This window comes from Zootoca vivipara, chromosome 1, assembly GCF_965207765.1.
Source record: "Zootoca vivipara chromosome 1, rZooViv2.hap1.1, whole genome shotgun sequence".
In the NCBI taxonomy this organism is placed as follows: Eukaryota; Metazoa; Chordata; class Lepidosauria; order Squamata; family Lacertidae; genus Zootoca; species Zootoca vivipara.
In genome coordinates, this window is record NC_142582.1 from 19610944 (window position 1) to 19899301 (window position 288358).

The window sequence follows — 288358 nt, forward strand, 5'->3', positions numbered from 1 at the left end:
TGTGAGGGCTGAACGATGGGGGTGGAGATGCTCCTTCAGGTATACTGGAAGTAATCAGCAGCGGCATTTTTTTCTTCAAATTTTGAAATAGGGCCCTTTGCGCCCCCCCCCCTTTGTTTTGAAAGGTACGACTCATACCATGGAACATCTCATACCAGAGACATACTCGAGAACATCCTACACAGAAGGAACAGTTTATCTGTAAGCAGAGAGAAGGGGATCTGCTGTCTTTCTGTATTAGCTTTCTAACTTCTCGCTTGAAGCAAAGAGTATCTTAACAGCATTTGGGAAGATCCGTGGAAAATTATTTGCACTGGATCTCTCCAGAGCCAGCAAATTCTCTACAGAGTGTACCACTTGGATGATTCCTCCACAAAAAAATGTTATTACAGTTAAGATCTATTTAAGAAAGAATTGTGCTTGGGCAGAAACACACCCGCAGTTAACGGGTTCGTGCCAAGGTAAAACTTCCCACACTTGATCTCAAATTTTAAAAAAGAAAACTATAGAGGAGTTCTGGCCTACAACTGCATTTTACTAACAATTAAATCTGTGTTATTTTCCCCTTCCATACATATATGCATATGGATATTTCATGTACACACAAAAGCTATTTTTTCATGCCACATCTGTTTTGGAATGAAAAAGTGCCCCATTCAGGTCATCAGCTTCCTATATGCAATGTGCTAGAATAAATGGTAATGTAACATATCTGAATCCACTACAAGAAATTTATACCCCACCCATCTGGCTGGGTTTTCCCCGCCTTTCTGGGTGGCTCCCAACAGAATATTAAAAACACGATAAAAGATCTAACATTTAAAACTTCCCTAAACAGGGCTGCTTTCAGATGTCTTCTAAAAGTCAGATAGTTGTTTATTTCCTTAACATCTGATGGGATGGCGTTCCACAGGGCAGGTGCCACTACCAAGAAGGCCCTTAACTACCTTGTCTCTTATGCAACCCACCAGATCACTTTGATCCTGTGGAGAAGTCCTCCTGATTGACCCAAAGTTATTTCATATTTGTTTTATTTCTATGCAAACTAGGCTTTTAGTGTAGTGGCATCAGTGATTTGGGAAACTGTTCTGATTGAAGTCAGAAAGGCACCTGCCATTCTGATATTTCATCACCTGCTGAAAACATTTTGGTTTCACCAAGTGCTTTTTAGAGAATTAATTTCATTCAGTGTTGCTTATTTGTTCAGCATATGGAACCATGGTGGATGGTACTGAAAGCTGCCGAGAGTTCCAGGAAAGATCCAGGAGGCCATCTTGGCTGCAAGTCCTGGCAGACCTGTTTTCTGCCTTGCAGGTCTTTTCTTACCTGGCCTGGGAGGGCTCTGACTGACTCCAGCTACAAAAACTGAGGTTGCTGAAAAGACTCTTGGGCTGAAGTGATTTTTTGGGGTGGGTGGGTGGGGGAATCTATTGCTGTTGTTGGGTTTGTTTGGTTTTTTGGTATCTTTGCTATAGACCTGCTTGTGATTTATGTGAGAATTGTTCAGTTAGGCTGTATATTTTTAAAGGTTTTATTTATTGTTCGTGACTACTTTTGTTATGTTGTAGTTTTTTGTTTTTGTTTTTCATGCTGTAAGCTGCCTTGAGCATGAACTGTGGAAAGGCAGCATATAAATAAAATTATGTATGTACTTGACCCTGATGCTGGGAAAGATGGAGGGCACAAGGAGAAGGGGACGACAGAGGACGAGATGGTTGGATAGTGTTCTTGAAGCTACCAACGTGAGTGACGAAACTGCGGGAGGCAGTGGAAGACAGGAGTGCCTGGCGTGCTCTGGTCCATGGGTTCACGAAGAGTCGGACACGACTAAACAACAACAACTGGATATTGTTCCCCCTGTCTATCCTTCAGCATAAGTCATCCAAGCAGGGCAACTGGAGCCACTGAGTTTAAATTTGGCTTTTTCTGAGGCAGCTTAACTGTTGCCTCCTTGAGGCTAAGAATTAAATACCTCCAAGATTCAGACACCCAATCCTGATCTTGCAGATCTCAGTAGGCTTCAGTGTTCCGAGATGGTGACAGGGCTAGGCGATATCTGTTTTTTAGCATTGTGATATATCACCAACTAAACATTGCGATATACTGATATATCACGATGTCTGAAATAAGGATGAAGCTGGCTGGCTTCACGGGTTTTCCTGCATCGTGATTTTTGCCGACGCCTGCTCTTGTGATTTGTTGCCCTCTGCAGGAAGCAGGGGAGAGCTGAGTCAACAGAGTTAACGGGTTGCAGGAATCAAGAGAAGCATTGGCTGGCTTCATGGCTCCCCCCACACTGTGATTTTTGCATAGCACACACACACACATCATAATTCACGACATATGGCCAGGTCAAAAATTATGAAACCAATATCATGATATGGACTTCAAACTGGTTTTGGACAATATATTGATATACCTCAATATATAGCCCTAGTTGGTGGCCCTCATTACTCGTGGGAGCACATTCCATAGTTTAACTACGTACTGCGTGAAAAAATACTTTTAAAAATGTTCAGTCTGCTCTGAATCTTCCGCCATTCTGCTTCACAGAATGCCCCCTGCATTCTAACATTATGCAAAGGGAAGAAAACCTCTCTCTAGCTAACACAACACACAAAATTTCATACACCGCCATGCTAAATTTTAGACACTGCTATTACGTCCCCCTCTCACTTCACCCCAATGTTTGCATGATGTATTATGGCATCCGCGTTGTCGTTGGGAGAATGCAAGGAGCCTCACCTGATCTGCTGGGCGGGTCTCTGACAGGAGGTGGCGGCCTCTCGCCTGGTGGCGGAGGGAGAGGTCCAGAGCGACAGGAACCAGGCAGGCTCGGCGGAGAAGGAGATGCTAGCGATATATTCCTCTGAGGAAGCCGCGGCATCTCATCATTTCCGCCGGACGTCGGTGGAACCAGAGGCGGGCCTGGCCTGCTTGGAGGTGGTGGAGGAGGGACCTGAGATCCAAAGGATGGCCGAGGCGTGGAAGGAACCGGAGGCCTGTTGTTTTGAGGTGGAGGAGGCGGTGGCAAGGAAGCTTCCCGGTTGAGAGGTGGCCTACTTCCTGCTGGGGGTGGCGGCGGTGGAGGCTTGTCTTCTGTCGGCCTGCCTGGGGCCGGAGGAAGAGGAGGCCTGTTTGCGAAAGGAGAAGGAAGACTCCCTTGCGACGACTGGCGGAGGGACCCTCCGAATCTGTTTCCTGGGAAAGGCGGAGGTGTGAGGCCTAAGCTGACTTGCCTGCTGGCTCCCGGCACAGGAGGGGGTCCTCGATTGTACAGCGTTGATGGGACAGGTCTTGGAGTATTTGGCACGGGAGGAGCACCCATATCGGCCCTGGAACCAGGGTCAGGTCTCGGTGGAGGCATTCGGCTCCTCTGTGGCTCCGGAACGGCAGTTCTTTGCCCAGAAGAAGGACCTGCAAACCTTCCTGCACCACCTGGGAGTGAAAAGGGCTTTGCAGATGTTGCTTTTCCTCCCGGTGGGAACACTGGAGCCCTGCTTCCTGGAGAATCTGAGAATGCAAAGAAAGCAGTTTGTCATACGGAACCGAAACCACACGGAAAAGGAATTTTTTTTTAGCCCCCCACGTATATGCAAACGTTTACTGCGACGTGAACGCTAGCACCCAAGGAAGGCTGAAGGACTATAGAGCTCTTCAAAAAATAAAAAGTCCAACAGAGGATGGAGTGTGCAAAGCATGCTCCATTTTCTTCATGCTCTTCAGTAAGCGATGGATCCTCTATGGTATATTCCCTACTTGACTGACGGCCCTGCAAAAAACAGCTCTGGCTCAATGCAATTTATATTTGGGGTGGCAGAAGGAATTTCTCTTCTGTCCGGTGACTTGCATTTGTCTAGAAGAGGCAGTCTCACAGAAAAACTCGGGCTCGTTAAGTGCCGTGAGATTAAGAGGAGAGCCATAAATAGCCTGTGACACAACAGATAATACCAGCTCTGTTGTATCAAACACAGGCTGAAAGACCTCCTTATGCACTTTTAACAGCACCACTACATCCAAGCCTTATGGGAGACTCCTGCAATCAGGAAAGGACAAGTCTGACCTGCCTCGGCCACTCCAGCTTATTCTCTGACCCATAAATGCAACCATGAATCAAGGAAACTTTATTTCACAGTGCAGAGTGCATACTGTTATTCCTTTTGGAAGCCTCTCTGCTCTGTAAGGTGACCTATTGTACATTTTTGCCGGCATCGTTTTGCAATTTGAATCTAATTGTAAGCCATCCTGGGGAAACTCTCTTTCCCCCATGAGGGTGGTATAGCAATGTTTTAAATAAATATAATAGAAATATTGCTACGCTAGATAAACCACCCGTACAAACAGACAAAATGGATGTATTTGATGCCAGTACAGTACTGCCAAACACATATTCTCCCTCTCTGTCACAGACATGGGTTAATAGCATGTTGCCGATAATACATAATATTCATAATCTATGCAAGTCAGTCTATACTGGAGAAGCAATTGGTCTAGTGGCTTACGTAATACTGAGGGAAGCAGAGTTTAAACCTCTGCTCGGTCATGCAACTTACTAGGTCAGGCACAGGCAAACTCCGGCCCTTCAGATGTTTGGGACTACAATTCCCACCATCCCTAGCTAACAGGACCAGCGGTCAGGGATGATGGGAATTGTAGTCCCAAACATCTGGAGGGCCAGAGTTTGCCTATGCCTGTACTAGGTGCATGGGCGTAGCCGGGGGGGAGGGAGGGGCAGCTGTCCCCCCATTAAGTAAATAAATAAAAGCACTTAACTAACTGACCAGTCACGTTGCATAAGGCTCAGTTCTGCCCCCCCCCCCCCACAAAAATATTGTCCCGCCAACAAAAATCCTGGCTACGCCCAGGACTGGGTGACCCCAAATGTTTTGGGGAGGGGGGATTATTGGGTTGTTTTTGTTTTTATTATGTACAGTATTTTGTGTTTTTCTATTGTGATTTTATCTTGTGAACTGCCCTGAGAGCTGTGGGTATAGGGTGGTAAAGGGACCCCTGACCGTTAGGTCCAGTCACGGACGACTCTGGGATTTCGGCGCTCATCTTGCTTTATTGGCTGAGGGAGCCGGCGTACAGCTTCCAGGTCATGTGGCCAGCATGACAAAGCCGCTTCTGGCGAACCAGAGCAGCACACAGAAACGCCATTTACCTCCCCGCTGTAGCAGTACCTATTTATCTACTTGCACTTTGACGTGCTTTCGAACTGCTAGGTTGGCAGGAGCAGGGACTGAGTGATGGGAGCTCACCCCGTCGCGGGGATTCGAACTGCCGACCTTCTGATCGGCAAGCCCTAGGCTCTGTGGTTTAGACCACAGTGCTACCCGCGTCCCTATAGGGTGGTATACCAATTTAATTAATAATAGTAAATCAGCCGAATCTACCTTCCCAGAATTGCTATGAGATTAAAATAAGGTGCCCTCACATCTAAACCCCCGAGCTGCACGAAGCAAGGGAAAGATGCAAATGTGATGAATAATAAAAACAGGCTAGAGCTGTAGGAGGGAGGGGGACACAAAGAGGCATTTGCCTGTGATACAGCTTTCAAGGTAGGGAGACAGACCATCGAGTAGGCGAGGTGAAAAAGAAGATCTGTTTGTGGGTCTTGGCATAAACGGCAGGTGCTCTGCAGCTTACTTGGCTGCTGGGTTCACGCTGGAAAGTGATGCTGCACGAAATTTCCATACTTATTTGGAGGGAAGGGGAGAGAAGAATGGAAAAGGTGGCAGACCGCAACGGGTGGAAAAGGGGGTTCAGGGGCAGTGAAGAGTGCCTGGATTTCAGGTGAGAAATGGTTCTATGCATCATGTAACAAGCAGCACTCATTCCTGCGCAGGCATGATCAAATGAAACCTCCATTCTGGGACGCTTGGCACCAAGAAAGCCAGTCAGTCAATAGCTCTGCTGTTCCAGTGTGTGTGTGTGTGTGTGTGTGTGTGAGAGAGAGAGAGAGAGAGAGAGAGAGAGAGAGAGAGAGAGAGAGAGAGAGAGAGAGGAAGCAGAGCCTTTCCTCTCTTAACGCGGGAGGTAAACAAGGATGCCAAGTGAATGTATCCCCCGGCTTACCATTATCCCTGTTTGCAGATCGGAGTTTGGGCATCCCCGCTTGGAACAGACCTCCTAAACCAGGGGGTCCTCCTCCACCATAGCTGCCGCCACTACCGCCACTACTGCCACCACCGCTGCTGCTACTGCTCGTGAAGCCACCTCCACCACCAGACCCTTTAGGTTCTGCAGAGACAGCATGGGAGGGAAGGGAGAGTATTTAAACACCATTATTATTATTATTATTATTATTATTATTATTATTATTAATTTACAATCAATGACCAACTGACATGCATACGAAGGGCCTGCGACTGTGCATGCGTGCACAGTGTTGGACCAGGAAGTGACCTGTAAATGGGTGGGGCACAGCGTAACAGGGCGGGGCACCCACCGACATGCGTGGCGGGGCCGGGAACGGAACCCCCACGTGAAATGGTTGACTGTACTAACCACCCATACTACCCAATAACTTAAAACTGCAAAACAGATCCAATACCTAAAATCTAAAGCAGAATAAAGATGGTGCAGTTAAAACCTGGAATAGCAACAGAGGGTAAAAGCAGATTTAAAAGATACAAGGAACTTTTTAAAAAAACACTTTGTAAAAAGTCTGGGAGAATGAAGAAAGGTCTTCACATCCTAACAGGATCTGTAGGTTATCGGTACCTGATTTAAATAAAACAGTGACTGATCATGCCCCAAGGAGCAGCTGGGGCTGATGCAAGTTGGAGTCCCACAACATCTGGAGGGCCAGTGGTTCCCCACCCCTGGTCTAGGATAACCCAAGACCATTCAAGTTTTGGGCTGTGTACATAACAGAGTGGCACTGCACATGTGGATCACACGGACCTGGTTTTTCTGCATGCACTTTTGTGCATATATGAGTGCTTTCAATTGAACTCTGAATATTTCCCATCCACTCTACTGTGTGCTGTTGTCCACGCCCCCAAACTAGTACTTCCTCACCCACCCTGCATTCCAGAAACCTGAGGTCCATTGTGGGCATGCACACAGGTATTTATTTACCTGTACAATGTGGTCATTTTCTTAAAAACAAAAATTGAAACACATATTTTCCAATATCCCAGACTTGCAGAAAACAGCAGGGTGTTTGTATGTTTCTGGAGTGTTATGCCTGGTCCCAACAGCATCTAGCCAACAGAAGCAGACAATATTTTGATAGATGCTACCCCAGTAAAACAACTCCAGACATAACCCTGCTCACACCTTAGTACACCCATTTGAAATATTTGAATGGATTTTTCGCCCTCACATTATCCATGGATCAGAAAAACCAGGAAAGGAAGGGAAAGTGCAGACTACCACTTGGATGAGGACAATGTTGTATAGACAACGCGAGAAATATGCACACATGGGATGAACCAAATCCACTTTAAATTGCCAGGTGTATGCAGCCTATACATGCATACATTCAGAACCACAGAGGAAAACCCTATGCATTTCAGAGCTTCAATACGTCTGGCTAGTGGTGTAGAAAGCATTCTGCATGGATAACCCATTGAAAGACACACAAGTTTACTTACTTTCAAAGACTGGGGCACTCCTGTCGTTGGTAACAGCCTTCTTAAGTTTTTTCCCTTTGGTAATATCGGAGAGAAGAGCATTTCGCCCTGCTTGCTCTGATCTGTTTAAGCTAGGCTTTTCTGTATTTGCCTGCAAAGGAATGATACTAATTATGAAGTAGAACAAGGAAATAAATATGCATTTAAGTCACTATGATGCATGGTGTACGAATCGCCTTGGCGATTCAGAGCCAATAGTTACCCAACTATTTTTTTGCAAATCAGATAGATACCGTAGCTGTTTGAATACCGAATCAGACCACCAGCAGTGCCGGATTGGCTCTGCCAGTGCGTTTACACCAGGGGTCCCCAAACTAAGGCCCGGGGGCCGGATGCGGCCGAATCACCTTCTAAATCCGGCCCACGGACGGTCCGGGAATCAGCATGTTTTTACATGAGTAGAATGTGTCCTTTTATTTAAAATGCATCTCTGGGTTATTTGTGGGGCATAGGAATCTGTTCATAATTTTTTCCAAAATATAGTCCGGCCCCCCACAAGGTCTGAGGAACAGTGGACCGGCCCCCTGCTGAAAAAGTTTGCTGACCCCTGGTTTACAACATGCCAACCTCCCTCCTGGCCTGTCCCCTCTCTCTTCCTCCTCAGTACGCAACAGCCACCCACCTGTCAGGAAGGTAGCAGAGCAGCTCTGCCCCACCCCAACATTTATGGTGTTCACAATATCATATGGTGGGCATATGTTATATAGTTTAAATACAAAATGTCTATACAGGGCAGAAGATACAAAACCAATTGTTTGCAACATTATAGTTTTTTGTACTTCTTTCCACGTGGATGACTCCTTAAATGTTTGTGCAATGACCTTTCCCAACATGTCCCCTCCCCCTTAATTGACAGTTGTATGTCAGTCTGGTTCAGGAAGAAAGGTAGGGCATGATTATTAATCATTATTTTTTTAAGAAAAGAAAAGCAGTCATTTTCCTTCAGACACAGCATCCCTCCAGACCCAGTTGTGTTTCATTTTAATACTAACAGGAAGTGGCCTTATACAGAGCCACACCAGTCGGTACAGCATGGAAGGGACTCCAAGGGTCAACAAGTCCACCCCCACTCTCAATCTCAGGGTTGTGGGTTCGAGTCCCACATTGGGTAAAATATTCCTGCATTGCAGGGGGTTGGACTAGATGGCCCTCATGGTCCCTTCCAACTCTACAATGCTATGATTCATCTACTCTGATTGGCAGCTGCTCTCTAGGGCAACGAGATCCTAGGGACTGAAAGCAGATACTGTACGACTGAGCCACAAACCTTTCCCAAACATGGAGGCTGTTCTGCATACCATTGCTGATTCTGTGACAATTAGCTGGGACAGTCACTGTTGGACTTTACTACCCCAGCATAATGTTTGAGAATGGCTCTGGCCCAATGTCAGCACCTGGCAAAGGTGCAGCAAATGCCAAGGCGAAGGCGTGCAGTGGGACTGATGCCACTTTTCACCACCCCTTTCCCTTTGTCCCTCAGTGTTATTGGGCTGGCAGGCAGATGCTTCGAGGAGAGGCTGTGGCTGCCCACTCTCTTTATTCCCTTAGGATGCCTCCAGGTCCCTGAGCAATGCGAGTCTGATGTGCCAAAGAAAGAAAGAAAAGAGGATGCCCAACCCAGCTGCTCACCGCCACCACCTGAGATGTTTAATGTGGGGCACACCAGGGCGATGAAGGGAGCACCTCACGCAGCGTTCCCTTATGGTGTTTCCAGAACAGGCCACGTTGTCTCCCTGCAACAGGTGAGGAAGCCATAGGAACGACATAGTTGAACCTGTGCTTGGCTGCCATCCTATCCAAGTATGTTAAAAGGGAGAAATCACACGTTTCTTAGAAACAGGGGAGAGATGTGTGCCCACTTTCCTCACCTCCGTTATGCCTGTGTGGCACAGATGCTATTAAACATGTCTGCTGAAGCCCTTCATTGATGTTACGCTGCCTTTTCTGCAGTAAAAACACAAAGGCCCAGTTCGTACATAACACTAAGCCAAACCATAGCTTAGTGAGAGCAAGCAAATAGGTGGGTGATGAAAGAGAAGGTTGTGGTTTGGTTTGCATTACTTCCGAACCCAGGCTCATGGTTTTGTCTTCCCCAGACAAACTGCAAGCTGAAAGTCATGGAACAAATGTCAGCTACTACTTGTGGTTTGCCCAGCATAGCATAAACCATGGGCTCAGCCACAATGCTAAGCCAAACCATAGCTTCACTTACAGAAGCAAGGGGACCAAAGGAGGAACAGAGTAGCCACAACCTGTCTCCAACAAATTGTTTTGCACTAAACCATGGTTTAGCCAACCATTATGTATGAAACAGGTCAGTGTCTGAAGGGGGGTACCCGGGGTACCCCTAAACTTGTGTTAAGAACCAAGAGCCTGGGATTAACTGGATCTTTCAGACATACATCTGTGGATGCAAAGTGTATAGCAGCCCTGAATGTCCGCTTTGTTTTTTTTTAAAAAAAGCTTGTTCATAATTAAGTCAGTATTTAAGTCAGTAAAGAAGAGACACTTTAAGTTTGCTATCTTAGAAACAGACACACAGTTCATTTGCACAAACAGAGTCATTTTCCAAATAGAGGCTAACACTTCCAATAGCCAAACACAGGATTTCATGGGTTTATTTTGAAGGGAATAAAACAGTTTCTTATAATGCTTTTTATTAAAAGCGCTTAAAGAATTCTGATCAAAGAGCCATTCCAATTTTACAGGCTCCATATTTAAAATCTGCCATGATTGCTATAAAGTTTTGAATTATCTTTTGTTAGCAGAAGCACACACATATTTTTTTTAAAAAAAGTTCAATAGAAAAAGAAAATATTTTGTATGAGCAACATGAAACAGCTTAAATTTCTCCAGATGTTCCAGAAGTTGACTCACGCCTCTTCAGAATTCCACTAAATAAGCATGTTTTCCTCAAGTGTAAAATCACGTGCAACATTCCTGCACTAGATCCCTACTCCTTTTCCTAAATGTTGTACACATCATAATAACTCCTGTGGATGCAGATTACAAGTAAGGAGTCAACCCATTAAAAATATTTTTTAAAAATCAGATCAATTCTCATTCGGATTCATCAGTTTTTAATTTTATGGTTTATAGTTCAGGTTCAGTCACCAAGGACGACTGAGGATTAGAACCCTGGGTCTCCTGAGTCTTAAGTCCAACTCTCTAACCCAGGCATCCCCAAACTTCGGCCCTCCAGATGTTTTGGACTACAATTCCCATCTTCCCTGACCACTGGTACTGCTAGCTAGGGATCATGGCAGTTGTAGGCCAAAACATCTGGAGGGCCGCAGTTTGGGGGTGCCTGCTCTAACCAGTACACCGCACTGGCTAAGACCTTGGCTTTGTTTTCATTGATCCATACAATAGATAGTGGTTGTTTATCACCATAAAAAAATTGTAAATAAAAAAGTTGAGACTTACCACAGCAAGTGTTGGGGGAGGGGGAGGAGCTGGAGGAGGGGGAACAGGCATGGTTTAAACCTAAAATGTTCTTCTATCACTGTGAAACCTGTCAAGGGAAAAAAACCACCATTTTGTAACTTCTCAGAAATGCTCTACTGAGGGGCAGTCCCCTCCTTACACATCAGTAAATGTAGATAACGACAAATCTGAACCGCAACAACTGAAATAACAAAAACCTCAAAGAGTATTAAGCAACAGACATACCACCCTCTCGGGTGGTACATAGCTTTTCAAGAAAAGGCCCTTCCAAATAATTTAAATTATGATGCTATTGTAGCTTTGGATCTCAGTAGAATGACTGAAAATCTGATATTTTGTCAAATCAGGCAAGTAGGGCGATAAGGAACGAGACGGAAGAACTTAAATAGAGAATGGAGATTCTTCATCTCAGGGTCGTGGGTTTGAGCCCCACATTGGACAAAGATTTCTGTATTGCAGGGGGTTGGAATAGATGACCTTAGGGGGGTCTTTCACAACTCTTATATTTCTATGATTCTGTCTCTCAGCCAAATGTATGCACCTGACAGTGTTGTCAGGAGACTAAAATTCGTGGAAAAGACCGCTGTGTATACCACCCTGAGTTCCTAAGAAGATGAGTGGGATAGAAAATGAATAAATTAATGAATAAACAAATGGGGGCTAAACAAAAAATAGGGGGGGGTTTATTGGTACTTAGCCTGCCAGAAGAATGGCAGAAAGTGAGGAAAGAACATTTGTGGAGAAAGTCACATCTTTTATTCAAAATATACATGCAACCTCAGAAGCAGAAAGCCAGGAAGAATAAAGAAAACATGCTCTTGGTAATAGCAACTATGATCGCTCATAACTTTGGGGTGTGGCAGGGGAGGAGAAATTCAGTTCGGGGGGGGGGACTCAAATACCAATGTGTTTTTGCACTCAATTATTTTGGAAGGGTGGTACTGGAAACAACTGAATCACTTCTTCCCTGCTCTAACTAAAGATTTTGTGCTTCCTATACTGCTCCACCCCCACTCTGTGTCCAGAGGAATTTTAAGATCCCAAAATTTACTTCTCTTTAAGTAAATGCTTAAGAAGTTTTTTTTAGAGGTGGGGAGAGAACACAACATCACCTGTGGTCCCTTCCAGCTAATATAATTTCATATTATCTGTCCCAATAGCTTTGCCATCCATTCTCCCTCACTCTCACAATTACAGAAACACTTTAAAGATTGACTGCTACAACAATAGAAGAAGAAGAAAAAACCTGCTTGCAGGATTTAAAAACACTTTTTTAAACTACAGCTTCCAAAGGTTAATGACAATAATAATCTAAAAATATATACTTAAGTCACGTAACCATCGGCCGGATTTCCGAACACGGCAGAGTTGTACACGTTGCAATGCTCATCACTGCACCAAAACAGATACTATTCTCCCTGTGAGCATTTTACGCCTAAAGATCAGAATCTGTAGCACATTAAACTAAAATTCATTCAACTTCCTGTTAAAAAATGGTCAACAGGAAAATTAAGTTCTCACAGCAAACCACAATCATCCTGTTCAACAGCTTCTTCTTTTTCCACAGCTGCAGTGGCCTGTGGAGTTCTGTGTGATACAGCCAACCAGTTATTGCCTTAAAAATAAATTTTAAAAAACCTTAGCTATATTAGTTCTTTTCTCAGGCTTAACCATTTCAGTCAGAACGATAAGAGAACGATTTAATTGACAGAAGCAAATCGGGGTTAGGATTTTTGTGTGAATTTTTAGCAAGGCTGAACTTGATACAGAATGAAGTACCCACCAAATAGATTAACAAACAAACAAACAAATAATAATAATAATTTATTACTTATACCCCGCCCATCTGGCCGGGCCTCTCCAGCCACTCTGGGAGGCTTCCAACAGGATATTAAAAACACAATAAAACTTCAAACATTAAAAACTTCCCTAAACAGGGCTGCCTTCAGATGTCTTCTAAAAGTCAGATAGTTGTTTATTTCCTTGACCTCTGAAGGGAAGGTGTTCCACAGGGCGGGTGCCACAACCAAGAAGGCCCTCTGCCTGGTTCTCTGTGACCTCACTTCTCGCAGGGATGAAACCACCAGAAGGCCCTCAGAGCTGGACCTCAGTGTCCGGGCAGAATGATGGGGGTGGAGATGCTCCTTCAGGTATATTGTTTAAGGAAACATTTCGGGAGGGGGGAAAGTATTTTAAAGCTAAGGATGTATTGCCTCACCTCTAGGTTTTCAGAGATAAGTTTTCATGAAATAGGTATTATGATTATGACAAGAAAATTAGGCAGGCTCAAATCTCACCATAATCAGTAGATTGCTCTGATTTTTAAAAAATGGAGGATTCCCATATGGGACAGCTGTATATTCCTGCATTGCTGGGGGCTGGACTAGATGACACTCAGGGTCCCTTTCCTTCTCTACAATTTTATGAATGTTACAAGGGCCTTTGATGTTAAAAACTATGAGCCTGTGCTGAGTAAAGAGCTTAGAGGTGAGGCGGGGAATCTGTGACCCTCAGATGTTGCCGGTCAACAATTCCCATCATCCTTGACCATTAATTATTATACTTTCCTTGAAGGAAAAAGTATGATTAATTAATAAAGGGGAAGGCCTGCTTTCTTTTATGCTTCCCTCATACTTAATAATTTAAAAACATTTCAAAAACCTCAACTCCTAAATTATTAACATGCTTGTAAATCCCCTTGTGTTATATGCCAGTCGCTCTTTCACGTGGCAGCCTTGTAGACTTAAGACGACAGCATGTACCTAATCAGCCATTTTAAAGCAGCCATTCTAGAGACCCTTAAAATGTAGATGGACTGCAGTAGCAGACAGCTCTCAGAGGTTTTTTTACTCATTTCCTGCATGATTAATCTCCAAGCAGAGAAAAAGAGGAAGACTAAATGGCAGCTTTTAGGATTAACAAAAACAAAAAACCCATAAGGCTGATAGAACTTAGCGGGGGGGGGGGGCGGTTAAGTCAAAAGTTTAAGAGTGGGCATTTTCCTGCCCAGTGTTTCTGCTCCCTAGCACTAAAAAAGCACTAAAAAGACTAGTTAAGTTGCTCTGTGTATATGCATGTACATACAGAGGAAAGGGGTCACGTGTTGATCAGATTCATCAACTCAAGTGTAGTAATGAAGAAGGAAGCCTGCGTCTATAAGCTATCCGTTCATAAGTTCATAAGCTATCCGTTCATAAGCTATCCGTTCATAAGTTCATAAAGTTCATAAGACTTTATACAGAATATAGTAGTTTATTGAAGACTGGAGGAGAGACCCTCTTTAAGAACATTAGGGGGGTGGGCAGAGAAAGGACTAGACCAGGCATCCCCAAACTGCGGCCCTCCAGATGTTTTGGCCTATAACTCCCATGATCCCTAGCTAACAGGACCAGTGGTCGGGGAAGATGGGAATTCTAGTCCAAAACATCTGGAGGGCCGAAGTTTGGGGATGCCTGGACTAGACCATGTGAAAAATGAACATGAATTTTAGCTGCGGTTCATTCGTTTTCAGCTTTGTGCTCTTGTTATAAAAAAGGTGCACCTAGGTTTAAGGTGCTATTTAGCTCCTAGCTTTATCTCTGTTTCTAACACTGCTGAAGTCTGCTCTAAATATGAGCTGCCTAAAAGCCATTTGTTCAAAGCACACTTAAAACATGTTCTACCCGCCTGCATCCAAAAGATTTAAGGTGCCATTTAGCTCCTAGCTTTCATATCTCAGTTTCTAACACTGGTTCCACTGTCTAATAGCTCTTACTGTCACAAATCAATCAATCAATAAACTTTATTTGCATAGCCAACAGCCATAGCAACAGAATACACGCAATATAGACTTAAAAACAACATGGGTAAAAGGATCATATGACTATGATTATCGTTTAAAAGGTAACCCTTAGTCTCATTGCACCCTCGATGAATCTGGCGACTTTTGTTGTTCTCAGGTCATTTTGATCTGATAGAAGAAAGAGCAACGTGGCCTCAGTTGGGCGGCCTGGGAAAGTTAGAAGTAGGGGTGTAATGAGATCGAGCCGCAAGTCTTTGTAGAGAGGGCATGACAGAAGGATGTGAGCCACTGTTTCTGTGTTGACGATTCCACAGGGACAGAGTCGTTTTCCCGCTGGAATCTTTTGAAATCTGCCCTCGAGTACGGCGGAGGGCAGCACATCCAATCTGGCTAGTGTAAAAGCACGTCTGAATTTTGAGATGGTTAATTTATACAGATAGCGTGACAGGGGTTCCAGCTGGGAGGGGGGAAAGAAGGCAAACCAAGGGCAGGATTTCTTTATGACGGCAAGGTTGTTCTGCTCAAGGTCCTTTAGGCGCTGTCCAAATAGCCTTTTTGCATTGGTATGGCCCATCATAAGGAGCTGTTGTGGATGGAGTCCGCAGGAAAGGAGTTTTTGGTGCACTAGTTTGGACCATGCACTTTTATGAGAGTCCTGTAGCACTAGAGGCAGTAGGCCAGGCGGATTTAAATTTAAGCGGAGTCAGTAATTCAGTGTTCTTTGCCAGGATCGGGTTTCTACTGTCACAAAGTTCTTCCTGATGATAAGTTGGAATCTGCTTTCTTGTTATGTTTTCTCCTTTCAGCACAGTGGTGCCTTGACTTACGAATTTTATCCGTTCCGAAGGCACCTTCGTAAGTCGAAAAATTCATAAGTCGAAAAAAGCCACTGGAAACGTGATTTCCCATAGGAATTACATTGGAAACGGAAAAATTCGTAAGTCTAAGCAACCCTATCCAAAAATTTGTAAGTCAAAAAATCCCTATCTAAAACCGCCGCGGTTTTTTCTGGATGTCGAGACATTCGTAAGCGTGCGGCCATTACCCCCATTCGTAAGTCGAAAAATTCGGTTGTCGAGTCGTTTGTAAGTCGAGGTACCACTGTATTATGTTTTCTGGTAGTTCCTTGACATTTTTCTCCCATGCTAGTTTCTGTAGGCGAACTTTCCTAACACAACAGTTTGCTTTCATAGAGGGCAAATTCCTTGCTACCCTTGGCCATGATTCTCACGACACCCTCCTCAAGAACAATTGGCTGGCTTGGATTTGCCATTGCACTGTGAACAGCTCCCTTCAGCTCCAGCCAGCACGGCCAATGGCAAAGGAGGATGGGACTTGTAGTCCAGCCACACATATGGTCCCCATCTTTGGCCTGCGAGAGGCCACTTTCCAGCTCTCGCATGCCTGTGCAAATAGTGAGCTCGACAAGTCTACTGAAGTTTAACGCAGTGAAAAATTGGCATTTGTCGGGCTGTTAAAGGACGAGGCGGCACATGCCGAGTGCTAGTAAACAACATAACTACCCATTTGCATGCACAATTAAAAGCTCCAGCAGATATGATGGCAGGGCAATAGCCTTAAAAGCAGATCCTGTTCTTTACTGCTGTCAGGAGTACACTTTGCTCTTCTGCAAGACTGGCTCTTGCTGCTTAAACAGGTGAACCAAAACAGTCCAACTATCTCCCCAGATACTTTCCAATGGAGACCTCATATTGAGGACATCGGCTGAAATAGAAGTAACTACATCATGTGCACTGCGAATATACTTCTGTAGATCTAAGGGTACAACAATGGCCCCAGTCATCATCATCATTAATTAATTAATTAGCCACCTGATTAATCTGACTGGGTTACCACAGCCACTATGGGTGGCTTCCAAACAAATTAAAACACAGTAAGACACCAAATATTAAAAAAACTTCCCTATACAGAGCTGTCTTCAGATGTCTTCTAAAAGTCAGATAGTTGTTTATTTCCTTGACATCTGATGGGAGGGCGTTCCACAGGGTGGGTACCTCTACTGAGAAGGCCTGCTGACTGGTTCCTTGTAGCCTCACTTCTCACAGAGAGGGAACTGCCCTTGGAGCTGGATCTCAGTGTCCGGGCTGAACGATGGGGGTGAAGATGGTCCCCCCCCCCAAAAAAAATTGCGTCATTCGCACACTGCACAAGCACCAGTTTTCCTGTCAACATCTACACTGTATATAGATGTATACTGTATATAGATGCATGGCAAAAGGACCTGTAAAAAAACCCAGCACTGCATATGTGCAAAAAGAGGTACGTTAAAAATGGTGAAAGAGTCGTGCTACAAAGGATCTAGACCAGGGGCAGCAAACTTTTTCAGCAGGGGGCCGGTCCAGTGTCCCTCAGACCATGTGGGGGGCCGGACTATATATTTTTTTGGGGGGGATTAACGAATTCCTATGCCCCGCAAATAACCCAGAGATGCGTTTTAAATAAAAGCACACATTCTACTCATGTAAAAACACGCTGATTCCTGGACTGTCCGTGGGCCGGATTGAGAAGGCGATTGGGCTGGATCCGGGCTTAGTTTGCCTACCCATGATCTAGACCTGCAACTGCTGCTGTTCTGATCTTTGCGTGTGCACACACAGAAAGAGTCAGATTTTCTGCAGTCTTTCCACCTCTCTCTGTGAAACCACAAGAGGGCAATTATTTGATGACTTATGACAAATCAAATGCACTGTAGAATCATAGAACTGTAGAGACACCAAGGGTCATCTAGTCCAACCCCCTGCAATGCAGAAATCTCAAGAAGATCATACATGACAGACAGACATCCAACCTCTGTTTAGAAACCTCCAAGGAAGGAGAGCCCACAGCCTCCCAAGGGAGATGGTTCCACTGTCCGACAGCTCTTGCTGTCAGAAAGTTCTTCCCTGATGTTCAGCCGCAATCTCCTTTCTTGTAATATGGATCCATTGGTTTGGGGCCTACCCTCTGGAGCAGGAGAAAACAAGTTTGTTCCATCTTCCATGTGACAGCCCTTTCGATATTTTAAAATGGCTATCATATCTCCTCTCAGTCTTCTCTTTACTAGGCTAAATATACCCAATTCCCTCAACTGTTCCTCATAAGGCTTGGTTTCAGATCCTTGATAATCTTGATTGCCATCCTCTACAGTACACATTTTAGCTTGTCAATATCTTTAAATTGTGGTGCCCAGAACTGGACACAGTACTCCAAGTATGGCCTGACCAAGGCAGAATACAGTGGGACTATTACCTCCCTTGACCCAGACACTAAACTTCTATTGATGTACGCTAGAATAGCATTTGCTTTTTTTTTTTGCTGCTACACCATTCTTGCATGTTAAGCTTGTTAAGACTCCTAGATCCTTTTCACATGTAGTACTGACAATCCAGATGTTCCCCACCTTATATTTGTGCAGCTGGTTCTTGCTGGCTAAGTGAAGAAGCTTACATTTGTCCCTACTGAAATTCATTTTGTTCATTTGAGCACAGTTCTGCAATCTGTTAAGGTCAACTTGAGTACCGATTCTGTCTTCTGCAGCAATGGCTCCCCCTCCCAAATTGGCATGATCTGCAAATTTGGCTAGCTTCCCCACAATACCTTCATACAAGTTGTTCATAAAGATGTTGAATACCAGTGGACCCAAGGCAGAATCCTGCGGCCTCCAACTTGTCCCCTTTTTTCCAGGATGACAAAGAACCATTAGTGAGCACTCTAGCTGCAAATCCACCTAACAGTTACCTCATCCAGTATACACTTTACCAGCTTCTCTACAAGAATATCATTGGGGACTTCATCAAAAGCCTTATGGAAATCAAGATATACTACATCCACAGCATTCCCCTGATCCACCAGGCTTGTAATTTTTATCAAAAAAGACATATGATTCATCTGGCAGTAAAAAGGGAGCAAATAGAAATGGCAGTTTCAGAGCCTTTGCCCAGCATGGCATGTTTCAAGTATGGTACTGAAATCCTGGGCACAGCTCCTTGTCCTCCTCTTCAAAATGCAACGGGGAGGCAGCCAGATGAGAGAGGCAGGTGCTTAAAGCTCCCGAATAGCTTGTACAGTCATTAATGACCACCTGATCCTAAGGAAACTGACTCAATGATTTCATCAGGACCTTCCTCCAAGGTGCTTCAGTTTGGAGGGCTTCATATTCCATGGTTTTGCAAACTAAAAAAACTTGTCTGGAATCCCATTTGGATAGGAAGTGCTGACGGGAGCAAGGGCTAAGTGCTCCCTCCCTCTGTTGTGATTTGATGCCCTCCTGGCATCAGCAAAAGTGGTGCCTGGGCTGACCCTGAAATACAGACTTTTGGCTGGAAAAAAAGTATACAGAGAGCCATACGAGTTTTCCAGACAGCGTAGACTAGCGCCTTCAGGGAGAAAGCCGCCCTCTGTATAATTTGTCCCATGTGTTACATTCACCACCAGAACGTTTAACAACATGGTATGGCAACTACATTTTGGATAAATATTACAGTTTCAGGAATTTGGCTAAATTTACATGATTTTTTCCCCCTTAAGTGTTCGAGAGAGAGAAATCACCTGTATGATGAATCTGCTTTGACCAGTTAAGGGAGATTTTTTTTAATGTGAAGCTGTATCCTCAGCTAACCTTCCAGCTGTTGCAGTCTATTGGCTAGAGGGAGATCATGCAAGCTTCAGCATTCAAGCTTGCGTGCAACACAGACAAAGGGACAGAGAGGAGCTGAGTTTTGACTTTAGCATATCTTCATGGGAATTTGGAAATAAGGGGGCAGGGGGGAAGTGAGGGAATAAGCAACATACCTTTTACAGTATCTCTCTTTTTTAAAGGATAACACTATAAGTCCCAGCCCCACACCATGTGGATTCAAAAACTAAGGCAATTAATGCCAATGAAAGATAACTTTTAAAGACATATTTAACTTTGAAAGTTAAGTTTTTAACTTTTAAAGTAAAAAAAATTGCATTGGGTTTTTTTTAAAGTCAAATACAGTCGTACCTCGGATCCCGAACAACTTGCAAGTCAAATGTTTTCACTTCTGAATGCCAGAAACCTGGAAGTGAGTGTTCCAGTTTGAGAACATTCTCTGGAACCCAAACGACCAATGGGGCTTCCGACTGGCTGCAGGAGCTTCCTGCAACCAATCGGAAGCTGCACTTTGGTTTTCGAACATTTTGGAAGTCCTATCTGCTGCACAAGGGGGATAATTTTTGTCAGGCTTGCAGAAGTGGAGGGAAGGGGTAAACATGACCTCCCTATGATCCTGATGAAAAATTCTCCCCTCTCCATTGCCTTGCGCCTAGCATTATACTCATAAAATCCCCGTATGCAGTTGTTAACCCCACGATTAACATAGTGCCTACTTCAGCCCTTAAAGGTCACCAGGTAGTAAGCAAGCGCGTCCCCATCCACAAACCACACCAATCTGAATACATAACCAACTAAGAACGTATTACACTTGCATATGTGCTCTGCAGATGCCAACACAAGGGCGTACCCACCATGCGGCAAGTTAGGGCAGCTGCCCTACTCTAGAAGCAGGGCTGGTGGGCAGAGGCGGAGCACAGCCCGGCGGAGCGCGAGTTCGCCATTCCCGCCGCACCGCGCCGCACCCTCCCTCCAGCTCCCCGGCGCGCCCTCAGGCAAGGCCAAGCGCGGCGGGGAACCAGGGAGCGCGGCGCGGTGGGCGGGAACGGCGAACTCGCGCTCCGCTGGGCTGGGCTCCGCCTCCGCCCACCAGCCCTGCTGCTAGGGAGGGGCACAGCCCAGCGGAGCGCGAGTTCGCCGTTCCCGCCCGCCGCGCTGCGCCCTCCCTCCAGCTCCCCGTCGCGCCCTCTGGCAAGGCCAAGCGCGGCGGGGAACCAGAGAGCGCGGCGCGGCGGGCAGGAACGCTGAACTCGCGCTCCGCTGGGCTGGGCTCCGCCTCCGCCCACCAGCCCTGCTGCTAGGGAGGGGCACAGCCCGGCGGAGCGCGAGTTCGCTGTTCCCGCCCACTTTGTGGCCCCTCCCCTTCCGTGCCTTGGCCCCTCCCCTTGCCCCCCCCCTAGTTTTGATCCTGGGTACGCCCATGTGCCAACTTATTGGATTCCCAAAGATCCTTCACGTTTTCTCAGCAGTCGGGGGTTTAACAGAAGCAAATTTGCCTTTGGGCTTTGAATGACGCCTGTCACGTGCCACTGTGGTGCTTTGAGGGCCTAACTACATCGAATCATGCTGATTATGGTAAGACAAGATATATATTTTTAAAGTAATCCTACGTGAGGAGATTTCCACTAGGACCACAGCATACAGGTAGAGGAGGTCTAACTCCTCCCTCCCTCATCATGACACAACGAGATCCCTCCCCCACCAATCGCTAACTGCAGTACCATGCACTGGGGAGAAGTGTTTCCACTGAGTTTGTGGCCGTGGAAGGAAGGGCCAAACCACTCCTTCCTGGTGAGCAAACTTTTTGAGTTCTCCAGAACTCTCCCTTTTGCTTAACATTTATCCTGAAGATGAGTTCTGGAGGACTCAAAACACTACTCAGTACATCCCCCACCCACCCACATTTTAGGTGGTCCACAGAAAGATACTGTGGCTTTTGAATTTCATCTCATGGAACAAATACACAATCTCTGGCTAAGCACTGAAATATTTCAGATTGTTCTCCTGTTCTCACCATATGTGCCTCTATTCTAGTTCCAGCTCAGGGATAAAAAAAGGTGAGTCTCATCAATCAGCAGGGTTTTTGGGGTGGGTAGAGGGGAGACACCGGTTTAGTACCTTGCAAAGTAAGCAGAAATGTTTTAATAAAAGCAATTGAACTTCCTGTTTGGCTTAAGCACCTGCAAAAACCACAAAGTGCAGTATGAAAAGGCCTCTTCTCCTCCCTGTTAACTTTTACATTTTATTTCAATGCTGCAATGCTGCCAGTAGGGATAAATATTTTGGCTGCACCAGACAAGAATGAATTTGTTTTAAGCTTACTTACTTTTCTATTTAGTTTCTGCCATTAATAAATGGAAAACTGCATTTGCAGAGATTGAGGGCCGGGGAGGGAGGGAATCTTCCTTGCCAGAATAAAACTGGAATCCCAGAACTTGAAGCCTCCTGCCCATACATCTGTGCATGATTTATATATTCTGTTTCAGATCCTACTTCATCCAAATCAGTCGCCCCCAACCTGGTGTCCTTCAGATGTCTTGCCATATAACCTCCACCTGGCTGCGACTGAGTGGCATTCTAGTCCAAAACACCTGGAACACACGAGGTTCGGGGAGGTCTGGACAGTAACCCTAAAACAGATGGTAAAAATAAGTAGTTTCTGTTTCGTGCATGTTTAGGGTTAGGAATACAGTACCCACTCAAAAGAGTATTAGTCAACTGACATTTCCGAACTTTGGAGGTGAAAGAAACCTTACAAAACATTTACTTAGGAAATATAACAAAGCAAACAAAATTTCCCTGGCTAGCAACCTGGTGGAGAAAACAAACAGGCATGCACAAACGCAGCCGAAATTGGGCCAAGCATTTAAAGATATTTCTCCATTGCCTGACCCCATACAGAAGCTTCTTTTCTGTTACGTGCAGCATTCGAAAGTCGCCAGGTGCCAGGCGCATTTTTGTACCTGGCTTTTGGCCACTTGCGACCTAGTGAAGATACCCAGGTGGCAGGATGGTGCCTGACATCTCCACCATCTGGAGGTGCCATGCCTGGAGATCATTGGGTGTTGACTGTTTTCACACTGTGGCAACATGCCCTGTAGAATTCTATCTGTGATATATTATCTGCACAATCAGAATGAATTTCGGGAACCCAAAAGTGGTATTGAAAAAATACGACTTTTGAGCCGTCTGGCTGGAATCCTGGCTTATATAGCTGAGTTTCTAACACTGGTTACATGGTAGACTGCCCCTGCAGCTGGACGTTCCATCCCTAGGAATGTGCTTTAAAACCTACAGTATTTCTAAACAGGGGCCTTTGCCACAGCTTCTGGGAGCGAATTCCAAAAATAAAAAATATAAAAATGCATGCTGTACCTCTTGCAACTGCTGCAGAACACAGGAGAATCTGAGCAGGAAGAAGTACAGTGCAGAAGAAAGGTTCTGGCCTGAAAGCAGAAGGCAGATGGGCTGCTGTCCTAGCTTGGAATAGGCGTGTGTTGGCGGCATGTCCCAATACCCAATACCACATTATATTACCAAGCAGCCAATGTCCTCCCTGCGAGGTTGGTTAGGCTGGCAAATAACAACGAGCTCAAGGTCACGCTGTTGGCTTCATGGCTGACCAAATTCAATACACCACAAGCTAGGACTTTCGAACTGCTAAGTGGCCTGTGATCAACTGCCTTGGATGGAAGCATGAGAACCATCGAACCGCTGGTGAGGCTTATCAAGCCAGCGTTGCAAAATCAACTTACCCCCCTCCCCAAACACACAGAAACACTTCCATTGACATTCAAGGGCATGGCTGCCTCAGCCTCCACAGCAACTTACGATTCATTTCCCTATCTGTTCTCTCTTTCTATTGAGCTTGAACTAGGGCTGGGCGATATAATTATTACTATATTTATTTATTTATTTATTTATTTATTTATTTATTTATTCATTCATTCATTCCCTGCCCATCTGGGCGGCTCCCAACAGAAAATTAAAACATGATAAAACATCAAACATTAAAAACTTCCCTAAACAGGGCTGTCTTCAGATGTCTACTAAAAGTCAGATAGTTGTTTATTTCCTTGACATCTGATGGGAGGGCATTCCACAGGGTGGGCACTACTACCGAGAAGGCCCTCTGCCTGGTTCCCTGCAACCTCACTTCTCGCAGTGAGGGAACTGCCAGAAGGTCCTCGGAGCTGGACCTCGGTGTCCGGGCTGAAATATGGCGGTGGAGATGTTCCTTCAGATATTTTTCAAAAATCGTGATCTATCACCAGCTAAACATTGCAATATATCATGATGTCTGAAACAAGGATGGAGCTATCTAGTGCTATTGGCTGGCTTCGTAGTATTCCCTCCATTGTGATTCTTATTATGAAACTGATATCACGGTATGGACTTCAAACTGGTTTTGGACAATATATTGATATATCGCCCAGCCCTAGCCTGAACCATTCCTTCATTCTTCCATGTTTACGTAGTTGCATAGTCTTTTCTTGCTCTTCTTCCTGCTGCTCTAATTTTAATCTGGAAAATTAATTCCCCCCTCAGCCTTCTTTTTCGCTGGTTTACGCTGTTACCACTTTTATACAATCCCCTTATTGTGTTCCCCACCTCCCCTCTTTGCCTCTGCCACAATGCTCTCTGACTCTTCCCACTTCCTCTGCTCTAACTTTTCTCAGTTTTTCTCATCAAGCAGTGTTATCCGTTTATAAAGCACAGGCTATCATTTGCTGCTCTGCTTTTGCATGCTTCGATGGTGGTGCGTTCAAAAAAGATTTTCCACTCATTTTACAGGTCCCCAAAGAAGTGTTACCGGTGTGAAAGAAAACAAGGAACCTGAAGCAAAGTGTACAATGGAAGCCAACGATTTTGTACACTGACACACATAGCCTTGCAACACACAGCGGTCGTTGGTGTTTTTTTTACAGCATGCTTTTTGTGCACAGAGGTTTGCAAATCTTCACGCAAGAATTGCACTTAAAGCACAAGCTGCTATCTGTGTTGTCCCCAGTCACTGCGGCTTCCAACAAATTTGAACACAGTGAGACATCAAACATCAGAAACTTCCTTATAAATGTCCTCTAAAAGTCAGATACTGTAGTTGTTTATTTCCTTGACATCTGACGGGAGGGCGTTCCACAGGGTGACCCCGCCTGTATATATATTGGTACACAGAAGTGGCTGCTGCTTCCTTTTTTTGCCTACTTCATTCCTAGACAAGTGAAACAGGGGAAGAGGAAGTGGCACAGCCCTGCAGCATGTGTGGACTTGCCCCAGTAGCTCTCTGGGCTCAGCGAGAATGGCAAAGAAAAAGCGATTTATAGGCATTGCATATGTGATATAAACATAGTGCCACCAGATGGTGCTGTGGAGTCCCGTTTTCTCTCTCTACCTGTTTTCCCTGTTTAAATTTACATGTTTAACTGAAACGCTTCTTTGATATGTCTAGATCCAGCCTTTGTTTACCCATATAGGCAGTAAGTGCTTGAGAAGTGCAACAGAGCAAACGTAAACGTTCCCGGCAGACGAACAGCGCGGGACAGGGACAACACCCCCAAAAGGCACCTGCGCCCTGCAAATTATAACATAACGTCTCCTTCCCCCACAGAAACTTAGCTGTATAGATGTATAATTTAGGAAGCCTGAATAGTTGGGGTAGTTATGAACATTCTGTGCTGCCGCTTCAGCCAATGAGTGTCGCAGGCTTCACCACCAGAAGAACAATACGCTAAAGAAGTTTGTGCTCTTCCCTATAAATAGCATTATTGCATAGATCTAGCAGTATTTATGTGAATCCAATCATACATAAGGTAAAGGTCTCCTGAATGGTTAAGTCCAGTCAAAGGCAACTATTGGGGTTGCGGCGCTCATCTCGCTTTCAGGCCAAGGGAGCCGGCATTTGTCCACAGACAGCTTTCTGGGTCATGTGGCCAGCTTTACTAAACCACATCTCGTGCAACGGGACACCGTGACAGAAGCCAGAGTGCACCGAAACACCATTTACCTTCCCGCCGCAGCAATACCTATTTATCTACTTGCACTGGCGTGCTTTCAAACTGCTAGGTTGGCAGGAGCTGGGACAGAGCAATGGGAACTCACTCCATCGCAGGGATTCAAACCGCCAACCCAGGCATGTCTCATTACAGCAGGAAATGTTGATTATTTTGTTACATATGCCTATAACTATAAAAAAAACAAACACAGGTTATGGATTTTCACCATTGTGGTGACAAGGACATTTTCTTTTTAGAAGGAGGGGGTGGAAAAGCACTACCGGTAATCAACCTCTGCATTGTCAAGAATCAGCATATTATAAAACATTCTGAACCAAAATATTATTTTGCACAGTTAGGGACAGACCACAGGACAATGGGAGTCATTGATCCAGTTTTTTGGTTGGTGCTCTTTCTCCCATGTCCTTTCTGGGTCTCAAAGTGGGACATGCATTTCCCCTCCCCCAACCATGTTGTCCTCCCAACTACCCGGTGAGGCAATTTTTGGCTGAGAGTGTATTTAAACTTGGGTGCCCCCTCCCCTGCCCAGTCGTAGTCTGACCACTACCCTGAATTTTCAGAAGAATATGCAAGTTATTCACAGAGAAGGACAGAGGCCACAGAACCAACTGGACTTGTTTTTGGACTTGTTTTTCCACCAAACACAACCCTCACCTCCTCCCCAGCCGTCCGCTGGAAGACTGCAATTGAAACTGATGGAAGTTTCAAAAACAGCTTGTGATACGGCCTGGGGAGGAAGGAGGTCCAGAGGAGGGGGGAAATAATACCCGTATCTGATCCTACCAGTTAGGCCCCTTACACCAAGCCCAGCAACTCTCTGGATGGATGTTGGGAAGATTTTCTTCTTACTCTTGGAGCAAAAAAAGGGTTTAAGTGAGAGACGTTTCAGACAAAGACAAAGAAGAAAGCAAAATTAGATCGATGCTCTGGGACTGAAGAAGCAGAGGGGGCACACTCTGGCTTCTGCCACTGGCCAGAGCACCAAGGAGCCCTGAGAGTCTTAATCTCAGAGTCATGGGTTCAAGTCCCACATTGGGCGAAAGAGTTCTGCATTGCAGGGGGTTGGTTTAGATGACCCTTGTGGTCCCTTCCAACTCTACAAATTCTACGATTTTTGTCTGCACCCAAGGAAGAACACCATGACAGAGGGGAGACCAACCTGGCTCCATTCACCGGCCCCTGGAGGAGCTGCAAATGCTTGCTTTCCTCCTCTTCACTCATTTTGCACTGCATCTAATTATACCGCAAGCTCACAAGCAGGCCCTTGTGCTCTCTTTTAATATACGTGCAGGGCTTAGAAAATTTTTAGGCACTGTAAGTACTGAAATCAGTAATAGCATTTCAGAGCTAGCAAACTCCACTAAAGGAGCAGCTACATCTGCAGCACAATGCTAGGCATGCTTACACAAAAGCACATGTAATTAAATTCCCACTAAATTCAAGGGGCCTTACTCCTAAGGAGGTGCAATTGGACAATAGCTGTGCATAGGATTGCAGCCTTAGTCTTTTGCATTAGCCAATTACAATAACAGTTCAAAGTTCTCCCCATTCCAGTTGTGTGTGTGTGTGTGTGTCTAGCACAACAAAACATGCTTTCATTACCGAAATATTAAAATCCTTATCTTCCCACAGACAGCTAATTTCACCAGCACACACACATATACAAACTGAACCACCAACCTGAATATTAATTCTTCCCTGTTATAGGCATCTTTTGGACAAACTTGTAAGTCAGAAGCCTAGCGCTGTCCCAGAGAAAGTCTCATGCTACAATCTTCCTACCCCAACCACGACAACCTTAAACACACACACACATAACACTCCTATTCGAAAAGAATAAAAACTTGCTGCAAAAAGAAAAACACAGACCTGCACTGTCTTCAACAGTAGGAGAGCTGTCACGTCTGAAGCTCACCTCAGCTTTCAACTGAGTTTCCTGTCACAAAGCCACGTGACACCACACTTCCCCACACTGCCTCTCGCTAAAAAAAAAAAAAAACAAAAACTTGCTCCATCTACTTTGTTTCGACTCGGAGAATATTTATACCTCACATTATTATGCATCCCATTTGTTTGCATAATTCTGCTATCTTTCGTTTGTTCTGCTCAGAGCGCTCTAAAAGTTAAAAGGGTAAACGCAAGGAGACAATTAGAAGTGTTACAGGAATGGCCCTCTGGTCAGTTCAGGGCCATATTAAAGCTTGCACTGTGTGCATGCATTGAAATCTTTTGTGGTGCCACACTGCTGACTCATTTAAACCATGCTCTGTCTGTGGCCTGCTGCTGGCAGAGGGGACAGGACCACACAAATGTGAATGAGCACACACACACACACACACACACACACACAAATTTCATTCCTCCCATTAACTCCATCCTGTCGCAGAAGCTTTTCTGCAGCAGAATATTTCTCTCTCTCCCTTTCACTAGAACAGTGTTTCCCAAACTTGGGTCTCCAGCTGCTTTGGGACCACAACTCCCATCATCCCTAGCCAGCAAGACCAATGGCCAGGGATGATGGGAATTGCAGTCCGAAAAACACCTGCAGACCCAAGTTTGAGAAACAATTGCACTAAAAAGTTAAAAATTGCTTATAGGTAGGAATGTAGCTACCGGGTCACTGTATTGCGATCAGGGAACACGGACTGTGGTGTGAGCCACAGGAAGTTTTGAAAGAAACTCATGCAATAGGAAGAATCAGCAAAGGTTTCAAAACAGGGTCACCTTCTGTGGAAAAAAAAGCCTTCACTTTGGCTTATTGAGCACAAAAGTCCAACCCAGCCTCAATTATTTAAAAAAGCAGAAAGCGCTATAGGTAGGGGTGAAGTCCAATTTACCAGTTGCTGGAAACCACAGCGGGTGGCGCTGTGGGACACGGGGGGGCGCTGTGGTCTAAACCACTGAGCCTAGGGCTTGCCGACCAGAAGGTGGGCGGTTCAAATTCCCGCGACGGAGTGAGCTCCTGTTGCTCAGTCCCAGCTCCTGCCCACTGAGCAGTTCGAAAGCACGTCAAAGTGCAAGTAGATAAATAGATACAACTGCAGCGGAAAGGTAAACAGCATTTCCGTGCGCTGCTCTGGCTCGCCAGAAGTGGCTTAGTCATGCTGGCCACATGACCTGGAAGCTGTACGCTGGCTCCCTCGGCCTATAGAACCCAGAGTCATCCACAACTGGACCTAACAGTCAGGGGTACCTTTACCTTTACAAAGGGGGAGAGTGCTTTTTTGCTCAGGTTCTGTTTTTAGGTTTTCCATAGGCATCTGGTTGGCCAGTGTGAGAAAAGGATGCTGGACTTGATGGGTCACTGGCTTGACTCAACAAGGTTTTTCTTCCATTCTTAATTTTGGAATGGAGGCGATAAGAATCTCTTTTATACAAACACAACTAAGGTTTTCCTTTGACTAATTCATGCAGATACAACTCCGTTAATGCCATCTTGGCAAACATGAGCTTGGAAGACACCCCCCACCCCACCTAGAACAGGCTGGAGGAAAAGTACCAAAATCCCATGGAAGATTACCCCTGGAGATGCAGCAGAGTTGGTAAAAAGAAAGTTAGCAGACAGTGATGCAAACTGCAAGCAAAAACCACAGGAAGTAGCATGGGAGGTAGCATTTAAGCAGAATTTGTAATGCAGAGGCCCTACAGCCATTTAACGATGGGCCAAAGGAGGAAGGTGGCACTGCTAGATTTGCATTTACAACCTCATCTCTATTCACATGCAAAACTGCACCCAGAACTAAGCAGTTTTATTCATTCCGCAAAGTACTGAGCAGCCACTGTCTCAGGCGCCTCCTGTACTGAAATATTGCATTGATATGTATGGCAGTACTGCCATCCTACGGGGCTGAAAAGAGAGAAAAGGTGGTTGGTCCACCCCAGCCTTCGCCGACCTGGTGTGCTGCAGCTGCTTTGCACTACAACTCCCATCAGCCTCACCTAGATGGGAGCCAGAGTCCAAAAACAGCTGCAGCACAGCAAGTTGGCAAAGGCTGGTCTGTTTGTTCTGGCACAAGTGCCTAGCCAGCACACAAACACACCAACTCTGGCTTCCCAGTTATAAAAAAAGGTTGGGGTCTGCTCTGTCTTGAGACAGTGTTTCCCAAACTTGGGCCTCCAGCTGTTTTATGGACTACAGTTCCCAGCATCACTAACCCCTGGTCCTGCTAGCTAGGGATCATGGGAGTTGTAGTCCAGCAACAGCTGGAGACCCAAGTTTGAGAAACGCTGTCTTAGACACAGAGCAGACCCCACAGAGCTGTTATGAGATTGAAAAGGAGCAGGAAGGAACTATGAACACCACCCTAAGTGCCTCAGAGGAACAGTAGGATATAAATGTAATAGAAGAAGAAGAAGAAGAAGAAGAAGAAGAAGAAGAAGAAGAAGAAGAAGAAGAAGAAGAAGAGGAGGAGGAGGAGGAGGAGGAGGAGGAGGAGGAGGGGGAGGGGGAGGAAGATTATTTTAATATTTATTCTGCAAGATCTGCACTCCTGCACTCCTGCACACAAACGCCACTCACCAGTTTGGGCACAGTCAGATACAACTACCCCCAATTAAAAAGAAAGAAGAAAGAAAGATAAGCTCTGTTCACATTTAGAGAACCTTGATTTGAACTGGGTTGCTTTGCCAGGGGACCCACTTCACCCAGCACCCATTTTGTGACAAACTGTGTTACAAGGAGGCTTCCTCTTTTAATTAAACCAGGTCTGGGGAAACTGTGGCCCTGCAGATGTTGCTAGCCTACAACTTGCTCATAAATACAAAGAAAACAAAGGAGCTTGTGGTGGACTTTAGGAGACAGAAGAACAAGGTCCAGCCACTTTTGATTGACGGAATTTGTGTGGAGAGGGTAACAACGTTTAGATTTCTAGGCATTGAGTTACAGGAGGATCTGTCCTGGAGTGTTAATACAAGTGGGCTTGTGAAGAAGGCGCAGCAGAGACTGTATTTTTTGAGAATTTAAAGGAAAAACCATCTTCCACAAAAGCTGCTGCTTGCCTTCTATCACTGTGCCATACAGAGCGTGCTCACGTATGGTTTATGTGTGTGGTACGGAAGCTGTACTTCCCAGGACAGAGCAGGGCTGTGCAGAATTATTAAAACAGCAGAGAGCATTATTGGCTGCTCACTCTCCACCTTAGAACAAATCTATACCACCAGGTGCCATAGAAAAGCACTAGACATATCAAGAGATCCAACGCACCCTGGTCACCATTTCTTTGAGCTCCTGCCATCGGGACGGAGATATAGAACAATGCAGGCAAGAACGAGCCGTCTCAGGAACCATTTCTTCTCTAGAGCGATTTTGGCCTTAAATGGAAAGCCTGGACTTTGAAGTCATCTTATTTTACTTGTTATTTTGTATTATATTTACTGTTTTTAATTAGGTTTTGTAATTTTGGATTATGCGGAATGCTTTATCTGAGTGGATGTAGCAACCGAGTAATTTCGTTGTTCCCGCAAGGGGACAGTGACAATAAAGATGACAATAAAGACAATCTCTGAACCTTGGCCATTAAAATGTTGAGTCTATTGTCCTTAGGTACAATAGGTACAATAAGGTACAATAAGTGCCTGGGGACTCCCATTTCACTGTAGCTGAAGAAGTGTGCATGCACACGAAAGCTCATACCAAAATAAAAACTTAGTTGGTCTTTAAGGTGCTACTGAAGGAATTTTTTTATTGTCCTTAGGTACAGTAATGAAGACTACTAGATATACTGCCAGCCCTGGCTTGAGCTTTATGTCAGGGGCTGCCTTATATTGAACCAGGCCTATGATCTACCACATCCAGTGTTCCACATACATACCGTGAACTATAGCAAAATATCCTTTCAGCCAGAAGTGCTGGCGAACAAATCAAATATGAGATTTTAGCCATGCAAACCATGCATACTGGATCGCAATTTCACCCATAAACCGTGTCAGGTGGCTACTTCTTCCTGAAGCCCCCATTTGCGTATGCAGTTTAAACCTCACTGGAAAGTTGCACCTAAAAGCTGAAAATGGAAGTGCTGGTTATTTATATTGGAAGCTTTTATTTTATTTTATTTATTTGCACACACAGTTGAAGCGATCTCTCAGTCAGCAGTATATATATATATGGTAGACCCCCTGAGTACGAAAGAACTTGAAGGGAAGTTGAAGGGTTCAGGAAGTGACTTGATGTTTGCTTATGAGACACTGTTCCCATTGTCTTTAAAACCAATCTTAATTTTGAAAGACTTGAGAGGGAAAATGCTAGCACGATCTGCTGACAGTAGCAGGCCTCTCTCCAGCCACATTCACACCACACATTGAAAGCTCTATGACACCACTTTAAACAGCCATGGCTTCCACCCCAAGAATTATTGGCTGCGGGTGCTGTTGAGACCCCTATTCCGGCACAGAGCTACAATTCCCAGACTTCCTTGTTAAACCACTCCAGGATTGCTCTGTGAAAGGAACGAGAGATGAATAGGTTCTATCTTCAGATGTTAAACAAAAAGGGTGAGTCACCTGCGCTGTTCTCCACTCTCAACTTTCTGCCTGACATCCAGAGCTGCTATGGGAAGAGGCGGCAGCGGTGGAGGCTCCCTGTCCCTACGAAGAGCATAGAGGTGGCTGGCGCCAACTGCCTTTCATTCCTCCCATCCCAGAACTGGTTCCCTCAACAGCCATTCTCCCCTTGCTGCATCTGAGGGAGAGGGAAGACAGGAAACCCTACTCCACCCAGTCAGCTCAGAGCAGTTACCCATTTCGGCAGCTCCTCCACCTGAAAAAGGTGTGCTCAGGTACAGCTAGGCATCCCAAGGCAGGGATGGCTAATCTATGACCCCTTTGGAGCTTGTTGGACTCCAACTCCCATCAGCTCCAGACAGCATGCTGTCTGAAGCAGAGTGGAGTTGAGGGCAACAACCTCTGGAGGGCCACAGGTTGCCCATTCCTGATCTAAGGTCAGGGGCCACTTGAGGTAGGCTGATGCAGCCGCCTCCCACTTCCGGAGGCTCAGATTAGTTTCCACTTTGGTGCTAAATTTGGTCCTCATACCTGCTGGGTAGGGACGCGGGTGGTGCTGTGGGTTAAACCACAGAGCCTAGGGCTTGCCGATCAGAAGGTTGGCGGTTCGATTCCCCGCGACGGGGTGAGCTCCCGTTGCTCGGTCCCAGCTCCTGCCAACCTAGCAGTTAGAAAGCATGTCAAAGTGCAAGTATATAAATAGGTACCACTACAGCGGGAACATAAACGGCGTTTCCATGTGCTGCTCTGGTTCGCCAGAAGCGGCTTTGTCATGCTGGCCACATGACCTGGAAGCTGTACGCCGGCCGGCTCCCTCGGCCAATAACGCGAGATGAGCGTTGCAACCCCAGAGTCGGTCACGGCTGGTCAGGGGTCCCTTTACCTTTTTACCTTCTGGGTGCACAGAGCACACAGGTAGGGCTAAATTGGGGTGGTTCAAATCTTCCACCTGGTTCCTTGAAATGGGTCTGGGAACTCCGATCTCTCCCACCCAGCCCTAATACAGATCCCTAGTGCTTATTTGCTACTTGATGCTGTCCATCACCCACATTTTGGCAATGGTGAACAGAGTTTACATCTCTCCTGCATGGAGTATGAAACCAGTAGAATACGTTAAGAAGGTGTGAGCTACAGCAGTGAAGGAAAAGGTAGTGCTTTTTTCTTGGGGGATTGAAGGATACACAGTACCAGCACCTTAAAAAACAATAATGGTAAAAGTGTGACAGTGTAACAACTTCATGGTGGGTACTGGCACCTTTTTTCTAAGAAAGAAAAGCACTGAATTCACAGGAGGTGGATTAAGAACATCATAACTTCTAAAAGGGCATGAAAGCTGAAACAGGAGAATTTTACGTTGGGACAAAGCAAGTTTGGCATATATTGATCTATAGTCTGAAGGCTTCAAAAGGAAACTTTGTTGAAACCTGGAAAACTTCTCTCTCTGTGTGTGTAGAAATCTAACTTTCTGGTCGCCAGTGCCATGTGATTATTTGAAACTTTGTGAAGCAGTTGCTTTAGGTATGCATTAAATACTCACACCAACGGGAGACTTTGTCCTATATCTCACATGCTCTAGTTCACCCCAATAACTAACACCTACTGTTCGCTAATTTGCAGCAACCTAAGGTGCTGATAATTAACAAAGGGAAATAGAAACAGCAGCTGCGGGAGTCATGGGGGAGAGCAGTGGCAAACCATGCCACATTTTGCGATGCAACATAGCATGTCAATTGTACCGCAAAAGTATATTGCTTTGGAATAAGAAAGAGAAAAAAGTAATGGGAATAGAAGAGGGAAGCAAACAAAATCAGGTGCCAGTGCATAAAGTTTTTAAAGGACCCCTGACCGTTAGGTCCAGTCACGGACGACTCTGGGGTTCCGACGCTCATCTCACTTTATTGGCCAAGGGAGCCGACCGACAGCTTCCAGGTCATGTGGCCAGCATGATAAAGCCGCTTCTGGCGAACCAGAGCAGCACACAGAAACGCCATTTACCTTCCCGCCGGAGCGGTACCTATTTATCTACTTGCACTTTGACGTGCTTTTGAACTGCTAGGTTGGCAGGAGCAGGGACCAAGCAACGGGAGCTCACCCCGTTGCGGGGATTCAAACCGCCGACCTTCTGATCGGCAAGCCCTAGGCTCTGTGGTTTATCCCACAGTGCCACCCGCGTCCCTTATAGTGCATAAAGTTACATCAAGCTATATAATTATGGACCTTAAGAAGGGGCAGCCCTCCCCATTTTGCAGCCTGAGGCAAAACAGGAAGGTGCTGCCAGCACCAGATTTAAGGTGGGGCACTGAGACAATCCATAATTGATCCATTTGGGTGTGCCAAATTTTGACCTTGCACAGGGTGGCTTATTACGAAAGATTACCAAAGTCCACTCATGAACTGCTAAAGCCTCCCTTAACTGGCTTGTGTGGCATTACCCACAAAGCGTTGGCGATGGCTGGGTCTGGCAAGACATTCGTGTTGACACATTAAATGATTTTGTAAAACTGCAACTCAAACTATATGCCTTTTCTTCCTGTGTGTGTGTAGCACTTACTATTTCCGTGGTGTTTCTTCCTGTCCCATTAAGGCAGAGCGGAACCGGAAGCAGAGGTGAAGCGTGTTGCATACTTTAACCACGTTATATAAAACATGATCGTTAGATATCTAAGAAGTCCCACAGCACATGCACACTGACAGTTAGGATGGCTGGAATTTCAATCAGCACAGAGGAATGAGTTCCTGAAATTGGGCCAAGATTACAGGAAAGGATGCCAGATGGCTGCCTCCTATTATATCAAACGAAGCAGCATTAGGACATTTGAAATCTGCAGCAGGACGTTGTGTGGAATATTGTAGCTCTCTGCTCCCCAGCCAGTAAATATCCAAGTATTTGGATTTGAAAATAAGCAGTGGAGTTAACACAGGACACTGAACCATCTGGTTATGTTTGGGCAGTGGAAATTCTTGTGCATGAATTATTATTCTAAGCTGCCTCAAGACCTGTTTTCCAGAGCGTTTGGAATAAGCCTGCAGTACCACTCAGACACGCAAGTTAATAAAGTGCGATGCTCGTATTTCTCACACTGTCTTCTCAAAAGGCTTCAGAGCACATATCTAAAACACCATCCCCCCTTTCCATCCCCCAACAGTGATAACACTGTGAACTGTAGCAGCAGGCATTTTAAGGTGGTTTCTGTTTCTATGCTATTACCGATAGAACTGGATCGGTCTGCAACTCTTCCAGGCGTGGCAAGGGCCTAACGCGAAACTCACGATTAAAGCCTTGGTGTATTTAATGCAGAAAGATTGGCAATTAGCAACGAGTTTAGCAAACACGCTGCCTCGATAACTGCTCTCTGGCTCTGGAATTCTCTGCCTTTGAAGGTTTGCCAAAAGTAGAGGCTGATCCACCTCCCAGAGGAAATGCAAGGTCTTTTTAATTCAATAAGCATGGGCTTGCTTTAATGGCACATGTATGCAAGAGTATCTTAGATCCTTCCAAAATCCCATTGATTGTGGATAATAAACTTGCTGTCAGTCCTGACCTTTCAAGAACAGGGGCAAGACCATAAATGCAAACTATACGCATCTAAGAAAAGCAATCCCTCCTCTTCACGTGGCGTTGGGTCATAGAGATGCTTATAACAGACTGATACAAAAGGGTTCTGGGAATCTGCACTGATTCTATTTAGAGACCTGCTGTTGTTGCAGAAGGGCTCATGTGACTCTGCCCAATAATAAGTGAGGCTTGACGCTGCCAGCATTGTACACAGGAGGAAGACAATTGCTGAGAGGGACTCTTACTGCCTTTGCACCGCTCTTATGGTATACAGTCAAACCTCGGTTGTCGAACATAATCTGTTCTGGAGGGCTGTTCAACTTCCAAACGTTTGACAACCGAAAGCTGAATGTGGAAGCCTCAATAAAATAGGGAAACTCAAAACGGGAGCCATGTAGCACGTTCGGCTTCTGAAAATCGTTCAAAAACCGGAGCAGTTACTTCTGGATTTTCGGTGTTCGGTAGCCAAAACGTTTGAAAATGGAGCCATTTGAGAACCGAGGTTTGACTGTACCCCCTAATCTGCATGCTATATCCAGTGAACAGAACCCCAAACCTAGGAGTCTGCCTTTGGGACATGCTTGTTAAGAAAGGAGGGTGTTTGTGCATGGAAAGCTAGTTCAGACCCTAGTCCGTGACAACCAGGCCATTGCCCAGCTAATAAATCGCGTTGTACACTAACAAAAGAACATCTATATATATAAAAATGTAGGCATTGCATGCGCAGAGGTCACAGCCTTTCTCCGTAACCGCTGAACTGTAATGTAACAAATTTGGCCACAACGTTCCATGCCCACCAGGGAGGGATCTGGCGTAATCCCCCCCCCCAAGCAAACCTTTCATACCTAAAATAATGATTAAACACACAAAAAAGTGGCGCCCAAATTAGACGTCACCAGCAGAAGGTCTGAAGACTCCAGCAGCATCCAACAGAAAGGCAGATCGCGTGCTGTCACCAGCAGAATCTCTGAAGGGCGGCGCCAAATAATGACATCATCAACCGAGCAACTGAAACCACCAAGACGGCCATTACCAGACAACCCAGAGTCAGGCCGGGGCCAAGGAATGGAAATACAGGGCGGAGGCCTCAGCTCACATTTAAATACTAGCCCAAGCCAAGGCCGACAGACTAGGCCTAGGCCTGGCAGCATTAGGCAGTCGTTCATCATTTCCCCTAACACGCACTTGGGGGCACGGCGAGGGGTTTTTGCTTTTTAAATTAGCGGGCGTTGTGTCACATGCGAGGCTCTGGCGGCCATTTCAAGTAAGGGCAGTCATGCCCCTTTTAACCTAGGCTTTATACTATGACTGATTGCAAGGCTCTGTGTCTTAAAAAAAATCATGCACTTTCTCTCCCCAGTTTAAGTCCTCGGATATTTTCAGTGGCCAATCCCCCCCCCCCCCGATTTAAATGACAACCCCAACTAGAGAAATAAAACATCGCAAACAGCATTAAAAAAACCCAGCACCACATCCTACATTCAAAACATTTGCTCCAAAATTAGAAAACCCAAATAACAAAACCCACCACAAAACACACAACAACACTCAAATCATACAATACCCACCAAAATAAATTTCAACGCCAAAAATAAAATTAAACAGTAATAACTTCTGCTTCTCATGTTCTTATTTCAAAAAAAATATTAATCCAGATAAGATGCATACACAGGGGCCAATGTATGGAGATACAGCAGGGAGGGGATAACACTCCCCGGGGACAACAGAGGGCTCAGACAAAAGTAAATACTGGGAAACAGAACCCAGAAACTGACAGTTCCTTCTCCAAGGGTGGGAGCCAATGTAGGAAGATACCAGGGGGGCAACACTCCCCAGGGACAACAGAGGGCTCAGACAAAAGTGCATGCTGGGAAATAGTACCCAGAAGCTGAAAGTTCCTTCTCCAAGGGTGGGGGCCCAAGTATGGAAATACAGGGGGGAGGGGATAACACTCCCCGGGGACAACAGAGGGCTTAGACAAAAGTGCATGCTGGGAAACAGAACCCAGAAGCTGACAGTTCCTTCTCCAAGGGTGGGGGCCAAGGTATGGAGATACATAGGGGAGGAGCCAACACTCCCTGGGGACAACAGAGGGAAGGGTATCCCATCGAAACACATGGATGAGCCGAGGGGGTGGAGGGAGGAGGGGTGGGATACATAGGTGCCAACTCCCAGGTTGAAAAATCTGGGATCGGCAGCGGCGTGGCACCGGAAGTCGCGCTGTGGCCATTTTGGAACTGGGCAGAGTGACACCGGAAGTTGCTTCTACGCATGCTCTGCCCATTTCCAAAATGGCCGCCGTGCCAGAAACCGCTTCTGCACATGTCCAGAGACTCCAGACATGCGCAGAAGGAGCCTCCCCGGGCCGGTAAGAATCCGGGGGATTTACAGGTTTTTTTAAAAATCTGGGCTGCCAGTGGGAAACGGCTGGAAAAACGGGGGTTTCCTGGGGAATACGGGAGACTTGGCAGCTATGGTGGGATATGTCATGGATCGGGACAGGGTGGGGGGAATCACAGGGATGACCCACAGCAATGTGTGGCCGGGCCAACTAGTTTCAAATAAAAATCAACACTTTTGGAACCACAGGAGCAACAAAAAAAGACAAAAACAAGAACCTCAACCGCTCAAAGTGTATGCCTAAATTTTAATCACAGGAGAGGAACTTGTCGGTTAGTGAGAACTTCCCATTTTAGAAGCCACATAACTGCAGCTCAGAGTTTGCAGTTTTCTTTTCTCATGGGAGTTAAAAGGAAAGATCAGCTGAATTGAGAGATGATGGAAGCTAAAAAAGAAAAAGTATGGCTGAAGCACTAGAGGTTGCTCAGATTTTCTTAGGTCTCCTAGTTCGCGAATTTGTGGGGACAGCTATGTTTTCTTCCCACAGTGACTAAGAATTGTGCAATTGAGGAGCAGAGGGGATTTCCACGGAAAAATCAACTTTGCATAAAACTATCAGCAAGCCATGTTTTGTAACCAGCTGTTTTCATTCTCCTTTATGTTTAACTGACATGAGTTTTTTAAACTGTTACCCGCGCCCCCCCCCGCCCCCGTTTATACCCTGATTGAGAACAGAACAGCAACTCTGAGGTTTTTAAACTAAAGTAAATCAGAAAGAAAGCTGAGAGCAAGTCTGAGCCACTTTTAAAACAACCGGAACTAAATTTAGAAAACAGTGCTCTCATTTTATGAGTAAATTTTACTTTGGAAGTACACTCCCCCAAAATCAGCTCGGGGTGGGAATGACAGGAGATTCCAAAAAACAGCACACATTTGGAGGAGAGGGGAGAGCATTCTGTTAGGCAGGCAGAAAAATGCTTGCACTGAGGAATGATTGTAATTGCGTGGCACTGAATTCCACCCATAGTAAATTGGGCTATTTCAAATAAAATCAAAGCTAGCTACAATATGTGGGCATTACCTGGAAAATTTAGATCTATTTTTTAAAAAGCAAATTCGCATGGATGGTTTCCCTTAATAGACTGATAAAGGGTGAATTCAGAAGTAATGTCAAGCCATAGTTTGGTTTGGAGCCTCAGAACCACACACCCCCTTCCCTCTTTAAAGCATAAGGTGCTTTCCCTTGGTGCAAAATGGATAAACAGGAAGCCTTGGCTTTGCATTATGTCCAAACCAGGGATCATGCATGGTCTGTTGCTCCCTAACAAGCCATGATCACTGGTCAACAACAACCATGGATTGTTAGGTTGCCTGAATTGCTGGCACTGGAAGCCAACAAGCCATGATCCCTAGTTTGGACAGAACACAAAGCCAAGTTTCTCCCTTCAGCCTCCCTGGTTTGTTTATGCTGCTTACACCAAGGAGGGAACAATTGGAAAGTGAGCACTGATATGCTGCTGCTCCTTCTTGTCAACCACAATGAGCCAGAAAATCTGGCTGATTGGGGTGTGAGAACGCAGTCACTATAACTATGGCCTGTCGATAAGGTTTTACCATTTTGAGGGCAAATGCAAACCGTGGTTGCCAGTTCAGATGCAACAGAAACCTACAGAAGGGAAGGATTTAGAACCAATGAGAGGAAGAAGACCCTTAGACTCCTGCATGCAACACAAAATCATGGTTTACTGTTACATCTGAACTGAGCTTTGGGATACTGGAAAAGCACAATACAGTACTCCTATTAGGAGAATTATGGGAGTTGAAGTCCCCAAAACCATGGGGAACACCATGATGGCTACCCTTGTTGTAGGCAGTACTAGGTCAATAACAACTGGGGAGTCTCTCGATCAACCTTGTGGGTGTTTTAAACCAGGAAACATGAACAAATGCAACCAACAGCCTTCAAAGTGTGTATTGCATATTTTTATCTCCAAGATGTAGCCTGGATTAGTGCCCTTGTGCAATTCCGTATCATTGGTGTGGCCTCAAGGGGAATATTTGGGGTAAACTGCTCTCCCCCCTTTTTTTCTTGCAATACACAAGTAGTCTGGCATGGTATCCAGGCTCATCTTCCATGCCAAGTTAACCAGACAATTGGGCCTTATGCAATGCACACAGCTGTCAGTGAGCATCATTTACGCATACAACCCTCCCTACAGTCTATCACTACAATGTGTTTTCTGATGCTTGCAGCAGTTGTGGCTTTCATTGTTCCACCCGATCTCTAGGATTTAAAGGATTGTGCTGCTTCCTGCTCACAACAACTGTTTTATGCTGTTCTCTTAGGCCTGCTTATCTTAATAGTGCCCATAGGGGTGTGTGTGTGTGTGAACCTGTCTTAACTGCATTATATTTTTTTAAGCCACCATGGAAACTTGGTTGAAGGGGCAGGGTAAAAATATACAAAAGAAATTACAACAACTTCTGTCCGCTTTCTGATTTTAACTCTTCATATCAGCTTGTATAAAAATAAAAGTAACCTTCAACGTAGTAGGATGAGGATAAAATCACGTCAAGTTTGAGAACCTTGGGTCCTTCTTATGAAACACAAGTAGATTCTACAGCTGCTAGAAATTAGCAGATGATTTTGCCTGAGTTCCAAGTTAGTTGTCTAATAAATCCTTTAAAAAAACACACAAACGGAACTGCATTTCAGAATCCAAAAAACCAAGCAACTAAATTTTAAAAAGGGCAACACTAAACTGCACCACAAGGTCAGTTTCCTGCTTTCCTAGCACTGTTTTTCCTTCATGGAAGATATTCACAACATTTCCTGGAATGGTATGGACCAGGCATCCCCAAACTTCGGCCCTCCAGATGTTTTGGACTACAATTCCCATCTTCCCCAACCACTGGTCCTGCTAGCTAGGGATCATGGGAGTTGTAGGCCAAAACATCTGGAGGGCCGCAGTTTGGGGATGCCTGGTATGGACCATGCTAGTCCTACTCAGAGTAGAGCTACTGAAGTTAACACACATGACTAACTTAGGCTCATTAATTTCAATGGGTATACTCTGAGTAGGACTTTCTTAGCTGAATACAACCCTGAATCTGGAATTTGAACCCCAGGGCAGGTCCTACCCTTATGCCGTGAGGCAACAGAAAGATCTCAGGTAGAAGATGGAGTTCCCTTATATTGAAATCAAATTCACCTTGGGAAAGAATTGGGAAAGACTTGCTACAGAAACTGCCAAATACAAAACACACACATTAAAATGGGCAGTATTATCCAATGTAACAGATACAACCTGATTACAATGCCCATCTCTATATTGGCGTGATGTTCTCCAAAGGCCAGTTCTAGAGATTTCTTCAAAGGTGAGATCCAGTGATGTGCATCTTCAGTGAAATGATCTCCTGCTCATCCTGCAGCCCCCTCCCAAATCTGGGATACACTCAGAGCATATTTGGGGAGGCACAGGGGCATAGCTGTCAAGTTTTCCCTTTTCTCGCGAGGAAGCCTATTCAGCATAAGGGAATTTCCCTTTTAAAAAGGGGGGAACATGACAGCTATGCACAGGGGACTGCAGGGGGGGAGGAGGGGGGAGAGGAAGATCTGCGTGCACAATATTGGATGTCATCCTTAGTCTCCACTTCTTACCCAACATACGTGAAGCCATTTTCCCCCTCACTTCAATTAAAAGGGTGACCATAGGTGAAGCAGAGTCATCATGATTCTTCACACACACACACACACACACACCACCGCCCAAGCAAGAGTCCAACACACTTTAAAAACGTCTTACCAGACACCAGCTCCTTCCTTCATCAATGCCCTCTTCGAAGGAGATTGCTTGACTCCACTGCAAGGCAGAGCAGGAATCCAGAGAGCTCCCATGAAGTCAGTGAGAAGCAATTTCTGAAAAACTTCTGTGTGGTTTCCTCTAAGGGAACTATAGCCCATTAGCTTCCTTATAAGCATTGAAAGTTCCTTACTAAGGCAGCTTCCTGTTTGCAATCCTGTTTGCTTTTAATGCATCTCTTCAGCGGCTAAAGTTCTAAAACTTTTACAGAGGTTTCCATTATTTAATTGTCCAACCCCACAGCACAAGGCCGCTGTGATCCAAACACTTATTTCATTGTGTAATTTCCTGGAAGAAGCACCCTGACATAAAGTTGTGAGCACTATTCTCCCAGTCCCATTCAGAAACCAAACAATATCTTGTTGATTCCTTGCTGCACAGTCGGTAAACCCCTTGTGCCACATCCAGCACAATGCATACCAATGTCGCAGCCATACATAAGAGGCTGACTTCATGAGCGGCAGCATCAGAAACACAGCCTGCTATCCTTCTTTAGTAGTATTCCGTGCCAATAACTCCAAGGGCCTGGGAAGATGTCATGCTAACCATATTTTAAGTGGCGATAAAGAGACCAGAAGCAGGCTGCATGCTCGCCATCGACCTGAACCATGGCGGAGAATTACGTCGGTTATCTGCGTTAATGCAAACATATCTAATGCGAACCAGGATTCCCTATAAAGGAACAGAGAAGAAGTACAGTAGATTCAAGAACTATAGTAGCTTGCCTCCCTTCAGCCAGTCACTACTTTTGGGTGGGATTCAGTCACATATTGGTGAATTTCAGGTTGCATACTTAAAGCTGCTTTGGAACTCTTGTGCAGCAAACTCACTGTCCCTCACCACTTTTCGCAGTAAGGAAAGTGATGGGGAATTGCACTGGGAAGAGTAGGATAACCTTTGTGTGTAGGATAACCTTTGAAGGAACCACTGGAACCAGCCGTGGTTATTATTCATGTAGATCAATGTACCCAATGTGGTACCCTCAGCAAACCTATGCCAACATATCTAAATTCCCCACAAACAAACTGTTCGGTAAATAGCCATTGCTGCAAATTTTGTATGAACAAATCGGGATAAATGCTCAATCCACAGGTTGCCTGGAAGCAGATTTGGTTTCAAGTCCTACGGTAGGTAAGAGGGACTCCTGGTTAGCATAAAGTGAGATCAACATCTTTGCTAATGCAATGCTTAAGGCTGGCAGAAGGGAAGTTAATGGGAATTCCATACATGGCTGAATTCCATCTATCCTCCTAAGTTCTATTAGGAGTTCTACCCAGATTTCAATGCTTTAACTATTGTCTTTTCATGTTCGTAGTTTGTGGGACACCATGGAGGGCGCAAATCATCACTCTACCATTGTACCTGATTGATAATGGCAGCACATACATTCCCTAAATAAAAACAACGAACAACCGCAACATTTATTTAAGCCTACAGGAAAACAGTTCAGTGCAACATTGCAAGACTCTTCTGTCCTTGCGAGAAAAGAAAAGAAGAACCACAAAATCTTATTGCGCCATTTCTGTGCAACAGTTATGCGTTACAGAAAAACCTTTAGCAATCCTCGTGGGGATTTAATTCTTCATTTTTTGCTCAGCACTCCAGCAAGAACCATTCCAATATTCATGGAGAAAACTTATGAAAGGAGAAATTAAACAGAGAGGAAATACTAAAGCCTGGGAAAGTAAATATTCCCATTTAAAATGCTTCATTTTTGCATGTGTGGCTAAGTCCCATTAGTTTCAGCCGGAGAGGTGACACTGCCATTAGTGTCAATAGGACTTTGGGTGGATCTGACATCTAGCATCTCATTGTGTCACACAACAAATTTAAGTCATGAGCAAGTTGTAGTTATCTCACAGTTATAAACAATTAGGCAGAATAATTTTATTGTGCTAGTAGTCAGTGCTGTCAATAAGCTCCCAATTGGAAATACCCAATTTACTTCCTACTTCCTTGAAAAGGAAACCCAGATAAGCATCAAGAAACTAGAAAAGAGAATATGAAGATAATCAAAAGTGAAATCACTCTTCTCTGCCCCAGAGCACCTTGTCACAAGCACAGTTGTTGTTGTTTTTGTGTCTATGCTATGCCTGATATATATTTGCAGTTTTCACTTTGCAAACATAGGCTGATTATCCAGATTTAGTCATACTCGGAGTAAGCCCATTGATTTCAAGAGGCCTACTCCTAGTACGAGTAAAATTGGGGGCATTGCTAACAAATGGCTCCCCTTCCCCAATACTTTCATGTTCTTTAACCATTGGTTCCAAATGCATGGGGGTGGGGAAATGATAATTGATTCCACATAAGTTTTATCACCATCTCAAAACCGATGAGATTCAATCGAACAATAAGAAATGACTAGCAAAACGACTGCTGTTGCTTACAATTCCCCAGCGACAGCATTTCTCACAGCTGCTGCAACAGAAGAACCAGCAGAAGATTGGCAGGGGAGTGGGGTGGAAAGAGAAACATATGGATTTGTAAAATAAGTTAGGGTTGCCATACATCCAGAATTTCCCGGACACAGCTGGGATTCAGCTGCCAGAAACAGTGTCTGGGCGGAAATTGCTAAAAACATCCAGGAAAATCCAGCTGTATGGCAACACATGTCACCGGTGTCGTTTTGGGTGTTCCTTAAAAATAGATCAAAAACTTTGGTTTTTTGAGATTTTGCCAAACAAAAGTTCAACATCTCTTGTGTCCAGATTTTCAGTTTTTGAAACATGGTAACCCTAAATAAGTGAATGCTTGCAGGGAATGCACAGCACTCATCTGCACAGTGTAAATGCCTACATTTGCTTCCAATACAATTCAGGCTTCTTATTTAACCTTCAGAATAGGCACCTATAGATACGCACACTGTAAAATGTGCCTCCTTAGGTGGGTCAAAGCAACAATAAATCCTTTAACTAAGATCCTGCCATGCTTCATATGATCTGCTTCAACTCTTTTGACTGTACAATTCACATTTTGCATGAAGGTAACTGCCAAACAGGCACGTAAGTTGACAAGCAACGAGGAACAGTACTTGCGGTCTCTGCCATCGGATATATTTAATCTTAGGTTGCTCAGAGTGGCAAACAAACTGTACAACTTTAAACTCAAGAGTTAAAATGATGTCAGAGGTCATATTGTCCACGCTGCTGCTGCTACAGGAAACTCACAACTATTGCATCATTATTAGATAGGGCTTGTTTGTTTTTAACTGAACTTTTTTAGTGTAATAAAATGGGTTCTTAAATGGTTTCAACATATATTCTCAAAGCGGAATTCTCAGCTGTCCCGTCCAACATGGCCAATGCTCAGGGGTGATGGGAATTGTAAGCTCAGCCAGAGACACAGGTTCCTCAGACCTGTTTAGGAAGAGTAACAAAAGAGAATTCTGTGCTATTTCCCTGCAGCTGAAAAGCAACCCCTCCTTTAGGGAAAAGAAATGGGTAGCAAACAATACGCTCCTACAGGTGAAACTCGGAAAATCAGAATATCGTCAAAAAGCGCATTTATTTCAGTAATGCAACTTAAAAGGTGAAACCAAAATATGAGATAGATGCATGACATGCAAAGCAAGATATGTCAAGCCTTTATTTGTTGTAATTGTAATTATTTGTCGTTAGGCGGGTCAATTATAAATGGAATGTAATTAATGAAATGTAGTAGCGAGGTTTATTTTTGTATTATTGTAACTATTTGTTTTATTATTGTGGAATTTCCAAAAGAAAGCATTTGTAAAAATTGAAAGGAAAATAAAAAATAATAAGTTGCATTACTGAAATAAATGCACTTTTCAACAATATTCTAATTTTCCAAGTTTCACCCGTATAAACACAAGAGTTTGCGAATCATGCAAAAATCAAGCAATTTACCCCTCAGCAACTCAATAAAGATGTAACTTAGGGTCCTGGCTTTTTTTATATAAAAAAAATCCTCATCCCTGGGTTCCCCTTGGTCAGCTCCGGCCCAAGACATTTCGCCGCCTGAGGCAAAACAAAAAATGGTGCCCCTCACTGCCTTCCCCTCAGCTGCCTGAGGTGACTGGAGAAGGCGTGGGAAAGATCCAAGGCAGTGAGGGAGAAAAAAAGGAGGACAGGGAGAAGCAGGAGACAGCAAGTTCCTTGAGGGCCTGGATCTGCTCCCCTCCCAGCTGTACTCAGCCTGCCGCCTGAGGCAACTGCCTCAACAAGGTTAATGGCTGGGCCGGGCCAGGCCTGCCCTCAGTCCCTATACCTCTGCTCTGTCCTTTCAATATTTATTCATACCACCTCTCTTCCAAGGAAAGAGATGTACCAGATGTACCCTCCAGATGTTGGACTACAAATCCCATCATCCTTAATAACCTTCAGCCATGCTGGCTGGGGCTGATGGGAGTTGGAGGACGACATCGTCTTGAGGGCACCATGTTAGCTGCCCTCCCAGGTTATGGCCAACCATAGCCATACACGCTTAGCGCTGAAGTGAAGTAAATTTACAGTCTGAACAGTCTTACGGTTTGCCATCCAAAGGGGTGGGGGATGCAGGTTACTTTAGAATATGGCCAATTCAGGCCCTGCTGCATCGTCTGAGGAGATTCCTGCTCATTCTGCTGAGTGAGGCCCAAAGGCCTGCCCTGACCATCACCACTCCAGCCAGTCACTAAAACTAGCAGCCACAAAAAGGAAGAGGGTAGAATCCAGATGGCAACTGGGAAACAGAGCAAGGGGAAGTTGCAACGCGACTTGCAAATAACCGAGCATCTCTTCCCGATTAATTGATTATTTCTCTCTCCCTTTCGCTCTATTAATTCTTCTCAAACTCTTGTCATTTCAATCTGACTCATTTCCACCGAACACAATTCTTCAGCGTTCCTGTGCTACATCATTACAGTTTTAGACATAATGCTCCTTGTCTTGAGAGCTGACGGTAAACCTTTGCACACTATTCCAGAAGCAGGACTCTGCTCCTCTCTTGAGCATTTGTAAGGATGTGGGAACCGCAACAGTCAGCTGACGGCTTGCCTACCCATTTCATTTGAGAATACTTCCCGATCTGTTTTCAAAAGCGGGTGGAGTGGGAACAGCAAAAGCGACTGGGGATCTTGTCACATAAACCACACAAAATACAGAAAATTTGTACTCATGCCAGGGAAGAGGAGGGAAATGTTGAACTTCAAATTTACACATAAAGGAAATTGAAAGCCGTTTAATAGCCATTTGGCTCTGATGCAGTTGCTAACATTAGCTCATGATAGGCACAGGAAGGAGGTAATAGCCAGCATCACATACTTGAGCAGAGCACTGTGGGAATTTTATAAGCGCCTCTTCTCTTCCGCCTTTCTTTTAAAACAAACAAACAAACAAAAAAACCCACCAAAATTCAAGAGATTCAAATGACTTGTACTAAACAGAGAAAGTCAGAGGCACTTCCAAGCAAATCAAGCATGAGGAAGTTGAAACCGAGACAGTGATGCTCTTTTATAGCAAGCTGGCAAAGTTGCTTGCAGAAGCCATTTCCAAGTGGTTTGCAGCTCACTCTGAGGCGCAGCTGAGGAGATATGGAAGTTTGATTTGATGCACACCTGCTTAGAATCATAGAATTGTAGACTTGCAAGGGACCCCAACGGTCATCTAATCCAGCCCCCTGAAAGGCAGGAATCCTGCCCACAGGCATCCTTGGAAGTTCTAGCTGTGGGAGGGGGGGCATTCTCTCTCACACACATTAAAACATCACTTGATATGACACCTATCAAAAGCAAATGCAGAAATCAGCTGTAGTTAAAGCACTATCAAAACCCTTTTCCAAACCAAAGCCAGGGGGTGGAGGGGCTACCAGGGTTTTTTTTTTTGCCCCAAGTAAAGTCTCCAAAGGCTCACATCATATGCAAATGTGCATTGTGTGTGTGTGTGTGTGTGTGTGTGCGCGCGCGCGCGCATGCACACACCAAGCTGTGTCTTTGCCCCAGGGGAAATAAAGGCTAGTTTCATCCCTGTCCAGACACCCATAGCTGCGGTAGGTGAAAAGAGAATAAATGGACTCTCAAGCAGACACACAAAGCAGAGATGTCAATGGAACATCAGCAGGAGCCTCTGGAGTCTCACTTTGGGCAATTAAGATTCCAGCACTGCAGGGGGTTGCACTAAATCAGTGATGGCCAAACTTGGCCCTCCAGCTGTTTTGAGACTACAGTTCCCATCATCCCTGACCACTGGTCCTGTTAGCTAGGGGTGATGGGAGATGTAGTCCCAAAACAACTGGCGAGCCAAGTTTGGCCATCACTGCACTAGATAAACCTCGTGGGTCCCTTCCGATTCTATGGCTAAAAGGGATTTGATTCCATTCCTTTAAATAAATAAATAAAAAGGCAAGGGTTAACGCGGGTTCTGGAACTGGGTCTACTTTATGAGCCACATCTGCTTACTGACGCCGCTGCCGGCGCCCGGGCGGGGGACGTCTCTAACTTAGGCAGGGAGCGGAGGAGGGAGCGGAGGAGGGAGCGGCGGCCTGTCGGTCGCCCCGCCGGAGACTTTCGACCCTCTTTTACATCCCCGCTTGCAAAAAAAGCAAACCAACCACAAACCCTGCTCTGCTAAGCGGCGACTCCTTGGCCAGATGAGCTCTGCAGCAACCCCGGCTCGCCTGGAGCAACAGGGGCGAGGACCGGGAGGTCGGCCCGGGATCTGCAGCAGAAATTTGGGGAGGGGGTTGGCAGAGGGAGAACCCCAGACTGGAGGAGCCGCCTCCCCAGCAAAAGTAACTGACCGATGCTCACATCCACACAAGTCAATACCCCCCCCCGCCCAAAACAATAATAATAATCACCGTTATTGTTAATTGTTGTTGTTTTTAAAGAAAAGTGTGAAGGATACCAACCTAAACTTCTACTCGCGCTCTCCTCTCCCCCGGAGCCATTCAGAGGTTGCCAATAGCCCAGAGCCCCTCCAAGAGAGAGAGAGGGGCGGAAAAAAGCCCCTCCCCTGCTCCAGATGTTTATGGGAAGGCAGCGGCGCGAGCGGAGGGGGAGGCAAAGAGGAGGAGGAAGAGGAAGAAGGCGGCGGCGAGACAGATCCAGAGAGCAGCCCCACCGCTCAGAAGCCGCTCCCCCCCTCCGAGATCCGTCCTCCTCCTCCTCCTCCCCGGGTAGAGCAGATGATCTGGGGGGTCAACCCAGGAAAAGAGAAACGGGGGCGGGGCAGAGGGGGGAAAGGATCTGCTTTCTTCCCTCCCCCCTTGCGGAGATCTGCTCAGATCCTGTGCAAACTGCGGGCTCTTACATCCGCGGGTGGTGGCTGCCTGCTTGGGTGGGTTAACTTATTAAGGCTCGCCGTTGCGCAGGCGGGACATTTCAGCCTGGGGTGGGGGGCAAGCTATTTTTAGAGCCCTCCAGCAGGATCTCTCGTGTGTGTGTGTGTGTGTGTGTTTTGTACACAAAGCAGGAGGAGGAAAAAAGAAGGGGTCCTTCTGGGCTTGTCCTGTATTAGAGACCCCCATGAACCCCCTGGACACACACACACCGCCTCTTCTCCATCGCATTATGGATTGTTTACTTTTACGCATGGGTTCAACTCCCTGCACTGGTTCTCTCCCCCCCCCCAGTGAGCATGCGCGCGACCTGCAGGCATGCCCAGTATCCACGAGAAGCGCCCCCTGCCCGAAGCTGCTGCCCTTAGCCTGCCCTTTGCACGCAGCGCCGAGACAGGCAGATCTCTCAGTCCGGATAGCGGAGGTGCAAAGGGCAGGGCCGGCTGACCTAGAATGCAAAGAGAATTTATCCAACGGTAGTGGGAAACAAGTCCCGCCCGGTGCTGTTAGGCGTGACAGCCAAATATTTTTATTTTCCGAATGTGATTTAAACTGGCAATAGCTGTGGCTCCTCGCGCTGGGCAAGAGACTAGTTAAAACAGCAAAACCCTCTCTGATCAAATCAGCCAAGACTTTCAGATGCATTTAATGCCATAGAATCATTATTTTATTTATTGAATTTATATACCACCCTATACTCTGGGGGTTTCAGGGTGGTTCACAGAATAAATCAATATATTTAAAAAAATCATAGGATTCAGGACCGTCTTTACTCGGGGGTGCAACGCACTGTATTCTGAGGGGCGCCAAATGTATACCTATTGTTCCTCTCATTTGACGGCAGTGAAAAGCTTTGGAGCGAAAGTCCCCTCCCCCCTCTTCCATCACTCTGTTACTCTGTAGCGTCAAATATTTTTTAAATTTTAATTTATTTATTTTATCTCTATACTGCCCTATACCCAAAGGTCTCGTTTTATTTTATTTCTATACTGCCCTATAGCTCAACTACTTTGAGTTTGCCCCCCCCCAAAGCTCAACAACTCTGGCTCTTCCCCCCTCCAAAAAAAACTCAATAAAAGTTAACGGGGGGGGCCTAAACTAAATTTGGGGACACCGGGCGGATTTTTGCACCCCGGCAGCCCAAATGCTAAAGACGGCCCTGATAGGATTCAAATTCTTACTCAGCTATTTCATCCTAACAAAATGCACATTTGTTTGTCACTTTATATCAGATCTATCCAAATCGATCACTTCTGTCAATAGCGCTGGGTATTTTCCTTGGGCAGATTCCTGGTGACTATAGCAGCTGCATAGACTGGAGGAATTTAACTGGCGTGGAGATGATGCAATGCTAGGAAGTGTCACCTGCGGAGTGTTGAGTTCTCCCCAGCCAAACCACCTCGCAGCTGCTAAAGGCTCAGGATCTCTGCCAGGGGGGGAAATAAAGGGTGGCAGTGGTTTCGGACCAGCTGTTCTCTGAATCTGACAAAGGGGCTGGTCATTTCTAGGGAAAGTTTGTTCTCATTATTTCCGGTCAAGTCTTTCAGCTAGAGTTTCCTCCCAACATATCACACCCTTGTGGTCCACATTAGCTCATCTGGAAAAATTCTTGCCCATAGTTGAGTGGACATGTTGCCCAGGATGTGAATTTAAATATGTATCCATGAAGTCTATAAGCAGTTACACAGTGTACATGCTGTATCCCCCCCCCCTCCTCTGGCACTACATCTTGTGCCCCTCCATTTGTAGACTGGAATCTAGATTTTAAAGTCATTGACTTAGAAGTACATTGTATTTCTTTCAGGGCAGATGCTTTGTCCCTACGTACCCACAATATCCAAACGAGGTGCTTTGCTTTGAAATGATCCCACCAGTGTCTATTGACCTCCCAAGAGTTTATTGTCCTTGCCTTGCCTCTAATGGCCTCAATTACATCTATCTGGGGAGGGGGGGGGAGAGAACAGTGGTGCTCTGGGGACACAGATGCCACAGGCAAAGGGGCAGGCAGCAGAAAAAGAGCCCCATTAAACAGTAGGGAAGAGATGCTGTTGCCAGCTCTGCTTTCTCAAGTTGCAGGATGTGCAGAGGTGTGGAAAGGTCAATTACTTCTTCAAATGATGCCCGCAAGCATCCCATCTTGATTCACATAACAAATAGCATTAATAGGCAGGCTGTACAACTTTCCGGGTGTTTCTCCCCCACCCCTCTTCTCTTCAAACTTTGTTCTGTTTTGGTTTTTTGCTCTAAATCTTCCTTCCTTCCTTCCTTCCTTCCTTCCTTCCTTCCTTCCTTCCTTCCTTCCTTCCTTCCTTCCTTCCTTCCTTCCTTCCTTCCTTCCTTCCTTCCTTGGCTTTGGAAAGAAATCCATCTTGTGCCATTGTACAAGTTCTTAGGGTAGGGCTTGCTTACTGCTGTCTCAGGCTGAATGTCACAAAACAGGACATTGCATAGCAGGGAAGTTTCAGGCACATTGTGGCGCAAACATTTAGTTGCGGTGCACTGGGACCCAGGTCTCTAAACCATGCTCCAGGCCAGATGTGGGGAACCTTTGGCCCTCCAGATGTTGCTGGATTGTCAGGCCCAGCAGGGCTGGTCAGGGATAATGGGAATTAGGATTCAGCAACATGTGGCGAGTCAAAGGTTCCCCACACTGTTTGTAGGCCTTGACTTTGTGAGAATAGGAAGTGGTGATGATCACCCACTTAGCAGCTTTAGTTATTCTAAATTGGAAAACAGCCACCACTAAGTGTTGGAATTAAACCTTATGTGCAGTACAGTACATGGGGGGTATTGGCTTTATAGAGGGCTAGAAATTGCCTTTCAGTGCAGCTACTGTACAGTATGAGCAAGATCCTTTGACTTCCTATGCTATATTGTTTCCAACACTCTGCTGGTATCTTGAGACCATGTGTAATTTTTGCATCAACAAGGTTGTGCGGTATACTTGGTGACTAGACACACACACACACACACACACACAGAGAGAGAGAGAGAGAGAGAGAGAGAGAGAGAGAGAGAGAGAGAGAGAGAGAGAGAGAGAGGAGTTAGTTAGTTAGTTTGAGGACCGCGTTTTAGAGAACCAAAACAAAGGAAGACAAGACATCTGTACCTTTGCTGACTTTTAAAATGCGGGATTTTGGCAAGTGTACTTGTCCTTCAAGGCTGAGAATAGCGGCACCTTTTGCACAACACATAAGTTACATACAGGTAATAAACAACTTCTTTGTTGAAGATCTGAATTAGATGGGCTAGTCGTTTGACTCAAAGTACAACAGATTCATGTTTGCATACTCAGAAGCCCTGCATTATATTGCTCAACATTTAAAGGGCAGCTGAGCCAAATATGGGGCAACTGAATAGTCCTGCTTTTGTTTTTTAATGGTTTGGGATAGTCTGATGCATACACAGAGATTTTTTAAAAATAAAATAAAATAAAGACCACCCAGTAAAATTTGCAACCATGTTTTGATGTGGTAAAAGAGTAACTGCTGAAAAATGCAACTTTTGCAAGCCACCAGCAAGGTAAACAAACCCTATTGGTGATGAAATTCATCATTACGCAAGATTGCTTTGCTGTGATATTCCACCATGAAAGATGTGGTGTTGATGTTGCTTTTCGTAACGAGGCACAAGCCTTGGATGGATTTCTAGCACTGCAGAGAGCTGAGCTGATGGATGCAGTGGAAAGAAATACCCAACACTGTTATCCTAAGCCCTGTCTTTTTGCCTTTGCTTCTTCCTGCAACTTCTTCTTGCAAATGTGGAAACAGGAACTGCTTAGTCAGCATGAGACTCATAATGCCTCTGGAAGAGAGGAAACCACAGCAAAGAGGACAAATATACACTTAAAGTGAACAGAACAGTGGAGCAGTTTGAAAATCCAGCCCTAACGACAGAGTGAGCACAACAGGAAATGTTTTAAAACTGTGGATCCAGCACTTTGTGACTTGATGAAGCCAGAAGTGCTAAGGCGGAATTGACGTTTGCAAGGGTTCGATTTCTGAGCAGCAAATGCCAGGAAGCCGAGACAGAATTTGTTTTGCTGTGGTTCACTTCCAGGCAGAAATTAAAATAGAATTTCTGTTTCTGTGGCATTCAGTTTCTTAAAAAGTTGAAATGAAAATGTCCAATTAACATTTCCGCACTGTGGGTGTAAGTCCCACTGAAGTTAGGGGGGCCTTACAGTGGTACCTTGGTTCTCAAACACCTTGGTACTCAAACAACTTGGAACCCAAACACTGCAAACCAGGAAGAAAGTGTTCCAGTTTGCGAACTTTTTTCGGAAGCTGAACATGCTCTGTTTTGAGTGTTACACTTTTGTTTTGAGTGCCATACTTCCATTTTGAGTGTTATGCTGACAATTTGAATGTTATGCTTCCGATTTGAGTTGCGCACCTCCGCTTTGAGTGTTAACGCTGTCTGTTTTTGCTATTTATTTTGCGTTTTTGTTTTTGCGGCTCTTTTTTTGTGACTGTGTGGAACCCAGTTCAGCTACTGATTGATTGATTGATTGATTGTGTTACTGCAGTACAATGTTTATTGTTTTCATCTTATGGATCAATGGTCTCGTTAGATAGTAAAATTCACTATGTGGAATACCGCAGACTACTTACTGCGGCTAGACTGAATGTCCTTGATTCGGCGGTTTTGAGGGGAAGATTTGGAGGAGTCCCATACGGTCAGAGAATGTGTGTCAGAGAAGCGTTCCTTGGTTTTGGAACGCTTTGGTTTTGGGATGGACTTCCGGAATGGGTTAAGTTTGAGAACCAAGGTACCACTGTACTTCCAAGTGAACATGTATGGCAGTGTTTCTCAACCAGTGTGCCTCCAGATGTTTTGGGACTACAACTCCCATCATTCCTGACCACTGGTCTTGCTAGCTAGGGATGATGGGAGTTGTAGTCCCAAAACATCTGGAGGCACACTGGTTGAGAAACACTGATGTATGGGATCAGAGTTTAAATGCTTCAATCCCAATTACATTTGCTTGGGAAGAAACACTTCTTCTTTTTACATTTTGACATGAACGAGTTTAATACTACGTACACATTACCAGCTTAAAATGCAGTGGGCTCATTTTCATTTGCAGGTCACTGTGCACAACGGTAGAATTGGATATGTTTTCTTGTCTCCTGCTGTCTGTCCAAACTGGAGGGGGAAAGAGGCAGGGGGGTGTTCTTATATGGATATGTTTTCCAATTGGATCAAAGCTGGTTTGCGGGGAATTGCATTAAAATGCAGCGTTTCTCAAGAAACTACAGGATAGATGTGGATTGCAGCTAACATTGTGTGTCCAAGCCTTTAGACACCAGTGCTGGGAAAATTAACATGTTTAACTAGAGAAAAGTCATTACTGACATTTATTACAGATATGGACTTCTTGTGTGAAAGAGAAAATAACAACAGCAGCAGCAGCAGCAGCAACAACAACTTATTTATTTATACCCCGCCCATCTGGCTGGGTTTCCCCAGCCACTCTGGGTGGCTTCCAACAAAATATTAAAATACAATAATTAATCAAATATTAAAAGCTTCCCTAAACAGATGTCATCTAAAAGTCAGATCGTTGTTTATTTATTTGACATCTGAACTGGCAATATCTGGGTTTGAAGATGGAAAAATGATTGACTTATAGAAAATAGAACAGCTGGTTGTTAATGAGTGAATACTACAATTAGCTACAGGACAGAGAATCTGAAATCTTTTAAAATCTTTTTTCTTTGTCTTGTCTTTTCTTCCTCTTTTCCCTTTTCCCTTCTCTCCTCCTCCATTCATTTTTAAGTTAGATTTCAGAAGCATTTCTTTATTTCAGTGTATTATAAAAATATACTTTGTATTGGGTACTTATCTTTGGATAAGTATCAATAAATATAGATTTTCTTTAAATAAAGGAGTGGTGTGAGTGCACTGGGCGTAGAATAAATGGCAGTCTTCACACAGCCTAAGAATAGGATGCAAATGATTTGAGATCTTCTTTCTCAGAAAGTCTGAAATCCTATGTTCTCTTAGAAATCCCACTGAACTCAGCAAATCTCACTTCTTAGTAAACATAACACAGGACTGAACTGCACACATGCACTGGAAGAAAGCAATCCAAAGTCCCCGTCCAATGCAAATTATTCGCCTCCCTTGATTGTCAAAGATCAAGATTGCAACCCAGAAACCACAGACACTGTCCAAATCAGTTGAGGCTCTCCATGTTGTCAGGATCTGTGGATGGTAGCCAGCCGGAGGCTAGTGTCCCATATGATAATAATGAACTCATTCTCTGAGCGTGGATCCTTATTTAGCAAAAATGAACTATCCAACAACACAAGAGGGAAGTATCATCAGACTTGGGGGAAATCCCAAGGTTTACAGAAGTAGATTTTTTTAAAGGGGAAAAAAACCTCTAAGGCAGTGAGGGTTGATGAATAAGGGTGAATGGGGTTCTCTCCCACCAACCTTAGTCAGTTGTTAGCCAGCCCCCATCTGCGTGCCTTCTCACTTACACCAGAGATAGCGCTATCTGTCAGATTCCTCCTCCTTAATCTGTGACATGTAGAACTCAGCAGGGAGGAAGAGGCATAGCTGCTAAGTTCTCCCTTTTTTTAAGGGAAATTCCCTTATGCTGAATAGGCTTCCTCGCGAGAAAAGGGAAAACTTGGCAGCTATGGGAAGAGGATGGGGACAACTAGAATCAGTTGGCTCCGGCTTTCAGCTCTGGCGCCACCTACTGTTGGGCTCCCTGCTTTCCACCCTACTCCTAATGGGCGTCAGCCACCAGTGCTCTAAGAGGGAGAGGACCCAGCAAACCCCCCCAATGAGGACTTTTCAGTGGCCAGGGAATGGTGATTGCTGGAGTGAGCAGGGGTGAGTGGAATAGGATGAGGGAGGAGGGCTGTAACTGAGTGCTCTGAAAGAAGGCATGTCTGCCTGGCTCCCTGAACAGGAACACTGTATATTGCAGTGCTTTGTTGAAGGTCCCACTTGTGCAAATATATTTCTCAGGCGCTTCATACCTTGCTTACTTACAGTTTGGACTTACAGTTTGGACTTACAGTTTGGACTGGAGAGCCTTTGTCCCTGCTCACCGCAGCATGCAATCTTTCCTGAAGCATCAGACACCTCTGGGCATTGATGAAGGTGGACATTTCTTTTGTACTGAGAGCTTCCTTGAGCAAAGCACACACAAAACAGAAACCATTTTTATGCCAGTTTTTTTTTCCTGGTAGGAATGAGAGTATAGGTGGGGGAAGATGCTATTTGAAAAATGCGGCTCTGATTCTCTGCCATGACTTTTTAAGGACATGTGTCAGTGGCTCTTTGCAACAGCTAAAGGGAACACTTGTGTTCCAAAATGGGCAATAAAGTTTTGACAAAGGGGAGTTATTTTTTAAAAGGCCCTGATGTTGACATAGGAAAGGCCGAACAGCAGTGCGAACAAATAAATGTTGTTGTTTGTTGTTTAGTCATTTAGTCGTGTCCGACTCTTCGTGACCCCATGGACCATAGCACGCCAGGCACTCCTGTCTTCCACTGCCTCCCGTAGTTTGGTCAAACTCATGTTCGTAGCTTCGAGAACACTGTCCAACCATCTTGTCCTCTGTCGTCCCCTTCTCCTAGTGCCCTCAATCTTTCCCAACATCAGGGTCTTTTCCAAGGATTCTTCTCTTCTCATGAGGTGGCCAAAGTATTGGAGCCTCAGCTTCACGATCTGTCCTTCCAGGGAGCACTCAGGGCTGATTTCCTTAAGAATGGATAGGTTTGATCTTCTAGCAGTCCATGGGACTCTCAAGAGTCTCCTCCAGCACCATAATTCAAAAGCATCAATTCTTCGGCGATCAGCCTTCTTTATGGTCCAGCTCTCACTTCCATACATCACTACTGGGAAAACCATAGCTTTAACTATACGGACCTTTGTCGGCAAGTTGATGTCTCTGCTTTTTAAGATGCTGTCTAGGTTTGTCATTGCTTTTCTCCCAAGAAGCAGGCGTCTTTTAATTTCGTGACTGCTGTCACCATCTGCAGTGATCAAGGAGCCCAAGAAAGTAAAATCTCTCACTGCCTCCATTTCTTCCCCTTCTATTTGCCAGGAGGTGATGGGACCAGTGGCCATGATCTTGGTTTTTTTGATGTTGAGCTTCAGACCATATTTTGCGCTCTCCTCTTTCACCCTCATTAAAAGGTTCTTTAATTCCTCCTCACTTTCTGCCATCAAGGTTGTGTCATCTGCATATCTGAGGTTGTTGATATTTCTTCCGGCAATCTTAATTCCTGCTTGGGATTCATCTAGTCCAGCCTTTCGCATGATGAATTCTGCATATAAGTTAAATAAGCAGGGAGACAATATACAACCTTGTCGTACTCCTTTCCCAATTTTGAACCAATCAGTTGTTCCATATCCAGGAAAGGCCGAACAGCAGTGTGAACAAATAAATACATATCTGAATTTATTTGGAAGTTTCTATCCTGTAGCATGGCAGAACTGTGTTCACAGGCTGCATATAAATCTTATTATCTTCCATGGTAACTTAAACCATAAAATAGAGGGGGCGAGGAATATATAAACTGAAGGCATGAACCCAATTTTGGTTCTGACAAGTTTTCCCAGCTGGATAAATCGGTCTTTAACACAAGTGTCCACATGCTAGGGTTTTAGTCTTGTTTGGAATGCAGGGGCGAAACTGGGCTATATTTCACCCAGGTCAAAGACCCGGTTTGGCGCGCACGCACCCACACCCACACCCACACACCCATTTGTGTACACACAAATGTGTACACACACAGAGGCCAGGAGTCTCAATTGCGCTCCTCTGGAGGCTTCATCCGGAACAAAAAACACACAACATGGCTAGACCCCCATCCCCAATAGCTATGGCACTACAAAATGAATATTGTGGTGGGGGCGGGGTTGTGTGTGAGGTCAGCTAGGCTAAAAGATAGTGGCTAGCCTGAGGTCACCCAGCTGGGATTTGAATCTGAATCTGAATCTGAAAAGTGTAGCTAAACAGCTCTCTTTCTTTGTCAATTAGTTCAAAACCTTGTTCTGGAATAGGAGTCGGCTAACTTTTCATCATGCCACTGATTTTACTGCTCCCATCATTATAGAAAGTCTGTGTTAAAAGCCAGGGGGACACATACAGTACACCTGCAGAAATACTGTATTTCCACCACAGGAGGGAGCCTGTGACTCACAAATTCGACTGCAACCGGCATTTGCTTGAAGCGGGGGAGGGGGGGTGAACATTTTTTTTTGGTTGGGTAAAAATTAAAATCTGAAACATTTAAATTCTTATTTTATACAGTGCCCTAAACTGGGTGCTTGCATGCTCTCAACACACATTCTCCAAAATTCTAGTGAGAGCAACCACTAGTCAGAGGGGCAAGTCCCATAGAATTCAATGGTACTTACCATAGAATTCAATGGTGCTGACTTCTGAATAGACCCATGTAGGATTGCACAGGATGTAACAGTTTTGCCTGTGTGGCTTTTTAGGGCATGCATGTGAAATTGCTACATTTAGAATTGCAGTCAACTGGCCTGCTTATGTCATATCCGAGCGTGTGTACAGGAGACCATCTAAGTACTCCTTTGCCTGCTAGCTTTATCCCTGACTGTGAGAATAATGCTAAGAGGATCAAGCAAACTGTTAGTATTGCTGGCAACTGAAAAAATAAATCCTAAAGCAGAACTGAGATCTGGGTGGTGGTTTTTTAAAAGAAAGAAAGAAAAGAAAACGAAGTATATTACAGAAGCACATTTAATTAAAAGTAAGTGCTCAGAAGGGGCTTCTGAATATTTCTGAGTAAACATGGTTTTGATAGGCCTGTAAGCAAAAATCACAGATGAGGAAAGAGAGTAGAAAACAGCTTGGATGACTGTGACTATTTTCTCTTCTTCTGCCCGGGCCACTTGCAGCAGAGTGTTGGAGATTCAGATCACAGATGGGCTCAGTCAAGTTTCTCTGACAGAGCCATTTGGAACATATCTATTTATTCAAAAAAGCAGTAAGGAATGGGAAGTGAGAAGATTGTGGGTTGATGACTTGATGAAGACATGATTGCCAATGGGCTGGAGACATGGCTTGGGATGGTGTTGAGTATTTGCACCCTTGATTGCCAGTGATTAGGGACGACCAATGCGGTAGGCATTGAGATGAATCATTGGTGTACACAGCATCAAGGCTGTTTTTCTTAAATACCCGAAACAGACCAACGTCCTAGGCTCCTTGACCTGGCGATTTGAACAATAAGAGCTTCTGACCAAGCTGCTTAGATGTGACAGAAGCCATGCCGGTTGACATTAAAGACACCAGTTATATATCAATCCAGAGCTTTTAGCAGAATCACGCTTTCTGGAGCCTGAAATTGGCGGTTCGAAAGATGTTATCCAGTCATCCCCAAACTGCGGTCCTCCAGATGTTTTGGCCTACAACTCCCATGATCCCTAGCTAACAGGACCAGTGGTCAAGGATGATGGGAATTGTAGTCCAAAACATCTGGAGGGCCGAAGTTTGGGGATGCCTGATGTTATCCCTCCATTTAGCCCCGTTTAGGCAGAGACAGAGTAACAACACATTAAAGATATAGGCTTGGATTTTAAGATAAGCGAAGTTAAGGAAGTTTCTGGAAGGAAAGGCTAAGGCTCTCTCTTACTGGCTGCAGCTCCCTACCCTACAAGCTTTTTTGAAAGGTTGGAAGGCTCTGCTGAGGGGATGGAAGAATTTCTTAAGTGAGCACATCTTAGGGTCTAAATCAAGCTCTCCCACTTGGTTTTCGCTTTTCAGCCTTGCTGATGTAACTCGATGAGGCGACCGGCAAAGACAGCCAGTGTTCCAATGATGCAAACTAACATGAAGATGCCAAGCAGAAGGTGATCCACCACCATGGCAACAAACTTCCATTCTTCGGCAGCCTGAAGATGGGGAAAAACAAAACAGAAAACAAGACAGGAGGCAGTTAGAATGATATCGGGCCTAGTCATTGTTTGCACTAGGGAATTGGCACGTTGAGGCATTTATGCATCCCTCTCTTGGAGGACAAAAAAATATTATTCTGTATGTTCTCCGTCGCAGGAACAAACTTCAGCATGTAATGCATTCTAGTCAAAAACATGCCCTTGCATCATTGTGTGAATGACCTGAAACAGAGGAGTTTGACTATCAAAAATGTATGTGTGTGATTTGGTGCCATTTTAGTGCACATGACAGAGTATATGCTGCCCCCTGGCTGGAGTTTGATGTACCGTGAATTATTTCGATGAGTCGTTTTGTTAGGCCTTGGGTCGCAAGAGGGAGCCAAATACCATAAAGCAGCGTTTGTCCAAATTGAGGCTGAGTGGAAAAGGAGAAGAAACAACAAAAGAGACCAGTGACAGCTAAGTTTAAGACAGGGATCAACAAACTTTTTCAGTCCACTATACCTCAGACCTTGTGGGGGGCTGGACTATATTTTGGAGGAAAATAATAATGAACGAATTCCTATGCCCCACAAATAACCCAGAGATGCATTTTAAATAAAAGCACACATTCTACTCCTGTAAAAACACCAGGCAGGCCCCACAAATAACCCAGAGATGCATTTTAAATAAAAGCACACATTCTACTCATGTAAAAACATGCTGGTTCATGGACCGTCCGTGGGCCAGATTTAGAAGGCGAGTGAGCTGGATCCTGGATCCGGCCCCCGGGCCTTAGTTTGCCCACCCATGGTTTAAAACAAACTGGCTTGTGGTGGCATCAGCTTTCATGATGCCACAGGATTGATTCCTTGTTACTTTTCTAACGAAAGATGAAGACAGCTCCTGTTGGGGAAACCAGATATTCGGGAAAGGTTTCCGCCGTCAAGGAACAGCATTTTGGTTCCGTATCAGAAGCAGGTGTGTGTCATCATGGAGGCGATTCTGAGCCCAAGGACTCTGAAGCAGAAAGACAAGGGACCTCAGAGACTCCTCTATAGCAGGCCTGAGCCTTGACTTGCGCCAGGCCTCACCTTGCCAGAGATCAGTGCTTGCCTCATAAAAATAGCCAGGAGATTAATAATGTTATCCCTTAAACCAGGGCTAGGAAAACTGGGGACTTGCCAGATGTTGTTGAACTCCACCTCCCAGCTCTCTCCTCCTCAACATCAAACTGTTGCTTGCCTGAATACAGTCTATATTTCGATAACATAGGTTCACTCATTTAAAACAGATTAAATGTTAAATCTGGACTATTTTAAAAGGATACCCTCACAAACCCAAATTTGCAGGAAGTGTGCACTGATTTAGGATTTCATCTTTAATCCTGAAACCACTTTTGCTTGCCCACATGTTCTTTCTTCCCCTCTGCACTTAGGAAGCACTTAGGTTTTAGAGGGGAAAAAACCTCACATGCTGTTGATAACTCTTAGTTATCATTCTTTAACAGGTGTGTTAGAGGCATTAGAGCAGAAATGGGGAAGCTGGGGCCTGCCAGATGTTGTTGGACTACGACTCCCATCATCCCTGAGCATTGGCCAAGCTGGCAGGGGCTGATGGGAGTTGAAGTCTTACAACGTCTGGATGGCGCCACAGATTCCCATCTCCTAAAACAGAAGGAAAAGGTCCTTACATTGTTGGATTCCTGGTCTGACTTCATTGTTTCAGCAATGTATTTGATGCCCTCAATAGCACTTTTCACATCTGGGTTTTTGGTGAGCGACGACTGGAAATTGACAGCAGCTGGACTTTGCTTCCCAGAGATTTCAGAAATATCAATGTCTTCAGTAAAAATCCTTTTCTCCTGCTTGTTTCTGGAAGGCCGTTTCATGGTTGAGAAGAACATGACGTTCGGAATCGTCTCGATAAAAATCTGAAAGAAGTTAATACATATTTATTTTACAGTCAGTGTCTTTAAAAGAAAAAAAATCAGAATGAAAACAAGGGGCAAATATGTTCTCCATCTTGGTCTCAGAATAAAAAGGTTTCCTTTCTGAGGTTTGGGCTTTCTTCTGCTTGTGATGCCTGAGGCCCCAGGAAGCTGTCTGAGTTTTTCAGGTGAACAGATCTTAAGACTCATTTAAGTGAAACCACATACTGTACAGATGAATACTAACCCCAAGTAATGCACCATTATCAAATCAGCATGTGAAATTGGACTCGATCAGCTTAGGAGCCAGATGTTGTTTTTATTATTATCTTATCCGTATTGGGTGGGCCTCCACTGGCCCCAAAAGGGCTTTCCTTCTCCACTCCTTCCCCTAGCCCTGCCGAGGCCTCCAAAAAAACCACACACTGTTGCTGGATGCAGGAGTCACTAGAAACTATGCACAACCAGACTGCCTTCAACTCACACTAGTGTGACCACCTCCCCTTTACAGTGGTACCTCGCTAGACGAATGCCTCGCGGCACGAAAAAATCGCAAGACGAAAACGTTTTGCGATTTTTTGGCAGACTTGCAAGACAAAGTTTTCTATGGCCGTGCCAAGATGAAGCAGGGCGCCACGAGGAGGAGAAAGTCAGACCGAGAGCCCGCCCGCCTCGCGCTTCCGCCGCCGCCATCGCCCAGAGCCCGCCCACCTCGCACTTCTGCCGCTGCCATCGCCCAGAGTCCGCCCGCCTTGCCCGCCACGTGCTTCCGCCATCGCCCGGAGCCCACCTACCTCACGCTTCCGCCGCCGCCATCACCTGGCTTCCGCGGCAGCCGGATCCCCCCTCACTCACCTTAAGCCGCCTGCGCACGAACGGGCTGTCTGTCTGGTTGGGCGTGAGGGTCTGGCTGCTGGGGAAGGAGGGAGGGAGCCGCTCCCTGGCTCTCCTTCTGCTTCCCCCTGAAAAACTTCCGGCCATGGCGGGTGAGTCGGTGCCTTTTTTTTTGCGCTCCCCCCCATAGGAACGCATGAATTAAATTTCAATGCATTCCTATGGGAAACCGCGCTTCGCAACATGAAATTATCGCAACACGAAACGACTCGTGGAACAAATTAATTTCGTCTTGCGAGGTACCACTGTATTCATTTGTGAGCAGTGATGCTACCAGGACAGGACTATAGGGCAGACGCCACCTATTCAGCACAAGAGAGGTATAGCTTAGTTGGTTAGAACATGATGCTGATAACAAGAAGGACGCAGGTTTGATCCCCGTAATGGACAGCTGCATCGCAGGGGGTTGGAATAGATGATCCTCAGGGTCCCTTCCAACTCTATGACTCTATAAAAGCAAGGAGGCCCCCAAATTCACCAGGCCAGGCTTACTACATTTTTAAGCATGTCAAATAATACACATTCCCCCTCTAAAGACCCTGTAAGGCCATTAAGTCCAGGCTAGGCTAAATTTACCTAACTGCACTAGTGAATTCCAGAAGATAATGAAGTCTGAAATGTGGGGGAATGACTGAGTAAGTATTGCAGTCCATAAAGAAATATCAGTTTTTCTGCCTGTTTCTTTCTTTTCCTCTTTTTGGAAAACCTTCCCCAAAATCTTTAAGTTATAATGCATAAATAGGCAATGTTGTCATGCTCTAAATTAGCGGCTGTTTTCGTCCCAGTCTGCTCCCTACTTTAATGAAACACACCCAGTACTAGTATTATGGGAGAGAAAGAGAATTCTCTCTCTCTGTTCTTCCTGTATAGCATACATAATTTAATTGCTTGCCGATCAGAAGGTCGGCGGTTCAAATCCCCGCGACAAGGTGAGCTCCTGTTGCTCGGTCCCAGCTCCTGCCAACCTAGCAGTTCGAAAGCACATCAAAGTGCAAGTAGATAAATAGGTACCGCTCCAGTGGGAAGGTAAATGGCGTTTCCGTGTGCTGCTCTGGTTCGCCAGAAGCAGCTTAGTCATGCTGGCCACATGACCTGGAAGCTGTACGCCGGCTCCCTCAGCCAGTAAAGCAAGATGAGCGCCGCAACCCCAGAGTCGTCCGCGACTGGACTTAATGGTCAGGGGTCCCTTTACCTTTTAAGCTACTGATAGATCACATGTCATACCAACCCTAAAGAGGTCATTTAGTGGCTTTCTCCACTGAAAGAATGAGAGAGGATCTCTTCCCTCTTTCGCCTACCCTTTGCTCCTTAGTTGAGTTTAGCAGCTGTATAAAGCCAAGTTTAGAATATCTATCTGATCCATCTTGCTCCCTTTCCCCCTCATGGTACCTTGGAGACATAAGACAGGGCCATGGGTGAGTTAGGATTTGAACCCAGGTCCAACACTTTGTTGATCTTTATCCTATAAACCAGGGATGGCCCTTCAGATGTTGTTGGAGTGCAACTCCCATCATCCATGACCCCTGGGACCATGCTGGCTAGGGGCTTATGGGAGTTGGAGACTGGAGGGTCTCAGGTTCTCCCCATTTTTGCTATAATCAATGCCACCATGTCCGAGGCAGCAAGCCCAGCCCAGCCTTTTCTCTTAACCCTGTGTTCTGTTCTGATCTTTGCAACTGTTCCAGGGGACACATTTCTGACTATAGCTTAGGGTTGCTATACGTCTGGGATTTTCAGGACATAGCCAGTATTCAGTCCCCTTAAGCAGCGTCCCGGCGAAAATCACTGAAATGTCTGGGGAAAACCCATGTCCAGATTTTCACTTTTTGAAATATGGCAACCCAACTATAGCTTATCTCACCTTCCTCACCCACTGCGGCATAGTGTGAGTACTTGGAGATCGGTGGTGGGTATTGATCACAATGACAGTGATTATGATGGAAGCTATGACAAAGACCATGGTGAACAGCATGTATTTGCCAATCAAGGGCACTGCGCTAGAAGTGGAAGGAATCAGCTCCACAATGACCAGAAGAAACACCGTCAAAGAGAGCAGGACAGAAATGCTCAGTGTCATCTTCTCCCCTGTGACAAAGAGAACGTGAACGTGATTTTTTAAATAACAATTTTTTATTAAAAAAACTTAAACATATTAAACACTCAAACTCATTTTTAGTATTATTTTTTAATTATTTTATTTATAACTTGCAATTTTATACATTTCAGTAATTTTATAATCATTTTAACATTTCAAAACTTGACTCCTTCCCCCCTCTTTCTGCAGTTCCATATTTTTTAAAAAATTATTTTATGCATATCCAAATTAACTTAATATGCTCATTTATTCATCTACTTTAAAGACCGTATAGGCTCTTAAAAAAACCTGGAGGTTATTACAATAATAAGTATAATAAGTTATTACAATAATAAGTATGTCCTTATCTGTTTATACTCAAACTCATTTATAAGAAAATACAAAAAGACAACTGGATAGGAAAAAGAAAAAGACAAAAGAATAGAGAAAGAATAAAGAAAAAAGACCCTTTATCACATTTATGTCGTGAATGTCATATCATTTATGATATGAGGCAGATTTCCCCAGCTCTCATCTGGGTGCTTACTTACCCAGGTAGAAGGCCTTCTTGGTAGTGGCGCCCGCCCTGTGGAACGCCCTCCCATCAGATGTCAAGGAGATAAACTACTACAGTGGTACCTCTGGTTACGAACTTAATTTGTTCTGGAGGTTTGTTCTTATTCTGAAACTGTTCTTAACATGAGGCACCATTAGCGAACGCGCACTTCCTGCTGTGTGCGCACCTCTGGCGCGCGATTTCTGCTTGCATCCCGGGGCAAAGTTCGCATCTGGGAGCAACTACTTCTGGGTTAGCGCAGCTCGTAACCTGACGCGTGTGCAACCAGAAGCGTTCGTATCCAGAGGTACCACTGTATCTGACTTTTAGAAGACACCTGAAGGCAGCCCTGTTTAGGGAAGTTTTTAATGTTTGATGTTTTATCGTGTTTTTAATATTCTGTTGGGAGCCACCCAGAGTGGCTAGGGAAACCCAGTAGATGGTTGGGGTATAAATTATTAATTAATTAATTAATTAATTATTATTAAATTATTTTTCTCCAAGTCTCCCACCCTGAGAGATCCTTCCTACCGTGCCTTATTTTGCAGGGACCTCCCACCTCCAACTGTCCCCTTCCTGTGTGTGCCTATCTATCTATCTATCTATCTATCTATCTATCTATCTATCTATCTATCTATCTACCTGATGTGAATCAGATGGGATAAGAGACAGAGAGAGGCTTTCGCAATGGCCGATAATAGATAAAACTATTTCTCCAACGGGGAAGCCAAATTAAGGGACAAGCTACCATGTAATTTCCTAAGCCGCCATCAAAACAGATGAATCATGAAGGTCGGCCAGAAGAGGGCAGGTTCCTCCTCCTGCCTGTGAGTTGCAGCATCCCACATACCTGAATCTGTAGGCAGGTAAAACACTAATCCGGTTAGGAAAGAGAAGAGGAGGCAAGGGATGATGACATTGACGATGAAGTAGAGAGGCAACCGCTGCAACACAAAGTGATAGGTGATGTCCAGGTAAGGAGTGTCAGGGCAGCAGGCGTAGGTAACCCAGTGCTTCCAGCCTCGGTAATCTTTCATGACCCATTCTCCGCTGGGCATGAAGTTACTCAGATCTGGGCGGTCACTTTCCTGAAAGGAGGATGAATGCCATTAACATAATAACTTGACATTCAAGAAACATTCGGTTCCGTTTAAATACTGTAAAACCAGTATCTCCTTTTGTTGGTGGAGCGGCACCTATTTATCTACTTGTACTTTGACATGCTTTCGAACTGCTAGGTTGGCAGGAGCAGGGACCGAGCAACAGGAGCTCACCCCGTCGCGGGGATTCGAACCGCCGACCTTCTGATCGGCAAGCCCTAGGCCCTGTGGTTTAAACCACAGGTCAAAAGTTCACTGCTCCCACATCCAATCTCCAGAAAGACAGCCCCTTAAAAGGTTTCCAGAACCCAAACTCTGTTCTTTGTGCCTTGGTCAAATGGCACGTCATACAATCTAAGCACATTGCTTCCCCACAGAATCTTGGGGGCTGTAGCATACTCCTCTAGTGGCTATAGCTCCCAGCACCCTTAACAAACTACTGTACAACCCCTAAGCTTCTCTGTGGAAGCCATGCGCTTTGAACACATGGTGTATATAGCAGCTGGAAAAGAGGAAGACCTGCCCTTCCCAAAATCTTTCAGGTACTGTACTGTATTTCCTACTTAAGAAAAATGGAGAGACAGTTAGTTCCCATGGAAACACATCTCCAGGCTATTCACACCCTTTTGCCACATCTGTGGGCCGGCCAGGTATTTCCTCAGAGCAGGCACCCCCAAACTTCGGCCCTCCAGATGTTTTGGCCTACGATTCCCATGATCCCTAGCTAACAGGACCAGTGGTCAGGGAAGATGGGAATTGTAGTCCTAAACATCTGGAGGGCCGGAGTTTGGGGATGCCTGCCTCAGAGCATCCCACATGGTAGCCCTGCTGACAGAAACTGCATAAGAAACCTAAACAATAGGTTTAGAAGTGTTTAAAAGAACACTTGAAAAATAAAGAACCATGCAGCTCATATATCTATTTGCTCCAGAATCCCGCCCCCCCAAAATAAACTCCACACACCAAACAATATACTGCATCATGCAAATATACGAAGGGGTGTGTGTGTATGTGTGTAGGTGGGGCTTGCTATCTCTGGGAGGAGGAGGGTGATTCCTCCCTTGGAGCAGGTGAGGGTTATCTGCCTCATCAGGCCCAGGTGCTGCAATCAGCCTGCAAAGTCCAACAGGGAAGCAGAGCTGAGGGGCTGCGTCTCCTCAGCTCTGCTTCCCTGTTGATGGCCCTCAGCTTGGATGCTCTGGGATCTCTGCGGGAATTTGGACATGTGGATTGTCCCTTGACTGGAGACTTGACCTACTGACTCGTTGCCAGGTAGGCCATGGGTTTGTTTGGGGCACCGAAAGGTTAATTCTGTTGGTATTGAAGTCAGCTAGCTAAGAGAGGTATGGGGTGGACGTGTTTGGTTAGCAACCAGGGAGAGTGGCATGATGGTTTACTGAGGTAACACATATGGAGTTCTGAGGGAGTGCTCCTCTGTACGCTTGGTTGGGTGTCTCCTCGCTATATACAAGGCAGACAAAAACTCCCTGTCCTTTTCTCCTCAGGTTATGTGCTGCTTTTGTTCAGTGTTAGCAGGATTTCTTTTCTCTCTGGGCTTTGTCTGCGTTATTCAAGCAGCTTTGCCAATGAAGGCAAATGACTTTTGACACTGAGGGAAGCTTCAAAAGCCCTTCAAGCACAGGGCTGTCCCCCAAAGTAAGAACACATAGGAACTCTTTTCCAGCATAAGGGCCCCATTCCTCAAAACCAAAACATAAAGGGCTTTTGGACTCTGGTCCTTGTCTCGTATGCCCAGATGTTACCTACCGGAAAGATGGCGACCACTGTGCCATCATATGTCCACGTCCCCAACTTCATACTACAGTTCTGCTCATCAAATGGAAAGTGGGTGACTATAATTTCACAGTAGCTTTTGAAAATGGCTGGAGGAGTCCAAGTGATGTGACCTGTATAGTCTAAGAGTACTTTGGTATCCTGGACGATAGCAAAATCTCCATCTGCACTGTAAAAGGAAAGAGATGAACAGCAGTGCTGTGAATCCTATTCATTTTCACTGGCAAATGAGAGAGATAGCAGCTACCAGCAGTTTGGGGCAGGCTGAGGGTTAATTTGACAGTGGAGTTCTATACAGATATAATATGCAGTTTCCAGTGTTGAGCATGGGCTAACCTGGTCTCAACAACCAAATGCAAAACTACTACTCCATATTGTGTTTCTTGTTTGATCTGAAATAACAGCAAATACAGATGCAAATGTCTTGCATCTGCTTGAAGACATGTTAGAAAAAAACAAAACAACAGAAGTTGGAGACAGGAACTTCCTGTCTGCCCTTTCCAGTTCTTTGGCAAATTTTTCATAGCACATAGGGTTTATATTTCACTTTTTCTTCCCGAAGGAAGCCCAACATAAGAGCAATTCAACCCCCACCAACAAAACGAAACTATCAGAATAATCAGTACAACAAAGCAGGTCAGATTGATACTCATGTCGAAACAATGAACCCATTCATCTGATAAGAATTTATTCAACTACAATTGTCCACCATTTGGCCCTGTTGTGCCCATCTGATGTGCCCATACTTAAGCTTAATTTGTACAATGATGGGTGCTGCATCTCAGGGAGATGATCTTGGTCACTGATGAGCAAACCTGAATATTCTACCTCTATGACCCAAATTTCTTCATCCTCACATGCCTGTTGAATGAGGCAGTTGGAACCTAAGTCATCCCTCAAATGTGCCTGGATGACAGCTTCCGCACTTCCTGACCATTGAATATGCTGGCTGGGACTGGTGGTGCCTTGAATCCGAAAACCTCTGGAAAGTCACAAGTTCCCTAGCTTTGCCCTAGTGTTCCTCTTGCAGACCCTTATCTGCTGGCCAGTAAGTGCCCATGGCAGCCATGGGTAGCATCAGGGATGATGCAAAACAGAGCAGTTCTACTCTTGGCTAAAGTTAGTTGGAGCTACTGGGGGGAAATGCTCTCATCGCAATTACGGTACGTAGTCACATACAGCACTTGGACTCATTCGCAGCCTTGCTATGTGACTGCTGAACAATCAACATGAAAGAACCTTACTTACTTGTTGTACAAAACCAAGTCTGGACGCCAGAGTTCGCTTGAGGTGATGCGAATTTGTTTCACACCACCATAATCTTCTGGCTTCCATTTCAAGTTTACATCTTTCCATTGCTAGAAAATGAATTTAAGAGAGTTTAAAAACAAACACCCCAACAACTCTTTCCTCTAGTGTTGAATGTAAGCTTAAAACAGAGCACTTATTTTGTAGGGTGGAATAATTCTGCAACTTGTTTTGCCCTGTGTTCAAGGTAACTGGAATAATTACTTGAAACTAATATGGCCATTTCCTTTTTGAGAATGAATACCTGTATGTACCCATTATCAGCAATTCTCTGGCCACATTCACCATACATTTAAGGTGCTATGATACCACTTTAACTAGTCGTGTCTTCTCTCAAATAATTTTGGGAGCTGTTGTTTGTTAAGGGTGCCGAGAGTTTTTAAAAGATGCCTACCCCCCCCCCCCCGGAGATAGAATCCCAAGAGTGCTGTGACAATCAATCCTTCTTCACAAGGAACTCTGGGAACTGCAGGGAGTTCTGTGAGGGAAATGTGTGTGTCTCTTAACAACACTCTCAGCACTCCTGAACTACAGCTCCCGAAATTATTTGGGGGAAGCCATGACTGGTTAATGTGGCATCATAGTGCCTTAAAATGCATGGTGTGAAAATGGTGGCCTCTATAGTTAAAATCAGTGCAGTTCTGAAAGGTTAAGTCTGCCATCTTGATTCAAAATGGAATCCAATTTCATTCCAAAATAGATGAAAACCTTTCCCCATCGTGCAAAACTGGCTTAAGACATCTTAAGAGGTGCCCAAATATATAGCGAACAGACAAGCTTGTTAAATGTACAGTAGATTAATGAAAAGGGTGGGAAAGAATTACCTGTTTTAGACGCACGTTGGTTGCTACAATCTGATTCACTTCATCCTTAAGAGAGCAAAACATTAAGATTAAGGGGCGAGATCTTGGCCAGTAAAATGTACAGTAGAACTTAAATAGCTATCTGCTACAATTCCTGACTTTTCCACCCTATTCCTTTCTCCCCACTATCAAAATGTAGATTGTAAATGCCTGCTTTGCTTTAGTCTGCATACGTGTCGTACTCTTAAAGCATGCAACTGTCCCTGAAGAATTCCAGGAGCTGTTTGTAAAGGGTGCTTGGAACTGTAGCTCTGTGACGGGAAAACTGCAGTTCCCAGAATTACAAGTATTTGCGGGAAGCCACCTGCTTTAAATGTGCTTTCATCGTACACTGATGGCGCTGTATAAGGGCACTTTATTGTGGACTCGGTGCTGCAGAAACACCCTGCAGAAATAACCTACAAGAATGTTAAATTTGGATTATATTGGGGGGTTATATTTTGATGAGGACAATGTTGAGTAGACATCATGGAAAGTTTTCAATGGTTAGCCAAGTTGTCTGTTGGTTAGACCTGCACACATTTCCGCTTGATAACTTTGGGGGCAACTTTGTTGGACAAAACCCAAAGTTACTTGAACTTAATTCTCATTGGAACAGGCCAGGTATTATTTAAGTCACATTGATATCAATGTGATTTAGCCCAGATCCAACCCTACATAAAAATACACATACACACAATCTGCTGCCCAATTAAATGGGTGCACCATTTTAGTGGGTTGAACTGTTTATAACCGACTAATCAATTAAACATTACGCCAGGCACCCCCAAACTGCGGCCCTCCAGATGTTTTGGCCTACAACTCCCATGATCCCTAACTAAGAGGACCAGTGGTCGGGGATGATGGGAATTGTAGTCCAAAAATTGGGAGGGCCGAAGTTTGGGGGTGCCTGCATTACACCCTTAAAATAATTAAAACTGCTGCTTATTGCTACTACAACTAACAATAATAATGGACTAGTTGAAATTTGTACTATACCACATTGATCAACTGGATAAGCTGTAGTCCAACGGTAACATTAACACTTTCACGGTGGTTGCTTACTGGACGAACAACTTTGTTATAATTCTTGAATAAATGCTCAACCAGACGAGTTTCATGATCGGAACCCAGGACCAGAACAACTGCAGGACAATATAGAGCAAGTCTTGTTAATTTGGTGTTGCAAAATTATTATTTCATCCTATTCCTGCAGAAGAGTCTGGAGTTTGGACAGGAAAGCATTGGTCCAGAAAGTCTGATAAAAGTTGGGCAAATCTGCTGGCAAAGCTTCGGCTTACCTTCTTTCGTAAATGAAATTGCTGGCTAAATGACTAATAGATGCATTGTGAATAGCTGAATAGCTCGGAAAAAGCTGGAAACTTCTGTACTGTTGTGTTCTAAATGGGAACATACCTTTTGCCATAAAGTAAACCTGCATTCTGAGATAGCTTTGAAGTAGGGAGAAGGAGGGGTGAGTTGAATTTTGAGGCTTTCTATCTGGGGACGTAGAGATGCCACTCTCCGGAGAAATAGGTGTTCACTGTTAGAGTTTTTAAGCTGTCCTCCTCCACCGATGCCCAATTCACTGACTATGTGACAAAATTGTAAGGTGTCATCGCTCTGTTTTTTATTGCCTGTTTTCCAAGGTTCCAAAGGCAGGTTGCTCCATGTAAACAGTGTGATAATGGGAGGGGGGTGCAGAAGTGAGCAAGGGCCGGTTGATACAACAGTTGTCCTCCTCTGGTGGCAGCAGGCCAGAGGGAAAGAGAAGGAACTGGGGAGGGGCAAGGGAAGCAGGCTGGGGGTAAAGGGGACATTTGGAGAAACAAGAGGGAAGGAGGCTTGTGTGATAGTTTTAGGCCACTAGTGATGTTGGAGGGAGAAAGTTAGAGAGAAGGAGGAGGACTTGAAGAGGGGACAGGTGGTGTGGCTGGAGTTAAAGGAGCCATTTGCAGTGATGTGGAGGAACAAGAGGAGGCACTGGGAGGAAAGAAGGGGAATATGGGTCAGAGGAAGGTTGTGTCTGTGATAATTGGTTTAAGAAAGCTTAAAGAAGTAAATCCAACTTCTTAAACCACTGTTTTGCTTTTTTTTTTTTTTTTGCTTTACAAATGTTGTGGAAAGTCAGTGATTTGAAGGAGATAGGGTTATGGTTGTATAAGACCAGACATAGGCAACCTTGGTTCTCCAGTTGTTTTGGAATTACAACTCCCATGATCCCTGACTACTGTTAGCTAGGGATCATGGGAGTTGTAGTTCCAAAACATCTGGAGAGCCAAGGTTGCCTATGCCTGTATAAGACATCTGTCCAATCCTATGCATGCTTACCCCATGATAAATCCCATCAAATTTAGTGAGGATTACTCACAGTTAAGTGTGCACTGGGCAGAAGCTGCAGTTTACCACAAGACCTTTGGTGGAACGTCTACAGATTTTTTTTGAATGAACTAGAATCCCGAGAAGTTTCACCATTCATAAGTTGTTAGTGCTATTTAAAATAGGGACATGGAGGATCCTATTTATGACTGCCAATGCTGCTCTTAAAGAATGCGGATGTGTGTATCTCAGAAAACAAACCATCTCCTATTTCTTCTGCAGACCGGAAAGGTCTAACATTTCAGAGGGTACGTTTAAGACCCATTAACAGTCTTTTGGCAACACATGGAGCTGTCAATCAGCTCTGCTTCCATATCAAACTTCTGTACAAATAGAGGAAAAACATTCACCATATTATATTGTACTTTAAGCTTTATTGTATTTATCTCATGTCCCCACATACATTTTAAAAACATATTTATTATTGTTTTTTGTTTGTTTCTTTACTGAAGCTTATTGTTAGTTTTACCCCTCATATTTCATTCTTTTGTGATTACAGTTTGGGGTTGGGGAAAAGATCTCCAATATATATAAAACTGTGTTCAGCTAAACCTCATCATAAAGTTGTAGGAAGAATCTTATCTTTGTAAACACATGCTCTCTCCGTCTATAAAACACACACACACACACACACACACACACACACACACACACACACTCATTGCAATGAGGCAGAAACCCAACCAAAATTATACTGCTGGTTGAAATGATTTACCTGGTCCAAGGAGCAGGAAGATTGGTAGACCGCGGACGTCCATCCCCTTCCCTCTCGTATATAAACACTGGGACTTCCAGAGAGTCCAAGATCTGTTACCGAGTCAAGCTTTGCCGCTTCCAACTAGGGTGTTTAGGAAATGTGACCTCAGAGTTATTGTTTCACAGCACCTGCTTATGGGGATGGCAGCTGAAAGCCGGCAGAACTGTTTGGAAATGGGAACAGGGTCTATTTTTGCCGAGCATAAGTCCCCGTGGCTCACAGTCAGGATTCTTTTTGTCTAAGTTACACATTCCATTGTCGTGTGTGTGTGTGTGTGTGTGTGTGTGTGTGTGTGTAGCAACTAGCAACCCAGGTTGAAGACCATTTGTACCAATCCATGGAAGAAAATGAGGCACATTCTAAAGAAACTAGACTTTGAGGCCCTAAGGCCAGCTTATCCCTATTATATTTCCATTGGTTCAGAGCTAGTACATTTTATCCCCCGGTCATTACAACATTCATCATCAGAAGCAGAACAATCACCGGCCTTTTTGGCTAAGTTCAAGGGTAGAAGCAGAGCGATCAGTTTCTTTCTCTGCAATTTTCTCCATTCCTGCTGCTAAGGTGGAGTTGCCCGAATGGGTTGCTTTTGAGAGCTTCTGTTACATAAGCTTCCTAGCAATGATTAGTTTCCCCCTCTTAAAACAACAACAGGAAAGTTGTGATAGCACAAACACTCAGTGCACTAAAGGCTTTTTCTTCTTACAGTTATATCTAGGGGTTTTGCTCTTTTGCTTTCAAAATGACATGTTTTTCACCACCATGTGTAAGCTAGCTCAGGAATTAAGCTGTTTAGGAGATTCCTTTCTTCACTGTGTCCTTCCCAGCTTAATGAACCAACAAAAGGCCTAATTTCTTTTCCCCCATCATAGACACAGACCGATATGACTACTCAAGGTTCATATGGTTTAGCATCTTTGACTAGTGGCCACTCAAACAGGTATCCATCCTCTGGAAGCTCACAAACAAGTACTCCCTCCCTACTCTTTTATTCCCTCTATCTACTAATGTGAGTTATGCCACCTTCAATTATGTTCTTAACTATCATGGCTAACAGCAGCTAAACATCTTTTCGGGAAGGAAATTAAGGATAAGGCCCAATCTACTGAATGCCCTTTTGAATGAGCCGTTTCTATACTGTGGCCCCCACAGGTGTTGTTGGACTACAACTCCCACCATCTCTCATGGCTTAGGTTGGTGGGTGTTGGAGTCTAAGTAATAAACCAAACCCCTGTGTTGCAAGCACTGAAGTCAGGGGCGTCGCAATGGGGGGGGGCGATGGGGGCAGTACGCCCCAGATTCCACTCTGGGGGTGTGTGTGCCACTTGGCGCCCCCAGCCCCGCGACTCCCAAGCCGAGCCTCCAGCCTCCCGGTAAAAAGTCCGCGCCAAGCGGACTTTTTACTGGGAGGCTGGAGGCTCGGCTTGGGAGTCGTGGGGATGGGGGCACCAAGTGGCACCACCCTGCCGTACCGCATGGATTGGAGTTGCCGGGGGTTGGCGATTCCCCGCCACGTAACACGCATGTGCAGTGGGATGCTGCACATGCGTCGTTATATGGTGGAGTATCGCCGCCCCCCGCGCCTCCAAAGCTGTATGCCTCCAGCTACAAACTCCGGGTAGAAAGCCCGCCACACTGAGTGTAGTGCATGGCAATTTGCCGCCCCGGGTGTCACGGCGCCTCGCTACGCCCCTGACTGAAGTGAAACAAAAACTGGGCAACACGTGACCAAATTTCAACCGAACAGAATGTATTTACAACTAACGTAATATCTAAACTAATGGGGTCACAAAGAGTCGGACACGACTAAACGACTAAACAAACAAAAATGTCAAAAACAAGACTTGAGACTAAGCATATCTAATGTAATTCACATAAAACAAAAATCTATCAGGTCTCTGGAAATCACTGTTGATATGAATAGAACCAAATAGCAGAAAGTCATCCAATAAGAAACGAGCTGAAAAGCTTTGTATTGCAAAGTTCCAAAGTAGCTTGAACAAACTGTCAAGATATAACAAGCAAACTGCTTTGTTATATGTGAAGTGCCAACGTAGCTGAAGTAGTCAACGAACTTGTCGAGGATGTACAGTGTTTCCGGATATAATCCACTGTTTCGTGAGAACTTCTTCAGCGCAGCAGTAGAAAATAGATGTATTTCATAAACACATCTGTCATACGGATAAATATATACTTGCGGAACAGTGTTTATATACTCATGTAGTCACCGTCCAGGTGTTGGAGTCTGGCAACATCTGGAGGGCTACAGGTACTACCCCCCCATCCCCTCTATGCTCCAAGACTGGGCACTTCAGAGGGTGTAACTGGTGGTGACAGTGCTCACTGAAGGTTGCCACTATTTTAATTTCCCATTCATTTGACATGGTGCCACTCTGGGTAACTGTGGGAACTAAAAATGGCAGCACCCAGGGCTGGTGTCAGCAGAAAGTGAGTCTTGCAGACAGCAGCCCCAGGATATTGAGTGTGGATGCTGGTCACATGACCAGCATCCACATGACCAGCATCCTAACTGCTTGGGCTGCAGTTGATTCATGGATTAGACTACTCTATTAAAAAAGAACATTTAGATCAACTGAAAAGGAGTCACATTAATTAGGGACCTTTTAAAAAAAAGTTTATTTTTTATATAAACCAAGCCAATGATAGGCCACATGTTCAAAGGGGCCTCCTCCCTGCACGTGAATGATAATGGCCAAACAACACCAACACTAATAGTTATAATTTATTATTTATACCCGAACCATCTGGCTGGGTTTCCCTAGCCACTCTGGGCAGCTCCCCAACAGAATATTTAAAACACGGTAAAACATCAAACATTAAAAACTTCCCTAAACAGGGCTGCCTTCAGATGTCTTCTAAAAGTCAGGTAGTTGTTTATTTCCTTGACATCTGATGGGAGGGCGTTCCACAGGGCAGACGCCACTACCGAGAAGGCCCTCTGCCTGGTTCCCTGCAACCTCACATCTCGCAGTAAGGGAACCACCAGAAGGGCCTTGGAGCTGGACCTCAGTGTCTGGGCTGAACAATGGGGGTGGAGACGCTCTTTCAGGTATACTGGGCCGAGGCCGTTTAGGGCTTTAAAGGTCAGCACCAACACTTTGAATTGTGCTCGTAAATGTACTGGGGTAGAAAACAAGTTCCCCATTTCTTTCATGATCCGGACCTCATGAGAATCTCAAGAGCAGAGTGATTCCTCCTTCAGACAAACTACAATCGTACCTCGGGTTACGTACGCTTCAGATTATGTACTTTTTGGGTTATGTACTCGGCGGACCTGGAAGCGTTTACTTCCAGGTTCACCGTGCGCGCATGCGCAGAAGCATGCTGCACAGTTTGCACATGCGCAGAAGTGCGCTTTCGCACTCGTTCAGGTCACGTACTTTTCAGGTTACGTACCGCACCCCAGAATGAATCAGGTACGTAACCTGAGGTATCACTGCACTGTATTCTCAGCCATTATGGCCAACCCATTTAAAGCACTCTTACGCCACCTTAGCAGTTATGGATCTTTCCTTCCCCCAAAGTATCCTGGGAACTGTGGTTTGTCAAGGGTGCTGAGAGCTGTTAAGAGACCCCTCCCAGAGCTACAATTCCCCTTTCACAGACTACAGTTCCCAGGATTCTTTGGGGGAACCCACAACTGTTTAAAGTGATATTACACTACTTTGAATGTATAATGCAGATGGGGACCAGGTTTTGGGTAATCTGTTGAGTTAGGAGCCTGGAGATGGGTGGGTTGTGTGCAGCTGCCCCATGTGTTAAGCTACTGACCTCCATGTCCCATGGGGCAGTTGTACACAATTCCAGGCTCATGTCCCAGCAACACCCCCTGCCCCTAACAGCGATAACATGACCTTCTCCAAAATCATTAGGGATCAAGCTCTAATTAAAAAACAACAACAACACTTCCCTGCCTAGATGAGCTCCTTTACTCCATCTCCGTTGTGAATAACCCCAAGACAAAATCTGAATATTTGAGTATCAGATGCTGTTTCCAAATCGGCTTCAACCACTGTCCGAAGTAAGCCAATGCAAAATGGATACACTTCAAAATGCTTTAAACAATTAACAGGGAATGAAGCAGTCTTAGCATACCTTTGTTTGAAAAAGGAAGGAAAGCATTCTGAATATGCAGACAGATCGCGAAAAGGAAACCACCGTCCATTTCACCATGCTTTCGAGAGCAAGCTTTTCTGAGCAACATTTGACCAATTCTGCATAGCGTGAGAAAATGCCACACAGCTCTCTAATTATTAGGAGTTTGCACTGCATTAATCTACAATTACATTGCCCTAAACAGTAACTCAGAAGGATTTTATCATGCTTGACATCCCTCATTTATAGTCATGATTTGTTGTACCAGGTGGGGGGTAAGGGGGGGGGAGAGAGGGAGGGCGGTGTTTAGCTGAGTGCTTTGCTTGTTATAGAAATGCATAGGGATTGTAGAGCTTGGCAGAGTAGACTCTTACCTACTCATTAGCTAATTGTAAAAGAGGGCCCAGCACACGGAAGTGAGAACAATGCAGCCCAGCTCCCATTCTTGCCTCTCCCCGCAGAACTGTTTGCCAGCGAGCTCCTCGGCTTTCAATGCTGGTGGGTTCGAAAGTTCCCCATGACTGTGGGTGGCTCTCTCTAAAGCTTGATTGACAAGGCGACCCATGACTCCTGTGGGTGGTTCTGAGCTCAGTGTGGAAGAGGACTAAATATTGAACCATAAAGTTTGTTCCCTTTATATACAGGACTCACCTCCTGCTATAAAAAAAACACAAAAGTCCCTGAGGGAGGGGAACTGCCACCTCCGAACCAGAAAGAAAGAAAGAAAGAAAGAAAGAAAGAAAGAAAGAAAGAAAGAAAGAAAGAAAGAAAGAAAGAAAGAAAGAAAAGCCTGGTTTGTTTGCTAGTTGGAGTTATGGCTAGAACAAGATAGCACACACTTTGGATAAGGATCTCTGAACAGCTGCCAGCGTTGTTGAGGAATAATCATTAATTCTGACAGCTGCTCTTAAAAGTGAACAAGGCAGTCCCAACTGAAAGCAACAATCTGTTAAAGCACGAGGTTCTTCCGCCGATAGTTTCTACGGTAATTTCTAATTGGGAGAGCATAGCTAGAAAGAAGGAATCCAATTATCCTAATTGGGCCTCATTTATAATGCACTATTTACCTTCTGGAATGCCGAAACCAACAATTCAGAAGTAAAATCAGGGGTGTGTGCTAGTCTGATCTAGTGCAGTTGACCGAGCAATGGGAGCTCACCCTGTCGCGGGGATTCGAACCACCGACCTTCTGATCGGCAAGCCCTAGGCTCTGTGGTTTAACCCACAGCGCCACCTGTGTTTAAGGAAGGGTAACCCTCCCTTAAAAAGAAAGAAGGCCAAGCAGAAATTGAGGATTTCAGTTTTTGTCTCAAGAATGCAGAGAAATTTGAACTGTGTGGCATATCTGATTTTACAAATAAAGAAGGCTTTACAACTTAAGTCTACGAAAGCTGTAGGATTCTAGTGTTGCTACAGAACAATGTGGGCACCTCAACTGTTATCAAGTTACCCAGCCAAACAAAGGCTCTTGTATCTAATAAGCCAGGGACTCTCTGTGTGCAGAGGAGCCCCTTTCTTCAATAGGGACAAATGTAAGGTTGTATACTTAGGCAGGAAGAACAACCTGCACATGCATAAGATGAGGGGACACCTGAATTGCCAGTAGTGTGGGCTCCTTGATCACTGCAGATGGTGACAGCAGTCACGAAATTAAAAGATGCCTGCTTCTTGGGAGAAAAGCAATGACAAACCTAGACAGCATCTTAAAAAGCAGAGACATCACCTTGCCGACAAAGGTCCGTATAGTTAAAGCTATGGTTTTCCCAGTAGTGATGTATGGAAGTGAGAGCTGGACCATAAAGAAGGCTGATCGCCGAAGAATTGATGCTTTTGAATTATGGTGCTGGAGGAGACTCTTGAGAGTCCCATGGACTGCAAGATCAAACCTATCCATTCTTAAGGAAATCAGTCCTGAGTGCTCACTGGAAGGACAGATCGTGAAGCTGAGGCTCCAATACTTTGGCCACCTCATGAGAAGAGAAGAATCCTTGGAAAAGACCCTGATGTTGGAAAAGATTGAGGGCACTAGGAGAAGGGGACGACAGAGGACGAGATGGTTGGACAGTGTTCTCGAAGCTACGAACATGAGTTTGACCAAACTGCGGGAGGCAGTGCAAGACAGGAGTGCCTGGCGTGCTATGGTCCATGGGGTCACGAAGAGTCGGACACGACTAAACGACAACAACAACAACAATGTGTGAAAAGCATCTAGGGATCTTAACATGTCAATAGTGTGATGCAGCAGCCAAAAAGCTAATGCTATTCTACACTGCATCAACAAAAGTAGTGTCCCAATCAAAGGAAGTCACAGTCCCACTCTACTCTGCCTTGGTCAAACAACACCTGGAATACTGTGTCCAGTTCTGGTTGCCACAAGCTCTACCTCTCTTCAAATCAAAACCAGTGAAGGTCCTGTGTGAGTGCCTGGAGACGGTTGGAGGATGGTTGGTGGTTAACGGATTGAGGTTGAATCCTGACAAAACAGAAGTACTGTTTGTGGGGGACAGGAGGCGGGCAGGTGTGGAGGACTCCCTGATCCTGAATGGGGTAACTGTGCCCCTGAAGGACCAGGTGTGCAGCCTGGGATTCATTTTGGACTCACAGCTGTCCATGGAGGCGCAGGTTAATTCTGTGTCCAGGGCAGCTGTCTATCAGCTCCATCTGGTACGGAGGCTGAGACCCTACCTGCCCGCAGACTGTCTCGCCAGAGTGGTGCATGCTCTGGTTATCTCCGGCTTGGATTACTGCAATGCGCTGTATGTGGGGCTACCTTTGAAGGTGACCCGGAAACTGCAACTAATCCAGAATGCAGCAGCTAGACTGGTGATGGAGCAGCTGCTGAGACCACATAACACCAGTCCTGAGAGATCTACACTGGCTCCCAGTACATTTCTGAGCACAATTCAAAGTGTTGGTGTTGACCTTTAAAGCCCTAATCGGCCTCGGTCCTGTATACCTGAAGGAGCATCTTCACCCCCACCATTCAGCTCGGACACTGAGATCCAGCACCAAGGGGGCTTCCGGCGAGCTGCGGACATCAAAGGAAGTGCGAGATAGCCCCTCGGGGAATCTCGAGCTTAACGGAGCGCTTTGAAGTCACGCAAAGGCTCTGCGGACTTCTAAAACCTCAGGGGGGGTTACCCTGAAGGTCGTGGCACCCAGCAGTGCCCAGCGTGCCCTCCTACGCCTGGTTTTTCTAGGTTTTTATAGCCTGGGAACCGGGCGTGGGATTGAGCTGCGGGCGCGAAAGGGGAGAGACCACTGGCTCCGTTAAGCGCAGTCTCTGGCTTCCGATGGTAAGCAGCAAGTTCTCTTAAATTATAAATAATCCGTGTCAAAAGACGGAGGAGATAATTGGTTACTGATTAGAGATCGGATTTGTGAAGCTGTGGGGCGCAAAAACGGGGCCCGTCCCAGCAGCGGGAGAAAATGGCGCAGTAAGAAAATCGGAGGAGCTGAGCTATGGAAAGTGAAACTGACTGCCTGCGGAGTGAGTTTTGCAGAAGCCCTTGTTTATTTTGTAACAAGGCAAGTTTTGAGGGGTGAAAAGAATTACCTAAAGACTCTATATTGATACTTTGTCTCTATCTTGGTGGTGGATCTGCAAGTGATCTAGATACTTTGTATTATCTGCGCTCTAGCCCAGAAAATACGATCGGCTTTGATCTGCCTGAAAGCTGTTTTAACATCGCTGCAGCACTGAAGGAGGGGGAAGAGAAGGCTGACTTTTAAAACAATTACGAGTAGAGTATTTCCACACTAACTTTGAGCTCTGAAGGGGGGGCCGATCTTGGATTGAGCCATCAAGAGGCTGAAGAGGGGGATTTACAGCTTTACTCTTTACTCTCCCTAATTAGATACTGTGTATTATCTGTGCTCTAGCCTAGAAAATACGATCGGCTTTGAGTTGTTTGAAAGCTGTTTTAACATCGCTGCAGCACTGAAGGAGGGGGAGGAGAAGGCTGACTTCTAAAACAATTATGAGTAGAGCATTCCTACACTAACTTTGAGCTCTGAAGGGGGGGCCGATCTTGGATTGAGCCATCAAGAGGCTGAAGAGGGGGATTTACAGCTTTAGAAATGCAGATCTGGGGTCTTTACTATCCCTAATTGGATTAAGCCTGCAAGTGGCTGAAGCTTTTAACTTGTTTTGGGTCGCATTGGATTCTATATGTGGATTAAGCCTGCAAGTGGCTGAAGAGTTGCGGGACTTGGCTTCTTTGTTTTAGGTCTTTGAAATTAAAGGTGAACTCAATTGAGTAAGAAGCGGAAGGGAGCTTATTAAGGAGGGACTGAGTTAAGGGGAATTGCAATCTGTAATCCTTCTATGTACTGAGAGTGGAAAAGTATTGAAAGAGGACTGAGAATTGAGAGTATACCACCCAGTGGTGGAGAAGGGAATATACATACTCAGGAGTTGGGACAAAGTATAGTGCCATCTGGGGGTAAATTGGGTATTGCAGGAACTTGGGATTTTGAGCAGTACCCTCTAGTGGTGAGAAGGGGGATTTTCTTTGTCTTTTTTGTTTGTTTGTTTTTGTTTCCCTCCTGAATAAAAATGGCAGGTAAAAAGGAAAAGAAGCCGGCAAGCACACCGAAAGACAGAAGAGGCTCTAAACAAGAAGAAGTTAAAGATCTAGAAGCTTTATGGCAAAAAATTAAAGATGAATTTAAACATAGTGAACAGCGAATGGATAAGAAATTGGGAGAGATTGACAAGAAGATTGAAGGAGCGGTGGGAGAGCTTTCGACTCAGATAAAAGATCTGTCAGTGAGATCCAAAACAATGGAAGATTCAATTAAGAAGACACAAAAAGAAGTAAAAGAGGTTAAAAAGGAAACGGATAAAGTGAAAGACAAAGTGAAAAAACTGGATAAGGCACATGAACAAATGCTTGACAATTTAGCATTGATAGAAATGAAACAAAGACAGTTGAATCTGAAATTGAGGGGTATTCCTGAAGAAACGGGAGAAGATATCAAATCGAGAATAATTGCTGAATTGGCAAAATGGATGGGAAAAACAGATGAAGAAGTGAGTCAGACAATTGTAAATGTGTTTAGAATTAAAGTGAAATCAGCAAAGGCCAAAGCAAGGAAAGCACCTGGTGATTGTGTGGTGATATTCAATACAATGGAGATGAAAAATGAGATTTTAAGACTGAGTTTCACCAACAAGCTAATCATCAGTGGTAAGCCTATAATTGTGTTTAAAGAGATACCAGGAAGATTTTTGAAAAAACGCGATAATTATAAAGCAATGGTGGCCTTGCTTAAGAAAAATGGAATTCAACATAGATGGGAATACCCCGAAGGAATGATGTTTCATTATAAGGAGAAGAGACATGTGCTGACAAGTATACAGGATATCGGAAAATTCTTGAGGAAGTACGAAATTTTTTTGGGAGAGTTGGACCCAGAACTGGCTGTTCTAGCAGAAGTAACAGCGGAAGAGGAAGAAGACCCAAGACCACAAAGAAGGAGGAGAAAGAGAAGAGAGGAAGAAGAAGAAAAGGCAGAGGAAGAAGACCAAGATCAAGAGAAAGAAGAGGAATCAGAGAGAGAGGAAGAAGAAGAAGATAAGGATTTAAATAAAGAACCCGACCAAGTTTAGCAAAATAATTTTTTGCTCTTCCTGATAGTAGGAAGTAAAATGGCATTGAAGATACATTCCTGGAACGTGAATGGCTTGAATAATAAGATTAAAAGGAATAAAATTGATCATGTTTTGAAGAAGAAGAATTTGGATATAATTTGTCTTCAGGAAACACATGTGGCAAAAAAACATAGTTATATTCTTAAAAATAAAAGGTTGGGTAAAGAGTTTATAAGTTCGATGGAAAAGAAAAAGAGAGGAGTGGTCTTGTATATAAAGGAGAAATTAGATCCGAAATTGATTTTTAAAGATGAAGAAGGAAGAATAATCGCGGCTCAAATATTGATTGAGGGAGAAAAAATGTTAGTGGTGGGAATCTATGCACCGAATGAAAATAAAGCTGAATTCTACAAGAATCTGGAGGAAAGGCTGACTGAATATATGGATCAAAAGACAATGCTTATGGGCGATTTTAATGGAGTGACAGTGCCAGAATTGGATAGGACCAAGAAAAGGAAGAATGAAGGTAAATTACCAAAATCCTTTTTTGAACTAGTAGAAAACCTGGGTCTAGTGGATATTTGGAGACTGAGGCACCCTACAACTAAACAATTTACATTCTTCTCAGAACCAAATCAGAGTTCGGGAAGGATAGATAACATGTGGATCTCCAAGGAACTAGTGCCCAGGGTGAGTAAAACAGAGATAATACCACGTACACTGTCAGACCATAATTCTATATTCATGGAATTGAAAAGCAAAGACCAAAAGTCCTTCAGGTGGAGAATGAACGAAGATCTATTTGATGATAAAGAGGTGGTCTCGAAAGCTAAGAAGACCCTGAAAGACTACTTTCATTGGAATTTACACAAAGATACCGGACTGGATATGGTATGGGATGCAAGTAAAGCAGTGATGAGAGGCTTTCTAATACAGCAAAACAGTTTTCTGAAACGAAAGAAAGAAAGGAAGAAAGAAGAAATTTTGAAATGTCTCATGGAAAATGAGAAGAACCTGATTGATAAACCCGAGAATCAGCAAATAAAGAATAATATAAAGATGTTACAGACACAATTCTCCATGTTGATCAATCAGGAGATTGAGTGGAAAATAAAACAAATGAGACAAAGAAATTTCGAATCGGCGAATAAAACAGGAAAACTGTTGGCTTGGCAGTTAAGGAAACGTCAAAATCAGAACATAATAACTAAGATTAAAACAGAGGGAGGAGTGACGGAAGATCCAAAGGAGATTAAGAAAACCTTTCAAAAATTCTATAAGGATTTGTATTGCAAAAAGAAAGAAGATGAGAAGAAGATCAGTGAGTATCTAGGAAAATATGGCTTGAAACCAATTCCAGAAGAAGAGAGGAAGAAGCTAAATAACAGGATAACGACACAAGAATTACAACAAGCAATAGGGAGAATGAAACAAGGTAAAGCCCCAGGACCAGATGGTTTAACGGCGAAATATTATAAAGTACTGAATGAACTGTTGGTTCCAGTTTTAGAGGAAATGATGAATGATATTCTGTTGGGGGGAAAGATCCCAAATACATGGAAAGAGGCATACATAACATTGATCCCAAAGCCGGATACGGATGGCTTAGAAGTCAAAAATTATAGACCAATCTCATTATTGAATAATGATTACAAACTTTTTGCAGATATAATGTCCAAGAGATTGAAAGAAGTTTTAAATCAAATAATACATAAGGATCAGGCTGGTTTTCTTCCTGGTAGACAGTTAAAGGATAATGTAAGACACATAATAGATGTAATAGAATATCTGGAGACCAAGATAGATAAACCAGCTGTCTTGATGTTTGTAGATGCTGAGAAAGCTTTTGACAATATATCTTGGCAATTCATGAAGAGGAATTTGGAATCAATGGTTGGGAAGAATACATTCGTGAATGGGATCGAGGCGATTTATTCAGAGCAAAAGGCAAGATTGATAATTAATAACACCCTAACAGAATATTTTGAAATCACAAAAGGAACTAGACAGGGCTGCCCTTTATCACCGTTATTGTTCATCATGGTCCTGGAAATATTATTGATCAGATTAAGAGACCTATCTACAATTAGAGGTATTAAGGTAGGTGCAAAGCAATTTAAAGTGAAAGCCTTCGCAGATGATTTAGTTTTAACATTGGAAAATCCAAAGGAAAGTGTTGCAGAAGCTATAGAAGTAATGGAGAAATTTGGCCAATTGGCAGGATTCAAATTAAATAGACAAAAAACCAAGGTTATGGCAATGAATATGACGAAAGAAGAAAAACAGGAATTACAGTTAAAACATGGACTCGACGTGGCTAAAAAGGTAAAATATCTGGGAATATGGATGACAGCAAAGAATATTAATCTTTATATTGATAATTACGAACAAGTATGGAAGGAAATAAAGAAAGACCTGGAAAGATGGACTAATATGAAAATGTCATTCTTAGGAAGAATCGCAACAATAAAGATGAATGTATTACCTAAGATGTTATTCCTATTTCAAACTATACCTGTGGTTAAAGGTACGAGGCAATTCCAAGAGTGGCAAAAGATTTTATCAAGATTTGTCTGGCAGGGGAAAAAAACCTATAATAAAACATAAAATTTTGGTAGATAAGAAAGAAAGAGGTGGATTCGCCCTGCCAGACTTGAGACTTTATTATGAAGCGTCCTGTATCTGTTGGATAAAAGAATGGATAACTCTAGAGAATACGGACTTGTTAGATTTGGAAGGTTTTAACAATAGATTTGGATGGCATGCATATTTATGTTATGACAAAAAGAAATCACATACCGGGTTTACGAATCATGTGATAAGAAGATCTCTGTACGAGGTGTGGGAAATAAATAAAAGGCTGTTAGAGACTAAAACACCCTGGTGGGTCTCACCAGCAGAGGTATTAACAGTTAAGAAAGTAAATATGGAGAAGAGGCGGGCCACGTATGAGGAAATCTTGACGAAAACTGAAAAAGGATGGAGTTTAAAACCTTTTGAGGACATTAAAGGAGTGTTAACAGGATGGATAGAATACCATCAAATAAATGATGTGCTTAAAGAAGATAGAAAAATAGGTTTTGAGGATAAAAGATCCAAATTTCAAATAGAAGTGCTAGAAGGCAAAACAAAGCTTTTGGCAAAGATGTATGATTTGTTGTTGGAGTGGTATACAAAAGATGAGTTGACAAAAGAAGTGATGATTAAATGGGCAAAAGATTTGGGGCATAATATTGAATATGATGCGTGGTTGAAATTATGGAATCAAACTTTAAGATTTACAGCATGTACTGCCTTGAAAGAAAATGTATATAAGATGATGTACAGATGGTATTTAACTCCAGTTAAATTAGCTAAAATGTATAGAATGAGTGATAAAAGTTGCTGGAAATGTAAAGAGAAAGATGGTGAATTTTATCATATGTGGTGGACATGCGAAAAAGTTAAAAGATTTTGGGAAAGTTTATATAACGAATTGAAAAAGATGTTTAGATATACTTTTCCAAAAAAAACCAGAAGCATTTTTGTTAGGAATAATAGGAGGAGAGATTAGAAAAGAAGATCAAACACTGTTTATGTATGCAACAACCGCGGCTAGGACTTTGTTAGCCCAAAAATGGAAATTACAGGAATTACCTACAATTGTGGAGTGGCAGATAAAAATGATGGACTATGCTGAACTTGCTAGATTGACATGCAAGATTCGTGACCAGGGGGAGACAAGGTTTCAAAAGGACTGGAGTAAATATGTGGACTATATGGAGAAAAACTGTAGATCATTAAAAACTCTCGCAGGATTAAAATAAACCTTACGAATTGACCAATATGTTAAAAAAGGAACTGCAAAAAAGGGAATTAACAAGAAACCCGCATGAAGGGAGGGGGGGAAGTCATAGCTCGGCGGAGCAAGGTAAAAGATGTGAATATAAGATTTTGTATAAAAGATTGGTTTTGTTAATTTGTTGAATTTGGAAAATTGGAATAAAATGTATTTTTAAAAATAAATAAAAAAAAGAGATCCAGCACCGAGGACCTTCTGGCGGTTCCCTCATTGCGAGAAGTAAGGTTACAGGGAACCAGACAAAGGGCCTTCTCGGTAGCAGCACCCGCCCTGTGGAACGCCCTTCCATCCCATCAGATGTCAAGGAAATAAGCAGCTATCCTAATTTTAAAAGACATCTGAAGGCAGCCCTGTTTAGGGAAGCTTTTAATATTTAATGTATTGTTTTAATATTTGATTGGGATCCGCCCAGAGTGGCTGGGGAGACTCTGCCAGATGTGCGGGGTATAAATAAAAAATCATTATTATTATATTGATAAGATGGAATGTGTGCAGAGGAGGGCAATCAAGATGATCAAGGGTCTGGAAACCAAGCCTTATGAGGAATTGTTGAAGGAGCTGGATATGTTTAGCATGGAAAGGAGACTTATATGATAGCCATCTTAAAATATATTTCAAGGGCTGTCACATGGAGGATGGAGCAAGTTTGTTTTCTCCTGCTCTGTAGGCAGGACCCAAACCAGTGGATCCAAGTTACAAGAAAGGAGATTCCGACTAAATATCAGGAAGAACTTTCTCACACTCAGAGCTATTTGATAGTGGAAATGACCCCCTGGGAGGTGGTGGACTCTCTTTCCTTTGAGGTTTTTAAGCAGAGGTTGGATAGCTACTGGTCATGTATGATCCTTGCATTGCAGGGGGTTGGATGAGATGACCATTGGGGTCCCTTCCACCTCAACAATTCTGTGATCTACAATATTTAAGTCAAAGAGGAACCACTGGCACTTCTGTGTGGGCAATATGTTCCTCATTCACTTAGTTGGCAGGGACAGCTCTGCACATATAGCCTTGCTGTAAACCCAGACTTGTCCTCAAGACTTGGTGAATAGAAATGAAGAATTCAACTTTTATTCTCCTCCTGCTCATTACTTGCTCCATGGCAAAAATACCACCAGATCACTCATTTGCTTCTTTCTCCTTGCCAAGGCCTAAAACAATAGAAAGACGGCTTTCAACCCAGTCTTGTTCAGCTCTTCTTCTTCATCTTCCTTGTAGTGGGAGGAGTCTGGGAGGCCCCCTGATTACAGACCTCTGACAGTAAGTAGAATCTTTTGTTCATATGGACCAGATGGCATATAAAGAACACAGACAAGGCCTGGAAGTCAGAGCGTTGCATATTGGTGTTTATTAAGTTTTGACTAGCAAGATTCACAATATTATGGCTCTATGTGTAAGGGGGGGAGGGGAAGAATGGGACTCTCTAGTACCTTTCTTTGAAATAGGCCATCAAAAGATTTGCACAATTGCCTGCATAGTTTGTCAAAGCTTACCAGTTTCTAGAGAATAGTATATATGAAACTGTATGTAAGATAGGACAGCTGTATTAAGGGACTTGCAGGAATACTGACAGCAACTTATTTGCATGATTTGCTAAACCACACATACCCAAATAAATAATTTGTAACTTTAGGTCATTTCTCCCTGGTTTGAAGGGTAGAGTGCGTGGGGAAGTCACTGTCCAACAATTTAAGCTATGATTTGGATTCATTAAGTTTGGATTGCTGTTTTGCATAAGTAGGCTGGCTGGCATATCATCAGCTGTACATTTAATTAGAAAAATGAACTAGGAATTGGCGGTTAAAAGCACTCCTGCTAATTTATTACGTTTATTCTTTATGCCACAAGAAAACTGTTTTAGCCCCAAGGCCACACTCCACACCGGCTGTGTGCTTCACACCCTCGAGGTTTTTTTTGCTTGCCTTGAATATATCCTTTGAACTCTTGCTCACCTGGAGGGAGGATAGAGAGGGATATGTGTGCAGAAACCAGCCTACTATGGGGAGGTGAAATTTGCTTTCATTTCTCTGCCCACTTTCACTCCTGGCTGCACCAGCCACTGGCAAAAAGGAGTGCAGCCTCAGGTTGAAAATGGTTCCCCAATCCACTAACAGCCCCATCTTGTGTTGAGTAAGGCATGTTTAAGTTCAAGGTTTCAATAGGCTAAAGCTTAACTTTGTTTATGAGATGATAGGGTTGTAAAGTTCCGGTCTTGTGCATTTATTATTTGGGAATAGGCTAAACTGAGAAGTCAAGTAAGGCTTTTCAAATAAGTGTGTTTTTGTTTGGGGTGTGGGGAACGGGCCGCATGTCTGTGATACTGGGGCAAAAATGCAGCCAGACTTGGTAAGGTTCCAACGCAAAACTTTAATAAATTAATACGCATGCCCAATAAAAATACAAAATTACCATTTAAAACAACAACAAACCAGTCTTCATTCGTTCAGTTTGCCACCTTTAACTGGATCTGTACAAAAAAAAGGCATGACTTGAAAGTGGCAGCCACAACGTAAAAGAAAAATGCATGCCATCGTTAAAACAAATGCTATAGAACCCAGCTAGAAATTACTGTATTTACTCAAGTCTAATGCACCTTCGAATCTAACGCACGCCTCTGTTTTTCAGAACCTTGAGGGGGGGTGGGAAAGGATTTGCTGGCAAACGTAAATGTGCTATCGAATCTAATGAGCACCTTAAATTTCGCAACATAATTTGGCCAAAAAAAGGCGCGCATTAGATTTGAGTAAATACGGTATCTTTCAAAGTAGGCTAAGAATGACGGGTGATGTCATTGAAGAGCTAGACATCTTGGTTCACTGCAATCTGCTCCCCGCAACTGAAATATCAGAAACCAATTACGGAACGTAGTAAGAAATCCACAACAGATTTACACTGAGAAACATGCTAAAGTACAATCACAGACTATTCCAGAACACAGAAGCTGTGCTGTTCCTGTTGTGTCCTTTGTAGCAGAAGCCTCACAAGAGAGGGTAAAACAAGGAGACCTACTTCAGTTTGAATTTCCTGTACTATGATGAAACCCCCCAGACCTATTTAGTACTGGAAAGTACAATATATGTTCCCAACATTGTCTGAATGATACCACACAAGCAACAATAATAAGCATCTTTCATACATCAAAAACCTCACAGTCAGAATTCCGCTGCAGGCTACATTTCAAAATATTCCTTCATCAACCCCGGATTCTTTCTTCTTCTTCTTCTTCTGCAGTTCATTTAAAAACATACATGCACGCGCACACCCACAAACAAGTTCAAAATAAAATATCTTCGTTTTTTATAAGCATCTCCACCACAAGTCTCTGGTAACGGATATCGTTCAGGGCAGCCATTGCATCAAGTTCTGGCGCTCGCATCAGCGTTGGTCCAAAAACAATGCCCAGGTTCTCTGCGTTCATCAGGTTCTCCTTTTCGTGGAGCGTCACCCTGAAACAAGGAGGGCTACGGTTAAAATGCAAAGCACTGGGAAGACATTGTTGGTAGCTACCAGCTTGATCTCACAAACATGGGACCAGAAACAAAAAACCACATTGACACTACAAATTAAATGTTTTAATGGTCACAATGTATTTTGCCCAATTGGCAGTGGCAGTTGTGTGTTGTCATGGCAGATATTCTCCCCGGTGGCAGAGCAAGCCGAGGGGTGCCCAGGGGTGGGGGCGGGGCAAATTGGGTCAGGATGCTCCGTGGGGCCTCTGAGGAATCTGTCTGCCTCCTTCCACTCAGCCACCCTACAGCTGAGGGGGAGGTGGTGGGTGGACTGTTTGGGGCAGAGCGGGGAGCCTGCATGCTCCCAAGCCACCACATCACTCCCAGGCCCTGTGGTGCGTGCCGCTCATCATTTTGTCATCCCCTCAGTGGTGACACCCTGGATGGCCCGCCCCCACTCCACCCCCTTCCTCTGCCCCTGCTTCTCCCCTCTCTCCCCCATTCCCAGACAGTCTGCCTTATGGTCACTGCTTTACAGAAATCCAGTTGGCAAGACTTGGTGGGACACGGTCATGAGTCCCAACTAAAGGAACCCTGAGAATTACAGTTTTGCAAAAGAGTTACCATTCTCCAACAAACTCTTCTCATGAAAACTAGGTTTTTTTTTTGTTAGTGCAGCAGGGGGTTCAATCCACATACAGCATAAAGGGCCCAGAAAACCCTGTAGGCACCCTGATTGTGTTGATAATTCTGTACTCTTAAGATCTGACCTTACAACAATTATAGCATGTGAAATCTGATGTTAAAAGGGGGTCCTTGTGATTGTAATCCTTGTGATTGTAAACAGTGCTAGAAACTCAGATATCTAAGCCAGGCACCAAATGGCTCCTTACACCCAGAATGCTCCTTACCAAAACAGAATGATGCCTTCCTGGAACAGATGGCCAAGCATTCCAAAGGAAGTGAGATAGTAGTAATGGGGGATTTTAACTATCCTGATATTTGTTGGATGTCAAACTCAGCCAAGAGCATAAGGTCGAACAGATTCCTCACTGGCCTTGCAGACAACTTCATTGTCCAGAAAGTGGGAGAAGCAACAAGAGGATCAGCCATTTTAGATCTGGTCCTAACCAATAGTGATGACTTGGTTAGTGGGGTAGAAGTGGCAGGATCATTAGGTGGGAGTGACCATGCTCTTCTGGAGTTTATTATCCAGCGGAAAGGAGCAACCAAGCATACTAAGGTCCAAATTCTAGACTTTAAGAAAGCCGACTTCAGAAAACTTAGGGAAACGCTGGGTGAAATCCCATGGACAGTAATACTAAAAGGGAAGGGAGTTCATGATGGTTGGGAGTTTGTTAAAAGGGAGATATTAAAAGCACAACTTCAGGCAATACCAATGAGACGGAAACATGGAAGGTGCCTAAAGAAGCCAGGCTGGCTATCTAAAGAACTTTTGACTGAGTTAAGATTTAAAAGGGATATGTACAAAATGGCGAGGAATATGGCGAGGAATATAAGGATCCTCCTAGATCTATTAGAATATTTGGATTGGTCTCCAGGGAAAAGAGCGGCCTTTGTCTTCCTAGATATGGAGAAAGCTTTTGATTCGCTTGCATGGGAATTTATGAAAAAATCTTTGGCAGAATTTGGAGTTAAAGGGAAGTTCATGGAGGGGATCAAGTCAATTTATAATAGACAATTCGCAAAATTAATTTTAAATGGGGAGGTGATGGAAGAATTTGAGATAAATAGAGGGACGAGACAGGGCTGTCCCCTCTCCCCATTATTATTCATATTGTCCTTAGAATCATTATTAATCGAAATTAAGGAAGATGAAGGAATTAAAGGAATCAAAATAAGAGATAAAATTTATAAAATTAATGCCTTCGCGGATGATATGTTAGTTTTCTTAGAAGATCCGGAGGAATCCTTTAAAAATCTGAGGAAAATATTGGGAGCATTTGAGGCAATTTCTGGACTCAAAATTAATGAGAAGAAAACCAAGGTGATAGTTAAAAATATAAGGAGGGAGGATAGTATAAAATTGGGAAGCATCATAAATTGGGAAGTAGTTAAAAAAATTAAATATTTAGGTATTGTAATTAGTGGCCAAAATATAGATCTTTTTGAAAATAATTATGGGAGAGTCTGGAAAGAATTAAAAAAAGAAATGGAAAGATGGCATGATTTAAATTTGACCCTTTCAGGTAGAATGGCCTCAATTAAGATGGTGGTTCTACCTAAGATATTATTTTTGTTTCAAATGCTCCCAATTGTGGGGAAAAAAGAAATATTTGATAGGTGGAGAAAGGATTTGTCCAAATTTATATGGGGAGGTAAGAGAGCAAGAGTCCAGTACAAATTACTGACTGATAATAAAGAAAGGGGTGGTTGGGGGGTCCCGGATCTTAGGATTTATCACGCCTCCGCATGCTTATGCTGGCTTAAAGAATGGCTATTATTGGAGGATGAAGAGGTTCTAGTGGTAGAGGGTTTCAGAAATATAACTGGATGGCATACCTATTTGTTACAGGAAGGGGGGGGTAGGTTCAATCAATTCTCAGATCACATAATCAAAAAAACGATTCTAAAAACTTGGCTGGAATTTAAAGATCTAATTGAACCAAAAACACCTTGGTGGGCCTCGCCTTTAGAAATGACGGCGATGGGGGGGAGATGCAGGAAGGGAACTTGGTTAACATACCGAGATGTGATAGTCAAAGAGAATGAGGAGTTAAGGTTGAAATCATACGATCAGATTAAAACCAGCTGTACTAGCTGGTTACAGTACTTGCAATTACAAAGCTTGTTCAAGAGCCATAAGGAGAAAGGGTTTCTGGAAGGGAAATCGAAGGTGCAAGAATTAATAATTGAAAGTGATTCTAAATTATTATCAAAAATTTATAGATATCTCCTAGAATGGGAATTAAAAGATGAGGAAATAAAGAGTACGATGACTAAGTGGGCCCAAGACCTGGGGAGGCCAATTTATAAAGTCCAATGGGACAGACTGTGTAAAAGAACACTAAAGTTTACGGCCTGTACCGGGATAAAGGAGAATATGATGAAGATGTTATATAGGTGGCACCTGACTCCGGACAAGCTAAGTAAAATATATAAGAATGATGATAAAAACTGTTGGAAGTGTAAAGATAAGGTGGGTGACTATTTACATTGTTGGTGGGGATGTGAAAAGATATCTAAATTCTGGGGGGAAGTGTATGAGGAACTGAAAAAGATGTTAAAATTCACGTTTAAGAAAAATCCAGAATATTTTCTATTAAGTTTGATTCCCGAAAACCTTCCGGAAGACAGGGAAAGTATTTTTCTTTATGCATGTGCGGCGGCAAGGCTGCTAATAGGACAAATGTGGAAAAAAGTAGAGGCTCCAGCAATACAAGAATGGCAGGTAAAATTAATAGATTTTATGAGCTTGGATAGAATGACGGCAGCAATTAGGAATAAGTCAAAACAATCAATTAGTAGGAAATGGGAATATGTAGAGGATTATTTTAAGAAAAAGGATATTAGAATGGAGCTAAAGATCTGTTTACTTTGAGGCAGCGCGGGGAATAATAGAGAAAGGTAATTGGATGGGGGAGAATCGTATGTTAGGGCTGATTTGTATGGATTAACAACGCAAGTAGTAGGAGTAAATCACAGCTAAGTGGTGTGGGCAAGTTTGGAAGTTAATTTTTTAATGAAATAATAGAATGGTAAGATTATTAAATGTAATTTTGATTCGTGTTGCGTGTGTGTGAAATGTTAAAATTTTGAAATGTGTTTTTATGGCAATAGAGGAATGGTTGTTTGTCTTTTGCTGTAATGTTTCTTTTAAATGTTTCAATAAAGTCTTTTTTAACAATAAAAAAAAAAGGGATATGTACAAAAAATGGAAAAGGGGGGAAATCTCCAGAGAGGAATTCAAACATATAGCCAGCACGTGTAGAGACAAAGTCAGAAAAGCTAAAGCACAGAATGAACTCAGGCTCGCTAGAGAGGTTAAAAGCAACAAAAAGGGCTTTTATGGGTATGTCCGTAGCAAAAGGAAAAACAAGGAAACAGTGGGGTCACTCAGAGGAGAAGATGGTGAAATGCAAACAGGGGACAGAGAAAGGGCAGAACTCCTCAATGCCTTCTTTGCCTCAGTCTTCTCCAAGAAAGAAAACAACGCCCGACCTGAAGAATATGGAGCAGATGATTCAGCAGGGGAAACACAGCCCAGAATAAGTAAGGAGGTAGTACAAGAATACTTGGCTAGTTTAGATGTATTCAAGTCTCCAGGGCCAGATGAACTACATCCAAGAGTATTAAAAGAACTGGCAGAGGTGATTTCAGAACCACTGGCAATAATCTTTGAAAATTCCTGGAGAACAGGCGAAGTTCCAGCAGACTGGAGGAGGGCAAATGTTGTCCCTATTTTCAAAAAGGGGAAAAGAGAGGACCCAAACAATTACCGCCCAGTCAGCCTGACATCAATACCAGGAAAGATTCTAGAGCAGATCATTAAGCAAACAGTCTGTGAGCACCTAGAAAGAAACTCTGTGATCACTAAAAGTCAGCATGGGTTCCTGAAAAATAAGTCATGTCAGACTAATCTGATCTCATTTTTTGACAGAATTACAAGCCTGGTAGATGAAGGGAACGCTGTGGATGTAGCCTATCTTGATTTCAGCAAGGCCTTTGACAAGGTGCCCCATGATATTCTTGTAAAGAAGCTGGTAAAATTTGGGCTAGACAATGCTACCATTCAGTGGATTTGTAACTGGCTTACTGACCGAACCCAAAGGGTGCTCATCAGTGGCTCCTCCTCATCCTGGAGAGTAGTGACTAGTGGGGTGCCACAGGGTTCTGTCTTGGGCCCAGTCTTGTTCAACATCTTTATCAATGACTTGGATGATGGGCTTGAGGGCATCCTGAGCAAGTTTGCAGATGACACCAAATTGGGAGGGGTGGCTAACACCCCAGAGGACAGGATCACACTTCAGAATGACCTTAACAGATTAGACAACTGGGCCAAAGCAAACAAGATGAATTTTAACAAGGAGAAATGTAAAGTACTACACTTGGGCAAAAAAAATGAAAGGCACAAATACAGGATGGGAGACACCTGGCTTGAGAGCAGTACATGTGAAAAGGATCTAGGAGTCTTGGTAGACCACAAACTTGACATGAGTAAGCAGTGTGATGCAGCAGCTAAAAAAGCCAATGCAATTCTGGGCTGCATCAATAGGAGTATAGCATCTAGATCAAGGGAAGTAATAGTACCACTGTATTCTGCTCTGGTCAGACCTCACCTGGAGTACTGTGTCCAGTTCTGGGCACCACAGTTCAAGAAGGATACCGATAAGCTGGAACGTGTCCAGAAGAGGGCAACCAAAATGGTCAAAGGCCTGGAAACGATGCCTTATGAGGAACGGCTTAGGGAGCTGGGTATGTTTAGCCTGGAGAAGAGAAGGTTAAGGGGTGATATGATAACCATGTTCAAATATATAAAAGGATGTCATATAGAGGAGGGAGAAAGGTTGTTTTCTGCTGCTCCAGAGAAGCGGACACGGAGCAATGGATTCAAACTACAAGAAAGAAAATTCCACCTAAACATTAGGAAGAACTTCCTGACAGTAAGAGCTGTTCGGCAGTGGAATTTGCTGCCAAGGAGTGTGGTGGAGTCTCCTTCTTTGGAGGTCTTTAAGCAGAGGCTTGACAGCCATCTGTCAGGAATGCTTTGATGGTGTTTCCTGCTTGGCAGGGGGTTGGACTGGATGGCCCTTGTGGTCTCTTCCAACTCTATGATTCTATGATTCTATGAATGCCTCTTTGCCATTTTGGGGCCAGGTGGCATGAAAGTTTTATTTTTTAATAGGACTTTTGGGTTCCTGAAATTCATTTTGATTGTGCAGATAAAATATAATGGATAGAATTCTACAGTGTGTGTTGCTAGCTTGTGAAAACAGGCAAGATCCAAGGATCCCCAAGCATGCACTTCCAGATGGTGGAAGATGTCAGGCACCATCCTGGTATCTGGGCATCTTCACTTGGTCGCAAGTGGCCGATGGCCAGGTGCAAAATGCTCCTGGTGCTTGGTAAATTTTGAACATGTTGGAAACTACAGTGGTGCCTCGCAAGACGAATTTAATTCATCCCATGAGTTGCTTCGTATAGCGAAAAAATCGTTTTGCAAAGCGGCTTGGTTTTCTATAGGGTGGTTCACAAGACGAATAAAAAAATTCGTCTTGCGAGGCACCCTATGGGACGAAAAAAAATTGTTTTGCGAAGCGCGCCATAGGAAACTTCATCTTGTGAGTCTCCATTGAAATCACAAAACGCATTCATCTTGCGAATAATTCATCTTGTGAGGCATTTGTCTAGCGAGGTACCACTGTACTGCCCTAAAGGACTACTGTGAGACGGATATCCACTTATGGGCTCCTTAGAGGAAGGATGAAAGTCTAGAATTGAAAGAAGCCATGTCCTTCTATAGAACCACACACATCCCTTTTCATGTTATAAACAGTAAAATGGAATAAATACAACGCACACAAAGCATACCATCTAAATGCATTGAATAAACATCTACGATACACAATCTATGTAATTAATGACAGGAAAAGTGATTTGTCTCCCTCTCTTCGGACTCTGTTCGAATGGCGCAGCATGCAAGCGGCTGTCTTGAGAGGCTACAATACGCTTTGCGGCAGTTAATTGCCAATTAATATTTGTAAATTAGCTGGTGAACAGATTAAATTCATATCACAGGATTACAACTCAAAATCCCCATCAAGGGCACACATATATAACTAAATACCCACTGTTGTGAAGTCTGTGAATTATAAATAAAATATCAGCAGCCCCCTCTCCACCGTGTTCATTCTATATTAGAGAGTAAAATAAATTTCAAACACCTTTCATGATAGCTAGGAGCTGATAACTGTTTGGCATATTGAAGCTGGGCAACCTCTGCAGTTTCTATTTACAGTGACTCCAAATATAGCCAGCAGGCTGACCAACTGAATTTGCAACATGTCTTTGTGAGCATGCCAATAAAAGGTTAGATGCTGCTTATGTACCTATGTGAAATGGGCATGACTGAGTTATTCTTGCGTCTATGGCAGTCATAAGAAAATTCTGTGTGGAAACTTCTTGGCTAGTGCTTTAAAAAAGAGCTGGTTGGCCTTCACACTAAATAACAAGTTTTTTGGAAGTCTTATCAGAAACTCCTCCTTTCTTGCCACTTTTGCTGTTTGTATTTGCATTTTTGTACATTTGAATTTTAAAGAGGATTTTGATTGTGAAATTATACTCGCATGAGTGGAGTATATATTTAGAGAATACTTTTTAAAGAATAAACCACTACAAATCATGTCTGAAGTGGCAAGTGCACATTTGTCAATGGATCCCATTAGTATCTCACTGAGCTTCTAAAAGAAAATGGCGCTGTTAATAAAGGGGAATGAAAAAGCATTTTGGGTGTGATAGAAGGAAAGTGACCCCCCTCCCCTTTCTGTTACTTTTAATAGAAAGAGAGGAAGCAGGCATTAAATGTGCTTCACGTAGTCTGGATTGTGGCTTTCCTTATCCATAGCAAAGATGTTAATTTTTCCAAATGAGAAACCAAAGCTTGTGCCAAGAACTAAAAATGGTTGTTCACACTATCGAAATATATATAATTTTTTTTTTAAATGTCCAGTAGCACCTTAGAGACCAACTAAGTTTGTTCTTGGCACCAGCTTTCATGTGTGTGCACACTTCTTCAGAAACAGAAGTCACCAGACCCTTATATGACTTCTGGTGACTTCTGTTTCAGTGTATCTGAAGAAGTGTGCATACACATGAAAGCTCATACCAAGAACATATATATATAATTTTGACTGCATCAGACCAAGACGGCTACCTAACTGAATCTAGGGCACACTATCATTACTGGAATTTTATTGGCTGGGTACAGCAATCCTAAACCCTGGTCTGGCAGCACAGGGCAGAACAACTACTGCAGCCAATACTTTGCTGTTCATGCCAGCCAGGGCCAAAGATGTGGCGGAGGGGGTTGCCCAGTTTTTAATGTTTCAATTACAGACTGGCACAGCTGAGTTGGTTCAGCCAGATTTCTACTTTGAAACCGTAGGCCGAGCCATGCTCAATGTGGTAGACAAGAAAAACAGTGTTGGGCATGATGCGATAGTCCATGTAACCAGGAAAGAGAAATTAACTACCGTAACCAGGAAAGAGAAATTAACTACCTGAAGATCCAAAGTTTACATGGATTAACTAAAGGCACGGTTGCTTTGGGATGCTCAGAATATTACTTTGCATTGTCTTGATGGCCAGAATGCTATCCTCCCAAGGAAACTATATGATCAAAGAAAGTTCCTCAAAAGAAGGGAAAATAAGATGCGAAAAAATGTTTTTGCAAAGGAAAACAAAAACTCAAATCAGAGAGGATTAGGATTACACTCTTAGGGAAGTTTAGATTTTTGAACAGTGGCATGCGGTCAGTGCAACTTGCAACCTTGGCGTTGCCAGGCCACGTTCTAACCAACTGAGCTATCCAAAGGGACAAATCTCACCTGTTCTTCAGTGGAGGGGAGCAAAAACAAAGAGGCATTTTATTGGGTCTCTGTTTTCAGAAGAAATAAATGTGGACGAGGGACTGTGCTGTGTGCCCTCACAAGGACTAAGTAATTCCAAAACCAATCTATGATCATTCCTCTGAATTCACAAGCAGCCTCATTTGACAAGGAAACACTCTAATTGTTTCGTAGATAGTTACATGAAGGGGGAAATATGGAATTCACACTTCTTGCTGAGAATTTGCTTATCATGGCTCAGCACATGAATAGGGCACAAAGGGTGACATTCCAATGCTGTCTCCTCCACTGCCAGAAGGCATCCACCAACAGAACTGGGAAGGAGGCAATTTTACGGCAATTCTTCCTTCTGCTGCAGCACCTTTCCTTCTCTAAATCAGCTTTAGAAGTTTGGGGGACCCTCCCGTTCCTACTTTTTTTTGGGGGGGGACACATGTGACTGTAGGGAGGAGGAGAAATGCTTAAAATTGTCGCCACCTATTGCTTAATGCCTTCCATCACTAGAGTCCTACCCTTAGGATTTAATGCAGTTAGCCCAAGAACCAGAGGCAAGAAACACACAAGAGGTACTAAGAAGAGGACGGGACCATTCATTTCCATACCTTTTTAAATGCGCCATGAGATACCGTAAGGTTTCACAGTGAGCAGGGGGCAGCAATTTTAGGGCTTCATGAAGTATTTCCAGCTGTTCGTCAGGATCTGTGGTTTCTGAAACAAGAAATATCTGATCAAATTGAAGCAAAAATATGTGGGGGTTTCAGGAGTTTGGGTAGTCTTCCCAGATAATTCTAGTTTATTGTAATTAAACAGATGATGAGGAATGGTTTGTGAAGCAGAGAGTTGCTCTGTAGCTCTCAAGTTTTAAATTGGTTTTAACTCATCTAATCAATATTTTACCAAGTGGAGACCAGAGGACGGAGTCCCGATTTTATCACTAAAAGGGGGGTGGGAAACGAAGTTCACTTGAAAAATAGTATAAATTAAAACTTACTTGCAGAATCTATAAACTTTGGGTAGGCATCGTATGTGATTAGCGGAATTGGCAAATCCCTGAAGTACAGTTTAAGTGCACCTGTGATAATATTGATATCTTCATATGTATTCACAGAGATGTCTGCTTTTTCCCCATCTGTAGGTAAAAACGAGGGAGAAAAGGGGGTGGGGGAGAGGAGAAGCAAACAATGTAGGAGGATTATTTTCATACAAAATTGAACATTTACTGGTGTTCACCTTTTTGCTGTCCTAACAAGCCTTTTGTAAACAACTCCAGTACTATATTGCCATAGGTTTCAGCTCTAAGTCAAGTACACTTAAACCAGCTTGTTCTTCTCTTCACAAGACATTATAAATTAATGATTGCTTTACACATTAAACCAAGTCTTTCTTCCTTACCAGCGAATTGGTACAGACCGTGAGAATGTTAATTTACGTTTACCTCAATTTGCAAGAGCGATTCCTTTACTAAGTGAGATGACAATGGCTGGATAAATCAGCCACAAACACTACACTTTCCTCTGCTCAGTAATCAAGGCGAATTCACCAGACCTCATACTGGCAACCTGTACAATGGTTGGTATGCCAAAAGCTACCTTAGGTACAGTAGATCTGCATCCACTGACCACCTATGGTTGATTTGCAGTAGACTGGGAAAGATCCCTGAAAATTGAGTTGTTTAACAGCAGGAGCAATGAAATGACTCCCAGCTCTAAATTTTACTTCTGAAATGAAGGTGTGTTGAATGGCATCCAGTTGTGGAACTTGAAACCTATTCCTGACCTAAGAATTATTTTAATGCTAAGATTTCGGAATAGATGGATCTTGTTCATTGCTGCATTAAACCATAGAATCATAGAATTGTAGAGTTGTAAAGGAAACACAGGGGGTCATCTAGTCCAACCCCTTGCAATGCAAGAATCTTTTGCCCAACCTGGGGCTCGAACCGACAACCCTGAGATTAAGAGTCTTATATCACAAGATTTGCAAGTCCACTCCATTTTTAAATGGTCTGCTATCTGGTGTGGGAGTCTTGGCCACTTTTGGATGTAAAAGCTAAAACATCCAGTAAGGAATATTACCTCGGTCAAAAGCCATTTTGACATCTTCAATTAGGTCACTGAATCCAGATACTCTGTAGAGTCCTTCAGAATTGAGACCTGTAAAAAATAATAATCACTCGATTAAACTTAGATATTTATCTTTTCTGCAGTCACATTTCTTTACTGCTGGCAACGCATAAATCTGAGCTGAGCTTTAAAAGCTTCATCTTCCTTTCTGAGCATAAATTTCACCGCCAGCTCTCAATCCTAAACATGTAACACTGTTGTGATCAGCACCCAATAATTTTACACAAACATATTTATGATAATGGTCCCTGGAATGGGGAAGATGTCATCAAATCACAAAGGAATTTGAAAACAAACCACTCACATTAGAATATCCAAGCTTATTTACATATATTTAAATATCATAAGAGCAACATTCAAGCAAAGAATCATTACAGGGGTAGACGTTGAGGAGGAAATGTGTAATTATCAGAGTGCTTAGCTATAAATATATAATTTACCTGTTGTTTTCCACAGAAATATCTGTGCAAGTAGAACAAGAGATCACTCAACAGCAGGCATAAATATTAAAGCACTGGAAAGAATATTTTTGGTGACTTGTACCATTAAAGAAACAATAACGGGGATTCAGCAGAGACATTACATTTAAAAAAAAACCAATGCAAAGTTAAGCATGCGTTGCTCAGGGAAATAATAATAATAATAATAATAATAATAATAATAATAATAATAGGTACTTATTTGTAAGATGTGTCATGCAAAACAGTTTCAAACTTAAAATTCAGCTAAACCAGATCAATCTAAAAGTTTTCCAAACTTTTCATGTCGGTGACACACTTTTTAGACATGCATCATTTTGCGACACACCAATTCAGTTTTACTAGCAAACCAGAGGTTATACTAACCCTTTACCAGCCCCCGGGAGGAGTGTTTGTGCGACACACCTACACACTGCAGCCGACATGCTAACATAGTTTGGAAAGCTCCGATCTAAAAGAATTATAAGAAAGGCAACAAGATCATTTAAAGCTGCCTTACCTCTTGATTCAATCTCTCTAATGCACATGTCTACAACCATTGGTCTCTTTGTGAAGTGCGCTTTTACTAGTGTAGTGAGATCACAGCTGTACACTTTTTTGACATGTTTCAGGTCTGGCTTGCAGTCGTTTGGGACCATCTTGGAGCATTGCTTATGAACATTTAAGCCACAATCTGGTGGAAAAAGCATACAAGCAACAACAACAAACAGTTAGCCTAACATTTTGTTCTATGAAATTGTAATCGCAAAGTGGAACCCTTCCTACAGAGTCTGATATTTTAAGGATCTCTTAAGTGAGTGCATGCAGTATAGGTACACAGTTTGAAGAATATCATCACCTTGGTTCTACATGTTTATAACAAGTTATCAGCATATACTTCAATATGACTTCATTGCAAGTGATGCTGCAATGAAGTGATGCTACAGAATGAACCTTTTCCACTCTGCAGCCAAAGCACGTGTTCTTTTATCAAGCTATGCCCATCTTGCGTGTGTACAAAGTGCCCTTGAGTGTTTTGAGCAGCAACCCCTTTATATAAACTAATCATCCAAATTCACTGTCGGTCCCCTTCACAGCTTCTAAAACCACCAGTCCTTTCTATCTTATTTTCAGATTATCCAAATGTTTTCTAGCTTCTCAGACCACCAAGGCAGAGATTACACTATATGTAATTTCATAAACCGCTAGAAAGCCAAGAAACATGATGAAATAGATTCTCAGATACTGCAAGTTGAAATATCTCAGATAAGCTGCTCTCCCCTTGCACTTTTCCAGGGCATCAATGGAAAGACAATATTTAAGAACAGAAAATATTGATTCTCGCATTCTCCAGTGAAAGCTGTAATAATGTGCTTTCATTAATGCATGAGCAAACACAAGACCTGTAAGCACTGTATATTAAGATTGCCCCACGAGGACCCATTTCAAATATTTGCTGAGAGTACAATAAGCAAAGCTGTCATTTTCTCTTCCATTGCTGATTTGATTTTAGTCAGCTCTAACCTTCTTCTTGCTTCTAATTCACTGAAATATATACATAGTTGCTGAATGAGCTTTATAGAAACAACCTCATATGTTAATGCATGGCCATCGTATTTTATCCAAGCTACACTGGGGAAGGATATGCATTCTGTCATGTTTGAGAACAAACAGAGTTCCTTCAGTTTTATGATTGCCATGAAATCAAAGCAGGATTTGGGGCAAGTGGATGAACCTGGGGCTAATTTTGGATCTGGGGAAAGGAAAAAAACAATGTACTTCCACTTGCTCATATTAGTTTCCATTAAGTTGGTTAAAAATGCTGGTGAATCCTCGTTTGCTGGTACTGGCAGCCTAGTGGCACACCAAGTATTCTACAGATGTTAACTGAGACACAAATAATAAGAGACAATTGAGGCAATAACCCATCCTAAGGAAAGACTTTTTGAAGGAAAGACTCTATATTATTTTTTCAAAGATGATGGAAAACCACCAAGGATAGAACTTGCAAGGTCTGTTCAGGGTAGTCAACCCACCCTGCTTTCGCAGAAAAGTACCACCTTTTATTTCCCAAATGACTCACCGGTTGTGCATGCATGCTAGGTATGGGTCACTTGCAGCTGCAAACAGTGGGTGCATGCTCATCACAGGACATCTGCAGAAGGAGCCTGGTATGTTGGAGAAACTAGGCAGCGTTCCACTCGCAACCCCCTCTGTTACTAATTTCATTTATAGCCAACCTTTCCTTCAAAGGGCTCAAGGATGCCATGCATAGTCCCCCTTTCCCCATTTTATCTACTCAACCACCCTGCAGAATGCCGTGGCGAGACTCCTTATGGGGTCCTCGCCGCAGGATCACATTCATCCAGTGCTATACCAGCTGCACTGGCTCCCGGTGGAGTACAGGATCAGGTTTAAGGTGCTGGTTTTAACCTTTAAAGCCCTATACAGCCTAGGACCCTCGTACCTATGGGACCGCCTCTCCTGGTATGCCCCACGGAGGACCTTACGGTTCGCAAATTATAACATTTTGGAGGTCCCGAGCCTCAAGGAGATTAGACTGGCCTTGACCTTTTCGGCCGTGACCCTGGCCTGGTGGAATATACTGTCACAAAAGACCAGGGCCCTGTGGGATCTGACATCTTTCCACAGGGTCTTCAAGACAGAGCTGTTCCACCAGGCCTTTGGTCGGGGTTGAGTCTGACTCCCTCTCCCCTTTCATAAGAACTTGCATGAAAGTGGCCTCCCAATTTTTCTCATATAAGCTCCCATATAAGTTCAGCACAAACAGTTGCTCCTGGTGAGCATTTAAGGTCCCCAACCCTAATCCGCGGGTTGCCATCTGATTGGATTTTATTCTGATCCTGATCTGATTTTAGGATGTATTTTAATTGATTGCCTGATTTTATGTTAATGTGTTATACATTTGACGATAGCCGCTCTGGGACAAAAGACCTGTGCCTTAAACACCAAAGACTTGGGGCTCAGCCTCCCCTCTAAAAAACACACCGGCTGCGAACTGATTTGCCTGTGCCACCTGGCTTGATGGCCCAAGACGAGGATGCTTTAAGTTTGAACAGTACAAGCCCCCAAAGCAAATGCAAAGCTCCGGAAAATCTAAAGGCGATAAGGAAAGAAGTTTGTTCTGTGCTTTGTTCAGGGTAAAGCAGGAAGCCATTTTTAATTTTCTTCCTCCCACTCAAGGACCTTGGGGGGGGGGGGAAAGGGAAGAATCTGGCCCTAAAACATTATTTTAATGTAGATGGCGATGCATGGTGTGTGAAAGAACATTATATAAATTGTAGCCATGCAGGAGGCAAGCCACCCACCTACATACCAGCTTAGAGAGAAGGTGCAAGCTAGTTGCCATGGTATGTCATGCAATGCTGAAAAGATACTGATTATAAAATTTACTCCGAAGAAAATGGATTGACAAGCTCTCATGCTATAAACTAATCTACGTGCTTACTGGGAAAATCTCCACGTAGCATTCCAACCCGCCCGCCCGCCCCCCACCTGCCCCCTGCCCCATTATTTCTCTCTTTCTAGTGACATGCAACATTGCAAAAGTAATCGGAGTATGCTCTGTTCATTGGGCTTCGCTGGACCCAGAATTTTATACAGTTTTCATCTTCTTGCTTTATAGCTGACATTGCTTTTACATGACTAATAACCACCCATTCCAGTTTTGGTGCTCTTAAGGATTGGATCCTGACTACAGACTGTGAACTAGGACCTTGAAGGAGCAGCTGTAGGCCTATGCTACTTCGATGTTGCCTTCCAGCAAACACCTGTTTTTGAATCTTGATTACATTCTTCGCCTGCCTTCATCTCAGGCTAGGTAGCTTCGCAGCAACTTCATGTGCAATAAACACCTGCCTGCCCCTGACAGTTTTCCTCTCCTTTTGTACTCACTGTAATTTAATATTGGTCTATAAACAAACAAACAAAATTTAAATAAATGTTAGGCCCAGCCCAGCCAAAGATGAGCACTCTAGGCAAGTGCTCCTGATTTCAGTGATAAGAGAAGCAGCATTTTACTCTTTGGCTGAAATCAAAGACATTTAAAAGTCCTGATTGTGCCCACCACAATAATTTAACATGATTTACTTTAGAATAACAACCTCAACTAAGGATCCGCCACATGTTTTGATTTCTACGGCTAGAATTTTATTTTAAATAAGAAACGTAGACTATTTTATTTGCAAGAATTAAAAGAAAACTTTCTGGGCTTCACCTGGTTTAAGACAGCTGTATATCTAAAGAACGCTGAGTTTATTTCCACAGCAGGTTTCCCTCTGAAGCACTGTTTGCCTGTATAAAGTCTTAGCATTATTATGCTCCAAGGGAGAAGACACCTTTTGGAAGTGGACAGAATGTTCATATAGTTTTATTCACAAAAATCCATGTACGTACAGTATATGGATTTGTGTTTTAATGTTTTCACATTCCCCCACCAACATGGCTCACCGAAACATATATCCATGATGTAGAAACAATTCAGAAGAAGAAGAAGAGGAGTTTGGATTTGATATCCCGCTTTATCACTACCCGAAGGAGTCTCAAAGCGGATAATATTCTCCTTTCCCTTCCTCTCCCACAACAAACTGAGAGGCTTCAGAGAAGTGTGACTAGCCCAAGGTCACCCAGCAGCGGCATGTGGAGGAGCGGAGACGCGAACCCGGTTCCCCAGATTACGAGTCTACCGCTCTTAACCACTACACCACACTGGCTCTCAATTCAGCATTCGCATAACAATGTACACATGCTGTGTATGATCAAGTGTGGTGATTGCAATGTTTGTTTGGCTTTTAATGCTATCAAGTGTGTACTGGACACCCATAAGCTGGCCCAATTCATTCATACGGCACTAATTTGTGATAGACAGACGACCACCCTAAGGAGTAAATTCAACCGCATATTGAAAGCTTGGGATTTTCGTTTCAATTTTGTGATGTTCATCTATATACACATTTTATTGAATCTGATTTCTTGGACTACATTTTTGTAGCTTAAAGCTTGTTTGCTTTTGCAGAATCTTCACAGCCATTTCTCTCTTGGATGCTATCAACACATAATGATATCCAACTGGAGAAACTCAGAATTTATAATTTATAGTTTTGTGGCAACCACTGCTGTTTTATGATGATTTTAGCATTGTTTCAGCCTCCATTTTATTGCTTTTTTATGTTAGAAGGCAGAGTGCCAAATTACCAATATACTTTCTGATTAATATAAGAGGCCGATCCGGTTACTTCTCATGCCAATGGGAGTCATAACATTATTTACAACTGAAGTCAGTAAAGATTGAGGGAGTGCATTTCATTATGAAACGCAAAACCTACTAAACATTCACAGCATCAGAAAGAAACAAAAGACCCAAACAGTTGTTACCTGCGCATTTCACTCCCTGAGCAATGAGGCCCCACATAAAGTTGGCACAATATTCACACCAATGTGGACCCCTGAAAGTGTGAACCTGAAAAACAAAAGCAGAAGTCAACAGATGAGCGCAGTAATTTGCAAGTACGTACCCCCCCCACAAAAAAGTACACCAACCACTTCCTCCCCCCCCCCATTCTCTCTGATTAGCCTGGCTTCCATGTTGTGCCTACTACCACACAGTATGAGATACCAGAAACACAAACTTGCACAGAGACAGATTCAAACTGAAAAAGACTGCTTCAGGCTCCACAGAAACGTTCTTTTCAGCCTCAGGGCAGTTCTGAACAAGGTTGCCCCAAAGGTTTCCCCCTCTATGTGAAGCTGTAGGCTTGAGGTATAAAGAATCTTTGCGGATGATTGTTAGAGATGCTAGACACATGTTTCAAAAATGAGATACTCTGCCAAGCTGTGATACTTGCTCTATGTAGTACAGTGGTACCTCTGGTTACGAATGGGATCCGTTCCGGAGGCCCGTTCGCAACATGAAAAGGCCACATCCTGAAGTGCTGTACCTGCGCGCGCACACGCGCGACGCAATTCAGCGCTTCTGCGCATGCCCGTGCGCTGAACCAGGAAGTAACCCATTCCGGGACTTCCAGGTTCGGCGCGTCTGTAACCTGAAACGATGTAACCCGCAGCGGACATAACATGAGGTATGACTGTATAAAATATATATTACATCCATTTTGTACTTCTGTGGAGCTATGAAGTTTTGGAGAAACATACATTTTTTTTTTATCCTGCCCAACCCTGAAGCTATGGAGGTGGACAAAGCATCATTGCCCCCTCTTCCAGCTCCAGACTTGGTGAGAAGCTTGGGACTTGACCAAACAGCACCAAGTAGGCAAACCCTGTGCCCCCTCTTCCTGCTCCACCAAGCAACTCACCAACGCTAGAATACTCCCTTCCTCTCTTCCCTGAAGCAAAGGGTTGAAATATCAAGTTATCCCCATCCCCTCACTTTTAAAGAAATAATAATAATAGCCCATCATATCTGAAATGGAGCAGGGGACAGAGAGCTTTCCAATCCCTACATGGTGTTGAAAGCCACCAAGATATTCAGGTAAATCAACAGAGTCACTCTCCCATTGCTTCCCTCCCGTCCCAGCAAAGGCTGTCCACACGAAGATGAACAAGGTGTCCTCAGTTTCTAAATGGAAGATGAAACTAGAATGAGCACCAAGTGTATCGCTAGAAGTTATAGCATATAAATGCATATGGTACAATTGCCAACCATTTTTCTCCATTTAGCACCATCAGCATTGCATGTGGGATCTGAATTGCACGCTCAATCCTTGTCCCATTCATTTTTTATTTTTCTATAGTATCTTTCTGCAATGCCTATTACTCAAAGACAGTGTACAGTGGCAAAACAACAACAACATAACAGCAGATAATAGCTAGAAATGCAACCTGAGCATTGGAAAGAAAATGGCTGGATCATGGCCTTTAATGATTCTTAGCTATTTCTCCTGGAACAGATTGGTCGGTTTTTTAAAATTTTAATTTAGCTATTCAGCTAGACACAGCAGAAACTCAAACTCAGCTTTTACAGTTTGCAGACTTAAAGTCCACAGTGGTTAGCTAAACTAATTTATTTTCTATATGCTAAGAACATTGTGGTCTAGCGCAAAGCCTATCATAACGAAGTCAGCATTAGCTCATGTGGTTGCAGGAAGAGATTTAAGGAGTTGTTGTTTTTAATCATTAGCCTTGGATCTCTTTGTGCATAGGTAGGCTTCTATTTATTTTCACTTGCTACAGTCCTGAAAAGTTTATAACATCATCATCATTCTGAAGAAAAAACTACCTCTTTCTTTAACTATTGTACCAAAACATGAACTCTGCTGAAAAGAAATCTTAAAATCCCCCCTCTCAACTTCTAGGGAAAGTTGGCCACTAAAGGTGAGAAAAGTAGCCACTTCCTTCTCTATGGTTTTGATTTCCCCCTTCTCCAGCCTCCTCTGACTGTCCTGTGACAGCCTTCAGAATCCTAAAAGGGCAGAACTCTCTCCTTTGACAGGCCTGCTTCCAAACGGTGAATGCAATTTATAGCCAAGTCCTTATATGGAGAACTGGAGATGGTTCCACACCTGGGAAATCAGGCCTTCAGATGAGATGTGATTAAATAGCTCTATGGTCTAAGCCAGGCTTCCTCAACCTCGGCCCTTCAGATGTTTTGAGACTACAGTTCCCATCATCCCTGACCACTGGTCCTGCTAGCTAGGGGTCATGGGAGTTGTAGGCCAAAAACATCTGGAGGGCTGAGGTTGAGGAAGCCTGATCTAAGCTATGAAGTCTAGCCTCCCGTTGCCACTGGCGGATTTAGCAAGTCAAAGGAACCCATAATTCTCGTCATTCCCATCTTTCGTTGGAAACTGCCTTATACCAGTTTAGACTGCTTGCTCCATCTCATCCAGATCTGTCTACTCTGATCGGCATCAGCACTTCCATGTCACAGACAGAGGGTCTTTCCCCTCACCTGTTTACCTTAATAAATTTTAACTGGGGGATGCTGGGGATTGAACCTGCTTGCAAAGTCAGCTTCTACCAGTAAGCTATGGCTCTTCTGCTCCAGGGTAATATAAAAAATGCTGCTTTCTACTTTAATATTGTTTTGTTCTTTGAATTTTCTGTGAGTTGCCCAGAGAACATGTTACAGTGGTACCTCGGGTTACAAACGCTTCAGGTTACAAACTCCGCTAACCCAAAAATAGTACCTCAGGTTAGTAACTTTGCTTCAGCATGAGAACAGAAATTGTGTTCCGGCGGCCCGGCGGCAGCAGGAGGTGCTTCAGGTTAAGAACAGTTTCAGGTTAAGAACGGACCTCCAGAACGAATTAAGTTCTTAACTAGAGGTACCACTGTACTGGGGCAGACATATATGGTAAAATAAATAAAAAGAAGCGACCGTTTCCAACTATTAATATTTATTTATTTAGAAGACTGCTTTATAGCTCCAAGGCAGCGCACACCCACACCATAAATTAATGCACATTTAAAGCACATTGTTTCCTCCAAGGAATCCTGGGAACTGTAGTTTGCTAGGGCTGCTGGGTATTGCGGGGTAAACTACAGTTCACAGATTTCTTTGCGGGAAGTCATGTGCCTTAAATGTGCTTACCAAAGATTCACACAGAGAAAATTACATTCAGATCTGGTACCAGAAATAGAAATAACATTGGGTTGCATCCAAGTACGCAATGAAAGAGAAGACATTGAAACCAGCAGGTCTTCTCCAAGTATAACTCAATTTGGTCCCAATTGTGTTCCGATGGTGTCAGGATTATTCAGGTGGCATTTCCCACCTGCATCCTTAGTCTTCTCTTGTGTTGCTCTTCGGTAGCCACCTCTTAGGAAATTGCCCATGTCTTGGGCAGAGGTTCTCTGAGCAACAGCCTCTGAGGCAAGGAGGTGGGGATGAGCAGCTGAAACCCATTCATGGCAAAGCAAGTCTTCCCCTGCTTGCAGTTGCCAGGCAACACCACCCACTGGATCTCCTCTGATAAAACCAAAGAAGGAAGAAGGCAGAGGCAGGGGGCCAGAATGGCTTTTAGACCCCACAGTTCTAGTCATCTAGAGGACCAAGTTAAGAGGAGATTAACACATGCAAATAAATAAAAATTCTATATTGCCTGCTCGTGGAGCTTTAGGTGGCCCAATCTAAAGCTGCAGTCCTGCAAATGGGAGTCCATAGGTGCAAAAAGGATACCCATAACAACATTCTGGGGTTGGTGTTCTTACCCCCCCCCAAGCTTATACAGTAAAGCCACCAAAAAACCTGGGCCGTTTTCAACAGCATATTCTACTCAGCATGTGGCAGAGCAGCACTTGCATTCCTGTGGTACTGACTGACATTACAGGATTACTTTTCTTCTCCTTAAAAAAAAAGCCTCAGTTATCTGCCACGTGCAAATGTAAATGCCTTATAAGACATGAGAAGTCAGGTTCTGCAGACAAAAAAATTCCATCCAAGATGTTCCAGGAAGATTCACTTCTCAAAACACAGAGGAAACAGCTTGTTTGTTTTGTTTAATGTATATAATGTTTAATGTATGTAATATATAATGATCAAAACAAGCTGCATATTGGCTAAGCTGCTGCCCTTTTAAAGTACAGAATGCAGTTTCAAAGCCTTTGTTCCACAAATTACTAATGGAGTCCCAGTGAATACAGACTTCTGATACTTTTCAATGTCTCAATCATAATGCCTGAGATATAAGGCATCTAATCCTGCTTCCCATATAGCAAAGAGAGGGAAGTGTTCTTATTAACAGGTCTCAGTAGCGCCAGCTCCTAGGAGAAGCCTATATTTCTTTTTGCAACTTAAGTTTTCTATAGGTTTTTTTGAAATTAATAGTGTGATTGCTAGAGAGGTCAGCCTCATTAACTCAGAGCTGTGCCCCTTTAATGAGGATTTCACTTTGCTTCTCCTTGTATTACTTGGCTGTGATTGCAGTGAGAGATACCAACAAATCATACTTCTTCATTGGCTAAAACTGAGAGAATATAAGATGCTAGATTTTACAAGACAAGACTTGTAATGCCACATTTGGTGGGGAACCATGTAACGAACAGAAAGATCAGAAGGCAGATATGTAAAAAAGGGAAATAAATTAATTAAGCCAATACCACACGCTTAATTAAAAAAAGAGGAAGAAATAATGGAGTTCAAATGCCTCCCTGAACACATGGCCCTCTGCCATGGAAAGCCCTTTAACCTGAAGCCAAAGTTTATGGTTATTCAATATTGAGGAGGGATGTGCAAATCTATCCATTTTTTCCATTTCTCTCAGTTTCTCATTTTTCCAATCTCAAGTTCAGTTCTGCACATTTCCACATCAGCTTGTGATCTTTTTTTTAAAAAAGTCCTCATGAAAATTCATCAGCATTTAGTACAATTCCTCCCCAGACAACCTATTAATGTGTGGCACGCTCCAGAGCATGGCGATGAAAATGGGGCCAGAGACTTTCCTCTACACCCCCAATAAAGACTGAGTTAAATCCAAACAAAGAAATGAAATAGGCAGAAGAAACTACTAGCTCCTCATCCTCCAGAGTGTTTATGTAGACTTTCTAGCTTTGTGATTGCCAAATAATAATAATAATAATATAATATTTTTTTAAAAAAAACATTCATGCAGAATTTAACAGAGCTACCTCTTGACTCTGGTGCAGTAGCTGAAAGAGCAATGTCACAGAGACACTGATTTTTTAAAAAACCTCATACATGGATGGGACAAGTGAGGCCCACACTATTTACCCAATGAGCCAAACAACAGCACACACTGAATGATAGCACTGAGAGATAAAACTCTAGCATCTGCCTTATGAATGCTGTCAAGAAGCTGCTTTCCCTTCAGCTATTCAGATAAGATTATCACCTTTGAAGGTTTAGTACCTTGTATATCACAAAAATCAAGAGCAACAAACCAGGACATGAAATGACAAATTACTTTCATATGTGCGGCAGTACACATAAAGATGATACCAGCCCTATATCTCCTTTGATTGCAACACCGCCGGAATCCCTGGTTGGGTGGCATTAGGACTGGGCCAGGTTATTATTGCAAGAGGAGCTTTAAAGGGGAAGCTAAATAAAATTGGACTAATATAATTTTTTTGTTCCAGTCATTCCGAAACCAATGCTGCCCTTTTGGGATCTCCTCCCGGGCTGGGCTGCCTCAGGTGGGCTAGTTGTGGCATAAACTGCAATGCAGCACAGAGCAGAAGGTGGGTGGGCTGAGATTTCTGCCAGCCTGTTCAAAGCATATTAACATGCTGGGAATATTCTGTTCCCCGCCAAGGGTCAGCTGTTTGGTGGGAAGCTCAAGTTCCTCCCAAACTCCACTCCCAACTTTCTTTTGTGCATTTTTAGCATAGAAGCAAATAAATGGAAGGTGGTTCTGCTTAACCTTAATTACTGATTTTTTAAAAGTGTTTTTAAACACTTACCAATACCTTTGCTCATGTAAATATCCCAGAAGTACTGAAAGCATGATATGAACCCATCTAGTTAAAACATTCCACGAAGCAAATACTGCTTTCGTTTCATGGATGAGAAAGGAGAGGAGGATAAAGACCAAGGGCACTTGGCAAATTCTTGACAGAAACAGAATTAATGTAGTAATATCGGAGATGATGGCTGGTAAAGTATGAATCTCAATAGTGAAAAAAATATTTGAGTGGCCTGGTGAAGGCATCCAAACCAGTCGGACACATGCATATGAATGGGACCTCTTTGGCTTGTAGAGAAGGAATAAAAGGTATATATATATAAAAGTTGGTCATTCAGGAGATTTAAGCAATCAAGGTTGAAAGCAATGGATGTTCTGCAGTAGCAGTTTCCTTCAACGTGACAAGGTCACTGAGAAGACTTTACGCTCTGCCTCCTGTCTTTCAGACAATGCTGAAGTTGCTCAAGTATTGAGTCTGCCCTGAAATTCAGCCAGCAACTTTGTCCAGGACTTCAGAGGACACTGGGGACATTTTGCACTGGTGCACTCCAGCATCCTTTGCTGCAGCGTATAAATAGCATTGTTTATCAGCAAGGGCAGCGTCGAGTAGCCAAACATTCTTTACAGCCCTCACTCATTTCCCAGCCAGAGGTTCAGCGGTGACTTGTTTCACTTCCCTGTGGGTATTAAATGTGTCAGCAGGAATGTGAACAAGTGGAAATTGTATTGAAGTGAGGCTACTGCTAAACCGGTACAGGAAGTGGAAGACAATGGAACGCACACTACTTTTCTTTTAGGGATAAAGGGGTGGTTTAAAAATTAGTATCTACTGCACACAGCACAGCCTATATAGATATAGATTCTACTGTAGGGTACATATCTCTTTTAGCAGTTAAAAAAATTGGCAAGCCCATCAAAAACGGCAACAAGAGCAAAACTTATTGGCTAGATATAGAAATGCACAAAACGACCGTACAAAGCTGCAAATGAAAGGAACTAGCCTGGCCATGATGCTCTAGCTAATTTGGAGGAAAAGCTGCTGATGATAAGAGGCTGTGACACACCATATCAAGTCCTTGAGGCAAACGCCTTGGCTGCCTCATTAGAGTCCTTCTACACTTCATCACATAGGGGAGCTGCTCAGCTCCTCAGGCCATGCATGTGCCAAGGCGGTAGACTCGCAAGCAGCAATGTGTCAAAGCTCGATTTGCCTAGGAAATATATATACACACAAGTTCCTATTAACTGGGCAGGGAGGGGGGCTAGGGAGCCTATTTTCATAGCCTTAAATGTTTTGAAATACAGAGAAAGCAGTGGGGTACGCTACTTCTGCATTATGTATATAACACTAATGAAATGCTGAAGGTTGGAAACGGTAGGCATAGAGTTTAAGCCTAAATGCAACCAAGTTGCCTTATAGCCACTTCCTAAGATGTAGGTTTTAAAATGGGAACCCTTACCTTTTTATTTCATTTTTTAAATAACTGGGACAGGAAACTGACAAAGATCAGATGTTGTGCTGTAAACGTCTATATCAAAACAAACAACTGCAACTAACCCAGCATTCGTAGAAATGCAGGGGCAGCTGGGGTATACTTCTTGCTCAGCATTAAAATTGCTTGAACATAAAGCTCATATTTAATGAGTGCATCAAGTTTGCTCCATCGAGAAATTTAAGCTTTTGTACCAGCATGTCGTCAGCTAATGACATCATGAGCAGATGGGTCCATTTCATTCATCAATTTACTAGGCAGGCTTCACAGGCAGAAGTTAACAGAATATTGTATTCCAGCCCACCTTAAACACTGTTTTAAATGCAGGAGACAAAGAAAACTAAAACCAGAGTTAACATCCCCCTGCCCAGTGCTCATCTTATTCTAGGAAGTGAACCACAAAATCTGGGCAGAGTCTAGAATGGTTATGTAGCTTTAAAGGCACCACTCCTGAAATTACAAGATCTTAGCATTCAAATATATTGCTCCAGCTTCTTGATGGCCTGCATCGTGTCTCCTCAGGAGTGGTGATCTAATAGGACATGCAAACTGCAGAAGGAGCTGGCCAGAATTAGATGTTTCCAATACTCAGTGGCTGCAGAGGCTGCTGGTCTGGCCCAGAGCCAAAGAGGACTTGGAAAAGGATAACATTCTCTTTGCAGAGAGCGGAGCCCTGCATTACGTTTAGTTCTGTGATTCTTTTTACAGACATTTGCTAGGGAAAACCCAGCTGCTGAAGCTGCAATTTGAAGGCGAGAAAGGGTCTTTGTAACTGTTATCCCTCAACTTGTTTTCCCACCAAACACTGGGCTCTCCAAGCAACTTCAAACACAGCAACAGAAGTGACCATGGGTTACCTGTATCACTTTTGTTGTAGTGGTAAATGCAGCTCAGGAGCAACTTTTTGCTGGAAAGGAGTTTGAGGGGAAAGGGTGAAGAAGCCCCTCCCCCTACACCAACTTACCGTTTCAAAATGTGTTAATATTTTTTTATTGGAAAAAAAAAAACCCCAGAAACTTAGTTCTGCTACAAGGTGTTGATCCAGCTAGTATCTCGTTTTCAATCAGTCCCTTTGGAAACATGTCTAATTATTTCAAGTAAAGAAAACACTGCATGGTTTAATTTGTTGCCTAGCTGTAAATGTTTGATATAACCTTGAGCACTAATTTTGTGCTTGCATCCAGCTTGTTTCTCTAGCTGGTGCAACCAGTGTTATGCCCTTTGTATGCAACTGGAAGAAATACTTAGGGAGTTTGAAGACTTAAGACAGGCATGTCCAAAGTCCTTTTTGGAGGCCTAATTTGGCCCACTGGTCAGTTCAATCCGGCCCCTGTGGCAGTTCATTTCCTGGGGTAAAACCCTAAAAAAACTTTGGTCGGCCCTCACGCATGTTCACTTCAATCTGGCCCCCAAAAAGTTTGGGCACCCCTGACTTAAAAAAACGAACAAACCTCAAACTGGACAATAGATCTCCCCCTTTGCACAATGCCTACTTCAGTCCCAGGATAACATCAGTGAAATATCCCACCCCCTATTCCCAACCTAGCAAGTGCAGGAGTTGCAATTCCACAAGTTAAGAACTTCTCTGCACTCTCACACAACTTTTTCTAGTTTGTCACGGAGAAGGGCCATTATAGTTAAACCAGATCATATCTTTTCAGTGTCTGGTGTGCCCACTAGCCACGCCCACTTGAGTCCCACAGCTATGTACTGAATCACACCCATCATAGATGATCATTAAATCCTGAGGTTCAATGCTTCTAAATGGGAGAATCCAATCACTTTGTTTAAACATTGTTGTTTTATCCACTTTGTCAAGGAATCTAATTTAATATAAATTAGGTTTATGTTTTCAGAATGGCATGGAAAATTTGCATTATTTAAGGGGACATCTCCTGGTTTTATTTATTTATGTTCAAAATTCCCCTTGCTATTTGCTTTTAATTCACTGCCTGCTTTAAAAAAAATTTTTTTTGATACCCTGGGGGCAAGTTGACTGCATTCTTAAGCACCAAACCTTAGGGACTGCCTTTTCATCTATTAGCAATCATAATCTCTGCAGTTAACCTATGGCAGTCTTTTGATAATGCCTCCTGTGTATCAAGTGTGATGGGGGAGGGCACAAAGGGAGGTATCCTGTACTCCTGTTCCCCATCATTCCCCTGAAGATCTGCCAAAGGCAGTATCCTTCAAACTCCTCTTTATTTTTATTTTTCAAGTGCAGGCTGCTTGGTTGCCAAGGATACGCTTCTTTTTTCTTCTTCCTTGCAATATGTTTCTCCTCTCCCATTTAAATACATTTCTAACCATTAAAAAACACACAACTGTTTCAAATGTTATAAGCCAGACCAAGAAGCTAAAGGACAAGGTATAATATGCATTTAAATATAATGTAAAATGATTGAAGGCTCAACAGAGGCACTAGGAAGGTTTTCTGGACTTAAATTCAGGGTAAACTAGCAAACCGCTGTTTTAGCAAAATGGATTTGGGTGCTCTTCCCACTTGCAATATAAATGTTTTCTGGAAACTGACAAATATATTAACAGAGATAAGGACATTCTTATAGCTTTCATGCTGCAATGTATTCCTCTGAAGCAAATGGGACAGTATCAGGGCTTGCTTTGAGGACTGAAGCGTGAAATTAATAAAATCTGGCACCAATCTTAACTTATGTTGTGCATACTTTATATTACCGTAATCCAGACTAGATGCAACTGGGCATAGGACTCAAATTACAGGTTTGGAGAGGACTGTATAGCACAAGGGGACATAAAAAGAAATGAAATCTCCTGAATAAAACTGGAGCAATATGCAGGTAATTATTCCCAAATTAAATCCCGCCCCCGCCCCCGAAATGACATACAGTGATTGCATTTGAATGGCACTTTAAACCATGGTTAAGCAAAACTAGGGTTTAAAGTTAAGCGCACAGCCTGCTCATACACCGGGAGAAAATTGGGAGAGTTTCATTCCTCAGTGGTTTGTTTGTTTGTTTAGGGAGAAACAAACCACAAACCTGGATTCAGATTCCAAAACATGAATTAACTCCTGGAAGTGAGGAAAGAGCAAAGCGCCCATGATTTTAGACCTGTGCAGCAGCACACTGTGTTTTCACCTTTAAACCATAGTTTAGCGTAATTATGGTTTACAGCAGCGATGGAGAACCTTGGCCTTCAAGCCAAATTAGTTCCAGCGGGAGGCCTAATTTCACCCAAGGTGAAATTCACGCAAGGCCTTTCACCCAAACCATGTCCACCTGCACTATACCTGACAGCATGTGTGATGTCAGCTAAAGATGTGACTGCAAAGGAACAATCAGGAGCCCTACTGTGTGCTCCCAATTGCTCCTTAGCAGCTGATTGGTGCTGACAGCAAGCCCTGCTTACACACTGCATACATAAATATGGTATGTATATAAAGCCAACTGGGAACTCCATACTTACAGTCAATCCCAAGTATTCAAAACACATCATATATATGAAGGGTTTGGAATCCATAAGGCAGGGCTAGCCTATATGGTGCCCCCTAGAAGTTGCTGGCCTGCCAACATAGCAGTTCGAAAGCACGTCAAAGTGCAAGTAGATAAATAGGTACTGCTCTGACGGGAAGGTAAACAGCGTTTCTGTGCTCTGCTTTTGCCAGAAGCGGCTTAGTCATGCTGGCCACATGACCTGGAAAAACTGCCTGCGGACAAACATCGGCTCCCTCGGCCAGTAAAGCAAGATGAGCGCCGCAACCCCAGAGTCGTCCACGATTGGACATAACTGTCAGGGGTCCTTTACCCATAGTTGCCAAGTCTCCTGCTGAAAAATGCGGGATCAGCAGTGGCGCGGCACCGGAAGTCACTTCTACGCATGTCTGGACATGCATAGAAGCGACTTCCGGTGCCGCGCTACCCATGTATGGGCACTGGAAATCGGGCGGCACCAGGACCCAAAATGGAGCCTCCCTGGCAGGTAGGAAATCCGGGGGATTTACGGGATTTTTTCCAATCCGAGCTGCCAGCAGGAAACGGTTTAAAATACGGGGGTTTCCCGCGAAAAACGGGAGACTTGGCAGCTATGACTTTACCTTTACCTTTTAAGAAGTTGCTGGACTACAACTCTCAGCATCCCTGACCACTGCTCACGCTGATTGGGGCTGATGGAGTCCAACAACATCCGGAGGGCCCCATTCTGACTCCACCTGCTGTGAGTCGGTATTATTACCATCCCAATTGCAAATAGGGAGAGAGTGGCTTGTCTGGAAGCCACCGAGTGAGTTCATAGCAGACGTGAGAACCAGGAACTTGCCAATCTGTAGCTCCTTCTCTGAAACCATTATGTCCCACTAGCTCTCTAGATTTCAGCTCGGCTTTACTACAATAAAGCACCACAACAGCGGGTTTCATATGTGTCTCCAGTCCAGAGCTCTGTGTATATTCAGATGTGTGCACACAAGTATTCTGATTCATGATGAACATGTGTGCAATGCATTCCCAAAGAGTGAGCTTTGTATATGCAATGGAGCATTCATGCCTAAAACTGATTACTGGATCAGAGCACCTGAGCACTGACTGCTTTCAAAAACAAGGAATACAGATATTTCACTTCGGGAGGAGTGTGGGCCAAATTTTTACCCTGACCCCTAATGGCAACCTCTTTTCTAACATAAAACCTACTGCGGTCTACCAGTTTCTGTTCTTTTGGAATAAGGCAATGAGTAAGTCCTCATTCTGTTTACAAGACCTTAATTAAAGCACCCATTCAATCAGAGGGATGTAATGAATTATCTACAACTATCATCAGCTCAGTGTACACATCTCAAGAAGATAATTTTAAGGGTTCCCAAGAAATAGTGAAGAAGACAATTGTATGGTGTGTTTTTTTTTAAAATAGTAATAATCAAAAAATAATAATAATCAGAAGCTACATAAGAAAACCATGTGGGTCTCTGAGAGTCACCGGCATTAAGAGCCCTATGGTAACAACATGCTCTTTTCATCACAGTCAATTCATTAATGAAGGAGTGGGGGGGGGGAGAGAAATGAGCTAGGAAGCAGGAAAATATAGACCATCTGCTCTGCCCAGATGCAATAAAAGCATGCTTCTGGCATCTAACACTACTTAATGACAATGCACAGAGATAAGATCAATAAATCCGTTGATCAAAGATCAAGTCTCTCTCACACAAAATCTTTATGTACCTCTGAACTAAAAGCCAGAATTTAGCTAAAATATTTCCCTAGAGTTTTTTACTTGTTCATACACACCCAACTACCGTGCTAAGATTAGGAATCAATCAAATTAATTCTATACACAATGTTACTTTACTGAAGGGATACTGCTAGGGTGATTTTTGCCTAGCTTCAGAATGGAACACACAGACAAACAAATAACCAACCAACAGCCCCAAACAAATCTGGAATAGCTGCCCAGGAATAGGTATAATAAAAGAGTTGAACTCCTTACCTTGAAACTGTGAACCTTTTCATATTTTGGAATGTGTTCGTTTTCTTTCAGAGTTGCTCTTCTGACAAGTGATGTCAGCTGCGAATAAGCAAAGAGTTTAAGAGGTTGCCAGATTGTCACAGATGACTTTTGAAAGCCCAGCCGCATTCCCAAGGCTGCCATCAATAAATCTCTTTGACGGCTCTCCTGTTTGGAGTTGTGAACGGCAGATCTATTAGCTTTTTGCCCTGACCAAGACTCTTTGGATGGCATTTTGGAAGAACTGGCAGGCGAAAACCGAAACCAAAAAACCAAAAAGCCCAAACACCAAAAATAAAATAAAAACAAGAACTTTGCACAGATCTCAATTTGAGTTAAAAGCAAAATAAAAGCAGCATTATTACCCTGAAGCCTAAACTGAGCTGAAGAAGGGCATCATTGATGCAATTACTATCTTACTTTAAAAGAAAAATCTGGTTTTGCTGTGGTTTCTTCTCTCTTGAGGGCTTTTTTTTTTTTAAAGCTTTCTAATTCAAGCCTGAAAACTTATGGGTCTGAATGTAAACAAAAGCAGAGTCCCTATTAACAAAAGAAATCCCAGAAAGTCTTCATCCATTTAGAAAGCTATGCAGTGGATGCAGAAGAGGCAGTTTTCTGGACTCTTTTCTTCCCTATTCAACCATACTGATGACCATTTTGTATCAAAAGATGCTCACATACTGCATATAATCAGTTTCCAGTTAACAGACACTCTGCTAACCTCAGTCTAGCAAGGAGAGGGAGGAGGGGGCGGGCTTTAGCCGGCAGCAATGAATCTGACTGGTTGGAGTTAGACGGCATGCAACCAACGAAGAGCCTGCGATAGAATTTAAGCAGCGTGGTGCTCAAGCTCACTCATCCCCCTCCCAGAGGAGACTTTCTTGCTGGCTCAAGAGAAAAAAGGAAAAAAAAATCAGCAGGAAGATAATGAGCGATGAATGAGTCATTGCAAAATGGCATCTCTGCCATTTAAAAACTAAGGAGATTGCTCTTCAGTTTTAATGCCTGGAAATGTAGTGCAAGCAGGAAAGGAAGGAAAGCTGCATATTACATTGAGACAGATGAACACAAATCCTATTGCTCATGACTATTCTCACACGCACCTCCCTTTACCTTTTTACAACAATTTCACGGTAACACAAAATGCCTTTTCTTTTGCACTTGTCGTGTACTTTGCTCAGTCCCTTTTTTTCGTAAAAGGCTGTCACCATCGCTTTCCTCTTCACCAACATCTTACATCTTGTATAATGATTCCCCACAGCATCCAAATGAGTTGGGACGATGGTACTGAAATGGGATTAGTGGTTGAGCTGGATGCCCCAAATGTCCTTTTCCAGCAAGTGATGGAAGTGTGGCAACTGATTGTAAGAATTATACTAGAATTAGCTGGCCCTGCCAAGTTGCTGTGGCTCATCCATGTGATTTCCCCCCCCCTGTGCCGACCCATGATGTATCCCACCCTCTCCTCCCCCCGCCCCGGCTTATCCCTGTGATTCCCCCCACCCTGTCCCGACCCATGACGTATCACACCCCCTCTTCCCCCCACCCCCGGCTCATCCCTGTGACTGGCCCCACTGTGTGCCCCTCAAGCCCCACCTCCAAGCCCCACCCAGGCGAGTCAGTACCTCCATTCGGCCTAGTCTGTAAAGGCTTTGGCCTAGTATATAAATGGGAGCCGAGGTGCTGTTGAGAGGGGAGTTTTTATAGGTGCAGTACCAGTGTAGGCGCCGCTAGAGGGCGCTGGTTTGCAACCTGGTTCTTTCCCCAGCATGCATTTTCGTCTGAGTGGTGTGTTTTGAAACACGGGGTTTTGGGGTTTTTACCTGGCACAGGTGTGACATCTGTCTTTGAAAACGGTACAGGGTCGCTCTCATATTCGCATGCGGCATTGTGTCAAAATTTGAATGCAATTGGTCAAGCGATTTTGGTGAAACATGGATACTAACGGACATGGTCAGTTTACACATATACATACATACATACATATATATATATATAGAGAGAGAGAGAGAGAGAGAGAGAGATGATCAAACTACCATGAGTGCTGGAGGTTGCTTTGATACCCTGTTTCCCCTTTTTTAATACGTAGTCATAAAGTAAGCCATGGCAGGGTTTTTAAGCATTTGAGAAATATAAGACATACCCCCAAAATAAGCCATACTTCCACGCCGCGGAAACCAACCCCCACAGGCACCTCCACTCACAGAGTTACTCCATGCGGCCAGCACTGCAGGAGCGCGATCAGCTGTGAAGCGGCGCTCCAAGAGCTCCGCTTAACAGCTGATCACGCTCCCGCCTTGCTGGCTGCATCCCCGCACTCCGCCTTCTCGTCCACCGCCATCCCTGCTGCTTCCATGCTTGCCGCCACCGCTGGGCTCACTGCTTCTTCCTTGCCTGGCCCGGCCAAGGAGCTTGGAGCGCCCTGCAGTGGCCTCCGCCTGGCCCGGCCAAGGATGCCTGCCGCCCCACCACCCGGAACCAGTGGCTGCTGCAGCGCCAACCACTCAAGACAGCCCAGCAGCACCCTGAGCCGTAAAAACCGTACCAGTAATAAAAAATAATACATCCCACCGAAAGTAAGCCACCCTGTGTTTTTTTGAGGCAAAAAAGTTATAAGACAGTGTCTTAAAAAAGGGGAAACACGGTAGGCCCGGCAAACTGGACAAAGCAGCCATCCTTTGGCTTAGTTTTCATGTTCTGGAAGGGTCCAACATTTTGGAAAGGGAGCTCACCTTCTGAGTCCCTCTTCCCAGGTGTGGAATGTGGTATTTCTGTGTGTGAAAGTCAAGATGCCACAGGCTGAGAGTGGCTCACCAGAAACTTAGCAAGGATGGAGGAAGTAAGTAAGAGAAAAGGTTCTCATGTGAATCAGTAACTGGTTAAGAAACAGGAACTAGAAAGCAGGAATAAGTGGATATTTCTCTCTCTACTGATGGATCAAGAATTAGAATGAGCAGTGAGGGCTTGAAGATACCAAAAATGTAAAGGGAGGTTGAAACAGAAAGGAATTGCCAGGAGCTCCTAATCACTGTCTCAAAACTGGGCAAATGGGCAGTAGATTGGCAAATGCAATTCAATGTTTTTGTTCTTGTTTTTCTTATGCATTTTGTGTGGGGGTTTTTATATTGTATGCTGTGGGCTGCTGCAAGATTTACAGCTGAAGAGTGGTATACAAATTTAATAAATGATAAATAATAAATGAAATTGACTGGGCCTGATTTTTATACCTCTGTGAATGTACCTGCCAAGTGCATGTAACATGCTCTCGAATTTAATGCTACAGCTACCATATATTTATAAAGGAAGGGGTGGCATGATTAACACGTGGGGAAGCATTCAGGTGAACAATAAACTAGAAGCATTTAATTTTTCCTCCCCCACTACTGGAATGCACTTTCAAGTTTGTTAAACTCATTGTATGTTGTATCCAATTTTCGAGGCTACTTTGCATTTTGTACTTAGTAATTGATACCTGAATGCAAAACGCACACAGCCTCTATCAGCTGAGAATGGCAATTTTTACATCTCAACTGTTCATAGCAAAATACTTGGGAAGAAGGAGTCCAAGTCTTTCCCATTCATTACTTCCCCATTATTCTTTAAGAAAAGCAGTGACTTGAAGTATACATGAGCCACTCTCATTTCATGTGTGGTGCACAGATTTTGTACTGTGGTTAATTTGGGATTGAATAAATCTTAGATAGGGCTGCCATATTTCAAAAAGTGAAGATCCAGACACAAAAGTTGTTGAGCTTGTTTTAAAGCTATTCTTTCCCAAGGAAATTCGCCAAAGTATCAACACTTCCGATATAAGCTGCCATATGCCTGGGTTTTCCTGGACATTTTTACTGATTTTTGAAAACCCCACCCGAACACTATTTTTGAAGGATGAATCCTGGCTAAGTCTGGGAAATTCCGGACATATGGCAGTTTATATTAGGTGTTAGCTTTGAGACAATGCAGATGTGTTGTGGCAAGAATTCTCTTAGAAAGGCATCTGCATGAGAGTTGGGGGATTTTTTTTAAGAGAACGTTTGCTATCTGGGGCTTTGATAGTTACTTGTATTAAAACAGTAGTTTTCTCTTTTTAAATCTACTGCCTTGTTAATCAATGCATGCTTTATTTCATTTTAAATAACTTATTATATCTTGTAGCCCTAGTGAAGAGGTTTCATTTCACACCTGACTGGGGAATATTTGGTCACAAGAAAAAAATGGCTGACAGGACAAGCTATTTCTGCCAAAATTGGTGGTGGTGGAATAGCTATGAAATAAACCTGATATTGATCATGATCTCCACATAAGATAAAATTTTAAAATGCCACTTGTGCTACAAACTTCCATCAAGCAGCTGTCCCTATGGATCTATTTCTAAGGCAAGGGGATTGAAAAAGTCACTCGTAGAGAATAAGGCATGGCTTTGTTTACAGTGGTAATGCAATGGGTTGTATCCAAGTAAGTTATACTCAAAAGTAGACCCAGTGGAATTAATAGGAACAAGTAACATAACTCCATTGATTTCACTGGTTCCCTGAAGCTGCATTGACTGTCTAAGAAAATGAAGTATTTTCCAGTCCAGTAGAAATAAGCAGGCCACCAACTTTGCACTTATATAATTAAGACTGCACCTTCCAAGATCCTTGAAACATCATAAATAATTGTAAGTATTAACATAAATCATTTTGATATTTTTCTTTCCTCCCATGGCAAAGAGCATGTTTATATTTTGACGTGCTTATTTCCTAGTTGTCAGTTTCCCTTTCCCCCTATATTTATTAAAACCTGATTTATTTTCAATTACACTTTAGGGTCACATTAGCAGAAAATGATTTCTGGATCCCGGAAAATTAAATCTAGAGAACGCCAATAAAAAGCAGAACAAAAACTACCTGACAGGAAAAGGTCACCCTTTCACTGCTATGATTATGAAAAAGAGATTTTAATCAGAAAAGGTGGTTTTAAACTAATGAATTTTCATTCTCATGTGACTTTCTGCTACAGAAACCTATGGAACACTGTTACAGAGCTTACATAAATTAGTGCTACCTTGATCATCGGCGGGATTTTAAACCCCCCCCCCCAAAAAACCCCACCAAAAACAGTCATGCAGACTTAGAAATCACCCACACCTAAATCATGCTCATTATTTATGCAGTTATATATTACCCAAGCAAATAACACACCCCAACCAATATAGGATTCAACTTGTTTTGTATGAGAATACTGAATACCTATTCAAATGCTGTATATTCAGAACAAAATTTTCCTGGAGAAAGCCACTGGGCTACAATTTATATTTTAATATATGGTCTAATCCTACACAGCTGAATTGCCTATGGACAAGATATAGCAGGGCAAAGTATTGCCTGAATGCCACCAAACCTTATTACACTGTTGTGATGATGATTTTTTTTTTCATATTATGCTGTTTATTATGCTTTTAGTATTGATGCTCCATAACATGTTTTCTTAATGTTGTACACTGCCCCAGGATCTTTTGATAAAGGGTATTATACAAACTGAATTGTTGTTGTTGTTGTTAGTAAAATGTGTGTGGTCAATTGCTTCACGTGTACTCCTTGATTCCCTGATGAGACATATTGGTATTCAATTGCATTCTCAACTTATGTTTACAAACTCTCTTGAAGTTGGTCTAGAAAACAATTGACGTGCCTGGGAGTTAGGTTACAAGGTGTGAACAGGGTTTGGGATGAATGCAAAATAAGATGACTTTATAGCTGTTCAGAGCTATAATTTATTGGGTTGTTTCTATTTCTATTGTGTATTTTGTGTTTTTATATTGTGATTTTCTGTTGTAGCCACCCTCAGACCTGCGGGTATAGGGCGGTATAGAAATTTAATAAATAATAATAATAATATAAGCCAGTGATATCATGTGGACTTAGGAACTCCAACAAAATAAAGAGCATGGGGAGAACACTGGTATATGTGTAAATGTTAAATGGGGTGCCCTTTTTTGTGGGAACTATAGACTCTCAATCAGGGTGCTGCTCCCTAGCTGCACTGGGAAAGGGAAATGGGAGAGATGCTTATGGGCCTACAAAATAGTTGCATCTAGTCAGGTGCAGTAGTTAGTGGTTTGTACAGGAATCTGCATAGCAATTCAACCTTGGCCAAAAGCCATTCTAGAAAATCAATCTTTTAATTCAAAATGGGTTTTTGAAATCCAGCTGCTGTTAAGTAAAACTGCAAGTTTAAGACAATCTTCGTGAATTTTCAGAAAGCCCAGAAATGCCACAGTGATATATCTCAACACTAATATATATTTACTCATACGATTCTTAATTCTCATACATACAATTTTGTGGATGTCCAGCAAGCAATACATCAGCCCTTTCTGTGAAAACATCATACCTCCAGCCATAATATTTTGTTGTCTCCATAGGCATGTGAATGACCTTTTGAGTTTCACTAGATCCTCATGGATGTGAAAGTTAAAAATCTTATCTGACGTATTAATTTTGCAGTTCTTCAGTTCATGTAGCTGATTCAGCTCTGAAGGAATTTGGTGTATTTTGCTACTACAAACATCATTTGTTGCAGATTTAATTGGATGCAAGTTATCCAAACTAGCTGTTCAGAAACTGTAAATGAAAACTGCAGACTAGCCAAAGTGTTTCAAAGTGGCCATTCACCTATCACTAACTAAAATCTCTGCCCAAATAATTTAACACTTTGTCTACTGGAAAATAACTGCAAACCACAATGATATAAATTTTGCTAAAGTCATTCAGTGAAAGATTACACTTGTACTTTGTTAAAATGATTGTGCTGTTGAGCCACTGCCGTTCTAGTGAGTTCACAAAGCTACTTAGCATTTTAAGCTAGAGATAGCCCCCCCCCCAGGTAAAAGCACTTTAGAAGCATCCATTCTCAGCGTTGTGTGAAATTGAGTCGCTAAACTATCATCTTCATCCTACAATGACATGACCTAGCCTTGCCAATAGCTATTCCTTTGAAACAATACCTCAAATTGGCAAGAAATCACACGGTGAAATGAAGGATTTTGCCCAATCGTTCTTTTTATAAATAGCAACAGGACAATGAGACAAAGTCCACAATTGCCTTCAAAAGTTAGATCAACGTCTCTCAGTAATGTCAGGGTTATTCTTCACAAATTTGCCTCTAGTTCCTGAGTGCAGCAAGGAATTGCATGATCTATTAATAAGAGACAGTCACGTCGTAGACTCATGATCCATACGGGTGAAACTGTTTCTGCGGATGATCCTTTCCGCCCTGCAATAATCCTGAGACAATGTGGGGGGCCAATGTAATGTGTGGGCAGACTCTCACATATTCTCATTACTTACTCACTGCAAGGATGAAAATAACTAGCTGCTAAGGAGATTTGACAGGTTACCTATGGCTGATGTATCCCCATACTATTCAACGTATATCAGAGGCTAAATCACTGTGCTGCTCTTCCCTCCTGTGGCTTTGTGTTAAGTATTATTTTCCTTTGCTTTCTATTTGTTTTGTCCAGTCATTGCCTTACAACAACGGTATATGGCTAATTGAGCATACATTGTTCTGGGTCTGTGGCTGTATAATAAAATGATGTTATTTTATTTTATTTGACCATATATCGTCAAATACTACCAGCAATGAATGTACTACTACAAGAACAGGCTTGCAAATTGCCATTCATATAGGCCAGAATACACACACACACGCTTGCAACCCCCACAGTGCATATACTGTACTTTCTTTGGCAAAACCCAACTGTGTCATTGCTAGGGATTCTTTAGAAAGGCGTTACTAATGGAATTTATTATTTTTGAATGATAGCAACAAAAGGATGAGAAGGTACAATATATATTGTATATTTGTAACGATCTTCTGTTTCATTTCAGAGCTGTATTTTTATTTATAATAACTTTTTCATGGTTTTGGTTATCATAATCATTTTAATATGGGGGGGAAGAGTTTGAAATATCCTTCTAGAGCACCAGGAACCACAGTGCTCTTCAGTAACATTTTAAGTATATATGCACAGCAAATAGTCATGCTATTTCCGGAGAGTTTAAAAAAAAAAAAAGTTTATCAGGATTGTACCAAAGGCCACAATGCCAAAAACTAAAAAGCCTAGGAACAAATAAGTGTCCAGCTTCAATAATAATAATTTTTTAAAAACTACACTAATCAAAATCCACAAAAGTCAAAACAGCCCCTTCTGTATTTAATATTTAGACTAGTTACAGGTAGGTAGCCGTGTTGGTCTGACGTAGTCGGGGGAAAAAAATCCTTCCAGCAGCACCTTAAAGACCAACTAAGTTTTTTATTTTGGTATGAGCTTTCGTGTGCATGCACACTTTTTCAGATAGCTGGTCTTTAAGGTGCTGCTGGAAGGAATTTTTAAATAATATTTAGACTGTTGCATTAATATTCCTGTCACCATGAAGCTAGGTTCTGTGTTGTCAGCAACATATAGGGGTATAGCGGGATGTTAATGGCTTTAGATCAGTGGTTCCCCACCTAAGCATCTCTAAAATCCTGATCCGCCCCTCCCCCCGTGACATATAATTCTTATTATTCAAAAAATCAACTCCTATTCATGTGGAGGAAGCCTAAAAGGCCATTCACTGTTAATAACTCATTCTCGAATTGCCCCCCTTAAAAATCAAATTGCCCCCCCTGTGGGACGTGTGCCCCACAATGGGAACCACGGCTTTAGATGAATAATGAATCACAAGCCGAAGCAGTGCAATGGATGGATTCTGTTTGTCGGCCAAAGTGGGGTAAGTACAAGGAGTCCCTATTCCTTGAAGCAGGAATAGCCTCACTCAGTTCTCTGGATGCCAAAAATGTTACAGACAATGTCTGCTAAACATGAAACTAATGTCTGAAGCTTACCATCTATGGGGAGAAGGAGAGCTCCATTGTGACTGACAGGCCAGCCTTGTAATCCAAGGGAATGATATCACCCAAACTCTTCCAATCCCAGAGCTTTGGGGAAGGAAAGTGAAGCCCTTTTAGTTCTCTCTCCTGGCTCCCACATAAACTTTAAAAAGTGCCAAGCACAAAACAGCACTGAACCAGTCTGTCTGCAATCTGGCAGGTTACTTGCGGTACCTAAGAGGGAACTGCCCTTGTGTCTGATATATTTTCAGATCGATTGCCCATAAAACACCAGGATGGATTAAATAATTCCTTGTTTACCCATCACAAAACTGTAAAGGCTGGTCTTGTGGAAGCCACTCTAGTCAGCCTTCTGAAATTTGGCAAGATTAAAATCCTAAGAAGGAGCAGACATGTTTCTAAATTTAATCCAATTCTGCCCCAAAACTTTTAAAGTTATAGACTATTTTTTAATTCAAAAACTTTTAAAATGTGCACAAAAAAATCCTAAAATCGTTTGGCAGAGCCAATCCACTCTGGAGGTACTACCAATGCCTGTAAATTTCATCCGCTTCCTTCAAAAGGGGATGGAGATCTGTTTTTTTCTCCATTGTGAATGACTTTCCCTGTGAAGTGAATTAGGACTCTGAGCAAGAGTTGAAGTATCCAAACTAGGTTGTTTTCCAAAGCACCAATTCAGGGTCCAATTCTTCTGATTGTTGCATATCCCTATCCTGTACCCTCTCCTCATTCTCTTTGCTAAAATTTTGTTTAAAATTATAAAAAACAAATTAGTGGGTGTGTTTTTTCATTATAAACAATATTTTTGACTGTTAGCATTTACTATATTACAACAAATAGTTTACACTGGATGAAGCATAAAATGTATTTCTGCTCTAAAATGCTTTTAATTTCTTTAAAACAGTGTTGTTTCTTTCTTTCATACCCACTGTCCTGTACGACAATGTCTTATTTTTCAAATCGGATTAGGAACTTTGGGAAAGTGTTGGAAGAATAAAATTGTGATTGAGTAACTTACCCTTTTTTCTACTATGTCATTGTCTCCTGCAGACTCTTTGCCATCAAGTGTATCTCTCACAGCCACTGTATGCTTCTTGTTTGTTGGCTCTCTGCTTAAAGTTGTATATCCTATGTGTTCATAAATGGGATTTATGGTCATCTTGGCAATGTATTCTGCTGCCTTGGTTTCAATATAAAGGGTGATCAATCCATCTGTCACCAGGTCGTGGATAGACTCAAAACGTTTCTCTCCAACGAAGTGTTTTCCATCATAGTAAAGTCTGAAGTTTCTGGTTTGATTTCCAAATCTGCCTCAACGGAAGAGAAGAGGTGTATTAAAAAACCCCCACAAAAAAACCTTCAACAAGAGAACTTTGCACATAATAAACATTCTCAAACAAACCGAGGCTAGTATATTCTGCGGGTGGTTTGAACGAGGAATACAGAATGGACAGTCTTTGGCTTCAACTTCCAGCTTCAAGGACGGTGTACAAATCAGAACCTCATGGGAGGGGGGAAACCAACCACTGTGGATAGAACACCAAAGATGTGCTTGGCCTTGAAAGACATGCTTTGTCCTTTAGTTACTTAATTATCTTGTGGACAAGCTGAAATTTAAAGCAACTCAATGCTCAGTTGCTTGCCTATGAAGGAAGAAGTTCTGGTCACACAGGATTATCTGTTGCAGAGCATTAATACAAAGATCTGATGTCGCTCTGTATCTCTGCACCCTGTTGCCTTTCTGTAGGAAGAGTTCGTTCAGGGCAGTGTCGTGCTCAAGTGCCATCAATGATACTGGGTGGAACTATTGCCAGAAGTGCAGCCAAGCAGGACAGACTATGCACAAGGCCAAGCATTCTTCATTCGTGGCCAAAGACCAAGGACTAACTTTTCAAGCTTTACATAAAAGCTGCCTTGTGCCAGACTTATTAAGTCTGCAGTTCAAGGAAATCTTTGTGGCATAATGGCTCTGCAAGCTGGCGATTGATTCTGCAGCCCAAGTTGGAAATCATGTTCAGAGTAAGCTGAATTCTTGCACTTGTGAAACATCCCACCCACAGAGTGGAATGCAAGGATGCCGGCAGTAAGTCTTAGGTAGATGAACTCCCTTGGGGACTGTTTGTAGGTCTTTAGGGCACAGTCAACACTACTTTTCCTAGAGGATGAAGGCATCCCCACCCAAAACAACAACACATTTGCTGCTGTCAAGTGTCAAGTCACTGACCAGACAACAGTACCAGCTACCAGTTTTAGCGGTGTATGAACAAAGTACTTGTTTGGGGGATATAACCTTGAAATATCCATCAGTCCATATACACTGGAGGTTTTAACCCACAATAGTCAACATCCACCATAGTGACATGTAGTCCAATTTATGTATTCAGCAGAGGGTGTTCTGGAGAAGACACGCCTGCTTTGACCGATGATGGCCACTGCAGTCCCAGCAATGAGGGTCATAACTGGGGATAGCTTATTCATAACACCCCTTAGGTAACTAATGAGAAACAAATCCCAAGATGATGATGGCAGCTGTGATGTGTATGTTGTGTAGGACTCCTGTGCCTTTAGCAGTTGGGCAAAGAAGTCTTCCTGTGCTTGGGCTATAGGAAGCCTTGCCCAAATGAGGGAAATATAGCAAAAGGATACAAAATCTGGCAAAGCAAACAGACGTTGATGAGGAAAGGCAAGAAAAGGAGGGATTCTGAGGAACGTGGTGCTGAAGTTATATTAAACAATGCACATTTCTTTAAACCCATTTGAAGCAGAATGACTTTTCAACCCAAATTTCAGCATGGTGTGTATATCTGGCAATACATGGGGAGGGTTAACCCTCCCCCCTTTCACAAAATGCCCTTGAACCATTGGGACCAGTTGAAGACTTCTCACATGTCCAATATTAGGAGGGGAGGTGAAGAAGAATGGGTGCTGCTGGCAATATTTGGCTAATATACCCTGTCCCTGCACACTTCCATTGCATTATAGGGATGGCAATGCTAGCATACCTTACATGGCTATTATAAGGCTTGAGATACTGCAACAATGTGCTTTGAACACTTGAAATGCATTTTATAAATGCTATAATCCTCCACAGGCAAACAGTCGTCATTATTAAAATATTGCTTTTCTGTCCTGTGCTTAATGTAACCGTTTTCCACTAGGAGACCTAACCTTTACACATTTTTGTACATCTTGCTAAGTTACACAGAAATGCAACAGTAACACACACTTTTGTAACAGCTGCTTTTTGTTTATTAAACAGGAAATTGGGTGTATATAATCACATACTCTCATGTCTTAACAGAGGCTCGCTGGAAAAGTTATTCCACGAATGTACAAAATGGGCTTTGACAATGTCATTAGGACACTCTTAATGGAATCCACTGTGCACTTATTTGCAAAATAGCAGGCCTAAAATAAAATGACTTGATTGTATTAAAAAATGGTTTGGGGTGACTTGTCTGGCCTCTCTTGCTGACCAGCGGCATGCGATAATTTGCACAACCGGGGAGGACTCAGCTAAACTGGAAGTACAGTTCTAGTTTTAAAACCACACAAACATGCACACTTGTGAGAAAGCAGGAGGAGGTCAGGACAATGTTCAAGCACTTCTCCAGAGGTTCAGCCACTTGGCTGAAGACCTCTTCTGCCTTCCAGTGTAGTCTGGCAGTTTTCACCTACCATAACACGAGGGAAGCCTGGGGATCAGAGTGGAGCGCCTACTTCCTTGGCTTTCCTTTAGAACACATAGCAGGGACAAATGGTTTTAGTACACAGTGGGCTCTGCTGTGGTGCCGTTGGAGGCGTAGGAGGCTGGAGAGGTAGAAATCCATGAATGTCACTTTATAGTACAGCAAGTCTGCAACTTACGTGCATTTAAACTTGTGTGATTCAGTTCCGTTTCTACCGCCATCGTTCAGCCCGGACACTGAGGTCCAGCTCCGAGGGCCTTCTGCCGGTTCCCTCACTGCGAGAAGTGAAGCTACAGGGAACCAGGCACAGGGCCTTCTCGGTGGTGGCGCCCACCCTGTGGAACGCCCTTCCACCAGATGTCAAGGAAATAAACAACTATCTGACCTTTAGGAGACATCTGAAGGCAACCCTGCACCAGGAGGTTTTTTTTAATGTTTGCTTTATATGTGTTGGAAGCAGCCCAGAGTTGCAAAATTATTGTTACTATTTTTGTTATTATTAAGCTTTACACAGGTGACAAATAGATATAAAACAATTAAAAATGGAGCAAGGTTCTGGGGGAAAAGAGAATCCTGCCTGCCATTGAACCCAATGGGTTTTGACTATATGTGATTTTGGCTTTAGGTGTGATTCCCAGAGCGTAATCCCTCATGAACTGCGGATTTACTGTAGTAGATTAAAACAGGGACAAAACAGGTCTCTCTTCCCTGGAGCATTCCTGTCTCTAAAGTTGCATACTTTAGAGGAAGCTAGTAAAAAAGGCCTCTCTTTTCCAATGTCACAAGTGACGTTTTGTGGAATTTATATCATTTTAAAGCACACATTCATATGATGAATGATAGGGAGCTCAAAATTCAAACAAACCCCTCTTGATGGGATATGGAGCTTCAAAAATTGTTAACCTACCCTGGTCCCAAGTATCTTGTTGAAAGAGCTTCTTGCTTTGCCCACGAGACGCAGCAGACTTTGAACTTATTCTAATTTCAGTGTTGCTTCCAGCAGGAGAGCTGGGAATTTTATTTATTAATCTGAGAGTGGAAAGATTTTTGAAAATGTGTAAATCTCTTATTTGAGGTTTAAAGAAGAAAGGCAACTATATGCTAGAGGCTTAGTACCACATGCTCAACTAATTACCACCCGCTTTAGCCTGCTTCATTTTAAGGGCAGTCTTATTTGTGACACAGGTTATGTTCCTTGGGAACATTGCAGCAGATGAGGAAAGACATTTGAGAGGGAAGAAAACTGAAACAAACATAGTGCCAAACTTGGATTAAGGTTGGACAGGACTCTCTCCATCCCAATGCTTTTCAAGCAGCTCCCTAGCCTAGGAAGGTGGCCACTCCAGTTCATTAAAAATGAGAGTGAAATAGAACATTTTTAAAAAATGAAACCTCAGTATGATTACTAGAATCAACACTATCTCATTTTCTAATGCAACATTTTCATAGAATCAGGAAGCTGGAATAGGCCCATATCCACCCACATACCCCCCAACCACAGCCAAGCACCCAAACTTCAGCTATTCAATCCATACCACAGTGTACCAAAAGCAGTCCTTTTTTGGAGTTGTTTTAAGGCACAGAGATTTGGGTTTTTTTACAATTTTGCAAAACTCTGATATGTCCAGTATCACTTCTGAGGACCTCAACTTTTACAACCCAAATGTTCATAAGCTGAGGTGACTAAAACAACAACAACAACAAGCAAAATCTAGCCAAGCAGCGAATTCAATAGCAGCAAATTCAACATATTCTTCAATATGCTCTTCTGTTAGCTCCTTACATTTAAAGTGAAAAAAGTGTATTTATTGCAGAAACAGGTGATCTAAACTACTTTAACATTGTGTGTCAAGGACAGATGATGTTAAATGTTTGAATGCTGTGAAATTATTTTTGCATGTTAAAGAACTCATTAACAATGACCGAAACACATGCTATCACTTGGGGTTGTTTGTTGGTTTTTTTACTTGAGATGTCCTTGATTTTAATTTATCCTTTGTCACATTTGCATAATGTACTTCCCCCCAAACACATTAGAAGACCTAATAATGAATAGTTGTAGGTCTGCGACAATTGCTCCTAATTACCAACATATTTCATTGGGCTCGAACTCCTGCAGTGGTGGCAAATTATTGGTACCAGTTGTGAACCAATTGTTTTAAATTCCTTTTATAATACCACAAATCCATTGATGGTGCTGGAATTATATGTACTGTAGTATAATCTGGGAGACATCATGCAGTGGTGCGCTACAGACCTTACAAGATACATGCATCTTTTAGAATTGTACATATTGCACATATCAGCACAAGTATGATATAGCATAGCAAATTGTGTTAATCTAATTTCCCTTTTCATCATGATTATGGAAAGTCATTTTTTAACACATGCTTCCAGGCTGAGGTCTTAAATCACAAATGAGTCCCCCCCCCTTTGTATGCAATTAGTACATCAGCTTCCACTCATTCCACTCATTTTGTTCAGTCAGAGGCCCATTGGGATACCCAGCCAGGTGGGTGGGGTATAAATAATAAAATTATTATTATCATTATTACCATTTGCTATTCCACACCAATGGGTTAGGCTTGATGGACTATTACTGTGCTGGATTTTATTTGTTTGTTTGTTCCTTGATGTCTCTACTTACTCTGACTAGAGCAGGCACATAGGTATTTCTGTACTTACGTACCTTTTTAAAAAATGACTCTGACAGCAAAGGTTGCCAGCCTCTAATGGTCATGTTTCTAGAAAACATGTGCTTTTTTTTGTGAAGGGGGCAATATCCATTTCCAGTTGGTGCCTTAAAAAAAAAAAGCAGAGATCTTGAACGAGAGTAATGCTTAGCTATATCAAGCTGCAAAATATGGCAAAAATGTGATAAATTGGTGGGGTATGAGTGTTCAGGCCCCTGGGCTCTCACTTGTGGGGTGCCTCAGGGTTCTGTCCTCTCCCCCATGCTTTTTAACATCTGCATGCAGCCGCTGGGAGAGATCATCAGGGGGTTTGGGCTGGGTGTTCATCAGTATGCGGATGATACCCAGCTCTACCTCTCTTTCAAATCAGAACCAGTGAAGGCGGTGAAGGTCCAGTGTGAGTGCCTGGAGGCGGTTGGAGGATGGATGGCGGTTAACGTATTGAGGTTGAATCCTGACAAGACAGAAGTGCTGTTTGTGGGGGACACGAGGCAGGCAGGTGTGGAGGACTCCATAGTCCTGAATGGGGTAACTGTGCCCCTGAAGGACCAGGTGCGCAGCCTGGGAGTCATTCTGGACTCACAGCTGTCCATGGAGGCACAGGTTAATTCTGTGTCCAGGGCAGCTGTCTATCAGCTCCATCTGGTACGCAGGCTGAGACCCTACCTGCCCGTGGACTGTCTCGCCAGAGTGGTGCATGCTCTGGTTATCTCCTGCTTGGATTACTGCAATGCGCTCCATGTGGGGCTACCTTTGAAGGTGACCCGGAAACTGCAACTAATCCAGAACGTGGCAGCTAGACTGGTGACTGGGAGCAGCCGCTGGGACCACATAACACCGGTCCTCGGAGATCTAAACTGGCACCCAGTTTTTTCTGAGCACACTTCAAAGTGTTGGTGTTGACTTTTAAAGCCCTAAACAGTCCTGTATACCTGAAGGAGTGTCTCTACCCCCACTGTTCAGCCCGGACACTGAGATCCAGCACCAAGGGCCTTCTGGCAGTTCCCTCATTGCGAGAAGTAAGGTTTCAGGGAACCAGACAAAGGGCCTTCTCGGTAGCAGCACCCGCCCTGTGGAACGCCCTTCCATCAGATGTCAAGGAAATATGCAGCTATCCTAATATTAAAAGACATCTGAAGGCAGCCCTGTTTAGGGAAGCTTTTAATATTTAATGCTGTATTGTTTTAATATTCGATTGGGAGCCGCCCAGAGTGGCTGGGGAGACGCAGCCAGATGGGCGGGGTATAAACAATAAATTATTATTATTATTATTATTATTATTATTATTATTATTATTATTATTATTGCACAAGACCTCCATATTATTTATTTGCTGAGGCTGCAATTCCTGTCTCCAAGGTAATCTGCATTTACTGTGTGGAGATCTTGAGAAAACAGTTCCTCCAGACTTGATCATTAAAATCTGGCTGTGCTTTCAGCATGAGACAATTAGTTGAAGTAGGTATACTTGCACCATTTGGGATGTCGAAAAGAAAATGGCTAGATTATGCTCAGGTGAGGAGAGACGGAAGTAGTGACCAAGGGGTGGTGTGTCTCGTTTTGCTGTTTGAGGCAAAACACGAAGTTTTGCTGCCACCGCCGCCACCTCTACCACCAGCATAAAAGGTAAAGGTAAAGGGACCCCTGACGATTAGGTCCAGTCGTGACCGACTCTGGGGTTGCGCGCTCATCTCGCATTATTGGCCGAGGGAGCCGGCGTATAGCTTCCAGGTCATGTGGCCAGCATGACAAAGCTGCTTCTGGCATACCAGAGCAGCACATGGAAACGCCGTTTACCTTCCCGCTGTAGCGGTTCCTATTTATCTACTTGCATTTTGACGTGCTTTCGAACTGCTAGGTTGGCAGGAGCTGGGACCAAGCAACGGGAGCTCACCCCGTCACAGGGATTCGAACCGCCGACCTTCTGATCAGCAAGCCCTAGGCTCAGTGGTTTAACCACAGCGCCACCTGGGTCCCTAGAACCACCAGCATAGGTGAGATTGAATGAGTTCCACAAAATCTTGCTCCAAATCAGTGTGGAGGCAGCAGGGCCAGCCCTGGATGGGGGTATTGGTGACCGAGAATACTAACCAAAACATGACCACACATGTGACACACCACCCCAAAATATGGAATTTTTGTGCTAACATGTGGATATATAATAGCCTCTTTTTATTACCTGGATTTTCCAAGGGTGGAAAAAAATCGAGATTAAATGTAATGAAAGTATGGACTGCTGTTTTGATGACATCAAATGGACCCCGCATAAAACTTGCATGTACCAAACTGCCAAGATTGCATAATAAACTCCCATCTGAAAGTGCCAAGTGTTTTTATTCACTGGCTGTGAGTGCTCAAGTGTCAAAACATTCAAGCGCTGTATACATTAGCTTATCCAAGGAGCCCAGTTGCTTAGGAAGCTTAGCGGTTTGCATATACTGGCTACAATTCTTTCTACAAGTTGTATGAGCAGTACCTGAAAACTCTCGAATGTTCAAAACATGTCAGGGAGATTTGAGCTCCGAAACACTCTCAGATTTGCAAACGACCAAGGGCACAAACCATACAGAAAAGTTTAGTGTGCCACCCACTTCAGACATGCAACTGGAAATTAGTTAAGGGCAGATTTCCCATAGCCTTACTTGGAATGGCTAATAATAATAATAATAATAATAATAATAATAATATTTATACCTCCACCCATTTGGCTGGGTTTCCCAATTTTTAATTTTTAGACTGATTGTTTTAAAGGCCCTAATATAGGCATGTCCAAAGTCCGCTTTGTGGGCCTAATCCAGCCCCCGTGGCAGTATATGTCCTGGGGATAAATCCTAAAAAAAACCTCAACAACTTTGGGGTAAAATTGCAAAAAAACAGAAATAAAAAAGCTCAACAATTCCAACCCTAAATTCATCAAATCTGGCCCTCTTTGAAAAATGTTTGGACACCCCTGCCCTAATAAAAACAGGGCTTCCTAACCCAGCCAGTGCTGTGAGCTTTTGACATCGCTACCTTCCCATTCCAAACTTACCTAGTAGCATCAGTGGCAAGAGGACTCAGTGGGGGTTCTGGCAGGCCCAAAACACTGTTGGAAGCATGCATGGCAATGCCCAGAGCCAATTAGGAACCACAAGAAATCAAGTTCCCAGGGGTTCTTGGTGGTAATTAATTTCCCATGGATCCACCTGATGGTCAAGGGCCTGGCAAAGGAGGAAGTCATATTTATAGACTATGGGTGGTATTCAACTAACTTTCGACTCAGAATAGACTCATTGAAATTAATGAACATGACTCAATTAGATTCATTAATTTCAGTAGCACCACCCTATATGTGGTATTCCCAAATCTGCCCATAAGCCTCAAAAGGTTGAGGACGTCTGGTCTAGAAATATGTCATCAGGAAAAGCTAGGCCATTATAAGAAAGGAAGGCACAGTAGGTAGGGCTCCCAGCTGGACTGATTCACGATTTGGGTGATTCCACAGGGCCAGCCCAATTCAGAAAAGCTCTGAGCGGTCTAAATCCCATAAATTTATACTTCAACCCCCAAAATGTTGGCATTTGTCACCCATCAGAAGTTAAGATGGTAGATTTCCTTTTCCCCAACAGATTTGTGGTAGATTTCCTTTTCCTCAACAGCAGGTTCTTGTGTGTGAACTTGTGTGCATTATCCATATGTGAACCACCACTTCCACATTTGAGTCATGTATTTTATGTTATAATCTGATTTGGATTGCTATGCTATTTCTAAAATTTGTCTTCCTTTGCTCATTCTCACATACCGGTAAGTGATTTAGGAAAGGAGCTTTTCTTTAGCATTTTTTTAAAAATTTTTTTAATACTGTTGAATATTGAACAGTAGGTGCCTGGCTCTCCTATTGATCAAGAAGGTTGACTATTGATTATTTATATTAATATAGCTATTCCAAATATAAGTTTTCTTCCCACACCATCCCCCTGAACTCACAGGGAGAAGGGGAGAGGGAGAGAGAGAATGGAAAGTTAAACGAAAATGAAATAGAATTATACGATCAGTTTTCCAATCAAAATGTTAACTGGAAAACAGAGTCAGTGAAATGTTGTTAGCTTAGAGCAGGCATCCCCAAACTGCGTCCCTCCAGATGTTTTGGTCTACAACTCCCATGATCCCTAGCTAGCAGGACCAGTGGTCAGGGAAGATAGGAATTGTAGTCCAAAACATCTGGAGGGCTGAAGTTTGGGGATGCCTGGCTTAGAGCTAACAAGAAGTGTTATGCTGCTAATAAAAACAGGTAGCTTCACCAAATTCACCAACCCCATTAATTCTCCTGACTAGGGTTACATAAACAAAATAAGAAGCAGGAGGTTTTAATTACTGCTTCGTGGTATTTGCTCGTAAAATTATTTCAGAGTGAGAGGCCCCATGTGCCATAAACTTTTGAATTTACAGAGAAAGGAAAATAATGTACCAATTAATATTGCTTGTCCGTTCTATGCATACCTGCCAAGTTCCTGTCGGAGAAATGAGGGATCGGACCGGAAGTAGCAGACCGGAAGTAGCGCTGCCGCCATTTTGGAACTGGGCGGAGCATGCTCAGAAGCGGCTTTTGATGCTGCTCTGCCCAGTTCCAAAATGGCCGCCGCGCCAGAAGTCACACTGCAGCCATTTTGGAACTGGGCAAAGCAGCATCAAAAGTCGCTTCTGAGCATGCTCCGCCCAGTTCCAAAATGGCCGCCGCTCCAGAATAAACTGGGGAAAAACAAAAAAATCTGTTTTTTCAGCTGGGAACAGCTGGAAAAACGGGGGTTTCCCGGGGAATACGGGAGACTTGGTAGCTATGGTTCTATGTTTTTCTTTTAAACAATACTGAGCAAAACACTGTAAACAAGGGAGATTCCACTTAGTGAGCATGCAAATAATGGTAATCATCCACATGCACGTATGCCTATAAAGTGTTAAATGTGATGTAAACAGGAAATCCAGTTTTGCTTCTTCAACTTTCAGTGTGGTTGCTCCTATTTTGTGGGTGTCCACTCTCTGTGCTTTCTGGGAACAACTGAAGATGTTTTTGTTTGAACAAGTTTTTTCCACTGAATGAAAAGGTCTCTGATTTAGGTGTTCATTCTGAGTTATTTGTAAACATATCCAGTAGTTTTCTGGAACTGCTTTTAATAGGATGCTTGCAAATTTGCCTGGGAGAGTCATGCAAAAGACAATAAACCAGCAATACAACAGCTACTATTTCCCCAAAGAGAACGGCACACACTTACCAGACCTAGTTCTCATTCATGCTAGTATTAGTTTGAAAATTATTCACAGAAATACGAACACCATATTGGAAAGCAAAACTTGTCAAAGGCAATTTCTTTATTTCTCTCTCCACTGATGTCATCCACACATTCAAAATCCTTATTAGGTGTGCAGAGTTAGGGCAGAAGTATGTAATTGAATTGCTACTGTAAAAACGACTTCCCTGCTATACCAGTTATTTATTTCATCTTTCATTTATTGCATTTATACCCCCTCCCCAAGGAGTTCTCACCCTCCTCCTTTAATCCGCACAACTACCCTGTGAGGTAGGTTAGGCTGAGAGGCAGTGACTGGCCCAAGGTCACACAATGAGCTTCATGGCGAAGGTGGGATTTGAACCCTGGCCTCCCAGGTCCTAGTCCAGCACTCTAACCACTGTGCCACACTGGCTGTGCTATTATTAGGGCCATGTGGGGTCAGGTGTTCCAAGTGGTCTACTGCAAGGGCAAGAGACCAAGTGCATCTGCCAGGTGAGGCCAAAATTCCAGTGTGTTGCATAAATTCCAGAGGGGACAGAGGCGGGTGTGTAGCCAGGGCTGGCAGATGGCCAGGCTTGAAAGGGTGGCAGTCCGATGGGAGGCATAGCATAGGAGTCCGCATAGCAAATTCTAGCAGGGAGTTCAAGCCTGAAGTCAGTTATGTAAGGTCAAACAGCCCCCTGTTACCTTCCCAGCTCATCTGGTCTGGTTGGGCTGAGTGTGGAAAGCATGCAAAAGAAGAATAAAATAGCCAGTTCCATGTTATCAGATGGCAGCACAGAACTGCACTGCTACACATTAACTCCAGTGAGCTCATTCCTGTAAATGCTTATCAAGATTTAACACTGTGCATTGACACAGTGCTTCGCTTCGCAATGCTCCCTGTTCTGCATGGGAAAAGAATCTCAGCAGGAATGATTTCCTCACTATTAAAATGCATTACACCCTGCCTCTGAGTATCTTGCCAATAATTGCCGAAGATACAAGAGCAGGTGGAAGTCTGTTGCTAACAGAACAGCTAAGGGTAATCTGGGATTTCTGGCCAAGGGAATACAGAACTGATAATAGAGGACAGATTGTTGGAGGAGGCAGTGGCAGCGGCAAAGAGAACGGGAACATAGCAAGAACCATACGGGAAGGAGAGATAACAGTCTGGGGGAGGAAACAAAATAAAAAAAATCCTTCAGTAATGGTGTTGTCCACATACACCCGGACAACACCATTACTGGCCCCAACAACATCCAACATACCATCTCAGGACTATTTAATTGCTCATCTTCTAACATTGTGTATGCCATCAAATGCTAACAGTGCCCTTCAGCTCTCTATATTGGACAAACAGGCCAAACCCTACGCCAAAGGATAAATGGACACAAATCTGACATCAGGAACCATAAGACAGAGATACCAGTAGGAGAACACTTCAATCTCCCAGGACATTCTATACAAGATCTTAAAGCAGCTGTTTTATTACAGAAAAATTTCAGAAACAGACTGGAAAGAGGAGTTGCTGAATTGCAACTCATTAGCAAGCTTAAAACCATGGAGCCACCTGGAATGAACAAAGACATAAGATTCTTATCTCATTATACATGATCAAGCTTTCCTTAGCACCTCAGCCCTTGCTCCCCCCCCCGCAAGACCAATTGCTCCCCACCCCCACCCTCTGAATATACATAAGGGTCTGGTGGATTCTGTCTCAGTGTATCTGATGAAGTGTGCATGCACACGGAAGCTCATGCCAAAATAAAAACTTAGTTGGTCTTTAAGGTGCTACTGAAGGAATTTTTTTATTTTGTTTCGACTCACACCAACACGGCTACCTACCTGTAGCTAGAACTATGGGGGAGGAAAGAATGGTCCAGGTAATTAATTACCTCTACGTTATTATGATAAATGCAAGCTAGAGAACTAGCTCCTAGCTGCCTAGAGTAAAAACTGCACTTTCTTTCCTAGTCCTCTTTTCCTTCACTTGCTACTTAGCTAGTCTGTAGTTCCTTGCCTTTCAGGGTATTCACCTCCTGGGCTCATATTTCAGCCTCAAGTCTTAGTAGCATTTCTGACTCTTGCACCATGCTTGCCAAGAGCACATAGCTCTTGCCAACTTGCATAAAATACTTGGGGGGATGTGAGCCTCACCTTGCGTAACCGATCACACGCATACCATTTGAATGGCAGTCCCCATTAACTTTGGGGTGGGGGAGAAGCCCCTCAAATGTTTTCTTGGGGCGGCCGAAGGGACCTTGGACCCTAGGAGTTGTCTCCGATGGCACATAGTCCATATTGTTTCTAGTCTAGGACTCCTATTGTTCAGCTGACAGCTACTATTTCACCAGTGACTCCACCATTTGCAACTACCCCATGTCACATGAGGATCTCAGCTTACAGGAAGCTCCTGGAATGGAAACGAATCCCAATGAAAGCTCTCTCTTAATCTCTCTTCAGACAAGCTTGACCTTCATTGCACCCCGTCTATCCAAATATCTTTAAAATTTCTCCGTAATTTTCAAGTTAAGTTCCGAGTCAAATTAGTTTTACCCATTTCATGTTGCAGGCGCCTTATTTCCAAATCTCTCCCCCCACCCCTGGTATTTCTGATAATGCAACAATAGGGTTTGCAGGAACGGAAACTATGGTAACCAGCTAAACATCATGTAGCAGCAGCAGCAGCAGCAGCTATCATCTCAAAGGAACAGAGAGTGTTCTTGCACTTCCAACGCCTACCGCCAGTACAATTCCTCCTCGCTTTCTTTATTATCTTTGTCCTAATTAAACAAGGTTCTCACTACCAAACTGACACAGGGGACGATGTCTTATTGTTGTCAACATCTGTTATAGGTGTTGGCATTAAGCAAGGCCCTACTGTTTAGCTGACTTCAAAGGTAGCTTTTGATACCTTCTGGAATTAATTAGGAATTTCCTGTTCCTTTCAGCTGTAAGGAATTTCTAATTCACATTGCAATGTATTCTATTACCCTTATATCCCCTCACCTGCGATCTGGATATAAATGCAATAATCTGCTCTGGCCAGAGTCCCCACCCTGCACCTCTTTAATAAACATTGCTGCTTCTGGATGCTGAGAACTAAGAACAGTGCTCTTAAACTAATATTAATAAACAGTTTGCATTATTTTCAACGCATCTCCCAAGTTCTATTCTCTTTGACAAAAATCCACTCTCCTCAGTTCCATGGGCATTCACTTCGAAGCCAATAATCCAGTCTATTAAACAGTGGATTGAGACCAATGAACCACAGAGCAAATGCCATCAACACAATATAGTCCCTCTGACGGCAACAGAATCCTACCACTGTTGTCCACCCATGCCAGTAAATGCTGCTTCCTGAAATACAACCTTGAGCTTATTATTTTGCTTCTAGCTGCAAAAGGCAGATTTCCTGCCTTGTCTGGTTTCAGCTGACCACTGTATCCCTCTGATCTAGCTCAATGACGATGCCAAGAATCCACTGCACGAATTCAAACCAAACCTTAAATTTAAAACAACAATCTATCAAACCAACCATATATCAAAGCAATGCCATACCAGTAACTAAATGCCAGCTCTCAAAAGAAATGGCATGCAGCATTTCAAGAAGATATATATGTAAGTTTCGGCTTTTGCAGAAAATCCATAACTGTTGGTCAGCCACTGGGAATAGTGTGAGCACTTCACGTACAGACTAAGCACAGATATAGTATTAATGGTCTTGCAATGACATATAAGAGGATGAGACAGCGACTTGTGTGCATATGGCCCATGCCACCACAGGTTTTATAACCTGAAACAAGTGAATTTACTTGTTTGCCCTGCCTCTTCGCAATGCACAACAGTAAACGTCGCTTCTGGGATACAGAACAACAATGCTCCAATTTAATGTTTTGAGCAAAAAATGTAAAAGCACACTATTCATGTTTGAACTAAAAATGCAAAAACACCTCTGCAACACACAGCCATAAAAGAAAGTATAGGAATATAAACCATATACCACCCTGTTGTGCCTGAAGTCCGCAGTAGTCTAGTCGGTGCAAACTTCAGGGAGTTTTGGAGCATGTGTGCTTTATCCCCACCAGGTACTGAATCTTTCCCACAGTCAAGTTGGGGAAGCGCCACACGCAGCAGCATAATATATCCTGAGGTTAGGAAAAGGTATAAATGCTTGCATCCAGGTTTGACACAGCTTTCTTATCTTACGAGATGAATCACCGACAAAGAGTGCCTTTCTTGGTTGCCATGGAATTCTAGACTTCAAACCACGAACCTAAAAGGCCACTACTAGCACCCAAAATTTATGAGTGGCTGTTGCATTCATGCCCTCCCCAGAGATACACTTAGCGCATACTATTCTCCATTTCACTCTGGGTCAAGTTAATGGTCTCCTGCATCTAGTTTCCAACCATGGAAATAGAGGAAACAAGACAGGGAAAAGTTAGGAACTCTGAAAGACCACAAAAGGAAAAGCACTGTAGAATTCCTTCCTAGTCATATTGTGTTAAGAGACTGTGTGGATATCTGAACATCACATATTATTTATTTACAGGTAGGTAGCTGTGTTGGTCTGCCGGAGTCGAAACAAAATAAAAAAATTCCTTCCAGTAGCACCTTAAGGTAAAGGTAAAGGGACCCCTGACCATTAGGTCCAGTCGTGACCAACTCTGGGGTTGCGACGCTCATCTCGCTCTATTGACCGAGGGAGCCGGCGTACAGCTTCTGGGTCATGTGGCCAGCATGACTAAGCAGCTTCTGGCAAACCAGAGCAGTGCATGGAAACGCCGTTTACCTTCCCGCTGTAGCGGTACCTATTTATCTACTTGCACTTTGACGTGCTTTTGAACTGCTAGGTTGGCAGGAGCTGGGACCGAGCAACGGGAGCTCACCCCGTCGAGGGGATTCGAACCACTGACCTTCTGATCAGCAAGCCCTAGGCTCTGTGGTTTAACCCACAGTGCCACCCATGTCCCCTATATTCTTCAGATACCTGAAGAAGTGTGCATGCACATGGAAGCTCACACCAATGACAAACTTAGTTGGTCTCTAAGGTGCTACTGAAAGGAATTTTTAAATATTATTTATTTAGCAGAGTTGCAGCCCACTCTTCATTAAAAATAATCTCAGAATAGGCTCCAATATAACAAACACAATAAAGCATTAAGTTATATATAAGGCAAATAGTACACCAGCACCAGTATTATACAGATAACCCCCAGCAACACCAAAATATCACCCAACATCTTTCTTTGAATATATGTATTCACTGGCCACTGTAGCTGTCTATAACATGTGTTATAAAACAGAAAAAAACCTAACGAGTTAACAAACAATAAAAAGGCTGCATGGACAGGTCCAGAGGCTTTAGTAAATCTGTATGTTCCATGCAAACTCCCAACAAAATTAGAAAAATATATTTTAATGGCTCAGATGTATGCAGGATTAAGGTATGACCAAGGCCACTGGAAATCAACTGATTTACAACACATCTAACTGCACAGGGTGAGTTGTAAGAAAACGAGACCTTGATGCAGTGCGGAAGGAAAAATATTAACATCTACAAAAGCTATTATGTAACAAACTGACAGAGAAGGTCTAGTGAGAGTCAAAGACAACATTCCAGTTGCTAAGTTACTCATAACTGATCCACATATGCTTTGAGGGGGGGGGGACAAGTGCACCAAAAACTTTAGAAATCTTACTTTCAGAAATCATGTTTTAAAAATGATAGGAAGAGGGGGTACCCCAAATACTTTAGGGTTCAGCTTTTTGCATGCTCCTGTTATTTTTTACCACATAGATTAGCTGTCAGCTTACGATTCTGGTTTTTATATAATATTCTGGTTTTTTCTGGTATATTTTATACGATTCTGGTTTTTATATAATATGTGTAGCTTATAAGGAAATAATTAATCAGTGATCTAGTACACCAAGAGTGACCTTTTAAGTCGGTTATGTGTGCACTGTCTAAGTGAAGCACATTTGTTGAAACAGGCTGTTGCTTATGCCTGCTCATGACACAATAGCCAGTTTATACAGGGCTTCAAATCCCTGAAATGAGTCAAAAGCTTGGTACTAAGGCCTGTGACTCATTTATTCTGTAACGGTGTGGTAACCTTGCTGAGAAAGGTTCTCCATCTGTCAACAAAGACCTTGTTGAGAAACTCCAGAACGATTTCTACCGTTGCCATGTACCTGCCTAGAAAGATAAGAGATCCATTTGCCTTATTTTCTTCAAGGTTCTATTTGTGAGTCAACTTTTTAAAAGTACACCATAGCAGAATGAGCCCTATATTCTGGTAAATTTCAATAAAATCCACTGATCTTGCTGGAAGCGAAGATCAGGAACGACCACAACAGTGGTTTTTAAACTTCCAACTCTTAGTGAGCCCTTTCCATATGAACTTGCCTGCTGAAGAATTCCTTGCACTCTTAACAGTTGCTTAACACAGTAGTGGACAGCTATGACATTAAGTGATGACATGCCTATATGAATGGACCACCACAGACCTTTATGTAACCTCAGATGCAATGCTTTCCAATAAAATCAGTTCATACAACCAACATCATTAGACAGAGCCTTCCTCTAATGGTGCGCTGTAGATGTCTGGTAATCCAAAACATTAAAAGTGCACCAGGGCGGTAACCCTGCAGATGTTGTTGGATTCCAAATTCCAACAGCTCAGTGTGCATGATGTGCTACAGAATGTAGAATGAGAGCATTGTCTATTCGGGGCTGCCTCATTACATCTCTACTTTTTGTAGAATGAGAGTGCCTCTTCCCAGATGGTTTACACACAGCACTGGAAGACCACCCTGATTATGTCTCATTTGTTCACGCAGAGGTTGAAACCATTTATGTATTGTACTGCAATGCACAGAAACTCTTCCCCAGTGTTTAATAAGCTCTCCCACACATGGATCATAATCTTGACACATGGCAAGAAAGTCTCCGACTGAAACACTCTTTGACTTGCTAGTAACTTCATGGAGAGGACAACACGTCAGCTAAAACTGGCACAGAGGCTGGACAAACCAGGGAGCCAAGCCAAGCCCGAGAGCCTTCTGCTCAGGGAAATGCAGCTAAGCCCAATAGAAAAACGTGACAGTTGCCTTGAACCCAACCACGCACCAAATCCCTAATTCTTCAACCTCAGAAAACAGTAAAAAGAAAAAAGAACTATGACCAGGATCCAGAACGATTACTGAAATCCATTTGTGCAGAACACGTTGTATATTGTACTAGTCTATGTTAGCTGTATTCATGTGTCTGCAGTTGAGTCTCCGGCTGCAGAGATTGGGAGGACAGAAACAGGTCACTCAGTCCTATGCATCAGAAAGAATGTTGGATAACACCAGGAACAGTCAGCATGGTGGCCAGCAGACATTGGACTCAGCTCCCATCAGCCCCAGCCAGCATGGCCAACAGTCAGGGATACTGGGAATTGTAGTCCAACAGTATCTGGAGGGCACCACAATGGCGACCTCTGCATTAGACAAACAACCAAATTAGCCTTGTTTTTTCAAGGGCAGAATACGTACATGAAAGGTTGAGGCAATTTAGTGCAAGGAAGTTCCCATTACTGGGTTTTGACAAGTTCGAAAATTTGGTTGAGGATAATTTAAGATGGCAGTTCTGTCAGAAAGCAATGGTTTCATCAATTTCAATCACCAGCAAGTTTCAAGTTGTGGGGGTGGGAATGATGACAAAGATGATTTATTCATAACAGAAGACTACACAAGCCAAGAGCATATAACAGCTACACTATCTTGTATCTGCTGGTGGTGTTGGCACTGGGAGTGACGTAAACTCCTGCGCTTCTAGCTTAGTGCTGCAGCATCAATTGGAAAATGCTATTAAGCTGTTCCTTTATGGTCCAGCTCTCACTTCCATACATATAAAGAAGCCTGATTGCCGAAGAATTGATCCTTTTGAATTATGGTGCTGGAGGAGACTCTTGAGAGTCCCATGGACTGCAAGAAGATCAAACCTATCCATTCTTAAGGAAATCAGCCCTGAGTGCTCACTGGAAGGGCAGATCCTGAAGCTGAGGCTTCAATACTTTGGCCACCTCATTAGAAGAGAAGACTCCCTGGAAAAGACCCTGATGTTGGGAAAGATTGAGGGCACAAGGAGAAGGGGACGACAGAGGACTGGATGGTTGGACAGTGTTCTCAAAGCTACCAACATGAGTCTGACCAAATTGTAGGAGGCAGTGGAAGACAGGAGTGCCTGCCGTGCTCTGGTCCATGGGGTCACAAAGAGTCGGACACGACTAAACGACAATTAAGCTGTTCCATAGACATGCAAGATGGACATGATTTTGTCTAGATATTAGGATTGTGTCAAAAAGCCACTGAAAAGCTCTCATACATTGAGAGATGACCCTGATGGACAGAACAGCCTATTTGTTATTTTTCCCTCTAAAAATAACAACCACCACTAATGTGCTTTTAAAAAACCATTACCTACACACACTGTGATCTGCAGAATAATGCAAGAGAGGTGGTGTTAAGAAAGGCCCCTGCATACAATTGAAGCAGCTTTCAATTTAAACTTTTGGTAGAGCGAGGGAGATAACAGGAGAGGACAAGTATAGAAAGTAGAACAAGGAGAGAGGTAAAGTGAGAAGATTTAAAATAAGCATTTCTAAGTTTACAATGCCCCAATATTTCAATTGCCTGTTTAGTTAAAGGACTTTGAAGGTAGAACTAGGCCACAAAAATATAATTCAGTTAAACCTTTATTTCAAGAAGATTCATAAATAAAAATGGGAAAGAGCTAATCCTAATATTCCCCTCAAGAGTATTCATAAATATTCTAATAGCCTCAAAATGAAATATTAATTACCAACCTCAAAGCCAAAGTGTATGTTCCAGGTTGCCGTTGGCTTTCACGAATAAGATAACTTCCCTCTGCTACGCTCAATAATTGATCTGCTTCTTCTCTCGATATCCTCCCATGGAACCTGAAAAACAAAGCCCATCTTCATCAGCACAATAAGAGAGTTGTTTCGAGAGAAACGCTCACCAGAAAAACACAAGCCCTCAGCGTTTTTTTCATGTTAAAATACAAAAATAGCATCCTTCCTTTACTGTCAAGAAACACGCAGCATACTCAAAGTCAGCCCTGAATACCAGTTATGTTAATTTCTCTACTTATCATGCAGCTGGCTTGATCATTTTCAGCTGGTAGTTCTTAGTTATCAACTTCTTTTTTTAATATATAAATAAAGCCTAGGGACACTGCCACCCTATAGGCCAAGTAAATTCTGTTCATAAGGAGCACTTATCAGCTTGATTTACAGAGAGGTGTAAATCTTATCTTACATAGCTTCTCATTTGACATTAAGGTTACATATCCTTCTCAACAATGAGCCAGATTGACAGCATGCCAAGACCCTAAGGACAGATCTTAAATTCGAATAATCATCTCTGTATACATAATTTACATACATTTCCCCCAGTCATCCAACATATTTGCTTTCTTTCTTTAGCAATGGAAACACCTCTACTATAATGTACCATTATTGTCATGGCAAGTTTTTTTTCTTCTAAATACACACATCACAGTGAAAGTCACCCTGGCAAACATCGATACAGCGAATGCTGTATGTGGCGAATGTCAATGTTCACATTTGAACACTGACAATCCCAGATGAATATTATGAACTTCCAAAGTTTCAGAGATACACCTAGTGAACGCTGACAGTTCCCTCAATGAGATCGTCAGTGTTCACTCATCTATTTCCGGCAAGTAGGAGCATACGGCAGTGTGCTGACCATCACAAAACCTGTCTGGGACTGCCAGCGTTCACACATGAATGTTGATATCCAACAAACTTGTGTACATACTGCAATGAACTATGGCGTAGAAAGAGACAATGCTGTTATTTTAATGAGATCCGCTTTCCCCCTCAGATACTGCACAAAAGAACACCACTACAGTGGTACATTGGTTCTCAAACGCCTTGGTTCCCCCAAACACCAAAAACCCAGAAGCAAGTGTTCCGGTTTTCAAAGGCTCTTCAGAAGCCGAACGTCGGATGCAGCTGTCGGCTATTGTTTCTGGGCGCCTGCACCAATCAGAAGCCGCGCCTTGGTTTTCAAACATTCCGGAAGTCAAACGGACTTCCGGAACGGATTAAGTTCGAGAACCAAGGTACCATTATAAAAGCCATATAAGAAATGACAATGGAACTCTGTAAGAGAAAATGCCTCTAACAAAAAGCATTGTACATACAAAGGGCAAACATATAAAGAATGGGAAGCCTGGTATGGCTAGGCCCTGATCCAAATTCTTCCTCTGCCATAATGCTCTGCAGGTGATATTTAGCTACGTCACTAGCACACCTTCTGATATACCATTTCCCATGTGCAAGAAGTCAATTGTGGGAGTCACAACCGAAGTATGTAGCCTCCTATTTGCAGAAGCTGATCTATAACCTGAAAAAATCTTTCCAACTTGATTTTACTAATTGTACATACTCGTCCTAAGTTGCTGACATTATAGCTCCATAGTTTTGAATTCCATGTTACTTAGTTTTGTTGACAACTCAAATTATTTTCACTTTCAAATTTACAAGTCCAACAAAAATTTTGAAGCCCATTAATTCACTTTGGCAACTTTAAACTGCTCTGAAGATACTTTATTTCCAGCCAGGGAACTGTAAATTACTTCAATATAAAGGCGTCGAATTGAACACAAAATGGATGACTGTGAACCCATGAATTCCAAGAGGAACAAACTATAAATTTTGAGTTAACAAACAAAAATACCCCTGAACAAAATGTGTGAATGAAACAAAAGGTGACTGAAGATTTTTCAACTGCTGAAAATTACATATATCAAAAATTCTCCTATGATGTGATTGCTTGTAATCTACTTCCCAATTTCATTGTATGGGGAAAGATGAAAATTGGCTATAAATTTCCATAGCCACTCTAAAAGAAAAAGAACAAAGACGGGGGCCCTAGTGTGATTTTGCTCCCCACCCTCCTTAAATAAAAGGGGGAAAAGAAAACTAACTCACACATTTTACTTTATTGCCACCAATTCTGCCAAATGGAAGCAGGAATGTGAAGTAAAGCCCTTTCCTTGAAGTACAAAACAGCTAGCCTGAAGATGTGCGTGTCAACATTTCCTTATGTGACCTATTCATGGTCGAGTAAAACTGCCTATGTTGTTAAAACCACCAGTGAATTGCAAAATAATGTCATCTCTGTATCCTCTAAGACAAATTGAGATGTTTTATGAACCCATTGAGAACATGCAGAGTAGCCATTGGGCAAAGTTTTGGTATTTTTGCTCTATTAGACAGCCCTTAGCTTAAGGCAAAAAATTCAGAGCACACTGCATTACTTACTCTCGTCCATAGTACTTCGGTCTCTTCTCTACCTATTGAAAAAGAAAAAAGTAACACCATTTTACCAGAACAATACAGAAGACGTAAAAAGTTCGTGTTCTCCCTTAATGCACAGTTTATCCTGTAATTTAACTGAACAACAGCTAATAGACAAAAGACACAAATACTTTTTATCGTTTTTATCGTTTCTAGATCTTTTTTTGCTTACCTAGAACAGGGTTTCCCAAACTTGGGTGTCCAGTTGTTTTTGAACTACAATTCTCATCATCCCTGACCACTGGTCCTGCTAGCTAGGGATGATGGGAGTTGTAGTCCAACAACAGCTAGAGGCCCAAGTTTGGGAAACCCTGACCTGGAACAAACATTTTAATTTGGATACAACAATTTTTAGTCATGAAAATCTCTTAGCTTATTAAAAGGGCCATTTCACAGCTTATTTCATGAGGAAATCAGCTGCATATGCAAAATTTTGCCATTTCTACCAGCTAGCCACAACAGAAATACATACCTGCCAAGTTCCGGCCTGAGAAATAAGGGACTGGACCGGAAGTAGCAGGCCGGAAGTAGCGCTGCTGCCATTTTGGAACTGGGCAAAGCAGCATCAAAAGTCGCTTCTGAGCAAAATAGCCGTCGTGCCAGAATAAACCAGGGGAAAACAAAAATATCCGTTTTTTCGGCTGGGGACAGCTAGAAAAACGGGGGTTTCCCGGGGAATACGGAAGACTTGGCAGCTATGGAAATATATGCACTAGTCTGGAGACCACAGCTGAATATGGCTATATGGAAGCCACATAGCTCAGGAGGCCTCCACCCAATAGACCAATGCAGAATAGAAAAGCAAATGGGTTGTGATCAAAGTTCCCATGAGTAGAACTCTGTTCACAAGACATGGCTGGAGAAAAGTGGGCTATTTTCACTTATTCTTCCTTCTCAATACAACCCTTTCTACCTCTCAAAAATCAGAAGAGCATTGGAACCGGGGTGCTGAAAGAGGAATCGGCAAGAATAGCATCCTGTCGATAACTCTTCCAGGAAATTGATCTCGGTCCCTTCTGCAAAGCGAAGGAGTCCTCTCCCTCCAATGCCATCCATATTAAATAAGCTAAGAAATCTCCTGGATCACATAGCCTAACATCCTGTTTCAACCAGATGTCTCCAGGAAGCCCACATAGCAACAATGGTTTTCTCTCTCGCTGTTACTCCTTAGCAACTGATATTCGCAAACACGGTGCCTATAATTCTGTAGGCAATGTATGTGCCTGGGTCCCAAATAAGTAAGAATGAAGGAAGGGAACATGGGGGAGGGGGCACACCTGTGTGTTGCGATGCAGCTTGTATGAGATGTGTGTATGTGTCCCCCGTCCCCCCCAAGTGCCTCAACAGCAGCTAAGCTCCATGCCTCTGGCCTAAAATCTAGCTTCATAATAAGCCTCTCATTTATGATTCAAAAATGAGAACCAAATTGGTCTAGCACAGGGGTAGTTTGGCACATAATACTCATTCTGCTCTTGTAAGAAATCCATCTTGCAGTGTGGATGCTCTCATATTTTGGAACTCCCCAACTCTTTTTGGTATGTGTTAAAACACTTCTGTTTATCCAGACATGCAGAAGCTGCTGCTTTTTAAGCTTATTGATGGTCTTCAGTATTTTTTTTTAAAAAAATACTGTACATGTTCTCAACTGTTTCTACTGCTAATTTTATTGCTTTATCCTTTTTGCAAACCGATTTGAGGCTTTATCACAATTAAGCAGTATATAAACAAACAAACTAGGTTTTTCCTCTAGCTCCTGCAGGCCAATGTGCAACAACCTGCCTACAAGCTGGTAATTCCAGGGAACAAATAGAGGAGATGCAGGGAAAACATTTTTTTAAAAAAATGAATGCAGAGGAAAGGAAAACCCCTTAGGATGCCGAAAATATCTCCAGGAACTTATTTACCAGGAAAATCACCCAGCAGCAGTATAAAGGGCTGCTTAGGACAAGGTTGTTTGTAGATACTGTTCACTCAGGCTTGCTGGTAATTAGGGTTATATTAGCATGAAGCTTTACTATACAACAAGAAGTGGGGGGGGGATATTAATTAATGCAATCATCTGGTTCGCTTGATATCTTTTCATTTAAGATTATTGTAACTTCATGGCAAGATGCCAAGCTGCGACAGCAAAGGACATCTTACGTGTGTGAGTATGCCACATGAACAAACACGCAGCAAGGCAATAACAGTCATGAAGAATCAAGCTTTTTTTCTTAAAAAGAATAATAAAAAGGCTTGAAAGAAGTTCATATGACAATTGGGGAGTATTAAATCAGTCGGAGATATTATCAGTAAAAACTCATATCCTCTGTTTCCTATAAAATTATCCCTCTGCTTCAACGTAAACATAGCACTATAAAAAAACCAAAACAATGTAATTGGATTGATACTTGAGAGTATTAAGATATATTTTTCAGTTATTTGATTTAAAGCCTCTCTATATTGATGTCAGTGTCGCTCAAGAGAAGGCTCACAGTCTTGACTCCCCGAAGCACAACACTTTCTTTTCCGAATGACCTGGGGAAATACCTGAACACACTCTGATAATAAGGTCAAGTAAACAGAAGTGATATTTGTAAAGGCTTACAAATGGCTTAACCCTAGCCAACAGGCAGCCCCGAATAGACAATGCTCCCAGCCACACTTTTAAGTTGCCCTTCTTACATCTCTACTTTTTGGTCTTCTCATCATGTCAGAAATGCTCCTTCATCAATCCCACCCCCCAGTATCAGTATGTTTTTTTTTGGGGGGGGCGGTTGGTTTCAACAATCCCTCTAAATTCTTAGTTGGAAATAAAAGTTACAATTTCTTTCAGAATGATCTCAGTTGAATGGTTACGCTTGTTGTTGTTATCAGCATCACATTCCAAAAAGTAGTCTGATGAAAAAGGCTATTGGGGGCACATTCTGGAATATGGCTGTTTTGGCAGCCATTTCTTTAGTTTTATTAGTATTTTATCTATGAAAGCATTTCTGTGCTGCCCTCTCGCAAAACATCGGGACAGTGGTCAGCAACCCCCCCCCCCCAAAAAAACCCAATGCAAAAGCAATAACATTGCTTTTTAATTGGAGGTGAGATCGTTATGCCCCTTACTCCTGTTGCTACTGAAAGAAAAATAAATGAAATGCTTTTAAAAGGTTAGGAAAGTAAGGGTAGGTGGCACATATACGTGGAGCAGATTTGCTGTTACGCAGCGATATGCAGGTAGGTTGTCTGTGCATTGTCTCAGGAGCCATGTCTGTGTCTGTGTAATGCTCATCAGAACATCAGTGATAATGCTAAGCGACTGGCCCTCATTTGGGGGAGAAGGAAAGACCTGGGTTCAGTCCTCTGCGCTCCCCCCTTGATGTTATTGCTGATGAGCTGATTAGGGCTATTGCCACTGACAGGTGCTGTTGCTGATTTTATGATATGTTTTTCCGGGAGAGATTTCGAGGTGCATACAGCTTTGGGAAGAATAGGAAACCTGTGGCCATAGAGATGATATTTGACTCTTATGAAACCAACTGGGCAGTTCCGATGAAGTGAAATGTCTGTTAAGAGTGCTACTAAAATCCCAATGCCAGGCAAGGGAAAGGGAATTGTGTTGTACACGTTTGCAACTGTGCAAGAGAAAATTCTTACCAGGGCACTCGATAATAGGCTAGAAAGCAAAACCTTAATTTATCCTGATCACTACTTATCTTCATGAACAGGAATCGGCATTAGCTGGATAAATAATTAAAATGCCTGCCAAATCAATATTGGCAGAAACTGTAGAGTTTTCTTTGAAAACGTGGACCACCTCACGCCCATTAGAGCTTCATATTTTTTCATCCTAGAGCCTTACAGCACATTTGGAAGAATTGCAACTGGCATATGAAAGAGAACAGCACAAAGAAACTCCTATTTAATTCAGTAAATTAATCCTGTTTGTGATCTTAGCGGTATAAGCTATTAAGGCCATGACAGTACTGTGCTCCCCTGTATTTAAGGCTATGTCAAAATGACAAACACATTTCGAAGATTAATTTCCTCTCCCCTTGGGTACATGATGAAAGTGTTGCAATAAAATTTAAAACTTTAATCATTTTCAGCGCCTGTTTAGCATGAATGGTGTTTTGTGGCTGCATTATAACAAGTCAAATTTCACGCTGTAGCATATTAAAAATTGAAATTGATGTTGTGCTGTGATCCAGCAGAGCTGGCTGAGGAACAGATAAAACGGTTTGCCTAAAAACATTTAAAAAAGCTCCTGACATGGTGATTGGAGCTACTAGGTTTGTAACCTTGAATAGGTGGGCAAGTTTAGCTTTGTCCAGTAAGATGAGAGAGAAAACCCGATCAACATATTCTCCCTCCGCCTAAGAGATTAGACAGCACTGATCATGTCTACTGAAGGCAAGCAGGGGAGAGACCTGGACTCTGCGAACAAGAAATCAGGGTTGCCATGGCTGAAAGCAACGTGTTCATCATCCACTGCACACCCTGGCGTACAATGAGAACTAGTCCCCGAGGATGATCCAAGCATGAAACCCTGTTTATGTGCATGGCTCACTCTTGCAGGACACATTTTGGTCATAAGATAGTGCCCCAATGTCTGGGAAGGAAGGTCTGAATGACAAATGGTTGACAACTGGTTTGTTGGTTTGTTTGTTTTTATCCAGTGAGTCCTGTGCTCATTCTCCCTCTCCCTCTCTCTCCTTTCACCCCTTACACACAATTAATTAATGGCTATGAAGCAAAAAAATCCAGCAAATCAGCAGTAACAAGATGGTCAAGGATGGTCAGGCATGATGATGCAAATCATAACAATGGCCATTTTTTAGTTTAACTGCACAGTGCTATTTTCACAGAAAAAGAGGTGCAAGGGCTCACCATGAATTTCTCCCTTGCCATCTTAGAATGGCAATGGCGCCCACCTGAGAGGAGCCAGAGCTGAGCTCCGGCTGAGGAAAAAAGTCCTGACTCTAGGAGTGCCCTCACCCTAAGTGCAAATGAGGACTAAACAAAACAGGAACAGTACCAGCTGAGCGGAGGTGATTCTCATGGGTGTCATGGCAGAGGAAGAACGATTTAACCTTCCCCTCCCTGCATGCTGTGGTCCCAGCTGAAAAATGACTTCCTGCTCCTTTCTTGGTATTAAATCCTTCAGAAAACAGATACATGGTTGCTAAGGATGTATTGAGAATCACACCTCATTTGGTCCCTAAGAGGGCTGCAATAAGGACCCTGTGCTTTTATATAGTAATTGGAATATTAACAGCATGATTTCCTAGCCATGTTAAGGCAGAGAACTGCCTACATGCCTGGCTCAAAGGAAACCAGATAAAGCTTCCAGCATGTAGTGGTGAGACTGGGAAAGAGGGACTAAGGGTAATTGGCTTATAAATTTTTAAAAAAGGCTTAGGAACATTGTGGGAAATTAAAACAGTGGCCACAGGGAATGTATATTCAAGGAGGTCCAGGGAAGGCAGTGGTGGGCTGTTCCTAGTCGTAGAGGTTTGCCAGAACTAAACTAAGCAACAATATTCAGTATTTTTAAAAGCCTTCAATTACATTTAGCTTTCACGGTAAACCCACCTCAGATGTGCAGGTAATCCTTCTAGGGTGCGGAGCTTCTTGTTGCAACTGATACACTAGGAAAAGGCAGAGGAAAAATGGATTTCATTTTTATGCTTAAGACTGCAAGGAGGTAAACACTTTAGCATTTCTGTTTGTTGGTATTAATGAAATAGGCATATTTGACAATCGGGGATCTGTCTATGCCAATGGTCAGTCGGTTCCTTTGTATGCCACATAGACTATGTTCGAAGCGGCATTCAATACATGGGAAAATAAAAGTATATAATATACCAACTGGGGGGACCCAGGTGGCGCTGTGGGTTAAACCACTGAGCCTAGGGCTTGCTGATCAGAAGGTCGGCGGTTCGAATCCCTGTGACGGGGTGAGCTCCCGTTGCTCGGTCCCTGCTCCTGCCAACCTAGCAGTTCGAAAGCACGTCAAAGTGCAAGTAGATAAATAGGAACCGCTACAGCGGGAAGGTAAACGGCGTTTCCATGTGCTGCTCTGGTTTGCTAGAAGCGGCTTTGTCATGCTGGCCACATGACCTGGAAGCTGTACGCCGGCTCCCTCGGCCAATAATGCGAGATGAGCGCGCAACCCCAGAGTCGGTCATGACTGGACCTAATGGTCAGGGGTCCCTTTACCTTTACCTTACATGTCAGCAGTAGCTACACAGCAACATGGTAAGCTGGAGGCAGATTTTCACCCATGGAAGACTTTTGATTCAATGGAGGGATTCTGCTGGTGAAGGGAAGGGGAAGGCCATCTTTGCCGATTTCCTCCTCCTCCTACAGCCACCTGTTATCACCTCCCACCTCATTCTCCAAGACTGGTTTGCAATGATATTAAGAGTTGATCCAGACAACAACATGATTGAGGAGGAGGGAGGCAGAAGTTAAAACCATGGCTTAGCTCTGTTATACTGACAGCTGTTTCAGATATCCTGTCCTGGACGCTATAGGTTAGCACCCAACAACTCTCTCTGAATTCTCAAGAAAAGGTAACCGAGCACATTGGAAACATTCAACAGAATTGCACATTTTGGTTGAACCAAAAAAGAAAAAAAGGACAAAAGCTTCACTTTCCTTACGAAAGGTTATTTTTCAGCGATTTATTATTGTTATTTGCAACGGGAGACAACACACATGCGTTTCATGGCGACAAGTTGCTGGGTGTATGGTTGTTGTGATTAACGATGTTTAATATAAGCAACACAATGAGTGCCAATTTTATCCTTTAATCATCAGCTTGAAGACAAAAAGCCTGCTCCGAGTCACTTTGTGTGTTAATGGTTTTATATTAAGTGACTGGCTTGGCATATGACAAGTGACTGATATAATAAATTATGACTCAAAAGCTACACTGTGGGACACTTAAAAGGCTCTGGAGCAGACAAAGGTTCTGACAATAGCGATTATGCGGCAGCAGCTGTGGGGAAGGGGACTCTTAAAGGTACTACGGTTCCTTCGAGGCTCTGAAGCGAAAGCCTGGGCACAAATGGAATGAAATGAAGGTTGACATTAATTTCAATATAGAACAGATTTAAATCATAGTGGGACACTGAACATGAAACGCTGATAATGACAGATAAGTTCTGTTGGTCCAGCTACTCAGTAGCAGGGACAGAAGCCCTAGAGTAAAAACACATTACAGATATTATATCACCACAAGCACCACCTAATTCTCTCCCTGTCATATATATATGTATGTGTATATGAGCGATAGATATACTGAGAACTACCATATTTACTCGAGTCTAATGCACCATCGAATCTAATGTGCACCTCAATTTTCAGAACCTTGAAACCAAAAAAGGTATTCACTGGCAAATGTAAACATGCCATCAAATCTAATGCACACCTTAATTTTCGCAACGTAATTTGGCCACAAAATGTGTGCATTAGATTCGAATAAATACGGTAATATGGTGCTATCTCTTGTTTCAACTTTGGGTCTTAAAGGAATACAAAAACACCAGGCACACAGAATTCTAGCTACAAATAAAGCCAACTTTCCTATCGTAAGCCTGGGATTGTGAAAGGTGATTGTCCAATCCAGCATCTTTTCAGGATCTAGGTTTGTGAAGGTTTTCGTCTTCCTCCACTTACTTTCTGATGTGCACACGAATTTATGTGTAGATTTAAAACGGAGAGCAAACAGTTTAATGAAGGTTCCCCCAACTTCTAAATCAGACACCTGGTCAGAAGCAGATTTGGGGATTTTTATAGAGGGCTTTTTTCGTCCTCGGCAAGAGAGCAGATGCAAAGTGCAATATCATGAAATCCTCTCATTTCCAAAATGTCATAGATAGCAGCTAAATTTGGAGTATACAAATCTAGCCACTTGCGCTTTAAAAAAGAAAAAAAATATCCCCTGGTTCAACTGGTTTTAATAGAAGAAATAGACCGACAAAATCTGTGACATCCATTGATCTTCTTGGTACAGTTAGGTTCAGAACCTGTATCCTAACAATATACTTTCATTCATAGAATTGTAGAGTTGGAAGGGGCCCTGAGGATCATCTATTTCAACACCCTTGGTTTCAGATGCTACAGAGCAGGAGGATTCTGAGTACACCATGTTTATGAATTTCAAGACTTACAAATTTCGCCATTTTAAAAATACTAACAGTACCAGGGGTAGGGACAAAAGTAACAGAATTGAATCAGATACTTACGATAAGATTTCCAAACTGGTGGCCTGTATTCATCCGTATCTGAAAGAATAATGATACTCATTAGTACCCCAGCAGAAAGGGGGAAACCTGTAAAAGATACTTGAGAGAAATGTTATTTAAAAATTGAGAGGTTTCAAATTAACAGCATTATTTAGTTCCACTCAACCCAGCATTGACAACCTCTGGGCCTCAGGTCTAATTAGACCTGCCAACCCTCCTCATTTTGACCTGTGGTGCCATTTTGGCCATGCCACATCACCAGCTGGAACAGAACCATGAAAACCCTATGCACAGTGCTTGGCAAGGGCTGGCGATCTACCAGTTGTCACAGTTTCCATGTACAACGCTATGCAAAAAGGGTTACCTGGCCTCACTGTGACATCAGGTGATTGACAAGAGGGTGGCTCAGTGTACGTTTCAAACTTGGTCTGTGGGGGTGGGTGGGAAAGATAAGGATCAACCCCCCCCCAGCTCTATGGCTCTATGACTACCCACCCTGACACAGCCATTCCATTTTTCAAAACTGATTATGCATAGACAGACTTTGGGCGGGGGAAGGTTCTTTTTGCCTAGCTGGAGGAGACTCTTGAGAGTCCCATGGACTGCAAGAAGACCAAACCTATCTATTCTTAAGAAAATCAGCCCTGAGTGCTCACTGGAAGGACAGATCCTGAAGCTCCAATACCTCCAATACTTCGGCCACCTCATGAGAAGAGAAGACTCCCTGGAAAAGACCCTGATGTTGGGAAAGATTGAGGGCACAAGGAGAAGGGGACGACAGAGGACTGGATGGTTGGACAATGTTCTCGAAGCCACGAACGTGAGTCTGACCAAACTGTGGGAGGCAGTAGAAGACAGGAGTGCCTGGCGTGCTCTGGCCCATGGGGTAACGAAGAGTCGGACACGACTAAACAACAACAATTCAGTTTAAAGGGACTCCCAAATATAAGTTTTTTTAAAAAAACAAGAAAATGAAAGAAGGAAGATACAATGAGGAAGGTACAACTATAACAGCTTGAAGCAAAATGTTTTTGTTCAATTGTTGGTTGCAAATTAACGAAATATAAAACAAATTTAAGGTTTCATATCTATAAAAGAAGCACTGGTAACTTCATTTTAATCAAAGTAGAGATCTATGTTTAAGCCATTGTGTACAGTTGTTTCTCCTGATCAGGATGTGAGCATGCTCTGCTAGGGAACTCCCAAATGGCATCATTTGCAGATGCCTGCAGCTATGGCTGAAGCCAAAGACTCATTATCAAGGTCATCCTAAAGTCACATGACCCATGACAGACACTCACCAGTTCTTCCTTTCAGAAAGATGGGATTTTGTTCAGATTCTTAAAACATATTTTGCAACTTTCCAGTCATTGTTTATATGATTTCAGTGTGCATTTGTGTTGTGTCATTAAGACACTTTAAATCAGCTAGAAACAGAGAACTGTAGAGTTGGAAGGGGCCCTGAAAGTCATCTAGTTCAACCCCCTGCTATGCAGGAATCTCAGCTAAAGCATTGATGGCATTAGCTCAGTAGGTAGAGCATGAGATGCTTGATCTCAGGATTGTGGGTTCGAGTCTCACATTGGGTGAGAGATTCCTGTATTGCAGTATTTCCCAAACTTGGGGCTCCAGCTGTTTTTGGACAACAATTCCCACTGTCCATGACACTGTCTTGCCAGCTAGGGACGATGAAAGTTGTAGTCCAAAAACAGCTGGAGACCCAAGTTTGGGAAACACTAGTCTAGACGACCCTTGTGGTCCCTTCCAACTCTAGGATTCTGTGACAGATGGCCATCCAACCTCTGCTTAAAAACCTCTGCTTCATTATCCTCCAATGAAGGTTAGTCCACCACCTTCCGAGGGAGGGACTAAGATGGATCAACAGTCTGGAGTCTGGACACCAAGCCTTATGAGGAACGGTTGTGGGAGCTGGGTATGTTTGGTCTGAGTATAGCAATCTTCAAATATCTAAAGGGCTGTCACATGGAAGATGGAACAAGCTTGCTTTCTCTTGCTTTGGAGGCTAGGACCCGAACCAATGGATTCAAGTCACAACGAGATTCCAACTAAACACCAGGAAGAACTTTCCGATAGTAAGAGTGGAATGGACTCCCACAACAGTTGGTGAACTCTTATTCCTTGGAGGTTTTTAAGCAGAGGTTGGATGGCCATCTGTCATGGATGCTTTAGTTGAGATTCCTGCAATGCAGGGGATTGGATAGATAACCCTCAAGGTATCTTCTAACTCTACAAATTCTATGATTACATGAATTCATACTGTTTCAGAGGACAGTGGGGGAGGAGGCACTGGGGAGTGCAGGGGGAGAGGGAATTATCAAATGATACCTTCTCCTGATTTGGCAGTGAGATTTTTCTGCTAGGTCAAAAGTCTTCTGTGGGCAGGAAAAAACAAACCTTCCATCTGCAGATGGTGAAGTCTGGCTCCATCCCAATGCTTTTCAGTGGGGAACAGTTCGTACTAAGAGTCATCAAGTGAAGTACATTCACATGTGAACAGGTCTTAACTTGGTGGAATTCAAGCAACACTTTAATCAAACTTCTAGAGAAGGCTGCTTTGGCAGTGCTTGAATATTCCTACTTTACTAGCAACATATGCATGGAAATACCATTTTACAAGTAAATTATTTAGGTGAGGAACCATGTGTTCAACTGTGTAAACAGACAGCAAGACTGCAAATAGCTTTTGGCTGGACTAGCAAGACTATGGATACATCTTCATTACGAGAAATAAAGATGACTTAACGGAAAAGACTATTTTTCACCAGAGCCAGAACATCTTGATTAAATCTCAACCAAGAAGCAAGAAAACTTTGCATATAAGCTAATATTTATAATTCGGAGGCTGAAGGAGTGATTTATGCCATGCAGGTGTTCCAAAATGTTTTTGTATTAAAGTACTGCTCTCATGTTTTTTGTGCAACCTCAACCATCCACGCTGGAGAAAAAAATACCAAAAGTTATCCTATAAACATATTACATCAGTGATAGCTAAGCAGAAGTGTTTTATAGTATTTTTGTGCACCCTTTACAGGGTGCTGATATATTATTAACAGATGACTGAAGTTCCACTTTTTCGTTTTCTTTTAAAATGATGAACCTGATGTAATATTCCAAAGCACAGCGACAGCTGGGAGACCACAAGATTGGCACTTGAGGTCTCTCTAATGCTGGGACTCTTCAAACACTAAATGATAGCCTGGCCCTACGTACAACTGCTGGCACGTTGACACTGAATAAAAGCCTTGCTGAGAGGTGTGAGTGTTAAGACAACAATGGAGATAGGGCCATTTGGAACACATGGGGATGCAGTAGAGTTGCTAAACGGGCAAACACCTGACCAGGTGACCACTAGACCAAATTTATCCTGGTAATTTATCTTAGGCCTCCTGGAGTGATTGATCGAAACAAGAGATAATGGAGAGGGTTGCATTTACATATGAACCAAAACAGAATTAAATAAAAGGCAGGAGGATTTCAGGAGCTAGGATGCTGTTCTTGGAGGCACACTGTGCATAAATGCGAATTTGGGACAACAGTTTTCTGCTAAGCAAAACATTGGCATACACTATTAGCAGCATTTAGAAGACCTTAACTCAATCCATAGCCATTAGGGAGGTTGAATTATATTAAGGGAGCGCTTGGTATTGCAGCCAAATTAGGAAACAAAGGGCTTAATTTAACAAAATTTAAATGTCATTTGGTGTTTTCTTCAACTGCATAGAAACTAAGCAAACTTATGTGCCCACTTTTCTCTTTCTCTGGCACATAAAAAAGACAAATTAATGTCCACAAGTGACATGGGTTTGCGCAAAATTTTAGAGAGATGTCTGTTGAATAATTTTAAAACAAGGAAGTTGGAATATTCTCTAAGGTTAACGTAAACCTTTGCCTCTTATCTGAATTATTTTTGCTTTCCCCTTTAATCTCAGAAGCTGTTTTATGGTTTTGTTAATACAAAAAAAGAAAAAGAAAAGCTAATCTCCTTTCACTTAGGATTTTCTAAAACATTAAGCACTAGAAATATTCATGCAGTGTTAACAATGGGTTTTAATACATGGCAGAAAAGAAATTAAATATTACAGTCTCAAGGAAGTCATAATTCAGGCCCCTGAAGGCATATACAATAATCTGTATTAGTACAATGGGAATAATTAAAAATAAAACATTATTTTGCAAAGAATTTTCTGTTGGAAGACACCCTGCCACTGATAACTGCAAAAGACAATATATGCAGATTAGTAACTGTTTCCACTATACACCAACATGCAAAATCTTACAGAGCCACATTTTTCAAGAGCTGCATACTGTTAATATAGCCATTATCTTTTAATAATATAGATAACATCCCTAGATAATTTTATTTCTTTCAGTGTATTTTATTATTCTGGAAATCACACTTGTGGTATGACTTCGTAGCAGTGATTTCACACTAAGTCATCCAGTATCTAAAGAAGTGTGCATGCACACGAAAGCTCATACCAATGACAAACTTAGTTGGTCTCTAAGGTGCTGCTAGAATGAAATTTTTTATTTTGTTTCATCCAGTATCGTTACGTATCTTGTAAGAACTGCAAACATTTCCGTGTAATTTTAGTTCTTATTTGGCTGTTAAATATAATCGACTAATAAACTTCTTTGATAACTCACACCTTCCTTCTTCAATTATATTATATTGTTATATCATTATATAGTATCATATATTCTACACACACACACACACACACACACACAAACACAAAAGTTGTTTGTCCATCTGCTCTCTATCCATTTGGACACCTCTTGAGATATAGTCACCAAATTTGGCAAAATGGTTTCTGCAACAGAGGAGCAGGTCTTCAACCATGTTTGTTGGGATACCATTGGATGCCATTTTGAATCAAGATGGCGGACTAAACTTTCCTAAACTTCAGACTGAGGCACCTCTGAATATATTGTAGATATCATGCCCCCGCTGGAGGAATCCTGTCAAGAGGAAGACCTGATTGCTCCCGAAGAGGAGCAGACTGTGTCAGTGGACAGCAAGACAGAACAGAGGGATCCAGGGCCCTCAGGGGTCATGGCACCCCAACATCTTCTGCAAGGCACAAAACTGGAGGCAGAGGGTGAGCCACCATCCAGTCTGGAGGAGAGCCAGTGCCTAAAGCTGCAGAACCCAGTTGCCAGATTTAAATAATAATAATAATAATAAACCAAAAACCTGGAAGCCAAGCCTGCTAAGTCTTAAATACATCCAATACAATACCATTTTGACAGAAACTTTACTTATGAACATGATAAATCATGTAGGATCTCCATCTGTTCATTTATAATATTGCTTTTCTGTCCAGTTGTAAATCTCCTTCCCAAAATCGGTCTTTAGAATTCAACACAGCTACCGCTCTTCCCTTATTTATCAGCTTTATAAATTAAAGAATTATCCTGAAGGGAAATTAATATGTCATACTCCAGCGGTCATCAACCTTCTGGGATCTGCGGACATGTTTACAAACCACAGAAGCTGTTCTGTGCATCACACACGCCGAAGACAAACACATACTGCGGCATGTTCTTACGGACAGCAACAGAACACTCCTTTTAAGCCTTGTTTCTCGGCAATGGAGGGGTGCGTGTGATCCTTCAGGAACTACAAAAGTGTCTGTGGGCCCCTGCAGGCTCCACATTGATGACCCCTGCTCTATTATTATAGAGGAATTATGCCCAAATAAATGAATAATAGTAATATGTTTGTGGGGTTGTGTTCTTTTTATTATTATTGTGTATTTTCTGTTCCCATTTTGTATACTGATGTTGTGAACTGCCCCGTGATCTTCAGATGACACACAGTATACAGATTTAATAAATAAGAATAAGAATAAATTCTACTGTGCTCCTTTAGCACCCTTCAAACTATCGGTAGATCAGAGTTTTCCAAACTTCTCACGTTGGTGACATGCTTTTCAAACATGCATCATTTCGCGACACAGTAATTCGGTTTTACTAGCAAACAGGAGGTTAAACTAATCCTGCCTGGAGGCGGTTGGAGAATGGATGGCGGCTAACAGATTGAGATTGAATCCTGACAAGACAGAAGTACTGTTCGTGGGGGACAGGAGGCGGGCAGGTGTGGAGGATTCCCTGGTCCTGAATGGGGTAACTGTGCCCCTGAAAGACCAGGTGCGCAGCCTGGGAGTCATTTTGGACTCACAGCTGTCCATGGAGGTGCAGGTCAATTCTGTGTCCAGGGCAGCTGTCTATCAGCTCCATCTGGTACGCAGGCTGAGACCCTACCTGCCTGCAGACTGTCTAGCCAGAGTGGTGCATGCTCTGGTTATCTCCCGCTTGGATTACTGCAATGCGCTCTACGTGGGGCTACCTTTGAAGGTGACTTGGAAACTACAACTAATCCAGAATGCGGCAGCTAGACTGGTGACTGGGAGCGGCCGCCGAGACCACATAACACCGGTCTTGAAAGATCTACATTGGCTCCCAGTACGTTTCCGAGCACAATTCAAAGTGTTGGTGCTGACCTTTAAAGCCCTACATGGCCTCGGTTCAGCATACCTGAAGGAGCGTCTCCACCTCCATCATTCTGCCCGGACACTGAGGTCCAGCACCGAGGGCCTTCTAGCGGTTCCCTCGTTGTGAGAAGCCAAGTTGCAGGGAACTAGGCAGAGGGCCTTCTCGGTGGTGGCGCCCACCCTGTGGAACGCCCTCCCAACAGATGTCAAAGAGGAAAACAACTACCAGACTTTTAGAAGACATCTGAAGGCAGCCCTGTTTAGGGAGGCTTTTAATGTTTAATAGATTATTGTGTTTTATTCTTTTGCTGGAAGCCGCCCAGAGTGGCTGGGGAGACCCGGCCAGATGGGTGGGGTATAAATAATAAATTTATTATTATTATTATTATTATTATTATTATTATAATACGCTGGTTGTTTGCCTTTAAAAATCTCTAGTGAATACTTCCTCCTTACCAAATAATATCTTAAATTTACGGATACGTAACAGCAAATGACCAGGGTCACCTCCTTTGCTGATGTTTACATTTAGCCCCCGTTCTCATAATCTTGTGCATCTCATATAAACTTTTTTTTTTACTAGTAGAATTGACTTTTTAGAGCACAATAATTCATCTGTTTTGAATAAAGCATTTCTGGTGAAGATTCTGTAAGTTTAGAAGATGGAAAGCGCCATCTTGTGGCAATTTAAATCTATAGCCATATTCATATTATGGTCTTCAACTAAATCACCATGGCTCAATTTGGATCTAAAAGCAAACCTTCCAAGCATAAGGAAGGTTGAGCCTTAGGTATGCAAGCTATTTCTCCCTTCTGCTACAAGAGGGAGGAGTTTAAGACTCTTAATGTAGGTTTTGCAGCAAACTAGAATTGCAAAAAAGCATATTTTACTCACTCTTAACATGCTTTTACTCACTCTTAACATGCTTTATTCACTTCTTTTTCTATCTTTTCACGTTGTCCTCTACACTGTAATTTGTTCTTTTAATGTTTCTAAATTTGCACAACAACCAGATTTGTATCATAGCATACAAAACTACAATAAACAAGCACAGAAACCACTTACAAATAATCATAAAGTGGCAATAATCAAATAGTCAATGAATAAAACACTTATTTATAAATATGCCACAATAATATATACGGTACATTATTATGAAACTTACAAAAGGTATAATGTAAAAATCAACAGATAAAATAAAACTATAGGATAATAGAGTAAGGTCCATGAATCAAGCATCTTCTGTCAATCAATAAACTAAGAAACCTATTTTACTAAGAAAGAATAGGAGAGGCAATTAGGTATACATATGATTCTTTAACTCAAGCTAGTTGACCAAATATTGGTTGAATATTTTTATTTGAGTTTTTGGCTGCTCTTTAGCAAACACATACAGAGTGGCTTACAATAAAACAGCAAAACAGTTAAAACAATGTCATAAATATATCAAAATAAAAGAAACACTGAAAAGATACAGGTTTGCTATCTTATGCTACCCATTAAAAAATGAAATAGAACCTGTAGCGAAACAAAAAACATCTTAAAACTTATCTGAACTATAATAATAATAATAATAATAATAATAATAATAATAATTTATTTATACCCCACCCATCTGGCTGGGTTTCCCCATCCACTCTGGGCGGCTTCCAACCGGATATTAAAAACAGTACACCATCAAACATTAAAAATTTCCCTAAACAGGGCCGCCTTCAGTTGTCTTCTAAAAGTAAAATAGTTGCTTATTGCCTTGACATCTGCTGGGAGGGCGTTCCACAGGGCGGGTGCCACTCCCGAGAAGGCCCTCTGTCTGGTTCCCTGTAACCTCACTTCTCGCAATGAGGGAACCGCCAGAAGGCCCTCGGTGCTGGATCTCAGTGTCCGTATTTTATGTAGTATGTTAGCCTGAAAATGACCGCCTAAGTGCTTCTACCTATGAGATGAACAAGGATTTGAACCTGTGTCCCAGGCTGACAGTCTGCTCATTTAGCCGTCACCTTTGCCACTGACCCATTGCCCTTTTGGAAAGCCCTACAGTTATAGCAGGTAGCCAGTAGGAATTTTTTTGCTATGCTGTTTGGTCTGCTCCCTCTGACCATTGCAGGACTAGGAAGTAAGCTGTCCTCACTCTGGTCTTGTTAACAAAATGAATAGATGTAGTTGACAGTTCAAGTCGTATCCTTAAACAAAAATAAAGAAAGCTGTCCTCCCATTCTCACTGCTCCATGCATGTGCATAGCTGGAGGGTGGGGGTGGGGGGACAGGGGGCAGCCCCCCCAATCCTCAAAAAGTATTGAAAAGCATTAAAAATACTCCCATTAACTGAGGTTCTGCCCCCCTTAGCAGAAGCCTGCCTCCCAATACCCTCTTTTTTGGGGGGGACAACATTTTATTAATTTCCCAAAAAATAACAAATAATAATAATAATAATAATCACATTTAACAATTTAAACCATAAATCTTAATTCCATTATTTTACTCTTATTCACACACATCCTTAAAATCTTATATTCTTAACAATCCAATTTTTAAACATTATTCATCTCATTACAAGTGACTTTTAGAAGTTCCACTAATGTAAAAAACTATACAGTACACAAAGCTTACAAGGTTATGCTTTAAACATTTCCCTTATTTAAAAAAGAAAAGAAAAGAAAGAAACCAATATCCTCTTGGGTTTCAAATTGTCTAATGTCCTCACTTTGAGTTGATTTTTACCCGAGATCCCCCCCCCCCCAAAAAAAACTCTTAACTTGTTTGGGGAGATCACAAAAATCCAGGCTAACAAAAATCCAGTCTATGCCCATGGCTCCATGCATCAAAACTCTCATTATGTAAGTGTTATGTAGACTTGTAAACCACTACATCTTTTGGGAAGCTACACTTTGCCCCTTCCCAAGGGGTGAATAAATACATCTAGGCAAATTTGTGCAGAAGAGGCAAACCGAAGTGTCCCCTCACCACCTACACCAAAGTATTCCCTACCTGTCTGTTATGTATTAAAGGAATATCATTCACTCACGTTTTCATGGGACATCTATGTGACACCATCTTCCAATGATAATCATCCCATATATTTCCCCTGTGCTTTCCTCGAACAACAGAAAACCCATTTTTTAGAAGAAGAAGAAGAAGAAGAAGAAGAAGAAGAAGAAGAAGAAGAAGAAGAAGAAGAAGAAGAAGAAGAAGAGATCAATAGTATAATCTCTGAAAGGCGCAGGTGGTTCTTGGTGCAACTCTTCCATCTTTTACTAGAGGCACAGTTTTGATGTGCACAGTAACAAACCGGGCAGGTGAACCTATGGGTACTCAGCACATGCTCACAATCACCTTTCACACTGGCATCGTTTTGACATCCCATTTACTCTAATCCAACTTAATTGGCACCAAAATATTAAAATAGATACGAAATAATGACCAACTGACTAATTAAAACTTTTTTGAAATTCTTTAATGTGCTTCCAGTAAGTGCCATTCTTAGCAACCTTCCCCTGCACCACCAATTAAAACATGTTCACTTTATTTTAAAACAATTTTTTTTATCGCAAACCATTAAAGCTATCACACTGAAATAGTGCCACACACAAAGTATGTAATTTGATTTTAAAACATATCGGAAAAAAGTCCTACCCTCTTTAAATAGCTGCTTGTGTTAATTGTATTTCATCCTTTACCCAACCGCATGGTCACATCATGTCCAGTGGTGTGGACAGAATATAACAGGACGTCCACAAATAAAAAGCACAGTATCCCCAGTAGTGTGGAAAGTCAATAGCAATTTTGCTTATATATATAGCAAAAAAGCAAAGCATGGACTGGGGAGGTGGGGGGCTTATCTGGAAACAGCCATGTAGAAGTACCACACAAAGGTTAAAGAGGAAAGGACTCTATAGTCCCCAGAAGAATGAAGCCATTGTTCGTGTTGCATCACTACTACTAGAGAGTAAGAGACAGGAGCTGATTTTTAGATATAGCCATTGTTCTCCAATATAATATTTATACAGGAAGGCTGAAGTCTAATCTCTCAGTTTAAATCTTCTGGGTGGGCTGGTTCTTCCTTTAAAATCTTTCACTTGCTTCTCATTTCAGTGAAGAGTGTTCTGTTGCCATGGGCAGGGCTAATTTGAAGCACAGGGGTATCTTACTTTCTCCAACGCCACACTGGGAACCAAGCCTTAAAGAGGCAGACCCAGAACATGCACTCATTAGTGTGGTCAAATCTGAGTGCGCCATGGCAGCTCCTTCCTTAGCCGTCGAGTAATAAAGTATAAGACTGCAATTGTTTCAATAGCTGCCCCCCTCCCCTGGCTATGTTAGAAACAAGCAAGCCAATTTCAAATAATGGGATTATACAAAGTAGCCTTACTATGTGCCGCGTTCCCAAGGTCAAATGGAAAAGGAAGGCTCATTTAACGCAGCAAGCATGTTGGAACCTTCTGGTGTGATGGAATCCTAATGGCATTTTTTTTCCAGGAATTCCCATTAAAAGCTTTATAAAAACTATCGCAAAATACCTCTGGAATTTATGGTTCGGCACACATGGGCTAGTTTGCCTACGGCATCTCCATATTTAAAGCAGACATCGCACAAGAACTTTATTATCCCCCCTCTTTTTTGTTTTTCAACAGCACACAGCAGCACACACACACACACCCCCGCGGCTTCCTAATGCTGAGGCACCTGGTAGCTCCCCAAAGGCGACATGCCTCTCATGTGCTCAACACTGTCACAGTGTACTGCGCGGGGAATGGTGAGTTTTAAGAGGCAAGAGGCCAGGTTTTTAAAATGCAAGAGAGCCCTGGGGCGAAAGAAGGACTGAACCCTTGGGAAGCAACAAAACCCCCCTGGGATGTATAGAAACTCCTTCGTGTAACAATCCCCACGGCAATATACAGTGGGCCTTACACAACTCACATGGAGGCAGATGCCATTGGAAACCTGGATCCTTCAAGAATGTCATGTAAGAGGGAACCCAGGAAGCTGCCTTAGACCAGGCAAGACCATGGTCCCATTGAGTTGAGTTCCTGGGAAAGCAGTTCTTTGGGGTTTCTTTTTCTTTCTTTCTTTCTTTTAAAAAAAAGTTTTCAAAAGTTTACAAGACATTTAATTTATCCATTGACTTCCCATCCGCCTTCCATGATGTTTTATGTTTTATGTTTATCCTTTAATGCTGCATATTTTAACTGATAACACTCCATATACACACCCTAAAAAATTATTAACTTTAATGTATTTCTACTGTTGCTCATACTTCAAATCCTGCTCGCAATTTCATGCAATTTTAATAGTTCTTTAGATATTCTTCAAAAGGTTTCCAATTCTCAAAGAATGGTTCATCATTTTGATCTCTCATCTCTTTTTTTGCTGTTAGCTTTGCCAGTTTTGCATTCTCCATCATTCTAATAAGCCATTATTAAATGGCTTCGTTGACACCTCAAGCTCTCCAGGGTTTCAACTAGGAGTCTTTCCCAGCCTTACCCAGGGGGGTCAGTCATTGAGTCTGTGACTTCCTGTATGCAAAGTATGAATTAAGCTATGGCATTTCCCTGTTATCATGTTTCTGGTGTTTAGGGGTATACATGCAGCACCCCACACTTGATAAGGATCTAGTTCAGTTAAATCATACAGGGGTATTCTCTACTACAAATAGTAGCACATCCACTGCAAGGCAAATGGTGTTCATTTCAAAAACAAAAATGTAGCACTTGGCTCTTACACGGCCTTTAAATATTACACACAGTGCAATGTTCAGGAGATGCGTACCCAACAGACACGTTTGATGCAAGATACAAATACTCTGCCCACAAGTCAAGGCTGCCGGCTGCTTTCTCCATTCACTGTAGATTCATTGGCCACAAGGTGGAGCAGCTGCACAACAAATTTCACTATTATGCTGAGAACCAGTTAAAAATTATGCAATGCTTTTTGGAAAGTTTATTTATTTTACTTGTTATTGGTTTCAAAAGGTTTGCGGGCAGGAGTGTATTTTGCAAGAAATAAATGCCTATTTCTCATTAGATAGGGTTTTGATTCAGGTTTATTTCTAGATTCCTGAAGATACAGGATTTTAAGGTTGGAATTCTGAAATAGAAGTATGTTTTTTTAACAAAGGTGTTTCGCTATAGAAGACTGTACAGTCGTACCTTGGAAGTCGAATGGAATCCATTTCAGAAGTCCGTTTGACTTCCAAAACATTCAGAAACCAAAGCGCTGCTACTGATTGGCTGCAGGAAGCTCCTGCAGCCAATCAGAAGCTGTGGAAGCCCTGTTGGACGTTTGGGTACCAAAGAATGTTCGCAAACCGGAACACTCACTTTCAGGCTTGCGGCGTTCGTACCGCAAGGTACGACTGTACTGCCCTATACCCAATGGTTTCGGATGCTAATTCCACCACCAAGTAATTTCGTCCACTGCAGGGTGGAAGTGGTAATGGGACATGCACAAAGTAGGTGCATTTGAGTTTTGTTTTTATATTTTCCCAACCCTGCATAGAATTTGGTACAGTTAAAAGTATTGTGGAATGTGACAGACTCTACAAACAGGGTCCACATTGTGGACGGCCTTTTCTGTTGTATGTACCGTGTTTCTCATATTATAAGACACGTCTTATATTTATTTTTTCCTCAAAAAAACACACTATGGCTGATTTTCAAGGGATGTCTTATTTTTTCCCTCCTCCTCCTGCCGCGGCCGGCATTGCTGCTGCGCCTATCACTATGTCTTATTTTCGGGGTATGGCTTATATTCCTTGAATGCTTAAAAATCCTACTATGGCTTATTTTATGGGTATGTCTTAAAATATGAGAAACAGGGTATTGCAGCCTGTCATACAATTAACTCTCCCTTCCACCATTTCTGCAGCTCTGAACATACAGCTGGCATGCTTAAGGGTTACAAGACACCAAATCACTGCGTTTAAGGACATGACTTTTTAAAAAACAAAACAAAAAGTGCCCCCCCACCTTTCTATGGATCTACTAATGCAAATGGACTCAACCGATACATCTGCTTGCAATATCTAAAATGCTAATGGACTCAGCATTTAGCAGAACCTAGAGGTTAAATTTTAGGGGAATTGTATTTGAAATGGGGAGATAGCCCCCTGGAGGCAAAATGGAACAGAGAACAGGAAGGTAGGGGAAGGGTCAGGGCTGGCCCTACGGCCAGGCTGGGTGGCGCAGGGCACTACGGCGCCGGCCCACCAGGGGGGGCGCCGCGACTGCGCCTGCCCGCTGGTCGGCCGATCCACCGCGCAGCTGCGCCCACGGCACCCCCGCTGTGCCTGACCGCCCGCCGCGCAGCAGCGCCTGTGGCAGCTGCGCTGCACCTGCCCACCGCGCTGGGAAACGGGGCGGGGGACGCCGGAGGGATCCGCTGCACCACGGCGCCAGGGGCGCTTAAGACAGCCCTGAGAAGGGTTAATGATTCCCTCCCTGCTCTCAAGCAGTTTCTCCAGAAGCAACTTTTTTGTCATCAAAAAGATCTGTTGGGCTACAGTTCCATACAGCTTGCCTCTCCAATTCCAACAAAGCCTTACATAGTTCATCCTAAGCTATTTGTGTCATATTGCTCCCTTAAAAACAAAACAAAAAGCACCCATCAGGACCAATAAGATCCTAAGTTAGTTACCAGATTCAACCTGAACTCTTCACTGATTCTGAAACTGCTCTTTGCTTTGAGTGAACATTCCCAATCCTATCAATGCAAATAGCATTTCCCCCCTCAGGGTTGCAACAGGCGACAAAATGGCTAAAGCCCCCTTGTCTGATGGGAGCCTGAAATTTATCAGCAACCTCCTCTCCAGCCAGTTGCATTTACTTTTTTTTAAACCCTGCACATTAAATGCCACACTTAATGCCACATTTAATTTGCTCCTGCATTAAATAAAAAGAATTAACCAAGGGAGCAAAAGGGGCATTTCTGGAATATGTCAAGTTGTTCAGCCCAATGTGCAGTCAGTTTTTGTCCTCCTTTGCCACTTTAAGGCTGAATCTCTTGTGGGTTAGAACTGCAGTTACAGAGAAACATTCTGGCCCAGAGAAGCAAACACACACTCTTCCATTAGAAATCACAAAAGCCATTTGTGATTTAAGGATGTGGCTTCTTTAGCAAGCTTGTGACCACAGCAGCTTGATTCACAAGGAGACTCTCTGGTTGTGCACATGGTTTACAATTCCTCAGCCCTTAAGAAAGCTGACATAGTGTCTGCGGCCAATAGGTTAACTCAAAATGATGAGCACCCAATGCTTCAGTTTACTTTTCCAAGGGAGAATGGACGAAGTAGCCAGAATAAGAGCCAAAGTCTCTTTAAATGTGGGTCTGGCAATAATATCACATGCACAAAAGTGGGAAATGTGGGGTCTTCACTACCAGTCGTCCAACACAGGACATTCTTCTACCAGCAGGCTTGATTCTAGGGTCAGACCCCTGGGTAAGGGAAGGTGACATCAGGGGACACATTGAAGAGAAAATTGTAGGCAATGAGAGATTAGCATGTGCTCCAATATTCTTAGCACTGTCTTATCCTGACCTCAGCAACTGTGTTTACTACTTTTCCCCCAACACACCAAATTGATCAAGCAAGTACTGAAATTTTTCATCATCGGGTATGAGCCTCAGCCTCAAGATACTCAAATTATTTTATCTGCTGAAACCAATTTACCAGCTAACAGGTCCATTTTGCTTCCTGAGTTTCCAAGCAGGCTTCCTCTTCCATTTTAGTCGAGAGAGTGCACTGCCAGCAAAAAGAATAAGACCCTCTCAAGGTTACTGTCTTTATTTGCTTCATTAGATTTTTAAAATTAGATAAAGAGTTTCACTGCACCAGGTGAAGAGAACCATTTGATTCTCAAGGCCAGAAACACTTTTCAAATGGCACAGACCTTACGACCCCCTGGGGAAAGAGGCTGGAGCGGAGTAGGGTGAGGGCACAGAAAAGAGGAAGATTTCTTGCTTTCCTGCAATGCACTCATCTTTTTGTTCATTTTTATTGCTTAAAAACAGAAATCAAAATATCCAGCTATCCAGCACACACAGGTTTTAATTGCATAGCTTGCAATTGCATAGCTTACATTGACTTGCTGGTGACGGGTTCACAAGACCACTGGCGGAGGAAGAGGGGTGCAGGGGGAGCGCACTGCCCCCGGCAGCGCGATTCTGGCGGGGTGCGATCGCTGCCCCCCCGCGCTGGGTGTCAGGCCCCCAGGACGCATGCCATGCCCCCAGGACACATGCCAGCCACGCCCCCGCCTGCTCTCTGCCCCCCCCCCGGTGCCACTGTACATGACCATTTTAACTGATAGCTCAATTACTATACTATTGAAGACAGGCAGAAACATGTCTTAATGCTCCCTTGCAATAATAAAAAAAATTCCTGCAAAAAGAAAACAAGTGTAAGGAGGACAATGGTTCCCAGCTGTCTGTTGTGCTAATTTACCACTTGTCAGCATTTGTTTTTAAATGCAAGGGGACATTTTAAAAACGTGATGCTCCACTTGGAAATTGAAGTATTCTTTTTTAAAACAACAACAGGAAGAAGCAGGTCTTTCCTAACACAGAACAGAAGGGATGAAAATAAAAAATAGTTGATCATTAACTCTGTATCTGACCTTTCTCTTTCTGTTTTTTTGTAGCTATAAAAACCTCCCACCCTGCAATGAGCAATAAAGCACACCCATCGAATTTGTGTCAGAGAGGACGATCAGCTTTTGAAGGTACATAGCAGTGGCTTGCAAGTGTGTGGAGCCCAGAGGTACAAACAGATATGGATGGCTGTTTTCTCTTTAAAAAGAAAAGAAAAGAATATTGTGTTATGAACCATTCCAATGTTTTACAGCAGGGGAACGCATGAACCCTCTCTAATTGCTGAACTCTCATCCCAGTTCAACAACACGTAAGGGGCCAAGGGCTGTGGGTACCAGGAAAGGTCTCAAGCACTATCATCTTTTCTGCACGCTGCTGCATAGGCAACTGACAACCAGTGTAGCCAGAAAAGGAAGGGTGTTATATGCCCTGAACATCTAGAAAGCTACTGGTTGGTAGCAGTCTGTACCACGTGAAGCTTCCAAATCTCCTTTAAAGATAGCCCTGCATGTACAGTGTATTATAGTAGTCATGTCTAGATGTAACCAGGGCATGAATCATTGTATATTATACACCTTTAGGCACCAGGCAACAACATTCCTCTTTAACCAGGCCTTTGGCCGACTGACATCCAATGCCCTTTATAAATGTGTTGAGGGGTGGGGTAGGGGTTACTGGATTGTTTCTGTTTTTAATTTTGATTTCTGTATTTTGCGCTTTTACATTGTGATTTTATGTTGTAACTGCCCTGAGACCTGCAAGTATAGGGCAGTATATAACAACAACAACAACAACAACAACAACAACAATAGAAGAAGAAGAAATGTTCACTTTCTCTAGATAGGGATGCAGCTGGAAAATCACCAAAGCTGATATTTTAAGAATTTAATATTTTAAGAATATTAAACATTACTACTGCTGAGAAAAGCACTAGCTCAGGCATCCCCAAACTGTGGCCCTCCAGATGTTTTGGCCTACAACTCCCATGATCCCTAGCTAGCAGGACCAGTGGTCAGGGAAGATGGGAATTGTAGTCCAAAACATCTGGAGGGCCGAAGTTTGGGGATGCCTGCACTAGCTTGTTTCTCCCCACCACAGCCAATTTTGTGTTTTATATATGACACAGTGGCCCTCTTTAGATGCAGATAAACATGTGGAGGAGAGAAGGACCATATATATTTATTCCCCTGTGCTGGCCTTACATCAAAGCTCTCCATGTGTTGTGTGTAGTGGAGCAGCCTATTGAATGTGGCTAGGGCAGCTGTCCCCATTGAGCACTCAGGGCTCAAGCTCACAGGGAGAATCTACATGCACTCAGCAGGCTGCCCTGCTGCAAAAATGCCTCCAACACAGGGACAGTCTTGCGGAGGGGGCCTGTACAGAGTGAACCTGCACTGTCCCTCCTCCCTCCCGTGATTTGGTTATGGAATGACTAAAGAGAAACTCTTTTGATAATGTGCTGCTAACTCGTAGATCTTGCACAATAGTTTCTTCAAGGGACAATAGTGTCTCTTTGGCAATGCTTCTGTTCATTTGTTTAGTACTCATCACAGGACTGATGCAGAACACAGCTGGTGTTTTAATAATAGAATATTACGTTAAAAGGGCACTAAATGCAAGATCTATCTATCTATCATCTATCTATCTATCTATCTATCTATCTATCTATGGATAGACAGAGGGAGAGAGAAGCAACATCTGCTAACCACACAAATAATTTTACCAACTACTCAGAAATATGCTTTAAAAGTAGCAAAAGAACATCCAAGAGAAGCAGCACATCAATAAGAGGTTTGTAGCTGTCTCTGACATCTGGAGAATGTAGAATTGTACTACTACTACATCATCATCATCATTATATAATGAATACCAGGATTTTATAAGAGTTGCTGCAAGTGACTGGGCTTTTTGAGTGTGTCTGTGATTTGCTCATTAAAGGTTAAATCCCCAAAGTTGGTAATTCACAAAACTATGGTCCAGGTTTGAAACAGTGTTTTACACACCTGCAAAGCATCGGTGTTTCACAGCCTTTTATATTGGCTGTCTTCTGGTTTCTGCAGAGCTGCAGAGACTATGAACTAATCTTGATACAGTATTTTCATTGTGCTGGTGACCTCAGCTGCTGCTGCTGCTGCCGCTTCACCTGCGCTCATGGGTTGAGAAGAGGCAGCAATTATCAGGAGAATGGAGAGGGGAAGAAAGAGAAAAATGATGGGCAACTAGTCTCTCACTAGCTATGCAAGGCTTTCATAAGATTTCTTCAGCTACAAGTAATCTCATTTTAGTCATTAATCAGCACAGATGGAGGATCAATGAAAGACCTAAGGGAGAACTGCAATGTGAGTAATTTGGCTGGATAGTTCTCCATTACAGGTAGACTTGGGTAACCTAAAGTATAATTTCATACATTCTGTACATATCAAGAAATAGCTCTGTAGATAAATAAATTAGGAATCCACCAAGTCTCCCCTGAATAACTTTCACAAAATATAAAGAGCACACTAAATTGTAGGGATAAAAATGCAGCAGCTATAATAACATGAGGAGAGAAGCCCAAGAAAGCAATGCTGAGTCTTAACAAACTTTGCATTACCAGAAGTGTCAGACACTCAGCAAAAATCTGATTCTAAATATGAGAAGTAAACACCATCTCTATAAGATTATGTGGAAACACATTATGCATAAATTCTAATTATGCAAAATTAGTCAGTAGAAAGCACTTCTCAAGTTAAGTAGCAGCTATGAGTTATTTATGTAATGAAATTTGCTTCCACAAATGATATGTTAATATCGAGATTATATTTTGCTTCCTTCACTGTAGCAAAGCCATTTTTAATTATTACGTTAGGAATGTGCATAATTAAGTTTAATAATCAGTTTATTAATATGCCAGCATATAAAACTCTGCCATTTTATTGCTTTATTTACCAGAAACAGCGCCTACAGCTAAAATCAAATATCAACTGAAAGCTCTTTTTTATTTTTTAAAAAAGGACATTTCATTTCTTGGATGTATAGTCTCTCTTGAAAATGTTCAGCAAATTCTATGAAGATGCTCAAAGCTTCTGATGTGCAATATATATACCGGTATGTGTGTGTGTATATAGATATATAATCTGTTTAGGAGGAAATGGAAATATGTTCTATACCAAAAAATAAATAAAATCCAGTCCCTCTTGGTGAGAACTTCCAGAGAGAAGCTAAAACAAAAAAAATTAATAAATCACAAATCCACACAGAGCAATATCCTTATTAGACCGCTCAAAGGTACAGATTTTGGATTTCTTTTTAATGTTTCCATGCCTTTAGATAGATAGATACTCTCTCTCTCTCTCTCTCTCTCTCTCTCTCTCTCTCTCTCTCTGGCATTCCTGAAAAAATAAAAATAAGAGAGAGAGAGAGAGAGAGAGAGAGAGAGAGAGAGAGAGAGAGAGAGAGAGAGAGAGAGAGAGAGAGAGAGAGAGAGAGAGAGAGAGAGAGAGAGAGAGAGAGAAGGGGGGCAACCAGGGGGCTCACACCTCTGAAATCCATAACTGACAAGGCGGTGGGGTGGGGTGGAGAGGAGCTGGATGCCGAACGAGAGATCTTACTCACCAAACAAGGTAAGAGCCATTGCGAAGGTGCTACAAGTCGCAGGATCACGTCGGGGCTGCTCAGGAGGGCTGGGCTGGACATTGGGCTCTGCAAGCTCTCCCGTCCGCGGCGGCGCGCGCAAAATGCAGACGGTGTGTGCGAAGGGGGACACACACACAAAGGGCGCCGAGGCTGCAATAAAAAGTTATTGCATTGTTGCCCAAGGAGCCACTTGCCCCAGAGAGGAATGCATTTATCTCTCAACCCTGGAGAGGAATGGCTGGTAAGAGTAGGGTGTGTGGCGGGCAGCGGCGCCGCCAGGAAACTTAAGGAGCCCCGCCGAGGAAGGACTCTTGCTCCTTTTGCAGGAAGAAGCGCGCGCCGCCCGCTTTGGCCACCTCAGGCTGCAGCCCTTCAGGCTCCGGTAGCCATCTTGTTTCGCCACATGACCAGATCCTTCCCCTCCCTCCTGGCTCCTCCGCGGCGTTGCCGAGCCCGGCGTGAGTTCCCATGGCAACGGGAGGTTCACGCGCCGCCACCTCCCGTCTCCTGGGCCCCTCCATCTCCACCCCGCGAGAGGCAACAAGAGGCCTTGACAAGACGGGGCATGGGAGGAAGGGGTCAGACTCAGCAGCCAGCACCCCTCTAGAAATGAGGGTGGAGGTGCTTTGAGAAAGGGCCCTGCTCCTTCTCCAAATAAAAACGCAGGCACCCCGTCTCCAAAAGCGCATCCTTAAAAAGGGAGCGCGCGCGGGTTTCCTTGTTTCTGAGCGCAGGTGAGAATTCTAAGGTCACCTGAGACTGTGGACCATTCCTCAAAGATGCTTTGCAAGGGTGGCTACTCAAAAAAGGATGCTTCAGGAAGGGGGGTAGGCAGAGGGGGCAGCTGCCCCCCCCAACCCAAAAAAATGAAGTAAAGAAAAAAAAATACTTAACTAACTGAGGTTCTCCCCATCCCCCCAAAAAATTCCTGGCTACACCCATGGCCTCAGCATGGCTACTAAACACAAACAGTTCTACGTTATTATCATTATTGTTTAATAAATTTGTATGCCTCCCTTCATCCGAATATCCTAAGGCAGTTTGCAATAGGAAACAATGCAAAACAAGAATACAAAAGACATAATAAAACAAAAACAAACCGATTGCCCCACCTCATCCCATATTTAAAGAAACCATGGGGTGCTTATCAGCCAAAAGGCAGGGGCGAAACTAGGCTTTATTTTAACCAGGTCAAAGACCCAGTTTGATACCCACTCACAAACATCTGTGCATATGCAGGCTGGGAACCTCAATGGCAGGCCTCTGGAGGCTTCACCCAGGGCAAAAAAACCCCCAAACCCAGCTAGCTCCCCTGTAGCTATGGCACTGCCAAAGGCCTGGTTGAACGTTTTTGCCTGCTGTCAAAAGATAGGTAGTGAAGGCACCAGGTGAGCATTCTGCAAATGGGGAGCCACTACAGAAAAGGACTGTTCTCAAGTTGCTGCTCTCCAGGTGGCACATGAAGAAGGTGATGATTGCAGGGTTTAGGGTTGCCATATTTCAAAAAGTAAAAACCAGAACATCCCAAAAGATTGTTGAGCTTTTTAAAGGAAAACTTCAAATGTGATTTTTTTTTAAGGAAAACCAAAAAGCACCACCTTTTGGAAAGTCCCCTCGGATGTATGGCAGCCCTAGTCTACGTAGGGGATAGGGATATGACAGGTGATCCTTTAGATATTGCAGTCCTGAGCTTTATAGGTCATATAACCCAAACTTTGATTTGGGTCCAGGCCCCAGAAACGAATTGCCAGTCTGTGCAATAGGGTAAGGATTGGTGCAATACGCTCAAACCATCTGGCCCTGGTGAGCAACCTGACCACCAAATTCTGAACAGGCTGAAGTTTCTGAACATTATTAGGGTGAACTCTTAGGGGCTTTGAATTTTTGATCTGGCAGCTCTTGGGGAAACACATATGGAATTCCTGATCTTTGACATCTTGCCTTCTTTCAAAAATGGTGCAATCAAGCTGTCCTGCCTACAGTTGTGAAGAATATTCTTATGTGTTTAAGAAGAGGAGGTCAGAATAGGCCTATATATATATATATATATATATATATATATATATATATATATATATATGGATTGTCTCTTGATCATGTGATTTTTCTTCTTTAAGTTCTCAAAGTTCTTAACCTAGTTCAAGGTTGTCATCTGAACTAGCTAGATGTTTAACTGATAACCAATCACAGTCAGTCCATCATTTGAAAAAACAAGACTTTTGAGCCGTCTGGGCCAGAAATGGCAACTACCGTGTTTCCCCCTTTTTAAGGCATAGTCATAAAATAAGCCATAGCAGCATTTCTAAGCATTTGAGAAATATAAACCGTACCCCGAAAATAAGCCATAGTGATAGGCGCTGTGCGTAAGAGAGCACTGAGCTCCCCGAGTCAGCAGCAGCAACGCCGGCCGCAGCAGTGTTTGCTGAGTCCTTTCTTGCTTTTGGGACTTGGTTACTGTGCTGGCTTGGGATGGTGTGTGTGCAATTGCTGTTGCTGCTTCGTGTTTTTCAGCTGGATTCTCTGGGTTCTAAGCACTTTCCCCCGTTTGTTTGCGAAGCAGCACTCGGCTGCAGCCCCTGCCTCTCCCGGCGGCTGCAGGAGGCTGCAGTTGATCGCTATCTCCTTTTCCATTTCTTTTGTCTTTGAGCACCCGGCCCCGCCCCCTCTCCCCTTCGTGGAATGAAGAACGGAGTTTTAGCAGCATTTCCTCATTATAAAAAAAAGGTCAGGAACTTTTACTTTAACCTCAAAAATGGGATATTTCCTCTCTCTAAAAACAACTCTGACCTGAACACCAATAAAACGGGGGTAGATCACCTCCAGTTTATAAATCCGCAAGTAGATCGCAGTCTCCTGGAAGTTGGGCTCTATACTTTGGCTGATTGCAAGCCTTTGCATCTTTAAAAAACAAAAACCATGCGCCTCTCAGTCTTAATTTTCCTTTAATTCATCCCCCTATACCCTCCTCCAACCATTGCCTCCTTCCATTCCTTACCCCCCTCCCTCTCTCCCCACTTCCCTCACTCCTGTGCGATCTCATTTAGTCATATACTTGCTTTTTCTGTTGTGTTGTCTATTTTATATTTAATATTATTACCCTTTATGATGTTATTTTTCCCTTACGATAATTATTTATTTTTTATCTTTAACTAACTTTCCTTTCCATATTTTTCCATATATAACTCAACACTTTCCCATTCCTTCTTAACTCTTTGGATAGAGTGCCCCCCCATTATTGTTGTTAATTTTACAATTCCTGGATTTTTTATGGAACCGAACAGCTCGGGTGCTTCAGAATGTGCCTTCTGTTGCTACAGGGCTATGGGGCTTCACTATTTGACCCCCCCCCCCAGGTTGGGATTTTTAAAGTAGTTCTGTGGGTCCCAGGGCGCAGAATCACCCCCGATCCTTTCCTTTGTCTAAACAGACCTCTTCCCCCCTGACTTTGGAAGGCTGTGCTTCAAGGGTGATACCAGGGGTTTTTTAAGACCTGCGCCTCTTAAGGATTGTTACGGTCCATAACTTCCATTGCTTTCTAAAGGGTTGGGGGTTTAAAGCACTGCCACCCCCACCCCACCCTGCAGGCGCTCGGAACTGGCAGCGCCAACAACGCGCCCAGCAGCGCGCAGAAGAGAGCACCGAGCGTCCTGAGCCAGTGGGTCCCAGTTGTACCAGCACTTTTTTTAAAAAAAGACACCCCCTGAAAATAAGCCACTGTGTGTTTTTTTGAGGGAAAAAAGTTATAAGACGGTGTCTTAAAAAAGGGGAAACACGGTATACATTCTGTTTTGGTGACTGCAACCTTGGTTTAAGGAGCCATCTAGCTCCTAGCTTATATACCTGAGTTTCTAGCACTGTGTAACCTGGGTCTGATGAAAGTTGGGAGTCCAACAACCTCTGAAGGGCCAAAGGTTCCTCATCCATGGTATAAACAGTTTGGCACTGAACTGGGAGAGAACTTTGCTAATTTTTCCCTTGGTGCCATACCAAGGGAATGTAGAATCGGGAGGTCAGTCTGGTGGGGAGATCAGAAGTGTAGAAAGAGCACTGTAGACCCCAGAAGAGTTGCCGGTAATTGTGCATTTCCTGTAGAGTGCTATCCAAAACTGGTTGATCTTGTTGTTGCACATTCCAGACTTGGAAATGAGTTTTGCGTATGGTTATGCCATGGATATATCTTTAATGGGATCTCCTTAGAGAAGCTGATTAGTCATTATAGGCATACCTCGGTTTATTGCACTTCACAGACCTTGTTCCTTGTGAGGATGTGGGTGCAGCTGCAGGCTACCCCATTGCTTCCAGGGGAAGGAAGCCCACAGCTGCTACTGTCCCTCTTCTGGCCGAAGGAGTGGAGCTGGCTAGGGCTGGAGCCAGGTTTTCCCCCTGCCGTTCCTGCAGCCAAGGGACCCTGGCTTAATAGACTACAGTATAGTGTAAACATAACTTTTATACACACTGGGAAACTATTTTGTGTGTGTGACTTGCTTTATTGTGATACTCGCTTTATTGCGGTGGTCTGGAACTGAACCTACAATATCTCTGAGGTATGCCTGTACTTTATCAGCTGCTGGGGTGGGAAAGGAGAGTGGTTGAATCTGCTGAAAAGAAACCACTGCTTTTGCCCTAATTTACTTTTCCTCTTCAGCTGTATCCCAAACGCTTCCCTAAATCAAACCAAGCATAATCAGCACCCTGGCTATGTTCATAAATTCCTCTGAAAACCAAAAACATGCACACAGAAATGTCAAGAGATTGTCAAGGTTTTCTACAATTCTGTTACATAGTATTGTATCATTCAGACTAGGTCTTCAGCTGACCTATCTACAGTAGGTTTTAATGCCCAGACCCCATATACATATACATATACAAGGTAAAGGACCCCTGACAGTTAAGTCCAGTCGCGAATGACTCTGGGGTTGTGGCACTCATCTTGCTTTACTGGCCGAGGGAGCCGACGTTTGTCCGCAGACAGTTTTTCCGGGTCATGTGGCCAGCATGACTAAGCTGCTTCTGGCGAACCAGAGCAGTGCACAGAAACTTCCTGCTGGAGTGGTACCTATTTATCTACTTGCACTTTGATGTGCTTTCAAACTGCTAGGTTGGCAGGAGCTGCGACCGAACAACGGGAGCTCACCCCGTCGCGGGGATTTGAACTGCCGACCTTCCGATCGGCAAGCCCAAGGCTCAGTGGTCTACACCACTCAACATGTGAATAAATTTGCAAGAACTCTCTGTGTTTTTTAAGCAAATAAAGCTGTCTTGAAATTGTAGGCTACCTTAGGTAGGCTCTGCTGCACCACAAGCAGATTTGACTGTCCCCTACACCCGTGTTTCCCAGCCTTGGGTCTCCAGCTGTTTTTGGACTACAGTTCTCATCATCCCTGACAACTGGTCTTGCTAGCTAAGGATGATGGGAGTTGTGGTCCCCAAACAGCTGGAGACCTAAGGTTGGGAAACATTGCCCTACACAATGATAGAGATGTGGCTCCCAACAGGGGACAGAGGCAATTGCACACCCTCCAAAATTTCTCCAATGAAAATAGGGACTTCCTATTCAACAACAACAACAACAACAACAACTTTATTATTTATATCCTGCGCATCCAACTGGGTTGCCCCAGCCAGTCTGGGGGCTTCCAAACATATATGAAAACATAATAAAACATTAAACATTACAAAACTTACCTATACAGGGCTGCCTTCAAATGTCTTCTAAAGGTTGTAATAGTTACTTATCTCCTTGGCTTGGGGGGTCACACAACTCCATACCTTCCAACATTTTTCTGATGAAAATAGGGACGTCCTAAGGAAAAGCAGGACATTCCAGGATCAAATCTGAAACCGGGACAGCTTCTGTAAATCCAGGACTGTCCCTGGGAAATAAGGACACTTTGAGGATCTGCAATTGCCCCTTATTCCTGCAGGGGCCCTACAAGCAGTGGTGTGAGAAAAAGCATACCCCCAGGAAGAAGATATGAAAGATCATACTGGAACAATCAAGATTCTCACAGCAAGGATCATGGCCTGAACAGAACATTCCCCCACTCCCCTCTATTACTACACATTGCTTAAATCGCCTTTTTTGCAATTTTCATTTTCTTATATTCTACGTTCTGAACAATTAATAAAAATTAGTTGTAATAAAGTACTTGATATACTTAACTCTGTGTAATAGTTTATACTTTGATTATACTGAGTAATATAATTAGTATTCAGTGCTTTTTCTAAAAAAATAATGTTAAGGGGTACTGTCATTTTGACTCAATAAAATCACTATTTTATAGTTCAAATCAGGAAAAATAAATACAATAAATGGACAAAAGTACAAAGAACATGCATTACCTCATATTACACAGCTGACAACTCACAGTAACTTCCACGTTGGCATGAGGTTTCATCAGTAAAACATCACACATCCACATTCCACACTGCTTCACACATTAAACGCTCGCTTTACACATTAAACGCTCCCCTGTTAGATTCACAAAATGTTTAGGGGTATGCGTACCCCTGCGTACCCCCGGGGAAAAAGCACTGATGGTATTCAAACTAATTATATATTTCTACATATATCAAATCAGGATTGGACCCTCAGTTACTTGCTCCAATACAGTGATTATCTCAAGTGCTTGGGTGTTTTATATTCAAAATAGCTGTTTTGTTGACATGACCCTCAGAAAACATCTTAGATACTCAGAAAGTAACAGATGAACCACCTTCAGCACACAGAAACGCAGCATCCCACTTCACATGGGGAACAAAGGTAAGTCATGCAAGTTAGAGAACATTATTTTCAGATCCATTTCCATGTATGCAGAGTGTTGCCCGGGCAGGCAGATCTGCAGTTTAATGCGAATACATATCTCTGTCTTAACAAACACACCCTTCTACGTCTGCTCTTGGCTCAAGCACCCTATCTAAATGTGGATTTCCCTCAAAACATTAGTTGTGGTTCTTGGGTAGGCAGTAAAATTAGGGTTTTATAGGACTACATGATCACCACAGTTTTGTATTCAGCAATGCCATCTTCTGCTGGCTGTTCCCTCACTGCGAGTAGCAAGGTTACGGGAACCAGGCAGAGGGCATTATCGGTAGTGGTCCCCTCCCTGTGGAACACCCTCCCTTCAGGTGTCAAGGAAATAAAGAACTATACAACTTTTAGAAAACATCGGAAGGCAGCCCTGTTTAGGGAAGTTTTTAATGTTCGGTGTTTTATTATGTTTTATATATTCTGTAAGTCGCCCAGAGTGGCTGGAAAAGCCCAGCCAGATGAGCGGGGTATAAATAATGAAATTATTATTATTATTATTATTATTATTATTATTATTAAGGTTGCACTTTGAAGCAGAAGTCCAGGGGAGCAGCAGGAAGGCCCCCAAGCGCAGTAGGGCTGGCTTACCACATTTTTTTTTTAGGTAAAGGAAGTAATCTAAAGAGGAAGCCCTCTTAAGACCATTCAGCCTAGAGACTAAGATCACCTATCCATACCACTGCTTGTATTGGTATGTTTATTATCGTTTATATAAAAAAAAGGATGTTGAAGGATGACATATAAATCCCATAACACATATGTATATATAGCATTTTCTGTTCTTTCAAAGAACTGAAAAATAGCACTGGGGAAATGTTGCCGAAATAGTCTCCCACATGAGATAGGTGCATGTGATTTGGAAATATGCAGAACAACACATTGAGGGGCGTAAGTAATAAAAATTATGTATTGAAACCGCTAGCCCATTAAGATCAAAGGCCTATCCAGCTCAGTTTTGTATCTTCAAGAACCAACAATTCTGGTTGTTACAGAAATCTGTTACGGCTGCACAATGAACATTCCATTCGGTGCTGCTTACCTCAAGGTTCCAGAAATCTAGAATATGGGAATACCCACATATGAAAAAGTAATTACAGTGGTACCTCAGAAGTCTAACAGAATCCGTTCTGGAAGTCCGTTCGACTTCCAAAACGTTCGGAAACCAAAGCCCAGTTTCTGATTGGCTGCAGGAAACTCCTGCAGCCAATTGGAAGCCGTGTCGGATGTTCAGATTCCAAAGAACATTCACAAACTGGAACACTCACTTTTAGGTTTGCAGCGTTCGAGAGCCAAAACGTTTGACTCGCAAGGCGTTCTTCAACCAAGGTACAACTATTTCAGCAAACACCCATTGCTATTATTGATGGATTCATGTAGCTGCTATACCTTAAGATATAACAGCAACAATTTTCTTAAAATCAGTATGGCAGGTCTTCTTTCATTCTGCAACACGGTAGAAGGCCCAGGTCAGAATACCAGACCCATGAGGTAAGAAGTCAAATCTAAGCGTTTGGTCCAGTTCCAGTCAACTGAAAAATATCCTCAGTAAATACAAATATCAAATCATCTATGTATCGGCCGTAAAATAAAATATACTGACTATAAGGATTATTATCTGGTACACAGGCTGAGACCCTACCTGCCTGCGGACTGCCTCACCATACTCTGGTTATCTCCCACTTGGATTACTGCAATGCGCTCTACGTGGGGCTACCCTTGAAGGTGACTCGGAAACTACAACTAATCCAGAATGCGGCAGCTAGACTGGTGACTGGGAGCGGCCGCCGAGACCACATAACACCGGTCTTGAAAGACCTACATTGGCTCCCAGTACGTTTCCGAGCACAATTCAAAGTGTTGCTGTTGACCTTTAAAGCCCTAAACGGCCTCGGTCCAGTATACCTGAAGGAGCGTCTCTACCCCCATCGTTCTGCCCGGACACTGAGGTCTAGCGCCGAGGGCCTTCTGGTGGTTCCCTCACTGCGAGAAGCAAAGCTACAGGGATCCAGGCAGAGGGCCTTCTCAGTAGTGGCACCCGCCCTGTGGAACACCCTCCCATCAGAGGTCAGAGAGATAAAAAAAACTACCTGACATTCATAAAATACCTAAAGGCAGCCCTGTTTAGGGAAGTTTTTAATTCGTGATATTTGATGTATTTTAATGTTTGTTGGAAGCCGCCCAGAGTGGCAGGGGAAGCCCAGCCAGATGGGCGGGGTATAAATAATAAATTATTATTATTATTATTTATTATTATTATTATTATTATTATTATTATTATTATATGTTCTAAATCAAAATTCCTCTTAAGGCTACGCTAGGGACACATCTAGAGCCCATAGCTACACCTTGTTTCTGAATGTAATATTTTGAACCAAACCAGAAAAAAAATTGTTAAATAAAATCAAATCTATAATTTCCATCAAAAAATGAACAGGTGGAGACGTTTGGTTATGATCAATCAGTAATTCTTGAATCTGTGATTTAACTATGTCTAAAGGTACATTAGTATATAGAGAAGAGACATCCTATGTCGCTACAATACTATGTTGAGTGACATTCAAGTTTTCAATAAGAGTTATAATATGCTTGGTGTCATGAATGTAGGAAGGGGTTTATTTAGTAAAGGGATGTAAGAATGATTCAATGTACTGTGTGAACAGTTCTCCGAGAGGGAACCAGAAGCTGACACAATTCTTTTAACCAGCTTGCTCACACTTAAGGCTATGGAAATGTTTGCACTGTTTACAAAAATGTCTTTGCCTTGTAACAAATGTGTTTACTTTTTTTTTGCAGATCTCTGAATAAAGGTTAATAATGTCAATCAGGGGAAATGCCTTACGTTTCAAAAGTATTTCCCCAACATTATTTTCACTCGCCACTAGATGGTGCTTTATTTCAAAATATTATGGAACAGTAGAAAACCAGGGTTTTGAAAGAAAGCAAACGACTGATAGAGAAGAATAGAGTTATCTAAGGGAGGTTATCTAGTTGACTGATTTGATTGATGTGGCAGTGTCTGTTCTTCAGGTTATCTGACTTCTGTTTCGCATAGTTTTTGGTCACATTGCTTCCACTGAGATCTACGGATGAAGGTTGGTATAAAAATTTTAAGAAGAAGAATAAAAGGGCAGAAAGGTAGTGGTTGGTGTGTGTGTGTGTGTGTGTGTGAGAGAGAGAGAGAGAGAGAGAGAGAGAGAGAGAGAGAGAGAGAGCCCTCAAAAAGTTCTCATTCCGTAATGGAAGAAATTCAAAGGATGACTCCAGTGTCAAACCACTGAATTAGAATCAAATCTGTTGGCAAGTGCTCTTTGTTGGGTATGACTAAAGGCAAGGCCGGCTCAAGACATTTCGCTGCCCGAAGTAAAGGACAAGATGGTACTCTTCCCCCAAGTACACATACAGTGGTACCTTGGTTCTCAAACTTAATCCGTTCCAGAAGTCCGTTCCCAAACCAAAGCGTTCTAAAACCAAGGCACACTTTCCCATAGAAAGTAATGCAAAACAGATTAATCCGTTCCAGACTTTTAAAAACAACCCTTAAAACTTCAATTTAGCATGAACTTTACTATCTAACAAGACCATTGATCCACAAAATGAAAGCAATAATCAATGTTCTGTACTATAAAATAAGAGAGTATTGATGATAAAAATTAAAATTGTTGTTCAGGAACTAAGCTGTTCAAAAACCGAGGTACCACTGTACAGGGGACCATTGGACTGGTACTCCAATACTGGTGGAAGGGCTGTGTCTTCCACTCACTGGAGGGCAGCAGGCTATAGGGCAGGCCATGTGATGCTCATAGTTCTGGCCACTTCCCCCACCTCAGCATCTGCTGCCTGAGGCAGCTGCTTCAGTCTGCCTCATTGTAGGGCTGGCCCAGAATAAAGGCAAAGGTTTCTTGGCCCACTACCGGTATTAATATAGACGTGCTAGGACAACTGTAGCCCTATTCTGGCATGAAAAGCCCAACACATGAGCAGAGCAGCCCTGCCCTTGTCGCTGCATGTAATTTTTCCCTCAGCATTTTTGCGCACAGTGGGAACATCTGTGAGGAGAAGGCCTTTGCTCCAAATGCGTAGGCTATATGCACGAATGCAAGGGGAAGGGGCCATTTGGCCCATTCAGTGTCAAGGATGAGCATGCTCAGTGTAGCGCCACTCCCTGTGTTGGACTTGTGTCTGAATAGGGTTACTACTGGTAATGAAATACAAGAAGTGCAGTCTGTGACAATTCAGCTGCCCTTTGATCATTAATAATAATAATAATAATAATAATAACTTATATGCCACCTATCTGATGGAGTTGCCTCAGCCACTCTGGGCAGCTTCCAAAAAATTAAAACCCAGTAAGACATCAAACATTTTAAAAAACTGCCTTCAGATGTCTTCTAAAAGTCAAGATAGTTGATTATTTCATTGACATCTGATGGGAACGCATTCCACAGGGCGGGCATGACTACCCAGAAGGCCCTCTGCCTGGTTCCCTGTAACTTCACTTCTCGTAGTGAGGGAACCGCCAGAAGGCCCTTGGAGCTGGACCTCAGTGTCCAGGCTGAACGATAGGGGTGGAGATGCTCCTTCAGGTATGCAGAGCCAAAGCCACCCATGTTTTGTATTTTTAAAGGCTTATGCCATCATACTTTTGTTGTTATTGTTAAACTTCAAAGCCACTAGTAGCAAACCACTGACATTACTCAGATTACTGGCAGTACAAACAACTCTGTTCCCATAAAACTGTCTGTAGTTCATGGTCAAATCCTACTGCAGACAAGTCCCTAAGTTACTCCTGGTCAACCACAGTATGCAAGCCTAGCTGAAATAAAGCACTCAAGGCTTAACTCAAATTTAACCCTGTTTGCTTCAGTCATATTAAACTGGCTTCTGTCCAGGTACTTTGGATGTGGGTTAGAGGCTGGCAGTATTGATTTCTTGCTCTAAATGAGAGCTGTTTAAAGAATGCTGATTACTAGCAAATTCACAAGTGCTCGCACACAATCTCACCATATTTTCTTTAAAATATAAACTCTCAGAGGGCAGATTATGGTGCATCAAACGCAATGTCAGATACCTTGGAACACTGCTTTCTATTTTGAAACTTATCCTGGAGTAAAAAGATTTATGGCAGTTATAAATATGTAGGAAACTTGCCTTACAATCTTGCCCTTTTTGCTTCTGCTACACTAGCAGGTGAGTAATGGAGAGGATTTACCTTTACCACCCTAAGGAGGATAATCACACCTCCCCCTATCTATTCCCCAATCTATTGACACCTTGTTCCTCACTCCCACTTCCAGTTGCTCATCTGCTGCTCACCATCCTCTGTGCGCTAGTGTTTAATGCCAGATCAGTATACTGTTAATGACAGTGCTGATCTGATATGTATTATTGAGACCTGAGTGGGTTGGGATGAACTGGCATGGTGTGTCAACCCTTACCCTCTTGACTTACCAGTATGAATGTATAATGGGTGGTCTAGAAGCAGTGCTCCCCAACCTTTTTATCGCCGCGGACCAGTCGACGTTTGATAATTTTACCGCGACCCGCTGAGGGGGGGGACGTTCATTGTTTATATTTTATTTAGATTGTTTTGATTTAATAATTTTAATTTAATTGTATTTAAATGTTCCTTGGGCGGCCCGGTACCAATTGATCCACGGACCGGGACCAGTCCGTGGCCCAGGGGTTGAAGACCACTGGTCTAGAGTGTAGTCAATCCATCTTTGCATGAACAAGTAGTTGCGTTCATCTTAAAAGAGGTAGCAATTCAACAACTCATGAAAAAGCTCACCTTGCCTCCATTGGCTTGAGAATTTTTTTAAGAGTTCCAGGACGCTGAAGTTGGTTCAGATGGCTCTGTATAACACTGCAGGAACCTCCAGTGATATATCTTAATGGGTATGTGGAAACACATCTGATGGAGTCCTCAGTCAGATATAATGAGGTAAACTGCTGACATTGTAACTTGTTGTCATCTCTGGGTTACCACTTTATTTGGAATTGTCACGAGAATATGATCTGTACAAGGCTGTATCCAACCAAGTTAAAGAGTAACGGTAAAGGTAAAGGTACCCCTGACCGTTAGGTCCAGTCACAGACGACTCTGGGGTTGTGGCGCTCATCTTGCTCTATAGGCTGAGGGAGCTGGCGTTTGTCCGCAGACAGCTTCCAGGTCATGTGGCCAGCATGACTAAGCTGCTTCTGGCAAACCAGAGCAGCGCACAGAAAAGCCGTTTACCTTCCTGCTGGAGCGTTACCTATTAAATCTACTTGCACTTTGACGTGCTTTCGAACTGGTAGGCATAGCTGCCAAGTTATCCCTTTTTTAAAGGGAAATTCCCTTATGCTGAATAGGCTTCCTCGTGAGAAAAGGGAAAACTTGGCAGCTATGCTGGTAGGTTGGCAGGAGCAGGGACCGAACAACGGGAGCTCACCCCATCACAGGGATTCAAACCGCTGACCTTCTGATCGGCAAGCCCTAGGCTCTGTGGTTTAGACCACAGTGCTACCCACGTCCCTTGAATTAAAGAGTAGACCTGGTGAAACCAATGGACATGATTAACTGAAGTGCCTTGATTTCAACAGGTTGATGTGGAGCAGAATTTAGCTGAATACAATCCTCTAAGTCAGAGATGGCCAAACTTGGCCCTCTAGCTCTTTTGGGACTGCAATTCTCATCAACCCTGACCACTGGTCCTGTTAGCTAGGGATGGTGGGAGTTGTAGTCCCAAAACAGCTGGAGGGCCAAAATTGGCCATCACTGCTCTAAGAATAGAGCTGTCTCTGTAGCCCAGATCTGAAGGTGGTGCCCTGAAGGAGCCTGAGGCTTGTGAGAATAGATCTGGAAGCAAACAAAACTCAGGTAACCATAACCATTTCTTGCATTCTGTAGAATCTAATGATCTGATGTTACTCTCTTCCACGTAGACATTGAATGCTAGAAAGTGCTCCTTCCCAAGTATGTTGAAGGGAGCTTCCCTGACATAAAATTGTTAATAAAGCTTTTCCTGCCACTGCTCTGTGATTTAATGGAGGGGATTACAGTACTTTTGTTTTCTAAAAGCCTGACAATCTCCACTAGAATGGTTAGACTGGAGTCCTTGAGTCTCAAAAAATGGCTCCACTTAGCTGTTTCATTATCTTTTTTAAGAAGACACAAGACCATCTTTTCATTGGGTGTAATGCAGAAGGGATCCAGGACCTATCAGAAACAGTTTGGATTCTGAGAAGGGGAATGCAGCCAGGTTATTATTGGATACTTGGACACAATTACGGTCATTGGAGCCCTTACTTCCAGCTGGTTGTCAATTCAGATGGTTGCTGTGATAAGCATACTCAACTGAATAGCCATATAAGGGGAGAGATGCAACCCAGACATCTGTTTTTGGAACTGCCCAGCAACTCCCCAAGCTGGTAACTTGCAAATGAAGTTTTTTAACTTGGGGGTAAGATTTTAATATAACAGGATGTCCACCTATTACTCTTGCATTGGCTGGAGATTGTTCAAAAGCCACCATCACAATGTGGCATCACACTGCTTTCACTCTTCCTAGGCTTTTCTAGTCTAAATTTCAAGGAAAATTCCAGATGCATCCAAGCACTCCCTCTTGGGACAGATGTTTTGTACAACTCCCAGCATCCCTGATCATTGACCTTATGGGCTGGGAATGATAGTAGTCCAGAACATCTGGAAGGCACTAGATTGGAGAAGACTGTGTTACAGGAAAGCTCATCCAAAGAGGTTTCAAATCAGAAAAAAGGAAGTCCTGCATACAGAGTTTTGAGGGGTCATCATGACATTAGGGAAATAGAATATATACCAGATTGGTACATGTGATCATAGTGGGTATCATACCAGTTCAGTGTCTCTGGCACATGCTGGAGCATGTCTCCAAGCCTGTAGCCACTAGCAGAAGTTGAGTGTTTAGGCAAGCTAATCTCTGGCTCCCTGTTTGTCTTTTTTGGAGTAGGGATGGGAGAGGAAGAACCCTTTTGCCTAATGGTCAATTCTTGCTATTGGGTTCTCTCTTGCCAATAATGTAATGTAGTGGCTCAAGCTGAGATCTCCCATCTCCACAAAGGCAGGCAAGGAGAAAGTCACTGCTTGTTGCTAGTTTGTTGTCCCCTGACAACATTCCCAATAATTCAGAATGTCCTCCTGAGCCTGCCCGATAAATTTTTGTGCTTGATTTTCAACACATGGGTAAGTAGTACATAGCTTGCCAACTTTTTTTTAATTCATAGAGCCAATGAATGCAGCTAACAAATGTTTCTATCATTCAATGACAAATACACAGCATCTGTTCTTCATTTAGCCACATTATCTACTTTTTCCACAAAAATAATCAGCCCTTCAGCATGGTTGCTCACTTTGCTAATTGAATGGGACAATAAAAGCTATGGCAAAGAAATCAAAACATCCTCCTCTTTGTTATAAATCACAGAGGACGCACACATTGATCACTTTGATGCTCGATGACCCGGGAGTGGCAAGAACAGCTTTATGCAACTGTAGAACTCAATTCACCTACAAAAATCTTTCTACCTCTAGAACACACAACCCCAATAGCTAGACTAGGATTGCTCACAGAAGACCTGCTAATGAGCAATCATTCTGATTTGGTGAGCTAGACAACATTGTGTCAAACAAGTGTTGTCTCACCCCTTTCTAATGTGTTTTCCTGTCTTTTTCCTTATAGCAAAAAGTCTGATCTTTGGGGAATTGGGTGCACATGCCCTCAGGGTTAGGGTCTCAGTCCTAGGAAGTATAAGCCTTTCATCCAAGGACTTGCCAACATGGGTTGAAGGTGCAGTGCAGTTGCAGAAAGGCAAGTTCAAGCATGGAGAATCCGTCTTGGTCCAAACATGATCCGGAAACAAGAACCAGCAACAGTTGAAGGTCAATCTCACAGGGAGTTCAGAAAACATATAACACAGCAAGGCAAGGGGATCTAGAATCAGAAACAAGGATCTAAAGATCAAGGAACAAGAGACCCGAGTTGTTTCCAGCAACCAGAAGGCTCAAAAAGACAACCGTATAAACTCTGGCCTCCGAGAGTGTACCCCAACCCCAGCTGCTAATACTAGTTTCACAGATTGACTAGTTTCTCACAAGTAGACCCCCTTGTAAGACATGCAATGGCCCTGGGTCTATAGACACACACCATGTTGTTGCTCTTTGGTATTGCATCCCATTTAAGAACAAGCATTCCAAAAGGAGCTCAAATGACAAACCTATTTTTCCATTGCCAGAGAAAGTAAAACTGTAAATAGAAAGATGCCAAGGCTGTCCAGGCTCTCTTCAGTCCCAACTTTTCCCACCAAGAAGTTGCTCAAAACAGCTTAAACATTAAAAAAAATATTGAGGGAAGATTTCAATGTTATGCTAAGACATTTAGGGCAAGCATTTCAGTTCTATAGAAATGGCAGGAACCATTGCAGCAGAAAAGAAATCTGATGCCATCTTGGCCTTTCAGAAATTAGAATTGCAATGCAGTAGATACAATTTAAAGATAGATTTTATTCTCTGATGACTTACTCATGCAAACTGCACATTGAAGAAAAACAGTACAGTTTGTGAAACATGTCAAATGCAAGGATCTCGAATGCGAAGTACAGAAGTAGTGTGACATACATTTTAAAACGGAATCTGTGATTATACAACTGTTCTCTTGTTTGCTGAACATAGGATTTTAACTAATCCCTTCATTAAAATCATTTACATCTCTCCTTGCACATATTTAGATTTACTTTACAACAGCAACAGCTTTATTACTAAAAAACAAACAAACAAAAAACTTTTTATTAAATAAGGTTTAAAAATAGGACTGTATTATACAACGTCAGGCACTGCTAATGCATGAACACCATTCATTTCAGTGGGCTGCTTAGGAGCAGAAAGGAAGGTGGGTAGCAAGAGCAGTGCCTGGCAGATTATTCCTAGATTTAGTGGAGGAAACATAACCACTTTGTTCTTCCAATCCACACACACTCCACCCCGATCCATAGGAGGAGGAGTATGTGTGGAAGCCGGCTTCTACGTGTATATGAACTTGTGGAATTGCAAACCATGAGTATGCATCAGGCACACATACAAATGTAGACGTCATATACCTGCACTGCATTGCTTTCAACTGTATTCATATCTCCATCCCAGTGTGACTAGAGTTGAATCCTCCAGAGAGGATTTTCTTATAGAATTCACAGTTTGTGCTGGAGACTTCGTCACTATACTTGTGGGTTAAAAATAAAATAAAATTAAAGCTTGTTTCTGAAATTAACCCTTTAAAACTGATAAAATGAAGGTGTCTGGAGCACTTTTTGTAAAAAAAAAACTTGTTTCCTTACATTTTTAATACACAAAATATTTAAATTCTTATTTTCAGACTTAAAGCACTGAAATGATATATACATAATTTTAGGACTTCGTTCATCTTCCATTATAGTTTGGTTGCAAATCATACAAATTAAGAGTTGCTCTCTGCCATTACCACCAATTAAAATCCAATGATTTAAAACTGAATATTTCATAGTTTGATGGCACCCTAGGTTAAAACAGAGCATAGAACATATGAGTTACACAAACCCACAATAAATGCATTAAATGTTTGTTATATACATAATGGAATTCTTTTTTTACTGCCAGATGCTGCTAATGTGTAGTTTTTCTCTGCTGTTATGCAAAGATTTTCGGGTATGAAAGCACATACCTATTTTTTTTCCTTTTTGCACTTTTACAACTTAATCGTAAAATATTATATATTTTTAACATGAGTACAGAATTAAAATAGATAATGGCACATTAAAAAAACCTCAATATCCTGCAGATGATTGGATAATGAGAAAAAGTGTACCTACAATCATCTTATCAGAAACAAACTACATCATGGAATGTTAGTTATCCAAATTCACACAGTAAATAACATTTCAAAAACTGCAATCACCTACCAAGCCAGCATCACACTGAAGGCATCTTTAAACATTCAAGCACAGATTGCCGGCATAACTACTGAACCATTCTCTCGCTCTCTCATTCATACACACATACACACGTCACACTATAATTACATTGTTTCCACGGTACGGTAAATATTGATTTTTTTTCTCCCCACAAGAAAAGTATCAAAATTTTGCTACTAAAAGATGACAGTGCTTACACAAGAATAAAGTACAAGTTACCTTGCAAATACAATACAATAACAAAAAAAAAAAGTCTTGAGTAGTTTGATGAGGGAATTTCAAGCTTTCCTGGCACCCATACTATCTTGCAGTATGAATAAGCTCCTCTTTAAGACTCAAGAAACCACAAAATATCAAGTGAGCTTTGAAAAAGTATTCCATCTTTCACAACCCTGTTCAGAATCTTTCTTTTGTTCTTAGTTGTTTAGGGTATAGCTGCAGGTTTTTGTTTTTGCAGCAGAAGCAAAGCTCCTGATTTTATAAAATGGAAGTGCTAGCTAAGCTGACATCTATTTTTAAAAAGAAAATCTAGCTAGTTATGACCCTGATCAAGATTACATATGTGCATAAAAAGTACTGTATTCCATATACTGTACTGGCCCTGTTAAACAAAATTCTTTAAAAATACCCAAACAGTTAAAAAGCCAAAGAAAATGCTACACAATATAATCAAACATATTCTCCCAAAGTTCCCCCCCCTCTCATAATGTGCAAAACAATATAAAGGCAAAAAAGACTAAAAGCAAATTTCCTGTTCCTGTCTTTTTCTCTTGCCTAGTGCTTTAATGATCTTGTAGAGTTTACGAAGTCAATAGGATTCTATGCAGAACTTTGGTATAAAATATTACAAGATTACTATCACAGTTTTTTGGGTGAGCATTTTACGTGACTGCTTGGAATACCACCAAATTAAAGTAGTAAGTACATTTAAACTGTACCAACACTTTACATGACGAGCACTGAAAATAACTAGCAATCCTAATTAGGAAAGGAAAATGAACTTGGTGTCTATTAAGAGACTACAACCCGCTGTGCCATTCCTGTTCGCCAACTTTCAAAGCCAAATTCAAGTTTGAATTTTACAGATGAATCATTTTTAAGCTACAGATTTCTCCTAAATGAAGGCTGCTTTCCTTGGTTTCCCTTTGAAGTTGCTAAGGAGTATCTAAAAACAATGCAAGTTTTTAATCAACTTCCTGAAGGCTGCGACTGAGATGGAGGAGCCATTACAATCTGCGAAAGCACTGGCTCTGTACTCTGGTCTGCCATCTGGGTGAGAACCGATGTAGCCACTGCTTCTGCCTTGGAGGTTGAGCTTACACCATTGGAAGTGCTGACCGAACTATGCTGAATAGCTTCTGTGTGAGGACTACTTGGCACGGAAATGTCTTCAGAACTATCATCTTTATCTGTAGCTGAAAAAGAGAACAAAAACATTTCCATGTCCTCGTCAATGAAATGTGCAATTAGAATATGAAATGCTAGTTCCATATGCTGTATAAATTCCTGAAGGATTTTGATGATAGCCAAAGCAGAGGGACTGAAATATTGGATTAGGAAAAAGTACACTTATTTTAAGGTTATGTTCTAACAAATTCAAAAACTTTGGGAATTTTTACTGGAATACCTAAATATTTTAAGATGTGACAGCTCAATAGCATGCAGTTCCCTTCTGTTATTTAGATTGTAAGAAAAAAAGGAAGGTACTGACAACTTAACATAATAATTCTAGCATACTTGAAGAGCTGTGTGCATAAATGTGTGTTTCCTGGAAAACTTAACAGAAAAAAGTTAAATATAATTCTTGACTGTTGATTGAACCAGCACTGCAACCATTCTAGTTTACCAATGTAACATGTATTGTAATCATTCATTACATTATTAATTTTATGAAACAAAGTGCAACATTGTTGTAAAAAAAATGGAAACCTTTCTACATCACAGATGGACACATTAAGAGGATTTTAATTTTCATCAATCCTATAAAGTGGGCATGATGGAGAAAATAATGTTGTACATAATTTTATTGTATAGGTAAATTCTACATTCTGACACAGCTGTTTTTTTGTATCTGCAGGCACCTATGTTGTCAAGACTACTGAACAAAAGCAAATGAAGACTTGACAGAGAAAGGGTTTCTGAGGACAATACCTCAAACATAGCATTGGATCCTGATTTGCTTCCACTGAAGGATGGCACTGACAAGACAGTGGGTGGGTGGAGGCAATTTGCAGCCCCAAGCACTACCTCTCCCAATTCTCTAAAACTACTCCTTTTTTGTGGGGGGGGGGCAACAAGAATTGCAGGGGGGATTCTCAATTCTGCATCCCACTTCCCATAATGGGAGCATCTCGCACGCAGAGTTCTGCTCACAGGGTCTTGAGATCCAAAGCAATTAGCAGGGTCTTGAGATCCAAAGCAGAGTTGCGCTAATTCAGACTTGTCTAACAAATGCTTCCAGTACACCAGGATCTTCTCTGAGGGAATCTCCTGAAATGTCATCACAGTTAAGGATTACAACGTGTCCGTTTTGGATGTAGCCTTTTTCAAGTGAAGCTATTTGGTATTGCACTTTAACCTTTAATGTGCATGAACTTGCCAGTTAAGGGACCTGCACAAGGTCAGAAATGCTGTAGCAATTATTATAGGGTTTATGCTTAGCTTATTCTAAACATCTAAGATGGAGCCTGAGGAAGATGCGAACATTGCCTAGCACAATGCAAGGAAGAAGCTTTTGTTTATTAAAAATATACTAGGCTATACAGACTACAGGCTGGAATTCAAGGTCAAGCAAATGTTCCATCTGTGCAACCATATCAGCTTGCCAGAGGGAACAATCCTGCCTCCCCGCCCAACATGGGTTTTCTTCTGACACCCCCCCCCAAGACAATTTTGAGGGAAAGGTCCACTGAGCTAGTGGAAGCCCTTGCACAGGGCTTCTTCCAGCGACAGGGCTCTTTAGGTGAACCTTGCCCTATAAATCTGATTCTGCCCAATCCATCTTATTGCATATTTACAATGAGCTATTATGTATAGTTATTCCTGCAGACCATAATCCAATATCTGCCAATAGTGACAACACACACTGCAAATGAGTTTGCAACAATAGTGCAAATTTTGGAGTATGCACTTTTTCTCTGTGTGTGTTAGTACTTTAAACTTGCAAGCTAAATGTACAACCAGATAGTTCTCTTTCATAATATCAGCATTCAAGACACCTAAGCACATTCAGCAAACTATGCATGCATAATGTAATCCTATAGCTGCTTCTATATGGAATAATGTTGTTTTGTCAGATGGGAACCATAATGGCCTCATCCCTGCAACAATCATTGTTAATATAAATTCAAAACATATTTCTGCACGGTTTCAATTTGCTCCAATATGCCACTTTCCATCCTGTCAAAATGACTGGAGATCAAAAGGACCGAGATTTATAAGCTCAAAACTGACAAAATCGGAGTTCTAAATATATACAGCCACAGAGTGTTGTAAATCTCCGGAATCTCTTAAATTAAAAAATATTGCCCATTCTGATGAAACTGCTTACAATGACTACAAGTAAAGATGGTGGCCATTAAGTTTTATCGCAAGCACCTGAGGAACTGTTCGCATGCAATACAAAATGTTCTTTTATTCTCCTAAATTACTGACACTGGCAAATTAAAACGAAGTGGCTACATATGGCAGAAACAATCTTCACATTTACAAATATACTGAAATATCACTAAATCATAAAAATGAAAGCTGTGGGTTATATATTATGAATGTTGCCTAATGCATTCCCAGCTCAGTTATTTGTTACAAATTTGTGTACAATGGACAAAATTGGCCATTTATTCTACAGCAGCAGCTGGTTCTAGCGCTGAGTATTATATCCAAAAAGAAAAGAAAGAAACACACAATTAACCTTTGAAATGCTGAAAAAGTAAAAGCATTAAGAACATTTCCCCAGCATTTTACCAATTTTACTTTTACCATAAGCATTAAAGCTCATTCTTCCTTCCCCAAATAAAATTATGGTAAACATTTATTTCATTTTATTTCTGGTGGAAAAATTGGTAAACAACATAAAGAGATTCTATCTCACAGCTATGACCTGTGAAATAACTATTTTTATTTTTTATTAAAAAAAAGTAATTGGATACTATTAAACTGCATACAATCTCTAAATATTAATACATACCATGCTGTAACTCAATACTTTTTTAAAAATTGTAAGAATCCAGAAGAAGATTCAATATGTCATTGCATTTATCTTGCAACAGCCTTGTAGGAATTGTTATATTTAAAGTGAAGTATTTGAACATCACTTCTCAGTTGTAATGTTATCTCTGTTTGCTTTGGCAGTATTTCACTGGTACAGCCTAAGCCTATATAGGTAATGGAACATTACTCACTATGATAGCCAGACTTCTTCTGCATGGCTGTTACAGGGCAATCTTTATGAGCTAGAAGAAGCTGTTTCAGCTGCGCCACTTCATTTCTCAGCAGGGTGACTTCACTCTAAAGAAGAAGAAAAAAGTTATACACTTTACCAGGATCAAGTTACATACATTTCAAACTGAGATTTACAAGCTTTCATAAAGACAAATGCAAGACACAGCACACACTTTCTAGGCACATTAACACAACAGTTTATCTACGAACTGCAGCAGTTTTGGCTAAGCAGCTTGTTTGTTTTGTAGATTCAAAGAAAATATTGGGAGTTGCTTTACATTTGGTCTATTACAGGCGTCGGCAACATTTTCTGGCCGTGGACCAGATCATATCCACGGACCATCGTCCGTGGGCTGGACATGCCTGGGACATGCGCCGAAGCGATTTCCGTCGCCGTGCTGCCCATCTCTGGGGCTCCGGAAATCGCTTCTGCGCATGCCCAGATGCGATTTTCTGCTTCTGGACATGCGCAGAAGCGATTTCCAGAGCCCCAGAGATGAGCAGCGCGGAAACGGAAATCGCTTCTGCGCATGCCCAGACATGATTTTCTGCTTCCGGACATGTGCAGAAGCGATTTCCGGAGCCCCGGAGATGGGCAGCGCGGCGATGGAAATCGCTTCTGCGCATGTCCAGAAGCAGAAAATCGCATCTGGGCATGCGCAGAAGCGATTTTCGGCACCACTCGGCGATTCCCCGCGCTGCGCCGGTTTAGCGCAGCGCGTGGGGGACTTGCCGAGCGGGCGGCTCGGTGACCAGGCTGCTTGTGGGCCAGATAAAAGGTCTCCATGGGCCGGAGGTTGCCGACGTATGGTCTATTACATTCAACTCCTTGTGATTCCTTGCTTCTATATGCAGTCTGATATAGATATCAAAACGTTGTGCATCACATTTTAAGGGAAGTTTGTGGCATTGACTAATTCTTTTGCCATTACAGATAATTGAATGGAGAATTCTAATGTGACATTTTTAAGATGAATACAGTACATTAAGGAAGTGGGGAATTTAACATATACTGGATATAGTTCCATTGATCTCCCAATATTTTTAATTGTCGCTATACAAAAAGATGTAAGTATCAATATTCGTCTGACCTCATTCTGCTGAGGCAGAAGCTGGGGATTTTTCTGCTGTAGCTAAAACAACTTCCTACAAGTCCAGCAAGAAAAGCCAAAGGTTGAGCCCACTTCTAAACTCTAAAAGTGAGCCTCACCATACAGTAATATTTTTATATTTCATATTCATATGTTTCAAACAGTATTTCCCAGCTCATTTATTCTGTAAAATTGACAAAACTAGAATGATTGATAAAACCAGCACTATTTCACAGCTAACATGCTGTGGAAGCCAAACGTATCAAAACACATATTCAACTTAAGTCATCATGGGTTATTACTACCTGGCTGTGCCAGCTTTATCAAATGATAAATCATTTTGGAATACAGGATTAATATTTTCAGATAACGAATAGTTTAAATAATTTATCTGCCATTCAGTTTTCTTTACAAGTCATTCTGTTCTTCACCTTTGCCAGTTTTGTTGCTGGCAGACTATAAAAAAAATCTCTGCTTTACATGAAAGAGATTAACCCTTGAGACTCTGCCGTGTGTGTGTGTGTGTTCCATTCTATGCTCATAAAAATATGTTTAAGTAGGAAAAATCCATACAGAAATGTCCATTGTCTTTTAATGCAAATAAAAACATAGATGAGTGACATCTATGGGCCAGCCTCCCCCAATCTGGTGCCCTCCAAATGTTTTTGTGTATATTCTTATTTAGCTACCGTCAGCCTTGCCAATCATATACACAGGCCTCCTGCACTTACATTACACTGTTCTCTGATTTGTTTCTACATATTCCATTATACCTTGAAAGTGAAGGATTAGCCAAGAAGGCAAAAATCTTTGACCTTAGTTGGTCTTTAAGGTGCTACTGAAGGATTTTTTTTATTTTACTTCAATCTTACAGTTGTCTTCAGTTTTGTTTTTAATAATGCATGGGTAGATACACCTGACTGGCTCTGGAACTTTGCTGGAGCACATCTATACTGTGAAATGGGTACAAGCAGCTCACGCCCACCACGCCTCTTAAAGCAGGCTTGCATTATATGCAATGCCCGATGGCCACTTGTAACCTCACCTCACCCTATGTGCACCCCACTGGGGTACGTTCCAGATATTCAGAGCTTGCACCCTTTCCCCATCTCTTTTTTGGGGAGAAGGCAAAAGAAATGGAGCTCCTGAGACACTTATGGGGAGGGAAAGATGAAATATTATGGGGCGACGGGGTTCAGTTCCCATCACTCCACCATATGATGGGACATAGGGTGTCATACCCTGCTGTGTGCCGGCAATCACACGTCATTTGGACGAGCCGAAAATTACACTGTTTGCTCTGGACCTGTAAAATGGATTCAACTGCTTGGGCTTGCCGATCGGAAGGTCGGCGGTTCGAATCCCCGCGACGGGGTGAGCTCCCATTGCTCGGTCCCAGCTCCTGCCAACCTAGCAGTTTGTGTGCTGCTCTGGTTTCGCCAGAAGGGGCTTAGTCATGCTGGCCACATGATCCGGAAAAACTGTCTGCAGAAGCCTGTAAAGTGAGATGAGCACTGCAACCTCAGAGTCATTCGCGACTGGAGCTAATGGTCAGGGGTCCCTTTACCTTTACTCAACTTTCATAGCGGAAGCCAACACAAGGATTCCTTTCCTCCCCCACCCAAAAATCAAAAGGAGATAACCTTTTCTGGCAAGTAGAACAATCATATTGGCATAGCGTTGAATTCCACCTATTGCCTTTAATTATTGTATTACATTATTATCAGATTATTGTTTTAAAATTGCAAACAAGCAGAAGGAAGTACCTGTAATTGACCATTTAATGAGCTCAAGTCTTCAGCTTTCTTCTCCAAAGACTGCACCCAAACTTTTCTTTTTTGTCTACACCTTGATGCTGCCGCCCTATTCCGCTCTAGGAATTTCCGCCTTTTCTCATCAGGATCTTCATTTGCTGCCCTTCGTCGTCGACCCCCTGTATTTGGCGTTTGCGGTGCAAGCTGTGCTGGAGAAGCCTGCAAGAAGCAAGGAATGCAGAGATCATTGCCACAAAACTTTTAGTTCGAGCTTAAACTTTGGACAGAAATTCACATTCCTCTAATATACCACACAGCATTGACTACAATGGTCTCATTTAGAGCAGAATATAAATTAAACACATACAATCTTGAACTTTCGTTTTAAAGAGTTTCACAGTAAAAACAAAATGCACTGTTGACATGTTGGCTATAGCAGACATAACCAAACACAGGTTGGCAATGTGATGCCACAGTACGAAAGTTCCAACTCATAATAATAATAATAATAATAATAATAATAATAATAATAATAATAATAATTTATTATTTATACCCCGCCCATCTGGCTGGGTTTCCCCAGCCACTCTGGGCGGCTTCCAACAGAAATATTAGAATACACTAATTTCTTAAAGATTAAAAGCTTCCCTAAACAGGGCTGCCTTCAGATGTCCTCTAAAAGTCTGGTAGTTGTTTTTCTCTTTGACATCTGGTGGGAGGTCGTTCCACAGGGCAGGTGCCACTACCGAGAAGGCCCTCTGCCTGGTTCCCTGTAGCTTTGCTTCTCGCAGTGAGGGAACCGCCAGAAGGCCCTTGGCGCTGGACCTCAGTGTCCGGGCAGAACGATGGAGGTGGAGACGCTCCTTCAGGTATACTGGACCGAGGCCGTTTAGGGCTTTAAAGGTAAGCACCAACACTTTGACTAGTGCTCGGAAACGTACTGGGAGCCAATGCAGGTCTTTCCAGACCGGTGTTATGTGGTCTCGGCGGCTGCTCCCAGTCACCAGTCTAGCTGCTGCATTCTGGATTAATTGTAGTTTCCGGGTCACCTTCAAAGGTAGCCCCACATAGAGCGCATTGCAGTAGTCCAAGCAAGAGATAACTAGAGCATGCACCACTCTGGTGAGACAGTCCGCGGGCAGGTAGGGTCTCGGCCTGCGTACCAGATGGAGCTGATAAACAGCTGCCCTGGATACAGAACCTGCCCGCCTCCATGGACAGTTGTGAGTCCAAAATGACTCCCTGGCTGCGCACCTGGTCCTTCAGGGGCACGGTTACCCCACTCAGGACCAGGGAGTCCTCCACACCTACCTGCCCGCCTTCTGTCCCCCACAAACAGTACTTCTGCTTGTCAGGATTCAAACTCATGAAAGATTACCCTACCCAAATTTGGGCCATTCTCCCAACCCCACTGCAACCCTGTAAAAAAAATAAATAAATCCACCATATTCACTAGACTCCCCCTTTGGAGAAGCTTTTCAGGGATGCAGAGGGGAAGAGAAATGATAGATTGTTTGTGTGAACTATCTAATACTTGTACAACCACTGGATACATCACAGAAGATACTATTATAGAGGCAGAGTGGAGCTGAATTAAATGGCTTCTCCCCCCTCACTTTAGGGTGGGGTTTCTCTCTCTTTTTGTATTGAAAAAGAGGAAATTCTAGGATTAAAAAATCTTTGGTGTAAGAGTTCAAGCACTTGCAACACAGGGCTGGTTCATATGCAATGCTAAGCCAATGTTTAGTCAATGAGCCTCAGTGAGCCTGAACAAAGAATACAGTGGTACCTCATGTTGCGAATGGGATCCGTTCCGGCGGCCCGTTTGCAACATGAAAAGGCCACATCATGAAGTGCCGCATCTGCGCACGTGGCACTTCTGCACATGCGCGCAGGTCATGGACACGCCGAACCCGGAAGTAACCTGTTCTGGGACTTCCGGATTTGGCGCGTCCATAACCTGAAAAGACGCAACATGAAGCAGACATATCCTGAGGTGTGACTGTAGTCGCTAAACAAGTCAACTACAAACCATGGGTTATGAAGTTACCTTGTTTAGCAACCTGGTTTGTTGTAAGCCAAGATTGCTGGTTTGCACATAACACTAAGTTAAGAGTCTGTCAGGAAGTAACACAGGATGTTTATATGGTAGCAAACAGCATCTTACCGGTGTTTCAGTAGTAGATGTAGCAGGCTGCTGCAGCGACTGTGGCCGTGCTTCCTCTGACTGAGTTCTAACCAACCCACTTGTTTGTCCCTTTGCAGTATCTCCATTTGTGACTTGAGAGTGCTGCTGGGTTAAGGCAGCTTTTAATCTCTGAAAGACAAAAATGAATTTTTCCAGGATGAACGATTGCAGGCTGCAATAGTCAACTTACTCAGCTGTTCACTAGCTTAAGAGTTGCCTGTGAAAGCTGCTCATGCCCAATTTTTGGAGATTCTCCTCCTGCTGCAGTTCTATTCCATACCTCTCATGAAGACCCCCAAAATTCCAGGAGAGGCTTTTTGGAGGGTGCAGGGTGCTGCCATGAGAAGGGAGGAAACTTCCCTTGTGCGAGTGCACATCCACTCGCACAGCACTGGAAACAACCCACTACTTTCATTCTAAGCATATGCAGTGGTACCTCAGTTTACAAACTTAATCCGTTCCAGAAATCCGTTCTTAAACTGAAACAGTTTTAAACCGAGGCGCACTTTCCCTAATGAGGCCTCCTGCCGCCGGTGTCCTTCCACCATTCAGCTTTCGTTCGTAGACCGAGGTAAAGTTCACTAACTTCCAGTCTTGCGGAGTTCTTATACCGAATAGTTTGTAAACAGGGCTGTTATTAAACAGAGGTACCACTGTACAGGCAACCCCCGATTTGTGCAGGATTTGCATTCAATGTCACTGCACGCCTGTGTGAAATTGTGTTCAACTGAAACACCCCGTTCTGCCTCTGCCCCACCCTTTTGGCGAAGTTTTTAATGACGTTTCCAGGTCACTTCCAGGTTCAATGCTGTGCACATGTGCGCAACTGCACACACATCAGTCGCGCCTAAAACAAGAGTTGCCTGTACTTCATTTTGCCTCCCATGTCTTTTTCCTTTTAAAAAGAACTGACTAATACCACTTGTTCTAGTTCCAGAAAGTTATAGATCCACAATGTTAACAAGATGATGGGTATGAAACACAGTGTTACAATGGTTAGCAAAAATACTATTATATGGTTACGGTATCAGTATATTTCTGAGCTAGTAAGAAGGGGTACTTAAGGTTGTGATGTGGGTTATACACCCCCCCCCCAAAGTGATCCAGTGCTTTTGGCCAAATACAAGTACCAAAAACATCAAAGGGACCAAAGGATAACAATAGGTATCTGTTCCATAGTTCCAATAAATGCAAAAAAACTATTTAAAACCCCCTAAAATATTACATTGTGTTTCTAACTACATAGTATATATGGTTACAGAAAGAATATCCAGCCACAGGTGTCCCCCTCCCCAAGCTATTTTGCTTAAGGAGCAAAGCTAAACTGGCTCGGAACTTGCTGCTTCACTCAGCCAGCAACCTCCCCGCCCCCCTCAACTGGGAAATATATCACTGTATTTTCACAGAAGCATTCACAAGCCACAGAAGTATTTTGGCTCAGCCAGCACCTGGTCCTCAGCCTTCAGGACTGTATTCCCTCCAGTCAAATTGCTGATGCAGGGCAACAACCGCTTCTGAGAAGGGATGCCTCTAGTCCCCAAGGAATTTAACAATTTAGGCCATCCACCCCCTGCCCCCACCATAGCATTAATGGACAAAAAATGGACCAAGTCACTGAAGAAAGGAGTGATGAAGTTGGAGAGCTGAGCCACGGGACAAGGGAAATCACAACACCTATAGGAAGAGTGCCAAACGATGCCATTCTTTCCGGGACAGCCCTGTGTAACAAGTTTGAATAGTTGTTCCTAAATAGTCTCAAATATTTTAAAGCCTTCATAGTTTACCAAAATGTTCCAATAATCAACCCAATAATTTCAACCTGTTAAGTAGATTCACTGCTACCATTGGGAAGTCTGCTCTTCCTCCAAGGAGCTTGGGGCAATTTACACGTACCCCCAACCACCCAATGAAGTAGGTAAGGTTGAGAGAGAATTTGCTCAAGGCTACCCACTAAGCTGTAGAACTGAGCTCTTTATTCACTGCACCATACTGTTGATAGTGATTGTTAATGTTCTCTCTAGTGATATAATAAAATACATATTTAAAGTATAATTAGAAATGATGAAGTACATTGATAGTCATTCAATTTGTATTTGCAATATTGCTCAAACACTGACTACATTCTAATCCTGAACAGCAAAGGCATCTTTTTAGTATAAAAAATATGTATACCCTTCAAAATAAACCCCTATCACATCTGTCAGAATTGGTAGGAATAGATCACTCCATCACGAGTTCACAGAAACAAGAGGATATATTGTAGAAACAATTTATGAAAAAGTCAGATCCATATTTCATATCTGCCACAAAACCTCATCAGAGTAATAACCCTCCTTCTCCTGGGTGTTATCTTACCATCTGCTGCTCTATTACTTATCTTTATTTTGCAACTAATTAACAGCATAATCTTCTAAATTCAGCAAGTTAATTATCATTATTGTGGTCTTTGCAGCATCATCAGTCCTTATGAAGTCTTGTCTCTCCCCTCCCCCCAGAGAATCTATGAAAATGAAGTAGGTTGGGAGAGGGTCTGTTTCTTTAGTGCAGGCTCATTAGGTGTTTGCTGATTAGCTCGGCATGCAGAGAGGCAGGTCAGGAGAATTCTGCCGAACACAAGGTCCCATGCCGAGCTCAACAAAGTTAATGTGAGTTTCTGAACATTTGCCAGGCTGCCCTCTGTCAACTCTCAGTAGTAACCCCTGCAGAAAACCTACTGGCTACCCACTATGCTTCAGGTATTTCTCAGTTTCTTAAAAAAAATGTATGCAGAAAACCACAGAGAGCATCACTTACAATTTTTTTTAAAGAGGCAAGGCAATCCTAATTCAGAGGGTCTTATTTGTTTTTATATAGAAATGATTTGTTAACTCTGCACTTGCTACAAATATAACATTTCAGATGCTTTCAGAAACAAAATAAAAGATGATCATTAAATGAATTCACCCCCAATCGAGAGATTTGAAGACACTTGTATCTATTATCCATGTACTGCCATTAGCATGCATTCCAATCTACAGAGTACAAAGGAACAGGTACTTGTCCCAGGGAGGCTGCAATAGAAAATTCAACAAAGGAAGCTGGATCCAGAGTAACTGTGACTGAAGGGAGTTGGTGGAAGGTGACTTTCTTGCCCCCTTCTCCCACCTACAGCTTCACAAGCTGTCTGAAACATCTCTCCTTAGGGTTAGGGGAACCTGCTAAATGGGGTGGGCTAGAGTGCGAGGGTTAACAGGGACTGATCACTCAAAATGAGGCTAGGCACCTTCTGTGAGCAGCAGCTCGGCTCATGGATGTTTTTTTGACAATCTTCCCCTTCCCCCTCCGTCTCTCAAGATATGCACAGACATTTTAGAGGTAATGATGAAGCTCTGTATCGTCATCTAATGAATTTGTGCTTCAAGTTTTATAATTCTAATAATATTATGTTCAAAGACTATATATGCTGGTTAAGGGCACCCTACCCTCAAATATAAGTCAAGCATCACCAGAGCTCTAAACGTTGATATGTTGTATGTAGGTACTGAAATACTATTATTTTTTCCATAAGTGCTTAGTACGTACCGACTAAAATTGCAATTCAATCCCCTACAGCTTCAACTGAACTTGTTTGTCAGTGCATGCGTGTTTGCAGTCATTTGTTAATCTCCCTGGTATGTTTCAGTAGAAATTGTTTTACAAATTATTTTTCTGTATTTTCTTGTTATTTTATACCAGTGTTTCTCAAACTTGGATCTTAAGCTACGGTTGGACTACAACTCCCATCATCCCTAGGCAGCAGGACTAGTGGTTAGATATGGTGGGAGTTGCAGTCCAAAAAACAGCTGGAGACCCAAGTTTGAAAAACACTGTGCTATACTGTATGACACCCTGAGCATTTTTTAAATTGAAAAATGGGGTAAAACCTATGTTACACAAACATAATTTGCAATTTCAACCTTTGCTGAAAGTTGGTCAACCAAAGCCTAACTAAATGGAATCAGATTTCCTCCCCAGATTCACCTATTTCAGCATCCAGGGCCTTTCCTATTTAGAACTTGCAGCACTGTCACTCATTCTTTTAATATATATATATATATAAAGTCATTTGGATTAAATCTAAGACAGTGGTAATTATGTAAACATTAACAAGTATGGGGAGGAAGAGACAGATCTCTCTCTCTCTCTCTCTCTCTCTCTCTCTCTCTCTCTCTCTCTCTCTCTCTGTGTGTGTGTGTGTGTGTGTGTGTATTTGCAATTTAGGAATATAGAGGAACTTACTTTTCAGCATGATCTGCCATGTAAGTTGTGTAATTCTAAGCTGGCAACACTACGGAATGCCACTAGAGAGCACAAAGCAGATTTAAATGCAAGACAAATACTCCAGCCAGGGCATGTAATTATAAGGTATATAATGGGCAGAAGGGTATTATTTTAGATGAATGCAGGATAAGCATATCAGATAAATTAATTACTGCTCTCGTTTCTAAATTTCTAAATTTCTCAATTCTCAGAATGAGAAAAAAAGTAAAAGAAATTTTCAGTCATGTGTGCAGACATTGACTAGGATTTAACGTATAAAATATTCTGAAATAAGCAATGAAGATGTTGGCATACTGTGGGGCCATGCGGGTGCCCATGGCTGATTTAGAACATCGTTTCCTAGACTCCTACCCACTCAAACCTCTCTTGTACCTACGATACATTGACGATATTTTTATTATCTGGACACATGGACAACAGACCCTGGAAACCTTCCACCAGACATTCAATGACTTTCACCCCACCATCAACCTAACAATGAACCAATCCATGCAAGAAATACATTTTTTGGACACTACTATAAAAATACAGGATGGACGTATAGACACCACCTTATACAGAAAACCAACTGACCGACAAACATATCTACATGCTTCTAGCTACCATCCTAAACATACCAAACAATCCATCGTATACAGCCAGGCCCTACGTTACAACCGTATCTGTTCCAACTCTACAGACAGAGAATCTCACCTAAGAGATCTACAGCAAACCTTTTTAGAACTAAAATATCCACCTGATGAAGTTAAACAACAGATCAACAGAGCCAGACTGATACCTAGGGAGAACCTGCTGCAAGACAGACCCAAAAAAGAAAATAACAGAACACCACTAGTCATCACATACAGCTCCCAAGTTAAAACAGTACAACGCATCATCAGAGATCTACAGCCTCTCCTGGACAATGACAGCTCCCTTTCTCAAGCTCTGGGAGGAAGACCTTTCATTGCCTACAGACAGCCACCCAATCTTAAACAACTCCTCACCCACAATAATACAACCACCAGACTTAACATGGACACTGGTACCAGAGCCTGCAATAAACCCAGATGCCAACTTTGCTGCCACATACACCCGGACAACATCATTACTGGCCCCAACAACATCCAACATACCATCTCAGGACTATTTAATTGCTCATCTTCTAACATTGTGTATGCCATCAAATGCCAATGGTGCCCTTCAGCTCTCTATATTGGACAAACAGGCCAAACCCTACGCCAAAGGATAAATGGACATAAATCTGACATCAGGAACCATAAGACTGAAAAACCAGTAGGAGAACACTTCAATCTCCCAGGACATTCTATACAAGATCTCAAAGCAGCTGTTTTATTACAGAGAAATTTCAGGAACAGACTGGAAAGAGAAGTTGCTGAATTGGAAATCATTACCAAGCTTAAAACCATGGAAGCACCTGGGATGAATAGAGACATCGGATTCTTATCTCATTATGCATGATCAAGCTCTCTTTAGCACCTCAGCCCAGGACTAATTGCAGCCATCAGCAGCCATTAACAGCCATCTCCAGGTTTACCACTCCCATCAGCCCACCACCCATTCCCACCCACCCCCACCACCCTCTGTATATATATATAGGGTCTGACACTTCTGTTTCTAGTGTATCTGAAGAAGTGTGCATGCACACGAAAGCTCATACCAAAATATAAACTTAGTTGGTCTTTAAGGTGCTACTGAAGGAATTTTTTTATTTTGGTTCATTAAGGGTTGCCATATTCCCTAAAGTGAAAATCCGGACATTCTTGGGAACATCTCCCCCCCCCCACTCCCCATTATTTTTTTAGGCTCTTTAAAGGCTTTTTAAAGCTTGTTTTTTTTAATTGCTGTGCTTGCCATACGTCCGGGTTTTCACGGACATTTTGCTGATTCAGCAAGAATCCGCCCAAATGCCATTTTCAGATCTCAATTCCTGGGCAGGTCTAGGAAAATCCAGATGTATGGCAATCCTAGGTTCATAGCTCTGCTATATATATAAGGAATGATTAATATACCTGCATTTGAAACTCAAAGGGTGACAGTCCTACATTTTTACTGAACCTATACAAAAATCAGAACAGTACTCATGCTCCTTTGTCTTCTTCTCCAGGATAAATCCAGTCAGATACAGTTCCTCAGATTGTGTCCAGGCCCTGCAGCTCTCTCTGCATCCAAGAAACAAGGTTTTGATGGCTACTTTAAAAAAAATATCCATCACCTCACTGAAAGAAACAGTTGAAATGCAAATATTCACCAAATTTTATCAACTAAGGAGACTGCTAAAATTTAAACACAGCTATTTCTCCTGTGCTTTCTCAAGATGTGCTTCTTTTATATTTGTATAACAAAAAATGTTTGCCATATTGCGCATATAAAGGTTTACAACATGCTGCTACATTGTTTTTCTTTTCTGACACATAAATTCTACAAAGTATTCTGAGCAATTCCATGTCAGATAACGCTGAACTACCAACACCAGTCCTGAGTTAACAAAGTTATAATATGACTGCTATTCCTTCTCACACATCTTTTAAGAGTTAAATTCCTGGTTCAGACCAGGAGGAACATAGCCTTAAGGAGACCACTCTGTCGGTGCAAACATTTCTGCTTGCCTGATTGAACAATCTCTGCTTTTTTTGGGGGGGGGGTCCTCTCAATCCCCCTTCAGCCAATTGTGGGGGGAAGAGGCAGTGTGTGTGTGTGGGGAGCAGCCCGGTTAGCAGAATCGAGCCCAGCAAAGTTTGCTACAATATAGAGGATTTCTTCCACTTCTCCCTTTTCACATGTGGAAGTTGAAAGGTTATACTTTGCAGAGTTGGAAAACTTATATTTTGAGTAAATGAATTTCTTGTTTTGTCTGAACTCAAGAAACTAGCTTATTCTAACTATGACTTGTTAACAAATCAGGATCAAATGATGTTTGCTATCCTCTTTTGTTTTAATTAGGTAAAGGTAAAGGGGCCCCTGACCATTGGGTCCAGTCGTGACCGACTCTGGGGTTGCACGCTCATCTCGTTTTATTGGCCAAGGGAGCTGGCGTACAGCATGTGGCCAGCATGACAAAGCTGCTTCTGGCGAACTAGAGCAGCGCACGGAAACACCGTTTACCTTCCCGCTGTAGCGGTACCTATTTATCTACTTGCACTTTGACGTGCTTTCGAACTGCTAGGTTGGCAGGAGCTGGGACCGAGCAATGGGAGCTCACCCCGTCACAGGGATTTGAACCGCCGACCTTCTGATCAGCAAGCCCTAGTCTCTGTGGTTTAACCCACAGCGCCACCTGTGTCCCTTATTGTTTTAATTAGTCACAGTTAAAATAAGGCAGGCCCTCCCAAGATTGAACGTAACAGGAATTGACAGTTTCCCTAAAGTGAAAGTGAACACTTTCAACCTGCTGCTCTTGAGGGCAAAGATGAGAGGGAGCCTGAGAGCCTGAGCCACTTATTCACAACACCAAACAACAGTGTATTATTACATACAAACTCTGTCAATTTCTTGGCTATTTCTCATAAAAGGCATTTTCCTGATAATTCTGTAGTTGCTCTTGTAATTTTTTCTTTTCTTAACAAAGGGTTTTTATATATCATCCTTTCACTAACACACTGGCTTAACAATAATGTAATACTTCTATACATATTCATGGGCAGAGCTTATTTCATTTTAGGTCTGCAACAGTGAGAATCTAAGCATGATAGCCAGATGCAGCATCCCACTTACACAACCAATTTTCACTAGCACAAAAGAGATTTACTCATCCTCCCTGCCACAGCCCCTGCAGTTACCCAGATGTGCTTTGGAGGCCATCTGAGGGTTGTAGGAAGGAGGAAATGAAGTCCTGCCATGCCCACTGGTGCAACATTGTACTTATCAAAACTTTCATTTCTATGCAGTACGTATAAAATTAGCAGCCCATGCCGGAGCAGATTTCAAAAATAAAATAAAATAATCCATGACATTCTTTATTACTGTGTATCCTTGACTTTGTGAAAGGTCACCACTGAATTTCATCTGCTACACACCAGCAGCGATCATCTTAAACACCTAGTGATAGTTTCATTCTAATTTCATTGCAGAAGAAACGTAGCTCAGTGGTAGAGCATCTGCTGTATAATCATAATGTTCCAGCTTTAATTCCCAGAAATTCCAGGTAGCACTGGGAGTGTCCCCCATCTGAAACCCTAGAGAGTTACTGCCGGTCAGTGAAGATAATAGTGAACTAGATGGATTCAATATAAGGCAATTTCCTATGTTCCAGCTGGCCACAACATGTGCATGTTACCCCTGCAATGTTGAATGCAAAGCAGGTATGCAAGGTCCCTTTCCAACATAACCATGACACCACCAGTCACCTAAAATGCTTCATGTTGGGAATTAACCAATTTAAAATGAGGTACCCTCTTTCTAGCTACCAGGTAGATTTAGTAATCTCTGTTAATGCACACATTTGTCTGCTACTGCATTTCTACAATGAATGGAACAAGTAGTCTCTCTCTTTCCTCTCTGTCTTTGATTTTCTATCCCAATGCCAGCCCCCTCCTTCCCAGCCAAACAGCATTTTGCATCCGCTGAGCATACTCAGTCCTGGTTTTTTGTTTTGTTTTTGTTTGGTTCTCTAAGATTTTGCCTCCTGCCAAAGATCTTTTGGTCTTTTGAAAACCTCAGGGTTTCCCTGCACATGCCAATACCCCCTTCTTGCTTGTAGGTGGTGCTGTTTTGGATACATAAGGATAGGCACTTGAGAGAATGAATTTGCTATTAGTATAGATGCTAAACCAGGCATCCCCAAACTTCGGCCCTCCTGATGTTTTGGACTACAATTCCCATCTTCCCCAACCACTGGTTCTGTTAGCTAGGGATCATGGGAGTTGTAGGCCAAAACATCTGGAGGGCCGCAGTTTGGGGATGCCTGTGCTAAACAAAGGCAATTAAATAAAGATTTCATTGGAAGCACTAATTTATGCACCATAAGGAAGCCAATGATTGATTTAAGCAATAAAAATATGATTCTGTAATTGTATAATTTACAGAGGTATCTTTTAACCCCCTGTTTGATACCACAAATTAGGTAATTTTAATTGCCACTTCCCATGGTTCCTTTTCACTTGATAAGCAGAGTAGGGAGATCAGAATGTAGCAGAATTCCAGGCAATCCAAAAATTTGTGATTACCATCAAATGTCTTCAGAATTCTCCCAACCGTTCTTCTATTCACTAACAATGGCTGTACTTGGGTGTCACACTAAAATATGGTTTAGTGTGGAGTGGGCAAACTGTTTCTATTAAAGGCCACATTCCACTGAGGGTCATTTCTTACAGCCTATATGTGGACAGTGGGCAGGGCCAATTGTGGGCAACCCTTTTCTCTTTCCTCCTTTTTCTGCTGCCCCTTTTCAGCAGGCTGCCAAAGGAGAGACAGATTGCTCTTGCCACAGAGCTGACTGCTTGCATGGTCTCTCCCCCACTCTTCCATTATTCCACCTGTTCCTCCCCCCCTAAAATTAGGCAAAAAATTGCACTAAATTTGGTCAAAGGGTGCCCATCCCTGGTTCAACAAGACATGAGTGAATCTAGTGCTCCAGGCTCACTTACTACTTGCACACAGCTGGGAGGAGACATTTGGGAGCTTTCATTTCTTGTTTGGATTAACTGAGCATGCTGTGTCCTGCAACTATAACTTCAGAAATCATGTTTTGAAGTTACCATGTACCAGGTTTAGTTTCAAATCAGTCTGGACAATGTAAGAAGCCCTGGTTAAGCAAAATCAAAACGTGAAAGCTTCCAAGCTCCTCCTTCTAATGTGTGGGAAGATTGGGGGAGGGAGGTATGAGCTCAGGACGAGGCAAGATCCATTAATGTCTTGCCATTGTTTAGTAACGTTAGTATGACGTCTGAACTCAGCCATTGCTTTCTGGCCATAGGGGTCTTTTCACTGATTCTCTACAATGGGTGGAAATTCAAACTGCTGAACAGTATCTAAGCCAAGAAAGGGAATTTTCAGTCACTTGTATGGTGCATTCAGTGCATTAATGCGGAGCGGAACTATAACTTGTAAATTGTACATTGGCCCACTCTACAGAAAGCTCCACTAATGTACAATTTGTGATGGCACTACGTGATAGCAAATGATAAATACTTTGAAAGTTACAAAATGCTGTATAAGTGTTAGGTATTATTTACTCTTGCTGTGGTTGTTATTAAGTAGTCTTTTCTCAATGTCCTGCTGTCCAAAATGCAATAGTACTGCACAACACACAAATAGTCACATAGCTAATTTCTTTGGGACTGAAAGTACAGTTCACTTATATGTATGTAAAACAAAATTAGGTTGTATATAAAACAAAATAAATAAAAACCAAACGTATTATTGGATTTTCTGGCTCACTTTCTATATAATGCCTAAATTCATCTTATTGAAGAACTTACCAATTTTGCCTCTGACTGCACAGGTTGAGGAGATGAAGGTCCTGGAATTCCTGGGATACTAGGCACCATGGTGACAGGTCTAACAAGCTGTTCAATATAATCAAGAATTAATACACAATTAAAAGCATATTCTACTTTATAGCAGCTAGGGTGCCTGTTCTTTCCAGTAAATGATTGCTCATTGAGCAGTTTTAGTGCCAACTTTTTGAGGCCATTGTCTGAGATTGTGTGTAGTTCACAAGGAGGGTCTTCTCAGTGGTGGCCCCCCAACTGTGGATTCCCTGTGAATATTTGTCAGGAGCCAACACTACTACCATCCAGGTGCCAAATTAAGAAGACTCTTATTCATCTAGGTTCTTTAATGGTTGAATTTGAGCTTTGTTTTATAGTTCTACTGTTTTTTTACTATTTTTATTGACTATTCCTTCATTAATTATACCTACATTAATTATACTTACTTTTTATTTGGTTCTTCTGTGCCTTTTTAATAGTTTGTTTACTGTTATGGCTTTAGATTTGGACATTGGTGTAATTTTACTAGCAGAACCTCCATTCCAATAAGTCTATTTAAAAGTGGGTAGCATGATGTGTTCAGTTGGGGAAAACCAACTTTCACCTAACAGCAGGATGTATGTCCTGCTCAAAATTCCCCATTCTTCTCACAAGTCTGGGTTGTGGGGATAAGAGTTCATTAATAGCTGTTGTGTAGTGCTTCACCCTGTCTTTCTTTCCTCTCAGTCACCTAAAGCAGGGGTGGCTCATGGCCATACCTGACCCTGAAAATGTTTTTTTATAGCCGTCTAAGACCCCATCAAGACCACTCGTTGTCTTCTGGATCAAGTGGTACTAGAGACATAGCTGTTTCCAAGAATTAGGATTTGAGGACTGAGCCTTTTCAAAAGTCTGGGAGAACGCGTTTATGCTGTATATACACACACACATATACACACACTTACTGGAACTGCCGTTGGGACATGCACGTTAGAATTTGTGATCGCGGCAGGAATAGCGACAGGCATGGTTTGTCCATTAGGAAGGTGCAACAGCAGTGGGAAGGGACCTGGCACCGGTCTAAGAAAACAAATGGAAAAAGAAAAACACTTATGGTACAAAGTACATTGCATGTTTCACTCATCTTTGGCAGTACAGTGGTACCTCGACTTACGAAGACAATCCGTTCCGCGGCAGTCTTCGTAAGTTGGTTTTCAGATGTCGAAGCGCCGCTTCTGCACATGTGCTGACCACGCATGCTGCTCTGCGCAGGCACAGAACATGTGTGCCAGGTGTGCAGGGCGAAAGGACTTCCGGGGGTTGTCGACTTCGGAAGTTGAAACCTTCGGAAGTCGAAGCATGACTGTATGTATATTATTGATATGCCTATTTAAAGACAGGATCCATAGATAGAGGAGACTGCATTTCTGTTTGCTTGATGGAACCATCACTGCCTCCCCCCCCCCCCCGCAATGTTCTGGGGGCTCTCCTGACTACAGAGAGAGGATATGGAAGAGGCGCATGGAAATCCCTGTTGCACTAGCAGGAGTCCTTGCACTGGCTTCTGCTAGAGGAACAGGTTAGTTGAATCTGGCCCAAATTTTGGAACCAGACTTGCTTTATGTTGGACCAAGAACCAGAAGCTTCTGCTGAAGGAAGGGGGCAGGTGGTTTTCATTAAGTCACCCTTCCCCTGGCAATCCAAGCACCATCTCCCATACTGTTTCAGAGGGAGAAAGAGATATTGTCAAAAATCACACCCCCACCTTCAGTTGAAGCCTTTCATGAGTAGAGATCAACTCACAGGAACTCAAGATCCAAGCCAGAGAGATTCTGACTTATCCAAGAACAAGAGTGTTTGCTGGATCCCCAATATTGTTCCATATATATATATATATATATATATATATATATATATGAATTAGTTTTTTTAAAAGACAGTCCTTCTAGCCATTAAAAGCTTATGAGGTATTTTATCTTTAAATAAGATCAATCTAAAAAAGGATTAGGATAAAGGAGGAGATAATATTTAAGAACCACAAACCACACCTTACAAAGATATTTCACTAGTTGTAAATATACAGAAAACTTACACTATTGGCCTGTTGGAGGAGGGAGCCTGGGTTATGACAGTGCTAGAAGTTGGTGAAGGTATGGCTTGCTGAATAATGACACTTGAGTCAGAACTTGCAAGCAACACATTAGGAACCTGTAGAGAAGCTGGACGAACAATTGTGGATGTAGGCTGGGCAGTCTGCTGCAGTGACACTTCCTACAGGAAACAGGAAACATTTGTTAACATTAGTTTTACCATTCAGTTTTTCCTCTATGGATAATAGAAACATCCAGTTGTATACGTATTGGATTTGAAATTGTTTTTATATATGCAACTGCTTTATTTTATATGCAGCAAGCAATTGTTTCTGTCATGTTTCTGTTGTATTGTGAAATTGCTTCATGGAAAGCAATTCATAAATAAGGAAACATATGTTGATGTAGCTGCCAAGGTGCAGGAGTTCCTCAATTTAGTCTCTCCTAACATGGGCACATTCACATCAGCCTCTGTCGCTATATCAATGTGCAATACTGGCATTGACTTTCCATGTGGATCTCTGGACTGTAATCTCCTTGACATCATGGCAGGGAAGACTGCATGACAACTGCATGACAACTGTGTATGCTTTAGAAATGTTCGCAACAATACTGTACTTTAATAATAATTCAGAACAACAAACTTTGCCTTTCAGATGACCAAATATAGAAGCTTTAGTAAACTGCATGATTTGGGACTCTCTTGTGTTCAGACTATTGAAGTGCTGTAATTAATAACACAGGTGGAGAGGGGGACACAGGATAAGCAAAAATGTTTGAAGCTCTTAAGTTTCTTGAACTTACTGGTACAGATCACTCTTTTAAATCATGAGAAATTACTACCTTTTCGTCACTGGTAGTGGACTCTGGATGAGGTAAAGGACTATCCTGGTGAGTTGTTTCAACAACAGAAGGCTCTTCAATCTTATTTCGTATAATTGGTGTTGCGAGAGGCGATAAATCTAGAGGCATCTAGAAGAATTATCAGGTAGATGCATTTTAAAATCTGAGCAGGGCTCTCTTCAAAGAGTAGGCAATTTACAGTGATGCTAATATCCTGACCAGCAGTATTGTCATCTCTTTTTAGACAAGTGTTGGCAGTAATAGCTAATGAAAGGAAATTACATTCTGCCACACTTTCCCTCGTTAAAAAAGTATTACTCACGTTACAAGCAAGAGGAGTTCATCCCTGGCAACAACACAAAGCAGATGCCAGTTAGGACACTTTTTATACTTTTATTTCCTTTTTCAAGCAAAATAGCAATAAATGACAGTAAGTATTTTGGTGTCATTTGGAATTATTCCTAGTACCCCAGCTATGAGAGGAGTCTAGTTAGCACATCATGTTAAACCATAGTTTTAACCATAGTGCCTGCTTTCCTCCTCCTGTCTTCCACTAGCTGGGAGGAAACATTGGTTTAGCATTATGTGTAAAGGTGTGCACTTAGTTTAGAGCAGGCATCCCCAAACTTCGGCCCTCCAGATGTTTTGGACTACAATTCCCATCATCCCTGACCACTGGTCCTGTTAGCTAGGGATCGTGGGAGTTGTAGGCCAAAACACCTGGAGGGCCGCAGTTTGGGGATGCCTGGTTTAGAGCTTGTGTTTGTAGAAATAAACCATGAGCGCTGGTCCACACACAATACTAATCCAGTATTGCCTCCCACCTGGGGAAGTCATAAACAGGAAAAGAGCAAAGCTGGCAGAATTGAGAAGCATGCATCAGCATGACACTTGTTCACATTATAGAGTTGGGGTTTTTTTATGTGATTGACTTGTCATGACAGATTGACAGAAAGGTTACTTCACAGAATTCTTCCTCCAAGTGTGGTTTCTATATTTTTCTAAAATATAAGGATTAACAAGAATGACATTTTTTCTACCGGTGTAAGAGTCCTAGTGGTGAAGGGAACCCAAACAATTGTTAGTCCACACAGTGATTTAGCTTTGATCGTCTTTATAAACATACTTTTTTAATATCATCTTCAGAAGCTTTTTTGAATTCATTTTCAAAAGGACTTGCAAGCTCATTGAATAAACCAACTTCTTCACAATTCTTCAGGAATCGAGTTGGCGTTGGAGTCTGATCTAAAATTTAAAAATATATATATGATTTTCCCAATTATATATTGGCTTTTATACATATTTTCAAATTAATGTCAATTTTTATGTTTCAATCACTCTAAAATTTGCAACTGATCCTGACCAGGAGTGCAGTATAATTAAAGGTTTCACTGTTAATGTATCCTTTAATGAAAAACAATGCTACCTTTTTGCCAAATCTTTCCTTTTAAAATCAGTACTGTATCGCCAAAACACACAACATAATCAGAAGGGAAAAAAAGTAAATTCTATGTGTGTTTGGTTTGCAAAAGTCTTAGACACCTTACAGACTGGGCAACAAAAAATCACAGATTTTAAGAGAAAGAGATTCCTTGAATTTTTGCTGCTGCTGTGGCTGAATGATATGCTTTTCCTGTTCTTAATCAGCCTGCCTATGGACAACTGAAAAAAAGAGAGTATGGCAATGCACTGAAAAGTCTAGATTAAGGTGTTTTAAAATGGCATGCAGCTGTAGGGATGTGCCTCCCTCCCTGAATATATAGAAGAAATCTGGGAACAATTTAAATAGGTAGCATTTAAGATTGAAAATTATCTCTTAATCTTTAGTTTATGAATAAAACAGCTGGAACTAAAAAAAAAGCATAAGGATTACTTTATTTTTAAAAACAAAACAGTATTGCACCTTGGCTGCAATTCTTCACCCATTTGCCAAGGAATAATTTCCATTCATCCAAAGAGCACTTATTCTAAAGCAAGCAAGAAGATGATTGCAACCATAGCAAAACATTCTAATGACAATGAACTTCAATTTCAACCATAATTGTTTAACTAACAGAAAATAAAATACTATCCCAACACACAATAAACTTACATTGTGGGATTAACAAAGGAATAGTTGTAATGATCACTACATAATGGCTGAAATTTAAAGATAAAGGGGAAAAATACTGAGGAAATCATGGCATTCTATTGCTTGTGCTTTATGCAACATCTAAAGATTAAAGATGTGTACAGAAATCAAGACACGTATTATTCACAGAGTAGTGATCTGATACTTTTCATATAGTACTTACATTGCCTGCAAAGGATCAATACTACACACAATTCCACTGTATCCAATACAGTAGAAAAGTGTATAATGTACTTTACTGCAATTCACAGTATCTGCTTATCAGGTGTTGGCTTTCATGAAAAATCAATGCCTTGGGTCCAGAAGAATGGCAAGAAGAATTCTATGTGTCTAGTAACAAGGGAGAACTGGCAAAACTTGTATAGAGTCTTGTTTGAGTACATGTGTCTTTCTGTTCATGCAAGGCACTTTTGGATGCAACCCATTACTAAACTGGTAATTACTTCTGGTGAATAACCACTGTTTCAGGAAAAAGTAGTGGGTAAATGTTATTAGCATGCACTTTTGATGGGCTAATCCTTAAAATGTAATTCCCTAGAGTCAAGCAAGGGTTGCTTTCAGACCCTCCTCTTCATTCTTTATGTTTAACAAAACATTCTCTTTATTCGCTATCCAGCCAGAATTTTTCAAAAGAGGGGGTTGAGATGAAAAGTTCACCATAGAGGAAGGAACTGAAAAAGAAATTAGAAGATCAGAGAGTATAAACTTTGACCAACTGCTCTTGAGACCAAAAATATTTTATGCTATAGCTAAATTTATAAGAAGCAAAATGACCTATATTTATCAAATAACCATTTACAAATATATGACATTGATTTGACTAGGATGGTGCATGTAAGTGTTTTCTATCACCAGTGCCTTACTCTAATTGCGAGGTATGATTTGCTGTGACAACCCTTACAAATAGAATTTCAGTTTCATTGGACTGCTCATTATTTATTAGTCAAAGCCTATATAGACAGATGATTAATTTTATAAAACTAAAGGACAACACAGTTTACAAATTCATTTCATATTCATATCTTTTGATGTTGCTTCTGATGAGCCTAGAGATTTCGAGTCATATACAGAAAATACAAAGTGTGTGCACATTCCAAAAGAAAGATGGATTAATAGAAACATATACTAACCAGCTACAATGACACTGTCATTACGAGCTGGACCAAATTTCAGTGTCATCTCATGTTTATGTTTATGGACAGCCAAATGATCCTCGTTGGTAAAACGCTGTGGCAAAAAGTTTTAAAATATAGTTATAAATTTTAATTTTGACTAAAGTGATAACAACATGGAAAATCATTTTCATAACAGGTTAAAAGCCATTAGCAAGATGTTAACAGCTGATTTTTTTTTTAAAATGACAGTCTGGATGGTAAAGTAGGAAAACGATAAAAGTAAGTTTCATTGGACAAAAGGGTGTTTTTTTAAAAAAAATATAATAATCTGCAAGATATCCTCAACATATAAATAGCACCCGCATAAATACTAAGAGGTCAATTACCAACTTTTGATAAAGGTTTCACTCCACCTATAACCTTGTTTTGAGCAGCTGAATAATATCAAGATTGTAGCTGCTCAGGCAGACTCACAATGGGATTGTCTGTATACAAAGTGATTCAATTAATGGCAGAAAATTATTCAAGGGAATGATAGAGAGAAGGGAATATGCCTTTTCTTTAAAATCTCTTATACCAAACTCCCAAGTCTATTTTTGTACTTGGCAAAGCTTAACAGACACTTTGGGGTTTCCTTAGTGCAGCTTCTGAGAAACAAACTTTTTGAAAAATTCAAGTGTAAATACAGGTGCACGCCCTGCTGGAAGCTGGAGATTATACATAATACAGCAGTGCTGCCATTGTATTTATCAGAATATAAATTTTCTGTTTCCCAAAAATGAAATGCTGTGGGGGGTGGGGTGGGGAGAGTAGCCTGCAAAACTCAAACAAAGAAGAAAACACTCAAAAACAACATTCATTTCTGAATGTTGTTTTCCTGACATACCTACTCTTTTCTCACACTTGTTAATACTCCAGTATATAGAATGATTTACAAAGGTGAAACTAGTGTGCTAAATTTTAAAATATTGAATATTAATTGCTCCTAAGCTACTGCATTACAATATATTGGCTAAGGCTCCATCAGTATAGCCGGCCATGAGTGTTGATGAACTTCACCCCCACACCCTTTTCACGAACTGGCTAATCTGTTTTAAATCTAGTACTGACCTGTATTATTCTTGCAATGGACTTGACTTGGCATGGCCAGAAAGCTTTCTCTGCTGTCAAAGGGCTTAATGCAGACCACAAGTACAACAGCCCTACTGGCTGTGATTGTCTATTTTGCATGTCACATTAAACCATAGTTTAAAAACAAACTGATGTGTGCTACTCTCCTGCTCCTGCTCCCACTGGGGATGAAACAAGCCAGAGCCTGCGCTTGTCATGTTGTCCCAATCTGAGCTTGTGGTTTGTTTCCTTCACACAAACTGCAAGTGGTAAACCACTGTGATAATAGTTTTATGATACATAAATATTTTAACAAATAAAGAAACAGAAACAAACCATGGTAACTGCTCATGGTAGCCAGCTGAGCAGCACAACAGTAGTTTCTCTGTGTGTAATATTCTCTCTGTGTGTAACATTGATATTTAATTAAATCAGTTTTGAACACAGAACTTAGTGGAAAACACATTGCAGAAATGCTACTACAAACAGCCTTAAGAACCATGCTGATGTTGTTCTAAAGTGACTTCAGGGCTGAGAGAGAAGTTTCAAATGCAGAATGAAGTAGTTGAATCAGTCTAAAGGTTAAGAAGTTGCTTTTTTCCAAAATCAAAGAAACTACATTTAATTTGCTGTTGAAGCTGATTATACCCAAAATAGATTCTACCACTGCAACAGCCATTCCATTACAAGACACATTGACCATGCAACATGAGCTTCCACTAGAGTAAAATGTTTTTATGCACTGGGCTCATCTGCATGTCCTCAAAACTTGGTTTTAACTTGCCTGCTCCTGCCTTTTTGGGGCACGAACCACATTATGTATTCCTTCCCTGTTCACAATTTGGATGTCCTGCAGCAAAAATTTGCCCACCCCCCACCAATTCCAAGAGTATCACAGTTTTTCCTCACATACCAATATAATATGCCCATAAAGCACATTAGGGATATACCATTTCTTGTCTTGGATTTTCTTGCCGCGCCCACAACCACGTCACATAGACCTTTGCCCCTCCCTGCCTCGTTTTTCTTCTGTTTCTGCCCATTTCTCGGTGCAGCTTTCTATCCTTTCCAGGTGGATTTACCTGGGATGGAGCTCCTTTGCACTCAATATGAGTAGGAGTGCCTGACTGTGTTGTTAGCACACCAAACCCAAAGCCCTATCCTCACTCCCTACTCCTTCAACTTGCAAGAGCTCTCCTGCTCACTCACTGCTTCAAAGTGTGTCCAATAGAACTTACACCCAGGTAAATGGGGCTGAGATTCCAGCCATAGCGAGGGGAGCAAAAACTGGACTGCAAAAACAGTCCACCATCTCCTCTCAACTTTCTTATGGCTCTCCTTGGCAAACAAACTTACAGGAGAGTAGCGCAGCCACCCACAAATACCCCTCCCCCAAAAACTATTTGTGGGCAAACACACATCTACTTAGTACTAAGTCCTACTGAATTCAGTGAGGCCTACTTCCATGTAAGTGATGCTCAGATCTCAGCTTTCGCAAGGGAGTGAAAGCTGGATTGGAGCATTGAACATATTTTCTCTCTTTATCTCCCCTACTCCTGGCTTTGGGCTGGAACAAACCACACATATTTCTCCACCTCCCTTACACCCTTTTCACACGAATTTAGGGTGTATTTATCTGGGAGCCTGCCCTATTGAATTCAATGGGTTGTATTTCATATAGACACATGTAGGATTGCACTGTAAAAAAACTCAAAACTCAGTCCTTGTCATGCCCTATCAAAGCCTCATGAAGGGAAAGTTCAGAAGCAGATGAAACATCCATCATAGCTGCTCTGGGAAATAAAAGGCTTCATACTGTATAAGTGCTGATAGTAGGGTGAGGTAGAGATGTGCATCACTGAAATGCATTGCTAACAACAATGTTTAGTCAGAGTGCAGCAGTTATCAAACGATGTTATGGAAATACTGAAAAAGAAAATGTAGGGTGCATGTTTTCCCCTAAATTCTGCTGCAAACAGTGACAGAAAGGAGTGTCCTCAACTTTATGTGTTAATGACAAGGGTTCTGTGGGTGGGGTTTTCAACATGAAACTAGATCTGAGAAACAAATGAGCAGAATATATGGTCCTCATACAGGGAAATATGAAATCAGTTGATAAACAAGAGTGGTATAGAACCAGAGGCTATAATGCACAAACAATGCACAAAATAGATTTGGAAAACATGGGGTTTTTAAAGGCTGTGTAGAAGAGCCCATACAGAACAGGAATAAAGGGGAGGTGAAATCCCCTTATAGAAATGAAGATAACAGTCCAGTATGATAAAATACCAACAAGCCTTTTTTTAAAAAAAAAATTAAAGAGCGCTCAAGATGTCACTCAGTAATCTTGAGGATCTTGGTAACTCTTCAAATATTCTACTTCTCTTTGAAATACCATAGCCAAGCTTTATTTTCTGTCATCTATAAAAAACATTTAGCAACTCTAAAAGTTGCTGACATTATATAAAAGTTGTCATCCCTTCACCCAACCTTCTGCACACTGATCCCTCCTTGAATCAAGAGCTCTCATGAAAATAGGTATTAATGTGTGGTGTTTAAAGCTATGCAGCTTTCATTGCTGGATTGGGGCTATGTGTGGTGTTCAGTATAGTCAGTAAGACCACCACACAATGCTCAATTGGAGGCTGTGGTGACAGAGTTCTCTGCTGCCCATCCCAAATAAGTAATGTTGGCTTTCAGAGCTTATAGTGCCATCCATTTAAACAAGTAGTTGAGCATGTGCAGCAAAGAACCATGCAGAACTTGACTGTTACAGATCTTTAGGCAATGAGTAAAAATGTTCTTAGGACTCAAAACTGAAATGTAAACTACTTCCTCTGATACAACAAATGTTTCTCTGTTAACTAACACAAATAGTTTTAACATGTATTACCTGTCCACATCCAGGGGCAGTACATAAAAAGGGTTTGTCATCACTCATATTCCACAGGTCCTTGTCTTACCTACATTGAAGTAAGAAACATATCCAGTGAGTCAGGGCAATTGCTCTAAGTCAACAAACTAACATCCTCCACAAATGCAAGAAGAAAGTCTGTGTGTATTGGTACTCCCCCCCCTATAAAATGTCTCTTTATGACCAAGTCTCAAAAGCAGCAGTATTTCAACAAATACTTTCAACAGTTTTGAAGGTAGGCTTCCAAAATCATGTGAGGAACACCATGAAAGCCAAATAGTTTATGGTATTTATGTCTCGCAGATGTGAAACTGAATCTGACACATTCCTCTGCATGGCAAGCTGGGAAACATTTATGCAAAATAGAAAATACCCAACTGTGGTGGCGCACTCGCACAAGTGAGACTTCTTCTGCTCTCTACAGCCCCCCCCACCCCCCCCCCAAATCTGCTATGGAGGGTTGGGAAACCTCTGGAAAAGGTGGGGGAAGGAGGACAGGAAGGGAAACTCCCATTGTGTCTGCTGGCACAATGTTGGAACTTGCTCACAGAAGCTGTGTTGTAAAACAAAATATAAATGTATTAAAACATGCACATATATATGTACCTGGCAGATTTCACATGTAAGCCAAATTTCATAAGGTAAACGATTTATTATAGCCTCCTTTTCATGACAGTGGTTCTGTAAATCAAGAAGGGAAAGTCAATTATTAAATTATCTATTTTTTACCATATCTTAAATGGTTGGAGTGGATGCATCCGATTTCCATGAGAATGGTATATTCTGCTTCAGTGCCTGTACTTTACCGAATATATTTTCCCAACAACATTATGAGGTAGAATAGACCAGGGGTGGGTTCATGAAATAATTCTGCCCCAGTAAATACTCTTGACAATCCCTGAGGTATGATGGATATGGGCAAACATGATGAATTAGATGAATGTGAATATGGAAAGCAGTAAATTCTATCATCATGATGGCACTTCCTCCAGCTGGCAATCATAGAACCTTTGATGGCAAAATCCATAAAAGCCTTGTTTACACATTATGCTTCCCATGTAAACATGAACCTGGAGAAAGTCAAACCTGCTCACAGGGAATAAAATGTATACTCTGGACTTATCCTTAGAGATAGTGATAAGTCTCAGCAAGCTTCTGATTTGTACTATCCCATCTCATATCCTATCCCAACACTATCCAGAGCAGGGGTCGGCAAACTTTTCCACCAGCAGGCTGGATTGCCCACGCGCAGGAGCGCGCACACGCACGCTGCTCTTTCCCTACTGGCTTTCCCCATGGCGGGGGAGGAGGCAGTGCATGCGGCTTCCTATTGGCTGCAGGAGCTTCCTGCAGCCAATAGGAAGCCATAGCTGCGTCCCGGAAGTCAGTCTCCGCATGGAGCTAAACTGGTGCACTGCGCTGGTTTAGCTCCGCATGGGGACTGACCATATGTGTCCTGCGGACCGTAGTTTGCTGACCCCTGATCCAGAGTATCACTCTGTTCATAAGAAATTAAGATGTTATCCAATTCTATTCCTTGCATATCAGTTATACAATGCCAGTATTTATCTGGATTTTACATATACTGTAATATGATGTTCATGAAGCCAACAGTTCTTGATACAATAAGCAATATTATTAATCTTTTCTGTCCATATTTGTAGAAGCACTGGAAAGTTGTTCTTTTCAGATGAACCAAAGCAGAGAAGGGAGATAGGCAAGATCTGTCTCAAGTTACATGTGACAGCAGCAGGCTAGCATGTCTAAGTCTGTTTTGCTTATACAAGTAGCGAGCCCAACTGGCAGAAAAAGCAGGGAAAGGAAGCTAAGCAGCTGGGTAGCATGTAGTTCCCACCTACATACTTCCTTATACTCTTAAATACAGACTTGATAAATAATTGGGAGATAAACAGCTTAAATATCCAGATCTGCCAATGTCACGTGCAATTTGAACCTTGGTATAATGATGAAAAGAAGTTCATAAAGGTGACCAAGACAACAAGGAAGCCAAGCCAAAAAAGCTTTATAGTACTGTAACCCCTTTTTATAACCAGAACAAAAACCTATTTTTATCCTGGTTATATAATGCATTAAAATTTTCATCATTAATAGGAGCTCTTCCATTTGCAGAAGTCATACTCAGGATACAAATCACTATCTGTGACTTTGGTTAACCGATGCAGCATCTGGTGTATTGCTTTCAATGGGCAGAATTCACCTAACAAGTCCTGTCAGCAGAAGCCCTGAATAAGGACTTCCTCTTGCCGATGAGGCCTCCCCCAAACATGTGGTCCCTGCAATTGTCTTGGAGCAGATTAGGAGACCTCCTGTAACAGTTTGCAGTGGGAGGGTAGGGGGATCATTCTGCCTTGCAAACTGAAATGCTTGCACCGATGGAACGTTCAACATAGTGTGATAGAGAAATCCTCCTGAAGATAGAACAAGCTGCCTTAGTAATCCATGCCTGCTATTGAAGAAACCAATGTCCAAAGTCTAAAACGTGCCATGAAATCCCCAAAGGGCTAAGCTCAGTAAAAGTGATTTTTAAAAACTATTTTAAGAAGAAATATTGATCTATAAAGAAACTGTTAGTTACTTTCTAACAAAGAACAATTAGAGGCTCTCCAGCAAAATGGCAAGTTCTATTCCAGCACTGATGAAAGCCAATTGCTACATAATATTATAAATCCTGATATTAAGCCAATTTGAGAGTGGGCTAGTAACTGTTGTTCTCATGTTACAACTCATTCAGGAGTTCTTAAATTCCGCCTCGACAAGTGTTCTTAAAGAAGATAAAGGAACAAGAACAAAAAGTACAACCCCTCCCAAACGTAACATTACTTGCTACCCAGTTTGCACATCATATTAAACCATAGTTTATTTTAAATTATGATTTAATGAACAACATATTACCGCAGTGCTCAAAAGTCCTCACTTCACTTCTCCCCTACTCCAGGAGAGAAGCAAACCAGAGGATGGATTAGAATGAAATGCCAAACAGCAAAATATATGCTAGCTAGTACAGGTGAACAACTCATTCTTTCACATCACTGGATAATGCCCCTGAGCCAAGCAATAGCACAGTGACCACCATAAATGCAAACACAAAGACACTGCAAAAGAAACCTTTTTAAAGCTGAGGTAGGCGATATTTTAGCGGGCTAGGAGAAGATAACAGGAATAGAATCCATGCATAGCCCTCTCTTTTAATTTCTCTCTTTCTAATGGTTTTTATTAAAAAAAAATCTTGGGTAACAAAAAGGTATTTCATTGTATGAAGGGCAAATAATGGCACCTCAAGTCCAGATGGTATTTTATGGTGTTTGGTAGGGGCATTAAACCACGAAAATACACTTTTTCCAAAAGGTTCCCACAATTTTGGCCACTAGTGTACAAATTATTCAGATACTCTGAAAGGAGGGAAATTTCTGTATTTATAAATCACTGCTTCTTCAACTAACACACTATATATTTATATCCACTTCTGGTAAGATACTTTGAGAAATACATCTGTTATTAAATTTCGCTTTCAGTTTAAGTGCATTCCTAAAGACACTACTAAAGAAATGTCATAATTAAGGGAAGCCATTTTGAACAGTTTCTTCCTACTACACCAGGAGTGCATATGAAAGTATTTTCATCTATCGATACACTAGAATATTGACAATAACTGGGGAATTGCAAACTGCAATAGGTCAGCGGTTTTCAAATTTACTACCTTCAGGGACTTTTTCTGTATCAACTTGTCTAACTAGGGAACCTCGACATTTCTGAAAATCCTAGGGCTCTTGGGCCTTGCTGTCACCCCACCTGAAATAACTGTACACCCTAAAAAACAGACAACATTCTCTTGGGGTTGGGCATTGCAAGAGATGTCTGAGTAGTGGCCAAGCCACCTTTCAGCAAAACTTTTTTGCCTTTAACATTCTTCACATTCACAAACTGCTAATAAGCTCTTTAAGCCTCAGGTTCTCCCAGAACATACTGTAGTTTGAAAATCAATGAAGTGGATTATCACATAATTTTTAAGCAAAACTCTTTCAAGGCTCAGCAAATGTTATAAACTGCAATGCGCTCTACGTGGAGCTACCTTTGAAGGTGACCCGGAAACTGCAATTAATCCAGAATGCGGCAGCTAGACTAGTGACTGGGAGTGGCCGTCGGGACCACATAACACCAGTCCTGAGAGATCTACACTGGCTCCCAGTACGTTTCCGAGCACAATTCAAAGTGTTGGTACTGACCTTTAAAGCCCTAAATGCCCTTGGTCCTGTATACCTGAAGGAGCGTCTCCACCCCCACCATTCAGCCCGGACACTGAGATCCAGCACCGAGGGCCTTCCAGCGGTTTCCTCATTGCGAGAAGTGAGGTTACAGGGAACCAGACAGAGGGCCTTCTCGGTAGTGGCACCCGCCCTGTGCAACGCCCTCCCAGCAGATGTCAAGGCAATAAGTAACTACAGTGGTACCTCTACTTACGAATAACTCTACTTACGAATGTTTCTACTTACGAATGGAGCTCCGTCCGCCATCTTGGATGCGGTTTAGATAGGATTTTTTCTACTTACGAATTTTTAGATAGGGTTGCTTCGACTTATGCATTTTTTCTCCCAATGCATTCCTATGGGATTCGACTTACAATTTTTTTCTACTTAAGAATGTGCGTTCGGAACGCATTAAATTCGTAAGTAGAGGTACCACTGTATTCTACTTTCAGAAGACAGCTGAAGGCGGCCCTGTTTAGGGAAGATTTTAATGTTTGATGCTGTACTGTTTTTAATATTCGGTTGGAAGCCGCCCAAAGTGGCTGGGGAAACCCAGCCAGATGGGCGGGGTATAAATAATAAATTATTATTATTATTATTACTATAAAATACAGTTTTCCAAGTATCAATATTTTTGTTAATGCCGGGTTCCTCACCTTGGTGTGTTAGATATTTTGGAGTATACAACTCTCATCACCCCCAGCCACCATAACCAATAGTCAAGGATTATAGAAACTGTAATCTAGCAACTTCTAGAGGGCACTAGGTTGGGGAACGGTGCTCTTAGCTAAGACTAATTGTTTTCACAAGGAACCCATGTTGGTCTACTGCAGCAAAAACAGAGTATTGTGTCACCCAGAAGACTTAGCGTAAACAAATATTATGGTACTGTATATGCTTTAACAGGATAGAGTCCACATCTTCTGATGCATGAAGTACTGTGCTGATTATTTATTTTATCCACACCCACATGTACATTTGAGGGTGGGACTGGATTGTAAACAGTAAGGAAAATGGGAAAGCAAAGGCAGAAATAATTATGCTATTAACAGTGACCATTCACAAAGCAAGTGTTGATGATAACACAAACACTGTTGTGGCATTGATAAGTTAATCCACAACTGTTAATAAAAACCTGCCACCCTAATTCATGCTACCTGTAATAGAAATGAACCTCCTGATACAATTTGGCAGATTGTCACTTTGTTCAGCAACAGTCATTCCCCCATCCTCCTCCCAAATGACTGGGAGGATTTCAGAAGTCCTTGCTTCTACTTTTGATTAATTGAGGTTTGCCATGTCATCTGCACCAACATTTGCAAGTTCCTCTAGTGTCTTATGTTTGGGACGTGGGTGGCGCTGTGGGTTAAACCACAGAGCCTAGGGCTTGCTGATCAGAAGGTTGGCGGTTCGAATCCCCGCGACAGGGTAAGCTCCCATTCCTCAGTCCCAGCTCCTGCCAACTTAGCAGTTCGAAAGCACGTCAAAGTACAAGTAGATAAATAGGTATCGCTACAGCGGGAAGGTAAACGGCATTTCCGTGTGCTGCTCTGGTTCGCTAGAAGCGGCTTTGTCATGCTGGCCACATGACTTGGAAGCTGTACGCCGGCTCCCTCGGCCAATAACGTGAGATGAGCGCCGCAACCCCAGAGTCGGTCACGACTGGACCTAATGGTCAGGGGTCCCTTTACCTTACCTTTACTAGTGTCTTATATGACTCAAGTTAAAACAACTTCAGGTGTTATTATGCTACATGCATTTGATAAAGTATTCAATTAGTTACAAAACTGCTTGCCATGATAAACTGCTTGTTTCTGGCAGGGTTTCTAAAACCTTTTAAGCCAAGACATCCCTCTAAACTTGCTCCTGCTACTTCCAGGAACATGCCCAGCACCAAGTATTTGTTCCCATATAAACACACAAGGAGAAATGTTCCTTTAATTATGTGACATGCAAACCTGCTGCTGCCCAAAAGTACCTGCTTCCTGAAACATGTTGTCCCCATCAGCCCAATCATCTCATGCAAGGCTGTCTTGCCTCTCCCCTGGAGACATCAGTGAATGCAATGCCAGAATTCTGCTAGGATGTATTAATCTGCTTGGCTCAGGATCCTCTGCCTCTCTGAAACTTTAAACACATCCGCACTCTTCTGTGTCAACAATCCCAGTTTGAGAATATACTGATTCTCTTAATTTACAGAATGCATCTTGGCCACCCAATCAGAATGATCAGTATGCTCTATAACATAACAATTACCTTACACTTTAGAGAACACTAAATAATTAGGTATGTGTTCTGTGTGTTTGGTCCATAGTTAGTTTATGCTGCTACTAAAAAAAGCAGCTTTGAAATTATATAAAACATCCCATAATCATCTACCAAAAACCAATGGGAACAAGGAGGTGGGTTCCCTTAATGGAAAAACCGAAGACAGAATTCTACAATTCAATAAAGATATTCCTATACTCCAGCATCATATACCCAAGAAAATACCTCAGAGATTTAACAGGAGATGCAGAATTACGGTAGTTATTTTATATTAAGGGCAATGGGGGAAAGAATGTACACAAATACACCTGACCTAAAAAGCATCATAGTGGTAATGAAGCAATTTACAGAAAAAGTTTGTTTTGAGATACCAAGGTTGTAAAACTTTAAACAACTGAGATATGCTGTATTATGTTACTTCACACAATAAAAACCAGATGCTATGCATATTCTAAGTCAGAAGGCAAGGCATGTCATTTTCTTACTGCTCTATGGGAAGCAAATGTTCTTTGGCTGAAGGATGGGATGAAAATTCCTTAAATAAACGAATACAGAAGAGGCTTCTCCAATTTCCTTGCCTTTTTATCAGTAAACTATGAAGAACCACAACATAACTTACCACTACTACTTTATCAAACACTACCTATCAGGGAACTAAAATGTGGAATGAGACACAGCCTGATAACTAAGATTTGTGGCACAACAGTCTGATAACTAAGATTTGTTATCTTACCAGCCTACCAGCAGCCCGAGTGATCTCTAACACAACACAACACAACACACTTCAGCAGCTTCAGGAAATGCAGCATTTGGGCCTGAACACACCATGTGTTGCTGCTGAAGTTCTGCCCTCCTTCACTTTGCTTTGGAGAGCACAAAACCTAAGCAGGTAAATGGGTAAATACACATGCCTGAGTATATTTTTTTACCCCTCCCCCCAAATATGTGTAACTGTTTGCACTCATTTACCTGCTGCAAACGTATGGGTACAGCTGTGTATGCTTCAGACCCTCCAAGTGTCCCTATTTTCCAGGGACAGTCCTGGATTTACAAAAGCTGTCCTGGTTTCTGGTGTGATCCTGGACCATCCCGCTTTTCCTTAGGACGTCCCTACTTTCAATGGAGAAATGTTGGAGGGTATTGCATGCTTTCATCCACCAACTTTCCACAGGAGCGTGGTCCTTAGGAAAAATTCCGCAGGTGTCCTCAGCATGCACCCTTCCTCAACTGGGAGGAAGGGGGGGAGGAAAAAAAAGAGAGAAACAGAGGGGGGAGGCAGAGAGAGACCAGGCCTCACGGCACCCTCCATCAGCGAGAACTATCCTATGTGTATGTGTGTGTACATTTCTCTCTGCAGTGCAAGCGCTTCCCTACCCCCCCCCCCAAAAAAACACCCTCCACCGTGACCTGTTCCAGCAACGCACCGGGCGCTGCGTGTGTGTCAGGCTCTCTTATAACGTTCCTTCCAGGGAGGTGATGGAGTGGTCGGCACCAAGGGCAATGGGGAAACCGGGGGGGGGGGGAAGAGAACGAATGGTAGGAGCCAAATTCGGTCTGCCCCCCCCCCCCCGCCGTTCTGTGACAGTTACCGTAGTGGCGGCGAGTAACGGCTTCCTAGAGCTCGCGGCGTTCTATGGCCAACGGGCACAAATAATAATAATAAAATCCCACCCACCCCGCTCAGTTCTCTCTATGCAGAGCAGCGGCGGCGCCATGTTTCAGCCTGCCAGGCTCCCCCCCACCTCCCCTCAAAGCAGGGAACGGCGACTTCCACCCCTAGGCCAGGCTCGGGTAAGGCCACACCCCGGGCTATTACACACAAAAAGAGGCAGCGGCTTCTCCACCTCCTCTGTTTACCACCATCCAAAAAAAAAAGGCCACACACAAAACTCACCCCTCACGACCGCCGGGAAAGCCGCTCATTAAAGCCGCCCGTGTCCCTCACAGGCTTCCGTCACATCTCGCGGGAACTCACTGACACATCTTTCTTTCTCGCTCTCTTTCCGCCCGGACCCCTCCCCTAGCACCCACCACCAACACGCCGCCGCCGCCGCCTCACCCCGTAGGAAAAGATGCAGCTAGTCACGTGACGAGGCGCTTTGGCGGGGAGGGGAGGGTGGTTCTGTGGAAGGAAGAGGCAGAGAAGACACACACACGCGCACTGGCGCCCGAAGCGGGTTGACACGTGGTTGTGGGTGCCGCGAGGGCGGGGCTCCTGACCGAACCTCCGTCCGGAAACAGCCGAGCGCGCTCGTCAGCCTCTCTCTCTGATTCTGAGCAGCAGGCAGGGAGAGTTACTCGCCCATTGAATGTGCATGAAGAGGCTTTTGGGATGATTGCGGGGTTTAAACAAGTGTACACGTTACGTAGGATTCTTGGTCTCTTAGGCATCTCCAAACTCGGCCCTCTAGCTGTTTCGGGACTACAACTCCCATCATCCCTAGCTAACAGGACCAGTGGTCAGGGATGATGGGAATTGTAGTCCCAAAACAGCTGGAGGGCCGAGTTTGGGGTTGCCTGGTCTTAGTACTTGCAAGAGGGAAAGGACACTCCCCCCCTCCCCCATAGAAATCTGCCTTAGAACCATAGAGGGTTTTCTAGTCAGGGTTTCTCAAACTTGTGTCTCCAGCTGGTTTTGGACTACAACTCCCATCATCCCTAGCTAGCAGGACCAGTGCACAAGGAGGATGGGACTATTCCCTGCTATACCAACTCCCTACAATGCAGGAATCGGTTTGGTGCTCGAACTCACCACCCTGAGATTAACAGTCCCATGCTCAACCCACTGAGCTAAGTGGTGCGAGTGGAACTAGTGGCCAGTTTAGCCTAGTTCTGCCTGAGCAGCTGCTCTCCAAGGTTTCATCAAGATTGCAGGGGGTTGGACTAGATGACGCTTGGGGAATCCCTTCCAGCTCTACAATTCTATGGTTCCAAAATGTATTTCATGACATGGGGAGAGGCTTTGGCTGGAAACAAACATACACAAGTCTCTCTTGGAGCTGTTAGCTAGCAATGGGAGAGTTCTAGCTTTCACACATACACTTAACGAGGCAGCAGGCACTTTGTAGCAGGTGGAAGTTTAAAACAAAAACAGTAAAAGCAACAGAAACCACCAGAATGACTGAAATCAAAGTTCAAAAAATGTTTTCATTATAAGCATTTAAGTGCTATTACTTCCATTCCATGTTATTTGAGTGCTCTTTACTATAAGCCTGTAGATCAGCATTATTTCTGTATTTCAAGTAGGACAAGGCTGTGAAGGTGCTGGGTTTTCTAAACAACACGGTCAGTGTTTGAACCAGTTCACATTTAGCCTAACCCCCCACCCCAACTACTGCATACTATAATTTGATGTGCTGCTTGCATCCTTAATTATGAATTTCCTATTGAATGCAGCTGCATAATTAAAAGGTGCTGCCAAGTACATCCTTATACCTGTACACCTGGAAAACATTAAGTGTTTTCAGCACTGTTTCTTTGCCTTCTGCAGCAGGCTCTCTGGTGACTGCCCAAGGAAAGACAGTACCTTTCAATCATTATCTGAATAAATTCCAGCTTTTCCTTGTTATTTCTAGGCCAGAACTGAGATTTCCATTTAGAAACAACTTAGTGGTTACTGATCTTCCTCATTCCTGAGCAAAACATCCATAAAATGTGGTAGGTATTTTACTTATTATCTTCACTTCCTTGGACTGAACCTCTCATTGACGTAGACAATTTTATTGTAAGTTCTATGAATACTCGAATACATCTAAAAGGCCCAAGATCTGTTATATGAATTAGGGCAAGTTATCTACATTAATAAAGTACTGCAGGTAGCTTGCTTTTATGGAGATGCATACACACACACACACATATATATAAGCAAGTTCCATAACCTTGTGACATAATACAACGTATACGGTAATTGTGGAAGCCAGGTTAACTGCATGATAAAGCTGAAGTCAGGTGTATAATATGATGTGTCAAGATTTACAATACTGTTGCACTGAGTTTGTCTCAATTTCCCTGACCTGGATTTCCCCTTCTAAGGTCTAAATTTAGACCTTGCGGTGCTTGGGGAAACTCTTGAGAAAGTCAAAACAAAAACATGACACAGGCAGAGTTTAAACTTGTTACCATCTTTAATTAAGCTGCTTTGAAGTAGCATACATTCCATGATAAACATATTTCGAACCCAGGTTCACAGAATCACATTGTAGTTCATTAATGCCAATGTTACAAACAGATCTCTTCACATGGCAAACAAGATCAAGAAAGCAACCATCAGACAGAAGAGACCCATGGCTTCAGACAGGGCAAATCCCAGAATAGCATATGAGAATAGCTGCTGCTTCAGAGAGGGATTTCTGAAATAAAAGGTAAAAGTCATGTTTGCATTCATTCTGAAGCAAGTCTTTTTAACAAATGCATCAATATTATAACTATGACGAGAAAAAAAGTTACAGTGGTACCTCTACTTACGAATGCCTCGACTACCGAAGGTTTCGACTTCCGAAGTCGGCAAACCCGGAAGTATTTTCGCCCCGCGCGCGGTCTGCGCATGCACAAAGCGCAAAAAACGTGCTTCGCACATGCATAAAATGGACGCTTCGACATCTGAAGGTTGTCGGATTGCCTTCATAAGTCAAGGTACCACTGTACCAGCTTATGGAGCAAATTGTTTACACAAAGGGTTTATTTAATTTTTAAAAAGTTTGTGCGCAAGGCACACAGCAACTAAACAGGAATTTACACAAGTTTCAGCATGGCTTGTCAGCCAAGTGCCTGCAGCTCAAATGACTGAAAAGGCTGAGAACCATGTGGCTGTTGCTGAAAGCAATGCTATTTGGCAGGTGTAAGTACGTGAAGTGCATAGTCTTAATATTTCCTCTGGAAGAAATGGGGAAACCTTTAGATAGTTCTACCTACAACTCCCATAAGCCCTAGCAAGTGTGCCCAGGGACTATGGGAATAGTAGTTCAGCAACATATGGAGGGCCAAAAGTCCCCTCTACCTGCTCGGAACAAAGGCAAGCACCAGCAATTATGTAATTTCACTGCTTACTAAAACTCAATTTATTTTCACAGGACTTTGTTGATCATTAGTACCAGTTGCTTGTATTTATTAATTTTATGGCTTTGTTTTATTTTGTATTGCAATTTTAAAATGTGTTTTTTTACTATTCCGTCTCATAATTTGAAATGAAAGGCTGTGTATCTTTTAAAATACATAAAAAACACCACCTTAAAGCCACTCAGAAAATGGGAGGTAGTGGCTACACAAGACTTACCACAAGAGTTAGTAATTTCAGCTGCCTCTTCCCATGGAAAGTTATACCCACCAAACCTTTTAGTGACATTGTGTGGTTCCTGCTCAGTTTCCCAACAGTCTCTACTTAAACTTGAATCTGATATCTTGGCCAAAGCCACTAACATTGTATGCTGTTATTATACAATCCAGAAGAGTATTTACGAAGTTTAGAGCTGGAAAAATTAAAGAATTGGCCATATGCATGCAATCCCCCATCAGCACTAGTAACTACAACCCTTTATAGAGAGAGATTTTAAAGACCTCCCACTTTCAGTTGAATAGTTTCAATTGTAAACATTTAGTTAAGGACCAAGATGAGGCAAAAGTGTTGTTTTTTAAAAGAAAAGCTTCAAATGGCTTTAACAGTTTCATCTCTGCCAGTTCCTTGGTCTCAATACAGGAAGTGTCTTGTCCCATATCAAGCTGCCCACGTGTTAAGATAACTGCCTGATGCCCTGCTCCAACCACCACCTCTATCAGAGGTAAGTTGTAAGAGAAGGCTTTCCTTCCATGGACAATACCTGGATTGTGGACTGCTCCATTCAGAAGGCTTGCCTGGCAACAACAATATCTTTTAGGCACAAGGCAAAGATCTTTCTGTTCAGCTAAGCATTTTTCAATATCCTGATCATCTTAAACTCCGACTTAACTATAAAAAGTATAGCTACTTGTTTAATGATTGTAAAAAAGGTAAAGGACCCCTGACAGTTAAGTCCAGTCGTGAACAACTCTGGGGTTGCGGCGCTCATCTAGCTTTACTGGCCAAGGGAGCCGGCGTTTGTCTGCAGACAGTTTGTCTGCAGACAGTTTGTCTGGGTCATGTTGCCAGCATGACTAAGCCGCCTTTGGCGAAACCAGAGCAGCGCACGGAAACACTGTTTACCTTCCCGCCGGAGCGGTACCTATTTATCTCCTTGCACTTTTTGGTGTGCTTTTGAACTGCTAGGTTGGCAGGAGGTGGGACCGAACAATGGGAGCTCACCCCATCACGGTGATTCGAACTGCCGACCTTCCGATTGGCAAGCCCAAGGCTCAGTGGTTTACACCACAGTGCCACCCGCTTTAATGATTGTAGAGGTTTTTAAAAGTCTTCTAAGCGACTTCAAAAGTTTTCTAAATTCAGATCTATGGCAGTTAAGAAATGTATTAAGTAAACAGAATGAGTTATGCTTTGTTACTTTATACAAGCCCCAAGGTCTTCAAATTCCTGACAGGTCTAATTTGCTACTCCTTCTTACGCTTGGGGCAAGTGCACAGCCTTTCTGACAAGCCTCCTTCTATCCACACCCATTCTGTCCCCAGTATTAAGGAGCTTTCCTCCTTAATCCCAGGGAGAAGACACATGCAGAGCTGGCAGAAGCCCTGCACAGTTATTTCCAGCTTTCTCTGCTTCCACCAGCTCTGGGAGCCACAGCCAGGCTAACTGTGCCATGTGGGTGAGCAGAACAAGCTACAGTATCCTAAACTTGGAAAAAAAGATGTTGCAACTTGAACCCCTTTCAGTATAATGCTGAAAGTTAGAAATAAAGGACCATTACCTGGCATAGCCAATGATTAAACTCCCAAAGACTGTTCCAATACCAGCACCGGAACCAGCCACTCCTACTGTGGCAGCACCAGCACCAATAAATTTGGCAGCCGTGTCAATGTCCCTGCTGATAGCACTAGTTTGAAACTCCCTTAGTGCTAGTTGACTGCCAGTGTTCTGAGCACCAGTAAGGAAAGTTGTGTTGCCCTGAAAGAAACAAGAAGAATTGGATTACATTTGGCACAAGTATTTGCTATAGATTTGTACTGTACTACGAAAGTCACAAGCTTCTACAGCAGGGAAGGAGAGCTTTAAGACACATTTCTTTGGACAGGTGAGTGAGAAGATTTAGAGAGGGTTAGGTTCTTCCTAGATTTTTTTTTTTAAGAACCATGGCGGAAAGTGCCCAAAGCAGTTATGATTCTGATGTCCCTAACAACATCTGCCCACCTGGAACCATCGACAGCATGACGCAATCCCACATCCCTGGAAGAATTAATCGTACCGGACTGAAATTCTGCAAGACAGGTTTAAGCCATCTACTGTGCATTTTGCACTAAATGGCTTGAAGGCATATGGGGGTGGGGCAGAACCTAAGCTACTCTGACTCTGAGCAGTACTTAGATTGGAGACCACTCAGAAATAAACCAAAATATAAGCAGCTTCAAGATCCTTGGAATAATAATAATCAACATCATCATCATCATCCATCTGGTTGGGTTTGCCCAGCCACTCTGGGTGGCTTCCAACAAAATATTAAAATGTCTTCTAGTTGTTTTTCTCTTTGACATCTGGTGGGAGGGTGTTCCACAGGGCAGGTGCCACTACTGAGAAGGCCCTGGTTCCCTGTAACTTGGCTTCTTGCAGCGAGGGAACTGCCAGAAGCCCCTCAGTGCTGGACCTCAGTGTCCAGGCAGAATGATGGGGGTGGAGGTGCTCCTTCAGAAGCAGAGTACAAACAAACACTTTACTACCCGTACTCAGCTGCAGGTCTGTGTTGTTCCAAGTTCAGACACTGAACACAAGGCAGCACGTGTTTGCCAAAAATGAAAATCCGACACTTTGTTGCAAGTTTTACTATTACAAGGCAACAACACATGGGCTCACCAGATCGTTTAGGAAGCTACAGAATTGTTTAAGGTACCTCTCCAGTCCTGGCTTCTGGCCTAAACAACACCGTTGCAGAAATTGGTCTGTACAGAATTCTTGATCCAGTGCGCATCTGAAAAGGGGAGAGGATGAAGAAGTGTGTTAAAGTAATGGGCACTCTCACAAAACTCTGTAACCATAGCCTTCAAAGCAATAACTACACAACATTCCCAGCAGCTTTTGGATTCCTGGGATTTAGTTCTCTTTACGATCACAGTTCAGTAAGTCCATCCATTGAGGAAAATTCTTATTCTATGAAGCTTATCAATGGCTCATCAGGACTTGCAAAGGCACAATTTTGATCTGCAGTCATTCTTACTACACTGACTACAGCTAAAGTCAATGCCACTGAGAAAAAAACTGCTCTTGAAGTCTGACCTTCACTTTTGGCACACGTGGGTTAGATAACACAGCTCATCAGAACCTTGTATTCCCATACGGTATTAAAAGTGTTTTTGCTGTTGAGATAAGGATTTAGTTGGGACTCTAAGCAAATTAACCTTGAAGGATCTCCTCCATTTCTCTCCTTTCCATGTTATCAAGCATTAGCGCCTTAACCGGTAGCAAGATTTCAGAGACAGCTCATCTGTTTGCCTTCATTCTACAGGTACAACTAAGAAAGCTCAGAGCTCCTGTAGCACACTGTCATTTGTATGTTGGCACACATTGCCTAAAGGGGTGCAACTCTGCTGTGCTCAATGACCTTCAGGTCGCTCCAGACCCTACAGGTCTGCAAAAGCAATTCTAATATTTTAATCCTAAGAACTATTAAAAGACAGGCCTGGCGAATTCAGCCTAACTCGTTTTGTGGGGCAACCAAGCAATCCAGGTTTCAGCCTAACACACCAAGACCAGCCAGTACCCTCAGATAAGCACTCCCAGCCCCGGAAACCAGTTCCCAGAAAATCCAGCAACACCCCTCCTCCCTACTATAAGTTGATCTGTGGACTGACAGGTCAACCTGTCAATTAACCCTTGTGGCCTAACCCTCCAAGCACAGATTAAGAGGAAAGGCCTTATGAATGAATGGCTGAGAGGCTGCTGCGGCCTGCTCTTGCCCTTGGATCGCCTACTCGCTTAAGGTCACCCAGTTTTCCCACCCCCACCCCGCCCTCTTTCTGCAGCAGTGGGCCAACTCGGGGGGGGGGGAATTTTGCAAGGAGGGCCACATTGTCCTTAAACATATGCATGAAATGATAGACGTGGAAAGGCAGCTTGGCTGCAAGCAGCAGCTAGGGCAGAGGAGAGAGGCATGAGACAAAAGTCTCCTTGCAAAAAGCACCATTAAGACGCAATGCCCTCCAATTGAATGACTTAACGGGGATCGCCTCTATCCCAGAGTCCAAATCTCTTCCCCCCCCCCAAATCATCAACGACCCCAACCTTTTGCAAAGAAAAAAACCTCAAGGGCAAGAGGGGGAAGCGACCCACCCTGACCAATGCGCAGGCCCCGCTGCCAACTCACCAAGGCGGGGGACCCGGCGGCGAGCTTGACACAGGCGAACATGGCTGCGGACGGGCGGGCGGGCCGGTGGAGCAACGGGGGGCGCTGCGCGGGCTATGGGGTCCCGGGTCTAGGCCGTCTGGCTCGCTGCAGGGGAGGAGAAAGGAGAGTTTTAGGATTCCGGACGGCAGCGCTCTCGGAGCGGGAGGAGGGCTGAGCTCCCCGATGGAGACGGATACAAGGACGGGATCCGGCGAGGCCTACCTTGAACCCGGCAGCGGCGGCTCCTCCGGCTGAGTTGGTGCAGCGGTAGAGGTCGAAGGGACTGCGAGCTCTCCGCGCAGGCGCGGCGACGGCGCTGGAGGGGCGGAGCGCCCAGATGAGGAGGGGCAGGGGGGGGGAAGAGAGAGGAAATTTAATAGGAATTATAAAGGAGGCGAGCGAAACGTTTGCAAGGTCGCTTCCGTCGCGACTTTAATCCATAATACTGTATTGTGGTAGGAATAAAAGGAGGGAAGACTGTATCGACAAGGAAAAGCGTGCTTTTTAAATAATGATGATGATGATGATGATAATAATAATAATTATAATAATAATACTGTAATCATGTTGTTGTTGTTGTTACTATTATTATTATACTGTAATCATAATAATTTGCTTGGTCCCAGCTCCTGCCAACCTAGCAGTTTGAAAGCACGTCAAAGTGCAAGTACAGTGGTACCTCGGTTTATGAACACAATTGGTTCTGGAAGTCTGTTCATAAACTGAAGTGTTCATAAACTGAAGCGAACTTTCCCATTGAAAGTAATGGAAAGTGGATTAATCTGTTCCAGACGGTCCGCGGAGTACTTAAACTGAAGCGTTCATAAACTGAAGCGAACTTTCCCATTGAAAGTAATGGAAAGTGGATTAATCTGTTCCAGACGGTCCGCGGAGTACTTAAACTGAAGTGTTCATAAACTGAAGCGAACTTTCCCATTGAAAGTAATGGAAAGTGGATTAATCCGTTCCAGACGGGTCCGCGGAGTACTCAACCTGAAGCGTACTTAACCCGAAGCATGGGTGTAATTGGTTCCGGAAGTCTGTTCATAAACTGAAGCGTTCATAAACTGAAGCAAACTTTCCCATTGAAAGTAATGGAAAGTGAATTAATCCGTTCCAGATGGGTCCGCGGCGTTCATAAACCGAAAATTCGTAAACCGAGGTGTTCATAAACCGAGGTTCCACTGTAGATAAATAGGTACCGCTACAGTGGGAAGGTAAACGGCGTTTCCGTGTGCTGCTCTGGTTCGCCAGAAGCGGCTTTGTCATGCTGGCCACATGACCTGGAAGCTGTACACCGGCTCCCTCGGCCAATAACGCGAGATGAGCGCCACAACCCCAGAGTCGGTCAAAATTAATTTATTCCCTAGCCACTGTGGGTGGCTACCAACAGAATATTCATAATAGTAATAGAGGGGATTGAGAGAACGTCTTGAAAGACGTGCACTTTTCATAACTGCAGGGTGGGATGCTTGTGAGCATGAAAGGCAGAAAATGCCACAGATTGCTATTTTCTTTATGCCAGCAATTTTGTTTTCTTTTTGCCAGGAAAGTGGGTGGGAGAAGTCTCAGTGTCCCACCTGCTGAATGTTCCCTGAAAACATAGAATTGTACAGTTGGAAGGGACCACGAGGGTCATGTCTCATCCAACCCGCTGCAATGCAGGAATCTTTTGCCCGACATGGGGCTCGAACCTGAGATTCAAGAGTCTCATGCTGTGATGCTGTGCAGACTAACAACCCAGCTTTGCCTGCAGCTATTAAAGATGCAAAAGCCTTATTAGGAGGATCAGAAAAATGGTTAATTTCCATGCTGCATGTGGCATAATAAGGTGATGGTTGTACACAGGTGCTCCCATGCTCCACCCCCTCAGTATTAGGCATACGCAAAGCCCTTTGTCGCTTTTGCTGCAGGAGGGTAATTGCAGCTACCCCTCTGGAAATTATCCAAATGATGAAATGTAGGTTTGAATAAAAATGGCACCTGTGCATGGAAAATAGATCATAACCCTCTTTTGGATATTTTTTTTCTTCTGTATATGGCTGCCCCTCAGCAAAATTATTTAGGCTGCTTACAAAACAAAAACAATCATGGGACTTTAAAAATACAGTAAGAACAAAACAAAACCCCATCATATACCAGCAAACATAAAGCTTCCGCTAGCGGACACAGGAGAAAAATAAAACTATTTGCATCTCAGCTTAAAATTACACTGAAAGAGTGAGAACATAAAGTTAATTGAAAACCACATTAAAACAGTGAATGCCTGGCCTGGAGTTGGTTTTAAAATACAGTTTTTTCTCACTAGTGTGTTCCTCTCACCACACCCAAACAGTTGCACTGTCCAGCAAGATGTTTGGATCCATCTAGAGAGAACATACGGTACTCTAATGATCCAAACTTGTGTTTGGGAACAAACCCTAGGCCTTCACTGTTTCAATGTTACACCCTCCAGAGACAGTCCCAGATTTACAGAAGTCGTCCCAGTTTCTGATTTGATCCCAGAAATGGATCTCACCTCTGCCCCACCACTATGAGTCTGCCATGGCTCTGGGTGAGCAGTAAAACCAGGTGAGTCCTCTTGTTGCCCCCCACAAGCTTCAGACACAACTTAACAACCATAAAAATCACCCAAATTCAACAAGTGGATTTTTGTTTGTTAATGTATGGCCTTCCTAAAGGATAGCATGGGGGAGAGAGGTGGGAGCATAATATAGCGGAGTGAGTAGAATCCTTGAGTAAAACAGGGAGGGGCCCCTGACCATCAGGTCCAGTCGTGTCCGACTCTGGGGTTGCGGCGCTCATCTCGCTCTATAGGCCGAGGGAGCCGGCGTTTGTTCGCAGATAGCTTCCTGGTCATGTGGCCAGCATGACAAAGCTGCTACTGGCGAACCAGAGCAGCGCACGGAAACGCCGTTTACCTTCCCTCCAGAGCGGTCCCTATTTATCTATTTGCACTTTGATGTGATTTCGAACTGCTAGGTGGGCAGGAGCTGGGACCGAGCAACGGGAGCTCACCCCATCGCAGGGATTCGAATCGCCGACCTTCTGATCAGCAAGCCCTAGACTCTGTGGTTTAACCCACAGCGCCACCTGAAAACAGGGAGACCTGGGCTTAAATTATTAGTCCTAACCTCTCAGCCTGAACCTACCTCACAGGACTGTTGTGAGAATAAAAAGGAAGGGTGGGATAAAAATGTAACAAATGAACAATTTTGAGGGGTGGGGAATTCATGTGCCTCTGCTTGTCATTTATTGCAAACAGAACTCATTGTTAAGAGATGCACATTTGCATATATACTGGAGGCTTTCAGTTCATCAGGATAGATAGACAGATGGAAGACACTGGCCTTGAACCAGGACTCCCTTCAGCAAGGAAGTATTCAGACCCCTGGCACAGCGTTTCCTGAGAATTGGGCGCGGGCAGAGACACCGAGAATACTGATTCTTGATCACTGCTCCTTTGATATCGAGGAAGCATGTCTCCACAAAGTCCCCTACCCCAAATGTTTAACTCATAAGGTTCATAACATAAGGCCCATAATTAAGCTATTTTTTTTAAACACCACAACAAACTGATAATTCAGCACGGGTTTCCTTAGGTTTAAAAGGATAACACGCTCTTTTAACCCAAGATTTATTTCAAAGCCCTCCGCACTGCCTGCCGCGTTTGCGTTCCTGGAAAGGAACTTGTCCCTAATGTTTGGATTTGATGAACACACTCGCTCTCTGGCATGGCTAGATTCATTTCCATCTGTTTGCTTGGCATTGTTCCCATTGGAAATGTGTGGTGCCAACTTCAACAGGGCATAGGTGTTAACTAAGCATGGTTTTGGAAGGGAGGGGGCCCCTTCATAACACAGCAAGCGCCACTTCCACTGCCAGGAGATCCCGCTGTGTGCAAATAATTCCAGCTTAGGGCCACATGCTTCATTACATGAGATCACATCTGTAGGTGCTTGTGGGCGTCATAAAAGCAACAAATGGCTACTGGAGTTCTCTTTCCGCTCAGTGTTTGGAATATTACATGGGAAAGTGTCACTGAGCTTGGATGCAAGAGGTTTTATAGACTCGAACCCTTCGGCAGATCCCTACTTTGACTTAACCTTTTGGGGTTTGCATGGCTTGGTGGGTTTTTAATCGGTACAACAGTTTTATAGGCTTTTCGGGAGAAAGGACCATACCTTGTCCAGGATAACCAAAGATGTATTACTAGCAAATCTGGCACCATGTGCATTAAGTAATATTAATGCAGTACAAGTTTTGGCAGTTATTTTGCTCCATAGCCTGTGCTCACCAGCAAATGCAGTCTGCTAGAAGGTGCATGGAGTTTTCTCGAAGCTACGAACATGAGTTTGACCAAACTGCGGGAGGCAGTGCAAGACAGGAGTGCCTGGCGTGCTATGGTCCATGGGGTCACGAAGAGTCGGACACGACTAAACGACTAAACAACAACAGAAGGTGCATGTGGTTGAAATAGCAAGAGATGAAGCTATAATAGCCTTAAATATATAAACTTGGTTTGAATTATTGAGACTTGGATATGGCCAAAAGGGTATGTGAAGTTTGGAAAGATCATTTGATTTGGGCCATTTATTTATTTATTTCAGGTTTTTTTATTTATCCCAAATAGCACTTTCTGCATCCAAAACTGGGGGTGAAAGCTTTGCATTGCTTGTGAAACCAAGGGTGCATTGCTAAAAACCTCATGACTCAAAGTGGAGAAATGAAGCATATGTCTATACATAGCTGCCAACTTTTCCCTTTTCTCACGAGGAAGCCTATTCAGCATAAGGGAAAATCCCTTAAAAAAGGGGATAACTTGGCAGCTATGTGTCTATATCTGCTGACTTTTACATTAGTTGTTCAAGTGAATGTTAGCACTTAAGGCTTGCAAATCTTGTCCAGTCGTCACTGTACCTTCCCTCATTACAACCCCATGAAGCAGGTCACCATTATTCCCATTTGAACTGCTTAGAGCAGGCATGGCCAAGCATGGCCCTCCAGATGTTTTGGGACTACAATTCCCATCATCCCTGACCACTGGTCCTGTTAGCTAGGGATGATGGGAGTTGTAGTCCCAAAACATCTGGAGGGCTGAGTTTGCCTATGCCTGGCTTAGAGGATTTGACAATGAAGCGGTATACAAATTTTAAAAACAGATTTCAAAAAATAAGATGGACGTGCTGTTTATTCCTAAAAGAGAAACGTTTGCCTGGGTGATGAATGATTACTTCTCCCTCTGGTGGCTGGCATGTGACCCAGCTGCCTCACCATGGAAACTTAGCCCAGTTTAAAGAGGATCAGTCGAAGAACTGTTACAAAATAAGGTAGAACATATGTCTAAAATGTATAATTTCTTATTAGAATGGGAAACAAAAGACGAGATGGTTAAAACATCAATGACACACAATATAGGACACAATATAGACCTAAACCTCTGGGAGAAACTTCGGAAAAGTGATCTGAAATTTACTGCGTGTTATTCTCTGAAAGCAGAATCAGATATGTGTTGGAAATGTAAAGAAACAAGAGGTACCTTTTTCATATGTGGTGGATGTGCAGAAAGGTGAAAGAATATTGGGAAATGATTTATAATGAGCTGGAAAAAAATGTTTAACTTTACCTTCCCCCAAAAAAACCAGAGACCTTTTTGTTGTGAATAATCCAGACAGAAATTCCTAGGTGCCAGAAAAGTTTATTTATGTATGCAGCAACAGCGGCCCATGTTTCGTTGGCCCAAAAATGGAAAGTGAGCGAGGTGGTCCCTGGTAAAGAGGATTGGCAACTTAAGATGTTAGAATATTCAGAACTTGCAAGTTTAACCCACAGAATAAGAGAGCAAGAAGAACGCATATTTAAAGAAGGGTGGAAAACATTTATTGAATATATGGGAAATAATTGTACACAGCTGAAAATGCTGGCAACATTAAAATAAATTCAACAGAGTGAATAATATTTGATTGATGTAAAAGTGGAAAATTGATTTGAATTGTTATAGTAAAATATGCAGGAAACTATGATATGTAATATGAACCATGCATGGAAGGAGAAGAAGGGAAGTCATTGGATATTTCAAAGTTTGTAAAATGTTTAATTTGATATGTAGAAAAAAAAACCACTCAATAAAAATTATATAATAAAAAATAGAGGATCAGTCAAAGCATTCTAACAACAGCTCCACACATTATGAATGATGAAAAATGTAACATCTGAATGTCACTCTTAGATACATTTTTGTTGTGGTTGGCATCTGTCTTGGAAGACAACAAAAGAGTGTGTTTTCAGGGGTGAAGTCTAACAGTTGGAGAGTTACAGCGCCTTCTGTGGCTGTAGAGACCGATTCGGGAAAGACATGTTTTATTGCAGGTGGGGCAGATAAAGGCGTCCATTTTTGCTGCTATATGTGCACTGTGGTGTTTTTTCTCTCTGATCCCCCCCTTTCTCACCTGGACCCCAACTCCAAGCAGGATCAAAACCAGCATTGCAAAATTCAGAAAAGTTCAAGTGTTTCAAAAAGTGCAAATCAATGAGGTTTGCCTTTAAATGTGAGCTGAATCAAATTTCTCCTCTCCCCCTAGAAGTGACAGCATTTTTCTCCCACCACGTGTGCAGCCAGTGATATGGTTGGGAAAGGGCAGTGGATGCCGAACATTATTTTATAAATAGTGCAAGTGTTATTAGGGTTAATGAAAGAGAAGGGGAGGGGGGAGGGTGGCTGCTGTTTTTGACAATGATCACACATTCTCCAAACCTCTAGTTTGGCCCCAAAATAACGTTTGTCCAACTTCCATGAGAATCAAGTTGTGGCCTATTATTGGCCCAAGAGACATGTTTTAAAATTACTGTTGTGTGACCCTTCAGTTAATTGTAGGTCTGCATTCCCTAAGGTCATTCAGCTTAAAGATGTGTGACAGACTCCCCTCCCCAATTTAAAACCTATTCCTTTAAAGATTGTAGGCTAATTTGAATATTAACCACCTGCCAAGTTCAACACACCTCTACAATAAACCTTACCTTCCTGACTTGTTGGACAAGAAGCACAGTGTGGCTCTCGTATAATACCACAACTTTCCTCTCTCTCTCTCTCTTTATTATTTTAATGACAGTGGCAAATGTCTGATTATTCCCAGGTGTTTCTCCCCCCCCTTCCCCCCTGCTCTTCCAGCCATGAATGTGACTATTAGGGCCGGAGCCATAAAGGATGTCTTTCCCCACTTCCTTCTATGCCTGTCCCTTAACAGAACTGCAAGTCCAGCCTCTTCCAACCCCTTCAATTCCCTGAGGTATCCACCAAGTATTTGTGTTGACTGCCTTAATTTTCATCTCCTCTAATCATTCCCTGCCAGATGGCACTTAAAGTTTAATGGCCCCTGTAAAGGCAAGTCCCCTTTCTTCTTTTAAGCCATCACGTGTGTTTGCTTAGTAAACTGTTAACTGTTCACAAAGCATGAAAGGACCACCAACACAATTATTCCAGAGAGCTCACATCCAAATCTTGATTTCAGTGGAAGGTGAGTAGGTGATATATTATCGTGAGCTATGCGACCTTAGATTTCAGTCTGTACTTGGTAAGAGCAGGTTGCAAGCTCAACTCACCAAATACAGTATAGTCGTACCTTGGAAGTTGAATGGAATCTGTCCATTTGACTTCCAAAACATTTGGAAACCAAAGTGCTGCTTCTGATTGGCTGCAGGAAGCTCCTGCAGCCAATCAGAAGCCGTGGTAGCCCCGTCGGATGTTCGGGTTCCAAAGAACGTTTGCAAACTGGAACACTCACTTCCGAGTTTGTGGCGTTTGGGAGCCAAAACATCGGAGTACCAAGGCGTTCAGGATCCAAGGTACGACTGTAGTCTCTGTCCGGATGTGCGCTTGTGGACATGCTAGGCTTGCCCTCCTAATACACACCAGTTTCCATGAAGATAACGAACAATTCAGGTGTTTATCCCCGGCTCAGCAAACCACTTCATTGCAACACAGAAGAGCATCATTCCTGATAGGCAAGTTTGTTACCATACACAGCCTTGTGCACAGCCTTGCAAATATGCCTGCAGATTTACTAGCCTGCCTACCACATCCACATACAAGCTTTCATGGCACAATGTCAACAGCAAAATAACCAACGCAATTCCAATTTGCAAGTTGTTCTGCAGGTGTTCTGCCATCGCATCTGTCGTTATCGGTACATCTCACATTCTGACAGTATAGTGGTGCTTCCACGATATCCTATTGATCCTCAGCCATAGGAATGTGAGTACAGGATTGCTCTGTAAGTCAGTTAAAGTGGCACGTTGAGAACGTGGACAAACGCAGAATTCAGCATGTGATGGTTTCTCTCGTGAAACATGCTCACATCACATTTACCAGAAAGAAACATCATGAAGAAAAACATCTTGTCCTCCTTTGTTTTTATTGTTCTTTTAAATCAGTAGGTGAAATGATAAACGTTTGGCGAAATATGAATTGGGTGTCTTCTGTCCCTCTGACCTGCTGCCCATTTGGACTACTTTCCACCTCTCAGCCTCCAAAGGCAATTTCCCTATTTTTTGGCTCATTGGCAGAGTCTTAATTAGAGACATGGAAACTGGCTGCCATAATGATAAAAAACCAAAACTGAAATGTTGCTCATATTCTCAGATGTAAGCAATAGCTGTTACAGCTAGTGTAGCATCAGGGCAAAGAGACTGGGGAGGCTTGTTCTGTGTTCAAATTTCGCTACTGCAAACTCACTGCAGATGTAGGAAAGCCATTTTTAATATTAGGCAAGTGCCACCTTGCACTGTTTTCAATGCCAGCTAAAAACATATTGTGAGTCCTCGACTCACAAATGTTTTTTGCAAGCATTGGAAGTTTACCCCACAGGGTAGTAGAGGAAGCAATTGAGGCAGAGCATTTATCTATTAACTGCAATATGTAGCAACTGTTAAGGAAGCAAGTCTTAAACACTCTGAAAACCCTGCTTCCTGGAGGTCCTTGACCATCCCTGAAATTCTATCCTCTACTGATCTTTCAGGTGCTATCAATATGAGTCTTTCCAGATTCCAAGAGATAATCTCAGAAGAACTTTTAAAAAATTAAAATCCCTTTGAAGCTACATGCGCCACTCATCAGTATTTTAATAGATTTTGTGGAAAGGGGAGAATTCAGACCTGAGAGCTTTTGGTTTTCAGTTGCCAAACTAATATTCATGCTAGCATGCCATCAAGTGAAAACCACAGTGTTTCTGAGAGAAGTCTATCACACGCAAGCCCACACAAAACATTGGCTATTCACATTATAAAAATAAAAATTAAGCTGTCATTGTCCAGAGGAGCATATTTTGATGAAATGTTACTTTGGTTCTATTACTCTGAACCACCCTGGGCTCCCTTTAGGAGAGAAAGGGCAGGTCAGGGAAGCAACAGCATCTTGAAAAGAATAGGATTTACTCAGAAGTAAACCTGTTTACGGGGTTAGAGTCAAATAATGGCTAGTTGTCCGATCTTAGCAACACTTCCATACATCTATTTTAAGTGCATAATTTTTTAATTTTAGCCTGAACATGCATGCGTGTGTGTGTTTGGGGGGGGGGATATATTAATTTTAAAGTGTCTGCAGTGTTTTTAAAACTCAGTGATCCAATGCAGTATGTGGTTTCATCAGGTCTCCTGTCTCCCAGCAATGCCATTTTCTTGCTGTTGCACATATCAGCATTCCACACGATTTGGTCTTTGTCTGGCTGAAAGAGGCACACACAACAAATAAGAATATTAATGACATGTTCCTCTCTCTTTCACCCCCTCCACCTATTTCACCTTCTGCACCTTGGATGTAAAACAAAAACAATCTGGTTTTCAAATGTTTCTTCCCCAAACGTTATTTATGCAAGCTGTTACGAACGAAGGTCAGTGCATGTTCTAAACTGGCTTGTCACTTTACAGAACCCTTGTCAGTCTAAGATGTGCTGAGGTTAATTTTGGCACTTCAGGAGGAATCATAATATTTGGCAGAGGCGTTTGCATAGGCAGAAGGCAATTGCCAGCACCACTTCCCGGGGGGGGGGGTGTATTCAGGGTTACTTTTTCCTTTCTCTACTTACAGCTCTTTTTCCCACAAACATTTCGAACCATCCAGCAGTAGCGTTCTGTCTGGTCCTCATGTAATGAAGAAAGGTTTCCTTGCTTTACCATCTTTGTGTTTATTTCCTTATATTTATACTCCGCCTCTCTTCCATCATGGAACTAGCAATGGGAAAATCTTTTATTTTACATTCCCTATTGAAAAACAAAAAAGTACAAAATTACAAGTGCACAGAGCAAGTTAAGGCACACAAAAAAGAAGAAAAAGTACCCTTGTAGGAAACAAAACAGAAAAAAGATATTGTGTATATTACAAAAAAGGAGGTGGGAAATGTTAACTAGACCTTAATATAATATGTTATTTATAAAAATGAATTCCAAATATCTTTAAATCCGTCCGTGACAAGTCTACGTTTGTACACAACTTGTTCATGTGCAGCGAATTTGTAGACATTTTCAAATCAGTAATTATGGGAAGCCGTGTTTTTATTTTTCCAGTGATGGGCAAATCTGACCATTTTGTTTTCTTGCAGTTTCTCATTTCCCCACTAAATTCAGTTCCCCACATTTCCATATCAGCTTGTAATGTGGTTCAAGCCTTGCAGAGGGTTGGATTAGATGACCCTTAGTGTCCCTTCCTACTCTACAATTCTATGATTCTATGAAGTGTGTCGTGGGCCATGCCGCCTTGAGCATCGTCCTGATACATGTGCATCAATGGGGAAAACACTGCCGAGTTCATCAGTTAAAATTCCACAGGCTTTCTGTTTTCCTCTTGCGGCCAGGAGAGTCCCCAAACACTTTGCAGGGTTTCTTTGTTCTCCTCTTTTATGACTTATGTGGCAATCACTTCTACAACTGTCATGCCACTCTGCTCGATGACCTTGACAGATCACACCCATTAATATCTCTTGCAGGGCAAAAAAATAATTGAGTCTTGTAGATCTGCATATTATCCTGTGCTGAAAGCTCATTCTGAATTGAAGCCATTAATTTAGCCAGAGTGCTTTCATGACATACACACTGATATGAGTTAGAATATCTTCTTCCTTTGCTGTTGGTTCTCTACCTTTTTCTTTTACCCTTACATTTGTTGTGAGGCTTTCTCTGGCTATACAGTGGTACCTCGGTTTAAGAACAGCCCTGTTTACGAACGATTCTGTTTACGAACTCCGCAAACTGGAAGTAGTGTCCTGCTTTGCGAACTTTACCTAGGTCTAAGAACGGAATCCGAGTGGTGGAAGGGTGGAAGGGTGGGAGGCCTCATTAGGGAAAGCGCATGCCTCGGTTTAAGAGCGGTTTCGGTTTAAGAACGGACTTCCAGAATGGATTAAGTTTGTAAACCGAGGTACCACTGTATATATAAAGGTCTGCTTGTCTCAGCATCTCCCATCCCTTGAGTTAAGAATTCCCTAGCTTGTCATCTGATTTACAGCTCAACCTTCTACAAATCTACTCAGGTGTCAATCCGACAGAGTTCAGTGGGGTTTACTCCCAGGTAAGTAGGCACAAGACTTTAGCCTTATTCTTGTGGGATAAGCAAGCAGGTGAAACACCTGAACCTTTGTAATTTGCGTTTTACGTCCCCATGTGGTTGAGCCCTTGACGTAGAACACTGAAGGACATCCAAGCTCATTGGCTCCAGAGGACCACTTAGCAAATTATATTGTACAAAACGGCATGTACAAAATGGACAGCATGAATGCAAGGAATATGTGGATTACACAGGCGCACTTCCCTTGCCATCCTCTCTCTTTTGCTGAGGAGATGGCAATCTGTTTGTGGGTGTGCCTGATACAGTAAATGGCCACAACTGTGAGCATACTTTCCAGACCCTCCAAGTGTCCCTATTTTCCAGGGTCATCCCTGATTTAGAGAAGCTGTCCTGGTTTCTGTTTTGATCCCTGAACAGACCCGGCTCTAGGTGTAGTCCCGGTGGCGCAGGGCGCCAAGGCGACGTGCTGGTGGGGGGGGGCACTCGCAGCGAAGCCGTGCTGCGCGCTGCGAGGGCGGGGACACCGGAGCGATCTTCGCGCCTCAGCGCCAGGGCGCCCAACCTGCTTGAGACAGCCCTGTCCCTGAATGTCCCACTTTTCCTTAGGACGTCCCTATTTTCATTGGAGAAATGTTGGAGGGTATGGAGTTATCCAACCCACAAGGCATCTGAAGGCAATCCTGTATAGGGAAGTGGTTTTTTAAAAAGTGTTTAATGTTTTCATATACAGTGGTACCTCGACTTACGAACGACTCAACAACCGAATTTTTCAACTTACGTTGAATTATGAATTTCTCGACATCCGAACGGAAACCGGGTTAGGGTTTTTTCGACTTACGAATTTTTAGATGGGGTTGCTCCGACTTACGAATTTTTCCATTTCCAATGCATTCCTATGGGAAATTGCGTTTCCAATGGCGCTTTTCAACTTACGAGTTTTTCAACCTACGAAGGTGCCTTAGGAATGGATTAAATTCGTAAGTCAAGGCACCACTGTACAGTGGAACCTCAGTTTAAGAACAGTCTGGTTTAAGAATGATTTGGTTGACAAACTCCGCAAAACCGGAAATAGTGTCTTGGTTTGAGAACTTTACTTCGGTCTATGATCGGAAGCCAAATGGTGGAAGGGCACCGGCGGCCAGGGGAAAGCGCGCCTTGGTTTAAGAACATGCAGCTGCTGGGTGACCTTGGGCTAGTCACACTTCTCTGAAGTCTCTCAGCCCCACTCACCTCACAGAGTGTTTGTTGTGGGGGAGGAAGGTAAAGGAGATTGTTAGTCGCTTTGAGACTCCTTAGGGTAGTGATAAAGCGGGATATCAAATCCAAACTCTTCTTCTTCTTCTTCTGTATGCTTTGTGATATTTTATGCCAGGGGTCAGCAAACTTTTTCAGCAGGAGGCCAGTCCACTGTCCCTCAGACCTTGTGGGGGGCCGGACTATATTTTGAAAAAATATATGAACGAATTCCTATACCCCACAAATAAGCCAGAGATGCATTTTAAATAAAAGGACACATTCTACTCATGTAAAAACACCAGGCAGGCCCCACAAATAACCCAGAGATGCATTTTAAATAAAAGAACACATTCTATTCATGTAAACACATGCTGATTCCAGGACTGTCCGTGGGCCGGATTTAGAAGGTGATTGGGCCGCATCCGGCCCCCGGGCCTTAGTTTGGGGACCCCTGTTTTATGCATTGTGACTGGCCGTTATTTTCATTGATTATAGTTTAGTAATTCTTTATTGAAATTAAGCTGTTTAATTATTATTTGCTGATATTTAATTTTACTGTTTACTATGATATTCTAATGTATTATTGAATACTGCTTCATTTGATATAAGCCGTTGGTTTTAAAGTTATGTTTTTATGATGACTTTTTGTATTGGATCAGATGGTTATTAGGTTTGGGGTCTTTGCACTTTTGTTGCTTCTATAGAAAGGCGGTATGCAAATCTAAAGTGAAATGAAAAGAAAATGAAACGATCTTCATTTCAACACCGTTTTAAAGCTACTTCTACAAGTAAAGGGTCTGATTTCCGTTTCCCCTCTCACTAACCAGTAGAGGGAGCTCTGAGAATTAAACCGTATGAATCCTCATCTGCCAAATCGACGAAAAACAATCAAACAACAAACACCAATAAATGGCCAGGCACTAGAAAACAGCACCTAGATATAGCTTATATGGATTTTCCTGACACTTGACATTCTAAAGTGCATCTCTTTTTCTAACACGTTTCTTACTTTACCATACGCAGGTTTTTGTGTAACTGCTTATAGAAGCACCAGACTCTGTAAATTGATAGCATATGCAAATATTGTTTATAGAGCTGTTGTTGGACTATAGGCTTCCAGAAAAGCACTGTAACAGAACACTTAAAATGTCTGTCAGTATAGCATCTCTCTCTCTCTCTCTCTCTCTCTCTCTCTCTCTCTCTCTCTCTCTCTCTCTCTCTCTCTCTCTCTCTCTCTCTCTCTCTCTCATTAGGAAGAACTTCCTGACAGTAAGAGCTGTTCGACAGTGGAATTTGCTGCCAAGAAGCGTGGTGGAGTCTCCTTCTTTGGAGGTCTTTAAGCAGAGGCTTGACAGACATATGTCAAGAATGCTTTGATGGTGTTTCCTGCTTGGCAGGGGGTTGGACTGGATGGCCCTTGTGGTCTCTTCCAACTCTATGATTCTTTCTTTCTTTCTTTCTTTCTTTCTTTCTTTCTTTCTTTCTTTCTTTCTTTCTTTCTAAAATGGTTTCTGAAGACAATTGAACTGGTGCCAAGTTGGAGGGCGTCTCCGAGCAAGTCTCATCTCCCGTGGCTTCCCTCAGTGGGGCTTCCTTCCCCAGTGCTTCACTGATGCCTCCCCCCCCCCCAGAGGCGAATTTACGGCAGCACAACTGGTTCTGCCACAACGGGTGCCAAGCTTAGGGGCCCCCGCCACTATGACGTAGTGAACTGAGCAGAACGGAAGATGAGAGGTGGTTGAGGGTGCCACATTTTGGCCTTGCACCCCTGCCCCCCCCAAGCTGACCAGGGGGCAGAGGATGTCCTGAAGAGCTTTCGAATGGGGTACAGCAATTTTTTTTAAAAAAAAACACCAGTGCTATTTTTCCAGAAAAAGAGGTGCTGAAACTCACCATGAACACCTCTCTTGTTCTCTTGGAATGTTAATGGCACCCACCTGAGAGGTGCTGGAATGGAGTTCTGCCAAGTTCCGAGTTCCGGCTGAAAAAAAAATCCCTGCTCTAAGATTGAAGATGATTAGTCCAACGTGATTGCAGAACATATCTATATCGGCTTTCATCCAATTACCAGGATAGGTTGCGCTGTATATGCCACACCTTTTATCAGTAAAGAGAAACCATAGAGCTTTGTGCGAGGAATGACTTCACAATTGCTTCCTGTTTCTTAAACACAGATCAGAAGCACTTGCATTAATTGTGATACTGCTCTTTTTTTAATTATTATTATTTCAGGATTCAGAACTCAGCAGCTGTTAATTGGTGTTTTCTTCACCTCATAATGGTAGAAAATGTGTTTGAAACATTTCAGAGTGCAACTCGGAGGTGTTAAATATAGCAGAGGTGTCCCATTCTCCAACTTCCCCTCCGGCTAAGAGCTGCCCATTTAGGTCACATTTACTTAAGTAACCAGCCATTTGATCTTTCCCTGGGGGGCGTTCAGGGTTCTTTCTTTTCATCTTCTCCACGTGCAGTTCCCAAATGGCTCCTTGAACACTTTATGGTTAATATTTGTGTTTATGGGAAAAGGCTACACAATCTATGGCAAGTCAAATAAAAGCCACATTTATAAACTTCAATTACAGATAAAGAGTGACTAATAGACCTTGGATATGCCTGTTAAAAAGATTACGCCGGCACATATCCTTGTTGCCCGTCATTAAAACCTGGATGTTGATGTATCAAGGGCATTTTAGTTGCAGAAGGGTCTAATGATGGCTACATAAATATGCAAAATTATGTTGTTGATTGGAAAAATAATTAAATGTAAAGGTCTTGATGTTGTGGCAAGAACGCTGCTTGGATATGCAAAGTGGCATTATCATAGACCCCATTTGTAGGGTAGAAGTCTCTCCCCCTCCCTCCCTCCCTCCCTCCCTCCCTCCCTCCCTCTCTCTTTCTCACACACACGTGTAATTATTACATGTTACATTTTACAAAGGAAAAAAATTCTGTATCGGAGAATTAGAAATAAGAAACTACAGACACAAAAAAGGCCTAAAAAACATTACAGTCGTACCTTGGAAGCCTAACGGAATCCGTTTCGGAAGTCCGTTTGACTTCTAAAATGTTTGGAAACCAAAGTGCGGCTTCTGATTGGCTGCAGGAAGCTCCTGCAGCCAATCGGAAGTCGCGGAAGCCCCACCAGACATTTGGCTTCCAAAAGAATGTTCGTAAACTGGAACACTCAGTTCCGGGTTTCGATCGTTCGGGAGCCGATTTGTTCAGGAACCAAGGCATTTGAGATCCAAGGTACCACTGTAATGGCATTTATAAGGTTGCAATCTTACCCACATATACTTGGAAGCAGAATGAGGAAGGTGTTCATGGTGAGTTCTGGTACCTCTTTTTCTGGAAAATGGCGCTGATTACAAATATTTGTTGTACCCCACTTGTAAGACTTTCAGCACAACCACTGCCCCCTGGTCAGCTTTGGAGGCAGGGGTGGACTTTGGCTTCCCATTCCACTGAGCTCTGCACATTGTTGCTTAGCAACGAGACATCCATAGCACTTCACCCTCCTCAGTGCCCCAAAGCAGAAGGAAGCTCTAGGGTCCATTGTTTCATGTTGGACCGTCCTGATTTAGAGTATTTCTTCCTTGCTTCTTGGCCGAAATGGCTCTCAGAGTGACATACATCTAACCATAGACAGCTTTCCAGGTCATGTGGCCAGCATGACTAAACCACTTCTGGCACAACGGAACACCGTGACGGAAACCAGAGCGCACAGAAACGCCGTTTACCTTCCTGCTGCAGCGATACCTATTTATCTACTTGCACTGGCGTGGCGTGCTTTCAAACTGCTAGGCTGGCAGGAGCTGTCCCAGCTGGCAGGAGCTGGGACAGAGCAACAGGAGCTCACTCCATCACTGGGATTTGAACCTCCGACCTTCTGATCGGCAAACCATAGGTGGACAAACGCCGGCTCTCTCAGCCTGAAAGCAAGATGAGCGCCGCAACCCCATTGTCGCTTTTGACTGGACTTAACTGTCTGGGGGTCCTTTACCTTTGTTGTTTTCCTTTTTTTCCAGATAACCAGTTGAAACAAGACAGTTTCCACTTGCAGGCCTACAGTCTAAAAAAAACAAAGACACACAAAGAAAAGGGACAGGGAGGGAAGAGGGGGGAAACTCAGGCACCAGTTCTTAAATGGCAGTTCTTCTAATGACCGATGAGCATAGTTGAAGGGTAGGAGGTGCCTGATGGAATTGGCTTCTCCCAGGTGACAGTAGAGAGAAAGGAGGGAGATGGCTTTCCATCTCACCCACTGCTGGAATGGATGTCCCCAGATGTTGTTTCAGACTGTTTTGTACATAGGTAACACAGACCAGTCGTGTCGCAAGGCGGGGGGCGGTGTGCTCCGGGTGCCATGTCTGGATGGGTGGTGAGAAGGCACTCCGCGGGGTGCTCACCCCACCGCCCCCGGGCGCGGTGTCATGAGCAGCCATCGCACTGCCGCAGCCTGATGTGGAGGATCCTCCATTCACAGCTGCAGCCAGGGCCGTCTTAAGCACATCCAGCGCCGTGGCGCAAAGGTCCCTCCGACACCCCCTCCCCTTCCCAAAATTCAGCCTGGGGCGGAGGGCGCTGTTGGGGCTGCCTAACTACGCGTGGCCATGCGAGGCGGCAAAAGCTTCCTCTCCTTGCAGAACCAGTGAGACTACTGCCTAGAGTGGCACCACGCGCCTGCTGCCACTCTAGGCAGTAGTCTCACTGGTTCTGCAAGAAGAGGAGGAGAGGAAGCTTTTGCCGCCTCGCATGGAGCTCCTGGCTGCTGCGCTCAGCCGGACACCAGCCGTTCGGCGCCCCTTTGGCGCCTCTGGTGGCCAGGCACCCTGGCGCATTGCGCCACCCAGCCCGGGCCTAGAGCCGGCCCTGGCTGCAGCCATGAGAAGAGGATCCCACCTCCTTTTAGTCCATCTAATTAAAACCAATTCGTAGGATTTATTTCAGTCCTGCAAGTGTCTTTAAACTTCTACAATTCTTCTCCATATAGTCCACGAATTTACTCCATTCCTTTTGGAACTTTGTCTCTCCCTGGTTATGGATCCTGCAGGTCAACTTTGCTAACTCTGCATAGTCAATCATTTTCGTCTGCCACTCCTCAACCGTCGGTATCTCCTGTGATTTCCATTTTTGGGCTAATAAAGGCCTAGCCACGGTTGTAGCATACATAAATAATTTTTGGTCTCCTTTTGCAATCTCCTCTCCCTTAATCCCAATAAAAAAGCTTCAGGTTTTTTGGGAAAGGTATTCTTAAAAATCTTTTTCAATTCATTCTATATCATTTCCCAAAATCTTTTTACTTTTTCGCATGTCCACCACATATGATAAAATTCACCATCTTTATCTTTCCATTTCCAGCATGATTTACTACTCATTCTATACATCTTAGCTAATTTTACTGGTTCATTTTACAGTGTTTCCATTGTTAACTTATGTCAGATGCATATAGATTCAGAGCTGGCCCTACCATTAGACAACATGATATTACCACCTCAGGCAGCAAATGTGTCAGTCCATTGGCTGTTCCTTCTAAGATCTCTGGGCCTTTCCCTCTGTTGAAGGAAAAAGCTGCATATTCTACACATCCTGCCCTGCCTCCCCTAAATTATCCTGCTGTCCTCAGGTGGAATGGTAAACACTGTCCCATCACTAGTGTTGTAGTAAAACCTAACTGATGATGATGATAACTATATTTATATGCCACCCATCTGATTGGGATGCCCCAGTCCATCTAGGCCAGTAATGTCTACACTGAACTGACTGGCAAGGGCTCTTTTACAGCTTAGCTTCCAAATTCCAGACTGCAGAATCCGGGACCGGCAGCCATTTGACACCGGAAGTTGCGTCGATGTAACTTCCGGTGTCGCTTTGCCCTTCTATGGGCACCCAAAATGGCTGCCGCCGGCTTCGAAAGTCGCTTGTACGCATGTCAGGAAGTGCGCCGACGCAGCTTCCGGTGTCTCTCCGCCCATCTATGGGCACCAAAATGGCCGCCGCCATCACCGGAAGTCACATCTATGCACTTCCAGACATGCGTAGATGCGACTTTTGAAGCTGGTGGCGGCCATTTTTGGTGCCCATAGAAGGGCACATCAGAAAAAAAAAATGGCCGCCGGCAGGAGAAAATAACGGAGAAAAACGGGAGATGAAGTGATACGGGGGACCACCGGGAAAAGGTAAGTAAAAAAGGGGTTTTCCCGGGGAAAACGGGAGACTTGGCAGCTATGTTTTACAATCCTACCTGGAAACTGCAGGGATTGAACCCAGGACCTCCTGTACGCAATGCAGATGCTCTTATCACTGACTGAGCTACAGCATTTCCCCTGAATTTCAGCTTTAGATTGCAGCCTGCATTTTTCACGTATGAGACTCTCTTAAAGTGCTAGGTTCAATAACAACGTATTGATTTCTTCTATATGTATATGTTTCCCAAAGCATCTGATTTCCAGCTTTAAAATAAATGTGAAAGGTTGTTTCCTACTAAATCTAATTGCGCTAAAGCATAAAAGCATAGGATCAAGCATAGCTACTTACAAATGTAAACATGCTCTGTTACAAAACTACCACATCACACTTCAGCACACACCCTTAGTCTTGTGCTGGCAGTGAGTTAGCTCTTTCTTGCTTTTAAGAGGGATGTCAATGAATTAAACAGTTACTGCTACAGCAAATAATGGTTTATCTTAGGTAAAAAGCAGGAAGTATTTTACTTTTTGGAAATCCATATTCAGTTCATGGTCTGAGTAGCTCTTCCGGGCAAATGGCTCCAATTTAGAACCATGTTTGCTTGCTTTGTAATCTGATAAATGATTCCATGGGTTATTTTTCACTGATTAATCTATGGAGTTGAATCCTAACCCCCCCCATTGAAATCACCCACTCAAATCAGTAATGACTTGAATTTAACAAGAGCCAAGTACTAGCAGCTTAGTCTTTAACCCAACCGATAGTTTCTTTTAAAAAATATGTATAATGGAATGTGTGCTATTCTGAAATCCTGATTCCATACTTTTATCTTTCTTTGATAAGTGTGGAAAAGTTATTCTGTATATATTCCCAGGGAAATCAAGAAAGTGCCTTGCAATTAAGCTATTTTCCTAGCACCTGAAAAAATGTGCTGATGATCGAACTGGCAGTGTGATGATTGCTTTACAGATGAGTATTTCTTTCATCATCCTCAAGGACACCCAGATTTATGATCTAATCACTTGAATCTTTAACGGGATGCATTTGAATTTCATTAAAAAGAAAAACAAATAGCTGTGAAGATTTATTAATGAAATGTGCTTGACCTTTTCACTTACTTGACTGGCTCTTGCAGGATTCTTGAATAAACCGTGGCTTTCTCGACATTACTAAGCATTTCAATATCTTGCATGTCTAGGTGCTTGGGGAGTGGGCAGGCAATTTTCCATGCTGACAGTGGATTCAGGGGTGGGGGTAGGCGGGTGGGATGATCTTTCCCCTTCTCTTCTTCAACATAAATTGATTAACCTAATTCAGGCTGCCCATAAACTTGATCCTTTGTTGTAGGTCCAGCAGCTGCATTATGTCAGTAGCGAGTAAAACAGTCACACAGTTCCGGAATGTTGCAAGACATTTTATGGGTGCCGCAGTAAAAGATAAATTGAATTCCCCCACCCTCCACACACACACACACACACACACACACACACCCTAACTAAAAACATTTGTCGCTGATTAAAAATGTACAAAGTTAATTGGAAGCACTTTGTAGGTGTCCCCACACAACTCAAGTTGCGGTGGGTGTTTCTGCTTCAGTTGAGAGCAGCGTGGCAAGAGCTGTGTGTAAAAATTAGAAATAAAAGTTTTGTTTCCTTTCCATGTATTGCCCTTTATTCAAATTTGTTGGTGTTGTTTAGTCGTGTCCGACTCTTCATGACCCCATAGACCAGAGCATGCCAGGCACTCCTGTCTTCCACTGCCTCCCGCAGTTTGGTCAAACTCATGTTCGTAGCTTCGAGAACACTGTCCAACCATCTCATCCTCCGTCGTCCCCTTCTCCTAGTGCCCTCAATCTTTCCCAGCATCAGGGTCTTTTCCAGGGAGTCTTCTCTTCTCATGATGTGGCCAAAGTATTGGAGCCTCAGCTTCACGATCTGTCCTTCCAGTGAGCACTCAAGGCTGATTTCCTTCAGGATGGAGAGGTTTGATCTTCTTGCAGTCCATGGGACTCTCAAGAGTCTCCTCCAGCACCATAATTCAAAAGCATCAATTCTTCGGCGATCAGCCTTCTTTATGGTCCAGCTCTCACTTGCATACATCACTACTGGGAAAACCGTAGCTTTAACTATATGGACCTTTGTCAGCAAGGTGACTTACCTTTATATAGACAGATGTGTAAAGATATTGACATTGGAATCAACATTCCCCTTTAAATTTCAGGACTGCAGCCAAACTGGAAACTGAAAATTGTATGTGTTACATTAATCTTTGACCTGGCAGAGGCAGTGACCCCCTGGGAACCACTGCCTGGTTTTTCCTGTACATCCCACCATCTGAAAGCTGTTTAACTGTTTACTCTGGCTCAGCATTGTTGTCTTCCCATCTGAAGTCTCTCAGTTAGTGTGGGCTGAAGAGAGCAGCAACCAAGGATCAGCAAGGCAGTCAGCACCCCCCCCCCCCACTGCAGCCGAGTGAATTATCTCCACATAATCCACTTAACCTTTGCCATTGTCGAGCTGGGGGTACTGAATGTCTATTTTAAAAGCCAAGTCTTTTAATTGCCAGTTTATTGTTCCACTAGTCCAACTCAGCTGGAAATATGGTAACTGGAAAATAGTTTTGTGGGGCCTAGCTTTTCACCTCAGGCAGGAGTCCCAATTATGACAAATTCAGTGGCCTCCTACCCAACTTGTTTTTTTTAAAAGTTACCAAAGTGCAGAAGCGTCTAGTGTTTCCAAAGTGTAATGGCGATTCTAGTATTCTAGTATGCATTAAAGTAGTGCTTTTTCACCGAAAAGTCAATCAATTCTGTCTGCTCATTTCTTTGACGGGCTATATATTTATCCATTGGTCCATTTCTGGAATCTCAAGTGACTTTAGTAATGTTCATTAACAGCTAAGTATGGAGGCAGTTTTCCATTACTGAACGAGAACGGTTTGTTTTTTGTGACAACAATATTCACTCTTAAATTCACCATCCATATACTGTAATTTAGAATAATTGTTAATGCAACAAACTTTGAACTCTCAGCTACCATTTAGCAAATTATACCATTTAGCAATCCAAAAACTGCATCTGCATTTTAGAACAGAACACGCAAGAAAGATCTGCTGTGTGGAGGAAAGGTCTCTCCTAAGCTGATCAAATGCTTGTTGTGCCACAAAACGCTGTCTACCAAGCAGTAGTGAAGGTAGCGAAGATGAACTACTTTGCCGTCTTCACTTCATTCTCAAAGAGCTGGCCAGCTGAATTGTTTTGGGTGGTCTGGAAGGCTGGTTGGTAGATGGGTCTCTGGAAGACTCAAGCAATTTGCATTTGCGAGCAATTGGCATGGCAGTCTGAGGATAAAGTTGCTCTGCTCCATCCTGTAAGATATCACTGTTGTTGTAACTCAATGCAGGACTTTCTCAGTGGACGGATTTCAGTTTAGGCAGCCTGATGACGAGAACAGGACTCTTGCAATGATGTGACTGGCTTCTTGCTGTCTTGACCCCTGTCATCAATCATGGCTGGTAAAAGCCAGCAGGGAGGGCTTGACAGATCGGTCCAGGATGTAGGAAATGCATCTTAACATGATGGAATGGTGCCTGCTGCTCTTCAGAAGACTTGAAAATGTAAGAAAAAACACTGGGGCTTAATTTGAATAGTAGGATGTCTGGCATCTGGTGGGCGGGGCTTTGTGTTGTGCTCTGGAATCGGCTCCTCCCTTCGGGTGTACAGTTCAGTTCAGTTAGGGAGGCCAAGTGTCATTCTTGCTTCTTGTCTCATTTTTGCCTCATGATGTTGTTTTAGTTTCTCTCAGAAAGCATGTTAACATGTTACAACTTTCTTTATTATTACAACTTGGTTTGACATATATGTGAGCCGCTTACGTTGCTGAAAGAAAAGAAACCCTGCTGAAGAATGGTAGAATATTCTACACTGTGTGAGTGAGGGGATATTCCCAGTCTGACAGGAGGGTTGATTTTTATTGATTTTAAAAATCACCCCCACCCTCCGCAACAGAAGAAACCCACCCTGAATCCTGTAGTTTAGAACAACTGCCTTCCTGTCACAAATAACCCTTTTTTGGGGTAAGGTGGTGGAGAGAGTGGCGGCTGAGCAGTTAGAGGAGTTCCTAGAAGATAGGAATTACCTGAATTGATGTCAGTCTTGTTTCAGGTGCGGTTTTGGGACTACATCAGCCTTGGATGGCCTGATGGTTGACCTGTATCAAGAGCAGGACACTACGCATGTCCTGCTCTTGATACAGGTCAACCATCAGGACATTTCTGCTTCTGTACTTCATAGGCTTTTGATACCTTAGACCATGGTATCCTCCTTGACCAGTTCCATAGGGTGTTCCATACAGTGGTTCCACACCTACCTACAGACTTGTGTCCAGAGAGTAGCACTGGTAGACGGTATTTCAGCTCCATGGCCTTTATGTTGTAGTGTACCACAAGGTACAATTTTGTCCCCAATGCTGATTAACATGTATATGAAGCCGCTGGATGAGGTCATTAGGAGTTTGGTGGCCCACAGTTCTATATCTCCATAACATCTGAGTCAGGGGAGACTGCATGATCTGGAACAGGGATCCCCAAACTGCGGCCCTCCAGATGTTTTGGCCTACAACTCCCATGATCCCTAGCTAACAGGACCAGTGGTCGGGGAAGATGGGAATTGTAGTCCAAAACATCTGGAGGGCTGAAGTTTGGGGATGCCTGATCTGGAACATTGGGTAGAAGGTTGGGAAAACAGGGAAGAAGAAGGCAGATACTTGGGGGAAAGGTGAAGCCAAAACAAATGGATGTGAGGTGGTGGTGTGGATACCATAATCACATCCTGGAAGACAGGAAAGACTGTGTGCTGTTTGTAGGCAACACATCAGCAAAAGAGTTGGGGAGGGGTAGTATGGAAGTGATGGAGACCAAGGATACAAATGTGGGTAGAGTATGTGTATGTTCATATTGAGTTGAAATAATATGCCAAATCTTTGGCTTCAGGTTTCTAGTGCTGATATATTCCCTTCCTTTCAATAATCTTTGCATTCATTTAACTTGGGCTTTGTCATTTTCCTTTCCTTTTTTAAAATTGTAAATGCATAGCAGAATTCTGGCAGATTAAAGAATATCCCTTTAATCATAAGTCTTGATTGCCACTAGTATCATTTCTAAGGTAGCTTTTAGCCAACTAACAAATCTTCAGTTTTATTGGCTGTCTAATTCTGTCCTCTTTCATATTTCACAGTTATGATGCATTCAGACATTTCCCTGTTTTGTTAAGCAGGAATCTGTGTGGTCTTTGATGTAAGACATAATTTATTTGACAAGGAAATATGAGATGGTGCCCTGAATCCACATTTAATTGATGGATTGAGAATTTTTAGCTTTTCAACAAGATAGATTCTCATCCCGAATGTCATGGAGGTAGTATTTTGTTAATCTATCCTCCTGCGGATTAAAATATATGTAGATATAATTTTGGAAACCATTTTTAAAAGTTCAACATTGGAGGTGGCTGGCTGGATTTTCCTCCATCCTGAAATCTAATCATAAATGTGATTTATATTACTATCTCCAAATAAGATTGTTTTTATACCCTCAGAAAGCAGTGCATCACAGTTCCGTCAAATCAATGGTACTATGTACCTTTCAGTGTAGCAAATAAGCAATGAGGACCACAATTCTCAAAGCAATTATTCCAGAGCAATCCCACACTGAAACCAGTATTGCTATGGTGTAAACGAGTTGAGAATTATAATGGAAGAACATCCAGATTACAAATTTATCTATGATTGATTTCATATATTTCATAAGCCTGTGTTCCATTTCTGATCAATGAAAGACAGTTGCACAGATTTTTAAAAATAATTCTAGTGATTAAAATATTGGGATTGTAGTTACAGAGTCATATGGCAGAAGTTGTTAAAGAGTAATTTTTGTGGACTATTCACCTCTGGGCTCAGATTTTTTTGTTTTTTTACTGGTGTGTGTGTGTGTGTGTGTGTGTGTGTGTGTGTGTGTGTAATTTATAGATAATAAAAGATCACATTTTCCTTATACAGTGGTACCTGGGGGTGTGGACCCAATCCATTCCGGGGTGCCGTTCACACCCTGAAAAGTCCGCAACCCGAGCGGCGCTTTTGAACATGCGCGAAAGCGCGATGGAGAGCTTCTGCGCATGCGCAAAGCGTGCAGAACGCTTCTGCGCATGCGCACGTGGCGAAACCTGGAAGTAAACACCTCTGGGTCTGCCGCATTCGTAACCAGGAAAAATGCAACCCACAGCGGACACAAAATTAGGTATGACTGTAAAATGCTACTCACATGGACATGCAAAACTTCAACCATCTTGCTTACACAAATGAGGCAATATTATTACTGCATTGTATATGATAGCTCAAAATAACCTATCCTGACACCTGCTGTTCCTCATCTCCTTCTCACGTAGGCTGTGGACAAACCCCATTTATTGAATTACTCTTTGGAATTGTCTTTAGTCATTACTGTTAACTGAATCAAACTTAGTTGTTCCCGTTTCCAAGTCCCAAACACTGCCTTGTTTTGTTGGTTTGAGGATGATTCTGCCCTGGCATATCATAGCCCTGTGATGGTTGAAATATGGAAAATCTGGGTTTTATACAACTGTGAGGGTCTGGCAAAAATTTATAGCGAGGCTAGTGGACGTAATGGAGACCCAGTGTGCAGACTGAAATACCTGCATGATCACTTCCTCTCCTTATGTCCTGCCTTTGTATTAAGATCTTCAGCGGCTGCCCTTCTCTGTGTGTGCTGTCAGTTCCTTAAGTGGTATGGTTGAATGAAGGAAAGGGCCTCTTCTGTGGTGGCAGCCTGACTTTGGAACATTCTCCCTAGAAATTCTAGGCTACAATCAACATTTCAATCCTTCTGGCACCTGCGGTTGCGTGTGTAGACCTTTTAACCACCCCCCGAAATAAATTCAGACAAGACGCAAATTTTGGTTTGGTTTTTGGCAGAATTTAGGCCACAATTTTATTGATTACAATCAAGTGAGTGGTTGCATAGGCTCTGGTTCGACTAGCTCCCCGCACCCTTGCAGGCAGCGCTGACCCTGGACACCAACCATAGGTCAGCCTCGGGTGAACACCTGGGACAGAGGGCAAGCAGGGGGGTCCGCTAGGCCTCCACCCAGATGTCCCCTGGACTCAGGCTCCGGGCACAACCCCTCACAGGGAAGACCAACCATGAGTCCGTGGATTCCTTTACCGGAATACCCAACGCATAGGGATGGCTAGGGCATCCCGCCACCCCATCACCTGAACCAGAGCCTATCCGCAATCTTGCAAGTTGTGATGATTTGCTATGCAGCAGGTGAAACCCAAGTGGCACCAGCCAATCAGCCAAGTGGGGAAAATTCCTGCCGTGCCCCTGTCCCAAAGACACACGACGGCATATCAAGGTCAAGTGCAAGCCCTAAATATAGGGAGAGGTGGGCGGGTGTTCCGATGCACAGAGCCCAAAAGAGGAAGCTCAGGGACACGTGCATGGGCTTAAGTAGAGGTCCCTCGATCGATTTAGCTGGCATCCCATTGGTCAGATTGCACCCAGGATCGAGGGACGTACAATCGGGTGTTGTGGCCATCCAAACGTTCCCACCCACGACACAGGGTCTGGTTGCCAGGTCCCACCGCAACACATGCCCTCTTGTTAGGGAGGACCCAATAAAGAAAACTATTATTCTAGTTACAGGTAGGTAGCCGTGTTGGTCTGAGTCGAAGTAAAATAAAAAAATCCTTCAGTAGCACCTTAAAGACCAACTAAGTTTTAATTTTGGTATGAGCTTTCGTGTGCATGCATCTGAAGAAGTGTGCATGCACACGAAAGCTCATACCAAAATTAAAACTTAGTTGGTCTTTAAGGTGCTACTGAAGGATTTTTTTATTTTGCTTAGAAAACCATTATATTTGTCTTTTTGTCTCCTCTTTCGGGTGGCTCCCCCCCCCTTTTAGTGTCTGTTGTTTTATTATGGTTTATGGCTTCATTTTATTGTCTCTTTTATTGTTGTTGATATTCTTGCACAGAATATGATAGAGGGTTACCAATTATTATATTTTTACAGCAAACATAAATAAAGACATACATCTTGCAAGCTGAGAGGAGGTGGGGCTTCAAATCCTACTTCGGTTCACTGCTAGGATTGCCCTCTTCTCTCAACTCTCTAAGGCACCAACTGCACTTTACATTTAAAGCAGGATCATACCATTTTAGCAGTCATGGCTCCCCCCCCAAAGAATCCTGGGTAATCAGAGTTGTTAGGAGTTCCCTGTTCCCCTCACAGAGCTACAATTCCTAGAATGGTTTATCAGTGAATTGCTCTTCCGGGGGGGGGGGAAGAATATTCTCACTTTAAAGCCCCCCCCCAATCTGGAACCTTTTTTGTTCCCTTGAAAGCACTTATTTTCTCCCCGGAATAAAAATGGAAGAACATCTGCCATAACCATAATTAAATTCAATTCAGCCCTTCTGGAAACTTTGAGTTTTCAGAAAAGTCTTAGATAGAAATTATGCAGTTGTTCAGAGGATCTTTCGGCTCCACCTTCTAGACTACAGAAATTCTTTCTTGACCTCCGAGTTGCCAAATCACAAGACTTTTGTGTAGAATGGTTTCCTCCATGGACAACGTTACTGTTGTTCCTCTTGGCTGCAGACATATTTTGCTGTGGGTTTTTCAGACATGTGACCACCTCTCACTCTCAGATAAGCTTTTGTATGAATATAGGAAGATCTGTGGGTTGGATCCTAACAGTCCATGACTGGAGCTCCAGTTATGGATAGGTGACTTCTGGTAATAAAATCAAAGGAGGAGGCAATTTCCACTAGGTACCTCACCTCCTTGCTTCTTTCATCAGACCATGGGCGTACCCAGGACCAAAGCTAGGGGGGGCACACCAGCTACGCCCCCCAGCCACCCGATTGGCTAGCTGGCAATGATGTGGCCAGGATCCCCCCAGGAGGCATGGTCAACATCCACGCCCCCCCAGAGGAAAGGGGGCCGTTTGCAAGGCAGCACATGGAGCCACCCACACTTGCACTCCTGCCTTGCCCGCTCCTTTAATGGCAGCGGTGACTAAAACGAGGCAGCAGCACAATGCCGCAGAGCATTGTGGGGCAGCACTTTCTGTGCTGTGCTTGCTGTGACTTGAAGGAGTGTGGGCTGAAGTTAGCCCAGGTCCAGGTTTTTTTCAACGGCGGCAGCTTTGCTGCCGCCGTTTCACTTCAGCCAAGCAGGCTGAGGCGTAGCACAGCAGGCAGTGTCCCTGCCTGTCCTCTCTAGCTGCCCTGCTTCTAAGGGGGCAGCCGCCCCCCTGCCATATGCTGGGTACGCCCATGCATCAGACCTCAAGAACATAAGACAACCTTGCTGGATCAAGCGAAAGGCCCGTCTAGTCCAGCATTCTGATCCCAAAAGGCCAAGAGGCATTGGCATACCGGTAGTGTGTGTGTGGGGGGGGGGCAAAGGGACAGTTTCTGCAGGCCCAAACCTGTTTGGGGCACAAAATTTTAACCCCCGGTGCTGCCTCACTACGCTGCCTGCTTCTGTTTCTGGGCTCTGTTGAAAACGGCTTCTCCATGCGAACTTGGAAACGACCTCTCCAGACAACAAAATGACTCTCCTTATCTCTGCAGCTGCGATTTCTTGGATGACGCAGACACCAATAGGCAGTTGAATGTGCATGCAAACTTCCTTCCTGCCCACACGGCCCCAATCGCTGGCAACCACGCTACGCCACTACTAAGCAGGTGCCCATGAGAAGCTCATAAATCTTTCTCTGAAGAGTTTGGGGACCTTCTGGAATAGCACAGAACGGGGTGCATGTGCTAGGCAAAATCAGCTCTCCCCTTCTACTGGCAAGAGCCTCCACTGAATCTAAGACCTTCCTATTTGTAGAGAGATTCCTTATGTGCATGGAACCGCACTTTAGAACCCACCACTTTCTCTTTGCTTTACATGACAGAAAGTGAACTTTAAAAAAGTGATTTATAAAGGTAACTTTTTTTTAAAGGACATAATTCAGAGGTTTGCATCCAGTGCACTAATTTGAGATCGTCCTACATTTTTCAAAAGCTCTTGTTATACCGTTTACAGCCGTAGCCTAATTGTGAACCAAGTCTCCAGAGAAAAATTGCACATATTATCTAGTTAGTTAAAACAGCTGCTCTTGCTGGTGGTTGCTGTTGTTGAGGTAAAAGGCTGCAGCGGCACTATTAACAAGGTGATAATGGCTCCAACCCACAGCCCCACTGAACTGAACAGTTGTGTTGTATATTATCTCTCCCATCATCCCATTCCCTCCATTTATTCATGTGATATTTCACTTCTCCTTCTGGTTATCCCCGAAGCTCACCAAGTAGCCTTGGGTAAGTCATTGTTGTTCGGCTCACATCACTTGCCTGTTGCGGAGATAACAAGAGATAAGGTTATTACACAGCCGTCTGTTCCAGGCCCTTTCAAAGAAATCCACAGAAATGCCTAAATGAAATTAGCCCAACCATCTAAATCGGCTTCTCTTGGTTTGTCGATCAGGCTGCTAGCAGCGTTTTCTCATCCCCAGGGGCTACCTGATGGCATCGGCATTTGCTTTCTAGAAAGCTCAGTTGCATTTGATCTAGTGGCTTACCTGCGAGATGCTCCTGGATCCCGTAACTAATTCCCTGAGCCAGTCCATCCCTGTGGAGACACGTCCAGGTTCTTCTCGCCCAGGCTCATAGCATCTCTAAGCAACATTTCCATGCTGCTGACGAGTGCAGATAAGTTGTCTTTTCAGCCTTGCTGCCTCTCTCCAATCTGGCAAATAATGGGAGTTAGAGCCTCAGAAATCATCTGAAGATACAAAGGCTGTTCTGCTGTGACCTCGCCTCCCCCCCCCCTTTCTGATTCTAAATACTATCCAGGAAACTGCAGCAGGAATGTGAGGGGCAAATGAGCACAAACCACTACATTTCTGTGGTTTGGAAGTGCCCAAGAAAGAGGTAAATCTTATCTAGTGGCATAATCAGCTGTGCTAATGTCCTTCCTGATTCGGTTCACAAAGACCTTGCAAATATATCATCATTGGCAACAGGATTGGGATTTATCTATTATTATTAAAAAAAATACTTGTTTTCCAGCACATTCCAGCTGACATTTTGATGTCAGGAGCGTTGTGTGGATATTGCAAACAACAACAACAACAACAACAACAACAACAACAACAACAACAATGTGCATACTCGAGAAGTACAGATCCCACAATAAACAACTGTCTGGATCACATCCCTAGTGATCCTTAATAGAAACATTTCTATTGTACCCAGCATCTAACAGTTACTTTACGAAGCAGAACAGAAACAAGATAAGTGCTTGTTGGGAGTTATATCCTGTTGAAACCAGTGGAAGTCACTTCCAAATAATCAGCCCAATCCAGGAATGTAGGGCATGAGTGAGGGACCCAAGACATAAAGAGGAACCCTCCATTTTCAGTAATGCCACCATTCGTTTATATGGAAGAGGCAGAACCACAAGCCCTTTCCTTGCACATGCAGACATGTGCCTCTCATCGAAGAACATACCAAATGCACACCAGAGACCACACAAGTAACTGGATTGCCTTTGCAAAAGGCAGCTGTTGTTTGTTTGTTTGTTTATTTGTTTATTTATTTATTGCCACCTTGAGAGCTGCTGTGGTGGAAAGAATACAAATACACCTGGATGGGGAGCTTGTGGTTCTCCAGAAAGTTGTTAGATTACAATTCCCATCCTGCTTCACCATGCTGCTGACTGGGGCTGATGGTTAGGGTTGCCAGACTCAATAGAGGACAGGACTTCTGTGCCTTTAATTGCCCTGCTCTCTTTTGAGCCTGGAAACCTTCAAGAGAAACCAGCAGACCCTTTCCTTGGAAATTAAACAAAGGGTCTGCTGGTTTCTGTTTAAGGTTTCCAGACTCAAAAGAGAGCAGGGCAATTAAAGGCACAGAAGTCCTGTCCTCTATTGAGTCTGGCAACCCTACTGATGGTACTTGATGTCTACCAACATCTGGAGGGCAATAGGTGTCCCACTCCTGTTATAAATGGATGATAATATTTGGATACTATATTAAGCCCTGGATTAATATAGTATCCAACTACAAAAATGTTGCTTCAGTATTGGTTAGGGGCCAACCGTGCTGGTTTATAGGTGGAACTGCTATTCCACTACTGGCACATCATCTGGGTCCTGATTCAGAACACACAACTAGTCTGGCTTCCTCCTCCTCATAATAATATATTACCCCGCCCATCTGGCTGGGTTTCCCCTTTAAAGCCAACAGAACATTAAAAACACGGTAAAAGATCAAACATTAAAAACTTCCCTAAACAGGGCTGCCTTCAGATGTCTTCTAAAAGTCAGATTGTTGTTTATTTCCTTGACATCTGATGGGAGGGCGTTCCACAAGGCGGGCGCCACTACCGAGAAGGCCCTTTGCCTGGTTCCCTGTAGCTTTGCTTCTCGCAGTGAGAGAACCGCCAGAAGGCCCTCAGCACTGGACCTCAGTGTCTGGGCAGAACGCTGGGGGTGGAGACGCTCCTTCAGGTATACTGGACCGAGGCCATTTAGGGCTTTAAAGGTCAGCAGCAACACTTTGAATTGTGCTCGGAAACGTACTGGGAGCCAATGTAGGTCTTTCAAGACCGGTGTTATGTGGTCTCGGCGGCCGCTCCCAGTCACCAGTCTAGCTGCCGCATTCCAGATTAGTTGTAGTTACCAGGTCACCTTCAAAGGTAACCCCCCTCATGAGTAGGGTTAAGAGTTGGGATACCTCATACTGTCAAATGGCACTGCACTTCCAGTTTTCGGACTTCTGGGCTGGTCCTGATAGGAAGGCGGTGGGATTTGACAACACCATGTGACCAGCATTGACTATTAATACAAATCAGATGGTCAGAAACACAAAGAAACTTAAGGCCACCGATCAAATCTGCCAGGTTTTTAAAAACAGTCAAGATACTTCACTGAGGGTTGCAGTGTGTGTGTGTGTGTGTGTGTGTGTGTGTGTGTTATAAATATGTACCGGACCCAGCAAAATTGTGCTTGGGCAGTGCTTAGGACTGGGTTGTAAATATACAAGCTTTGCAACCATAATAATACAGGGAGGCCCCTTTCCTTCCGAACAAATCCATTCTCATTATATGTTAGCTGGCAAAATCTCGAGTGATGGAATTATCAGTGGCTTTCATTATTATGCTTTTTGCGCCTTTTGTAAGATAGCCACTCTCCTTGTTATCTTTATTCACTGCTGTAGAAATAATAATAGTAAAAGAAAGATAGCCGCCGGCTGACTTCATAAAGCAAGCCCCCCGTCTTTTTTTTTTAAGGTTTCATTTTAGAGCGAGTGTTTAGGCCATGATGAATTGCTGAATGGTTGATTTCCTGATACTCTTTCTCACTAACCTTTCCTGACAGCTTCTGGATTGCTCTACCCGGTAATTTGCAGAATAGTAATGGCTACAGTGAGATGTCTCCTAACTATTTCCTTTACTTTTAACAAGGATTCTGAACACCCTCTGTAGGTGACAAAATGCAATTACAGACACGAAGTGTTCCCTTGGGCTGGCTGCTGTTCGCAGATGCCACCGGTCTTTTGGCAGCGCAACTGTTAAAGAAAATAATAATCCTGGAATGAAAACAAAAGCGTCGGATCCTCTAAATATTCCGCCCAAATAAAAAAATTTAATTAAAAGTTATGAAGGCATTTCATTGATTAACAATCTTAGTAATTAAATACTGTAGCTGGCTAATTTTTTTCCTGTTGGATTTGTTCTTCCTTGGAGATCGCTAATTGTTGTATGGCTTTACATTTATTGATAACTCTGTTTGATGAATACAGATGCCACCTTTTATGGTCGTCGTTGACAGAGTAATCATATTGTGAGAAACACCAGGCTTATGTGGTAACAGCTGTTGCAGTTCTACATGCTGACATCCACTGGGAGAGAGTGTTTGCTGCTATCCTGGGCACACAATAAAAGGAAGGCGCAATAAAGCATGAGCTAACATTTTGAAAAATCCTTACAAGTCGAGGAACTTTATTGCAGATTACCAGCACTTTGATCTCCGTCCAGTACTTAAGTCTTAATTATCAGACTAATTGCACAGACTATGTTCATTTTCAGTGGTAATCCTTTTGTGATTAGCTTCTCTGTTCAATAACTGACTTATCCCTTAATTAAAAGGACTATTAACCTTAAGGCTGCTGCTCCAGTTTAGGGATTAAACCTCGGCAGAATTAATATTTAATACCATTGTTCAAAGACATTGGTGTAAGGTACAGAATGGAAATTTGTCCGGTGATGGGCTTCCGGCCACTGCTCACTTGATGGGCGAGGAATAAACTGATGGGGTTCAAAGGTGCTTTCTCTGGAAGCCGTTCTATATTAGGGGCCTGGAGCTTTCAGTGGGTGTGGAGGAAGGGAAAAAGAAGAAGCTTCGGGTGCCGAGATCGAGGGGGGGGGAAATGCGGCCTCTGTGAGCCTGCAGAGTGCAACCCGGCTGCTGTAAGGGGTTGGGACCGGATGGGCACCTGTCTGTGTAGCTCGTTGAGCAGCAGACATTGGGGGGGGGTGTTCTGTAATGTGCCCCCTGGGAAAAGGGCAATGGACAACACACAGCAGGTAGCTGGTTGCAGGCTTGTTTAAGCCTCTCAATATTAGATTCCTGGTAAGTTCCCTTTTATCCCTCTTAAAACAATAAATAACAATAATAATAATTTATTACTTATACCCTGCCCATCTGGCTGAGACTCCCCAGCCACTCTGGGCGGCTCCCAATCAAATATTAAAACAATACAGCATTAACTATTAAAAGCTTCCCTAAACAGGGCTGCCTTCAGATGTCTTTTAAAATTAGGATAGCTGCTTATTTCCTTGACATCTGATGGAAGGGCGTTCCACAGGGCGGGTGCTGCTACCGAGAAGGCCCTCTGTCTGGTTCCCTGTAACCTCACTTCTCGCAATGAGGGAACCGCCAGAAGGCCCTTGGCGCTGCATCTCAGTGTCCGGGCTGAACGGTGGGGGTGGAGACGCTCCTTCAGGTATACAGGACCTGAAGCCACAATCTTATTTATAACTAACAAGAAGTTAGTCTACTCACGAATCATCAGTTCACAGTTGGATCCCTGAAGGCAGACTTAGTTACAAAGTATATATACATGTGGATCTATCCCGTATGGGGATAATCCCAGTGTCCTCTGTTGGCTGAAAGCAGAGCATCTCTAGCTAAAAAGAGCTGCTCCAGCGATGGAGGAAGTCAGAGGGAGGAAGACGGCTGCAGGCCTTGTACTTTTGTTACCTGGACAGGTAAGGTCACACCTACCTCTAGTCAAATGCAAAAGGAAGTATGCCCCAGTCAGGAGGAAACAGAAAGTTTCAACTGACTGCACCAAACATTCCCCCGCATGTCCACTCCAGGAAAACTAGGAATGTTGTACTTGACTGCTACGTATGTATCACATCCCACAGGCAGATCGCCACAAACCTGGAGAATACCGGCAGCATTTTTTTCCTAGAAGAAAAGCACTGTTCACAGGCACGATACTGATACGCAGTGAGATGGCACTTGGAAATTTACACACAATGGGACTGTAAGGACCGGAGACAGAGTAAAGAGAGGTGTGCTCTTGATTTTATAAACTTTGAAGCCCTCTCCAGACAACAAGGCTCGGGCATGTGTTCAAGGTCGCGCTAGTTAGCTACAGCCCAAATTCCAGTGTGCTAATTGGGCCACTCCTCAAGACCCTCATGTTCAGTTGATTACATGACAAGGTCCCCTTTCAACTTCATGCACAGATGTCAGAGGGCAAAGCAAAGAGAAGTTCTGACATCAAGGGGGGGTGGCTAGCTGGCATGGCGAACATGTTTAATGGATGTGTGAGTTCTCTTGTAGGAGGAAAGTTTAAATATTGCATGTATCTGTTGTTGTTGTTGTTGTTGTTGTTGTTGTTGTTGTTGTTGTTGTTGTTGTTGTTGTTGCACTCAAATGTGGAGTGAGCTGAAAGGCAGCAAGAAAGTGTATAGAAGAGAATATTTGTAGTCCTCCTTTCCCCCTACCAACAACAAACTCTTGCAATAATAAACCGAGAACAGCATACAGAAGGTATTTGCAATGGAAGCCAAAATGGTGTCATCAAGAAGCTTTGTACTACAACTCTCATCATTCCCACCCAGCACAGCCAATGGTCAGGGAAGATGGGAGTCGAGATCAATAAAATCTGGTAGGCACCATATTGGCTGCCCATGGCTTATTGGTCATTGGTTTTCAGCAGTTCGTAAGTTCCCATGACAGCCCCAAAGGAAGAAAAATAAAAGACCAATAAGAAAAAATGCTTACAGTTCAATTCTGGTAATGGGAATACATGCATTTTAGTTTAGCATTGCCCAGAGCTGTAGCAAACTATCTAGCAGATAGGCTAAAGAAAAAGTCTACAATATTGCTCCAGGGACAACATTTTGTCTGTGTTTTCCGAGTGCAAGACACTGCTGCAAGAATACTTACATATCTTCTTGAGTTTGGAATCTGGCCCCCACAATGGTTTGCTGTCACCAGCTTGTAGCAGTGCATGGTTCAGCATTCTGCTTCTGCATTCGAATCCTAGAGTTGTAAGGGTCCCTGAGGATCACCAATCCAACCCTGTGCAATGCAGGAATGTGCAGCTGTTCCGTATGGAGATTGAACCTGCAACCTTGGCATCAGCAGCACCATGCTCTAACCAACTGAGCTATTTTAAAAAAAGAAGGAAGGAAGGAAGGAAGGAAGGAAGGAAGGAAGGAAGGAAGGAAGGAAGGAAGGAAGGAGATATGATTTCATTTTCTATATAGAATTAAGAGATCACCCTTGCTTTGCTTTTCCTGTATGGAGGGCCTCACCCAAGCACTGTCTCCTTGGGTACCATATGGGCTGAAGGTACAAGGGGCCCCTTCAGTCTGCTTCCATCCCGGCCCTGCTTGGTACAACTGGGGCAATAGGAAATAGCATTGTGATTCTCTATGGCTCCTGGTGGCAACCTCCATCTTTTGTCCTGGATGGGTCTGAGCAAGCCCTTGATGACTTGTGAGATATGCAAGGGAGGAGCAACAGCAGGTTCATTATATGATTAAGGACAAAAGGCAACATCATTTAACTGTGAATGTTAACATAGATGTTTTTGCATCAAATAGCAATCTTTTTAATAAGCAATCCGTTAAGCGTTGGATTGGCGGAAGGAGGAAGAGGCTTTCGCGTAAGCATATATGAAATTGCGATACGGGCACACACCCTATGCAACATTACTAGCATTTTTATTATATTTTGGAGGCATTTGTTGACTGAGAGAGAAGCAGCTAAACTGAGATGTTAACAGTGATTGGCAGTGGCCTTAACCCATGTGGCTAATATCACTGATTTGTCACACTGAGTGATGTGAGATGATAAACAATTGGTTGCTGATTATTGGACATTTCAACACAGAGCACATGTGGCCTGTCGGATGACAGGTTATGCTAATGAGCTGGCGTTCCTGCCAATTACTTAAGAGCAAAAGCACCCTCCCCTATCTGCAGCAAGTTTTCATGTCCTTGGCATCTTTAATTACATTCCAGCTCATTAGCAGACTCCTATCCTTTCACACTCTTCCATTTGGACAAATCCATTGATTTCAAAGTAGCTTCGTGCAGGATTTCATCCCAAATGATTAATGATTAGATTTTGTGCATATTAGTATGGTGGATATTGGTTTGCAAGCACCTGGTGTACTCATTTGAATAAGTTATTCTATAGGTAGCTCATGAGTTCTGGTCAACAGAAATTTTATTTTTTTCCAGTGAATTTTCACTAGTCTTATGAATGGGTTGACCTGTGTTCAGAAGTCAGATCTGCTGCTTATTATGTAACTTGAGAGTCTTCAAATTTTTTTGATCTTGGATCTGTTTTCATGACATGTCAGTGGAAGATAAAGTATGCACTCAATATGGCTGGTGGTCTAAGTTAGAGTCAGAGTAGAACATGTAAAATGCTGTTAGGATGGGACATACAGTGGTACCTCGGGTTAAGAACTTAATTCGTTCTGGAGGTCTGTTTTTAACCTGAAACTGTTCTTAACCTGAGGTACCACTTTAGCTAATGGGGCCTCCCGCTGCCACTGCGTGATTTCTGTTTTCAGGGCCGTCTTAAGCATATCTGGTGCCCTGCCGCCGTGGTGCGAAGATCCCTCCGGCGCCCCCCCCGCCCCGTTTCCCAGCGCGGCTGTCTGGCGGCGCAGCAGCGCCCCCTGGCGGCCTGGCGCCTTGCACCACCCAGCCTTGCCTTAGGGCCAGCCCTGTCTGTTTTCATCCTGAAGCAAAGTTCTTAACCCGAGGTACTATTTCTGAGTTAGTGGAGTCTGTAACCTGAAGTGTCTGTAACCCGAGGTAACCACTGTAATGGGAAAGAACCGGGGAAAGGAGGGTGCCTCAAGTCAATGCGAAACAGCAATAACATTTAAATTAAATTAAATTATGTGCAAGGTTTAAGACTGCAATCCTATGCACACTGATCTGGGAGCAAGGCCCGCAGAACACAGCTTGTTATTGTAACTTATTGCTACTGTAATTTATTGTCCCTCTTCTGGTGTTATGTTCTGCTTTATGGTCTTAAAATTTTGTAAGTCACTTGAAGACTCCACTGTGGCAAGCAACTAAGAAATTTAAATCCTCCTCCTCCTCCTCCTCCTCCTCCTCCTCCTCCTCCTCCTCCTCCTCCTCCTCCTCCTCCTCGATGGAAAACTACATTGCATGTTGCAGGAGAGCTGTACCTCTCCCCCATATCAGATTAGGATCCTTGTTAAATAGGAGGGATGAAAGTGTAAGCAATACAAATTGGACTGAATGTTCAAGAATATGTTTACGTGTGCTTGTAAAATCTCCGGGGGGGGGGGGGGACACACAGGTGCCCTAGCACCTATCATGTTGACTTCCTTAGCTGTTTTAAGAAGGCTATATGTTAGATATTCATTTGGCCAACATTAAGAGGAATAAAGAGGCTGAGCTTTTATGGGTTTTGTTTAGGACACACCTACTTCCCCCCTGTATTTCGAGCAATGAGAAGCCCTGCAATCTGAGCAATTGCAACTGGGTTTCAGTCAACATTTCAAACTGAGCCAGCTCCTTAATTGTGTTCAAGAGCCCTGCTCCCAGTATTCTCTGCTTGAGATATTAGCTGGGCACTTTTTATTTCCTCCTCTTTTCTCTCTACAGGAAAGCATCCCCAACGTGGAACGGCGGCAAAATAATTCCCCTGTTTGTACACGGATTCCTTCCTTGAGGTGTCAGTGTTAATTGGGATTGTAAAGGCAGTAGGAAGCAGGTAAGTTGAATGTGATGCTCATTCCAGAGTTAACAATGAATCACTTGCAAGGTAATAATGGGAGCATATGTCTCCTACAGCTTTTCAGGAGAGGTGCTACTTTCTTAATGTAGACGAGTAGACCAGAGAGATAGTGAAGATTTATTTCCTTTTCCCCGACAGAAATAGATTTATTTCCTTAGCATATTAATGATGATGCATTAAAAATGTTTACAGAATAGCATCACAAAATGGATGAAATTAAAACGCATTCGGGGCCCTGAGGGGTTGCGAATGCAGTCTTTAATATTAGCGAGACAGATTGCAAGCTGGGATTCTAGTTGATTCTCGCATGCTGAGAAGAAGTCAAAACTGGATACTGTCTGTCAGAGGTACCAAAATGTATGTTACAGGTGGTAAAATACTCATCGGTGTATTCATTTTAATCAGGCTCATAAGCATCTGGATTTATAAGCACTCACTACCCTAGTTGCCTGGATATTTCATAGGAGCATCCGCCACCACTGATATTTTGTACACATTTATTTGAGAGTTTACATGCATGCAGAAGTGTACACTTCTAAAGATATGTCTGTATGCAAGGAGCATAAGTCAAAGTGTTGACATGGGTAAGCAGAATGTCTGGTTAAAAGAGAATATATAGGCCTATGCTGGGGTTGCTCAAGAAGTGTTGGTGCTGACCTTTAAAGCCCTAAATGGCGTCGGTCCAGTATACCTGAAGGAGCGTCTCCACCCCCATCATTCAGCCCGGACACCGAGGTCCAGCTCCGAGGGCCTTCTGGCGGTTCCCTCATTGCAAGAAGTCAAGTTACAGGGAACCAGAAAGAGGGCCTTCTCGGTAGTGGCGCCCGCCCTGTGGAACGCCCTCCCATCAGATGCCAAGGAACTATCTGACTTTTAGAAAACATCTGAAGGCAGCCTTGTACGGGGAGGTTTTTATGCTTGAGGCTTTTTGTGTTTTAATATTTTGTGGGAAGCCACCCAGAGTGGCTGGGGCAACCCAGTAAGATGGGAAGCATATATATAATAATATAATATAATATAATATAATATAATAATAATAAATTATTATTATTAAGCTCAGTCAAACAGTAAGGTTCACCACAGAAAACAGCTGTTTAGCATACAGATGATATCAGGTGTAGGACTGGCTGTTGTGGTTTGGCCAAAATGACCTGGCAGGTCTGTTTGGTTCTGCAGGTCATGGGTTCCCCACTGTTTTGCTGCGAAACAGTATGTCCAAGGGGACTTGGGGCAGATTCACACGATACATTTAAAGCACACCCAACACATGTTTAATGCATGTGTTGGATGTGCTCCAGCGCTACATACAATCCTCAAGGTCGGCAAAAGCTGGAGCTTTTTAGCCATTGTTTAATTCTCTCTTATATTGTTCCCATTGACAGAGCTTGTTCCTTTGAGGAAACTGGAGTTTCACCGGTGAAACGGGAGGATTTTCAGCTAGCAACCTGTCAGGATAGACAAGGATAGTCGAGGTATTTTGCTGGAAACAGAATACAATTGAATATCAACTTTATACTTACCTGGAACATTTATGATTCCCAAGTGAACTATTGCACTATAGACTGACTGAGATTTACACTGTTGCTATAATATATTTAATATTTCTCACTGTCTATTGTCACGGCTTTTTCTTTTAAGCCTTCCACAAGTGGCTGGTTAAATATTTACATCTAAGTTCAGAAAGGCAGACCTTCATGGATATGCATTGCATCCCTAAGTATTAGGGCGTCAACACTTTTTGTGAAAATATGCTCATAGTTAGATCGAAAAGTTGTTGTTGTTGTTTAGTTGTTCAGTTGTGTCCGACTCTTCGTGACCCCATGGACCAGAGCACGCCAGGCACTCCTGTCTTGCACTGCCTCCCGCAGTTTGGTCAGACTCATGTTGGTAGCTTCGAGAACACTGTCCAACCATCTCATCCTCTGTCGTCCCCTTCTCCTTGTGCCCGCCATCTTTCCCAGCAACAGGGTCTTTTCCAGGGAGTCTTCTCTTCTCATGAGGTGGCCAAAGTATTGGAGCCTCAGCTTCAGGATCTGTCCTTCCAGTGAGCACTCGGGGCTGATTTCCTTCAGGATGGATAGGTTTGATCTTCTTGCAGTCCATGGGACAAGAGTCTCCTCCAGCACCATAAGCATCAATTCTTCAGTGATCAGCCTTCTTTATGGTCCAGCTCTCACTTCCATACATCACTACTGGGAAAACCATAGATTCAACTATACGGACCTTTGTTGGCAAGGTGATGTCTCTGCTTTTTAAGATGTTGTCTAGGTTTGTCATTGCTTTTCTCCCAAGAAGCAGGCGTCTTTTAATTTTGTGACTGCTGTCACCATCTGCAGTGATCATGGAACCCAAGAAAGTAAAATCTCTCACTGCCTCCATTTCGTCCCCTTCTATTTGCCAGGAGGTGATGGGACCAGTGGCCATGATCTTAGTTTTTTTTTAATGTTAAGCTTCAGAAAAGATACAAAACCCAATAATATGGAGCAGATGCCACAATTTTGAGCTGTCATACTTCTCCAGGAGAGTTTATCATGTTGAGTTGTACACTGCTATATGTCTGTATCAGAATATGCCTTTGTATGAGTTCCCTGGAAATACTTTTTATCTGACTGAATGCTCTCCTTGGTAGCCTCTTTTAGAAACAAAAGCCCATAAAACTCTTTACATGACATATTGAAATTGACCTTTACTTGAAGCTTAGCTTTAACCGTGTCAATCAATACTCATGCATTTTCTGCTGTCAGTCTGTGGCTGTTTACACAAGGAAAATCTCCACACCGTAACACTGTACTCCAGTGCTGCAGAGCTGGCGATGTGAAATGAACTTGGAATGTGCTCATTAGTGGCCAGATTTTCATTGAGCGATATTCCGCCAGCAGAAGGGAGAGAATGCGCTCACTGGCAACTCTCACGTGCCTTTGAACCTTTCTCTCAAAAGCATTTCTCCCCAAATGCTGGGAAAGTAGAGACCCTCCAGGACTAAAGACCTGAATTTCTGCAGAGTGAATGAAAGAGGCAGGCACTTACATGCATGTGTCTCGGGAGACGATGGAGGAGTGTGCCTCTGGAGGTGATGTCAAACTGTTGGAGGGTTGCAGCATCTGCTGTGGCTGTAGAGACTGATAGGGGAGAGACATGTTTTGTTGCAGCTGGAGCAGATGCACCATGGCGTTTCTTCTCTCTTTGCTCCTCCCAGCAGTTATTCCTCCTCTCATCACTGCTGAGGATACATGACCCGACTGATTGTCTTCTTATATGTGTATGCTTACTGTGTTCCTAAGTGGTACTGTTGTTCCTTTGTTTTTTCTCTTTGCTATCTGTGACGCTAGAGAGAGGGAGCCATGATGAAGAGCTCCGTGTGTGTTTATATGTAAATAAAGTAGATTAGCCAAGATGCTGTGCTACTGACTTCTGTTACGCAACTGTGCAACCTCTGTGGATCCCTAAAGTGTGCTGGTGTCGTCTGGCACCAGTCGCTGTGATGTTCGGGCTGGAGAATGCTTATGAAGCTCCCGAATGATCGCCCAGGAGGGGGAGAACATGCCAGCTGGGCATGTGTCTCTGCCAGGGTCCTCCTTGTAAGTAGGCCTTTTCCTGACAGGTCCTGGGCCTCGATTGAGACTGGGGCACCATGCCTGCAATTTACTCTTCAGAATCCACTCGTGCAATTGCTAGTTGCAGAAGTGTCATTTCATCTCGTCTGGCCCTCATTTAAAACCATTATCTGTCTCTTTAGCTGCAGTTTTTTCCTGTCTGACTGTTTCCTGAAAGGATCCAGCCTTGGCCCTAGTAGTATTGCATGCTTCTAATGCAATAGGGGGTGGGGGGTGGAATGATACTAAATTTCAACTTGGATCAGTATGGCACATGATAAAGACCTACTCAGCTTTAGATGAAGTCGTAAGCAGAGAGTGCTGGTGGCAGGAAAACCACTGCAAATGTCCCCGCCAGCTACAGCGATATCTTTCACAGATTGGGCCTCCCTAATTAAAACGCTCTTCCTTTCTATCATCGCAGCTGCAAAATTTCATTTGGCAGAGGTATCCTGAACTGAATTGGCAACTCCGTTCTGATTGCATAAATATTTGCAGCAAAGCACCGACTGCTGCAAAGAGATTTCTAGTAACATTTCATAGAAAATATTGCCCCAATATGAGAGAAACTGGGCTGGGACATTTTTAAGACCAGCAAGTAAGTCTTCTCCTTTCTGGCTGAATTTGGTTTCATTCACAATGAGGGTAAATGGGGGTGGGGTAGCAGGATGGTGGTCATTAAAAATAAAATAATATAAATTGACATCTAAAATGCTTTGCTTGAAAGGAAAATGTGTGTTGGATTCCATGCATCTCCAAGAAGAGAGGTTTTTTTTTCCATTTCAGAAATACCACCACTTTGTTGTGAGGCTATTTTGTTCCTCGGCAAATTTAAAATATGTCTATGTATTTTTTGTTGCCAGGTCTAGACAAGCAGTCCAATCCAGCAGGTTTCTGCACTCTGATTGCCTTGCTGGCTATGCTGAGCCTGGGTGCTGTGCAAGTTACAATTCCTCCACCATGGCCCTGAACATTACAGTTTCACACACCACCTTGTGCCAGTACACAAATCCCCTACCAGATGGTTAGCAGGAGCAGCTTGGACCGTGCCAGTAACTTGTGCCTACCGGTATGTGTTAGTGGTAGAAAATTACCGTAAATAGAACCTGCGGCTCACCCCAGCCTGCATGTTCGCTCAGCAGAATGAGCAGTAGGACTTCCAAATCCTGAAGGGACCATGGTTTGCAGACCCTCCAAGTGTTTCTATTTTCCAGGGACAGTTCTGGATTTACAGAAGCTGTCCTGGTTTCTGTTTTGATCCCGGAATGTCCCGCTTTTCCTTAGGACGTCCCTGTTTTCATTGGAGAAGTGTTGGGAGGGTATGGAGTTATGTGATCACCAAGCCAAGGAGATAAGTAAATATACAAGCTTTAGAAGACACCTGAAGGCAGCCCAGAGTGTCTGGGGCAACCCAGTCAGAATTGTGGGGGCATAAATGACTGCTGCTACTACTACTACTACTACTACTACTACTACTACTACTACTGGGATGTGGGTGGCGCTGTGGGTTAAAACACAGAGCCTAGGGCTTGCCGATCAGAAGGTTGGCGGTTCGAATCCCTGTGACGGGGTGAACTCCTGTTGCTAGGTCCCTGCTCCTGCCAACCTAGCAGTTTGAAAGCATGTCAAAGTGCAAGTAGATAAATAGGTACTGCTCCGGCAGGAAGGTAAAGGGTGTTTCTGTGCGCTGCTCTGGTTTGCCAGAAGCGGCTTAGTCATGCTGGCTACATGACCTGGAAGCTGTACGCTGGCTCCCTTGGCCAGTAAAGCGAGATGAGCGCCGCAACCCCAGAGTCGTCCGCAACTGGACCTAATGGTCCTTTACCTTTACCTATCTTCATTGGAGAATTGTTGAAGGGTGTGTCAGCAGAATGTGCAGTAGGACCCCCAAATCCTGGAGGACCATGGTTTGGAGTAATACACATTACCATCTAAGGAGCAGGCCTGGCCATGTCATGAGGCAGCTTCGGGCCTTGGTCTGAGGTGTGGGCACAGTGGAGTAAGTTCTTACCCCCATCACTCCTCAGAGTGATGTATACTGGATAAGGTGGCCAGGAGACTCCCTGCCTTTCCCCAATGTGCCTTGTGGACGTCTTCTCAAGGCCAAGACAAGGCTGTGTGTGTGTGTGTGTGTGTGTGTGTGTGTGTGTGTTGGACAGCTTTCTCTCCCAGGGGAAAATCTGTGGAACTAGCACTTTTACAAACATAATGCTTGTTCTGCACTTATAAGAAATCTGTTTTTTTTAGTGTGGCAGCTCCTCCTCTCTGGAATTCCTCGCCCATTGATGTTAGTCTGCCATCTTCATTGT

At 43.0% G+C, this 288358-nt stretch overlaps 5 protein-coding genes across 15 annotated transcripts in view; all 5 read right to left on the reverse strand.

Moving 5' to 3' along the window:
- WIPF1 (WAS/WASL interacting protein family member 1) overlaps positions 1-48920 on the reverse strand; it is a 57951-nt gene extending 9031 nt beyond the window's left edge. Inside the window, exons 1-5 of one of the 3 annotated variants that reach the window (XM_035134980.3) lie at positions 48628-48920; positions 11070-11157; positions 7605-7734; positions 6079-6243; positions 2746-3513 (exon numbers count right to left, since the gene is read on the reverse strand). In XM_035134980.3, coding sequence (XP_034990871.1) covers positions 2746-3513; positions 6079-6243; positions 7605-7734; positions 11070-11120 — 1114 coding nt within the window. In that variant the 5' untranslated portion in view covers positions 11121-11157; positions 48628-48920. Of the gene's footprint in view, positions 1-2745; positions 3514-6078; positions 6244-7604; positions 7735-11069; positions 11158-27390; positions 27427-41721; positions 45467-48627 lie in introns of those variants that run through there. The other 2 variants (XM_088660003.1, XM_035135006.3) reach the window with 2 other exon arrangements.
- Positions 48921-58781: 9861 nt separating this feature from the next.
- CHRNA1 (cholinergic receptor nicotinic alpha 1 subunit) lies at positions 58782-78389 on the reverse strand. Of its 4 annotated transcripts, none has more exons than XM_088660183.1 (10): positions 77686-77799; positions 73528-73650; positions 71433-71578; positions 70416-70460; positions 69532-69641; positions 68257-68452; positions 66240-66477; positions 64621-64844; positions 61629-61868; positions 58782-59953 (listed from the first exon to the last, which is right to left on the reverse strand). In XM_088660183.1, exons 2-10 carry the CDS (start codon positions 73568-73570, stop codon positions 59822-59824), a joined length of 1374 nt encoding a protein of 457 aa, XP_088516309.1. In that variant the 5' UTR covers positions 73571-73650; positions 77686-77799; the 3' UTR covers positions 58782-59821. The 4 variants fall into 4 exon arrangements, with proteins under 4 accessions (XP_088516309.1, XP_088516306.1, XP_088516244.1 ...); XM_088660180.1 differs by having other exon boundaries at positions 73528-73732; positions 77686-77757; XM_088660118.1 differs by lacking the exon at positions 73528-73650 and having other exon boundaries at positions 77686-78389.
- An 11077-nt stretch (positions 78390-89466) lies between these two features.
- Positions 89467-180383, reverse strand: CHN1 (chimerin 1). Of its 2 annotated transcripts, XM_035134957.3 has the most exons (13): positions 179935-180383; positions 160240-160278; positions 157580-157635; positions 151982-152013; positions 149471-149584; positions 130000-130288; positions 120084-120161; positions 107132-107216; positions 102258-102431; positions 101232-101309; positions 100148-100285; positions 99759-99864; positions 89467-90565 (listed from the first exon to the last, which is right to left on the reverse strand). In XM_035134957.3, the coding sequence occupies exons 1-13, from the start codon at positions 179951-179953 to the stop codon at positions 90394-90396; spliced, it is 1380 nt and encodes a 459-aa protein (XP_034990848.1). In that variant the 5' UTR covers positions 179954-180383; the 3' UTR covers positions 89467-90393. The 2 variants fall into 2 exon arrangements, with proteins under 2 accessions (XP_034990848.1, XP_088516358.1); XM_088660232.1 differs by lacking the exon at positions 151982-152013 and having other exon boundaries at positions 89476-90565; positions 179935-180374.
- Positions 180384-196263: 15880 nt separating this feature from the next.
- Positions 196264-236603, reverse strand: ATF2 (activating transcription factor 2). Of its 5 annotated transcripts, XM_088660249.1 has the most exons (14): positions 236535-236603; positions 228714-228788; positions 228087-228156; positions 224099-224195; positions 223132-223639; positions 221964-222082; positions 220838-220966; positions 219997-220175; positions 218870-218984; positions 217914-218000; positions 207175-207324; positions 205020-205226; positions 202123-202228; positions 196264-199137 (listed from the first exon to the last, which is right to left on the reverse strand). In XM_088660249.1, exons 7-14 carry the CDS (start codon positions 220964-220966, stop codon positions 198911-198913), a joined length of 1200 nt encoding a protein of 399 aa, XP_088516375.1. In that variant the 5' UTR covers positions 221964-222082; positions 223132-223639; positions 224099-224195; positions 228087-228156; positions 228714-228788; positions 236535-236603; the 3' UTR covers positions 196264-198910. The 5 variants fall into 5 exon arrangements, with proteins under 5 accessions (XP_088516375.1, XP_034990796.3, XP_034990826.3 ...); XM_035134905.3 differs by lacking the exon at positions 223132-223639; XM_035134935.3 differs by lacking the exons at positions 223132-223639; positions 224099-224195.
- Positions 236604-238745: 2142 nt separating this feature from the next.
- ATP5MC3 (ATP synthase membrane subunit c locus 3) lies at positions 238746-244362 on the reverse strand. Its single transcript, XM_035134892.3, has 5 exons — positions 244318-244362; positions 244075-244200; positions 242605-242682; positions 241471-241667; positions 238746-238989 (listed from the first exon to the last, which is right to left on the reverse strand). Exons 2-5 carry the CDS (start codon positions 244114-244116, stop codon positions 238875-238877), a joined length of 432 nt encoding a protein of 143 aa, XP_034990783.2. The 5' UTR covers positions 244117-244200; positions 244318-244362; the 3' UTR covers positions 238746-238874.
- Positions 244363-288358: the final 43996 nt, after the last annotated feature.

Bases quoted from the DNA above. Each gene is read 5' to 3' on its own strand.
- CHRNA1 (XM_088660118.1), bottom strand. From the start codon at position 77,794: ATGTTGCTCAGAAAAGCTTGCTCTCGAAAGCATGGTGAAATGGACGGT. The intron at 66,478-68,256 runs GTAGGTAACATC...TCCTCCTTTCAG, and splicing joins CAGTGGTCGCCATCTTTCCG to GAAAGTGACCGCCCAGATCT. The intron at 59,954-61,628 runs GTAAGGACCTTT...CCCCATCTTCAG, and splicing joins CAGACCAGGAATCCAACAAT to GCTGCCGAAGAATGGAAGTT.
- CHN1 (XM_088660232.1), bottom strand. From the start codon at position 180,015: ATGTCCAGCCCAGCCCTCCTGAGCAGCCCCGACGTGATCCTGCGACTT. The intron at 157,636-160,239 runs GTAAGTATCTGA...GCCTTTTCCTAG, and splicing joins ACCAGTTTGGAAATCTTATC to TGTATCAGTTGCAACAAGAA. The intron at 100,286-101,231 runs GTAATATTCCTT...TTTTACCTACAG, and splicing joins CAAAATGGCTTTTGACCGAG to ATGGGGAAAAAGCAGACATC.
- ATF2 (XM_035134905.3), bottom strand. From the start codon at position 228,134: ATGAGTGATGACAAACCCTTTTTATGTACTGCCCCTGGATGTGGACAG. The intron at 207,325-217,913 runs GTAAGTTCTTCA...TTTGTCTTTCAG, and splicing joins TGCAGTCAGAGGCAAAATTG to AGATTAAAAGCTGCCTTAAC. The intron at 205,227-207,174 runs GTAAGATGCTGT...TGCTTCTTGCAG, and splicing joins CATCTACTACTGAAACACCG to GCTTCTCCAGCACAGCTTGC.
- ATP5MC3 (XM_035134892.3), bottom strand. From the start codon at position 244,116: ATGTTCGCCTGTGTCAAGCTCGCCGCCGGGTCCCCCGCCTTG. The intron at 242,683-244,074 runs GTGAGTTGGCAG...TCCCCTTTTCAG, and splicing joins CCGCCGGGTCCCCCGCCTTG to ATGCGCACTGGATCAAGAAT. The intron at 238,990-241,470 runs GTAATGGTCCTT...CTTTTATTTCAG, and splicing joins TTAATCATTGGCTATGCCAG to AAATCCCTCTCTGAAGCAGC.